The sequence below is a fragment of the Camelus bactrianus genome, chromosome 9, assembly GCF_048773025.1.
Source record: "Camelus bactrianus isolate YW-2024 breed Bactrian camel chromosome 9, ASM4877302v1, whole genome shotgun sequence".
Taxonomy (NCBI): Eukaryota; Metazoa; Chordata; class Mammalia; order Artiodactyla; family Camelidae; genus Camelus; species Camelus bactrianus.
Window position 1 is genome coordinate 29,472,909 of NC_133547.1, and position 288,358 is coordinate 29,761,266.

At 42.5% G+C, this 288,358-nt stretch overlaps 3 protein-coding genes, 2 non-coding genes and 2 pseudogenes across 17 annotated transcripts; 4 read left to right on the top strand and 3 right to left on the bottom strand.

Moving 5' to 3' along the window:
* Positions 1-6,976: 6,976 nt before the first annotated feature.
* Positions 6,977-86,020, bottom strand: ALG14 (ALG14 UDP-N-acetylglucosaminyltransferase subunit). 2 transcript variants are annotated; one of them, XM_010950422.3, is made up of 4 exons: positions 85,814-86,016; positions 81,299-81,450; positions 54,224-54,355; positions 6,977-7,415 (listed from the first exon to the last, which is right to left on the bottom strand). In XM_010950422.3, exons 1-4 carry the CDS (start codon positions 85,947-85,949, stop codon positions 7,185-7,187), a joined length of 651 nt encoding a protein of 216 aa, XP_010948724.2. In that variant the 5' UTR covers positions 85,950-86,016; the 3' UTR covers positions 6,977-7,184. The 2 variants fall into 2 exon arrangements, with proteins under 2 accessions (XP_010948724.2, XP_074226105.1); XM_074370004.1 differs by lacking the exon at positions 6,977-7,415 and adding an exon at positions 37,261-37,750 and having other exon boundaries at positions 85,814-86,020.
* On the bottom strand, positions 40,068-40,183 carry LOC123615519 (U4 spliceosomal RNA; annotated as a pseudogene).
* Positions 55,861-57,319, top strand: LOC105065372 (large ribosomal subunit protein uL16-like; annotated as a pseudogene).
* A 119-nt stretch (positions 86,021-86,139) lies between the features above and the next one.
* Positions 86,140-164,511, top strand: TLCD4 (TLC domain containing 4). 6 transcript variants are annotated; one of them, XM_010950425.3, is made up of 8 exons: positions 86,140-86,389; positions 91,338-91,530; positions 126,486-126,650; positions 130,639-130,728; positions 132,552-132,610; positions 134,886-134,980; positions 144,309-144,382; positions 158,673-164,511. In XM_010950425.3, the coding sequence occupies exons 3-8, from the start codon at positions 126,496-126,498 to the stop codon at positions 158,989-158,991; spliced, it is 792 nt and encodes a 263-aa protein (XP_010948727.1). In that variant the 5' UTR covers positions 86,140-86,389; positions 91,338-91,530; positions 126,486-126,495; the 3' UTR covers positions 158,992-164,511. The 6 variants fall into 6 exon arrangements, with proteins under 6 accessions (XP_010948727.1, XP_045369175.1, XP_010948728.1 ...); XM_010950426.3 differs by lacking the exon at positions 86,140-86,389 and adding an exon at positions 88,258-88,405; XM_045513219.2 differs by lacking the exon at positions 91,338-91,530.
* Positions 97,053-97,125, top strand: TRNAA-CGC (transfer RNA alanine (anticodon CGC)). Its single transcript has one exon. It is a non-coding gene; the product is annotated as a tRNA-Ala (tRNA).
* TRNAT-GGU (transfer RNA threonine (anticodon GGU)) lies at positions 131,497-131,568 on the bottom strand. Its single transcript has one exon. It is a non-coding gene; the product is annotated as a tRNA-Thr (tRNA).
* Positions 164,512-187,994: 23,483 nt separating the features above from the next.
* On the top strand, positions 187,995-202,324 carry RWDD3 (RWD domain containing 3). 7 transcript variants are annotated; one of them, XR_012509119.1, is made up of 5 exons: positions 187,996-188,408; positions 197,924-198,411; positions 200,066-200,136; positions 200,248-200,363; positions 200,462-200,476. XR_012509119.1 is itself a non-coding variant. In XM_074370005.1 (4 exons), exons 1-4 carry the CDS (start codon positions 188,324-188,326, stop codon positions 200,574-200,576), a joined length of 804 nt encoding a protein of 267 aa, XP_074226106.1. In that variant the 5' UTR covers positions 188,246-188,323; the 3' UTR covers positions 200,577-202,324. The 7 variants fall into 7 exon arrangements, 4 of the variants coding, with proteins under 4 accessions (XP_074226107.1, XP_074226108.1, XP_074226109.1 ...); XR_012509120.1 differs by having other exon boundaries at positions 188,237-188,408; positions 199,228-200,136; positions 200,462-200,485; XR_012509121.1 differs by lacking the exon at positions 200,462-200,476 and adding an exon at positions 199,228-199,284 and having other exon boundaries at positions 188,237-188,408.
* Positions 202,325-288,358: the final 86,034 nt, after the last annotated feature.

Consider the following 288,358-nt stretch of genomic DNA (forward strand, 5'->3'; position numbering starts at 1 on the left):
GAGTCACCTGGAGGCTTCTGCCCTCACCAGCACCTGGACTGAGATGACTCAGTCTGTGCTGGGCCACGACCATGACCCGAACGCCTTCACTTGGCCTCTCCACGTGGCTTCTCACAGCGTGGTGGCTGCCTCCTGCGAGGGCGTCCCCAGGGGGAGTGAGCCGAGGGCGAGCGTTTCAAGAGACCAAGTCATTCACTGCATTCTGGTGGCCAGGCAAGTCAGCCGGTTTAGGTTCAAAGGGAGAGCAAGCAGGACTCCACTTCTGGGTGGGGAAACGGCCAGGTCGCACCGCAGAAGAGCATGTGGCCGGCCAACTCTGGAAAATACAGTTCACCTCGGTCATCTGGGGTGAGGCCCTTTAGCGCGGAGCTGGGGAGGGAGGCCACCTTCTCCCTCCGGCCCCTTCCCGGGGCCCTTTTCCCCCAGCCCTTACTCAGCTCTTCCCCAATAGCTCTGCTCTGTCTCCAGCACCTTTCGTCTGGCCTGCTGTGGGCAGAGATAGAATCACGACAAACAGAAACCCTCCCTGCAGCAGCTTCCCGGCTGCTCTGCTTAGTTTTTCCGTTTTGTCTTTTCTTATCTGTATACACGCCCACACGTATACATGGATGGATTCCTTTACTGTTGATGAGAGTTTTTTTCACTGAGAAATAATCCACATGCTGTACGGTACAGTCATGTAACGTGTACAACTCAGGGGGTTCTAGTATAGTCAGAGCTGTACAACCATCACCACGATCTAATTCCAGAACATTTTCATTGCACCAAAAAGAAATCCCATAACCATTCAAAGTCACCCCCATTGCCCCCTCCCACAGCCCCTGGAAATAATGGATCTATTTTCTCTCTATGGATTTGCCTATTCTGGACGTTTCACATAAACTGAATCATACAACATACGGCATTTCTTTGTTTGGCTTATTTCCTTTAGCATGCTTTCTAGGTTCATTCATCTGTGAAGCAGCACTTCAGACCTCTTTGTGATCGAGTAATATTCCATCGTGTGGATACACCGCTTTTGTTAATTCACCCATTGGTGGACATCTGGGTTGTCTCCACCTTTTGACTATTATGAACAATGCTGGTATGATTGCTGGTGTACAGGTTTCTGTGTGAACACATGTTCTCATTCTCCGGGGCAAAGACCTAGGAGTGGAATTGCTGGGTCATATAGTAACTTCAAGTCTTTGAGGAACTGCCAGAGAGTTTTCCACAGCTGCTGCAGCACTCTACATCCCCATCAGCAATGCCCGAGGGTTTCAATTTCTCCACGTTCTTGGCAACAGTTGTTATTTTCTGCTTTGTTTAATCAAGGCCATCCTAGAGGGTGGGACGCGCCTGCTGCGCTTAGTTTAAGGAGCGTCTTCCTTCAGGCCACTACGTCTGGAGACAGGAGGTTGCCGAGGGCTCATGGGGCTGAAGGCAGGCCGTGTGCCATCTGGTTTGGTGCTCACAGCAACTCTACAGGTAGGTAGCGGTATTACACCTATCTGACAAGTAAACAAAGGGAGGCACAAAATAACTTGCTACAAAATGGACGAGGTTTGGAAGACATGAATTTCCCATGTGTATAAAAAAGAGAACTTGGATATTGATGCTAGAGTTTGGAGGTATAAGTAAAAGATTTAAAAACCTTTTTTTTTGAAAACAAAACAAAACAAAAAACACCAGGCAGGTTGTAGTTGGCAGGGTCCTAGGATGGCCCCCAGTGTTCTAGCTCACGATGCCCACACCCTGCATAATCCCACATCCTGAAGAACAGGTGGGCCTTACGAGTATCATCGGCTGTCACTCTCCTGGTTTTATTAATATGGCAAAAGGGGTTTCTGAGGATGTGATTACAGCCCTCAATCAGTTGACTCTGAGTTAATTAAAAGGGAGGGTACCCTAGGTGTGCCTGACCCAGTCATGTGAGTCCTTAAAAGAGACAAGCAGCAGTGGAGACTCCCCAGCTGGCCTTTAAGAAACAGGTCACCATGAGTTCTACAACCACAAGGACCTGCATTTGGCCAACAACAACCAGAATGAGCTTGGAAGAAGAGCCAGAGTTCCAGATCAGAACCCGTCCTGGCTGTTACACTGATTATAGCCGTGTGAGACCCTGAGCAGAGAACCAGCGGAGCCCTGCATGGATTTCTAATCTACAGCGTGGGGAGATAATAGGCGCTATCTTAAGCCACGAAGTCTGTGGCACCCCATTACACAGCAACAGAAAACTAGTACAGATCACTGACGGACGGAAGGCTGTTCGCGGAGGTGAAGTCACTGGTGTGCCACTATGAAGGGCAGCACTTCTTAAAGTGTGGCCCAGGGGCGCCTGGGGCCTCAGGATCTTTCCAGGGGCCCATGAGGTCAAAACAATTGTCGTATTAAGACACACTAAGACATTATCTTCCTTTTTCCTTCTCATTTTCTCATGGGTTTATAGTTTTCTAGATGCTACATGATGTGTGATGATGTCATTTCTCCGACGGCTACTGGAATGTGTCCCTGTGTGTTCTTATGTTTAAAAAAGCTCTGGTTTAGAAATAGACTCGAGGACGTAGAAAACAAACTGTGGTTACCAGTGGGGAAGAGGGGAGGGACATATTAGGAGTTTGGGATTAACAGATACACACTATTATATATAAGGAGGGAGGGTATAGCTCAGTGGTAGAGCACGTGCTTAGCATGCACATGGTCCTGGGTTCAATTCCCAGTACCTCTATCAAATAAACAAACAAACAAACAAACCTAATTACCGCTCCCCCCCAAAAAACTCTCAAACAACACATTACTATATATAAAATACAAAAACAACAAGGACCTACTGTATAGCACAGGGAACTATATTCAATTTCTTGTAATGAGCTGTAATGGAAAAGAATCTGAAAAAATATGTATGTATGTATATGTATAACTGAACTGCTTTGCGGTGTACCTGAAACTAACATTGCAAATCGACTACACTTCAATAAAAAATAAGAATTAAAAAAAACAATTTCTAGTTTATTTCTAGTGTAGTAAAGATTGATGAAATATAAGCGAAAGTTCATGGCAGGGGGTCTTTCAACAATTTTTAATGAGGTCCTGAGACCAAAAAGCTTGGGAACCACTGGTCCAGATGAAATGCAACTAAACAGGCCTAGACAAGGCCTGAAGGTGCAGGAACTTATGTACCTACTTAAAGGCTACATTCCACCCAGAACTGTGGCAGGTGTGCCCAAGAGTGGAGCAAGGATACAAGAGCAGCACGAGGTGCAGCCCCTGAAGTGAGGCACACGTGCAGAGCTCAGCAGCAAAACCGCATGCTCTTCCCTTCGCGGGTGTCGCCGCTGGATGGTATGTAGTCAGTGCTGACCTGCCGGGTGGGTGGCGAGGACACAGAAGTGTCTGGAGAAGCTGCTGAAAGCAGGCTACGGGAGAACAGGGGGATTTTACGGGAGAGGCGACGTGTAAGTTGCGGGGGAAGTGGGAAGAGGACGAGGATTTCAGGCGCTGCGCCTCAGCTCTCAGCTAGGATGTCCCTTTCTTAGCGAGGCCTTTCCGGATACCTCCCCCCCCTCCACCTCCAGCAACCAGCACCGCATTCCCATCACGGCACCTGTTAATTTCCTTTCCAGCACTTTTTAATTTTAAACCTAACATAATGTGGCCCAGGGACCACCAGGAAGTCTGGCTGGTGCTAGGGTGCCTTGGTTCAAATCCTAGCTCTGCTACTTTCTAAGTCTAAAATCTTGTTAATCTCTCTCTGCCTCAGTTCCTCAAAAAACGTACCAACAGAACAAGGCATTTATGTTGGCGAGTTAGCTTAGTTGTGACCATAGGACTAAAAAGCACGGGTGGATATGAACTAGTTCAAAGGCAGACCCATAGGGAATTCAGATGATAAGGAGAAAAGAGGACGAAAAGACAAGGGAAAATTCTGGGGGTAGTAAAATAAAAAGGCAACCAATTATATGTGGATTAAGGAAAGAGAGTAAAAAAATCAAAATTATTTCGAAGTTTGCTGTGTGAGATATAACCAGGCCTGGCACCAGGAAACTGCGGCACCTGCTCTGGAGGGAAAAGGCTGAGCCACGTCAAATCCATGTTTAAAGTGAGTGGCAGCGAGAAGACAACTGGAGACAACTTGACTTCAGAGTGCTGGGTGCTGGGGCTTACAGAAGAACGCTCAGGGCAGACGGGAAAGTCCAGGTGTCTGCTCATGGCTTGCCAAAGCCAGAATCATGGGGAAGAAACGCCACAAGGCCCCAGACACCGAGCTGGAGGGAGGACAATTTTCTTTAAGACACTCATGATGACATTGCTGTGCATAAAAGATGCAGAATACATTGCTATCAAACTCCTTGTGGTGAGAGGGGGCTTTTCAGAAGACACAGAGCATTCAGCACAGGATGCTGCACGGTAAGAGGGTGATACATTTCTCCACTGCAACCTACCTTGGTAAAGCCAAATAAACAGTGTGTTTCAAGTTGCTTTTATAAGAGGAAGCTTGGGCCATCATTTCTCTTCTAGCAAGGACCTGTTGCTCTTCAGTTTAAAATTGCACAGCATTCCTCTTGTCGACATGGGTTCACAGTACTCTTCGTGCCAGCAGAAGCTTCCTGTGATGACTTTTGGACGTCCTTTCTGAAACAGTTAGGCTTTGAGACCCTTTAGGACTGCTGAACTGTAGATAAAATCTTCCAGGGAAGTAGGTGTGGGCAGGATGTGTGGTTTCCCTGCCTCTCATTTAAAGACTGATGCAACTAATTTTTCATGAACAGTCTCTTCCAGTAAAAGTTACGTTCCAGAGTGTTTTGAGAGCAGTTGGAAAGGGCGAGCTAGCTACTGGTCTCCTTCAGTGTGCATGGACTCTGGAGCACCAGTTTTCTTAATGCCACAGAAGTGCATGGCAGGAAGCTGCTCCCACTGTCAGGCCAGTCCCCGTTGCTAGTGTGACCTGCGACCTTGAGGACTTGAATTAGCCATAATAATAACAACAAAAATACAAAATTAACTCATAGAGTAAGAGCAGAGCACACATTTGTTTACCAAATAATCTGAAACTGAGCAGGACGTGACGATGTGTGTCTCAGCCTGACTCTGAATATGTATACAGCAGCCTAAATCCAGGAAGATATTTCTGAGCTTTCAGTGATCTGACACATACAGATTCCTCCTCTGACATTCCAGGCTGACCACTGGCTAAGTCAAGGCTCTACAAAACATCTGGGGCATATGTTTCTGGGAAAAATCATGGCCTCTTTTCTACAATTCTCTGTGGCCTAAGCGTGGTGAGCTCTGGCCCTCCAGGAGCTTAGCTGTGGGGGCGCCGGGGTGGCTGCCCTGGAGCACAGACAGGCCTTAACTGCACTGAACGCAGTCCAGTTTCACTCCCCAGTCATCTACCTCGTGCCACGTAGGAGTAGGGACAGAGCAGAGAAAAACTCAAAGATGCAAGAAATACACACGCTGCTGCCCCTAGAAAACCACTTTCTCCACAGAAACGTAGAGGTGTCCTTCATCTCCACTCCTGGCTGAACCACACAAACATGCTGTCTGATATTTTAGGCCTTTACGGCGGCTGAGATTTGAGAATTAAAGTCAAAGCGCGATGAACTAGCGCTTGGCTGCCCCACGGCCACCACATCCAGACAGCAAAGTGCTTTCCCTGTCCTGAGAGTCTTCTGCCACGCGCTTCTCCAGCCAAAAACCCAAGGAAGTGACCTGATGTCAGACGCGCCTACTTGATTCAGAGATTTTCTAGAAGAAGAAAGATTTTCTAAAAGAAGGAGAAAGGCTAGGGTAGCCTGAGCATTTTAGTTTTACATCATCTTGGGTGACCATGTCTCTTTTCACCAGAAGTCAATTTCTTTAATTTCCTACCATTTCTTTATTAGATTTGTATCATAAGAAAGATTGAAGCGGAAAAATGAAACGACTTAAATACCACGAGAGGTCTTCTCATCGTGGCCCTGTTCCAGTAGCAGGGCGGGCACTGGGAGCCCTGGGGACCGCAGAGCGGCCGGGCCGGCCCCGCAGCACCTGCTGTGCTTCTGCTGAGCCTGCCGGGGCTCTTTGGGAGCAGACTCTCAAGGAGGACCCGCTGAACAATTCGCACGGACCAATGAAAAATGTAGTGTCGGCCCCTTGTTCAAAATACGTTAAGAAATTCAAGAGGGAGATAGCTGAGTAGTCAACCAGGTGTGGGCCCTCCTAACGACGGGTCCCCACGTGACCGCACAGGCCACGTGCCCATGCTCTCAAGACAGGCTGCTTGGGCCTGAATCCCGGCTTTGACTGGGAAGTCATCTGTGAAATGGGGGTAGCAGCAGTAGCTGCCTCACTGAGTTGTTTTCAGAGCTCAATGAGTTAATATATGAAAAGCACTTAGAAGAATCTCTGACAAACAACAAGCACGCACGTAAATGCTACGTAAATCTGTACTCATCTGGGCCTGAACATCTCAGCCAGCCAGAGACAACTACAGCCGGGACACCGTGAATTTACCGAAACATTAAAAAAAACGACCTGATAAACAGAGTCACGTTTTTATTACTATGACAGTGGTCACCTTTTAATTTATTTTAACAAACAAAAGATTTTAAAAGATATTCTGGGTGGAGGCCAACGACTCACAAAACAAAACCGAAGAACAACAACAACAAAAAAAGATACTGGTTTATGTGCTCGGTTTTGGAAGCCTGTGGAGTGCAAACTGTCATGGAGCCAGTTTAATATAACTGCTTCCTTTACGCTGAAAGGATTCATGAGGGACTTCTCTGTTTCCATACAGGAAATAAAGCCTGTTGTGTCTGAACAAAAACTAAAAAATATTTTTCTGTCTACAATGCAGAATACTTATTTAAAAAAAGCTGTAGAACAGGAAATGGAGCTAATCATACAAATTCTATATTTAGTTCTAGAAGAAAAATATTACTAAAATCAGTCAGAAGATAACTTGCAGGTAGTGAGAGATACTTCTGTACAGAAAAGAAATTTGGAGCACAGAGGCACACATAGTGGTTTATTAATGTTTGTTTTATAAGAGCAACTTCAGTTTCCTCACTGGTTTATTTATATATATATATTTTTACTCTTGACCACCAATAATTCTCAGGATTTTCAAAAGCTTTTTACAATAAACATGCAGTTTTTTGTTCTCCATTTATAATAAATATTGTTGCCTGTAAAATTCTAAAGAAGTAAGTTGTCATTCATCAAACAATTCGCCCAAGGTACACAGATTTGGGATATTTCGCCTTAAGAGTCGGCCACTGAACAATGAAGTAATCGGAGAGGTGAAACAGAATCCTTCCGGACAGGGATAAATGTTCCACTCGGCAGATGCTTTCAACGTAGACAATGATCACTTTCTTTATTCCTAGTATTCCAAGGAGGAGGGCAGATACACAGATAGGAACACATGTTCCTGGTCCGTTACACAACACCTTGAAAAAAAAAGTGGAAGGTCAAACAAAACCACAGAATACTTCTCGAAATGAGGCATTTTAAATTAAAAACAGTCAAATCTTAGGGGGGATTTTTTTTTTTTAAATTCCAAGTCTTCAATTATTCCTTGTCAAGATCCAGTCTGTAGCAAACTAACGCACTTAGGAGCCTTGTGGGGCTGTGTTGTGGCTCTCCTGCTTACGAGCTGTGCTACCTGGGGTAAGTCACTTCCCCTCTCTGTGCCTGGGGGCCTGCCCTGTGCTCCGGGAGTCTAGCCCAGTGCTTGGTGCTCAGCCAGCAGCCAGGGGATGGGTGCGTGTGCCTCTTCTCCAGCTGCTTTGTGGATCTTGAATGTCACAAAAATAGACAGAAAATAGATCAAATCAGCTGTGATTCACTGTTTTCTCATGCAGCAACTTGTTTGAGTTGATTTTTTAAAGTAATCTTTATGACAGCTGGAGGACCGACATAAGATGTAGGAGAAAATGTCTTTAAACGACACACAGAATATTGTCAGACGTAGAATCACTTGGGAGTTCAATTCAACACACGGGATATTTGAGAGAAGGCTAATGAGTGAGATTCGCCCTCAAGAGAATTTACCCCATCCTTATAATCCAGAGAGTTTTAATGCTTTTGAATTTTGCTTATTTTTGTAGAAAGCTGCTGGTTAAAAACAATTTAGGTGGTGAATCAAACAAAAAAAAATTAGAGTAACTACAAATACTTTTTATGTCTTTTAAGAAAATGAGAGGAAACCTATTTCACAGAATTGTTGGTAAGATAATTTATCATTGTCAGAAGGAAAAAGCATTTTGCACAACATCTTAATTACATGCTCATGTTGACTGAATTAGTAAAACAAAATAAAGCGTTTTTTACTCCACAAATCACAAAATAAGAGATTTGTGTTGTCTGTGTGTGCCCACTGGGCATCACCTACAGTGTCACACGATCGTTCCAGCACCAGGCCCACAAAACTTACCAGACATCAGAAAATCTTAGAGCTGAAAGGGTCCCCGAAATACTGCTCTAAGCATCCCAGCATTTCAGGGACCCTCCCAGACATACATCTGTCGGGGCGGCAAGAAAGGTGAGTGATATAAAGGTTTGGTAAAGGCCATCTGATCTAAGCTCCACCCTTCCTGGAGCACCACTCACAGAGTTTTGGGATCAGAGAGACTAGCCTGTTTCCTTTTCAGTCTTCCTTAGATTCTGCCTACAATTTAACCCTCTCGCTGGTCTTACGTGAAGAACTTCTGTCCAGACTTTCTCCTGAATTACCAGCTACACAGCTGCTCTCCAGGCCAGTGCCCTTTAATCCGCACCGAGTGGCCCCTATGGCCTTGCTTCACAGACCCTCCAGGCAGCGTAAGAGAAAGAAAATGGGACAGGCAGTCAGGGAACAGGGCTAACCAAGCTGCAAGCTAGCTCTGCGCCCGCGAACAACAACGTGACAGTGACTACCACCTCGGCGCTCACCTCCACCACTTACTAACCCCTCGCCGTGGCCGGGCTCTGCACTGGCCACCTCACGTGTCACTGCACTTGATCCTCACAGCAGCCATCTGAGGCAAGTCTTCGTGTCTCTCTTTGTAGAATAGGAAATGGAGGCACAGAGAGGTTGGGTAGTTGCCTGCTCACACGTCCAGGAGGCAGCGTTCTGCTGCCCCTGGTTACTCTTCTCCCATGTGGCTTGGCTACCGTACGTGGGAAACAAAGACTAGACGAGATGACTTCCTGTCAGCGCCAGGAGGCTACAACTGTCTGAGTCTCATTGGTTTCCAGTTTTGTCTTAAGCCTAAATTACAAGCTTACTCTGAATCCTTTCAGGGTTTAGAATTCTAAAAATCCAATCGAGGCAAGGTTTTTCAACAGCGGCACTACTGACATTTTGGACGGGATAATTCCCCGGGGGGGGGCAGTTCTGTGCATAGTAGGATGTCTGGTGGCATCTCTGACCTTTACCCACACGGTTCCAGGAGCCAAGATGGTCAAGAATGTCTTCAGGCATTGCCAGACCTCCAGCTGAGAACCTCTGTGTTCACGTATTCTCTAATCCTTGGATTATCTGTGTTGCCTCTCTCAATCTCTTTTCCATAGTACAGAGCCGAATAAATCTACAGCTAAAAAATAATATGAAGGTTGCATGTTGGATGTTGAATGCCACAAACACATTCTCATGTTTGTTGCCTTTCTTAAAAAAAGGAACACGTGTTCCTTTCAGTATCTGGTCGGCCCGCTACAGGCAAGCTGTGAACGCACTGATGATGTCTGGAGGCAGGAGGGGAAACGACTGGGCACTGGTGGGAGATGCATTAACAACCTGCCACAGATCAGAAGCAGAGACGGTTGCAGTAAAAGTAGAAGTGAAAGGTATTCTGTTTATCTCTGTTGCATCTCTATTTCCAATACCTCACTACAAAAGTACCAGGTATGATAAAACCACAAAAACCTAAACCAAATATTAAAAAAAAGGGGGAAAAAAAGCGCAAAGGAATCTTAAGGAAAACTTAGGCCAAGAGAAGTTTCCTTTAATTAAGCACAGGTTTTAAGTCTGAGTTTTACAGCAGCCTACGCAAAAAAATTAAAAAACTGTGGCTATGGCGTTTCCATTGTTTAACAAAGCATACCAGAGGGACTTATTCCAAGCGCTGAACAAAACAGAAGTGTTTTGAGACAGCCGGGGTTGCAGTTGTCTTTTTAATTTTTTAAAAAACACAGAAATATTCTTTATATTTATGTTTCTTAAAATACAAGTCCTCAGTAAACGTGGGTGCATCGCTCCTACTATCTCTCTTCCTCACACTCTGTAAGCTCCTTACGAGCAGGGTCCCCTTCTAGGACGGTCTACTCTCTGCACCTGGAACAAAGCAGGCACTCAGTCCTGCGGAAAAGAAGGAAGGAAAGGAGGGAGTGATGCTGAGAGGAGGAAGTCCTTTGCTTATTACCTACCAAGTGAAATAAAACACTCCCTCTGCCAGACTTGACCTTGTCAGTAACTTACCATATACATTTTTCATAAACATAATGGCTGTAACTGGCAGCTGAAATTTTTTTTTTTTTAACCATGCGACGTCCATCGCCTTGTCCTCAGGGGAACCACTGTATCCCTAGCTCGCAACTTAAGCGCTTGAACAGAGTTGACTCCACACTCAAATGTAAGGAGAGGACCTATGACTCCAGTCTGACCAGTCAGAGCATTGAATTTCCCTGGCGAAACTCATCCGTTCAGGGCAGAGCACAGCACCCAGGGAGAACCCACAGGATCTGGAGGGACTTTTGTGGGGCTGCTGAGGGAGCGGTGCCTCTTCTGCTGTCCTGGAACCCGGGGAAATGTGGGCCTGGCACTGTCAACATCTATCCTGCCACCATGTAGACAGCCTGGGAATGAAGCCATCGCCGAGCAGAGCAGAGCTGAGCGATGAAGACAGGCCAGGTCCCAAAGGTAGCATTTAAGATCCACGAATCCAGCTATGCCTGAAGGAAACCAGATCTGCCCCTAGACTTGCCAGATATGTGAGGGAATACATTCCATTTTTGTTTAAGCCAGTTTGAATCAGGACATCTGTCACTAGCAATAAAAAGCATCCTAACTGACACAGCCCTTTATTTTGTCTAACTTCCTGACTCGTCTCTGACTGTCTGCAGCGCCAACCAGTAGGTGTTCATATGTGCCTGTTGGATGAATTAACAAATCAATAAATAACTTTCTCTGAGAGCAGGAAAGCCAAGAGATGCACTAAAGATAATATAAGTTATGGGCCTAGAAAACAGAAAGAGATCAGGGCTAGTAGAAATATGAAGTCATGAGGGTAGATGAGCCAGATCACGGATCAAGAATAGTTCCAGGAGGACTGTTGTTCTGTAGATTTGGGTCACCACAGGTCAAGTCCTGTCAGCTGAGACAGGACATCAGCCTGCATAAAAGAACATATCTACCTTGGGTAGTCTGAACTTAACTCCGAGCCTTGTAGGAACCCCATACGCAGAATATGGGCTAAGACCTGCCAGGGTCCTGGGTTGGTTTGAAGGGTCCAAGACCATGAAGTTGACGGCGATCCAAGAGAGAGCATATGCAGGTGAGACAGAAAGCCAGATGGAGAGTCGGATTAGGGCTGCGACCTGAAAAGAGTGGACAGAGAAGTAGAGTCCACCTCGGAGGCACTAGCTTGAAAACCAGACGTTTGGACAGCCTTTTGCTGGTGGAGGTGGAGGCTGGAGAAAGCTAACGAAGTGCAGGAACACAGCAGCAAGCAAGATTTCACTGGGCGTCCAGGGCCGAGGATGAAACTGCAGAACTCGAGCCCCCTGTCAACGCTGAGCTGGCTCAGGCAGGTAGTCTCTGTGGAAGTCACCAGTTCTGTCCACGCCTACACTTCTGTGTACAGGCTGCTGGTTCCACTATGTAGACAGGTAAACGGGGAGATGAGGAAGGGAGTAAACACCGAGTGCAGGACGAGTTAGGAGACACGGGAAGAAGAGCTCAGTCGTAGGCTGACTAGGAAGCATCCCAGGTAAGGTGCTTTAGAACGCGCCTTCATACTTCAGAAAATAAGAAAATCACAAGGTCACTTGGCTTAGCCTATGCCCAAAAGAGTGTTAAAAATGATGAAATAATCAACATTATTTCTTGCACCCAACAAAGCTACAAAGATAGAGACAGAGACAAAACTTTCAGATCTGGCTAAGAGAAAAGTAATGGAAACCCAGAGGTGGCTACTTCAGTCACTCACTGGGCTAAAATACAGGAAGGGAAGATTTATAGAATGGAGCGAAGGCTCTGTATGTGACATAAAGATGTGTGACGATGAACTGGTGGTAAAGGAGGGACTGATTACATAGAAAAATGTGAGTTCTTCCAACACCAGGAGAAAAGAGTAAGAATTCAAGAGTATTTAGTTTGAGATTGGTTTGGGTAACACTGTACGTTCGGAGGACATGACAGAGGGTAAAAATGGTGGCGCCCTCAACAGATTTTCTTTTAAATATTTGTAACTTTCCAGCTCAATGTGGAAAGTACAGCTAAGCTTAAAGAAGAAAGTAATCCTTCTAAGGTCATCAACCTGCTACATTTTGGCGTATTCTCTCCCAGTGTATGCCTTCAGATACACGTTATATTTTACTATAAATACATTCATATATGCAGACGCGTAATTCTGAGCTCACATATAAATACTGTAAAGCTTTTTTCAGTTATATTTTTGTGTGTTGTAAAAGGTTTAAAAAATTCATGATTTTAATGACTGCATATATGTAATCCTGTAGGTATCTCATGATTCATCTAACTGTTCCTTGTTGTTGGAAATTCAGGCTGACTTTTTTTTTGCTATCCTAAGTCATGCTGTTGTGAATATTTTTTACATAAATCTGTGACCCCTAAAGTTTCAGTTTTGCGTTAAACTGTGCTCCAGAATTCTTGCTGAGAGGTTAGAAGAAACAGCTTCAAGGACATAAGGAAGTTGTAGAAAGTTTAATAAAACAACTGTCCTGAATCCAGGATGGGCCATGAGGCCTTTCGTTTTGTTTTGTTTTGCTTTGTTTTGTTCCTGTCTGGAAACGGAGTGCTTTCCCACCGTGTGAGCTGCGGCAGCAGGCAGAGCCCATCTGTCACGGCACAAGTGAGGTACTCCTTTCTGGGTCCCCTCTACAGCGCATGGCTGGGCCTGTGACTTGGCCAGATGTTTCTGCCCAGGCCTGTCCAGCAGCTAGCGGTGCAGAGATGCAAGGCCGGAGGAGAGGCTGTTCCGATGGCAGAGGTGCCATTGGCAGTCTGGCGTCCGGTACCAGCGGTGCCAGCCGCAGGGCTCACTGTCCGGCAGGGGTGGCAGCAGTGGCCCCTACCCTCCAAACCAGCTCTGAGGCCATGAAATTCCGGCCATGGTTCTAGCTGCTCGGCTCCCACCCCGTCCCCTTGAGCTCTCTAATCCTACTTCGTTAACTCACCCAGTAACTCTGAGGACTCTCAGCAGCCTCTGCCTGAATTCTTTTTCTGTCTCATCAGCCGGAGTGGATTTTTATGGTTCATTACCAAGAACCTGATGGGTACGGCAAGAACAAAGACTTCGGGAGCAGCAACTGCAGAGTCAGAAGGAACGGATCGTGCCAGGGCAGTCACAGGATTTCCTCAGGCAGGGCTCAGGGGGCTGCAGGGCGAGCGCAGGAGGAGACAGAGTGGAACAGGGACGCGGACCACGCGGCAGAGAGCGGGGAGCGCCCCAGCGTGGGGAAGGCGGCGCCCGGGCCCTCGTGCCAGGGAAGAGGGGCGCAAGAGCAACGGGCTGAAGTCTCACAAAACTGGACGCAGAAGCATCTGAGAGTAGTCAGGCGAGCAGGGAGGCAAAGGCAGGTGGTCTGTAGCACGGAGAGGCGACTGTCAGAGGGCGGGGCGGGGTGCAGCCCGAGCGAATGTCGCGCTCGGTGGAGGCGGACAGCGGGGGGAATGGCCGCGCCGCGGCCGGGATGACGGCGTCGCCTGGCGCACGTCGTGCTGCACCGCAGTTCCTTTTTATGGACATTTAATCATCTGAGTAGTCACATTTAAACAGGAACATCTAACCATCCAGACCCAGGGGAAATAACCAAATAAATCCTAAACACCAAAATCACCAACTATTCATGAACTTCGGGGTCTCTTACCGTTCTGTTGCTGGCGCACAGAATTTTGAGTTGTCATCATTGTGTGTGCAGCATTTTGAGGCCTGCTTTTCCAATCACATCACCACTTCCACTCCGTGTTTCTACACAGGCACCAGCTGCTTCACTGCTTGAACACGTCCCAGTCCACCTGGCCACTTCCCTACTCCTCTTTACCCAGGCATAGCCCTCATCTTCTTTTAAACCATCGCAAAAAGGTAAGTAAGTTATAAATTGTTTTTATGTAGGCTAGTGGCTTATGTTGTAAAGACACTGAATTTATTGCTGGCTCTTCAAATATCAGTTACTTGTACTTTGCTTGGTAACAACTCAAAAAAACTGTTCCCAAAGTAAATCAGGCTCCTGGACCCAATTCCAACATGTGTGTGTATGTGTGTATGTGTGTATGTGTGTATGTGTGTGTGGACTTCCCCATAACACATAATGCTCCAGACACCAGGGACCATTCTACTAACTCAATTCTGACACTATCTACCCGGATTCCACAGGTTAATGGCTTAGTCCCAAAGACCGCCCTCCACTCTACACACTTGTCACAAGCCCAGTTGTTACCTGCACTTCTGACTGACAGGCTATAAGTCAGTTGATTAATTTGCTAGAATGGCTCATAGAACTCAGGAAAACCCTGAGCTAGTTTAATGGATTTATTAGAAAGGATATTAAAGATACGAATCAACAGGCAGAGAAAGAAATAGACCAGGGCAGGGTATGGGCAAGGGTGTGGAGTTTCCACGCCCTCTCAGAGTGTGCCATTCTCCCTAAGTCTCCACGTGCTCACCAACCTGGAAACTTTCCCAACGCTGTCCTCTTGGGTTTTTATGGTGGCTTCGTTACATAGTCACGATTGATTAAATTACTGGCCATTGGTGACTGATTCAACCCCAGGCCCTCTCCCCACCCCAGAGGTAGAGGTTGGGGATGGGTGGGGGTGGGACTGAAGTTCCAACCCTCTAATCACATGGTTGGCTCCACTGGCAACCAGCCCCTATCCTTAGGTGCTTTCCAAAAGTCACCTCATCCAATTAAACAAAAGACACCCTTATCGCTCTCAGCTCTTAGGAAACTCCAAGGGTTTTAGGAGCTGTGAGTCAGGATTTATGGACGAAAACCAAATACATATGAAAAATATATTCTGGTGACCTGAATGACAAAACATATATTTTTCTTATACAACACATAATCATATGATGTAATCAAACAAAGAACAGTAAACTTCGGTCCTGCAAGATCCTGCCCAACTGATGGGTTCCTTATACTGACACATCAACACTGTTTACTCCCATTCCCACCAGAATATTCCTGCTCATGTTGGATTCACATAATCCATCAAGAGGCTGAACAACATGGTGCTGTGGGCCAGGGCTTTGCAATCCCATAGATCTGGGTTGTCTGCTTAACAGCAGTGTGAGCAGGGACAAGCTGCTTATCCAGTCTGTGTCTCAGTTACCTCATTCATGGGTTCATTTGGTCAAGAAATACAGAGCAAAAATGATATGCCTGGTACTGTTCTGGGTAATAGGGATACATTAGTGAACAAAAATCCCTGCCTTCACAAAGCTGATATTCCAGCGGGCAGACAGAAGATAACAGACACACGGATGAAGAGAGAAGACACACAGGAGAAGAGAGCACGGAGATGTGGAGGTCAGAGAAGACCTGGGAGGAAAGTGACTTGTGAGCCAATAACTGATGAAGTGGTATGATATTCTGGGTAGATCGGACGGTAACTGGGACAAGAGGCAGGAGAGAAGATGATGCAGATTTTGTGGACGGACCACAAATCAGGGCCAGTGAAGGGGTCTGGCAGGTTGGGGAGGCGTGGGAGCTGGAGACAGATGATAACTTAACAAAGCGGTTAGGTCTGGGGGAATCTCTGTGTCAGGGGCTTGAACTTCTCGTGGTGAACAAGGTAAACAAAGATACATATAAAGGGCAAGATAAGACTGGTTCCAATGGTCCTCTGGGGAAGGAGAGTTGTAAGATCTAATGTACTGTCTTCTCTGGGCATAATGGTAAGGAAGAGAATGTCGGGTGGGGAATGCTAATCTAACCAGAAACAAACACAAACACAGGGAAAACAGTATCTTCTTCACAGCGCTGCTTTGGAGCTAAAAGAATACATGTAAAGCATTTAACACAGGGCTTGCTTGGCCCATGGGAAAAATTCAGTAAACGGTAGCCATTATTATAATCCTCCCAAAGTTAAAGTAGAACGCCTGTGGCATTTTTCAGACTCTGAAGGGCACTGTGTGGCCCCAGGCTGGCCCCTCACTCTGTCACAGGCATGGTGCTGAGCTGGCACGAACTGTTCTTGCCTTCAGAGGGTCCCTTACAAAGTAACCCAAGCACCCATTTTGATCTCTTCATCTTCTAGTCCTACTTTTTGCTCTGCCTGATCCATTCCAAATGATGCTTATGTTAAAAAAAAAAAAGTGCCAGAAGGAGCCTGATAACAGGAAGGGTGCCTTCTCTTTTCCCCCAGATGGCAGATGACTGAAGGCTTCCTGAGCGACCTGGCTCTGGCTCTGTGGAGCTGCAGGAGTGCACCTGTCAGCCTGGGGCCAAATGGCCCCGGAAGTCGGTGGCCCTGACATGGTAAACGAGCCGATGACCTGATGAATAAGCCCGATCTTGTTCATTTCCAAACAAGAGTCGGCAAGTCTGCCCTGGTGTGGGAAACACACTTCCCAGCCTTCTGTGACCACCCTGATTTGCTGGGTTTGGGCTGAGCTACAGGGGCGGAAGCTAAACAGTGAGAGACACACAGACAGCAGGCTCTCTTCTGTCCTCCCCTCCACAAAAGGGATGTCCGCCTGTAGTTTCAGCGCGTGCTACCAGGAGGCTGCAGCCCCAGGGCTCCACGCAGTCTGGGCACTCCACCTGCGGCTCCTCCGGCCATAAGAGCAGACGAGGCAAAGGAGCTCAGAGGTCGCCAGTGCCCACACCTGGCTGGCATTTTATTTCCTTGCCCTGCCGGTCCATCATAAAAAATAAATACACAGATAAAATTAACAACTTAAACATTTTTTAAAAATCTGAATTGCTAAGCTGTGCCTACTTCGCATCATCGCTAAGGATCACTGTCAGGCTAAGCACACACAGTTTTCCTGACCTTCCTGGCTGATTCTCCCTTCAGTTGAGGAAACCGAATCTTTTGGTTTTCCTGTTCTCTGGGCCAAATGGTCAAGGTGACGACTTCCTGCCTTCTCAGTCTTTTTTTGTATGTTTTCATTGTATTTTCAACCCCCTGAAATGTTTTCGCGGAGGTCTCTGAATCCTGGTAACCCAGGACTTTTCCCTTTTGTTCTCCGCACGTTGTGTAGCCAGTGGCTCTCCCAGATGCACCGTTTGTTAGTGTGAGACGCGGTCTCAGGAGCCAATCCGTGCCCTTCCGAAGGACTGGGAAGACCTGACGTTCACGGGCACCGAGCCTGAGGGCGGCCTTCTGCACCATCACCTCACTTAAACCTTCCAGCGGCCTCCCGAGGCGGGTGTCGGTGCCCTCATTTTTTGGACAAGGAGACTGAGGCCCAGAGAAATACGGTGACCTATGAAAGCTCACACAGCTTAGACTTCAACTAGCTTTAGAAAACCAGCCTGAGGCTCTTCTGGCCCCGTCCCGGTCCTGCACCTGCCAGCCAGGTCCAGGACTATGTGACGGGGGGAGGGGGGGCGAAGGCCAGGCAGGCCCCTGGGCAGAAGCGACACAGGGAGTTTGCCTGAAGGCCAAATTCTGGCAACTGTTATTAATACTTTATAACTTTCTTAGAGAAATCAGTGGCAGCCTATATACACCATTGGACTAAGATAGATTATGAAAGCTTTCCAGCAGATACAAAGAGGGGGAAATGGTTAACACTTTCAAAAGAAAAGGGAGTGCCCTTTCTGAACAGGGAGACTTGGCCTGAATTCAAAGCAATTACATAAGCCTGGCTTCTGTCAAGGCCTCTCCTAAGTGGGTAAGTGGTATTTCTTCATGATCCCGCCCTAATTTTTTTTACATGTACCTACATATAAATTTTCTATCTTGCTGAACCAAAAGCTAGTCAGTGGTTTTCCTTAGATAATTTACACAGATTATTTTAAAAAGGCTTATAACTTTTTTAAATAGAGGATTATCTAGTTAAAAGGCTTATGATTTTTTAAAATAGAGGATTATCTAATTCCTTAATTCAAAGTCAAAAGGCTACATGAAAACACTTATATGAGTTTCTGAGTGTATGTGCATAAGAGAGAGACAGAGAGACATCACATATACTCAAAGACAGATGCTGAAACAGAGGCAAGAAGACAGAATTCAACAGACTGAGACGCATTAAGGAGCTGTGCCTGGCTGTGGTTAAAGAACACCGTACTCCAGAACCGAGCTTAGATTCCACACCTTAAATCCGCAGTCAGGTTTCTTCAAAGAACACGTGCTTTACTCCATGCATTCGGGCATTCAGAAGGGGTTTTCTGTTAATTGTCCCCTACACATTTATCAGAAGCCCAGCACTGTGCACCTGACTCCATCAGTAACTTGCAGAAGCCGAATGACACCCTTGTCAGAATCAGGCTGTGTTCTGGAGGTTTTTTACTGACATTGAGTTTAGCTGCGTTTTGCTGGGTGTGTTTGGCTGTACGAACCACTCTCTCTTCTTATAGACTGACACACAGAGGCATTGGTAGGAACTGAGAGAAGCAGTGGGTTGGTCCCACTTCTGTTCAGAGAGGACCCCTTAAACCAGCAGTTAGAGAAGGGACTCCATGTAAGTATTTCACATTCACTCAGCGGTACTTGTCAAAGATGCAGATTCTTTCCAAATCAGAATCTCTGGGTCCAGGGCCCAGGAATATGCATTTTAAACAAGCTCCCAGGCGATGCTGGTACAAATTTGAGCTTGGAAACCTCTGCGCTCTGCTCACAGGAAAGGGGCTGGTAAGCTTCAGAAGTGTCGCCTCAGACACATTCATTCCTGCTAAATGGGTCTGGGTGCGCTAAGGAGAAAGCAGTGGGGGGCTGGAAACGTGGGGGCTGGGGAGCCACCAAAGGCCAGTCTCTCACTCGTCCTGCTCCAAATCACTTTGGGGACAAGCAGCCCCACTGAACTCAGCCGGAAGAGCTTTCCGGTGAGCCTGAGCTCCCCAACAGCAGTGAGAACTGCCAGAAACTGAGGCTCTCCGCAGGACGCCCCTCCTCGGCCCCGCGGGCTAGACTCAGGCATCATCTCTCAGAGAGCACACATCCCTGGGAGGGGTCCTCTCTTAAGGACTGGAAGTTAGCTCCTTAAATATCTGTGAATGCTTTAAAAATGACTAGCTGACAACATTCTGAGGGTAAAGTACAGGTTACAGAGCTGGCCCTGAGGGGTTGGAGGACAGAAAGGGACAGTAACAGGGACGGGCAAGGCGGCATATCTTCTGCCACTAAAAGGCCTCTTAGCTGGCAAGGGGCCCCATCCCAACTGTGCTGAAGGAGCATCTCTGCAGACCTAGGGAAGGGTTTGCCTCATGCTTCTTGGCATCACAATCTGGGTTTTTGGGGAGAGGAGGGCTGGACAAGCAGGGCCTCAGTGGTAGGGCCAGTCTGTCGGCAGCATCAGAGTGAGTCCTCCGCCAGAGGCATCTTAAGGGCAGGGCAACAGGTTTTAATCCAGCAGGGAATCTGGGAAACATCTTTCCTGACCAAAAGCCAAATTTTGTTAAGACGAGATTCTTAGCCATTATGGACAGGATACCAAAGCTCCAGGTTTTCTAATTCAAATATGGAGCCCCCTGTTTCTTGAGACAAGTTTCTGTCTAACTGTAAACAAGATGGGGTATGTTTGAGGCATTGAAAGTCCAGGTAAAGGGCAGTAGTGAAAAGGACCCTGGAGCCAGAACACCTGGGAGTGAATCCTGGTACCACCACGTCCTACCTGCGTGATCTCAGGGTAGTTACTTCACCTCTCTGTGCCTCAGTTTCCTCATCTGCAAAATGGGGATTCAAGCAGTGCTTTCTATAGAGCATTATAGTGAGGACGAAGTGAGGTAAAGTCTGCACAGCACTAAGAACTCAGCAAGTCTCTTAGGTGTATTTGCTGTTATTTTTTTAGTCTCTCTGCCTAAGACTGCCTCACGACAAAGACCAAAAGAGGGGTCTTAGAGCTGAAGAAGGAACAGAATCCCCGTGTCATCTGCGTGGCTGATATTCTTTCAGGATCAACAGCGGCCCTATTGACTGAAGTGCAGGCCTCCCTCCTCCCACAGACCCCGCCGAGGGCGCTGCTGGGCCGCGGTCCAGGCGTCTTCTGTGGGGGCAGTGGGTTCTCAGGTCCTCTTTCAAGGGCCTTTCAAGGGAAAAAGAGGTGGGATGGAGGGAGGATCAACCTCTGTCTTTCTGTACAGTTCAGCTAACAGGGCAAATAGTGTACACCGAGCTGCTTACTGGTAGGGCTGCCCAGGGAAAGACTGAAAATAAAATTCTGTTCAAGGGACAGTCCATTCTAGGGTGTAAAATGGAATTATCTTCACGAGGATTAAATCATACTTCCTGAGTGTGACGGCGCGTTTCCAGGGAGTGTAAGCACCGTGCAGCCTTTCATGCCACTCGGTCATTGTCACTCGTGACTCCTACCCCCACCGGCTGTCTAATGCCATTCAGCCTCCCCCCGCCCGCCCACCGCCGTCTGAGTCTTTGAAATGGAGAGCTGGGTGCAAAAACAAAACCAGGCTCCCTCTGGTCCGGGGAAATGTTGGCAAGAGGAATTCTGGAGGGGAATTGGAGCAGGGCACTCACACGTGACAGATGCTAACTTTAAGCCTGATGTCAATTATAATCAAATGTGTTTAAACATCCATGTTGTAATTCTAGTAACGACCACGAGCCCATCACTGTGGGTTGTCTCATCTGTGTGACTCTCTTAGGAAGTTTGCTCATAAATTCAGCAGTTGTGTCCCAAGCAGAAGGGTGGCACAGTATAACGACTACAGTAGAGAGGCTGTCGTCTCAGGCTATCTGGGTTTGGATCCTGTCTCTGCCACTTAGTGGCTGTTAGACTTTAGGCAAGTCAATTTTTTCCGTTATGCCTCAGTTATCCTGTCTGCAAATGGGGAGAAAAATGGAACAGGCTTGTTGTAAGGATGAAACAAATTAATACTTGTGTAACGCTTGTAAAAATGAATAAAAATGGCACAGGGTTGTTGTAAGGATTGAGGATTGAACGAGTTAACACGTGTAAGGTACGTAACAGTTAATAAAGAGAAACTCAATTAAAATTGAGTTGGGAGGCCAGAAGGCTCTCACGCCCTACGTGAGACGATGGCAGAGCCCAACAGGAAGAAGAAAGATTCCTCTTCTTGCCTGGCAAGCGCTCACAGCTCAGCCAGTCAAAAACCACTATTCTTCGAACTCTCAATTCCTCTGATGGACCTTTTGTTTACTACAGCTCTCCAGCTTCCTTTTTCCCTAGTTAGAAGAGTTCTTCTCTCAGGGAGGGTATAGCTCAGTGGTAGATCACATCCTTAGGATGCACGAGGTCCTGGGTTCAAACTCAGTACCTCCATTAAAAAAACAAAACAAAAAACAAAACAACAAAACAACAAAAAAACCCCAACTTTTCCTCTCCTTCTGCCCTGGTGGCAGGGACTTGCACATCTCACATAGCAATTCTTTGCTGATCCCAAGTAAACTCATTTTTTGCTGGAGAAATAACTGGCAGTCTATTTGTTTAAGGTCAACAGGTATTACAATGACACCTGGCATTTTTCTCGGCACTCGGGCCTGGGAAGATAAGCAAGCCACTGGGGAGCCTACAATCTCGAAACGTGGCATTGCATTCAGTCCCTATCAAGCATTTTGCATAAAACAGGTGCACAACAGAAGTCTTAGGGGTGCAATTCTTCTGCTTTTCCTAAATAAACTAAAAAAAAAAAAAAAAAAAAGCCAGGGGGAACCAGCAGAAACTGCTGATTCACTGTTGGTCAGTTTAATATCACAAGATACCTCAGAAAAAACAATGGCATACATCCCCTCTACAAATCTGAACAAAACCCTTTCACAGTATGTCATTAACGAGTCCCCGCTCCAATACTGAGTCTTTAAAAACGGTGAAATGGAGGGAAAAGCTTTAGTCTTTAAACAGATGGAGAAAATATTTTTTCATTGTTTTATGTAATCCCTTATAAAACTTGAAGTGCATGTTCCCCACTGATATGCCCAACACTGCTCGGTTATGAGGGGCACAGAGTGCTACGTCCAATTAATACAAACTGTCAGGCAAGCTATGGAAACAGAAGGGGGAGAGAGGAACACCACAGTCTGTTCTGAAGCCGTGAAGTCCTTCCCTCCTCCTTCCCCTTCCACCTGGCAAAAGTATTCACTGATCTGATCTTGTTTACTGTTTTTAGATCCTTGTTTTAAAATCGCAAAGTTCTGTAACATCCTATAAAAACAGACTGCAAGGAGAGAGCCTGTCGTAGGCACTGAATTCCGTCCATCCCGCCCAATGAAAGAATGCGATATAAAAACCCAAAGAAAATAAAGATGTAGCTCATAATACAAACCCATCTAGCTTAGTATCCACTTAGATACTTCTGCTAGATCTGTTTTTAGAAAAACTGAAAGGAGGCTTCATGTGTTTTGTCACGTGACTGGTTAGACGCAATTATGCGTGAGGCGGCAGAACCTGCCTCATCATGGCATTCTTGAAAGCGGTCCCCCAGAGTGCTCAACACGCTGACCTATTTCCTCTTCTGTCCTCCTTTTCCCTCCCCTCTCTTTCCCGTCAGTGGCAGGCACATCTTAGTGTTACGCCACACCTGCAGCTTTAACACGCCGGAGGGCCCCCTCTCCAGCTCTCTCCCGGGGGACTGGTCCAGCCCATCTCTCCTTCGGCTCCAGTGTCTCTCTCAGGCCAGATTCCCCATGTTAACCCTCTAATCCTGCTGGGGAAGGGCCTCTGGCAGCACCGCCATTTGAAATCTTATTATTTTAACTTTAGAAAACAGTCCTCTTACCAGATGTATTTCTCCCTTTCCCCTTCTCACCCAAACCCTGTCAGTTCTACTCCTAAAGCCTCTTAGAGCTGCGCACTGTTCTTGACCTCCACGGTGTGGTGGGGGCATCTCCCCTCCCCCAGGCTCACCCGGCGCCTCCTCCTGGCTTCCCCAGCCTCACCCCCTCCTCCCTTTCGCTCTCAGTGCTGCTACATGACCTTCCCCTAAAACACAAATCTGACCATGTCAGCACTTAATCATCAGTGGCTTCCTGCTGCCCTCAAACTAAAGTCCAAACACTGGTGAATTAAAGGGTTTCTTAAAACCCAGTAGCTGTACTGCTTTTCTTCATCATTGTGGTTGCAAGGCTCATCTGAATTACTTTCTGTGGTAGCAGAGACACTCACGAGTATGGCTCAGGTTAACAGAACAACAATAAACGCGAGGAATCAAGACATACATCCCTCGTGTCCTAACACGTACTTGCAGCCTTGTGCTGTGCCTTGGTGACCCTTCAGGTACGACCAGTTTTTAGTTCTCAAGTAGACTTAGTTGTCCCAAATGCTTTCTTTGTCCAAATTAATGAGCTGTGTAACACATAGACGCAAGGACTGGAAAAGATCTGCCCAGTGTGCTCACTGGGAATCAAAAGCTTTAGGACCAGTATTCCCACTTTTTTTTTTTTCCTCTAAACAGGAATGAGAAGGAGAAAAATGACCAAACTCGGACTCAAAATGAGAAGAGAACGAGAGGAAAGAGACATTCCAAGTCACTGAAGGACCAGTTCCACTCTAGGCTGGTCCTGGTCAAAGAATGGCAGCAAACAGGTACTCGTGTTCTTTGTAAGCAGCAGCTGGTTTCATTTTAGCCTCCAGAGCCACAAGAAGAGAGAGGTCTGACTCTTCATAGTTTACAGGCGAGGAAACAGACTAGCAGTATTTATTTTGCCCACGAGGGTGATCACCAGCTTTCAGTTAGGACAACACTCAACCCCCCTGCTTCCCCAGAGGGAAGGGAGCGCCCAGGTCCCAGGAGGGCGGAGTGAGGTCTCTTCTCTCTCAGCCCTGCCCGCGGGGAGGACAGGCCTGCCCATGGGGACCTGAGGAGAACAGACTGAGGACGTGCGGCTCTGCCAGGCCCCCAGGGCTTTCTCACTCTCTTCTTTCACCTGGTCTGTCTCCAGCATCTACCCCCCATGCCTGGCTTGTGTGCTGAGGAGAGAAGAGAGGCAGCCAGTCGTCCAACTGAGAAGAGAAGTAAACCCGTGGTGGCTGCACACAGTAGCCACACCCTCCACTCTGGCTTTTATCAATGGATCACACTAATATTTTCATTTCTATTTGCTTATTTCTCAGCTGGTTGGGAACATTAGAGGAGAACACAGAGGGCCATAAACCAGCTCCCTAAAAGCCAAATACAAGGCACATAATAGGTACTCAATAAATACATGTTACATGAAAAGAATGCATTTGTCCCAGGCCACACAGGTGATAAGCAACGGAGCAGAGACTTGAATCCACGTCCGACAGGAAAGCCCAGCGTTTCCTACGATTCCACCTCAGAGCTTCTTGCAGATGCTCTAGCTCCAGGCTTCAACTCATACTTCAGCATGGTTGCCAGCAAACTGGAAACAAAGGCTGGTGTGGGCCACAACTATCCTGAAAGCACATGCCTGCCTAAGAGCCCAGCTGATGACCTAGTTCTCTACTAGGGACTAGGGACCAGCGGTACTGGCTGTGCCTCCAGGCAGGTGGAGCGGGACCTGGGGGACGGGGGAAGCACTGGAGGTGGCTCCAGCAGTGCCTGTGACAGGCAGGGGAGGACAAAGGCAGGCAGCCAAGCAGGAAGCAGGATGTGCACAAAAGGGGCAGGGCAAGGGCCTGGGGACCAAGAGGAGAAAGGCCGGCAGGGATGCAGGGGGTGGGGGATGGGGAGGAGGCAGGGGAAGGAAGAATGAACAGAAAAATCCCAGGAGAACAAAAGGCTGCAGAGACGGGAAATAAAAATATGTCTGAACAAAGAGTAGAAAGCAGAGACAGATAAAAAAGAACAGGAGGAAATCTCTTGCTATGAAAATAGCCACAAACTGATTTTCCATTTCACATCAGGATGATGAAAAGGGAGGGCTGGTCTGGGTGCCAGCAGCCTTCAGGAACCAAGAAGTCAAACAGCCAGGTTGAAAACAGTTTGGGGAGCCAGAGGATGACAAGATTCCTCCAGCAGGCAAAAGCGAAATTAAAGGAATGACAACATCTTCCACGCCTTCTCCCCACCGATCCCCCTCCGGTCACAAAAGAGCGGGGAGCTGCTTGGCTGGCAACTGGGTATGAGCTCAGCGGGGACCCAGTTCTGACTGAGCTAATATAGTTGCTTTTGAAGAGTATCTGGTAGAACTCAGGGCTGTGTGGTCACAAACACCATATAAAAACAGGGTCATCGCTGTCTTCCCAGCAGTTTTTTTTCAGTCTGTTTAAAGGCCGGGCTTAGTCTTTTTTTCCCTTCACAGAGCAGCACACAAAGCATTCTCTGACACACTGCACCCACTGCAGATAAAAGTGCTTAAGTGTGAGTGAAAGCAGCAATGTGTAGAGTGACATTTACTAGCTGCAAACAGTGAAATCAGAGAGCTCCAGTTCACCGAGATTAAATGTCGGGCTTTCAGCACTGAGCAGAGAATTAGCTATGGAAGTTTTTAAAATTTAGGATTTAGTTTTATACTGCAAACAGCCCTTAAGACTTTTAAAAGCAAACAATTGAATTATAAGCTGAACACGCACATGTCTTTTGTACTGAAGGTGAGGCAAGTACAGGACAGTCACCGGCTTTGGTTTCAACCACACCGGGGCACTCGCTGGTCTTAACTGTTCAGATGAATAAGAGAAAGGTGACATTCCCCACACTTCACATTTTGGGAAATACAAGTCAAAAATCCAAAACACAGGAGTTTTGGGGCACATAATTTTCCATAGTGGGCATGGACTTTACCAGCCCAAGGGTTTTTATGTTAATGTTTCAGAATGAGTGCTTTTTATGCACCTAAAGAAGGTGGGGGAGGGGAGAACTGATCCCTTTTTTCTTTTAAGAATATTTTCCATGGATAAATTTATGCATGACAGAATTGGCTCTAACTGCCAAATATAACATCCGTTTTAACGTGACTAAATAATAAAATCTCTGCATTTGACAAGATCAGCAGTCCTTCCTTCCTTCATTCAAAACAGTTAGTAAACACCTTCTCCATTATGCTTCCGAGGAGGTGCTGGACAGACACAAAACCGATGGACATAATTAACATTTCAAGTTTTGTTTTAATTACTTTATAAGCAGCATATTATCCCCAGTTTACAGATAAGAAAACTGGGGCTTCCAGAGATTATGGACTCTGCCAAAGACCATAGGACTGCTAAATCACGTAGGATTCAAACTCTAGCCACTGACTCCAAAGCCTGAGCACTTAACTTCTACTCCAGGAACCCTGTCTGGCAGAGACCACAGGCACATGAACAAATAAAGTTTAACGCAAGGAAGGACACAACAAAGATGAACAGAGACACAGATTGAGTAATCCTGTTTCTGGTCTGGGACCCAAGGAGGAGACAGTTAAGCTGGGTCTTGATGCACGAGGAGTTCTTCCAGGTGAAAAAGGTAACGATTACTCTAGGCACAGGGAGCTACAATACCAAAGCACGGGGGGCTTGCACGTCTGTGCAGAGTTCACTGCGTATCTGAAGGGGGATGACCACGGAGGCCAGGAAACAAGGATCTTATGATCGCCTCCGTGAAGCTATAAAGGGAGGCCGGAGCAGGGGAAACGGAGAATGCCAGAGTTAGGAGAGGCAGAGGCGATGGTCCATGACCTGCAGGGTGTGCACAGTGAGGGAGATGATTCCATGGCTGCTAACTGCTGTAAAGCCTGGGAATGAAGGCGGCGAGACGGACTGAGGAGCGGGTTAGAGAGGAGGAACACGATACCTGAGGTCAGTTTTGGAAGAGCTGAGTTACAGGTGCGTGGGGGTATCTGGGCATCCTCTCTCCTACATTCTCTAACAAACACTGGGTGCTTTTCATACCGGGTACTAAGGACGGTGAAAGAGAACAAAACAGAGCCTTGCCTCCTCGGAGTTCATGCATGACACCAGTCTGGCTTCCCTGAGACGCGGAGGGTCATTGCGGGTTGTTACAGGGCCGGACCGGTGCTGTCTGCACTTAGCGGATGGGCTGTGGGAACAGCAACACTGGGGACTGGTTCACACAACAAAGCAGTACCCCGTAGCCCACTTGCCATCCCCTGGGTGACAGTCCATTTGTAATTTATAATTAGCTGAGAACCCAATTCTGTTTTACATAGAAAGACAAAAATCTTCTTTGCATGCTTTATATACACACTGAATTTTCTCTAACAGAACTGCCATGGAAATTGAAGGAAGACTGTACTTTGTCTGGACCTTTACCAAGAGCTGTTTACTACTTAAGAAAATTACATCATGAGTTGGGGGAGATGAAAAAGTTGTGGCGATGGAAGGTGGTGATTGCACAGCCACGTGAATGTACTTAATGCCACAGAACTGTACACTTGATTAAATGATACATTTTATGCTATATAGTTTAAAATAAGTTATAAATCAAAAAAAAAAAAGAAAAGAAAAGAAAAGAAAAAGACTGTTACATCATGGGCAGCAACCCACCCGCTGTGGAGTCACAAATACGGTCCCCCAGACCGCGCTGCAGCTGTCCCAGCCAGGCTGCCCCCACGTCCAGAGCGACCTGCTTCACTTGTCTCCTGGGGGGGGGTCCTACCTGGGGCTACTGTAAAACATGTAACTTGATCACAAATTCCTTTTTTCTTTCTCTTTTTAATGGCAACTAGGGCACTCTGTTGTATTTTTGGACTTAAGCACTGCACAGGTGGGTCATGTTAACCATGAATTTCATTTCAGGATGGGAAAGGGCATGTTATAATACAGCTGTTATAAAAGAACATGTTAGGATGAAAGGGTTGAGACTCACTAGCGTGAGACACACACATATAAATGGGACTAGAGTGCATGGGAAACCACGGCAGCGCCTCGGAGAGTAAAGCGCCAAGGGCAAGCGAGGGGAAGAGACGTCGCCAGCCGCGGGACACCCCCTGCTAGAACAGTCCGAGAGATGTGGGCCTTGGCATCTGCCTCCAACGAGGGCCATTCTTCTCGACATGGCTTTGATTTTCATCAACTTCTTTCGATGTTCTTCCCACCCCCACCACAGCCCCTGTTCTGGGAGGCTCCAGTGGGCAGAGCACGAGGAAGCCCGGGCCCATGGTGTCTCGTCCAGAATCTGACAACTGTGGTCTCTGTAATGCTTTCTGCTTAATCTCCTCTCCTTTAGGCTAAATCTCCCTACTTCCTCCAGCTGTTTCTCATATAACTTGGTTTCATATTCCCTTACCATCTGGGTCATTTTCCTCTGAACGTGCTCCAATTTGTCAGTGGCCCTTTAAAACTGTGGTGCCTAGAACTGAATGTGGTTTCCAGCGCTGAGATACATGGCTGTATTTCCTAATATCCCCCCAAAAGGGGAAACTGTTACTGCTCCACACAGTGAGATCGGGAAGGAGGAGGCAGCAGAGATCTGTCGTCATCATACTGTATTGCCAGTACTGAAAAATTTTCCTTTTTCGTTAAGCAAGTTAAATCTGATTTTTTTAAATTGTCTCATTTAGAGTTCTGATCTCAAAGAGCTTTTTTTCCCCTTCCTCCCTAGTTTGTTTCTGAGAATTAAATGAAAATGTGGGCCTGGCTAATAAACACTAACAATTACTTTTATTTGCTGGTAGCTTCTGTTTGCCACCACCCTACAGTCATTTCTTTGCCCATGTCCCAAGTCGATCTAACCAGTACTGGCAAGTATACCACCCTTCCCAGAGGTTTGGCCTGTGAACTGGAATTAGTGCTTCTGCAATAAGCATGGATCTGATGTGTGTGTGGAAAGCCCCTGCATTCCTGTGTGTCTAGTGAACCTCGGCTTGCGCCCCACCATGCATAATTCCATCCAGGCTCCTGATTTTTCATCCTATGTTGGTCTGAGACTGAAACCCTGCAAAAACTTGACTGGCTCTTGCCAACATGCTGTCCCCTGGGACTGAAACAGAACCAGTTCATCTCCCCTTCTAGATGCTAAGGGCTCTCGAACCACAGAGACACCTTCCACTGGTCTGAATCTTTGCAAGCGACAGCAGAACTCTGCAGAACACCACTCTGACACAGATACTAGCCTGCTATCTACTCTGAAGGTGAAGACCTCAACTAACTAACCAACCAATAGGGGACCGGCTGGCCTCAGAAGTGTAAGCACTCTGTGTCACATCTGCTGACTGCCCAAGTGCCAACGTGCCTGTGTGGCTGAACAGACCAGCCCAAAGGTAAACTATGTGAGAGTGGGGTTGTCTGTTTTGTTAGTTGGTGTACCCCAAGCCCTCAAAACAGTGCTAGCACAGAATAGCTGCTCAGTAAACACTTGTTGAAAGGGTGCATGAAGTGACCTGGTGGCAGTCACCTGTCTTTGCTCCGCTCAGTATTCCTTTCTCTGGAGAATCGCTTCTTGCTGCCCATTGTGGCACCAAACGAGCTAGCAAGTGGTGTCATGAGTCTGGAGTTCGTGAATGTGCACGGCCCCAGCCCGAGATTCCCTACAGGTAAGCAGGCACCTGCACTCCTCTTACTTCTGGAGAATCCGAGGCATAACGTCAGGAGGTCTGATGAAGGCGAGCGGCGCGTTCTGCAGGCAGATCGTTCAGGGGCTGAACTTCACGTGACTGTCCATCACACACCCAAGCCAAGAGGATAAAATGAGCCTCGAGTGAGAACGAGCTCATGTTTTAATAATATTATTGAGCTTCACAACTAATCAAATAGTAGTATCAGAATTTATTTTATTCATGTGCAAATAAATTTGAGATGAAACTTTTTCAAACTTCTAGTGATAGATGAAATACAGTTTTTATAATGTCAGCTTTACTCTGATAATACCACTTAAGGCATCTCAGAAAAATTTTAATCTGTGAAATATGGAAAAAACTATATATTGGATTAAGATAATCCAATAAATCGGGGTGGGAAAGAGAGCTATAATTGGATAAGGCTTTTAAAAAATTGTAGTAAAATATATATAAGATAAAATTTACCCTTTTAATCATTTTTAAGTGTACAATTCAGTGTCATTGAGTACATTTACCATGTGTACAATCACAACCACTAACCATCTCTAGAACCTTTTCATCGCACCAGAAACTCTGTACCCATTAAACAGTAACTCCCCATTATCCCTTCCTCCCAGCCCTCGGTAGTCTCTGTTCTACTCCCTATGAATTTGCCTGTTCTAGGTACTTCGTGTAACTGGAATTAAACAATATCTGTGGTTTTTTTTTTGGCCTGGCTTATTTCATTTAGCATAATGTTTTCAAGTATAGCTGTTGTAGCATGTATCAGAATTTTATTCCTTTTAATGGCTGAATAATATTCCACTGTATATACAGACCACATCTGGTTATCCATTCATCTATTGATGGACACGTGGGTTGCTTTCACCTTTTGATTAGTGTGCTATGAGCACTGGTGTACTAGTACCTATTTGAGTCTCTTCTTCAATTATTTTGCATAAAACTCAGAGTGAAATTGGTGGGTCAGATGGTAATTCTACGTTTAACTTTATGAGGAATCTATATAAGGCTTTAATGATAACTTATAAAAATATTAATTTAGGAACTATATTCTGCAATAAATAAGTTATTCCTCACATTAATATTTCACATATCATTACTGGAGACAGAAAGACTGCTGTAGGAAACAGAACAGAGGATATACCATTTTCTTGTAGTGAAGGAAGAATTTCCAAATAACTACAGATCCCTAAAAAGGTAAGAAGTCACAAAAAGTGCAATTTGCTAAAATGTAAACACCAACAAACACGAAATATAGTCTTCTTTAGAAAACTCAAATTTTCATTCAGAAATAAAGAACAAATCCCACTATGTGATCATATAATTGTAGTCTGTGTATGCAAAATAATCAGTTTGCTTCTAAAGTGTAAAGGTTATGAAACACAAGGGACGACTAGAGAAATGTCACAGATTAGAGGAGACTATGGAGACCTGATGAGTAACTGCAATGTGGAATCCCAGATTGGCTCCTGAACAGAAAAAGTACAATGATGGAAAAACTGGCAAAATCCAAATAAAGGCTGTAATTTGGTTAATAGCTATCATACCAGTGTTAACATCTTGGTTTTGAGAACTGTACTACAGTTACATAAGATACTAATAGTAGTGGGAGGTAGATGGATGATATATGGGAATTTTCTACTATTTTTGCAACTTTCGTGCAACTTTAAAATGATTGCAAAATAAAAAGCATTCCATATTTTAAAGTAGTTATACCAATTCTCTAAAATCTCTTTCAGAGGATAGAGCTAGAGGGAATACTTCCTAACTCATTCTATGAGGCCAGAATTACCTAGTTTCAAAACCAGACAAAGACATTACAAGAAAACTACAGACCAACATCTCTTATGAACACAGATGCAAAAATTCTCAACAAAGTACTAGCAAACCGAATCCAACAATGTTTGAAAATCATTATACACTTTAATTGAGTGGGATTTATCCCATGTTTGCAAGTCTGGTTCAGCATTTGAAAATCAATTCATTTAAACCATCACAACAACAGACTAAAGAAGAAAAATCACATGATCGTATCAATAGATGGAGAAAAAAGCATTTGATAAAATCCAACATCCATTCATCATAAAAACTCTCAGCAAACTAGGAATAAAGGGAAATTTCCTCAATTTGATAAAGAATACCTACAAAAACCCTACAGCTAACATCATACTTACTGATGAGAAACTAGGAGCTTTTCCACTGAGATCAAGAACAAGGCAGGGACATAGTATAATGTTAAAAGGAGTGGTGAAAGGGGACATCATACTATAAGTTTTAGCTAATGCAATGAGATTTTGAAAAGGATATAGTGGGTGTACTAATTGGGAAAGAAGAAATAAAACTGTCTTTGTTTGCAGATGGCATGATGAAAGAACTGACGAAAAAATTCCTAGAACTACTATGTGATTACAGCAAGGTTATAGGATATAAGATTAATACACACAAGTCAATCACTTTTCTTTCTTTAAATTTTTAATTTTTTGGGGTGGAGTAATTAGGTTTGTTTGTCTGTCTATCTATCTATCTATCTATTTATTTATTTTTAATGGAGGTACTGGGGATGGAGCCCAGGACCTTATGGATGCTAAGCACACACTCTACCACGGAACTCTACCCTCTTCCACTACATTTTTTTTAAAAATTGAACTTTAGTTGATTTACAATGTTGTATTAGTTTCTAGTGTACAGCAAAGTGATTCAGTTTTATATATATATAAATATATATTATTTTTCATTATAGGTTATTACAAGATATTGAATATAGCTCCCCATGGTACACAGTAGAACCTTGTTGTTTATCTATTTTATATACAATAGTTTGTATTTGGTAATCTTAAACTCCTAATTTATCCCTCCACCCTCTTTCCCCTTTGGTAACCATAAGTTTGTCTTCTATGTCTGTGAGTCTATTTCTGTTTTGCAAATAAGTTCATTTGTATCATATTTTAGGTTCCACATATAAACGATATCATATTATATTTGTCTTTCTCTGACTTACTTCACTTAGTCATAAGAGACAATCTCTAAGTCCATCCATATTGCTGTAAAATGGCATTATTTCATTCTGGAAGTCAGTCACTTTTCTGTTGAACAATTGGAATTTTAAATGAAAAACACATTATATTAGCACCCCAAATAATGAAATACTTAGGTATAAATCTAACAAAAGATACATAAGATCTATGTGAGAAAAACTACAAAACTCTGAAGAACAAAATCAAAGAGGAACTAAACAAACAGACAGATATCCATGTTCATGGATAGGAAGATTCAGTTCTTCCCAATTTCATCTATAGAGTCAATGCAATCCCAGTCAAAATCCCAGCAAGTTATTTTGTGGATATCAACTAAGTGATTTTAAAGTTTATATGGAGAGGCAAAGGCACAGAATAGGTAACACAACATCAAAGAAGAACAAAGTTAGAGGACTGACATTACCTGACTTCAGTAAGCAAGTACTGACTTTGTACTTACTATAAAGTTACAGTATCAAGAGAGTATGGCATTGGTGAAAGAATAGATAAATACATCAAAGTAACAGAACAGGGAGCCAGAAATAGAGCCACATAAATACAGTCAACTAATATTTCACAGTGGAGTAAAGGCAATACAATGGAATAAGACAGTCTTTTCAAAACATGGTACTTGAAGAACTGGACATACATGTGCAAAAAAAAAAAAAAAAAGAATCTAAACACAGATCTTACACCCTTCACAAAAACTAACTCAAAATGGATCACAGACCTACATGTAAGATGAAAAACTATGAAATTCCTAGAAGACAACATAGAAAATCTAGATGACCTTGGGTTTGGTGATAAATATTTAGATGTAACATCAAAGGCACGATCCAGGAAAAACCATTGATAAGCTGGACTTTATGAAAGTAAAAATTATATTCTTTAAAAGACATTGTCAGGAAAACAAAGACAAACCACAGACTGGGAGAAAATATTTGCAAAAGACCTATCTGATAGAGGACTGTTATCCAAAATATACAAAGAACTTTTAAAAGTCAACAATAAGAAAATGAGCAAACTAAGATATGGATCAAAGATCTTAACAGATACTTCATCAAAGAAGTTATACAGACAGCAGATAAGGTTATGAAAAATGCTCCATATCATATATCACTAGGGAAATGCAAATTAAACAATGAGATACCAGTACATACCCATAAGAATGGCCAAAATCCAGAAAACTGACAACATCAAATCCTGATAAAGATGTAAAGCAACAGGAACTCTCATTCATTGCTTGTGGCAATGCAAAAGGTACAGCCATTTTGGAAGACACGTTGGCAGTTTCTCACATAACTAAACATACTCTTAACATATGATCCAGTAATTGCGCTTCTTGGTATTTACCCAAGGAACTGAATACTTATGTATACAAAGAAACCCGCACATAGATGTTTACAGCAGTTTTATTCATAACTGCCAAAACTTGGAAGCAACTAAGATACTCTTCAGTAGGTGGATAGATACTAAACCGTGGTACATCTAGACAATGGGATATTATTCAGCACTAAAAAGAAATGTTATCAAGCCACGGAAAGACATGGAAGAACCTTAAGTGCATATTACTACCTGAGAGAAGCCAATCTGAAAAGGCTGCATGCTGTATAATTGCAAATATATGACATTCTAGGAAAAGCAAAACTACAAAGACAGATAAAAAAAAAAATTAGTGATTGTCAGCAGGTAACGAATAAGCAAAACACAGAGCACGTTTAAGGCAGTGACACTACTTTCCATGATAATATAATGGTGGATACATGTCATGTATTTGTCAAAACCTACTGAATGTATAACAGTAAGAGTGAACAATTATGCAGATAACTGGACTTTGGGTAATAATGATGTGGCAATGTGGGTTCCTCCGTTTCAACAAACGTACCAGCCTGGTGAGGGACGCTGATAATGCAGGAGGCTGTGCACGAGTCGGGGCAGGGGGTACATGGGAAATCTCTGGGCTTTCTGCTGAATTTTGCCGAAAACCTGAGACTGCTCTAAAAGTAAAATCTACTTTAAAAAAAGTGAGAGAAAGAAACAACAAGCTACTGTACACTGATATTTCTATCAGCCACGTGACTACTCATTTGTGTATTATGGATTCAGAAAATACCACAAGAATGAGTTAGTTCTTTTTGCCATTTCTGAGTTCTACGAAGAAAAGAAAGTTCTTATTGACTGGAAGGGAAAAAAATATCAGAACATCATTCCATATTTAATGAAAAGTTCTACAAATTTGGAAGAGAAAATTCCAACTGGGCCTAGTAGGAATATAAACAAGCAATGTTCTTCATTATATAAACAAATAAACTGAATAAAGTCAGAGGAATTATTCTTATCATATATTGAGAATACTGTGTGCTGGTCTGGCCATACTATGATCAGAAAGTCAAGTCAGAAAAGAATGAGGGATGGTGGGGGCATCTCAATTAGCGTAGGCCTGAAGATCCCAACTACTTCCGTAAAAAACAGGAGTAAGATTGTTATTCCTTATTATTGAACTTCAAAAACTAAATTAGATCATTGTTTTGGTCTTCACTTTTAATGAATAAAAGTGATAAAAAGTGGATTAAAAGATTTAATCAAATTTAATTATTATTCCACCATATGAACTTCCATGTATATATGGTGAATGTCACAGTAATCCTCAAAAGCTCTAGTTTAGGGAAATACCATCCAACCTGGTGAGACATGGACTTGGTACTAAACTTTTATGAACTACTTTACAGTTGTTTTGTTTTATTAGAGAAAGCCACCAGGAATTAGAGTAGAGCCTAGGAAGATTTTGCTGCTCGTTAAGTAATGATTAGGTCTCCACATTTGTTACTAAGAAGTACAAATGTCAGATTCGGCGGTCACCAAGGTTACGCCAGCAGAATTAGGAAAGTTCTGAGGTACCTCTCGTCAGGCAGGACTCTGCAGGTTAGCACAGATTACATCATCATGCATTGGGGTTCCCCTTGAGAACATCCGTGTTCCAGGCTTTGGTGGAATTTCCTAATACACCACATTAAAATCACCGAGTCAGACTCTTAAAGTTGGAAGGAGCCTTAAAGATCAAAAGAGGTATCAGAGGAAAAAGTATAATCTGGTAAGATGTTCAACTCTTTCTTATGTTTGCACTGGGGATTAAACAACAAAATAAAATAAAACAAACAAACAAAAAAACAGTACAAAAGAATCCTTCCCTTTCATCAAAAACATAAGGTTACTATATATTTGCAATCATAGAGGTACCTCATTTTTCCAGTGCAGGACAAGTAGCAGGCTGTATTTGAACTTGACCAAAAATTACTGTTTATTCACAATTTACCCTAACCCACCATTGCTTCTAATAGAAGTAAGTTTCCTGTGCTTTAAAATAAAAATACAGCAACCAGAACCTGGATGTTTACAGTGTTTTGCCAACAATTAAAACACACAATCCCCAGATCTGCACTGGCTTTGTAGACAAAAGAAATTGAACAATTACTTGAGTTCCAAAACGAATGCATTGGTCTAACGGGGACTAGACTCCAACTTGTATATTTTACTGTTTTCAGGTCCCCAGGGGGATAAAATGCTTCAGTCTGTATTTTTAGCATTGAGTTATTTTTATTTTAATAGCATTGCTTTTAAATTTTTCCTTAAAAAACAAAACAAAAAGTAAAAACCAAAAAACCCTCCAGCATTTCTAACTTTATGACTCTTTAATTGCACTATGAAATTTGATTATGAAGCAATGGTTTTGTTTACTTCACCCAACTTTTATCATTTTGTGTTTAGAATCATTCTCAGGAACCCAAATTGGCCGACTCCTGAGCAAGTTCTAATTACTCCCCAGGGACTGTGACAGCCGGGCGTCTAGCACTGTTCACCGTTTGGCTGGGAAACAGGCTTCCTCTTTAGTGCCCGATCTGTTATTGATTTAAAAATTGACCTAAAGGGCTATTTGTTCTGGGTTCTTTGAAGTACACTTGCTACTCCCGCCTTCTGGAACTATTCTGTCAGACTTCCCGAAGCCTTATGCCACAGTCTTCACTGTTGAGTTTGTGCGGCGGGGACTGATGGGATAATGGCCCGTTAACCTGCTCTCCCTTCCAGAAGGGGGCCTGGGATTTAAAACACTTCTAAATAATCACACTGGTGTTTCTGTCTTGAACCTTGAGGCAGGTCAGTTCAGGCCCCTGTTCTCCTGATCCCTCTTTCCGAACCCTGGACATGGGGCCTGGCCTGCCTCCCAGATTATATGCTCTTCTGAGCGTGAGTGCCACCCATACCTCACAGTCACTTCCACCTTCCACGGTGCCCAGCTCAGGTCTCAGCTCAAAGCAGTTATTCAGTGTAAAATGAAAACAGCTTTGCAAATTATTTATTTACAATTACTGACAGATAAATTACAATTATTCTTACATTTATTTACAGATAATGTTTTATTTGAAAATAATAACAAGTTTATGAAATAATAACGAATTCAGGAATAAGTGACCTCAAAGGATAGAGATTCAGATTATAACCAGTAAAATCTTAGTCTGATTTCTAGGTTTTATGATTGTAGGATGTGGCATCAGAAACCAATTCTACATTGATAGTTGCAGGTCCTTTTAAAAAAATAATTGTATGAATGACATTTTCCTTAAGAATCAAGTGGGTGTTTTGGCGGAATGGCAGCAGAGGGAGACCTGAGTTCCTCGGACATGGTTGTTTCCTAATCCTTTTCAATCTGAAGAGTTTTGCATGGTTTTAAACTGGCCATGGCACTCTCAGAAGAGGGGACATCCAAGTTCCCACGCTCTCTGATCACTGGGCCCACCCGGCTTGTAGGGAGCGAGAGAGTCACAGTAATAACGGGGGTCCAGGAGCAGTTCCAGGGGCCCCTGTACACCATGCACCTCTGGGTGGGACCTAAGAAGGAGAAGAGGCTGGCAGCCGAGGAGGAGATACTTAACTGGCAGAGAAGGATGACAGGGCGGCGCTCTGGGGAGAGGTGGGATCCGGAGCTGCTAATTTTTGTCATGGTGTCTTCCAGTTCCTTACAACGGAAGACCTCTGTAAGCGAAAATTAAAAAGGAATACACACACACACACACACACGCACATAAAACTCAATCATCATGCTATACACCAGAAATTAACACAACATCGTAAACCAACTATACTTCAATTAAAAAAAAAAAGATCTCTCTAAGCACCCCACACACTGCTAAGCTCCCTGGCGGATAATAATAAAGCCAGAAGACTTAGTTTTTGGCCCTTAAAGAGCTCATAATGTAATTTGGGGAAGGGGAAATGAATGGAAGTGAACAGAGAACAATGAAATGCTAGCCTGTAAGTTTGAGAGGAGTTCACAGGCAGGAAAGATCTGGATGGAGTGGAAGTTCAAGACACAGCTCAGAAGAATCTTCCAGAAACTGAGGAAATGAACTGTGTAACTGAGAATCAGGCCCGTGCCAATGAACTTCTCCTTGAGAGGGGCAGATTCAGAAGGACATCCTTGAAATGGGGCCCAGCAGGAGAGAGCGCCCTGACAGACTGCTCCTGGAAGGGCTGGAGTCTGTGATGAAGACACAAGAGCCAAAAAAGAAAGAACAGAGAAGCAAATAATCCTTGGTTGTTTTCATGCCTGAAGGGGCTCACTGTGGCATGAAAATCAACATGGAAACAGGCATACCACGTCACCCAAGCTGGGCGCCGCGCAGACATTCCTTGGCCTAAGTTTAAAAATATTTATTAACTCCTTGTTAGCCTCTCAATTTTTGGAAGACAATATTTAACCCAGGGACAGAGTGGGGGAGGACCTAGGACTCTACCGTGGAGGCCCATTATGTACATACAGCTATAGTCACATAAGACCATGAAGCAGGTGTTATGGTCTCTGTTCTACAGATGAAGGAAAGGACGTTTTTGGAGATTAAATAGCTCAATTAAGCTTGCCCACATATTTGAATGGCAGACCTGGATTCTGAACCCAGTGTGCACGCTGCCCAAGCCCGTTTCCTCTGTTTTATGTGGGGCGTGTACACCTGGTCGCCCTTGGAGAGGAGAGGAACCTGTCTCATTTGTAGCGTGGTCTCGAGCTGAGTGTGCAGCTGGGAGTCAGAAGAACTGGGTTTTCCTTCCATGCTTTGCCATTAGTTCTAAGGCTCTGAACAAGGCACTCCCCCTCTCGGCTTTATTATCTACACCTTAAAAAGAGGATGTGCGATTAAACTATTGTGAAGGCATTATCTGTGTAAGTTTATGATTCTAAGTGTACGAGTGGATTCCCCACCAGGGGATGACTTAATATGACCGTTCTAAGTAAAAAGAGGAGGGGAGTGTGAGGATACACAGTGATCTCTGTATTAAAAATCCACCAAGAAATAAGTGACCTGATAAATAGGAACTATTCTGCCACAAGAGTAGTGGCAGCTCCAGGACTTCAAAGAGTAAGGGCTTGGGGACAGCAGGCCTGTCGTGCTGCCGTGCACAGTAAGCCCACCGCCTCCACCTGCGCGGCCTGCACGCAGTCCTCCGGGTGGACGAGGCTCCCACACCACCCTCTGCGCTGCTACCGCTCATCACGGTCATCAGGAAGGGCATGAAAGCTGGACACAAACAGGACCTACTCAGGGGACCCACACAAATGAAACAACCAGAGGTAAGAGACATGAAAACAGTTAGACATACCACGTCATCCAAGCTGGATGATCCGACACCTACTTCATAGTCTTCTGTGAATATACTGTGTGTACATAAGGGGCCCCAGAAAGACTCTCAGAGCTAAGTCATCATCATCATTTAAAAAATGTTTTGGATAGATAAACAACAAATTTCTACTGTAGAGCACAGGGAGCTATATTCAGTATCTTGTCATAACCTATAATGAAAAACAATCTGAAAAAGAATATATGTATGTATACATGTGACTGAAACACTATGCTGTACACAGAAATTGACAACACTGTAAACTGACTATATACTTCAATTAAAAAAATATGTTTTGGGCATTCACTACACCTAAGGCACTATGAGGGGCGGGGGCTCGGAAGAACATTAGTCATTCAGCTGGGAGGTGAGCAGAAATCGGTGGTTTTGAGAGGCAGGGAGTCAATCACCTTCCTGGCAGAGGGAGTGGCCTGTCCAAAAGCAAATGGATCTGACTTCTGTGCTCCGTCCGCTGTGGCTTCCTATTCCTACTTGATCGGAAGGAGAGGCTAAGCTCAGACAGGTTAACTGATTAACCTTGAGTCACAAGCCTAATTACTCACAAAGCTGAGCGCAAAACCAAAACCTCCTGACCCCCAGGACGGCGTATTTCCCTCTGTACCGTGAGCAGGGTATAATGCATGCTAATCAGAGAAAACAGTAACGTGGACATTTTAAGAAAAAATGTAAAGCAAACACTCAGAGTGAATTCTTCAATTAGCAACAATCTCGCCTTGAATAAACCTCACCGGCTACGACACTGCCACTGCGCAAAGCTCAGGGTGAATTCCTGATGAAACCTACATAACAAAAATGAGGAACTGCTCTTCTGTGACTCGAAGGCTGGAATTCTGCCGCACACAAGTCTCACCCAGTTCCCAGAGGGAGGAGGGAAAGCCACACCCCCACCAGAGCCCAGCCGCCCCCCACCCCATTCTATTCTCCATTCGTATTGAGCAGTGAGGGATTTTTCCTCCTTGTGTGACTTCACAGAGATGAATCACGGTTCCTTGAAAAGCTGAAACAGGAAAGTTGGCTTGGGAATAATAAAACAGCAACAGACTAAGTCCCCTGGGCTCTGGGCACTGCCTCCTCTAAGGAGACGTCTACAAAATACTGCATTGTGTAAGCAAATATGGAGCTTTGAAGATGTGGACACAACTGATTTAAGCATGAAACACCTGTCCTTAGAGAAAAGTAATTATTCAGCCCATAAGAGCAAACCTGTTTTCACCAGCTATAAAAATTTTTAAAAAATTGCTTTGTCAAAGATTTGTATAAATGGCTTAAATGCGACTTCACAAAGACCAAGAATGCAAAACGGTGTTCTGCTAACAGATGGAATTTGCTGCCCTTTGCAATTCTACAGTTGATCCCACAGCAGATTTCATTCTTTACGGCAGAATATGGCAATTTTGACATCATAAGCATATGAAACTTATAAATCCAGTATTCACATTTCTTAAAAGGAATGATCAGTCACGACATGTTCTTTCTGTAATTCAGCCTTATCAGCAGGGAACATCTTGCTGTTTCTGAGAGCTCTCAAGCTCTCTAACCTGTTTCTAATAGACCCGTTTCACTCCTCTGAACAATAATGCTAAAATATCTTTTACTGTAAGCCACAACAATGCTTGAAATTTGTAAGGTGTTTATTCATTCCTCTGAGCAAATCTAGGGTAATCATAGTTTCCTCATCTCTGATTATAATGTCCTTTTGAAGAATATTTTTATAATTGTTTGCCCATATGTCTTAGAGAAGATCAGAGTTTGCCTGTTTGCTCCTGTGGACAAGCAACACGGAGGGTGAGAAGCACCGGGCTTACCACTGCTACAAAGTGCTGTCCTGCTACAAGTGGACTCTCAAATCTCATGCTCCACATAGAGAAGTGATGAGTTTTCTGCAACTGACTGAATTCCAGTGTGTCTAACATTAGAAAAAGAAATCCATGACCAGGAGCTTCATTGTATTCATGCTACAAAAGGCAACAATTATACCAGGCGGCCAGGAGAAAAAGAAATCACCAAAAAGCAAATTACCAAAGAGAAAATCCCAGCCTAAAAAGGTATGTTTTACCCAAATAACTCATGGGGAAGGAAACGAGAAATTTAAAAAAACAGAAGATGGGATTTAGTCTCCAGAGGCTGTTAGAAAACACTGTCTAAGTTTTGATCTTTTTTTGTTTTAATATAGTAAAAAACTCAAGTGATTTCATGATACTCAGGCCTTAAAATAAAGCAACTGTTGGTGAAAATGTCTTGGAACCCAATACAGGTGGTGCCCACCATTTGAATGTACCAAATGCTACTGAACTGAAGACTTTAAAATGGTTAATTTTATGTTATGTGAATTTCATCTCAATAAAAAAAGTAAAGCAACTGTATTCTGCTTAAGATGACTGAGGAATTTTTGCCATTTCCTTTTGATTGCTTTGACAGAGATAATATTTAACACTTCAGAAATGTGCTATCAAGAAAATCCTTAGATGAATTCCAGGGATTTATTCAATGGGTACAAAAGTTAGCCAAAGAGCAATTATGCAATGCTTTTTCCCCCTATTCTATGTTTTCCACCCCACTAAAAGCTCTAAGCAGTCATCACTAAGTTTTAATAGCTTCTCTCTTTCCTTTCTATATCCCTCCTGCCCAACTTCTCTCCTTCAATATTTACTGAACTCCAACATGCCCCTGAGCCCTTTCCTAGGTGCTAGGATTGCCAAGATGAGTAACACATTTTACCTTCCCTCAAGGAGTTCACAGTCTGCGTCCAAATTTCAAAACCCCCCCAAGCTGCTTCCCTACCAACTCAAGTTCCAGGCATTTCCACGTCTTTCATGAGCCCACCTGCCTGGGACCGCTGCAGCCCTTTGAAGCTCTCTCTCCCATCCCAGGCTCAACTATTTGTGTCCTGTTTGTGTGCCTTTCTTTTCTTTTTCCCTTCAGACCAAAGGAAGATTTTTAAAATGTTAGACAAAAACAGCACTTTGGTGATTTTTTTCAGATGCTATAAAAATAGAGCTCTGCAGATTCACATGAAACTTTAAAACGGGCACCGTGAGGCTGGGAAACAGACTGGTTTTAGGAATCACTCACGCATAAAAACTGAAGATCACTGCAAGGACTCCCCTTCTCTTGATCCCACCCTCTTCTCACGCAGCCCCTGGGGCCTCCCAGCACCCTTCTGCACCAGGCCAGGTCTCACTGCCTGTGACCGCACAGCCGTCCTTCCTTGGAGAACAGCTCTGTTTCATTCACGCGTCCCGTATTCTCATCCTCTCACAACTGGACCCCTTTCCCTCCAGCTCTTACTTCTGTTTGCTCTGCAGCCACACCGTTACCCTGGGGAAGCACGCTTCCCCAGGAAGAGGCCCACCAGGCCAGGCGCAGAGGAGCCTGCGAGGGGCGGGGCCGGAGACCTCACAGACCAGGACGCGGGCGAAACGCAACGAGAAGCGAGAAGCGGTAGGTAGGCAAAGCCGCCCCGGCTTCTGGAACGTTTGCCAAATAGGAAAGGGATCAACTTAGAAAAGAAAGAAAGCTCATTTTCAAGCTTCGGAGAATCCCCCAAAGTGGAGAAAAAGAAAAACAGTTTGAAGCAACCTCTAACTGATAATATATAGCCTAATTTTGACACAGATTTTGTTCTGAGGTCACTCAAAATGTGAAACAGAAACCATAACATTTAAATTAAATACCTCATTTGTGGGTGGAAGCAGCTATAGGCTGTCACCCAGCCAACATGTCAGTGGAACAGCTGGTAATTTCACCACGCAGCTGGGAAAAGCAGTTTGTCAGTCAGAAGAAACGAGATATGTGGGAGGATTTTCACATACAATCACTTCTCACAGTGGACTCCGACCATCATCAGACCTGCTAAATGCACGTACAATACAGAGCTGGTTCCTCTGGATGCTATGAAAGTTGCTAAATTTACGGTGCACGTATGGAGGAGAAATACAAGCTGGGGAAAGGTAACACTGGCATTGCTTTAACATGTCCCGGAGGACTGGTCAACATGGGAGTAGGGACGGAACAAATTTAAACAAATAGCTCCCAAGTATGTTTTCTTTAATCTCGGAAAACAAGAAGCAGTAGACAATTGTGATCTAATTGTTTCTTATTTGACCTGGCTTGAAAAATCTTATTCTCACTTAACTCTATTTATAGATAGGCATCTTGGGCCAGCTAACCTTTTCTTTGTCCAGCTTAGCTTCCTCTGAACATGCTATTAAGGTTTTTGATCACCAAAAAATATAATACCAGATGAAGGTCATTACATAAAGAGAATCAAACCAACAGCAATTAAGGGGAAAAACCAAGTTCCTGTAAGGGTTCTGGCATATCAACAAAAAGTTAATTGACTCTTCTTAATGTCTGAAACACACGTCCATCAATAGGCCAATAAAAATTTTATATACTATGCAAACAGTGGTAATCCCAGTACCATTCAGTTGGTGGCTCACCACAGAAAATATCTAACTAAAAAAAATCCTAAATCATAGTACCCCATTTATGGACAATAACCCATTATCCATGTCATCAACCCGCTTCTGCTATGAACTTAGACATTTCACAGCTCAAACTGGATATGGAACATGGGAAAAAATGACTAAGTAAAATAATGGCTTTCTTTCATACAAAGCATGTGTGTACATGTGATAAATACATCTACATTTGTTATGGCGAATTAAACCAGCTTCAGCTTCAGGCAAAGAGGCAGAGTATTAGGCTGAAATGGTCCATTTCTTTCCAATTTGTTATACATCTAGAATCTGAAAGTTATTTTTCACTTAATTAAAAATTAAATTAGGTTTCATTTTTGTATTCAGGGCTTTTTCTTTGAGTATTTCATTTAACAACAGCCAGGCTGGAATGAAGCCAGTAATCAAACACTGCAGACTTGGGAAACCCTTCTGGTTTTTCAGACTCTTAATAAAGCCTGAGAAGAATACCGATTTAGGGAGCAGGCGCTTTGTCTTTGTGATGACTCACATCATCCAGTATTCATTCATTTATTTTTAAGTCATTCCACAAATATGTGGAAGGCACTCTTCTAGGAAGGGACCATGGGAAACACAAAAATACATGACCTTTACCCTCAAGAACTTTACAGATTTTTCTCCCTTAACATAAGCAGTTCCCTTACTTTAGTTTAATGATCAGCAGCCTCATAAATTCAACGTTCTCTTCTTCACCTTGAAACAAACAAATTTCTCCTCTAGAGTATATTTTTAAGAGAGCCTGAGATCCACCTACTCACTCAAAGAAGATTCAAGGACTCCTACTTTTAGGAGAAACTAAAAAGACACAATAGTAAAGAAATCTTCGGTTTCACGAGACAAAGCAGTGAACTGCAAGGACTATTTCCAGTTCATGTTACTGTGGGATCACTGTGCACATTACTCCGGGGAAAAGGGCACAGAACAGATTATGAAGAGCTCAGATCAATGAGCTCACTTACAGACATGGCTTTAGAAGGGTTACTGAAAAGTCCCATGTCTCACAGCTGTCTGCAGACCCATTAGGTGGAATCAGCAAAGATACAGAAGAGCTCAGTGACATCATCCACCAACAAGATCTAACAAATAAACACAGAGCACACCACACAACACAGCAGAACACACGTCCTTTTCAAGCACCCACGGAATAGTCGCCAAGACAGACTGCATCCTGGGTGGTAGAACATACCTTAACGTATTTAACAACAGAGTGTGTTCCCTGACCATAATGGAATCGAGCTAGAAATCAGTAACAGAAAGGTAATAGGAGAAAAATCTCCACGTACTTAGAAATGAAAGTGCTCTGAATGATCAACGAGTCAAGGAGGAAGTATTAAAGGACATAAAAAATACTTAGAACCAAATGAAAACATAACATATTTATGTTTGTAGGATGATGCTAAAGCAGCACTGAAAGAGAAATTTATAGCACTAAATGCTTACATTAGTAAAAAGGAAAGGTCTTAAATCTATAATCTAAAACCCTGACCTAAGAAACTAGAAAAAGAAGAGCAAAATGAATCCAAAGCAACACAAGAAAGGAAATAAGAGCAAATAAATGAAACAAAAAGCTGATTCTTTGAAAAGATCAATAAAATTGACATGTTTCTTGCAAGACTGACAAATATAAAAAGACAGAAGACAGAACTTGCCAATATCAGGAGTGAAACCATGGCTATAACCACGGATCCTAAAGCCATAAAAAAGGATAACGAGGAAACATCACAACTCTTTGCACATAAAGTTGATAATTTAGATGAAATGGAACAAGTCCTTGAAAATCACAAACTACCAACATTCACCCAGTATGAGGCAGAGAATCTTAACAATCCTATGCCTATTAAAGAAATGTAATCTGTAGCTGAAAAGCTTCTGAAGATCTCTAGGACTAGGTGGCATCACTGGCGAATTTTACCATACATTTAACAGAGAATTAACGTAAATCCTAAACAATCTCTTCCAGAAAACAAAGGGGGTGAAACACTTCCTAAACATTTTATAAAGCCAGTTTAATCTCAATACCAAAACCAGAAAAAGATGGTCCAAAACAAAAAGCTAAAGACAAATGGTCCCTCATGAATATAAAAATTCTCACAAATAAGTAGCAAATCAAATCCATCTATATGTAAAAATGGTTATACACCATGATTAGGTGGGATTTGTTACAGGAATAGAAGCCTGTTTCAATAATCTGAAAATCATTCAATGTAATGTACTGTATCAACAACTAACAAAAAACCATGATTGTGCCAATTGATGCAAAAAAAAAAAGCTTATGACAAAATTCATTTTGTTATTAATATATTAATTTTTCATAATGTCATTAATAAAAACATTTTCAGAAAATCAGGAACATAGACTGTGATGGTTAATTTTATGTGTCAACTTGACCAGGCCATGGGGTGCCCAGACATTTGATCAGACATATGTCTCTAAGGGTGTTTTGGGGTAAGATTAACATTTGAATCAGTAGACTGTGTAAAGCACATTGCCCTCCCTAATGTGGATGGTCCTCATCCAATCAACTGAACGCCTGAATAGAACAAAAAGGCTGAGTAAAATCCTATTCTATTGGTTCTTTCTTTTCTAGAAAACCCTAACAAACAGAGAAGAGAAACTTCCTCCGTTTCACAAAGACTATCTATAAAAAACCTACAGTTGACATCATACATGGTAGTCAAACAATGAATGGTTTTCCCGTAAAATTGGAAAATAAACAAAGCTGTCTGCTCTCATCACTCTTATTAAACATCACTAGAAGTCCTAGCTAGTGCAACAAGGTAAGAAAAAAAAAATTTTATGGCTGGTTGGGAGGGAAGAAATAAAACTTTTCCACTTTGCAGAAGATACAGTTGTCTAGAAAACCCCAGAAGAATCTACTAAAAAAATCATAGATATAATAAGTGAGTTTTGCAAGATCACAGTATATGAGATAAACAAAAATCAATTATATTTTGATACGTTAGCAACAAACATGTAGAAACATCTAGAATGTAGAAAGAACTGTCGAGAAACTCAAAAGTAAAACAATTCAATTAGAAAATGGGCAAAAAATAGAAGACATCTCAGTGAAGAAGAGATACTAAGGGCAAATAAGCACATGAGAAAATGTTCACCGTCATTAGCCGTGAGGGAAACACAGATTAAAACCGCAACGGTTTATCCCTACACACTGAAGAAGGAGTGATGATACCAAATGCTAGAGAGAGTGCAGAGAAACTGGGTCTCTCACCCTTTGCTAGTGAGATGCAAAATGGTGTGGCCACTATGGAACACAGTTTGCCATTTTCTCATAAAACTAGACTTGAACTTTTAATCAGACCTACCAATCTCATTCTTGGGCATTTACCCAGAGAAATGAAAACTTACGCCTATACAAAAACCTGTACGTGAATGTTCATAGTAGCTTTATTCATAGCAGCAAAAAACTGAAAATAATTCAAATGTACCTCAATGGGTGAATGGTTAAACAAACTGTAGTACATCCATACAATGAAATCCTATTTAGCAGTAAAAAGCAATTATTGATGCATGCCAAAAACTGAATGGATCTCAAGGTCATTATGCTCAGTGAAAAAAGTCAATCTCAAGAAGTTCCACACTGTGTGACTCCACTTATAGACCATTCTTTTTTTTTTTAATTTTATTTTTTATTAAAATTTTTAATTTTGGGGGGAGGTAATTAGGTTCTTAATTATCTACTAATTATTTTAATGGAGGTACTGGGACTGAACTCAGGACCTCATGCATGTGAAGCTAGCACTCTACCAACTGAGCTATACCCTCCCCCCATTTATAGAATATTCTTGAAGTGACAAACTATAGTGATGGGAAACAGATTAGTGGCTGCCATGGAACAGGGACTGGGGATAGAACAGGGGAGTTCCTTCGCAGTGATGGAACAGTTATGTATCTTGATTTTGGTGGTGGTTATACAAATAAATACATGGCTAAAACAGACTAGAACTATACATAAACTCACCCCCACCCACCCATGAACATATAGGAAAAACGGTGACAACTTAGTAAGGTTTATAGTCTAGTTAACAGTATTGTACTTACATCAAGTTTCTGAGTTTGATGTTGCACTGGTTATATGACATCACCATGAGGGGAAGCTGGGTGAAGGGTACGTGGAACTCTATGCACTATTTCTGCAATTCTTGGAAACTATAATTATTCCAAAATAAAAAAATGCTAAAAAATTGTGCTCAAATGCTTTTTAAAAGAATCTCAAGTATCAAAATAAGCTGTAAGCTAAAGAGATGGAAGAACTATCTCTGATTTAGTTTTTTCCCAACAAAATTACTCTCTGTTTCATGCCTACCTGTTGTTTCTTTACTCTGTTTTTCTTGAAGCTAACTAAATACAAGCTTTTCAAGGACATAGGCTATATTTTATTCATCCCCTTCAGTGCCTGCTGCAATACAGACATTAAAAAAATTAGTTAAGGTTTTAATTGAGCAAGTTATCTAATTCTGGCAAAATCTGACACATTTCTAAAGAGAACTGGAATTATGCTACCCTGACTAGCTCTGTGACCCTGGTTGCTTAGTCCTCTCTGGACCGTGAGCTCCTCATCTACAGAGTGGAGGTAAAGAGTCCTACGTCAGAGGACTGTTCAGAGAATTAAATGAATTAATATACGTAAAGTATTTGAATAGTGCCTGACACGTAGGGAAAGTTCAATAAATGTTATTTTTCTAAAAATTTTTAAAAATAAGACTTCTAAGTGACTCATTCACATGAATCAAAATGATAAACCAATAAAAGGTTTAAGTGGTCATTTCCTTTAACTTCTATTGGATTTCAATGAAAAGAAGTCTGTTTATGGGGATTACATAGAAATAAGCCCAATATGCCATCCTAACATCAGCCTTAATATTCCACCTTATAAAAACAACTGCCTTGCTACTGCATTCAGGCCTTAAGTTCCAGATCCCATTAAAATGCTACGTGTAAAATGCTAACTAATAAAGGTACAGTCTAAATACTTACGTACACTATGTGACTCTCACTCAACTGACTTATTAATCTTTTACTCTTCTTAAAATGACCTTTTTCTTTTCTCTGACTGATGAACTCTTATCCATCTTTGCTTAAATGTGATCTCCACTCTTAAGTCTTATCCAAGCTCTCCAGGGAGGACCTATCATACATACTGCAACCTCCCCGCTGTGGGCAAGACTGCGCTCCACCCACTGACTGTTGTACTTGTCGCACGTATAAATCCTGCCACAGAGCAGGGTCCTTGACAGGTATCTGTGGATGAATGAACCACTGAGTTCTTCCTGCGATACGCCCACAGCCATTTTCACTTACCGCCATAAAGCACTAGGCATACTGCTTATAATTATTTGCCATTTGTCTCCTCCCCTGGAGCTGAAGCCCTCTGAGGGCAGGGCCCATGTCTCAGCCATGTCTGCACTCCGGGTGACCAGCACAGTGACTGGAACATTCATCAGATAAGCAGAGCGGTCACCATGTGCCAGGCACAGCTGCGTACGTACAATGAACAAGGCAGGGCAGGTTCTAATGGAATGACAAACAAATACAATAAAAAGACAGTTACATAGTTTTTTTTATTGGGATTAGAGCTGTGAAGAAGACAGAGCAGGGCAGTGTGACAGAGGGACGAGGACATGAGCTAGATGAAGGCTTAGTAGTCAGGCAGGTAACATTTGGGCTCAGAGGACGAAAAGGAGCTAGTCATGTTTAGAGCAGGGGAGAAGAGTCCCATGCACAGGGAACAGCAAGTACAAATCAGCTGGGTTTGTTGGGGGAAAAATGAAGGCAGGCCTGCCTGGCACTAGTAAAGTAGGGGGAGAGGGGAGGACAAGAGGTCAGAGAAGCAGGTGGGGCTGGAGAGTGCAGGCTACGCTGAGAAGTTTAGACTTTAAGAACACAGAAAGCTGCTGGACAGTTTTGGGTGGGGAGTAACAGAATCTGATTTACATTAAAAAATCACATTGGTAGTCACGGGATGAAAAAATGGCAGGTGGTCATGAACTTCCTTCCACAGACAGACAAGTTAGGAGACTCTGCAGTGAGGGGGTTGGATGGCATGGTGGCAGCGACAATGGACAGACAGATGAGATGACGAATTTTGAAGAGCTGGTTGGCAGGGCTTGCTACCGAACACGGGAAGTAAGGTGTGGCAGAGAGGAATCGAAGATGGCACCTGAGGACTGGAGCCAATTTACCAAGATGGGGGAAGAGAAGCAAACATCTACTGTCGTGGACTGAGAACGCTTCAGATGCCTACTGGATGTGCACGTGGAAAAGAAGCACGTATCAGGTACTTAATATATACTTTTAATAACTAAGACTTTGAGGACGATAGACTCACCTAAAGTCAGACATACCATACAGCACTCCAGCCTTGACTAACTCTGTTTACTGCTTCCAAGGTTACAGAGACAAACAAAATAATAAGTTACTGAACTAACGAGAAGTCTCAGTTCATTTGATGAACTGTCATTTTTGGCTGCTACTGATGTTCCCTCGACCAGATTTTTAATACAAAGGTGCTGAATTTTGTGTCAGAAGTTTTAGACAAATGCTGTAACTCAGTTCTAGTATTTGTGTCACTTAGAGAAGGTCTTCTAGACACTGGAGTGGTGAGCTGTCGAGAAGAGCAAGCAACGACTCACCAAATCACTTTTACTCAAGAATAATTAAATGCCATTTATGAAGCTACTGGGAGTCAAAGGTTTTTATGCTTTTGGCAATGATTTACCTTTAAAAATTCATACTTACTGAGATGCAATTTGCACAGAGTAAAATGTAGTTTTTAGTGCACAGGTCTGAGTTATGACAAACACATACAGTTAAGTAACCAAGTAACCAACCACCCAAACAATCAAGATACAGAAGAGCTTCTCACCCAAAATAGCTCCTTCAAGTCTTTTTGTAGTCAGTCTCTCCACCGCCCCGGGATGCTGGCAACCAACTGCCTGTATTCTGTCCCATTATCTTTTTAAACTCCAGAATAATCTAAGCAAACTTAATGCCTCTTATCCACAGATGCCTGACAACCCCATTTATCTTGAAAAATACAGTACGTGAAATATCAGAACCACCTAAAAAGTATTTAATGACCTCGTAAAAAAAAAAAAAAGAAGCCATCCATTCCAATTATTAAGGATTGGATTCAGGCCTCCAAGCCAGAATTTATAACTTTCCTCTAAGACGTTCTTCATCTAGTAATTGGCCTGGATGAAACGACGACTTTTAATATACACTCAACAACAAGATTTACACACTTTTTCATCAGCAACCAGAGGTTTTGTGGATTACTATCTCATCTAAAGAGTTAATTAGGACATAAAACATTACATATCCTCACAGTGGTTTCACATATGATTTTCTGTAACAGGAAACTGGTAAATATGAATTTGATTAAACTTCCAAGTTAATCTCATTTGTAAAATCCTGTAATAATACTGCTTTAATAATACTATTCCTCTTTGAAATTTAAAAAATATTTTGTTTTGATGAATATACATGATATTAAGTTTGAAATGTACACTATTATTAATTTTATTCAATTGGGTCAGTCTTTGTTAAATCTACTATGAAAGCAGGTACTTAACTTGAGCTGCTGGGATATATTTAAATTTCATACTCTTATTTAGAGGGAATGATGCTCAGTGTAATTTATTTAAAAAGTAATTTATTAATTGATTCTTAATCAGTCTGAATGAACACATCTTCCAAGATGAGTTAGAGACAGTGGCACACAGTCCAGTGGTTAAGGCCTTGAGCTTTGGAATCAGAAAGACCTGGGTTCTACACCCACTCTGTGACTGATGGGCTGTGCACACCCCAGGCAAGTAACCTCCTGCCTCACTGAGCCCCGGTTTCCTCCTCCGTTAAATGTGAGTAACACTGCTACCCACCTCAGCATGAATGCTAGGGCTGGGGACCAGGTGTGGCACATATAAATGTGCTCAGTAAATGTTAGCTATCATGTAGCAGATGGAACTTCCATTTAAAAAACACTGCAATGTTCTACTACTCAGCATTCACTCGGAAACAACAGGGAAAGTGACTTTATTTATGTTTTACAGACGGCAAAGTGAGGGACACAGACAGCTGAACGGAGAGCAGACTCACTGGCTCAGGGCACACGGTTAAAGCAAAGCAGAAAGGCACCAGGCTGTTCAGACAACTCTGGTAATTTAAGGCCTGAGGCTACTGTCTTTTCTAAAAGTGGGTTTTACTTTCACTTTTTAAAACTATTTTTTTAATGGGGGAAGGCAATTTAGTCTTTTAAAAATTTATTATTATTATTATTATTATTTTAAATAGAGGTACAGGGGATTGAACCCAGGACCTTGTGCAATCTAGGCACACATTCTACCATTGAGCTTTACCCTCCTCCCACTTTTTTTTTTTAAAGAAATAAAGAAGATACTTTGATAAAAGTCCTAAGAGAGCCAAGGATGAATACAGGAGAGATCTGCACGGTGTAGTTCTGCTTTTGGTGCAGGAAGAAGGCCTCTTATCCATTAACTTTCTCTGTGTGTAAAAAGGAATTTCAGTAAGTGGGAGTTCATTCTGTGGAGCCAACTGCATCAGAACAGCTGACTGGACACTGTTCAGGTCTGAAATAACTTTGAAAACTTAGTTTAAAATGGAAATAAGTCTTTCACATTTCTCCCCTTTCCCCCCTTATTCTTTCAAAAATAGTATAATAATAGTTATTTTTTCCCTACTATTCCTTATAGGCAAATTTATGGTGCTCATAAAATGTTAAACTAAGTTAGAAGGAAACTGAGAGGACAGCCAGTCCAATCCTTTTCTTTTCAGGGAGAGAATGATGGGAACTAAAATAAAATAAAAGCCAAAGTGTGCAGGGGACCAAAGGTCCCACGACTCTTTCCACTACAAGGGTACCAAACACTTAGGCTGGGCAGTCACCAGAGCGCCTCTGTGTCCACACAGACACCATCCGGCACATCACTGCTTCCTTCTCACCTTAACACCTGACAGTCCCAGAGTCACCACACTCAGCCTAGCGGCTGCCAGGGACAGTGACCATGCACTGAGTGATCTAGTAAACGTAAACCCAAAATTTCCAGCTTAAAATGTGAAGACATTTTTCCTTCCTTCCGTTGTGTCTCAAATTTTAGAAATAAATTAATTAAACAGTTAAGAGCAATAATGACCATATCAAAAAAAAAGTTGAATTCCACACACTAAAAATGCAGTTGAAGGCTGTAAGATAAACTTACTTCATCAAAAATTTAAAAAATAAATATAAGCAAAATTGATCTATGGTGAAAGAAATCAGAAAGTGGTTGCCTGGGGCCAGAAGCTGACTGGGAAGGGGCAGGTGGGGTGATGGAAGTGTTCTGTATCTTGATAGAGATGTGCTCAAACTATATGCTTAAGATCTGGGCATTTCACTGTTTGTAAATTATACCTTTCCAAAAAAAAAAAAAAAAAAAAAAAACCAAAAAAAACTAAACTACTCATGTGGAAAATTCAGATTTTAAAATTCTCATCCAAAGGAGGGACTTGAACTGAGATCCAGCTGGTGAAAGGCAATGGCCAAGCTGATAGAGATCTTCCCAAAGCTGCCTTTCTGTTCAACTGTTCATGAGAATAACAACCACTGTGCCAGAACTCATGTACAAGGAGAGCGAGTAAAGAGTTTCTTTGAAGCTAAGCAGATGAATGGATTCTGCCTTACCAGGAATGAGTACCACTTAAGAATTGTGTACACTGCTGCGAAGTACATTTAGAATTCAGTCATAGAACTTCATCCTAAAGACCACAGAGAACTTAAGACCTTTACAGATAAGGAAGGTAAGGTCTAATATAGTGCTCTGAGTAAGTTTTCACATTTCTATTTCCCATACTACTTTCCTATAAAAACTTGAGTGTGTATGACATTCTGCCGACTGCATATCAAATTTGGTGACAGAGTTTTGACAAAACAAGAAGAGTAATAAAATAGAAAAACTGGTCCTTCTCTGGCTGACAAGCGAGCACATGACGTAGGCTCAGGAACCACAGATGGACATGAGCACAGATTGGTCACAGATACGCCCTGTGAGTTCTTACCGCCATGAGACAAAGAGAAGAGGGCAAATTCAGAGTTCAAGTTATAGTTAGAAAGGGAAGACAAACTTCTCACCTCTTTTAGCAAGTGCACTGAAATGATAAATTTTAGCATACATTAGTACAAAGTCTGGTGTAGTGTCCGGCATACTGACAAATGGCAGCTGTTTAAGAAAACAATACAACCTGTGCCTAATGAAGAATCCACGGGACAGTGGCCTTCCCTCTCCTCTGACCGTCATACGTACCAAATCTGGCTTCACTCGGTGAGTCAGGGGGAAGGAGAGCCACGTGGAGTACAAGGTGGTGAGCACCGTGGAGAGCCAGGACTGCTGGACCTCGCGGCTCCTGGGAATGCAGTGAATGCAGTACTGGGGAAACTAGAAGGAAATAGTGAAAACCCAGATCAATTGGGCCACTGACACCAAAGTCAAACACAGTAACAGCACACATTTGTGCAAACAGGAAATGCTTTCTTGATTATTTTAAATTTTCACTGTAACTTCTTTTAATTTATAAAGACTTTTTCGTGTTTTATACAACACGAATCATTGGTTTATGACAAAAAGGCTCCTAAATGTGATTCTAAAATGTTAAAGTCAGTATTGGGAATAAGTTGGGGGAAATTTCCTATAAAATATGTTTTAGGCAAAGAGCTAATATATTAATATACAAAGAGTTCTTACAAATCAATATAGAAGACAAATAACCAATATCAAGGTAAACAAAGGAGGTGAGCAGACAATTCCAAACAGAAGAAACACAAACAGCCAATAAACATATGAAATGATGGTTAACATTAAACACAAAATAAAGTAATGAGGCATTTTTCACCTACCTGACTGGCAGAGATTATGGATACTCAGTGTTGTTGAGGAGGTAGGGACACAGACATTGGGCAAGGACACTGGTACAACATTTTGGGACAGCAATTTGGAAACATCTATCAGAATTTTAAGTTTGTCTACTTTTTTTTAACTGAAGTATACTTGATTTACAATGTTGTGTTAGTTTCTGGTGGATAGCACAGTGATTCAGTTATATATATATATATATACATATATATATATATATGAAATCTTTTTCATCACAGGTTATTACAAGCTATTGAATACTGTGCTATACAGTAGGACCTTGTTGTTTATAAATGTGTCAACTTTTGATCCAGCCTTTCTGCTTCCAGAAATATATTCCACAGATTTGCCCACATGCCATCCACTGTACCACTGTTTGTATTTGTGGAAACTGGAAACAGCCCAGATAGCCTCCCATAGGGAATGGAGAAGTCTATATGATAAAATATACAAAGATACATGAACAAATAACCTAGATTTACATGAACATATATGCAAGGTGTGTCCAGATAAACTGTTAGAGTCAGTATGCACATTGCAGGACAGTATGTTTAATATGATCCAATGTGTATTAGCAAACCACACAGCTGTGTGTTTGTATACATACATGCACACATATTAATATCTGCATGAAGAAAATCAAGAATTGTTTGCCACAAATTGTATTTGATGAGGAAAGGATTACACAGGGGATTGAATACCAGAAGGTAAGAATCACTGGGGGTTTCCTAGAGCCTGGCTACCACAAACATTACGTCAGTGACAAGTGAAGGACTAAACATCTAACACACACCCGCCCCCAACTTTGGCCTTGAGGAACAACATGCTTTTTGAGAAAAGAACAGAAAAGCTTTTTCCTAAACTAGTGGAAGACACAAAACTACTGGTCCTAAGTTTGTGTGCATTTAGTGAAAGGTGTGAAACTGTATGTGGGGGCTTCTGTAATGCTGCAGGATGGCATGAGTGTCGTTCCCATAATTCAGCACAAAATGAAGACGGACCATGCATGTGACCGCTCTGCTTCAGACACGATGGGAAAGGGCATTCCCTCCTCCTTCCATGTTGCACCCGTGGAGAAGGAGCGATCTGGGCTCAATGTTATTCACTATTTGTATTTACTTATTCATCATTTATTAAATCGATGTTTTTTTCTTTCCTTCCAAAGGATTAAGGTGCTAAATGCTGAACTAGAAGATAATACTGAACAGTTCCCAAACTAGAGACCACAAGGAGCAGTATCCAAGAGGGGGCAGCCTCGTAAGGACTCCTGTTTGAGGCTTGTATTTGTCTAATTTGTGGAGATTATTAATTGGAAAGCATGTAATTGGTAAAAGAGTGCTGAAGCCAAGTCCCCTTAAAACCGAATTCCCTTACCAAATTTATGATTAACTTCTCTGTCCAAAATTTTATTCCCTTTCTTGTCCTCTCTGACCTCAATCCTGTGCTGACTGAACACCAGTCTAACAGTCAGATGACTAAAGCCGCTGCTGTGGGTAATGTGTTAATGTACTAAAACTGCTATCACAGACACCACTAATGTACAAACCCAGGCGGCTTCTCCAAGGCAAGATGATCTAACAGATCCCTGAGCCGCGGACCACATGGCCTGAGATTCATAAACCAGAGACAGATGGATGCTCGAAACTATGACTAAGAAATGTCACAAGACAATTAATCCCTGCCTTTGTTCTTCCCTTTAAAACACCCCTAACTCAGAGACCAAGTGGGAGTGGGCCTGAGGCTCGTCTCCCACTCCCTTGCTTGGGGCCCTGCAATAAACCCTTACTCTGCTGCAAACTCTCGCTGTCAGAGTCTGGCTTTCTGCGCTGTGGGCACATGTGCCCTTGGCTCGGTTTCAGCGCTACAGACACCAAATCCGTTATCAGAAACCATTCGGAAGCCCAAGCCCTACACAAGGTCTTTTTTGCCGAGGCGAGGCGGATGCCACGATCCACATCTTTGACCTGGGGCATAAGAGGGCAGAAGTGGGTGAGTTCCCACTCTGTGGCCACATGGGGTCAGATGAATATGCGCAGCTCTCCTCCGAAGCCCTGGAGGCTGCCCATATTTGTGCCAACAAGTCCATGGTGAAAAGCTGTGGCTAAGATGGTTTTCACAACCGAGCACGGATCTGGCCCTCCCATGTCATCTGCATGGACAAGATGTTGTCCTGTGCTGGAAGTGACAGGCTCCAGATAAGTATGTGCAGGGTCTTTGGAAAGACCCAGGGCAGACACCAGCCAAGTCTTCATGTCCATCCACAACAAGCTGTGGAACAAGGAGCATGTGGCTGAGGCCCTATGCAGGACCAAATTCAAGTTCCGCCACCACCAGGAAGTCCACATCTCCAAGAAGTGGGGATTTACTAAGTTTAATGCAGATGAGTTTGAAAACATGGTGGCAGAAAAGTGGCTCATTTGGGATGACTGTGGGGTCAAATACATCCCTAATCATGGCCCTCTCAACAAATGGCCAGCCCTGCACTTGTGAGAGCCTTGGTGCCACCCCCTCCTTACTCATGCCCACCAATGAATCCTACTTTCTTGTCAAAAAAAAAAAAAAAAAAAAAAAAAAAGAAAAGAAAAGAAAAGAAAAGAAAACCCCCCAAAATTCTTTTGGTTCAGAAGTGTTTCAAACAGGTAATATGGTACACATACCATTTATTACATAATATTCACGTTTGATGTTTGGAGAAGTAACCAAACACATTGATATTTCTGCAGCAAGACGCAAACAGTCACACTAAGCAGGGTAACGACTGTAAGCCTCACGTCAACTCAAACCGGGTTTTGTTGTCAAATGAACTTGTGACAAACTTGGGACTTTTTTGTTCTCCCCTCAGTTCTCTTGAGTTTTTTTTGAATTTCAGATGAGGGACCATGGACCTGTAATACAAAACACACTTGAACCCAATCAGATGTCATTATTATTATAGTCAAAATAACCCAGTAGGGTCTTACTATCAAAGATTTTTGATGTTACTTCCACATTTTGAGGCCTGATCTTAATAGCTGTGATATTTTCTTCAGAAAGGCCTGGGTGTGTTCCTGAACGCAAGCTGGTGTGCCCAACGCACAGTGAGGCCAAACTGAAATACGGGAGCTTAGAGCAGAGAAAGGTTCACTGTAGGGCTGGGCAAGGAGAACGGGTGGCTCAAGCTCAAAAACCCCAAACTCTCCAACGGTTTTCGGGGAGCAGTTTTTAACAGGCAGAATTCAGGGTGAGGGCGGCAGGGCCCGTGGCTTTCTTGTTTGTTGATGAGGTAACAGGGCAGTGCTCCAGGAGTCTTGTGCTCAGCCTGAAGGTCCATCCCCCAGCTGGGTGGGGCCCTAGCCCCTACAGAAGAACTCCAAGGGACTGTCATGTATGTTCCTAGAGGAGGAACCAGGACCCTGCTTTAATGCCACACTGTCTTTCCTGATCGCTCCTCCTTTGTGTCTGTGTTCCCTTACTTCTCTGATGAGTAACCATTTGCATCTGCTCTTTGGTATTCAGGAAGGTCTAGGAGGCTGAAGTCTTCGTCCTACACACAAGAAGTGGGGGATGCGGAAAGGACTTGGTCTCAGGCGTTTACCACATCCCTTGAATCTTCTAAAGCTGTGAGCATATAACTTTGCGAAGAAGCAATGAACACCGTTTCTGGATATTTTTAGCGTCCTGAGGGGCTGGATCAGTTCGACTCTGGCTCTGGAAGCCCAGCTCCTCTGACTCTCTCTGAGCTCCAGAGAGGCAGACACAGCGGCCTGGCAAGGCCTGTGCAAGGTGTCTGGGTCTGGAGACAGCTCTCTTAGACCTGGACATGGAAGAAGAGCCTGCAGAGGTACAGGCTGAGGGAGCAGAGAAGATGGGTTTGGGAGGTCTCCAGTCCCTTCCCAGAAGAAGGAGGAAACTAGAAAAACAGCCCTGAGGGTGAGGAAAAAAGGTGGTGACAAAAGAGTGATGACCTCTCTTTTGACTTCAGATCAGACGCCAGGCTGAGGAGGGGAGTCTCAGTTCCACTCGCGGGCTGGTGCTAACTGGACCACTGACTGCATGCCTACAGCGACCACGCATCCAGTCTGCACAGGATGATCCCAGTTTACACCTGTGGTTCCAGCATAATTATTAAAAGTGCTCCTGCTCACAGAAGTCCCCCAAATTAAATGATAAAGTATATAGTTACCCATGGGGTGGGGCAGTGAGGAGCTTCTTCCAAGTCACAGGAAAGGAAATTTATTCAGAACATCCTGATGCAACATGATGCCAGGGTCTACATTACCGTCAAGGAAGAGAGGTTAAGAGGCGGCTGCGAAGGAAGCCAAGCTGAGGCCCTCCCAGAGAGACAAGCAGGAAAACAGAAAGGCGGTGTGACCAGCATGGGGAAGGGGGGAGTGGCGGGGGCCAGAACCACGACCCTCCCTGGCCAGGGGCGGGAGGGTCCACACGGTGCCAGCTCTCTGGCTTACAGCTCTACCCTACAGAGGCCTGTACCTCCGAATCCCATCCAAATCTTCCTCACACTATGACATTTTGGTAAGTTCAGGTAGGTAACTGGAAATCCTACCAAAAAGGAGATCTCTCTCCAAGTCCAAGGCTCTTCCCTCCCTCCCGTCCCCCACCAGACCGGTTCTCAGAAGCACCCCGCCCGGCTGACCTTTCTCAATAACCTTGCTCCATCCACTTGTGCACTCTTCCCTCCTCCATCACCAGGCTTGCTTTATGTTTTATAACTACTCTACTTGCTGTGCTGGCGTACTGTGTGTTTGTTTATTTACCGTCTGTTTCCTCCATTAGCACACAGCTTGGCTCGGGAGGCCGGGAATTTGAAACCACTGCAGTCTCAGTGCAGGCAGGAGGATTTGGTTTGCAGCTGGTGCTCAAAAATATTTACTGAATGAATGCTTCACCAGGTTATTGCAACATTAATATAAAATAATTCAATCCTCTGTCACCTAGCTGAGATGTACTTAGACTGAGAACACAGAAAGGACACAAAGGAGGTAATTTCAAAGTGCTTATTACTTAAGGCCTCATTTGTAAGGTCCACTCAATCAATCGGCTGAACTGAACAGGATTACTGAGTCTAGAGGGAAAACACAAAGCAGGGGACTGAGAGTTGAAAAACTGCCAGAGTCAGGGGTTTTGACCCCCAAGGGGAGATGAGAAGGAACCAAAGACAAACGGCCCCTCCGCATCAGTGTGTCTGAGGTACATAGCCGAGACGTCTCCCTGTGGAACCGGCCGTTCACAAGGGCCTCAGGCACTTCTCAGCCCTTGTGGGTCCTCTCCCCAGAAAATAGGTCCACGAGAGAGGAGTGTCCCGAGGCCCTGAGGGTGAGCACAGAGGGGAAGGGAGCCTGCCAGGTAAAAGTGAGCAGAGCCTCTCACTCTGCACCTAAAACTGCTTAAAAAATTCTCTGCCCACTGCTTCTGTATTAAACTGGCTATGCAGGCGTGCAGTCAAGTGGACAGAAACCTGGGGTCATCCTGACAGGGACAGAGTCCTCCGATTAGCTATGCCTGATAAACAGAAGCTGGTGCTGGGGTATCTGATGTCCTGTGTCGCCGAGAAGAAAACACTGAAAGCCAGGCCATGAAAAAGCCTCGAGAGAGTTTTAGAAAATAACATAGTTTTATACATAGTTTAAAAAAGATAATCAAATATATAAAGAAGTAAGTGAAGAAAAATTATCAATAGAAGGCTTGCATCTCAGTCTTCACAAAAGTTCCCTGGAAGGCAAAGGAATGGGACAGAGGTTCTGAGAGATGCAATTTAGGCTTGGCTAGGACCGGGCATTCTTAGGAACTGTGGCATCTGGAGAAATCCAAGTGAAGGCGTCTTTACAGACCTACTGTTTTTGTTAGTTGTACCTTTGCCTTGAGGGAACTGTCCCTGATCCTCTTTATGTCCTATGAACGGGATGCAGGACACAGAGGATTTGTCATCCATCATTTTACACCCCCCACACACCCCCCAGACACAACATTCAGTTCAGGAGTGGTCACATGACCCAAGCAGGGTCAGTCTTTCCCTGGAATCTTACAGAGACCCAGGGAAAGTTCTTCCTTTGAGAATCACCGTGGGCTGGCTGCTCTCGGTCCATTCTACCGGGGTGTGAGATACAGACTTGTTTCAGTGTTCCTCTACTGGCCAGGCTTTTCTATAACAACTCCAAACTGGACTATCATACCTGCCACCAACTGCCGTTCCTGCCAGAAACTGACAAATGAACAGCAGAATCCATCATGAACAGATTTCCTGTGTAGACGTGACGATCGTGAAGATCTACGCTGGGGTTGGAAGGGGCAGGGTTGACGGGGGCATTGCCCCATGTTTCCTTCTTCCCCCTTTACGTACACTCCGCATCTGCCCACCTACTGCCAGCATCGCCTCCACTCTCCCTCTCACCACCATCTCTCACCATGACTGTTACAACTGCCTCTTTTTAACTGACATACAGCCAGTTACACAGTTGGCTCTCCTCTGGCCCCCCTTCGTTTCATTCTCTACAGAATCTCCAGAGCGATCTTTCTATAATGCACTGCAGATCTCTCCTTTCATTCTCCTGCTTAAAACCCTCCAAAGGCTTGCCACTGCACTTGGGATAGGATCCAAGGTTCTTACAAAGGCCGCCAAGGTCCCATGCCATGCGGGCTGGCTCCGCTCCCCGATCGCCCCCTGCGCACCCCCTCCAGCCACACCAGGCTTCCTTCTGTTGTCTGAGGTGTCAGGAGCATTCCTCCTTCCTGCTGCTTCTGAGCGTCTGCTCTGCCCGGACTGTCTCACGGGAGGCTCCTTCCTGCAAACCACGCGTCCCATGAGCATTACCTCCGCAGAGGAGTCAGCTCTCCCCCACCACTCGCTCCCCTCAGTACACGGCTGCCTTCCACCACACTGTCCTGTTTTACCATCTTCAGAGCAATTATCGGCAACTCAAGTTCACTTGCTCATTTACGGCTTGTTCAGTTGCTGTCTGCCTCTCTCCCCAGAATGCAAACTCTCTGAGCAGAAAGAATTTCATCTTGCTCCCTGCTGTAATCCTGACGCGCAGAACAGTGTTTCAGACGTCGTGAGCGCTCTGTCCCCAGCTGATAAATAGACAGGTTACTGTCATTACGGTGTCTACAAGTTCAGTCTGTGGTCTGTGCTGAGGAAGATGCTGACTCCTTGTCTCATAACAGCTCAGGGTCCTAAGAGACCAGTTCATCCGACCTTCGCCCTTTACAGATGAGGCACCTGAACTTTCCCAAGGGGGCAGAGAACGAAAGTCGTCGAGGCAGACCTGAATCCGGGCCTTCCACGGGTCCTGAGGTATGCTGCTGACTCAGCCTTCTGCAGGCGGTTTGTGGGGCCCTGTGCCTCACTGGAGGAGCCTGGCTCCCCAGCACACAGTGAGCTGGACCAGTTTCCTCTGGAGCTGTGCTCCCGGCCTCCTGTTGTTCCTGCAGATGGCCAACTACTCATTCCATCCTGACCCATTTCCTTTTCCTTCTCTGTGCCGCATCTCACCAGCCCTGCGTATCCACAGCTTCCAGCCCCCAGAGTGGCTGTGTCTTTCCCCAGCTCTCTGGGAACTGAGCTCCCGGCCTCCTCCCATCCGTCTGAGCCCCGCTCTGCACGCAGGTTTGGCACACCGCCCCTACCTCTCACGTTACCAATGACCCCCTCCCCTGCGCCTGAACTTTTCTGGGGAAAAACCAGAATAAAAATACAGGGCTTTAGAAATCTTCAGACTTTTCTGTTGAACCTTCAGCAGCCAAGTGGGCTACACACTCCTAGACAGCGTGCTTTAGCTGAGTCCTCTTCGTTCTGCGCCGGCCAGTGCGCACATCCCGCAGGACGTGCATGTCTTGCACCGCGATCCAGTCTCCTTCACACAACTGGCTATAACATAAAAGATAAAGAAGAGAGACTCTTTCTCTCTTATTCTCTCTCCACCGTGTAGTTAGTGAAACATCCTTTCCATCTATCTATATAAGCTTCCTAATTAAGCAGCGGTGGGGACTATGCCCTACATTACTGTGTATGCCACACAGCCTCCCACACATGCTTGACTGACGCATAACTAAACACACAGTGACAAGACAGACAGCAGAGGTAGAATGCCTAAGAGTAAGAAAATGAAGTGGAGAAGTGGATTTTTTTGTCGTCTAGCTTGTCTGAAATGATGTGAAATACTGAGTTAAATGCTAATAGTATATGACAACTTGTAACTTTCAAAGCATCTCTCAGAATTACATCACTGCTACAACCCACAAACATATTTGGCTTTAGATTTGTGACAAACTAAATAGAAGTTTATAGTGATTTAGATGGAAATAATTCCACCAAGGAATCCAGATGGCACCAGAAACCACAACAGAGCAGGTCAAGCGGTCTATGAAGTCATTCTGTGCTGTTACCACACACTGAAATGTACAATACGTTTATTATTTAATGAATGCCACACTATTGCAGAATCTTGGAAACAAGACAAAATGAAATGGTAAAATTTCATTCAACTGAAAATGGTTTCAGCTTTCCTTCGTAACTATTTTTTTAATAATGAAAATTATAATATATAGTACATGTGTGCTGGATGATTCAACCAACCATTCTGAAATCTAGATGACCACGGTTTCTCCCTCCAAAAAAGTTTTTAGACGCCTGTCCTTCAAGTACTTGGTGGTCACTCACTTCATGGTGGCTGATGAGGAGGTACCATGAGGATACTTACGAGGAAGGAGCTGTGGGCTCAAGGCTGGGTCCTGAGGATCACCAGCTCCGTCACCTTGGAGAGGCAGACTCTCTGGACCTCAGTCTCTCCCTGTGAAGCAGGGAGGCCTGGCTGAGACTGGGGGTCCTCCACTGGCCTCCGTGATCCCACAACCGGCTGTCAAGGCTGACTTGTCAAAGACCAGCGAGGCCGCTGCTCCTGCCCTTGACTTGCACTCACTCCTCACTTTACCTCGAGATCTTCCTGGCCTGGAGGTCTCAGGCCTCAGGGAAATGAAAAAGTAATTTGTTCTTGAAACAATTACGGAACTCTGGCCCATAAGAGCTCTAAAGCCCTTCACAATGAACATTAATTGTCCTCTTCCCAGCCTTTTACTGCCCCCTCACTCTGCCAGCAAGAAGCCAGTTTTCCTTTGGGCAACTCACTCTGTCCACATTCTCCACCAGATGGGTTTGGTGGGATTGCAGCCGGTTTCCTTCACTCCCCACCTACAGCTCCAAGAGCGGCCGGGAATGGCTTTGTCAACATGGAACAACACTCATCCTGGGCCCCAGTGGCTGGCTCAAAATGCGATTACGACCCACTGAAGACCATCAGGCAGGAGACGTTGGCTGGGACTCCTGGGGAGAAGAAGCTCCATCGCTCCCTCACCTACAGGCTGTAAGAGACCGTCCTCTTCCTCAGACAGTTCAGTGCGGGGATAAGAAGCCAGGGGGTGCTAATGCTTTTTGTTGCCCTGAGGGGAGAGTCTGGAGGACCCACTGGGGGAGCCCGATGGCAACGACGCTGAAGAGGATAGAACAAGACGCACTCACAATCCTTGGTGACCTCCCTGGGCAGCGGGACCAAGTCTCACCAGAAACAAGGCTGAATTTTTCCCATTTTGTAAGTCAACAAATTATCGTTCAAACCAGCCATGAGTTTAGTTTTATGTCACTTACAGTTGAAACACCCCTCCTTTTAGCTTTAAAATGGTATGAACTTAAGACTGCTTTCTTGTCCTAACACGGAAAACACACTAAAGTCACAGATGGAACAGTTGTCTACGACACTGGGTATGAGAGCTGCATTCTTCACTGCGAGCACAGGGACGCTCCCAAGAGCACCTACCAGGTGATGGAACTGGCCTAGGAGCACAAGGTAAATCAGACGGTTAGAAGGAACTGACCAGAGCCTGCTTGGGCGGAAGTGGGGCAGACAGGGGTCTGTACTGGGGACCGAGGCAGCGGACTGACCTGGCAGGCGGGAATCTAGGAAAAGGCAGCCATCAGAAATCTAGACTCCAGGCGGGCGCGGACAGGACTTAGGGTGGCTGGCCTGGAGCAGCGGTCTCGCTGGTCTTTGACAAGTCAGACTTGACAGCCGGCTGTGGGATCACGGAGGCTAGCAGAGGACCCCTGGTCTCAGCCAGGCCTCCCTGCTTCACAAGGAGAGACGAGGTCCAGGGCGGCTCACGCGCTCAACGTGACAGAGCAGTGATCTGCAGGCTGGGGCCCACAGCTGCTTCATCATGGGTCACTTCATGGCACTTCACCCTCTACCATGACTCGAGCATCTGTCACGTCCTTGAAGGACCAGTGACTGTCCTCTGCACCCACCATTCCACTTCTCCCATCCCATGCTCAGCTCTGTGGTCAGCCCTGATGAAAATGCAAATATACCACCAGTCAGCCTCACTATTGCCGGGCTTGGAACGACGCGGTCCCTGGTAGGGCTGTAACTACTGGCTCCAGAATTACTTCCTGGAGCTTAATGGCTAAAAGGGACCAAAGAACCTCCATCTGTGCAAAAGAAAGGATAAAGTGAAGCAGGACACATCCTGACTCTGTGACAAGAACAAAAAACAAATCACTGTATGTTGTGTTCATAACATAAGTACAAAAAAAATTTTTTTAAAGGCTATTTATGTAAATGTTTAAATTCAAGCACCGGTTATTAGAATGTCTTTAATTTGCTTTAAAAATGGAGAAACAACAGCACCATATGGTAAGTGTTACTAGCTCTGCATGTTATGAGCATCCCACATAAATTTCACTGGTGCAGGGAAAACAGCTAAATTACCAGAAGGTTGAAATAACTGCAATGTTATTCAGTTATTTCAGTTCCATCAATTCAGAATCTGATTCAAAGGAAGTCTAACCTTACCTGCCTTTGTTGTAGAGATGGAGGATGGGACAACTAAGGTTTTGGAAGAAATTTAAGAAATTAAACTACTTAAAATACTTTAGAACCAAGTATACATCTATCTGATGCACTGTTTTGAAAATAATCATTTATTCACTGAAATACCCACATCAGGGTCTCTATTGGCAATAGATTTCAAATACTTTCTGTTTAAGATACTTCACTCATTTAGAATTATCTTCTTCCAAATTAGAGATATTTTTGAACTTTTCCTTTAATTGAATATAGTTAAGGTCCATTATAAAGAGGAAAAGTACAGATATACACTAGTCACATTCTAGAAAGGTAAATATGTTACACCCTGAGTTGTAATACATAATTTAGAGACTGAAACAAAACCCCACAACTGCAATTACATAGTTCACAAACTTCTTTCTTTTAGAATTGCTTGGGAATTATGAAAGAGAGATACCAAATGCATCAACGTTAGATTTAGAAATCTCAGCAAGTTCTATGGAGTCTCAGCCACTGTGCGAAGGGAGCACCCCACCTCGTGGACAACAGCGGCTGTTGTTACGTGGGAGCACGGCACGTTAATTTCAGAAGCACTGACAGGTGAATCCTGCAATCACCAAACTGTCCCTGGATCAAACATATATACGGACAAAGAGATGCAACCAAAAGAACCCCTAAGTGATTAACAGAAAAAACTAACGTGCTTCCAAAATACAGTCACGCTAGTCCAAAAATATTACTGCTGATGCTATGTGGGTTTAAAAAATTATTACTTCCACTGGGGTTTTGATTTCTTCTCAGCTTCACTTCTTAAAAACAAAAAAACCCTTTCATTGTTTTCTAATTATAGCCTAAATTATAACCTAAGAAAACACAAAAATGTTCAAACTAAAACAAAAATCAACCATTATTCATAACTCGAAGATGATCCCTCTACCCTCTTTGCACAACCTTAAAAAATATCAGATCACTTAGACCCTTTCTGCAACTGAATTCGAGGATGGTCTCAGGTTTCTAAAACTGAAATAATTTCTTGTCTTGTCATTAACCCACTGCTTTCCCAATCTCCCGTCACAATTCTAGTCAAAACACACCCTCCGTTTGTCTGAACAGGCCCTGCACTCCCCAACTTCCTTACTTCTTCCCATGTTCGCTCCTCACGTCCCCTCACCCTTTCGGAGAAGCCCCCATGTCCGCCCCAACACTCTACCCGCCAGATCTCCCCTCCTCTGCAGCCTCTGTCTGCTCTCTCTAGACCTGCTGTCTTCACACTGGGACTCCGTTCACTGCTGTCCTGAGAACTTCCCTCGCTGTTCTCCTGGGCGGCGCCCAGCTTCCAGGCCTGGAGTCTTCCTCCTTCTTGGGGGCCCCTCGTGTTGCTTGAGTGCATCCTCCATGAAAGGGCATCCAGGGATTCAGTTTGAGGACACTTCTCCACTGCCATTCGGAATGCCATTACAACTCCCAGTGTGACGCCTGCTTTTTTTCTTCCTGCAAGTTTTTGGAATTTTTCTCTTTATCATTAGTTCTGAAATTGCATGATGATATATGTCGTTGTGACCTCAGTTTAACTGGGCTGGGCGATAGTCTTTAGTTTGAAGGTCATGTCTTTCTAGTTTTGGGTATTTTTCTTAGATCTTCACTTTTTTTTTTTTTAATTTTCCCTGTGTTCTTGATCTTTCTGGATAGCAGATTGCCAATACACAATTAAATTATTTATTTTTTTTACCTTTTCTCCATTGTTTTTATTTTCTTGTTCTGATTTACAGCAGAGCTCTTATATATGATCTTCCAATATTTGATTTTTTAATTTCTACAATCAAAATTTTAATAGCAAAAGTTCTTATTCTGCAAGAGTTTTAAAAAATAGATCTTACTCTTTTTAAAGACATAATGTTCTCTCCCTTCTCTGATACTGTTTTCCTTTAATCCCTCCTCTCCATCCCCTCTCCTTTCCCCAAAGTTCCTCTCCCTGACTGTTAGTTTTGCTTTCCCTTATGTTAGGGACTTTCCTCCGATGTCTGGTCGTCTGGATGCTGGTTCAAACCAGTAGTTCTCAAGAGGGAGGGGGAGATCTCTCCCTCAGGGATGTTGGGCAAGGTGGGGAGACATCTTTGGTCCCGGGCGCGGGGGTGAGGGGTGGGAAAGGGACGCACACTACCGGCCCCTGGTGGCAGAGGCAGGGCATGCTGCTCAACGTCCCACAGCGCGGGGACAGCCTCCGCGCTCATATTTATCTGGCCCCCAAATGCCAACAGGACGGAGGCTGAGAAAGCCTGGTTCATACTGAAGAATGAAGCATTAAAAGGAAGACCGGAAGCTCTGTGTGCTGGGTGGGGCTTGTCAAGTAGAGGCTAAAAATAGTCAGAACTTGCCCCTTCATTGGAGGAAGTCCCAGGTGTCAGCATCTATACTTCTATTCTCCTGAGCAAATCAGTTTCTTCAAAGCTAACCTTTAACCTCCTGCCTGGGGGAAATAAACGAACCGCCTGGAACGGAGAGCTGAGTGGTGTGTGATGGGGACGGGGGATGGCTGTTCACGTCCCTCGAGCCCCCTGTTCTCAGGGCAATGTCCTACCCATCTGCGGCTTGGCTTGTTCCCAGAGTCAAGGTCTCTTTTTTCAACCTTTCCAACGGGTAAATCTTGGATTTCCTACCAAGGTAGGGTGAAGAGTCTGGGAGCCTAACTTGTCCACGCACAGACTTCCACCAGAAGCCTCCTCTTCAGCTCCGCTTGGCGCTCCAGGCTCCAGAGGGACCTGGGACCTTCACTATTTTTTTATTCACTACCACAGCCCAATCACACTTTTATCAATTAATTCCTAAGGTTTCCAGCATTTAGGCTTTTGCCTCTCCAACTGCACCAAAAACTTCTTCAGACAAAGAGCACCTCCTTTCCTTACTCGTATTCTTTATAAAACGCAGCCCGAATCTTGCATACAGAAACCACTCAATCAATGCCCACTTTTGATTTTCAAGAAGGATTTTACTTCGGGGAAGGTTTCCAGGGAGCTGTTTCCTCTGTCTCAAACACAGAAGAGCCTATAAAACAAACACACCAGCACTGCAACCTCAGCAAGGTGTCTGGTGAGAAAAGTCTTTAAATAAAAACACTCTCCGGGTGGAAAGATCGCTCAAAACCTTTGTAAAGCCATTTCAAACGCAGGACGGGAAAATCACCTCCAGCAAAGATATACGATGTTTCTAAAAGAGAACCGAAGACAACCCCTCCTCATCTTCCCCAAGGCAGATCGTCTGTGACACTTCTAGAAACCTCCACTCCCGTTCTGAAGTTCAGTCCCCGCCGCCTCTACCGCGGATGCGGGTCCCGACAGCGCAATGTTCAGCAGTGCACTGCCACCTGGTGGCGGCATGAGGGCATGACGGCAACATGGGCTGCGGAGGCAGCGGGAAGTACAGCAATGGAAGTCCCTCTACACCCGGAAGGACTTCCCAGGATCCTTCCTGAAGCTGGAAGGACGTTTTTGGGCTGAAGAGGGGGAGAGAGAAGGAGAGAGAGGGAAGGGAGAGAAAAAAGGGAGACAGAGTGCAAATGCACAGGACTTAGGAAACGGTTTTAAACCAGTGCAGGGAGGGCCTGGGCACCCCCTATGAATCCCAGGCTGTGTCCAAGAGCCTCCAGCCAGTGCAGCGGCTGCTGGTTCATCTGAGTGGCATGAGATATGATTTATGAAGACACCTGCAGACGGCGATGCTTCACTAACAGACTTCTCAGGGTCAGTGATGGCGACTCCAGTCTGCTTACAACTGCTCAGACCAAAAGGCTTCGAAGTTCCACTCGATTTCTCTCTTTTCTTCGCATCTCATATCCAACCTGTCAGGAAATTCTATTAACTCTGCTCTCAAAGAATATCCAGAATCTGACCACTTCCCCTGCTCTCAAAGAATATCCAGAATCTGACCACTTTCCCTATTCCTATCCCTGGTGGTGGGAGCCACACCACCTTTTGCTTGCACTGCTTTCAGCCGCCCCCTGACTGGTCTTCTCGGTTTCCACGCTTGTCCCCTACAGTCTGTTTGCAACCCAGCAACCAGAGCGATCTGTTTAAAACAGCAGCTGGACCACGTCAGTCCCCTGAGCAAAACCTTCCAACAGCTTTCTATTTTCCACAGAGGAAGAGGGGAAGTCCTTATACTGGCCTCCAAGGCCCCGTATCATCTGGCCCGGGCCCCACCCTCCCCTCTCCTCTCCCTCCACTCACCAGGCTTGGCCACCAGGACCCCCTCCACTCTCCCAACATCCAGGGATGCCACCCCTGCAGCTCCTCCAGGGCTATACCCTCTGACTGAAATGCTCTTCTCCCCGGGGTCCCCCACTTCTTGAAGCTCCTTGTCAGAATTCCCACCCTGCCCCTCCCATCCCTGTGCAATTCTCCCATAGCATGGATTGCCTTCTAAGAAGCTGCATGACTTCCTTATTCACTATGTCTGGTATTCACTATGTCTTTCTGATCCAGCCGGAGGTGAGTCAGCTTCATGAGGGTAGGAATTTGTTTTTTGGTCTGTTTTGTTCAGTGGTCTATCCCAAATGCCTATAATAAAGCCTGGCAAATGGAAGGCAAATATTTATTGTTGAATAAAAAACCAAAGTTCATTTAAAAAAAAATATTCTGATTGCTAATGCATCATAAATTGGGGAAACTTGAAAAACTTTGTAAGTTTTTATATATCAGAAACACGTTTCTGTAGTTATTCAGATCATATTTAATGCCTCTCAATAAGATTTCACTATTGGGTCCATACTGTTCATTCCCTTTTATTCAAGATCTTTCCCAGTGTTTAAGGGATCTTTTCTCATTATCTTTTCTTAGAAAGTCGGCATATAAGAACATTACTCAGTTTTGCATATGTAGCTTGAACATGACACATTCCTGAACTTCTCTTATTTAACAGTTTTTAAGTTGATATTTTTTGTTTCTAGATAATACCTATTTATAGACTATATGACTTCTTTATCAATTTCATCTTAGGTGAAGGGTTGAGTCAAAAAATCAATGACTAAATTCTTATTTTGGTTCTTATTTTAGGGAGAAAGAAAGCCTCTAACTGAGCCTGGCTTTTGGCCTCAAAATACACTTTTTCATATTAAGGAAACCATTAAAAATGTTAGAAATACAATAGCTTATTTGTGCAAAGCAATGTTTTAGGGCGATAAACAAGGGCAGCCATGAGCATGAACGTGTCCCAGACAGGAACAGAGTCCAGAGCAACCGCGCACGTGGAGGGTCTGCAGGTAACAGGCACTTGGAGTCGCCGGCCTGAGCAAGTCACTGAGAAATACGGGCAGAGGGCCCAGAAGGTTTCATTCAATGACCAGAACAGCAAGCGTGTGGGGTATCTGTCACACTCGGCTCTACCGCACGTGACATTCTTTCCTAGTCTACTCCATTTACCTCGAAACAGGAACGCAGTCCACAGTCTGGCAGAACGCCGTAGTGGGAATGCGGTGACGGGCCCTCGAACGTCAGCAAGCTACTTACTTTGGGCTTTTTGGTTTTAAATTTTTGTCTAATCAAAGTAACACCCACATTGTGTAGAAAATTTTGAAAGTTCTAAGAGTACTGGCAGACTGTATGTAACAGAGGTAGACAAATACTACAGCATTCAGTGCAAAACTGAAAACGGCCGTGGGGAAATGGTATGTCACCGCTGCCGACAACTACCCGGGCGTTAAAAAGCACGAGGTAGGCCTACAAGCACCAGCATGCAAAACTATCAAGGTCTTTTTCAAATGAAAAAAAATTGCTGAAAACAACATTGAGGGTGTGATTTATAAACTAGCCACACTGTACCCCCCCGTCCCTGCTTATGTGGTGCAATGTACTCATGTACATGGAGTTTTTGACATTTTGTTCTAAGTCCGTGCACAACAGGAGGGAAAAGGTCGCACCGTCAGGGTCTGCCCCAGGCTGGTCACCTCTAGAGCGTGGGACTGGACTGGTTGCAGGGAACTCCTGTTTTTCACTTTATATACCTCTTCACTGTCTACAGTTTTTCAATTAAGAAACAAACAAAAAGAGAATTTGGAAAGAAACAGGGAAATAACCACTTACGGCCCTGCTACGAGTAATTCTGGGGCACATTCAATCAAGATTTGTGGAAATATCTACATAAGCCTAGTGTCTGGTACAGAATTGGTACTCATTTAATGTTTTTTAACTAAATGAACAAATAAATACTCTTTCTTGGCAAAACATTATAAGCTTAGCTATAGACTAGTGAGAAATCTAGTTAAGTGACCCAAAAGTAAAGAATGTTGGCTCTAATTTTTAACCCTTCAAATCAGTTCTCAGCAACTTCTATTATTGTTTTATATACGAAAGAGAGCACTCTTTAATTTTTATGTGTATTAAAAAAAATGTTCTATTCAAGTGTCACTGAACTTTTTTCTTTAGTGATATGATCTGAAGCTGCCAACTCAGGCTCTAACAGAGGTTTCAAGGATTAACAGTTGTCAAGCAAGGTGGTTAACAAACAAGGCGCAGACTGAGAAGCAAATAAAAAGATGAACCAAAACCTAGAGGCCCTGAGCCCCGTTGCCTTCCCTGTCTCGAAGGGGTGGACGTCCCTGCAAAACATACACCAACAAGCAGACCGCCGCTTTCCAGGGAGGAAGCTCTGGTGCGATTTTTCACTTCGCTTTATACAATACAGCTTTGGTAACTGGTTCTATATGGAAAGGTTATGGTCCAATTTTTCTGAAAGATAGTACTTTACCTACTCTTTGTTTTAGAACTAATCCCAGTGGAAATTACATTTTCTTTAGAAGGCTTTCAAGGTATTTTTTTTTCACATAAGTAATTTCACAGCTAAACAGTCAGTTTTTGTTTGCTTAGCTTTCTGCTCCTCACCTTTCTAATTTCAGTTGCTTCATTTGAGTGGGACTGAGATCTTTCTCCCAAGGGAAGCCTGTTTCCTCTTAAAAAGCTAGTTAAACTACTTAGAGAAACACAGATGATAGTAGAACTAAAAAGTACACGAGGAATAATTATTCTTCACCTGCGTGTGACTGTAAGATGAATTACGAACCTAAAGATTTAAAATACCATCAAAATACACTGAATCAAAAGAATTAGGAGAAACTTGAATGAAGTTTCTGCAACAAAAGTAGTTCCTCTCTTATCATTTAATTAACAAGATCACATTAATTCAAAATTTTGCTTTACACTCTGCTATAAATTTATATCTAGCATAAATAGATAAATATGGACATTCACACATTTTTTCTATAAGCTAGCAAAAACATTTAGACATATTTTGAATAATTCCATATCAGAATACGTTATAAACCAACAGAAAATGCTAAGCTACTTGGGCAACTCTAAGTGATTAACAGTGGGTCATCTGTAGCGTCTGGTTTCTGGGAAGATCTTCTGTCTGTTTCTGGAAGAGCAGGCTTGTGTTGAAAATGTGGGTTTTGGCGTCTCACCAGAACCAAGCGGGAATTGATGCGCTTTTATTCCTAACGTGCTCTGAGCGCTGCGGCCGAGACACCGCGCCCGGCACTGAGTGCAGTTGCTGTTAATGCCTTCAAGTGGTGCAGGTTTTCTGGTTGGCTTAAGAAGTCTGAATAAATTAGACTCTAAAGAGACAGGCAAGGCCTTTAATCACAGGAGTATTATCTACAGCTGGGACATCATTGTTGGTACAGTTAAATCAGACTTAAAAAACGAGGAAAATTGTGTGGGTGGGGGTGCTATTTACACAAACGGTGCACAGTAGGCATCTATACAGAGGACATTAAAACTCTGCCTTAAACCAACCCCCAAACCCTCCTTCCATAAACAGACCAAGATGCTATAAGGTACATAATGAAATATTATTTTACCTGGGTGGGAAAGAAGGGCAATCCCTACTTGTCAGAAACAAGAAGAAAACGAGACAGGAGCAGACGGCCTGTGACGCTGGGGTTTAGGGAGAAAGACGTAACTGTGCCAGAAACCTGGAGCTGGGGTCTGGGCGCCCCGCAGGTGGTGGGGAGGTCTACACAGGGACACCAGGCTGACAGCTGATGTCTCTATGACAACAATATTTGAAAGCTGGAGTACCTTGGGCTCAGTTCTTCGTCCTCTTCTACTTCCTAACTACACCAGTCCCTGGGGCTCTCACCTAGTTTCTTGTTTTAAGTACTACCATTTAAACACAGATGGCTCCAAAATTCATATTCCACACCAGCCTCCCTCTGAACTTCAGACTCATGTATCCAGCTGCACAGTCAACATCCTGGCTTGTGTGTTCACAGACATCCCACACTTGGCCCCTGCTCCCTCCTGCGATCTTCCTCATGTAAATGAATGGCAACTCCATTTTCCTGGGCCCTGTCCCACCCTCCGGTGAGCCTGCTCTAGCCTTGGGACCAGCCTCACCTACCAGGAGGCAGATACCAGCTGCAAGAAAACTGCAGCCACGCAGTTGGGGAATCTGGCCCACCCACTAGGAGGTCAGCTCCTGCCCTGGGACCAGCTGGGCCCTGGCCCCGCCCACTAGGAGACCAACACAAACTTTAGGACAGCCCAGACTCCACAAACAACTGTGTCAGAACTAGCCCTACCCACCAGCAATCTGACATCAGCTCTGGGACCCCTGCCACCTGCAACCAGATCTCAGGACCTGGCTCTGCCTGCCAGTAGGCTGGCACTAGCCCCAGGACCTGGCTACACCCACCTGTGGGAGGGTACTAGCCGTGGGGTCTCCTGAACCCTGACTCTATCTATCAGTAAACCAGCAGTACCCTGGGCACGCCTGGGGTCCAGCAGTCAGCTACCCTGTGATCCAGTCCCACCAACCAGTGACCGGCAGCCTCTGCGTGCACAAAGCAGGGCCCGGCAGCCAACCATACTGAGGGCCAACCAAGCTGCCAGACTGCCCACATGGTAAGCCCGCCACAACGGGAAGACCCATGTGGCCCTCATAAGAGGAACCCTTAGAGCATACAGCTCTGGTGACAAGAGGGGAGAGTGCTGCTAGGACGCACAGGATGTCTCCCACAAGAGGCCACTTCTCCAAAGCTCGGAAATGTAACCAACCTACCAGACACATAGAAATAAAAACAGCAACTCAGGCAAAATGAGGCAACAGAAGAACATGTTCCACCTGAAGGAGTAAGACAAAACCCCAGAAGCCCTAAGTGAGGTGGGGACAAGCACTCTACCTGAGAAAGGGTTCAGGGTAGTGGTTGTGGGAGCACAAACCTGGGTTAACAAACTTTGATACTGTAATCATTGCTTTTACCAAATCATATTCTTACCTTTATGTAAACACGTAAGAAATGTATCATCAAAACCAATGCTTTCTATATCTGTCATTATACTGCTCCTTCAAAGCAGAATGTCCAAGAGCATAAAAGGCTGAACTCTCAGCACCAGTCCCCACCTCATCTACGGGACTGAGCTCAGCAGCCTGGAAGCTGCTTTGCCAGCAGGAACCTGCTACAAACTGTCTCCTCGCCGTGAAAAGCAGAGACATGCTTTGCTCGCTTTGCTTAGCTCAAGGGCACAGATTCAGGGCTGCTTATGCTCATGGAAAACGGTGAGTCGTCCCTCGCCCTGACCGGCAGGACGTGCGTCGCTCATCAGGCGCCAGTGGACAGCGCGGGCTGCTCTGGCTCACAGAAGACAGTGCCTTAGCCCTTAGCAGGGGACAGCTGGGCTGCTTCGCGTGCTTAGACAATTTCTGGTCATAGTATGGAGACTCTGTGTTGGTCTGGGTTTGCGTTATCAGTTACTCGGAACACTGTAACCTTGCTCATGATTGTTTGAGACTAAAAATAATTGCTTGTACCATTTAAGTATAAATCAAGGTTATAATGTTTCTGTTTTTCATGAACTGAAACTGCTGACTTGCATCCCTGCACGTACACCTTGCCCTCTATTCCTATGAAGTATTTCACTTTGATTCTTTTGTTTGGCTGTTCTCAATAAATACAAGAGCTTTAGAGGAGCTCGGGGTGTCAGTCTCCGGCTCCCTCTCACTCTCTTGACTTAATAAAGTCTTGAGTAATCTCGTTCTTCTGCGGTTGGACTTTTGCTGGACAAAACCCACGACAACCAGAACCCACAAGTGGTCGTGAAGATGATCAAAGAACTTGAGAGAAGAATGAATGCACCGTGAAAAATCCTAAGTTGTTAACAAAGAGTTAGAATATATAAAGAACAAGCAGAGTCAAAGAATACAATAACTGAAATGGAAAACACACTGGAAGGAATCAACAGTGGACTAAACAATACAGAGGAACAACCCAGGGAGCTGGAAAACATGAAGTGAAAACCACTGATGCTGAACAGAAGGAAAGAAAAATGGAAAGAAATGAGAACAGCTTAAGAGACCTCTGGGATAACATCAATGCACTAATAGTCACATTATAGGGGTCCCAGAAGGAGAAGAGAGGGAGAAAGGGGGCTGAGAATGTATCTGAAGATACAATAGCTGAAAACTTCCCTAACCTGGGAAAGGAAGCACACACCGAAGTCCAGGAAGCACAGAGTCCTACACAAGACCACCCCCAAAGGGACACACCAGACACACCACAACTAAACTGACAAAAATTACAGTTAAAGAGAGACTATTAAAGGCAGAAAGAGAAAAGCAACAGGTTACATGGAAGAGAACTCCCAGGGGGCTATAGCTGACTTTTCAGCAGAAATGCTGGAGGCCAAAAGGGAGTGGCACAGTGCAGCTACAGCGACAAAAGGGGAAAGCCACAGCCAAGGGCACTTTACCCGGCCAGGCTCTTGTGCAGATTGGATGGAGAGCTCGAACGCTTCACAGACAAGCGGAAGCTAAGAGTTCAGTAAAACCGAACAGCACGGGTGGACCCTGAGGGCATTATGGAAGTGAGACCGAGACAGACGAACACCGTATGATCTCACACGTGGAAGCTAAAGAAACAAAACCAAAACCCAAAAAAACCCAAGCTCATAGATACAGAGAATAGATTTGTCAGTTACCAGAGACGGGGCGCTGGGGCTGAGGGAAATGGGGAAGGGAGGTCAAAAGCTACAAGCTTCCAGTTATAAATACAGAAGCCATGGCGACATAAAGTACAGCATGCTGACCATAGTTAATAATACTGTAAGAAAAAAACTTCAAAAAAGTAAATTTCATACTTACACAAATTCCTCCCAAGGGCAAAAAGTTGTATCTACTCTTCAAGTCACATAATGAGACCAGTGTAACCTTGACACCAAAACTAAGGGACAGCACGAGAAAGGGAAAACACAAGGCACTCTCTCTCATGAACATAAATGAAAAAAATCCTTAATGAGATGTTTATGAATCAAACCCAGCAATGTATTCAGATACAATGCACTTTGAGCAAACTGGGTTTATTCCAGGAATTCAAACATAGTTCATACCATGAAATTGTCCATATAAACAGAAAACAAAATTGGAAAAGCTATAATACCATCTCATACACAGAAAAGACATTTGATAAAAATCAACAACCAAATGTGATTTAAAATAAAATGCTTGGCAAATTTTTTAAAGCAGAAAGAATGCAAGGATGACCCCTACACAGCTCCTATTTGTTACTGTTCTAGAAGTTCTAACCCACAAAATGAGAAAAAAGAACTAAAAGATTTAAGATTACAAAGAAAGGATCACAATTGCTACTATCTGCGGGTAAGATTATCTTCACAGATAACACAAAAGTATACAAATTATTAGAATTAGAGTATAGCAAGGTGGTGCTTACAAGATCACTTTACAGAAGTCAATTGTATTTCTATATATCGCAACACAGGAAATATCATTAAGAGATATATCACTTACAACTATAATAAAAAAAATACAAGGTACTGAGAAATAAGCAGAACAACAGGTACGCCAGACTCTTACGAAGAAAATAAGAAACGTTACTGAAAAGCATTAAGGAAGATCTGCACAACAGAGAGAAAGGTGGTGTTTCCAGACAGGAAGGCATCGTCAAAGAGATGTAAGTTCTCCTGAAACTGATGCACTGATTCAGTTCAGTTCAACCCAAAATTCCAACAGGGTTCTTCGTGAGCGTTTCAAAGCTAGTTCAAAAACACATGTGAAAAAGAGAAAACAATCAAGATACTTCTGAAGAGCAGAAGACCTTCATAACAAACGAACCAGTCGAAGCAGGAAGCTCAGATACAGACATACGTGCACAGAAACTCCATCCAACACTGGGAGCGCTGCAGAGCTGCCGGTCCGCGGGCGAAGGACTTCTCAGTACCCATGCTGGGCCAGGGCCGGCGGCCGCGGCACGCGCCACGGCAGGTCTAGGGTGCTCGGTGTTCTTGGCGGACAGGGGCTCTGCCAGCAAGTGCATTGATCACTGCTGATCTCCTCAGGCAGACCCCACTTCTCCCCAGTCTGGGGAGCTCCGTGTAAGACACAAAGATAGCTGTCAGGGGCGCTAAGGGGCAGTGGAGAGAGACGAGTAAGTGGACTCCTCCTTGTGCAAGGCTCGGCGGGAAGGTGCCTCTCCGCCCCGCCTCCTCTCCCCCTCGTGCGGCTCACGGGGTGGTCAAAACAAAGGACAGGAGGCACGTGCACGCTACCCCCCTTTTAGGAATGGGATGGTGTTTTTTTTCCCCTCTAACACGGGTTGCATTGCCCCAGCAGGAAATTAACTCACAGAAGAAGGAAGTCAAACAGACGTCCTCAGTCCTACACTGTGGTGTCACTTGGATAATGAGAAAAAAAATAATGACCCTTACAAAATCCAAAATCTTTGGCTTTCTTAATAAAGCGAATCAAACCCAGCTTACTGGGTTCTAAAGCATTATGATCCGCGGTGTAAAACAATCTTCTAAGTGTTTCACTAAACCATGATGTCACTCAGCAAATCGACAGCACACACAGTGATGGACCTGGAGGGCAGTATTCAACACGTATGCTGAATTCAGTCTGGGGCCTCCAAGTTGGATACAACTTCAGAAAGAAAAGAACATGCACACTATTAACTGGGTATAAACAAAAATACCTGTTCCTTATGTTGAAAGGCAGTAAGAATTTTGTCATTATTTGATCTTTGTATTTTTAAGGAGTCTAAATTATGACTTTTAATATTTTTCTTGTGGGAAAATCACCATCATTTTCTCCAAACTCTCTACCAAGTCTAATATACACTCTGAGATAAGAGAGTAAATGGCATGTTTAGTCTCTGATGTCTTGGATAAGAATTCTCAGGGCATTCTTTTCTCACTGAGTGCTTTGAATTGTTAAAGAATAAACAAAAGAGGCAGAGTGGCCGGGGAACAGGCTTTGGAGCAGACACGTGAGGTAAGTCCCACATACTTGGAGGGGTCTTGGCTGAGTTATTTTTGTCTCTGAGCCTCATTTATCTTATTTGTAAAATGAAGCTACTATTATCTGTTTCACACATTACTGAAAGGAATCACTGGCACACCCAATAGTTTCTACAATGAAAATTTTCACACTTGCTAAAAGGAAAAAGGTTGTTTTGCTTTGTATTAAACAGACTTTTCCTGAAATAGTCCTGTGCGTGTATGCGCACAGGGATGGACTGTGTCCTCCAAAAACCCACATCCACCTAGAACCTGTGAAAGCGACCTCGTTTGGAAATTGGGTCTTGCAGATGTAATCAAGTTAAGATGAGGTCATCCTGGAACCAGGTGGGCCCTACATCCAATGACTAGTGTCCTGATAAGAAGGGCACATGAAGACAGGCACAGGAATGCCCTGTGATGATGGAGGGAGAGACCGGAGTTATGCTGCTACAAACCAAGAAATGTCAAGGACTGCTGGCAACCATTGGAAGCTAGGGAGAGGCACGAAGGATTCACCCCAGAGCCTCTGGAGAGGACATGGCCCTGCCCGTACCTTGATTTTGGACTTCTCACCTCCAGAGCTGTGAGAATAAATTTCCGTCAATTTCCTTAGTGGTATTCTGCTATGGTAGCCCTAGGAACTGACACACACTTTACTTCTCAAACAGAAACGTAGCATTTTGGCTCAGCTCCCACAAAGACAAAACATACTTGTTATTTATTTATTTATTTTTAAATGGCCAATTAGTAGCAGGCAGATTCCAATCTTGTCTGACGTGGATTTTCCGAGAATATATTTTAGCAGGGCACTACTTAGGGATGTTTACAAGTGATCAAAATGTAACTAAAACAGGCTTTAACTAAAATGGTCAATGGAGGATGAGCTCTCCTAGTGGATCCTGATTTCCAAGAAAGGTAAGAACCACCAAGACAGGACCCACATGGAAGCAGCTCTGAGGTCACTGGAGGCAGGACCCAGCACGTGGTCCCGCATCATGTCCTCTCTGTGCACTAACTTCACTCTCTCTGTCTTTAGCCAGCAGGTGAAAACATGACTGCCAGCAGCTTCCAAGTTTTCCCCTTCATAGAGTTTGCCCCTGAAGAAAGACGACTTTCATTCTCTGGGTCAAGTCCACAAAGCCCAGAGGAACACTCTGACTGGCCTGAGCTGGGGTAGCTGCCCCAGCGCGACTCCCTGTTGGAGCCCCGTGGTCCAGCAGGTGCCAGGGAGAAGGACGGATGGAGACGACCCAGCAAGGAGCAGCCAGCTCTGCGTCCTTCCTTGATGAAGTAGTCTCGCTTTTCTCCCTTTCACTCCAGCTTCCGTCTAAAATGCTAAGATGAAGTGAGCAACCAGGGGGCAGAGAAGTAATTTTAAAGGCAGATACAAATATGATTTGAAGAATAAGAAGCAGTAATAGATAAATCAAATTATCAGTACATGCAGGATGGATTTGGAGATTGTCATTCTAAGTGAAGCAAGCCAGAAAGAGAAAGAAAAATACCATATGATACCACTTAATGTGGAATCTAAAAACAAAGAAAAAAGAAGACACTAATGAACTTATCTACAGAACAGAAACAGACTCACAGAACAGAACAGTAAAGAAACTTTTGGTTACCAGTGGCAGAAGAGGGTGAGAAGGGATAAACTGGGAGTTTAAGATTTGCTAATATTAACTACTATATATAAAATAGATAAAAAACAAATTTCTACTGTGTAGCACAGGGAACTGTATTCAATATCTTGTAGTAACCAATAATGAAAAAGCATGTGAAAACAAATATATGTATGAGTATGTATGACAGAAACGTTATACTGTACACCAGAAATTGACACATTGTAAGATAAGAAAATAATAAGAATAAAATAAAATAAAGAGATCTAACAAAATATGTACAGGATCTACATACAGAAAACTGTAAGACTCTGGTGAAAGAAATCAAAGACGATATAAATAAATGAAGAAAACTTCTGTGTTAAAAAAAATTATCAGTACACGTAATACGTTGATAAAGAACTTTAATAAAGAGCCAGTAAGCACATGAACTGGCTGCTTTACATACGTAAATATAAACAAAACAATGTTCGCAGCTGCAACTACTCAAAGACAATTTCCTCTATTGAAAAGAATAGAAGGGAAAGGAAGGAAAGAATCAAGCATTTTCATCTGAAGATTTATTTTAAAGATGTTTTCCTCCTTCGGTGGTAAAGGAAATATATTGCATCAGCAATAAACATTGACTGCATCGTGCGGGCAGGGCACTGAGGGGCCACAGGACTGTTTTCAGAGACAATTAAATTCAACATACAATTTGTAACTTTCTTAGAAATAGAAATTATCACTTACCGTATCACTGGGGTTTCTATCAGCTCGATTTAGCTCAAAAGAATTTATTTTACGGGCACTCATTTCATCACTGTCAGCAATGACGTAATGTCTAGGGGTGTAAGCGTCGGACAAGCTCTCGAGCAGTCTCAGGATCTCAGTGGTGTGCCCGCCTGGAGAAAAGAGTGGAAGGTCTGAGGTTAAGAAACCCATAACGGATATATCCATCTGACTATACTGTACTGACGCTGTATTTTGTGTAGTTCTCAAAAGACAGAAAGAATATTTGGAAACAATAATCTGTGCCCTTGTATAAACACTACTTTTATATGGGGGAAGAGGGTAATCAGTGTATAAAAATACAATCAGCACCAGCAGTAGGTTGCGCTGGGAAAGGTACAAAGACGTCTAGGACCCAGGTCCTGTTATTAAGAAGCCTGGTGGCAAAGGGACAAGATGCACACAGATCTATAAAAAACGATGCAAGACAGCAAGAAAAATTAAAATGAGGGAGGGTGGGGATGCAAACGGTTATGAAAAATCAATGTTCTAAGCATAAGGGGGATCCCTAGGATGGGCTGAAATGACGTGAAAGGTGAAGCCAGTGGACAGATAGGAGCAGGGAGGTCACGGAGCAGGGGTGAGGTTATCAGGACATGAGAAGGCAAGATCTGAGATGTGTGTCCAAGGGATGGTGGGAATACTGGGAAGAAGGATGGAGGGTGAGGTAAGGTCAGGAAAGTAGGTTGGAAAATTGCAAGGGAGTTGCTGAAGGTTTCTGTGTTGCAAAGTAACACCAGGGAGGCGTGAGCACTGACCCACGAGGCTCACGTCTTCCTGAGGAAGACCCGCGTTCACCTGCTCCTAACAGAGGTCTCAGCACTCTGCAGTCCTCAGATACTCACTAGCTTCACCCAACAGCTGTGGGTTCGATTTCTGAAGTCGTACAATCTCCAAAATTTTTATATTTTAATTTTAAAACCATGAATTTAAAAATCAACTGTGTTTACTGAGGTTTCCTTCAGGGAAAAGACTCAAAAAACATTCACCTATCACATTAACTGTATGCCGTACATGTGAAGCAATCCAACCCCTTAATAGGCCCTATCCTGCCTACTTAATATAATTGCACAATCTCTGGCCTCAGCCAGGTGGAGGTCCTCAACATCCTCTGTGATCATCTTGTTACCTCTTCCTGCCTCTGGTCACACGATGAAACTCCTCCCCTTCACCAGCCTTACTACTGTAAGAAAGCTTTCAATAGTGACACAGTGAACACACAGGATAGCCAAACAAATTAAGCATGTGTTTTCTCCAAATGTATATATTTTCTTATAGTAGAAGGGGAAAGATTACTCTAGATCCCAGAAGGAATTAGATTAAAAAATGAAATCAGCATAGAGTAAGTGTGACAGGAAGTACAATCATACTTCAGCTTTGTAACTTGTCATCCATCTCCTTATTCAAGGCAAGCAATTTACACATCTGACTTATGCTCATTTCAGTATTTTTGTTTTTAGCTTTGAAAAAGTGTGGTGGTTTGCAAATAGGTACTTGTTTTCACAGCTGGAACAATTAAGGATAGAACCTAACACATGACACCTTCCAGTGCAACTGAAACTTCATCTTACTTGCTTTAACAGTCTGTTGTTGTTTTTAAAGAAACCCTCACTGGATAGATTCTTTGAAAATTTAACCTTGCTGCTGAATAAAATAATTAAAATGATGGGCTTAGTCTTCCATTTCACTCTTAAGATTTATCCTTTGGGAATGAAATCTCAGTTCTGTCTTAAAAGAAATCCAGAATCCAGTCACTTCTCACCACCTCCTTCGCTGGCGCTCTGTTCCAAGCCAAGTCACTCTCACTGGTCTGTTCCCCGTGCTGTACTTGTCTATGCAAGTGTCCACTTCAGTTCTACTCTCAACACAGCCTCTAGAGTGATCCTATTAAAAGGGGTGGATCAAATTACTTACTTCAGCTCAAAACCCTCCAAATGGTCCCCTTTCTCATATAGAATAAATGGCTTTTTGGAAGCAGACCCCTTATTGTTACCTCTTGGACCCTGTCTGCTTCCTCCCCCTTACTCAGTCTATTCCAGCCACTCCAGCCTCCTTGCTGTTGGGTATCTGGCATCTCCCCAGGAGGCTTTCCCTGACAATAATGCCTAAAACTCAGCTTCCTTTCTCTACTTCATAGTGTCTGTCACCATGTAACTTACTATGCAGTCTGTTTGTTTTGTTTCTGTCTCCCCCTACCCTTGCCCCACTAGAAGGTGAACACCATGATGGCAGGGATTTTTGTTCATTTTGTTACTGCTGTACACCCAGTGCCTAGAAAACAGTAGGCACTCTCACTGAATGAACGAATGGATGACAGTTCAACAGTAAATCTAAAATTGCCTAAGGAGATCACACAGTGATTCAAAGAAAAGTAGTAATTTTGATTGATGTTCTTTGAATATAAGCCATCGATTAATATTTTATGGTAAGATTAAATATTTTTTGGTATTCAAGGTAAACACTGAAAATACCTTCCCCATCCTCCCAAATTTGGGGCATGAACTCTTAAATTATCTGCCTGACTACAAGTCTTTCTTCGATTTGGATGATTGAGGTCCTTGATCTCTACACATCCCAAATGGTTTGAATGACAGAGGGCACCAATGGCCAGACGTATTCTCAACCTTAGCTTTGGTTCTCAGTCCACCAAATCTACTAACGTCAAGTGAATGGCTCTAACACCCACCTATCCATCCATTTATTCAGGCCAGAAACCTAGACATCATTCCTGAGCCCACCTCTCCCTCACCCTCCACTTTCAGTCCACAAGTCTAGTGATTTTTATCTCCTAAACTTCACTTAAATGCATATACTTTTCTCCATCCCCACCCATCAACCCCAGTCAGGCTGTCACCATCTGTCATTGGAACTATTCCAAAGGCTCCTATCCTGTATCCCGACCTCAGTCTTTGTCGAGACGCTCTCTCGACAATGCAGACTGAATGATCTTCATGGAAGCTCAGATTCAGCTGGGTCACTCCCCATTTAAAAATACTTTAATACATCCCTTTGCTGCCAGGACTATCAATAGTCACCACTTATTAAATGCTTTACTATACGCCAAGCACTTTGCCAAACACTTTAAATGCTACCACATCTAGTCTCTCCTCATCTTTTCCCAATCCACATTTTTCAAGGTGGAAAAAGAAGGCAAATTTGCCCAAGATCACCAAATTGGCAGGTTGCAGAGATGTGATTCTACTTCAGCGCTATGTCAGTTTAGAGGCATGTGGTCCTAATTTCTACATGGAAGGAAGCAGTGGGTAGTGCCCATAGCTCTACAGAGCAGGGATTAAAACAGCCTTTAGGATCGGCATTGGGCTTACTTCCCGACATCCAACTCGGTGCAACAGTGCCCTCTCACCTCTGGCCATTCTGAGTGCTATCACCTTCTCACACCCTCCTGGCCCTCAAAGCCCCAGCTCCCCAATGTCTGGCTAATTCTTAGTTATCTTTCAAGTCTCAGTTTAGACATCACTTCTTCAAGGAAGCTTCCTGTCTCAAGTTAAGATAACATGGGGCCCAGTCTAAAGACTTCCATAGCAGTTTTTACTTCCCAGGTGATCGCACTTATCTCATCATGGCAAGTACCCATTCTGTTTTTTGTTTTCTGTTAGTTCTTCCATATTCTCCATTTCATTCACTGTGCACCTTTCACATGCTTGGGACATAGCACTTCACGGCAAGGAGTAGTAGTCAGTTTTGTTATTTCCAGGAATTAGCTAAGTGGCCTCTCCTACACTCAAAATACATTAAGTGAACAAAGTAATGAATTATACTTGAACATACGTTTAGAACATCTGCTCATACTATAAGTATTATTCTATCTGGATGCAATCTCCTGGCATTTTTAAACGTACACAGAGATACATACATATATATATGTCCATTTGGCGTTGTAAGCGCCTCGGGAGCAGGTGGACTCCGTTTTAACTGTATTACCTGATAGGACAGCTTGTTGTTCATACTCTGACACAACATCCTGAAGTGTGTATTATTCTCCTATTAGCAGTTGACTGTTGACTATCCTCGTGGATTTTGTATATGTATAGTTATAAATGTGACAATTCACTCTGTCTCATTTATCAGGTAGCATTCGTGACGCCTAAACTAATTCCAAAATGCCTCGGTGAATAATGGAAAACAGCAATTTTTATTCAGGGGAATTGCATGTTAGCATCAACAGGCTTTTGCGTCCTCTGTGTACGCTAACAACTTAAGAATATACGCTACAGAGAAGCTTAATTACAGACAAATGCAAGTTACTCATTTGTTATTACAGACGCGGTGTGGGCCGCATCAACAGACCAGCATTTCGCCCAGGCGGGGCGAACCAGCTCCGTTCACGCAGAGAAACTACAACTCCTAGCACGCAACGCGCCACAGAACGCAAGGGGCCCGGCGCAGAGCGCCGCGGCGCGCTCTGGGGTTCGTAGTGTCCGACCCGAGCCCGCCAGTCACCGCCCTGATACTCACCGGACCCAGCCACCACCAGGAGGCTGAGAGACCGCCGGGGCACAGGGGCGCGGGGGCGCAGCACTACCCACAGCCGCACTAACAGCAGCACGGCCACGGCACCTCCCGCCGCGGCGAGGATAAGGGCGCCATCCATTTAAGCAAAGGACGCATGCGTGCTATCCCCAGGCGCCGGCTGCCGGAGGAGCGGTCAAAGTTCAAAACTACGGGTGCTGCGGAGACCCAAACCTGAAGTGTGCGCCTCTTGGTGGGCGGGGCTTGCTTGCGCTGGGAGGAGTTCTGGGCCAGAGGCGGAAGCTGGGCTCCGACTCCTGCGGACTCCGGCACGCCTGCAGCCCCAGCGTAAGATGAAATTCGGGGACTGAAAGCGCTGGAGAAGTTTGATTTCTGACCGTGACGAGCTCAGGCCACCTGTGGGCCGTAAAGTCCCGGAGCGCCCAAGAGTGTTCCAGCTCCACCAACGATGTGAATTACACCTGGGAGCAATGGCATACATCGCTTTTTTTTTTTTTTTTTTTTAAATTCCAGGGGAAGCGTTTCTGTGGCACATACAGATGTTACTGAAAGTGTTTGCCGGTAAGAGGTACAGTGGTTCAGAAAACTGAATTTAGGGCCCTCTTCCAAATCTCCTCTTTCCCAACACTCATGTTTTTAACTTTTCTGGGCATTTTCGCAGATCTCAGTGTGACCAGAGTAGCTGAGAGTGATCACTTCAAGCTATTGCCATGATCCTGAGAGGAATGGAAGCCCAGGGGCTCGGAGTGGCAGGACAGAGAAGGCATCGTCCTGCAGTTTATATTCAGTTGATTTTACCGCAAAGCCAACGCGTCCCCCAATACCAATTTTGGCTTATTTTTATGTCTACTTAATCCACATTGCAGCAATGTAAAAAGACAGATTAGAGAAGCCCTTCCACCCCAAGTGTAACTTGCCCTCAGGTCTCTATCGATCTGTAGGTTAGATGGGATGAGTATACAGATGAGTAAACCGGTCCGGCGTGGTGAAACAGCTTGCCCACGTGACATAGTGGCAGGTCTGCATTTAGAAACTCGAAATCCTGACTCCCGCTGCACAGGAGTATTGCAGTGTGTGTTCCTTTGCCGAATTCTAACTTGCTTGATTATCACACTCACTTAGAGCCTAGAAGGTATTTTTTAAAATGCAGCCTCTCAGGATCCTCCTGGGAGATAGTGAATCAGAATCTCCACGGGAGAGGCCTGGGATCTGCCCATCTGAGCAATGAGTCCATTTCTATCAGCAGGCTAGCTTGGGAAACATTTAGTCATTTTCTGGCTAAGGGACCTCACAGCACTTCCTACATTCAGTCTTCCATCAAATCCTCCTCACCCTACATCCTCACAATAAGGCCCCAAGGTGAATATTACTCCCCTCTTTACAGATAAAGAAAAGGATTCTATAAAAGTAAATGATTTGCCTAAGATTACTTAGCCAATAAGTTGTGGAGAAAGTTTATAGTTGTGGATTTCAAAGTCAGTGCCTCTCAAATTTTGATGGAATCAGAATCCCCTGGGCGTTCAAATACATAGTTGGAAGTCCAGAGGTAGGGCCTCTGGCACCGTATGAAAAACAGCTTAAGAATGTTACAAAGGATGTGGTTTTCTTTCATCTGCCTACTCTGTCATTCCTAGCAATGGCTCCAACCTAAGACTCTCCCCTCTTACTTAAAAGAGGACATGAGTGGTCTCAGAAAGTACATTCAGACAGGGCAGTCTGCAGATTTCAGGAGGTCATCTAGTCATTGGGTCTTTTTTTTTAAGGGTGAGGAATCCTTTTCCAAACCTCTCACAGCAGATTTTCGCTCCTTCTGACCATATTTATATCACTGGCCCATTCATAAAAAGAATGATACTTCAAAGGTGGCTGGGGTAGGATGGAAGATGACACACAACTCACCTGCTGTTTCTGGCTCTTTGGTGGAGGGCGGGTACTGAACAAAATGGGCATTCTCTTGGAGAGGAGGAAGCTGGAGGAGGGTGAAGGAGAGATGATTGCTGGGTGGACAAATCAGAGCGTTTGGATTGCTGCAAGGATAATGTGTCTGAGGTGGCATTGTAAACGTACAGAGGCCGTGCAGGTGTTCAGCATATTAATAATGTTTAGGCTCGAAGCCCCAGAAGATACCCCTGCATCCCCAAGTACCTATCCCCTCCCTGCTGTAATTACCTGTATCTGTCTGAAAAATCAGTTTGCCCACACTTGGTATGCAGCAGGAATGAATGCGGATGATCAGGCATTTTAGTGGCTGCCTGTAAATGCAGAGAATAAAAGAGGGTGGAGTAGCAGGCATTGTTTGGAGTTATTGGTTGAGTTATTGTGAATTAAGGCTAGAGTCCAACTGTGCCGTGTTCCCGATGAGGAAGCTGAGAACTGCAGGGAGGAGCTAGGTGGCAGGCAGGGATGGGAACAAAGTTGGGAGCTCCTGATCAAAGTAAATGCTGGGTGAGCTGGACCGTCCCGGGCTGTGACAGGCACGGAATATAGATGATCGAGAAGTCAAGAAGCTGTACTGGATTGGTCAGGAAAGGCAGGGCTGAGCGGAAAAAAGCAACAACTCAGGTTTCTCCTAGGGAGGTAAGTTCCACTGACAATGCAGATAAGAGATGTACAGAGATAATTTTTAGTGCTCTGAAAAGCATGAAAATGTATTAATAATTGATAAGCTGAATAATAATATTGAGCTATCATCAATCATAAGTAAAGTCTGCCTGGGAAGTGATTTTTATGATCTTCTTAAACCTGTATCCTAAAGTTTCTATGGCAAATATCTGTTATTCATGAATATTTTACAGATTAAGATTTGCACTTAATTTGCAAAATTTGCACTTTTACAGATTATTTTGCACTATTGAATAGGATTTTTCTTGCTGATTTATTCAACATATTTAATGATCACCACTGTGTGCTAGACTTAGGTAGAGGAGCTCTCGTGTGAATAGGACAGTTGTCCAGACAAGAACCTTGGACTAGGAGGATGACAGTGGGAGGCGGAAGAGGGTCAATTTGAGATATATTTGTGGATAGAGTTGCTAAGACTTGTTGATGGATTAGATATTTGGAATCTAGATGGCTCCTAGATTTTTGGCTTCAAAACTGGTTGGATGGTGTCATCTGCCAAGAATAGACAGACAGAAAGAGAAGCAAGCTTTTGTGAGTAGAGAAAGAGGAGAGGATGAAAATGAAGTGTCCTGTTTTGGGTGTTAGTCTGAATAGCCTGTTAAACATGCACGTGGTTATGTCAGATAGGCAGTTTCATGTACAATTCTGAAGCTGGGGTCAGAGCTAGAAGTGTACATTTAGAATTCAGCATATAGATGGTATTTAAAGCCGTGGGCCTGGGTGAGATCACCCAGGGAGGAGGTTTAGGTCAGTCCTGTCCAGCAGAACTTTCTGCAGTGATGGAAATAGTTTATGTCCATGTTACCCACTATACGTACGTATCTGCTGAACACCTGAAATGTGGCTAATGCAACTGAGGAACTGAATTTTAATTTTATTTAATTTAAATGATTTCAAATTTAAATTGAAACATCAGCTCGTGGCTGCTGTATTGGACAGCTCAGGATAGAGAAGAGTCTGGGGTCATTAACATTTAGAGGTCTGGTCAAGGAGATGGGGCCAGCAAAGAAGATTAAGAAGGAAAATCCAGGGAGATAGGAGGAAAATCAGGAAATAATGGTGTCCACAAAACCAAGAGTGGAAGTTGATTCAGGAGTGGGAGTGCAGTCAGCTACGTCACATGCTCTGATAGGAGGGATCAGGTAACTTGGGAACAAGTTGGTCACTGAGAATCTAAATATGAGCAGCATTTCTATGGAATAGTGGTTGTAGAAGGCAGATGGAAATGGGCAGAGGAGAGAATGGGAGAGAAAGTAAAGCAGTTTCTGTAGACAATCATTTCAAGTTTTTCTTTGAAGGGGAATGGATAAATTAGATGGGAAGTGGAGGATAATTTTTTTGTTTCAACTTTTAAAAAACTTTCCATAAATAGCTTCATTTAGGTTAGTTTTTTTTTTTTTTTGGAGGAGAGTTTGTAATCAAGGAAACATTTTTTTTAAGGTAGGAGTTAACTGACATTCGTTGGATGTTAAAAATGATCCAATAGAGGAAAATTGATGCAGGAGAGAAAGGAAATGAGAACAGGAAAAAATTCTTTTGAAAATGAAAAGAGTTGGAACCTAGAGCACAAGGGGAGTGGCTGGGCTTTGGTAGGAGGGACCCTTACTCATTGGTGACAGGATGGAGGGCAGGGATACAGATGTGGGTCCTGGGAGGCTTGGTGGTGAATACATAAGGGAGTGGAGCCTGAAGGTACAGAAGAGTATGAGAAGCTCAAGGAGTTAGAAAGTATGACATCATCTCGAAGAGTAATTGGCACGCTCACCAGGGTCAGCCTGGGGTTCCTGGGCACATTGGGGTGCCCATTTGAAGCTTGTGATAACAAAGAGAGAGAAACCAGCCAGCATAATTTTACGCCTTTTTCCCCCACTGGAAAAGGCAGATAGTTTAACCAGAGTTAGATTTTTGACAGGTGACTACATTAGAGAGAGAAGATTCTTTTCAGGGAGTGAGGTCCATGGAATTTCCCCTGGACGTAGTGGAAAGTGAAGATAGAGGAGTGGAGATATAGGGGAAGTTGGCAGCTTACAGATCAGGAGTTTCCAAAGGTGCAGGGAAGGGTTTGAAGGGTGATAAGGAATGGGAATTGGGACAGATCAGGGGATTTACAAGTAACTACACAGACAAGAATCAGGATGATAATGGGTCATCTGAGAGGCTTCTGGGGTTTGAAGTAAATAGGGATGACGGTAGGCTCTCAGCTGATTTCAGTTCATTTCTCCTGGTACCTCTTATGGGCTGCACGCTGGGCTCGACCGTGGGGGATACGGTGGTAAGGCGGGGACATTTCACGCACAACGGTGACTTAGCAGTGGTCCTGGCTCTGTGAACTGCGTAGATAAAAGACATCTCCCCACCCTGTGATGGGCTGCTCTGAAGTGCGGGCCACTGGGAAGCCTGGCAGTGAGCCCTTCCCACCGGAGTTCAGCCATCTTCAGTCCTAATGAGGGTGGCAAGTAAGACTGAAACTCTAATTCAGGAGCCAGGCAGACCCAGTTTGGGCGGCGCTATGTTTCTGCACGTAACACTGCTTATCTTTGAAATCTGTCGAATTAATTTTCTCCTCATCCCAACCCCCCCACCCCCAAAGCCTCCGCTCAGCACCTCCGTCGAGTCCATCTTTTCTTCCCCATCGTACATCTGCCCTTTTTCCTGTGTCTTTCTGAAATCCTTTTCTGCTCCATAAACTTTTTTTTTTTCGTCCTTGATAGAAATTATGTCATGACCCTTGTCTGACTACATTATTGCTTAACTCTATATGAAGAGAAAGAAATTCTTACCCAGGATCACAATGTAGTCTCCCAGTCAGCCGGCATTTGTGTACTTTTTCAAATGCTTCTCACCCCTGTCCTGTGAACTTAAGTACTATTATTATCCCATTTTGTAGGTGAGGAAATTGAGGCTGTACCACGCTAAGTCAGCACTGCTGGTGCTTTGACTTGACTTCCTGTGGATGTGCTGTGGTCATCTAGTGGCTTCAGGAATACAGTGATGTCACTTAGGGAAGGTAATTAATGCAGAAGACATGTTACACTAAGAAGGTGATAAGAAGAATGTGGTTCACAGAGCGCCCCCTAAAGGTTAGTGTTATTTTCTCTCTGAAGTTCTGTGTAAGTAATCGGGGAACATACTTCTCAGCAGCAGATGGGTAGCTCCTGCTGTACCCTTTAACCTGATTCCCTCTCAGCATCTCATGGTTTATTTAATATCCTGTTCATCTTGCAGCAATATTAGGTGCCCTTCTCATTGTCAATCCCTTCTCAATTTGTTACAAACAAGCTTGGTAATTTACTGACAAAATTTTGGGGGGTAGAACTCTCAGATGACTTAACTATTTCTCAAACTTAAGATTCCCTTCTGCACACCAGTACTCCAGTGGGATCTTTGCTGGTTATATTTGTTTGGGAGTAAGTTAAAAGAAACTTAAATGAACCTGAGAAAGTCTTAACACTTTGTAATGCTTTATTGATGTTTACCTAGGGAACTCTGGAATAACTGTGTCTAACTTAGAAATTTAAAAGAAGCTCTAAATTTCCCTCTTTGAAAAGATGCTATAAACTGAACAAAACCTTTTATGGTCAGTTTCCTCCATCAGTTATGCCCTCTCTCCTGAATCTGTAACCACTGGCTCTCATTGTGTCTTCATCCTTAGCGTATAAAGTGCAAGTCTTCCCCATTAAAAAATAAAAACATAAACAATAAAACTCTCCCTCAATCAGTCTGACCCAGCGTAAATCCCATAAACTGCCAGTCGGGCACAGCCCAGCCACATTAAAATGGTGCTCCAGTCTTGAACCACACCTTTCATCCCTTTGCCAGAGTGTTTTTCCACTCTCAGTCTATTTTTATGCAGTTGGGCTATTTCATGGAACTGAAGCCTTCTGGTGTGCACAGAACAAAGTTATTTTTCAGATGTTGAGAGGCAGTCATCCTGAACATGCAGCCAGGCAGCCTCCCTTTGGTGGACTCCAGGCATATGGAGGCTCCTCTCCGCGTGTGGGGGAAGCGTGGCCCTCCCAACACCGCTGAAGCCCGGTATTGACTGACACAGGCCTTGCCCTGGAACGACCCTGTCCTGTGCACACCGAGACCTCTGTAGTGTACTGACCCGGTGAGTTTCTGGGTGAGAGCTTGGCTGAATTAGTGCAGTGCAAGATGCACATTATATGGACCTGGAGACGATCACACTCAGTGAAGTAAGTCAGACAGAGAAAGGCAAATAGCATATGATCTCACTTATATGTAGAATGTAAAAATAGTATAAAAGATCTTACTTACAAAACAGAAACAGACTCACAGACATAGAAAACAAACTTACAGTTACCAAGGGGGGAAGGGGAGCAGGAGGAATAAATTAAGAGTTTGGAATTAACAGATACATAGTACTATATATAAAATAGATAAACAACAAGGCCTACTGTGTAGCACATGGGACTGCATTCAGTATCTTGTCATGACCTATAAAGGAGAAGAATCTGGAGCTACGTATATATATATATATATATATATATATATATATGTATACCTACACCACTTTCGCATGTACCTGAGGCTAACACAACAAGGTTACCATCTTAGCTCTTCTTTCCTAAAAAGTCAGTGTTCTTAAAGACTGGTCCATGCTTGCTGTCTCATTTTTCTTTGTTCATTTTCATTCCTTAATTCACGGAAATCTAGCTTCTGCCATAATTATTCACTAGTAACCTCTAGATTTTCAAGTCCAAAGGAAAACCCTTTTTAAAGTTTTCTTGTCTTCTGTTGGGCAACTGAAGTTTTTTTCTCCCGTTGACTTTGATTACTCCATTTTCTTCTTCCGATTTTCCTCATCTCGCTATTTTTCTACCTTCATATCCTTCCTGGGTTTTTTTTTTTTTCTCTATCTACTTCCCTTAAAAATTTTATAAAACCCCTCTATTTAAAAATATATATTCAGAAAAGTACCGGAAATAATAAAATGGAAGCTTGGGTACCCACCAGCTTGATTTTGCCTCTTCCTTTTTTCACACTGTCATTCTCTTTCTCACTAAGAATCAGAATCCTTGTTTATCCCCAGCCCCCTTTGGTCTTTGTGTTTACCCTTGGGTATCTTTGCTGCTTACTTTTTGAGGCAGGTAAATGGCTGTCACCATAAAGTTCATTCTCTTCTTTCTGGCCACATGGCCACTTAGCTGGAGATTACATTCTTATCCACGTGCAGCTGGGTATGATTCTGTGGGTAAGTCCTTGCCAGTGGACTAGAGCTGGAAGTGACTGAGTGCAGCCTTCCCTTTTTAAAGAAGAAGGCTTGCCTTGGACTGCTTTCTGTCCCCCCCGTGGACATGTCTGTGGCCAGCTGTCACCATGGAAGGGAGGAAGACTTAGCAGGAGAGGGTGGAACGAGGTAGAAGGAGTCTGGGTCCTGAATGACTTCACCGAACAGAGCGCCTTGTCGGTCTAGGCCCGGCTGTTATGTGAGGAGGAAAGAAGCTTCCGCTTTCTTTACGTCACTGATGCCTGGAGTCTCTTTATTGCGGCAACTTAGCAGTTACTCTAATACGAAACTTGATACCTGGAAATTGGGGACTTCTAACCGGATCTTCAAACACACAGCGTTACCTAACCAGACAGACAATTGGCTGTGAGGAAGCAGATCTTGCAGGCTGGAAAACTGGTGATCCTTGTAATACTATTGCAGAATATTTTGAAAAATTTTCCTGCTCAACTTGGACAGCTAACCATGTTCCTTCCATGGCTGAATTTGAGGGGAAGCACTTGGAGAGAACCAGAATATAAGTTTGTAATAGTTGCTTCTTGCTGAATTTAGCAAAATTTTTCAAGAAAGAAATGAGCTCACATAAGAAATAAGGGGTTTGCAAGCAGAGATGGAAGGAAATAGAGTGTATAGAACATTGGGAACTCACAGGATTGGAAGATTCAACTATTTCTGCAGCCCTCACAGGAGAATAAAAGACTGTTTTTCAGAGGCTTTCTTAAAGCCCTCCCATTAAGATTCCTCAGCCAAAGAAAGAAATCCAGCCTTCCAGCAAAGATCAGATGAAGGGTGCTGCCCTCACTTCTATTTTAAGATCACCTCGAAGTAGCCACAATTAAAACAATGAAAAGAGGAATGGGTAGAACATGGAAAGTGTGGAATAAGCAAGTTTAAGAGTTAGGCCCGAAAAAGAACTTTGGTATCATTTCTGGCACGTAGACTAGAGATGAATAGCTCAGAAGCCTATGAAGTTTTTGAGGAAATTGTATTGCTAAAAAAACCAGAAACCTGACCTGCAAAAGCCATTCATTGTTTGTGTCTTTCCTCAAGCAGTCTCCAGGAAAGCTTAGTCTCCAACATCCTCTTCAATTTTGAACCTGGTGAATAATGGACCAGGAAGAACCTCCCAGAGGGTGAACCCAGGGGCACTGCGGGCATCACCAAAGGCACCCAGATGGGTTCATCAGAGAACTTCCTCCGTGGCCAGGGCAGAAAGTTCTGTCTGGAAGGAAAGCTATTAAGGACTACTGGTCGCTGTGTGTTTCCTGTTCTTTCCTTTTTCAAATGGAAGTTTTTATTGCGGTTGTTCCATTCCTGATCCACCACTGAATGTTGGGCGCAAAGTGAGGATCGAGTAACTGTTTTTTAGTTTATACGTTGTTGGACTATATGTAGCCGTCCGTATCTGGACATGACAGAGAAGGCTGTACTTTTCGCAGACGGCAGACCTTGAGCTGGCTACGGAGATGGATGGGCCCAGGATGGCCTCCGTAGGGAGGGAGGCTGAGACGTATGGGAAAAAGAGTACACTCAGATATTGGGGTGGTCTGAGGGACTGACTGAGCCCTTAGTTTTCCTTCACCTAATTACTGCAGTCTCCCTGAGGGTTCTGATTCGTTTATTTACAAACCTATCACCTGCATGTTGACAGCTTTCAAATTTGTCCAGTCGGGCTTCTCTTTTATATTCTAGGCCTGTGTTATCCAAATACTGGGCGCCGTGGCGTGGATTTAACACAGCAGAAAGCTTAATCGCACCGTGTCCGAGACTGACATTATTTCATTTCTCCTTAAACACGCACCCCCTCTGTGAGAGACTGCGATAAGTGGTCCCAGGCGTGTCCGTTGCATTGTGACTTCTCTGTTCTTCCATCCGAGGGGTGGACCCCAGCCCTCCAGCTCCCTGTGTCTGGGCTGGCCCCGTGGCTTGCTTTGGTCAGTCACACGCAGCAGAAGTAGTGACGTGGGAAGTACGAGCCTAGACCTCAAGAGGCCTTGCACGCTCTGCTCCCACTCTCTTGGAAAGCTTCTGCCATCATGGGAAGAAACCTGGGCTAGCCTCTTTGAGGACGGGAGGCTACTTTGAGAAGGATGCCCAGGTGACATCCAGCACCAGCCACCAACACGGCAGGCAATGTAATTTGCAAGGCCCAATAGGGCCCCTTATTTTACAATTATTAAGAAGCTCAAACAGCAACGGCAGAGCAGTGAACCGAGCACAAGCCGCGTGCCCACGCTGCTGGCCTTGACCGCTAGAGAAATCATTTTGGGTCTGCAGGCCCTTGCCAAGCTGCCGAGGCCGACCGTCACCACATGAGTGAGCCCAGGCAGAAGCAGCAGAGGGACTCCCCAGCCAAGTCCCAGTCCACACTGTTGGCCCACAGACCTGTTAGCTAAGAAATGATTGTTGTTTTAAGCCATGAACTTTGGTGACAGTTTGTTTAGGCAGCAATGAACAACTAAGGCGTCCTTAGAGTCTCCTCTCCTGGATGGTGACAGCCTGAGTCAATCAAACTCACCATGGTTTACCCTCATCCTATGAGGCTCAAGGGATCCTTTTTGCTGTCTACTTCCCTGTGTGTTCTCTTACCCAGAAGTATGGGTTATGGAGTCAGGCTACCTAGGTTTAAATTCTAGGTCTTCCCATTACTAATTGTGTGACGTTAGACACGTTATTTTACCTCTTCGTGCCTCAATTTCCTTATCTGTAAAACAGAGATAACCCTATCTTTTTTATTAGGGCCTGTGAAGGTTAAATGAGTAACACGAACAGCACTTAGCACAGTGACTGCTCAGTGAATGTTAGTTATTATGATCACCTTGGAGTCAGCACACTGTGCCTGAGATTCAGGGTGAAACTTGCAGGAGAACTTAGAAGACGTCTAGGGTGGTACAGGAACAGGATTCAGAGAGGTAAGGAAAACAGACACGGTCCGAGAGAAACTATAGAGTAGTATGAAGTTAGAACCTTGATTTCTGGCATCAGACTTTCTTCCCTCACATCTCAGCCCTGCTGTTTGTTGTCTCTTTGGCGAGTTATACTGAGCCTCTTTAGGTCTTGATTCCATCAACTGTAAAGTGCGGACAAGGAGAGGGAATCTCTTACAGCTCACGGAGCCCGTGAGCCTGGCGTATGGAATATGCCCACCACGTGATACATGAAGTGAGAGTATTGATCAGGAAGGCAAGCCAGGAGCACTTTGAGAGGAGAATTACCAAATACAGAGTAACTGTGTGCAAGACTGTGAGCAGGACATGAGAGAAGAGAACAGGAGCCAAAGAGAAGGTGAACAGATTCAGTTTGGAGATCAAGGCAGAAGTGAAACCATCCTAGACCATTGGTTGCTTGTAGGGAGGGTGTAGCTCAGTGGTAGAGTGTGTGCTTCGCATGCACAGGGTCCTGGGTTCAATCCCCATTACCTCTGTTTAAACAAACAAACCTAATTACCTCTCCCTCCCCGCCCTCGGCCAAAAAAAAAAAAGACTTTGGTTGCTGCATCAGAAAGCCTGGAGTATGTATTGCATACTTCTTAAACCGCTCTGCAAACTACAACAGCAATGCAGAACATATTCTAGGAGCGGATACTGGATTAGAGGGAACAGCTCAAACAGTTCTCAGCTCATTCCACCAATTAGCCTTTAAGGGCTCCCTCCATTTTTAGGTTGATTCTGTTCTCCTCTTCTCCTTCCTCAACTTTTCTTTCCTTCCGCAGCTTTGGGGAAGACAGGAATCTTGGAAAGGCAGCCATTGTCAGTAAGTCTGAAGAAATCATGACCTAGATATCAGTTGAGATCATCTGTTTTGTACTTTAACTAAATAAGATTGGTTCAGGCCCCTATCACACAACTCTTAAACAAAGTTCATTGTCTCCCGAAGTGTTCTGTCAATTTTCCAGATACCCGCAATTGCAGCATTACCTTGGGCCCTGCTCCTGCGGTGGGTTCCGTTGCTGGGCTGTCTCCCTGTTCCGGGTGTGTTGCCTCCCGCCTGCGCCTTTTTGATGCAGCAGCGGAACTTGGCACTGGTGCCGTGATTTCTCCGCTTACTCCGCCGCCACCCCTGCTCACAACGTGTGTGTGCTCTGGGGAGCTGTGGTGGGCTAGGGTTAGTGGGAGACTTACTGAGGATTTGGGGGACGTGAGGGGGGTTGAAGAATGCAGATAACTTAGAATACCGTCCACGACAAGTATCTTCCATGTGTTATAAAGTTAGGTATTTTTTGAAGCTACTCTGCCTTCTGTCTCTTTTCTTTCTCTCTGTCTTCTATTTTCTCCCCCACTTTTTCCATACCCCAAGTGAATTTCTTTTGTAGAACAGTCTTTCTTTTATCATCCTGTCCCTTGCTAACCCAAGTTCTCAAGTGCTCCATATCTGTCCATAAAGATTCATTGAGGTGTATTCCTCTGAGAAGAATTCTTGTATCAGCTGCTGAGAGAATCAGTTTACTGTCACTGCAGTATCCAGGTGTCATGAAACCAGGGTAGGGTCCAGGGGATAGTTCTGGATTAGATGAGGTGTAATCTGACTTATCCAAGAAAGATCGCAGTCCAAAGTTAGGGGAGGAGGGCAATGTCATAGGGAAACCAAGATCACTTCCAAAGAGTAGTATAAATGTCAGACTTAAAGGGGTGAGTGTGAGGTTGCAAATAAAAGAGGAGGCCCGGGATCTAGAACAAAGGAAATCAGCCAGAAGAACTGTATTGTACACGCTTGACTCCTTGTGAAAGGAGATTGTGTCTCACGTATTTTTATGGACGCACCACTTAATACAGTACTGGACACAGGAGATGTTTGATAAACTCAACCCTAATCAGTCTTCCCTGGAAGATCTCATAATCTCCTTGGGCTTTGATCCCCCATTAGTAAACTGAGATGATACTTTCCACATTTTGGAAAGAGGCTGTCTGGGATGAATTGGGGCTTTGCCACTCACTGACTGTATCATCTTGGGAAAGTTGCTTGATTTCTCTAAGCCTCAAGTTTTTTTCTTCATAAAATAGGGTAATGAAGGGTATTTAAAACAGCGCCTGACACATAGTAAGTACTCAGTTAGGGTGAGCTATTACTACACAGCTCTTGTGCAAATCAAGAAAGATTGACATAAATAATGATCTAGCGCGGTAACTGTTAGCACACTGGGCTTCCTTAGTGACTCTCTGCTAACCCTTCAAGTGCAGCTCAAATCCCCCTGTATAATGCTTTTCTGGAAGCATTCCGTACATTCCACACGCGGTTGGCCATTCTGTTAACTGTGCTCACATAGTCCGCTTTGACTTACTAGATACCATGTAATTATTTAAGTTCTCATCTCCTCTGCTAACCTGGACTGCCTGAGGACAGAGGCTATTTCATAATCCACCTAAACATAGCATGAATAGATACTGGTTGACTGATTGAATGACTACATTCATTAGTAAACAAGAGCAAGTCTCAGAGGCACAGTTGGTAATACCATCACCACCACTCCTGCCGCTGGGTAATGTTGATTGAGTATCACGCCCTCAACACCATCCTAAGCTCTTGGAATTCATTAGCTCTTTTCATTCTCACAATAGCTCTGTTAGGTAATTATCATCCCCTTTATAACTTTTAAAAATTTATGATGTTGTCTTACATTTTACAGATAAAGTAACTGAGGATCAGAGAAGTTAAGTAACACACTCTAAATCGCACAGCTAGTAAGAGGTATAGTAAAAAATGTCATGTGTCAGTAGAGAACTCTGCACCGCCTAGAGGACACCTTCCAGGCCAACTCACTCTTGCCTTTCACCGTCTTTGAACTATTGCACGTCTTTCTGGATTGTCTGATTAGAGCCCTTTATCATCTTTGAGTCATTTTACAGCTCTGTATAGGTGTGTCTTTTTCAGATTCTCTATTGAACAGGTTGTAACATCTGCCTGGTTCCCTCAGTGAACAAGTTAAATATTTTTTTCCCCTTTTCTATCTGTATCAGTCACAAGTTTAGCTTTTTCTGAAAATTATCTTTTAACAGAGATACAACTGGAATGTAACTCTCTGTCAGACTGACTTCAAGGCCCATTTCTGCAACTCAAAGGTCTCCAACTTTTCTGTGCACTTTACTGGGGAGCTTGTTTTTAAACTGCAGAGTTTCGAGTTCCACCTCAAGACAGTCTGATTCAGTAGCGGTTTTGTTTTGTTTTAGTTTTGAACAAGACTCCAGTTACTCTGTTGCAGGTGGTCTGAAAAACACTGCTTTGAACAACTCCATCGTATTACTTTTTTAGTAGGAGAAATAAAATACTTGTACAAAGCAGGTTACAAACTTAGTTTCAAGGAAGGAGAAGAGGAAGAGAGAAATTCTGTCAGGAAGAAACAGTAAATTTTATGCAGAAAGTGGCATTTGATCTGGGCCTTAAAACTAAGGGAGCTTTTTGACAGAAAGATGTGAAGACATCATGTGTTCATATGTGTTTTTGAAGCAGCGTGAGCAAAGGCAAGGGGGCAGGAAAATGCAGAGCATCTTGCAGGGAACGACTAAGATTGGATTTGGCTAAATGGAGTAAAGACTTTGAGGGGGCAGGTATGAACGTAAGACTGAAGGGCAGGCCTGTGCTAGAATGGGGCATTTTGATGCCATGCATTTACTTGGGAAGCAATATAAAGTAGTAGAAAGCTCTGATTGGAGGTAAAAGGTTAAGAAGATAACATCAAGTTAGAAGAATCTCGAAGAAGCATGAGGTTGGAGAGAGAGGCAGTCTATGAATGGCAAGGAGAGGAAAGATGTGAGGTCACAAGGACTTGAAGCCTTTTCTGTAATGAATATATATCGAGGGTCTGTCCTGAGTGAAACATGCGGTACTCAGCACGGGGAAGAAATTGTTATACTTGGTGTGCTGTGTTTAAAGGCGCAAAGAGGGAAGATGGCAGATAGACATCAGAGGTTAAGGAAGGTATGTGGGCCTAACTTGGATAGAGGACATAACTATATGAACGATCTGTATGGAGTAGAGATGACGGAATTTGGTGTCTACTTGGATACAGAGGGCTAAGTAAGAGGGAGGAGTCTAGGAAGCAGGTTTCTGGTGGATTGCTGGAGTAGGGAGGGCGGAGTTAAGCCAAAGCTGAGATCAGGTCCAGGTTGGAGGAGCTGCTTGCTACCTGGAGTGGGTGGAAGTGAATTGAGCAAAAGGTTGACTGCAAAACTGAGAGTTCAGAATCAAAGCAGAAAAGCCCATATGCAATCAGGTGCAAGAAGTTCTCAAAACTTGGGAGATGGAAAGGTCAAGGGCTAGGAGAGTGCAAGAGTTAATTGAGAAATGAGGGCGAAGGAGGCGAATCAGGTTGAAGAATGTTTTTCCTGGGACTAATTTTAGGATTAGTGCTGTATTTGTTTGGAAGAACTAGTTTAGGTAAGTAGTAAGACTCCAAGGAGTTTAAGCGACAGAAGAGTGAGGAACAGAGCTGGTGGCAGACCATTCAACTCCTCAGGAACCCCTTAATCGTAGGTAAAGTTGGGGAAAATCATGGAATTCTTGGAGATAATTTTCTAAGGAAACTAGAAGGAGTGCTGAATTCTGGGTTCAGGGTAATGAAGGAGAACAGGGCTGTCAGTGAGTTAACTTTGTATTTTTATGTTGACTTCCAAATTCAAAGAATGACTGGTTTTTTAGTGTTGTAATGGTCATTGCAAACCAAAGAAAGGTAGATCTACCAAGCACACTAGCCGGTGGTTATACTTTTTTCCTAAGAATGTCTTACATGGCTTGCAATCAGAAGTGGTGCTATTTTAAAAGTTTCCTGTGATGCTCTTACAATGTGCATTCTTTGTTGAAAGAATTAATAATTTGGATTAACAGGAAACTTTATTCAATACCTTGCAATGGCCTATAATAAAAAAGAATATGAAAAGGAATACATATATATATATATATGTAAAAAATAATTTGGATTAAGACAAAGTGAATCGACAGGGAACTATATTCAATATCTCATAATAACTTTTAATAAAAAGAATATGAAAATGAATATATGTATGTATGTATATGCATGACTGGGACATTGTGCTGTGCACCAGAAATGGACACGTTGTAACTGACTGTACTTCAGTTTAAAAAAAAGACCAATAAAAGACAAACTGAATTGAAATTGAGTTCCTTTCACCTCTACGTTGATATATGAGAGGGCGTACTTTCCCTTTCTGTACCGGTAGAATACTGTGTGCACGAGACTGTGTTAACAGCCAGATGCTGATGGTTTGTACAGTGCCGTGTGGTGCAGCCCTTCCTGCGCTAACCAGAGGGCGACTCCTCGGCAGGAGCTCTAAAAGGGAAGGCAAAGCAGTTCTTTAAATCGCTTGATGCCCTTTTATTAACATTAGGTAATTGCTCAGGATAAAAAATGAGGGGAAACATGTTCCTTTGCCCTTTTCCTCTCTAGAATGTAGATTATCAGTTAAGACTCTCCCCTAGCCAGAGAACTTCCAACTCCTGAGCTCCTTGGCATCTGAGAAAAGTGGGGAGAATGTGTGTGGGGAGAACACATCAGAGCCCCCGTCTTGTAGGGTGCAGCAGGAAGTGCAGAGGCGGAGAAGACAGAAGCTCTGTCTTCAGGCAATTTAAAATCCAGGTGTGTCGCGTGATCAGACTCCCAGCACACAGCTGTGAGACTCTGAACTGTGCTTTGGACGCTGATGTGCCATAATGCCGCCTCGTCTGTTGGTGGTGGGCTTCGATGATTAGGCAGTTGTCCAGAATCCAGCTGGACTTTGGATGAGTATATGATTTTATTTATATCTAAATTCAGAAAATAGTCATTGTTTTCTTACTGACAGCAGCAATAGAGGTAGATTAGAAGATGTAGGAACAAGACTTGGACTGGTACAAAAACAAACATATGGGTTGATGGAACAGAATAGAGAGCCCAGAAATAAACATACAGACTTTTTGTCAATTAATCTTTGGTAAAGGAGGCAAGAATATACAATGGAGTAAAGACAGTCTCTTCAGCAAATGGTGGTGGGAAAACTGGGCAGCTGCATGTTAATCAGTGAAGTTAGAATGCTCCCTCACACCATACAGAAAAATAAACTCAAAATGGCTTACAGACTTAAACATTAGACAAGACACTATACACCTCCTAGAAGAAAACATAGGCAAAGCATCCTCTGACATAAACTTAGCAGTGTTCTCCTAGGACAGTCTACCCAGGCAATAGAAATGCTCCGTATCTTATAGTAACCTATAATGAAAAATAATATGAAAATGAGTATATGTGTGTATATGAATGACTGAATTATGCTGTGCACCAGAAACTGACACAGCATTGTAAACTGACTATACTTCCATTAAAAAAAAAAAAAGTTGTAAAAAATTTTTTTAAAAATATAGTAAGAGGTGAATGCTCCAAAGTCAGAGAGTAGTGGGAAAGTAAAATAACAATCTGTTTATGGAATAAGGTTGGTTAGTTTCAATTTGCATATCTTTAATTTGCACTAAATTGATAGTGTACAAAGGGGTTTACAATATATAAACCACAAGAAGGAAAAAGACGGGAGAAAAGTACACAGCAGATGAGAGATCTCAATAAACTTTGGAAGCCAGAAGTTGGATGGAGTAAAGATGCAATCATCCTTTGTTATCCTGGGGGGGTGGTTGCAGGACCTTCTTTGGGTATCAGAACCTATGGATACTCAAGATCCTTACGTGAAACAGCAAGGTACAGTCTGCCCTCCCTATTCCCTGGTTCCACATCCACAGATATGGTAGGCCGACCGTAATTGACTTGGCAGAGTGGGAGAGGGCTAACCTAAGTGACTGGAGGAGACATAACATTTGGAAGCGCAGTGCACCATGGAAGGCAAGGGTGAGGCATAGGCCTGAAGAAGGATTGCCCTAAAGTTATTTACAAAGCTCTTGGACCCCTGAGTCCCTCCGCGACCCCATAAAGCCTGCCTGCGCTCGTGAACTGCACCCTGACTGTGCCTCTGCCAACATGACCTTTCTGTGAAGTATGACGTTTCTTTTCTGGAGAAAGTTTATTTTTTGATGGAGAGTTCCCAGAACAGAAGGCCCAATCAGAGAATGGGAAAGACAAATATGTGTGAAATAGAAACTTCAGAACGTTGGAAGCTAAAGTTAAGTAATTTAATTCTCCTGGTCCAGATTTCTCAATCTTGGCATGACTGACATTTGGGGCTGGAAATCCTTTGTCGTGGCGGGGGGGGGGGGGGGGGGCTGTCCTGCGCATTGTAAGGGTTAGCAGCCTCTGTGGCCTCTACTCATTAGATGCAGTGCAGGCCCCTTTTCCCTGTGGTGACAATCAAAAATATCACTGTACATTGCCAAAGAGCTGGGGGTGGGGAGAATCAACTTCCCCTTCCCCCCATTTAGAACCTCGTCTTAGACAATAGGAAAGAAAACTGCAGAGATGATCAATAGATAAAAGGACAATAAATCTAGAGAATAATATTGAAGTCCCAACATCCTACTAACATGAGTTCATAAAGAGAGAACAGAGAAAGTAGGAGGGAGAAAATTAGCAAAGAAATAACAGGAAAAAATTGCAGATAAGGTAAAAAGAACCCCTGAATATTCAGCACAATCAGTGAAAAAAAGAACCATTCTCAGGCACATTGTGTGAACTTTCAGATTACCAGAGACAATGGGAAGATTCTAGAAGGAAAAACAGGTCAGATATAGAGGAATGGGCACTAGAAAGGTACTAGGCATAGACATTAGTCAATGGCAACACTGGAAGTTAAAGACAGGGGAACAGTGCTTTAAAAAATGCTGAGAGAAAATGATCTTCAGTTTACCCAAATTATCAATCAAGGATGAGAATAGAATAAAGACATTTGCAGACATTCAAGCCCTCCAAAAATTTATCTCCTGTGCACCCCTTCTGAGTAAGCAACTGGGGTTTGTGCTTTAGCAAAATAAGAGAGTAAACGAAAAATCATGTGTTTGGCCATTAGAAGATATTATTGATGGGCATTTGATAGATAGGTTGAAGCATTTGTATAAAATTCAGGTTAGATACATTAAAAAAAGTGAAACAACAAGGCATTTTTTTTTAACTCCAGAAAAAATAGGAGATTTTCAAGAAAAGCGTTATCACAGTACCTTATTTGATTCGGCAACACCCTATATTTACATTGTCAAGATGATATAAACCCTAATTACTGACTTGAAGGCTGTGTTAGGAGGAAAGGTGAGGGCGGAGTAGTGGTAGTGGTGTGTGTCAAAGAGTTAAATCCTCAACTGCCATAACAAGAAGTCAAGAAATTATGTCTACAACGGACAATCAAGAAACATTGGTAGAAGTTTATCACTGAGGAAATGAAGCACACCTAGCAGGGTTACGCGGAACGTGGGGTGAGGCTAGTCGGGGAGAAGTTGGTCAGGGGACAAAAGGACTCATGGTGGTTTTTAGTTAAAAGCCTTTAAGAACCACTGGAATTTTCACTTATACGTATTACTTTCATTAAAAATAAAAATGCAAACAAAAGCAATACATACATATTATAGGAAGAAAAGCTCATAAAGTAAGAGAAACAAAAGGAACACAAAAGACATAGACTCTCACCCACCCAGAGATAACCACTGTTAATACCCTGAAATAGTTTCTTCTTGAAAAATTTTGAAAAACAAATGAAAGTACTTTTAATTATTCAAAAAAACCTTACAAAAATTCTTGATACGCTAAAACTACAAATAAGGGGGGGGAAGTAGTGCCAGGAGTCATTCATTTTTGACTAGATAAACTTTTCTGATCGATGCCACTTGAGTTACGTCTTCACTGACAGAGCAGAATGGAGAATTGAGTCCATTTCCCCAAAATCCTTTTGTTTTAATTATCTTGTTATTTCAGAAAGAAGCAGCTTTTGGTCTCAGTTTTCTAAATAATTAGCTCTAATTAGAAGTTTAGGAATTTTTTGAAACAGAAATGTATCAGGAAAATTTGCCTTAAAAGAATTTTCATATTTTTTTCCTCTTTTTAAGTGTGAATGGATAATTTCATTTCTCTGAACTCTTTCTTTGAACTGTTTCAATAAGCAAACATATAAAAAGTGCAGTCCAGCTTTGAGAGCTCATATTTTAAAATGCAGAAAAACTTCAGGTTAGTAAATACAGAAGTTGGGGGAACTGTCCTTGAAAAAAGAGCACTGGGTAAAACAAAGTTAAGGACAGTAATTAAGGATTTAAATGTGAATAATGAAATGGCTATTTTTGAAGAAATTAAGCAGCTGGTATATTTTTCTATCTCCTAGGGTCATTGAGTTTTAATTAGTTTAAAAGTTTCAAAATTCAACTAATATTTACTGAATTCCTTTCATATCTCAGGCATCGTGCACTTGCATACTCCCTATAATCTCAAAACAATCCTGCGGATTTGATGAAGGCATGTAAGTGGCACAAGAGTACACTGTACTTCTGTGGGTTTACTTGAGGATAGGCAGATCAAAGATAAACATGGTGTGTTTAACTGGAAGGAACAGAGCAACCATCAGCCCTGCAGGTGAGCTCAGGAGAGAGTCTGGAGGAGGGAGTGGTACATATTCCTGAGATGACATGTGTACACTGTACTTGCAGGGCTGACCCCACAGATGTTCACATACAACCCGCCTGCCTGTGGACAGTTATGAAATACGCTGTGTGAGAGCACAGGGCAGATATGGGCAAACCGAAGTTGTCATAGGCTGTGCACATTGTGAAACAACTGTGATGTTGCAGGTGTGGTCAAAGGGCATTGGAGCCCTGGCATGTTCTGAGAGTCTTGGGGAGGAAAAGGGGAACAGGCACTCGGGGGCTTAGATCTTCCTCTCTGCTGGACTGCAGGGCTGGTTTCTGTCCCTGTATGTTGGAGTGGGTTTTGTCTTTTCCAAGTCAGTCTGAGGTCCACTTGCCAAGACACTTCAGAGGTGTCTATAAATTATAATCCCCATTTTATGGATAAAGAAACTGAGCCTCGGTGAGGTTTAGTTAACTAAAGTCTGTGTGCTTGTGTGCATGTATATACTGGGTAAAATATATTAGCTCTACTGATAGACATTCCTTAGAAATAAAGAACTATCCTACGTTATTAATGGTGGTGTTTACAAATTAATTACTTTAGAACGCACCTCTTTCTAAAAAGGCTTTGTGATTATTCTTTTGCAAATCATAACAGCCTAAGTGTACGTCTTAATTATTTTGTTTTATTCTAAACAATTCTATCTTGTTGATCCAGAACACTTGGAAGTTTTTGAGACCATATTTAACAGGTCAAAATACCTACTGTTTAATGGCAAACTCTATGCACTAGACAACTTGGAATTCTCAGCCAGCACCCCAAATTCCAAATCCTAATTCCCCACTTTGACAGCTGAGGGGCTCCGGGTGTAGGTGGGGTGTTGGTGCACTCTCCCGGGTGTTTTTCAGGGATTCCGGAGGAGGGTGCTCCCAGAGAACTTGCCTCTTCCACACACGCCCGCTACCCAGTTTGGAACGCACCTGCAGCCCCAAGCAAAAGCAGCGTGGGACTCATCTTCGGCCAAGTGGGACGTGGCAGGAAAGGTCAACAATTGCCCTTTCACCTCCTTTTTGATGATTAAACCATGCGCTTCATTTATGCAGAATCTGGACACTTAAGGCAGAATGTAAACTCATAATCTGCAAAGAATTTTGGTTACATGGCGAGCCCAGGTACTGACCGCTGCGGAAGCGGACTCAGACAATTCTCCCCACTTGCTAGTTTTGTTACTTGCTTTGCAAAGCTGAGGAACCGCACGCGCTGTCCCTGGCGAGGTGTGCTCTCCCAGGATCCCACCGCAACCCTCCTCGGCTGTTCGCGCTTTTGAGCCTTTTCCGGGACCCTAGTTCCAGCACCCGAAGGTCGGCCCTGCAGCCGGCCTCGGGGCCCCGCCCACTTTGGCCGGGGGTCGGAGCCGCCGGGAGCTGGAGCCGGAGCGCCGCGGCCCCTTTAAGGAGCCGCTCTGCGGTAACCCGAGCCCGCAGTCCGGGCGGGCGCGGCGGCCGCGGCGGCAGCAGTAGCCTCAGTGACTGCTACTTCCAGCGGCCCGGAGCCCGCGGCTCCCCTGGCTCCCGCCGAGCATCTCGCGGGCGGCTGCGGCCGGCGCCAGCCCTCGGGCCGGGCCGGATGACCAGGCGCCTGTAACCACCCGCCGCCCTCTCCCGGCCCGGCGCGCCGCCGCCCGCGCGCGAGTCGCCGCGGGACCCGGCACAGGTGACGCCGCTGGAGAGGCTTCGGGAGGAGGGCGGGCTCGCTGTGCCCCGCGGCTCTCCCGCGCCGCCGTGCGCAGCCCGCGGGCTGGGGCGCCGGGGCTTCCCGCCCCCGGCCTAGCGCGGCCAAGGGCGCCGGCGCCGGGGGCTGGGTGGGCGCCCGCAGCGCGGGAGGCGGCCCGGGGCTCCGCGGAGGGCTCCAGCAGGTGTGCACGGCCGGCGCGGCATCCTCCCGGCCCGGCGGGCTTCGGCGCCGCTCGGGGTGCAGGTGGTGTCCCGGGCCCGCGGCCCCCGCGCCGCTCCGACGCCCCGCGTTCCACTCGCGTTTCCCGGGCTGTGCCATTCGGGCTGCTGGGGCTGCCCAGCGGCGCCTCCTGGGTCTCAGCTCGCAGGGGTGGGTGCTGCGGGCATCCAGGGCAAGCCTGCCTGTTAGAGGCCAGTACACGGTCAGGTGCATCAAGTAGGTAAGTCCCCCCCCCCCCCCCATGAAACAAGAAGCTTTTATTTAGCCTTGCAGCCCTCAAGTGGGTCCCATTTTTAGCCACCGAGTGCTGAAGAGTCTAGTGGGAGAGGGACTGGGCGCAGAGTCAGAGGGAGGAATTGGTTTCTATTTCCAGCTGTACCATTGTAACCCCGAGCAAGTTCATTAAACTAAGTGCCTCGGTCTACCCAGCCGTGAAATGGGATCTGTAATGCTAGCATTTTCAAACCGCCCTCTGTGAAAGCACTCATTTAGGGTCACTGTTGCTGGCCAGTATTTTCTTAGATGTGTGAGTGTGGTGCAAGTTTTTATATGAAATTTTAAAATTGCCCTTGAAGAGTGATCTTTGATAATGTTTAAATGAATCCGATTCTAGTTTGGGGACAAGATGGAAGAGTCTGTTTGGATGTTAGGAGTTGATGTGTGAGGTAGGGAGGAAACTCATTTTAGTAAAATCTTCGCTCAGTCATAAATGGAACTGAGAAAAATGAATCCTAGAATTGTGTGTTTTAAGTGAGATGCTGCTGCATCCTCGTGTAGCTAGTTACGGTAAAACTAAAGCGTCCCTGTGCCCTTTTAGGTGTGCTACCTGTGAAGTAGAGAATTTCCCCCTTGTTTGTCTTGGTGGTGAAGCGAAATTAGAAGAGTGAACTCCTGCCGCATTAGAACATTTGAAAGAATGCTTGAGGAGCGAAGGATTTTAGTTTACTTGCCATCCTTCCTTCAGTGCCATCAGATGATCCTGAGGGTAATATATTTTGAGGGTGTTTTTTCCTCCACCCCTGCACCTCCTTTTGCCCAGAGTTGGAATCATTCTCGTGTGATCGTGCGTGAGTTCTACCTGTCTAGAGCTGGGTGCCTCAAACCCAGCTGCCCAGTCAGTCGTGATTATTTACATACACTGTTAGCTTTTGTTTCCTTCCACTGGAAGCCTTCTTTACCTCGTCAGAAAGAATAATGGCTCTTTGCAACTCAAGTGGTATACTTGGAAGTGCCTAGGAATGGCAGTGGTCGAGGGGCCGAAACTTTATAGTAAATTCCAAAGAAGCAAGTCTTCTACGTTGACCCTAAGCTGTGGTTACAAGATCTGACCTATCCCTGCGCTCGTTTCCTGAAATCTCCATCGGAGGGAGAGTCGTTTGATTAGCAAGGTAAATGCAGGCCTCCGGGGCAGGGAGCCCTCAGAAGTGTAACTCAGAGCTGGTCTGGTTTAAGACATTCCCAGTGAGGAGTCAGGGAGGAGGAAGTGGCCACTTGGGAGGGGACAGACAGGCTTCCCTGCCGGTAACCAGATGCCTACCAGAGAGGCGGTAAAGGAGCCCTGCATTTCCCAACTGGCAAATGGGAAAAGGGCATGCGTGCAGAGAGGGAGTAGGGGGGCCGGGAGGAGAACTCTGGAATGTGCCCTAGATGTGCGCTGCCTTTCCGTCTTTACCTCTGAGAGTATTTCGTGCCCTTCAGGGTCTAGGGCAGCTCTTCCTCAGTTCTCAGACCTGTTCACTCCCTCCCTTGGTGCTCCACCTGAGGCCCCATGTGGAGGTGCCTCCCTCAAAGCTGGCCTCCCTTGTAAGGCAGGACGCTGAGCAGGTTACTTCATAAGAAACCTTCAGACCTCAGTGTTTCCCCACGCCCTTCTTCTCAAACTAACGTCCTGTATCCTACAGATTAAAGACTCATTTAGCTTCGCTATCTCTTGGACAATTAAAAAGTGGGATACTCCGTTTGACTGAGAAAAGTAAACCGAACAGTCTAAAGATACAGAAATAGAGGAAGATAATGCATGAATTGTCTGGGTGAGAACCGTGGGCGATGGGCAGGGAGAGCAGGGCTGGGGGTGGACTTGTGCTGGACAGCCCGTGCCCTCGGCCTTGAGAGAGGGAAGGAGGCCCCCACGCTCCTGCAGCCGCCTTGTGCTTCCTCTCCTTCCATTTGCCTGGTGAGAGGAGGAAGATGGCAACATGGAGGTGGCGTCACCATCTGTTCTCAAGGATGGGAGACAGATTTTAATTCAACGTGAGGGCTAAGCTATATTCACCTGGCGCTGGTGTCAGGCACTGGATGTATTACGCCAGGAACGCAGGGTATCAGGAAAGTTAATTTTGTAGGAGAATCTAAGGTATTTCAGGAGTGACTTTGGTGGTGGTTTTTCTCGCTGGAGATAAAAGGCAGCATACAAAGAAACGGAGCCGCACTGCTCTGGGTTTGTTGTTCACAGTAAGACGGTCGGAGGTGCTGCAGTCTGATCCCAGACCTGAAAAGAGGGCAAAGGATAGCAAACAAAAGTTTTTCTTGTGCTTAGAACATTGATCTGCTCAAGGAGGAGGCAATCCTGTGGCGACATGACGAGGAGCTTGTGAGTCACTGTAAAAGGCCAAGGTTTGTGCAAACAGCCTATGAAGAAGACAGCTGGCAGTCTGTTCAGAGCTTGAGCCTGCATGGGGCTTGGGGGAAGGAGTTGCGGAACAGCGGGCCCAGCAGCTGGGGCGGGTGGAGGCGCTGACGAGATGGACAAAGGCTCGTTTCAGACATTTTCAGATTACAACACTGTACAAAATGTATTTTTACTTTGAGACCCAGGCCATCAGTAAGTATGACTGGCACAATTGCCATGAAACAGTACGTACCCTTACTGTGTATTGCTTCCATTTTTGTTTCTATTTCTACTCGTTCTGTTTCTGGTCTGTGTTCTGAAAAACTCAACTCTTAATGGATCACAGTCCACTCTTTGGAAACCATTTGTCTAATAGAGGGAAACACAGGCTGCCGTGAAGCAGGCTGGGCACTGGGGTTGAAGATGCTGGAGGGGGTAGAGTGGGGAGCAGAGAATTGGTCGGGAGATACCTGGACCCTGTCGGTGGGGACAGGTAGGAGCATGGAAGCCATTTTGGTGTCTAATGGGTGCAGGACTCACATTAGTGAAAGGCAGCTGGATGGGCAGGTGCAAAACTAGAACTTCACCAGTTCTGTCCACTTCAAAGCAAAACAGTAGGCTTTGAGGGAAGAGGAGGTGTGGAAGGAGGAAACTGAGATTTGAAAGCAGTGTCTTTAAAGCAGTAGATTTTTCTCTGTAGGTTAAATAGGAAGATAAATGGAGCCAGAATAAGTTGGCTGATGGATTTAGGCCACTTTCATCAGCTGGCTAGGGAGCAAAGGGCCCCACCGCGAGGAGGTGGCATACGTCTCCCCATCCAGCTTTGAGAAGTTCGTGCAGAAGAAGAGGATGGAATGTGTTGTTTCAAAACCCCATTTGCTGATCAAACTCCTTAAGAAGTTGGCTGCTTGCCTCACAGTGAATTGGGAAAGTATTCTCATTATGTTTTATGAAAGGGTTAGATTATCAAGACTTCCTCAGACATCTATTTCAAGATCTACAATCAAACTGGGACCATCAGTCATAGTCTTTGGGATTGCCAGAAAAGCTTCTTGGAGAAATAGGTGAGGCGGCATCCAGCATCCTTGGGCTAATTCCAGTAGCTATGCCCTAGAGTTAATCAAGGGCAAAGTCTATCTGCAGGCCTTTGATTTCCTTTTTATAGTAATTAACGTCTGACTCCAACACCTGACACCCACACCAGTGGACAAAATACGACAAAGCCTGGAGGAAAACGTACACGGGTATCAAAGATCAGCCGGGTTGCTTGGTTACTGCTTGCTGTTATCATCCACATCCTGACCTAGTTGGAGCCTTCCTTTGACCCATTCCTGCCTTGTCTGATTTTCTTACCTTAGTTGATGCATTTTCAGTGTTTGACTGCACCTCTCCTCCTCCGCCTGCTGTCTAATGCTTTCAGCCCTGGTTCCTCTGATGTTATCTCTGAGCTGCAGACCTATTGTCTCCACCTGACGCCACGGAGCCCAGATTGGGAGCCCGTGCTGGACCCCAGCCTGGGCTGTGTTGGTGTCCACCGTATCCTGCCAAGGCCACCTTAGAAATAACTGGACATCAATGGGTTTACACACTGGTTTTGATTTAACTTTGCAATTTTCGGGACATGGAGAAATCAACTTGGTCAAGTTAAGTTAATTAGCTTTCTCCAAAATAGACTTTAAAAACCTTTAAAAAGTACATTTTGAAGGCATAGAACACTTCTCCTTGTTTGGTACGTGTTTATTTCGTGGAAGGGGAGGAAGAAGGAATTTTCATTTGATAAAAAAATTTTTGAACAAATTAAAAACCCCCTTTTACAAAATGTTTCATTTTAGGGACATAATTCCCCAAACTAGTCTTGCTGAATTTAACATGTTTTGCTCTAATACATGTAAAAATATTGAGACAATCATGAAATTAAATGCTTTATAATTTATTACATGCTATTTTAAGGACTTCTGAAGACTGCAGCTATGTCCGATTGAGAAAGATTCATTGCCTTTTCATATTTTAAAAACCTGTGTGAGTGTTACTGGACAGATCAATTTCTTACATGCTTTGTGCAGAAATCCAGGGCAAGAGGAAGTCTGCAGGGAGGAGGGCCAAGTTGCTGGAGGGGGCAGTCCTGGCCACTTGGAGCAAAGGCAGCATGTTTGGAGTATCCCAGTTTAGTATCTCTGAACAAACCCTTAAGACATTTGGCATTTGAGGATTTGAGAATGCTTCTAGCCTCAAGTCTCTAAATGTTTTCTTCAGTGTTTTTCATTTTTAAATTACAAAAGAGAAACTTGCTTATTACAGAGAACATTACAAACAGTCAGTATTCAAGAGAGTGAAAGTTCACGTCTTCCCCTTTCCCCAGCTCCCACCTCCCCAGTTTCACCCCCAAACTCAGTTATCAGTTTTGGGGGTACAGCCCTTCAGACCTTTTTTTCCCTCTACAAATGCCAAAATGTACCCAGCTATGTATTTATGAAAAAAAAGTATCATTTCGCAGCCTACTTTTCCCCCCACTTTGTAGTATGAGATGGCTGTTCCTCTCTGTGCTCTTGTTCATTGCAGTGTTGGTGTAATTTGTGACGGCGTGCCTGTACCAGCGCGTTTAACCGCTTCCCTGTCGTTAGACCTTAAGCTTACTTCTGATAAGTAATGATGCTGCAGGAAACACACTTGCACATGCATCCTTTTACACTTATGTGAATTTATTTTGAGGATAGAAGATAAAATCATTAGTATACTGCTTATTTTATGTTTCAGGTAACACAGAGTTATCAAAACGGACATGTTCTGCTATTTAATTACCCAAATACTCATTTCGCAGTAAAAGCACAGCCCTGAACACTACAGGGATTTTACAGTGGGGGCAACACACAGCCCTTGCTTACACGAGCTCACTCTCTAGAGTAGGGGGATTAGGCGTCCCAATGACTATAACATCTTTTCTTTTATTTATGCTCCACCTTGTTCCAGAAATGACAAGGGGAGGCATACAAAGATGCACATAACATGACAAGATGAAGTAGACTTAGGATAAGAAATAAAAATCAGTCACAGGAGGATGTGATGGAGGGGTGAGTGAGGCTGGGAGGTGTGCTTTGAAGTACCCTTCTTCCTGGAGGTTCTGGCCCTCAGCTTTCCAGCAGCCAAAGAGAAGAAGCAAACAGTCCAGAGCAAGCATCAAGGTGTCCCCCAAAAAACCAAATTGGAGAAGCCCATCTGTTCTCGATTCGAGGAGGTGAGAGAAATTTCTGCTTTGGATTTTCATCAAGAAAATGCTGTATTTGCAGTGACCAGCATCCCCAGCAACATTCCTGGGGCTAAGCAGTAAAACCTAGCGCCCTTGCTTTACGGTGCCATTTCATCTCCTGTGCCTCCGGGCTAGCCGGGGCTGTCACGCCTTGGCACTGCCCAGGGAAGGGTCACTAGGGTGAGGTGTAAGTTCATGGGTTTAATCCAGAAATAGCTTCACGAGGACTGAGAGGGATACGTGACCAATGAAAACAGCAATCTGATATCATTCCTGGACAATTTTTTCTACAAGGCAGTACAGAGTATATAATTTTAGTGGAACTTCTGTGAAGAATCCTAAGAATTACCCAAGAATCCTAAGCTTGCAACTTACAAAGCAAGAAGTGAGGGTGTTTTTGGATGGCATTCATAACAGAGGTTGTTTAAGATAAGATAAGATAAGATAAGATAACATAACATAACATAACATAAAATAAAATAAACAAGAGCAAAACTCTACACTTGGTATTGTTCACATTGATCAGCTCTATCAGTTAGAAAGGATCAGAGCACCTTTCCAAAAAGCCTTGAGAACATCTCCAAGCCTAAAATTGTTGATAGGTTGCATAAGGTGAGTGTGTTACTGGGATTAGAGACCCACAAGCTGGGGCATCTTGACCCGATTGCGTGAAGCTGGGGAAAGTTCGGCTTTCGTGAGCTACCTGGAGCTGAGCGTCCGTAACCTCGTCTGCTTGAATCTTGCCTCGGGAACGCTGCCCCAGAACAATTCTTTATTACCAAGTCTGAGAGCCGAGCTTAGGTGTTTTACAGGACTGATGGTCTGTAGTAAATGTGAAACTTGAGGTCACCTGAAGCCGCATCTGGTCTGTTTCACGCATCATCTCCTCTCTGGCCTGTGAAACAGTTTGAGGAAACGTGTCACTGTGTTTAGGTTTTTCGGCTCCCTGATTGTGCCACACTAGGTACTGAGTCAGATAAAGTACCATGTTTATTGGAGAGGCATGCAGCTGCAATCAGTCTGGGGCAGTGGCAGTCTTACGGAAGGAGGTCAGAAAGACCACTCCCAAAGCACCTCAGGTAGGGTTTTAAGTGTTTCTTAGGTAACAGAATAAAAATCCACCTAGAGAGTTCAGTAACAAGCCTTGGTTGTCTTCTCATTTAAGCCACCAAATTCCCCAATCAGATCATAGTTGCAGACGGGCTTCAGGGCCCTTAGGCCAAAGGTTAAAAGGCAGGAGAAATGATCACACTGATTAAGAGACGGGATAGCCTTTCCCTCCGACTTGCCGTCGGAGAGACAGCTGGGGCACTCCCCGGCTGGGCAAGGGCAGTAATAATTAGTGATGCCCTTTACTGAGTGGTGCTTTGAACTACTGCTGAGTAACCAACCACCCCCAAAGCCTGGTGACTTAAAGCAGTGATTTCTTTTTTCCTGTGGTTCTGTGGGTGGCCGGGCAGTTCCTCGGCTGGTTATCTGCTCACTCATGGGTCTGCATTCAGCTGGGGGGTCGGCCGGGCAGGAAGGCTGGCAGCGGGGCTGGTGGTTGGCGTGAGTGTGGCCTGTCTGCGGGCAGCCTCAGTTCTCCGCGCGGCCTCGCCCTCCAGGAGGCTGGCAGCTCCCTTTACACGGATGGACGGCTCAGGGCAGTGCTGCAGGAGAGGGGCAGCAGGCGCCGCAAGGTCTTTTGAGACCCCCTGGACCTTCACAGCCTTTCCTCTGCTGCATCCTGTCTGTCAGCACGTGGCCAGGCCAACCCAGATTCCTGGGGCAAAGACATAGACTCCACCTCTGGGTGATAGGGTGGCAGTGTCACATTACAAAGGGATCCGTGGTCATTAAATGATTTACTGCAAGTGGCAGCAACTGCCAAGCACTGTGCTAGGTGAATTTAACTTGTCCCATTTAAGCCACATAACCGTCTTGCACCGCTGGCTTTCTCATCTCCATTTTATAGAACCTGCAGGTCAAGAGGTCATAGTCTTCTTGCCCAAGAACACCTCGTACAGCCTGGGGTTGCATTCTAGCTCGCTCTCTCTAGCTGAATGGAATTAGAACTCAACAGGTGGGAAAAATTCACTGAATTGTTCTTCAACCCCTGCAACCCATTCAATACAGTCTCCTGTTTCCTGTGGGGAGCAGGCAAAAGAGAGGGAGAACGTGGGTAGGCAAAGCCCTACCTCAGCCACCTCCTGCGTCCTGAGGACCTCCCAGGGGTAATCAGATGGGCAGTTTGGAGGTGAGAAGGACCTCCCTGTCTCCTTAGGTTCTGACTGCCTAGGTTGCTTGGCAGATGTCCCAGTGATTCCTTAAAAAAAAAAAAAAAAAAAAAGAAAGAACAAAACATAATTGGAAAAATCTTGCTCTGTCCAGCTTTTTCTTGATTTCACAGTTTTGGCAGAAAGCCAAGAGATATCCCAAGCCAGGAGGCTCCTTCCATGATCCCTCCAGGAATGGAAGAGCAGAGGTGTGGAAGTAAGTACATCAGAAGTGGTGGAGGTTGAGTGCAGAACCTCACCCCTCTTCCAGGGTCCCCCAGGTGATGCGGTGCCAGCCGGTCCCTGCTTCAGTGGCAGGGCCCCTCACTCACTCACACCCTGTCTGCGGCTCAAGGAGTGTGTTATGTCTGCAATGCTGATTTCCTTAAAGATGGGCCCTAAAATTGTATAAGCTTCCAACCCCTTACTTTTTCTGTGTCAGGTGCTGTGCGTGTGACTTCTAATTGCTGTTGGCTTCTGGCTTAAGGCATTCTGATTTATCCCAAATCCAGTGGCTATGTTTGGAACTCATAGATTTAAAAAACAAAGGCTTGTTTATGAAAGTTTTGAATGGGGTACAATGCTAAGAGGCAACATTTATCAAGCAAATAAAATGTGCCGTCTGTGCTCTGAGCCTTAAGACCCTAGAGAATGAACTCCTGAAGTCTCCTAAGGGGAGAATTCTTCAGCGGGTTGGGAGTTGGGAAAGGAGACCTTTTTCATTGCCAGCTCCCTCACAGCCGCATTCTTGTTAGGCATTATAAAGACAAATCCCAAGCCGAGAGTCAGTGTAAAATGAGATACAGGATTTTAAATAAGACCAAAAGAAAAAAGCTGACATGATGTAGATTGACTATACTGGATTTCATTTTTAAATTTTTAAGTTAATCGGGAGGACATGTAAAAAAGTATTAATAAATGTAACGTAGGAGAATAAGAATGAAAGTTTTGTTAACATTCTAATTAAAAATACCTATTATAGAAGGGAGAATTGATCAAGTGCTGTGCAAAATTAAGGGGGAAAATTATTTCTTGGACGAGTAGGAATTTTCAGGGAGGGGTTAAGGAGATGGGGTTACCCTCACCCTTGCTGTGTCAGTATCTCTTGGTGGGGATGCTGGGCTGTGTGAAAAATACATGTCAAGAAACCTTATGCCCCCTGCTCCCCCAGAAAACAAACTATAGGAAGAAAGACGACAGATTCTTCTCGGCTGGTGGGAGTAACAGAATGTGTACTGAGACGGTGCTGTGTGGTGTGGGAGGGGTTGGGGGGAAGCTCTGGGATGTGAAAATTTGCAAAACACTAAATTACAGGGATTGCATTCCCAGAAGGCACTGAACAAAGGATGTCAAGAGACAGACAGGACTGTGAGGGAGGAAAGGGAACTCAAGGAGACCTGTAGCAACACGAACTGCCTGTCAGAACCGTTCTCGGACACTTGTAGTGAGCTGGGGTCGTGTCCCTTGAGTGAGGCTGTTTCTTGCTGGGGGTGGGTGACGCTTTTTAAATTTTTTTTTATTTAAATGTTTTGAGGCGGGAGGACATCATTAGGTCTGTTTGTTTACCTTTTCTTGATGGAGGACCTGGGGATTGGACCCAGGGCCTCGTGCGTGCTAAGCATGCTCTCTGCCCCTTGAGCTATACCTTCCGCCCGACTCTTTTTTTTTTTAAATTTCAGAGTGATTTATTTTTCCAGTTGAAGTATAGTCAGTTTACCGTGTTGTGTCAATTGCTGGTGTCCAGTAGAATGTTTAGTGGGTAGGTCATACAGCCAGTTTAGGGAACAGAGTTCAGCCTCCTTCCTGCTCTAGCATCCTGTGATTGAAATTATTACATAGAATTATGGGGGAAATAAAGGCCAGTTAGAAATGTGTGAATGTTTAACCTGAAATACATTACTCTCTGTTCTCATTAAAAATCTATAATCCAAAAAAGTTGTTTCAGGGAATTGCCAACGTCAGTTGCCAAGGTCTGTAACAGGCAGGTTCGAATCATTTTTCTTTAACTTGAATTCTGTCACATGCTTTTGGAGAAGAAAGTGTTGAAAGAATGGGAATATATGAAGGGTGCCCTTATGCACAACTCAGTCTCTTAACAGGGAAGAACCATAGAGAAATCTCTTCTATGGAAATAAGCAATTCCTTGTTAAGTCTTTATTTTTTTTAACTTTTAAAAATAGTTCTCTCTCTCCTTTTTAAAATTTGAGGGTTGTATTTATTAATTTTTTTGGTGGGGGGAGGTGGTTAGGTTTATTTATTTATTTTTAGAGGTGGTGCTGGGGATTGAACCCAGGATCTTGTGTGTGCTAAGCATGCGCTCTACCCCTTGAGCTATATCCCCCCGCTGTTAAATCTTAAGTATCATCATATATCTGAGAAAGGGAGTGTAACTTCATCATATTAATAGAGGGTTCCTTAGCCTTTCCTGGTTCAGTCTTCGTTTCTTCCCATTTGCTTCATTTTAAAGAGCAGTACCACGAAGATCGGAGGACCACAGACGGGAGGGTGGCTTTTATGCAGAAGGCTCTCTTTCGACTTTCACCCTGATGCTGATGGTTCTTGGAACTTGATGCTCAGAAGCGAAAAAGGGTGGAATGTTTTCTGCCTGTAATTCTAACCTGTTTTTCAACACACAATTAACAACAATGATAAAAAACAAAAACTAACTGCAGTTAGCTGAAAGCTTGGTGTGCATTTGATTAGATGCTTAAGTTTTTACATGAAGGAAAGTCAGAAGTGGGTAGTGTGGTAAGTTGTTCTTTACTACAGGGTTTTGTGTCTCTGGTTAATCGTTGACATTTTGTGAGCACTGAGAAAGACAGTTGCAATGTACCACCCATATGAAAATGCAAATAAAACCATTATGAGTGGGGAGCAGGTATTTTTTGGTAGGGTTTTTGTTTGGTCTGGTAAATTTCTCATTTTTTATATTCGTGTGTCGTTGACAAATGATTTACAGTTTGCTAATAGAGACTTTTTAAGCACTTTTACATGTTAGAGCTGCTGACACGGCAGAAAAATCACTAGATAAGTACTCTTGTAATCGGTGAGAAGTTGAGCTTGGTTTGAAATGCCTTTGACATGCTGTGTGGTGCCGACAGCTAGGCAGCTGGCCGTATGTGTCAGGGGCTCAGAGGGGAGACCTGGGGTGGGGACTTGAACTTGGGACTTTTCTGCGTGTAAATGGTGACTGAAGCCACAGGTATGGGTGAAACCACATAGGAAACACGTAGGGAGAAGAGGGCCCGGGCCCGAGCCCTGGGGAATTCTGTACTTAGTGTCCGGGCAGAGGAAGAAGTGTGGTGGTGGTGGTGTGGAAACGCAGGGCAGAAAGTGTTTCAAGGAGAAAATGGTCAGTAGTGTCCGATGTGGCTGAGATGTCAGGTGCCATGGAGGTCACACAGAGAAGTCATTGCTGACCTGAGCAGTAGCTACTGCAGGGGAGTGACGAGGGTGGGGACAAGAATGAAGTGGGCTGAGGAGTGGGAGAGATGAGAAATGATGACAGTATAGACAAACCTTTCTAGAACTTTGTCTTAAAGGTCGGGGGGAGGGTGAAGGAGAGGGAGAGAGGGCCAGAGACCACACTGGAAGGGAGATACAGGATTGATGAAGAGGTGGTGAGTCTGTTGACTTTTGACTGGGAACTTGAGCCTGTTTAAAAGCCAATAGAAAGATCTAGTTGGGGAGAGAATAAAGGATAATAGGGAGCAAAAGTTTCTCAAGAAGGCCAGAGGTTGTCTCCAAAGTCCTCGGGTTGGAGAGGTTGTCTAGGGATGGGAGGACAGATGGGTGAAAATGCAGGTGGAGGTGCAGGTAGTTTGAATGGTTGATAATGTGATGCTGAGAATTTTCATACATCGGCTTCTATTTTTTGTGAAGTAGGATGGGGGTTATCTGTTGAGAATGGGGGTAGACGGTTGGAGGTTTGAAGAGAGTGGGACAATTTGGACAGTTAATTGTGGAGCGTGAAAGGGTGGGTTGGCGAGGGCAATGTGGTAGGCGTGTGGGGCAGGGTTGCAGGCTGTTTGATCCTCTGCGGTTTCACACTCAGCTCTCTGCTCCATGGCTTTTCCCAGCAGTGCTCTGATTGTTCAGGGCTTGGCACCGAGTAAATCGCTGGGCACATCCGGGGCTGGAGTTTTGCCGGCTCTTGGCAGTGGAAACGGAATGTAGGGTGTTAGAAAGACTCTTACTGAAACGATGGGCCCTGGGATCTAAGCTGATTAAAGAGGGGAGTGAAAAGAGGAAAGGGTCAGTGGACTGAGGAAAAGCTGGGATCCGTGGACTTGAGAATGTCGTAATACTGAGCACACTTGAAGGAAGGGTCAACAAAGGGGGTACTTGCCATGTTACTTTGGAGGCCGAAAAGTGATGAGCAAGGGACAGTAAAGGTCTGTGGGCGGTGGAGGTGGCCTGGAAGAGGTGCCATCAGGTGAAGGACTGAACTGCTAAGGCAACCTGAGCCTTCTACACAGACAGGAAGTCACTCAGGATGATGGCGGGGCTTGAGGACGCAAGTGAACCAAGACCAAAGGCTTTGAGTGGGAGGGAGTGTTCGGGAGGTTGGACTACGGTATCAGAGAGGAGAGGGGGGGCTGGCTTAACTGACCAGCAAGACCGCAGCACCCTGGGTCTTTACAGGAGGTGAAGGATGGGAGGAGTGCGGCCTGAAGGGAGCCACGAGGAGCAACGAGGTTACAGGGCGCTCCTGACTCTGAGGGATGAGAGATGTCGCAGCCACCGCGTGGGAGGGCCGCAGAAGAGGCGTGTCTTCAGAGCACGCAGAAGGGAGGGCAGGACGGAGCACTGTTTTCTGGGTATGGAGCAGCCGTTCCAGGGGGCCTAATGGACGGGTTTGGGAGGCACAGGGGGCGATGGGCTGGGTCAGGTGGCTGGAGGGAACTTTGGAGCATGAGAGGGAGAGTCACGTGGTAGAGGATAGACTCCTGCAGTGAGGCTGCCTACGGTTTGAATGTTGGACTGATGTAGAAGGGGATGAGTTAGAGGCCTGGGGCCTAGGGGTCAGGGGAGGGTCTTGTTTCCCTTGGCTGGAGTGATGACAGTCCTGGAAACTGCACGTCCTGCCTGCTGCTGGAGGTGGCTGAGGGTGGAAGCAGAAACTTGACTGAGTGTGCACCATGTGCCCAGGACTCTTGTAAGTGCCCAGCACGATGTGGTTTATTCCCCGTGTCAGGTTAATGCTGTTGTTACCTCCCTTTTACAGATGAAGAAACTGGGGTGCAGGTAAGGCAAGTTAAGTCACTTGTCCCCGCCACACAGCTAACAAGTGGTGGAACGGAGGTTCAAACCCAAGACTGTGACAGCCCGTGTGCTTCCCACCATGTCGGATGTGCTTGACGTTTTCTTACACGTGTGATTGTGATTTTTTAACATAGGTGATAGACTGTCGGGAAGCTAATGCAGTATTTATTACAAAATTATCTTTTTAGATACCAAAATTCAGTTCAGTCTCAGAATCCCAGAATCTTATTTTGCACGTGCTCTGAAGGTTAGACTAGCGCCCACCCCTTCTGCAGACCCACCCTCCTCGTGGTCATTTCACCACATCCATGATGCGGTACTCGGACACTTCTATATTGTTAGAAGGTTCTTCCTTAAATTAAGCTGAACTATTCCTTTTCTGTAATTTTTGCCCATTTGGACCGTATTGATTAATGAAGAGCAAGTTCATTCTTTTAGCTTTCCATGTGACAGTTCTTTAGATGTTCAAAGAATGCTCGTAAGTCCTCTCTGAGCAGTCTTGTTCCCAAGCGAACGTTACTCAGCCCTTCAACTCTTCATGATACGATTTCTAAAAATCACCATCTTAGTTACATGGCTCTAAAGATACTTTAATATGTAATTAATTCAGAGTAAAATGGGGCTGATACATGCCTTGACCCAGAGGTGTACTTCTGCACTATCCAATTATAAATCATTCTGAAGTCTGTTTTTTTATTATTAGTGTCTTCATTACATTGTTATTTCTCACTGGGTTGTGTAGATTAAAGTGCTAAGGTTTCCTGTGTGCGTGCGTGTGTGTGTGCGCGCACGCTACACAGCTATTATGCGAAGTCCTATACGCGGGTATTGCCTTTAAAGAATTTATTCCTGTTTTATCTTTCTGATTGGGATCCATTATTTCAGCTTCTGAAGATGATTTTGAAGCCTGATTCTGTTAACTGATTATACTAGTATCTTTCCCAGCTCTGTGTTATATGCAGATTGAGTAAACATATAAATATTTGTAAAAATATTACTGAAACAGACCGAAGAGAGAGCCTGATAGAACAGCAGCGGGTATTTCTCACGTCTCCTTCGGATCATTGACTGATGTGCTGGTTCTGCTTTTTCAGCTGACTCTGGATTTACCTCATTGTGTCGTCCAGCCACGTTTCTTTGTGTTCTTTATAAGGCTATCGTGAGGAACGTCAGAACCGTCCTGGTATCAGGTTGTCCTTCATTTGGTATCCTTCAGCCTGCCAGCGTTTGGCAGACACTTAATTGTAGGCATAAGAGATAGGAAGGAGCCCAGGATGACTAAGCTGTGCTAGGTTGGAGGCAGGGAGGTGTTGTAGATGACGGTGTCTTCTCTGAGATATGGACCCCTGGGGGGAGGACTGGTTTGGGGTTAAGTTCAGCGTGAGTCATGTAGCCCCGCAGTCCCCAGGATGCCCTTATGGAGCCATCCAGAGGGTAGCTGGCCATCCAGGACTGGCACACGGGGAGATGGTGGGGTTTGGTTGCACACAACATGAGCCACGTTGACAGTGTGGGCATGTGCCCCTGAAGAGCCTATAGGGTGCAAAGAAGAGCTTCTGGATTGAGGCGAGGGGAAGTCGTAAGCATTGCCATTGTCAGGAGGTCATGCTTGATGGCCTCCATTTTTTGGCAAAATGGGGAGAAATCTTAAGTCATATAGGAGAGGGAGAACTGGAGATTTGAGAGCAGTGAATATTCAGTCAATGTGGAAACTAGGAAAGGGAGTGACTCAGGATGGGAAGAGGAATGCCAAGCATGCTCTTCCCAGCATCCACCTTCCTTGCTGCCCTTAAAGACAAGGATTTTTACTGCGAATCAGCACAGCAGCGGTTCTCACCTGGAAGTTGTACCAGAACGCGAAGGAGCGTTAGTGTGTTTATGTGTTGGTGACTGGAAGTGACGTGGGTGATTCCAACATACTCTCTAAGGAGTCCCCTGCATTACAGGGGAATAATGGCCGTGGGGATGTGGGAGTCATGATTGTATTCCCAGCTCAGTGGTTCTGGGTCAGCTGGTGCAAATGAGCCTTCCCAGGCTTCAGCCTTAAAGCGCCTTGTTGGGATTTTACTAGGAGGGGAGCTGTTCTGGTTTACTGAGTGCCCTCGGGTGTCTCCTCGCTGTTTGTACCTCCCTCTCTGCTGGATATTTATTCCCTGGGAAGCAGGAGGTGCCCCCTTAGCACCGCTTCATGTGGTGGTGATCTGTTTCTCCGCTCCCCTGCCGGCCTGTAAACACGTCCCCGCTTTGTACTCTGAGTCCCAGAATCCCGTGGTGGGTGCTGGATGAACAGCTGGCAGAAGACGAGGCCGAATCAGCCTGGCTGTGCTGTTGCTGGTGGCTCCGCCCCCGGGTGTCCTGCTGGAGAGGGGCCCTCACCAGCTAATGGCTGAGAGGCCTCCTTCCTTCAGACCTTTTCATGGTTTTCTCTATGAAGAAACCAACTTGAATTAAAGTTTATGGAAACCATCCTGGGGGAAAAGTACAAACATCCTTTGTGTTCAGGAAGCTTCTGGAAGAGTTTCTTTGGTGTCCATAATTCCTGTGGATCAAGATGGACTAGTTACCGTATTATAACGTTCCTGTCTAGACACTCCCCTTGTAAACTGCCACGGAAATATTTCCCACTTCTCTTCTGGCTGCTCTGTCCCTGGGTGGCACCTGAGCCTTCTGCCAGCTGCCAGCCATGTGGAGAGGTGCGCACACCAGGTCGAATACTCTCCTGCGTTTACCATGCATTCCTCTGCTTAATAATCACCAAACTCTGAAAGGCCCTTAATCTGTGTCAGTAATGAACATTTTTGGTTTTATCCATTTTTACCATTTTCTTGCCTTATTCAGGGAATGAACAGGGGCAGTTGCTTCCTACCAGAAGCCTTGGTTTCCTGTGGAAAAATTTTTAAAAACTCCTTAGATTAGCCCTAGATTTGGCATGACTGATGAAGCAAGCAGCTGCTTAATAAGAAGCAAAGCTGGGAGAAGAGCAGTTTAATTAGCTTCTGCGTGTTGAGCCTTTAATGGGAGCCACAACGTAACGATGTGGAGCTCTTTAGTTTTAAATGAAATGTTTTTGCAGAGGGAGATTCTCAACCCCGTACCCCAAAGACCCTAGTTAACTGACAGTCTGTTGAAAATAAAAGATCTCCGGTATAACAAAGACTTAATAAAAACGAGCTTTTCAGATAAATGGCCAAATTGTTCTCTGTTCTCTGTTTTATATTGTGAAATATGATGGTACAAAGTAATGAGATTTCAAAAAAACTAGCTTTTTTTTTTTTTTAGGAATGAGGAATTTCTTAATGGTGAACTGTTTGCTTGTTAAAAACGTGTTGGTTAACAATTCATAAAATGGATGATACTTGCATGATACTTGCTATGCTTTATAACTTTTTAGCAAACATTCATGAAATGAATGCTCACTGTGTATGTTGAATTTTAACTGAAGTGAACAAGCAGCTCATGCCTTGCCACCCGCCGGCACCTCCAGGGAGCACACAGAGCCATCCAGGGCAACCGGCCTGACATTTAAGTTAGACTCCACCTTCTTCTGGTTACTGGTTTCATTGTCTTCAGTTATCTGCCCACCTGGCATCCAGATCCCCATTTGCTTTCATCTTAGAAAAACATTTTCCCCTTTACGTCTCGCTTAGCAAATTATCATGATGTGTAATTTATCCACAAAATTTTTATGTATTATTTGGCTAATAGGAAACGTAGGCTAAAAGACCACAAATTAAAAATGTTAATACCCAATAAACACATGTTGAATTTAAAAAAAATTAAAGGAGCAATAAAGTTAATGAAATCTCATGGAGAAGAATTGTGACATCAGTTTTTCACAGAGCACACACATCAGAAAAAATGAGTGAGGAAAGAATTCATCACACGTGAATCCTGTCAGAGGGGCCCCGTGGGAGACTGTTTCTTACAGTGATGTTCTGGTTGGAAAGGAATAAAGTGGGGTTATTGCTCGTGCAGTCAATGCCTTGGTTTTTCTCTGGTGAACTGGCTTCAGTGGGTAACTTTATTCACGTTAGGCAGCTGGAAATATGTATTGATTTGTTTCCTTTCCATTTGAGGGCCAGCCCTATGAAAGATGAAGCCGTGGACATGCTGTATTTGCTGGATATGAGCAATGCTTTGGTGTCTTTTTTTGGTCTGACTGTTCCTAAGATTTTTTAGGAGCCAAATAAAGTTTAGCTCACTGAGGTAGAAAACATACTTTGAATGTGTATATTATGCATATTATTATTCTTTCTGCTAACTCTATCCTTAACACCTGATGCTCTTTTATGAAAAATTTAGAGGTAAAACGCCGTAGAGGACTTTTGGTTCAAGGATATGTGTGATTGCAGAATTTTTTTTAAGTTACATACTAATTTAAGCAGTAGCAATGGTATGATTATTTTCCAAGATGGTAATATTCCTAAGATGGTATTATTATTTAAACGTCGTTTGTCTCACTGTGCAATTATTTTTTAATTATGTAATTGTTTTTTGTTTTGCTATTGCTGATAATGTTAGTTCTAATTTTCGGGCTTAATTGTTTCTTAGAAATTATGTAGCCAATGCTCTCATTTTACAGATGAGGCAATTGAGGCAGAGAGAAATCAGGTGATTTGTCCTAAGTTTAATTAAAAATATTACTAAAAGAATACTGTCAGTTATAGTTCTTGAAATTCCCTCTTAGTATTAAACTCCAGACTTAGATAATTTTGAGTATCATGATGTTAAACTTGTCTCCTGACATTTGTACTATTTAGATGTCTAAGATAATACATTTTTCCCTCTTAAGTACAAATATGAGATACATGACAAATAGCTGGTAAAGGCTTAAAATCTTATAGTTTCCTTGCTTTCTTACATTTGTACTAAATTAAAATAAATTCCTAAAAATACAACCACATATCTTTTAAAATTAAAAAAATTAATTTAGGTATATGATGAGCAATTTAAGGTAATTTATAGCCATCATTTCTCTTAACAGGTTGAAGAAGATGGATACCAACCCCTCACTGGTCATCGGCACTACTTTTACCAGCTTTTTCACCTTTCAGCTTCTTTTCTACTTTGTAAGTTACTGGTTTTCAGCAAAAGTTTCTCCAGGTTTTAATAGTCTCAACTTCGAAAAGAAGATTGAATGGAACTCAAGGTAAAGCATATGAAAATGTGATTAATTGATTTAAAAAACCTAATCTTCTGAGATAAAGTTACGTCTTTCTATTTAAATAATTAATTTAAATATCTAAATTGTTCCAAAAAGTCTTTTTCATCTAGGATCTAGCAAAGTCTTAAGGTCACATTTTTTTATTTGACATTAGGAATGAAAAGAAAGACAAGTAGATCTCATGCAAGAAAAATTTTAAATTCTTATATTGAGAGATGTTAGGAAGCATTTATTTCACTTTCTGGGGAAGTGTGAAGTAGACTCCAGCTGACTGTGGCTGGAAGAGCACTGTTTTGCATTCTCCTCCGAAATATTTGTGATAACACACACGTGTTCTTTGGAAATGACAAGAGAAGTAGCATTAATTGGGGCTGCCTATATGTAGTGGCAGGCTTAGCCCGACCAGGGCAGTTAAACACTGCACACCAAAGACCACGGTGTCTAGTTAGCACATCCATGTCTCTCCTTCAATGAACTTCTCATTATAATTCAGAACACTCCAGAATCTGTTCTCTTCTTATATAATTCTAAATTAAAAACTGCTTTTTAGTTTTTTTTTAAATAAAAAAATGTAAAACAAATAAGGCATCTAAGGATATAGAAATCTGCCAGGAGCTTTAATTAGTTGATTCGCAAATTTTTTGTGTGTGCAACTCATTAATCGCTCACAAGGTTGCAAACACAGAACAACTCTGATGACCGCTTCTCTTGCTTCAAAGCATTTCAGGTGCCCGGACACCTCTCTGCAAACCTCAGTGAATTAAAGCAGCTATGGGAATACTTTTTGTTGTTGTTTTTGAGTTGAAGTTAATGCTACCTAGAAAATGAATCCAGCAGATCTTTAAAATTGCTATAATTATTTTTCATTAAAATTTCCTTTTAGAATGGAAGAACTTCTCTCGAAGTCTAAGTGTTTATTTGAGAATGGTCATACGTGACCTGAAGTACCCTGTCTTTCTTTGAGCCAAATTGTTTTTGCAGGCATTCACATTTATAACTCAGACTGTGAATAAAACTAGTTGTTTTTTCCTGCACCTTATACTGATTGGTCTGGTTCATATATGTTACAGCTCTTTCTTCCAAAAAGTGAGAATTATTTGTCCACATATTTTTTAAAAATAAGAGGTATGATTCTTTTGTCTTAAGAATAGCACAAGGATATTGTTCACATGTGGGATACAAAAGGTACTAACCATTATTTTGTAAAACCCTTTCTAACATGAAGATAGAATAGTGGGAAAGAGAAGAAAGGGTGCAGGAAGGTGAAGACGTACATTTTTCTGCGACTAAATTTTGAATTATTTTCGTTTCCTTTTCAGCATGGTTAGGATAGGTAAAGGCATTTGAATCTTGGAGAACTGCAAGCCAAAGAAATAGGAAGGGTGTAGATAGATTGAAGCAAAGATAAAAATGACATGGAATGACGAAATTGAAAAGTACTTTGCATTATTCAGTTTTATCACTGCCATTGTATGAAGCTCTCAGACTGACCATTTGGGAAACTGAGTTCCCATTGGAAAAAGGAGTCTGGGATTATACAAAATTCCTTATGCTATTCAAATGGTGTTCTCTCTCTCTCAGATTTACTCCTGTTTCTCATTCCAGCTTAGTTGACATGGGACTTAAGCTGTGAGGTGGAGAGTGCAAAGAAGGAAAAAAAAAAAAAGGGCTGCTTTTTGAGTAAAGTACACATACATATCTTCAAACCCTGCTTCCAGTCTAGAAACAGACAGATCAAGACAACCCACCTAATTCTTCCTGATAATCAGGAAGCAGTCTCTGAACAGTAAGTGGCCCAGATCCTCCAGTAGTAAAAGAAGAGAAGGAAGAAAAGCTCTCCAGAAAATTCACACCTTAGAGAGATCAGTTTAATTAATTATAAGTGAGAAATTCTTGTATTTAATTGTTCCTTTTCTGCAAACATACATGTTAATAGATATTATTTACATTATATAATTAAATAACTGTCCTTATGTCTACTTGCTTTCCTATGGTATAGAGCATCCTATTGTGTTAAAATATTGCTAATATTTAAATCTACTTCTTCAAAATACAGCTCTTGTCTGACTGAGCTGTATAATCTCTATTGGTAATATTCACACAGCTTTCGAGCAGTTACATCAGTAACTTTAAGTTGCTGTCCTAAAATGGTCATTGTTTCCTTGAAAAAAGCACAAATACTTCTTTTTTAACCTTCTTTGGAAAAAAAAATTGGAAGTTTTTATCTTGGGTAGCATCTTGGTTTTTTGTTTTTTTTTTAAGACATTAAGGAATCTACATTTTGCTTTGCCAGGAATGTGATTTTAAAGAATGAAATTTGAAATTTGTATTAACAGAAGTTTCTGAACGCATAGACCTTTAGTACAGAGTAGCAGATAAGCCCAGGGTGTTTGTGTCTCCTGTTCATGGCAGAGAGAGCTGTTTGACCCAAGTAACATGTAGCTTTTCTCTCATGAATTATGTGCTGTTTCCATCAGCTGAGGGCTTGTGATTCTCTCCTTTTACCATGTGGCATCTCAACAGAGAAAGGAATTTGAGGCCTGAGTATCAGGAACAAAAATTTAGATTTTTTTCCAAAAGGAAACCTTTTGATATAAGGTTACTAAGTACCACAACAGGTTAGTAACAGGTTGTGCTTTTTCCTTTCATAGAATTTTTGAATGATAACCGAAAGCTGGTTGTAGGATTATTTAGATGGAGTGTTTTATTTGACATCAAGGAACTTACATGTTTATTTTGGTATGTTCAAACAGAGTACATGTGTCCTGGCATGAAAATTCCAGGTTTGTAAGCCAAATAAATTGGATTGTCACACTATGAAATGATTTTTTGGTATTACAAAGGATTCAGTGCCTTTAAAGTAGTGAGAATCTTTGAGCATTTAAAATATGATTTGATTTAACTTGATATATCTACTTAGAACCACAGCATATATTAAATCAAGTATATTGGTTTTTCAAGTTACAGTAAGATTTTTTTAAATATCAAGCTTTATATTGGTTGATATATTTCTCTTACATTTAAAGATTTGGGGTCATTGTAGGGAGATTTGTTGTACACCATTAATTTCTAAAGAGAAAACTTTACTATTCTTCTTATCCTTTATTATAATGAAGAGCAAAGAAACTTCATTACTTATAAACTATACAGTACCCTGCATACAGTTCTTTAAGTGGTGTATCATAGAGCTTGGGAATTGGTTAAGTCATTAAGTTTTAGCAAGATTTGTTCCTAGAAACTGATGTTTTTCAACTAAACCTTATTCCCTCTATAAAAAGAAGATTCGACCTGGATCTTGTGAACATTTTGCTTTCACTTGGGTGCTTCTTTTAAAAATAGATTTTCTGAATAAATTCACAGTCCTCCATTTTTCTGTTTAGAAGTGTTTTCATAGTAATGGTGGAGAGTAATAATATCTGCCCAGCTTTCTCACACATTTGTTCTAAGAATCAAGTTTAATAATGCATGTATTAAAACTGAGATCTCCAAGGTAATACGTTTTCATTTCATGATCCGTTCCAACTCTGATCCGCAGAGATGGCGCTGGTAAAGCCGGTAGATTTGGGAGTCACTCCTAACTGATTGGAGCAGGACACTAATCTCGCAGAGATGCTGCTGGCGATGGAGCCGGGGGCAGGGCAGTGGGCTTACCAAGTGCCACCTGTTTGCACAGACTCTGTCGACTGTATCATCAGATATGCTTCTGCTGTAGAACCTTTCACCAATAAGTGATTCATCAATTTTCTAGCAGGAAATTGTAGACCTTCCTGTAGGGCATCCTTTTTATTATTGATTCCAAAGTAAAGCTGGGTCCTTGGATTTCTAAATGGCAATTTTGTACATTGGAGATGTACTCCAATCCTATATTTAAATGCTTCCAGATTTAACTTCTTCAGAGTGTTAAATGTCTTGCTGGAATTAGTTAAAATTTATTGCACAGAATCTAAAATCTTTGTATTTCATCTCATTTCAGGGTAGTATCTACATGTCATTCTTTGGTGGTTGGGATTCTTGGCTCATATATTTTCTTGTTTGACGAAGCTACTATCGCTGATCCACTTTGGTAAGCTGTTTCTTTCCAGTATAGTCAATTTGATTTATGTTTTGATGTTAACTATTAATAGTAACATCTCTTACTTTCCTTTAAAACAGAAAGCAAATTGATGGTGTATGATTTATTAAAAATGCTTGTGCTCAGACTTACTTCAGCAAGGTGCATTAGAATGATTTATTTTTGATTTGAATACAAATAATGAGGGCCATTTTGCCTTAATGTCTCCAAAACAGGGAGAATGTGGTGATGATGTGAACATTATGCTGTGTTAGTGAGTAAAATCAAGTTTTTGTAGCCACTGTTCTGAGCAAAATTGGTTACTGCTGAGATAGGATAGTCAACTTAGATACACTTAAGGCTTAGTCTTGAAGTTTATGTTTGACCCATCATTTGATATCAAAGATAGGAAAATGAGAATTACAGATGTCTGTGTGAGAGGAATTTAGTACCACATGAGATGTTTCAAGCACGAATAATAACTATATTCAGCAATAACAGAGCACTATATAAGATGATTCTTTTTGAAAAATTTGAATGAGAAGGCTTAGTTCAGCTTAGTTTGAGAAACTGGGCATGTTTGAGGAAGCACTGAATAGGGATGTGGTGGACGTGGGCTCTGGGGGACATGGGGCAATTTAAGCAGGTCTTTTGACCATCTCTGTTTGACTGCAACAATGTTGCCTTTTATTCATAAATATGTAATTATGCCAGTCAGAATTATCCTAGTGTTAGTAAATTTTCTTTGGGAATATATATATATATATTTTTTCCGCTTAACGGAGGCACTGGGGATTGAACACAGGACCTCGTGCACACCAAGCACATGCTCTGCCACTGAGCTATGCCTCCCACTCCCTAGGAAGATGTTTTTCAAAGTGAATTAATTTAGTGAATTTAGTTCCTTGACCAGGCTTTAATGAAATTTACCTAAAAAATTTCTACCTTTTTTTTCCCATATTTTTATTTTACCAACATGATTATCAATAGAACACAACAGTCCCATTGTTTTGGAAAGTAAATTTTATAATAAAGATTTGATTCATTGACCAATTTGTCCTTATCAAATTTTTACCTGTTGTAATTTTTGTTGCTTTTACATTTTCTTTGATACCAGAATTTATTACACGTCCAATGTTTCCAAATCATATTTATAGATCAAAATTTGTAAAGAAGACATGACTTCTGCTAAATATTTCCATTTGTAGTTTAGCTGTTACCAGTTTTATTTTGTGTTCTTTTTGGCAGTAGTTCACGTTAGAAGTCAAATAAAGGACTGATAATTTGTACTTGTTTCTTGGAGCCAAGAGCATGAGTCGGGCAAAAGTGTGGGATCTTGATATGTGTAGGGGTTTAAACAGCAGGGTTAGATTGTTCTCTTATTATGTGTGATAACAGACAATCTCTCCAGCCCTCAGTACAGTGAGGGTGATAATAGTATGTGGCCTCAAAATCAGGGGCAGGCCAGATGATTTCTTGAGGCTGTTTGAATCTCTGATTTAGAATAAGGAATTAAACAGCAGCAGCCAACACCTGGAATTCATTCCCTTTGAATCTTTTCACAAACAAATCATTTGAGAACACATTTATAAAATGTTGTCTTTTGGTAAAATTACTTTCACAAAACTTTTGGCTAATAAGTATGAGAAATTGTGATTGTTCTTGTAGTTAGAAGTGTTACATAACTAACACTACCTTGTGCAAATGACAAGTTACCATTTGAGCACCTATAGAAAGCATTTAAATTATATTTAAAGCTCAACAGAAAAAAAGTAGCTGTCATCTATAGCCGTGTGCTAAAAAAAGGAAACTTTTTTTTTTTTTAATGTTTATAGGGGTATTTCATCTCCCGTACAAGTGAACATTGCTATTTCTACTGGCTACCTCATTTCTGGTATGTGATATGTTGTTCACTGTCTATTTCTTTTTTAACTAGTTCTGGAATTATGCAAAGAATACATAGCTATGCTTGTGGTGTATTTATTTGAGAAGTGGCTTTTAGGACCCATACTGAGGAAAAAAAAGAATCTGTTGCGATGGTGCCACAAGAAACGTTTTTCGTGTTGGCTCTCTGGTCCTCAGAATCAGAGCTCCAGGGTGGGGCTTCAGTTAGGTCTGGGCATTTTTTAGCTACTGATGGTCCCTGTTAGGTCTAAAGGGTCTCTCAGGGGCGATTCCTGTGAAGGTAATGGAGTTTAAGCCTCAGGATCCTCACTTGCAAGGCCCTTGAAATGTGTTCCCATGATTATGGTTGTGTATTGTTTTGGTAAAATTTGTGCAAGTAGGCAATTTTGGCTATGATTCAAGTTTAAAATCATGGCCTCATTCTATTCCACATTTCCCTCTCTCATTTTTCCTCTCATGTTGGATGGGGTGGGAATAACCTTTTATACAATGAGACAAAGGGGAAGTTAAGTTGAGAATATGCCACTTAAACTGCTTTTTGAAAAGATATTTTGGACTGTCTCAATCAAACAAGAGAGAAATTTGGACATTTATGCAGGAAACTCCATTTTGTAATTTTCAAATTTAATAAACAGCTGAAAGAAAATCCAAATAGAAATAATGGAATACAAAACAGAGGTGATAAAGATGAGTAATGGACTCAGTAGAACACTTTCTGCCATCAAAAAATGAATTGTAACCAAAAATTAGATTAAACCAAAACACAGTAATTTATTAAGAGGAAAAGATACATTTGGGACAGAAATAATGAATAGGCTATTGGATTATTTGATGGCCCAATTAAAAGAAGAGTGAATCATGTAGACACGTTGGGAAAAGGTTTGCTCATTTGGTACAAAATGCTATCATTTACAAGGTTAACCCAAAATGTGAAGTATGCCTTGTGCACTGGTTAATGAGTATGGTCAATTTAGAGAGTAGTTACCAGCCAGGAAATCTTGTAGGAAAGAAACTTGATGAAGATTTTTCTCAAATAAGGTAATAATCCAAAAAACTTAAAAATAAGTCATGAGCTGAAACACACTTTTCTAAACCAAGCTGAGTGAAAAGTGAATTCTTTTATTCTTGCTATAGAAAATATTACAAGATCATTACCATATACATTGATGACCAGCAAATAGTACACAGCCAAAATTTTTAGGGAAAATGTATCTAGAGAAGTGTACCAGGCAATTAATTGCTAATAGTGCTCAATTTTCTTGATTTCCACATTTGTGGTATTTATTCTCATGTTAAAATTTATAATTTGATTTCTTTTATCTTTATAAATAGTCACATACAGTTTTATATTAGTGATTTTTTATTTTTATAAAAGAAGAACCCCAGAACTCACAAAACCTGAATCCCCCTCTGGCTTCCATCAATGATGCCATTTGTTTCCAGGTCTAAATTTCATGTTTAAACCGTTTGGTTAAGAAAATAGTTGTGTTAACATACTGAGAAGTTTCTGTTTCATTAAAGGAAGTGATTTTCTGAATCATGGTGTCGATTTAGGATCTTTTAAAGAAAAATTGATGCCTTGACCTCTTTTTATATATGTGTGTATATATATATATATATATATATATATATTTTTTTTTTTTTTAATGGAGGTACTGGGGATTGAACCCAGGGCCCTGTGCATGCTAAGCATGCACTTTACCACTGCGCTGTACTCACCGCCCCTAAGTTTTCTTAATAGTTATAATTCTTGGTGGGGTCTTTTTTGCTATTTTGAATTAGTATTTAACCACATTCTTTGTTAATTAAAAAAATTTTTTTTGCTGAATTTGTGTGATAAATGAGTTGGTCATTTTATACCTTTCATGGGACCACCTAATCTGTTTGAGTAATAATTGTGACAAAAATCAGTAATTTGAGCTTATTTTAAAATTATTTTTATTCAATAATACTTTCATTTTATTTAACCCTGGCAACAAGTTTTTCATTTATACTTTCAACAAATGCACTCCACACTTACATGCCAGGCGCAGTGCTGGATGCCCACCCTTGATCCTCATCCCGGAGGAGTCACAGTAGTGGGGGGGGAAGTTACACAGAAGCACATACCTTACAGTGGAGTGAGTAGCTGGACTCCTGACACAGGGGAGAGGGCCGTGGGCTCAGAGTGGACCGTGACGGGCTGTCGGTAGTAGTTAAATACATGTGAAAAACAATGAAGCTTTCTTCCTTTGTCATTTCTTACTTATTTTTGCTTCTTGCAGATTTGTTGATTCTCATTTTGTACTGGAAAGTGATCGGTGACAAGTATTTTATAATTCACCATTGCACAGCGCTGTGTGCCTACTACTTTGTCCTGGTGAGTGCCTGGACTTACAGTAACCTAACAAACAGGCAGGACTGGGAGTAACGACTCAAGGGTGAACATAAATCTAAACATACAATTCTTAAAGACCAAGTCTGAATGTATTCTGGGACCACTCTTGTGATGTTATCTTGTTTGTTAACAAAAATAATAGCTTTACTTGTGTGTTTGCATTTATGGGTCTATTTGGCTTCATAAACTTTGAGAAAGGCAGCTGACCCCAATTTCCCAAACATTCACTTAAAACCCTAATTTAGGATCGCGTGGCTGTTGATGCTTGTCACTCTGTCTAGATGCATTTCTGTTTTAACAGCGAGAGCTAGGTATAGGTTCCTGTATAACTGGCTGAAATAATTTTCTTCTGTTTAATTCCTGTTCAATTTCATGTACACGCATAATTACATTTAGGTAGGCTGGAGCGGTGACTTCATCAAAATTCCAAAACTGAGCTCATAAAGGATATAGCAAATCTCAGGCGGTAATATGTGTTAACTTTTTTAATTTTACTTTTTTGTGGGGGAGGTAATTAGGTTTATTTACTTACTTATTTATTTTAATGGAGGTCCTGGGGATTGAACCTAGGACCTCATACAGGCCAAGCATGCTCTCTGCCCATGGCTGTACCTTCCTCCCCACACCCCCGTATTCATTTTATATCTAAAATTATTTTTCTACTTTATACATTTGTGAACTAGCAATTTTATATCCCTTGCGTCTTTGTTAGGTTTCTCCTCAATCAGTTATTTTTCAACTTAGGTGTACGACCAAACCCAAGATAGCTTTGGGGAAGTAATAAACACGTGTAAACTAGAATAGCATACACTTTATGTGATACATACTGCATGCCACTCCATGTTTTCTCTGTTTTCAAGTGTAAATGTAACCACTGACTTTTTTTTTTTCTTATTTGGTATTGCTAAAATCTATGTATTATTGAACATTTGTGACTATTTTGAGGGCTTTTAAAAACTCATACAAATATGCATTCATAATATTCTTCTGTTTTTCTTTATATTGCCCTGCACAAAGATAGCTGGTGAATAGGACATCAATTTGGCACTATTTCTGCAAGAATAGGATATATCAGAGCATCTCGCTGTATCACGCATTTGAGCTCATAAGTCTAAATAATTATTATGAGTGTTTAAAAAACTATGCTAGTTTTAATGTTATAAATAAGTGCTTATATATCCCAGTAGGTGTCCATAATCACTTTAGTTTTCTGAAGCAATAGGCTATTTTTACTGGCATTTACTACTATTTATTTCCTTGTCTTCTTTTTAAATTTTAATAGTTTACAGTTAGTTATAACCTACAGACTTCTACCTTACACAAGTCTTAGTTGGAATATAGCACTTTGTTTCCTAAATGCTTTTGCTGAAAAGATGTGGAACTGACTAGCAAAATACTGGTTAACTCTGGGAAGAATGTGCGTGGGTACCTATGTGACTTTCATATCACGCTGTAAGTTAGAAGTATGGTCTCTGAACATCGGTCACAAATCATCATTGTATTCTGTGTAATGTGTAAAAAGAATGTCGAGAAACAGGAGGAGTGACCTGGAAGTGGCAGATGATCACAATTGTAGTGGCACCAATAGCATGTCACATCTGCCAAAAAATAAAGCTGTTTTGGGGGAAGGGTACGTCTCAGTGGTAGAGCACATGCTTAGCACGCACAAGGTCTTGGGTTCAATCCCCAGTACCTCCATTAAATAAAGAAATAAACCTAATCATACCCCACCCCCGCAAAAGAGCTATTTAAATATGTATACTCTATCGGGGGAGGTACGGTATCCAATTTAAACAAAATTACAGTTTCTTAGTTAGAGCATACCACATCATCTGGAGCCTCTAAAACTGTAAGTCCAGCGGTAGGCTGCCAGGTAACTGGAGGGGGAGATTAGATTAGGTGGCTGTTGTCCTGTGACAAACAACTGAAGGACCCAGAGAGGTCAGCTTAGAAAAGCTAAGTTGTAGGACGTCTACATGGCTTTGAAATGTCCTTGGAAATGTGAAAGGACTGTTAAGTGGAAGAGGAAGTAGGCTCATTCTGGTTTAATTCGGACGTTGCAACCAGGACCAGTGGGGATGGTGAAGAGGGGTAAGGGAGACTTCTGTTTTACAAAAGGGATGTCCCAGTGCATAGAAGATTGTAAGGATGGCCTTGTAAAGTGGTTCTTCTATCATAAGGTACCTTCAATCAGATAGATATAAAAATAGATACAGTAAGTAGAAACTTTGGGCAAGAGCTTGCACTAAATCATCTTTAAAGTTCTGTTCTTATTCTGAGAGTCTGTGATTCAGTTGTTTTGATGAAATGGTTTGGCTTCGTTCTAATACCGGAGAGCTAGGCAGTAGGCAAGCAAGAATGAGCTCCGATATGTCACCAGGTTCTTAAGTAACCCTGGGAGGAAGGGGTGAGAGCAGCTGGCCTGCAAATCCATTCACTTCCTTGGGAGGAAGGGAGGGGAAGAAAGGAAGGCAAGTGACCAGGTCTAATCTCCTTGTCAACAGGACCTTTGGGCAAATAGTGTGTCTTGACGTTTGTTAGGAGAAAGAGATCTTAACCCTGAAATGCCCTTAGCCTGTTCCTGGCTTAGGATCCCCTATAGGAGAGACAGTCCTGGATCTGTGAGGCCTGGCTCCTTGGAGAATGTCATATAGGCTGTGCACCTTTCTGGAGGTATACAATGGAGGTGTCGTATAAGGTAAACTCTCACTGCTGTGTGAGGAACTTTGTGAACCTCACTTCTGGCCCAGAGCCGCTTATTCAGCACAGGAAGGACCTGGCTTTCCGACTGCCCTTCGCGCCCCGAGCCTCTCTCTGCTCGCTCTGAGTTATTTGATAGCCTCTATCCTCTATCCAGTTAGCAAAGCTTAATTCTAGGTAGGACCACTGTTTCACATGAACCTGACTTGGCAATCCAATCCTGTGTGTAGCTCAAACCTTCCACTCTGTCTTGTAAGTAAAATCATCAAAAACCTTGAATGATTAAAGTTAAGGAAAGAGCTATTAAATATAGGGTGGATTTGGTCCCCAAATCTCATTTCCAGATGGATGGTACTCTGAAAGGGTGTCCCATGGAAATGTGCTAAGATTCTGGGTCAGTCTAAATAGCCTAGAAGAAAGTTCCTCATAATTGCTGCAGTAGAACATAGTCACATTTTTGGTTTTTAATTTTGTTTTTGATTTTTGCATTTTGTGGGGGGAGGTAATTAGGTTTATTTATTTATTTAACAGAAGTACTGGGGATTGAACCCAAAACCTCGTGCATGCTAAGCACACACTCTACCACTGAGCTATACCCTCCCCAGCACAGTCACATTTTTATGCAAGGTTCCATTTTGGGATGCCGGTAACTTACCTCCCGCCAGTTATACAGCCCTAATGGTGGGACATCGTGCCCATCCCACTCCAAGCCATTGACAGTGGCACAGTGTTTAGTGCCACACTGGCAGCAGTAGGTGCATAATAATTTTGCCTATCTTTCTCCCTTACCTTCTAAACCCCTGACCCTAGCCACTCTTGGCTGTTAGAAAATTAAATTTCCCGTGGTAAGAAAATCCAGATTTTCATAATCACTGACTGAAAAGAGAATTTTCTTTTAAGCTCTGGAAAGGATCAGACAAGTCTTGTTTTGTTTTCCCTCCCAGACCCACACAGAGGCTGTGGCCAGTATGAATTTTACTGCAGGCCAAGCTCTTTAAAGGTAGATGGCAGACATGGAAACACCGTGTTGACCGGAAGTCGGTTGTGAGTTTTGCCGTCATTTGCTAACAGTGAAGTATCAGAATTTGTCATGTATCAGAAATGACTAAACCTGTCCTCTTAAGAGCACCTGCAGTCACTTATACTCTGGTAGGTTTTCTTGGTGGATGGGGATAAAGTGATGAGGGATTACACATAACCTGAAGCCCATCTGATGGCTACCTGGGCCTTTGGAAACCTGTGCCGCACGTGGCGCTGACTCTCCCAGGTGAACTGGATTAAACAGGTTGGGAGTCAGTGATGTATAGGATCAGAGGATGTGGACGTCACACTAAGGAAGCTTAATTCTGCAGCCCTGGGTGGCTCCCAGTGGTTCTGAACTAAGGAGGCAGGAGGGAAGGCATAAGGATGTGATAACTACCTAATTAAATCTCCAGGTTCTAGGATTTAAATATAGGAAACTATTTTTAAAAATTGAAGTAATGCATCACCTGGTGGTAAATCAGTAACGCTATATAAAGCAGTTTAGGAAATGGAAAGATGAATGTGTTCATTTCTGTTATTTTTTTGGTCTGAATATGGGCATTTATTAAAAAATTCTGAGTTTGTAGAAACACAGGGCTTAGTAAGTATAACATGTTCTAAGTCCTATTCTCCAGCAATAACTACTCTGCTGACAGTATTACGTGTATTCTTGCAGTTATATAAATTGTGCATAAATTTTCCTGTGTATGTTCATGTTTTTTTGAATTTTCCAAAATAACTTTTGATGTAGATGGGACTTAGTCTTCCAAAAAAAAAAAAAAGAGCATGTTTAGGTCAGCAGAATAAAGTGGGGAAGGCTTTCTAGGTCAGAGAACATGAGGAGGGGGGCTCAGATCTCCACGGGTGGTAGTAAGGACTTGGGTTGTCCGCCTGCGGGGTTCGTGTGGGCTGGTGGTGGCTGCACGTTTGGATGAGTAAGATGGGGCTGCCCGACGGAGTGAACATTCCAACTCACCAGCCTGGCATTTTCACTCTTCGCAGACTTCTTGTAGGACCTTTAGCCAAAAACCAACTTGATACAGCTGACATATTAGAAAGATAAAACTGATGGTGGTATGTGGGGAAAAATCTATGTGGTGGAGGATATTTTTTAGGAGGTTATTGGAGTGATGTAGGTGATAGATTATGAAGAACTTAATTTTGGTGATTGTATTAATGAGGAAGAAACTAATCTAAAAAGCCATTTTGTAGTCAGTAGATCCTGGTGACTAATTTGGATTTCAAAGAATGAAGGGAAAGAAGAGGGTAAAATGACCCAGGGCATTAGAGGAATGTGAGACCCTGAAGAAAATGGGAGAACCCGTTTGGGCCGGAATATGCTTTTGGAGGTCATGGAGTTTGTGGTGACACAAGGTTATTTCAGGGGAAAGGGTCCTTACAGAAATACAGTTTTATGGGGATGCTGTGGATAGGATCAGGGACCAGAAGAAGACTGATACTCTAAAAGAGGCAAAGGAGAACTTCAGAAGGGGAGAAAGAAAACTGGTTTAGGCGCCTTACAGCAACGTTGTGAGTAAAAGGCTGTGGTGAATAACATTCAAGCAGGGGCTATTTGGAAAACTTAGGTCATTCATTTCAGTTTGAGGGACAGAAATTTTTGACAAGCAAAAAGAAAAAAAGAATGCCCGGATCCCACAACCCAGAGGTTAACTATTTATATTTACTTAATTACCATTTACGTTTAGGAATGCATCCTATTGGTGTATGTACATAAGTAAAAATTAGCATTCTGTGTTTGAATAAAAATGAGATCAAAACCAAAAAGTTGAAATTCGTTTACATCTTAAAGTATTGCATACAACAGAAGAACTCTGGCAATCCTGTGTCAGAAAGCAAGGAACCTATCAGAGACTAATGGGACTGTGTCCAAAGGACACAAAAACCAGCCTGGTGGCTCTCCCACTGGCTAAAAATGTGACATTTTGATTGTCAGTTAGAGTACTGACTTCAGCCATTGAAACCCATTGACTCATAAATTCTTAGTGATACTGAAAAAAAAAAAAGAAGAAGGACAAAAGCTGGACAGTCCTTGCGTGAGGCCTCGCATGTGGGTGCTCTTTGGGGACAGGTGGGACTGGAGTCATCCAGAGGCTCAGCGGGGTTGAAAGGTGCTTGTTCAGGGAACTGGCAGTTGATGCGGGCTCCCTGCTGTGACCTAGTGCTCGCTGCCCAGAGCTCCTCTCAGCGGCCCCTCCGTGCGTGGCTGGGGCTTCTCCCAGCCTGGCAGCTGTGTTCCACGAGGGAGCATCTCAGGAGTGAGTTTTCCAGTGGACCCAGGAGGAAGCTGGGTGGCTTCTTATGACCTAGCCTCAGGAGACCCAGAACTGAAGCTGCCCGGTCTGTGGGACTTTGTTGTGGGGGCTTGGCCAGCTAACCCAGGCCTGGTGGAGAAGGGGATGGAAAAGCACCTAAAGAGACTGCATCCCGCGAGTCTGGAATGAGACGGGCAGGGACATCTTAGTCAATCTGTCCTTTTTTCACCTTCTAAGAAGACACCCATGCTCAGTTGAAAGTAGGCGTTGAATTAGTTTGGACCTTCCACATGCATGTAAGCATTTTATTGTTCCCTTGATTGCTCTATGAAGCTGAGTAACGATAGTCCGCTGGTGAAAGAAGGGAGAAGTTTGGATAATAGTTACGTTGGCTTCTTACAGTGTGTAGAGCTGATTCTGTCGGATCTTACCCGCGGTCATTGTTTCTGCAGCGTGCAAGTTATGCACTGAATCACAGCAACGAAACGATGTTCCCCTAGACCTTAGGTCCTATGGTTTGAAAAGTGGATTTTCAAATTGAATTTTTGATTTCTATGAAGGTTATAAAGAAACCACATAAAACAGAAATTGTTGATATCTTGTTCAGAAACATTGGATTTTGCTCATCTATCTGCATTTTTTAGCAGAAAGTGCTGTTGTAAACTTTGCAAAGTTCATTCAGTCTAAAAACTTCTTACCAAAGACAATGAGAAGATACCACCTGCTGGATGTCCTCCACACCTTGCATACAGTGCTGCTGAAAAGGGGCGTGGTTGGCTCAGCGCAGAGATCAAGGCTTTCAAAGTGAAAGTTCTTTCTCACCTTTAGTTTCCTCAAAACCTGCAGGAGCACTTAATGAGGTTTTTGACTTTGTGGAGATGGAAGGAGATGACCTCCGTGGATGTGTGCCTACAAGAGAGCTCTGACCGCTGCCAGCGAGGGTTGGCCTGCTGTAGAATCATGTGTTCAAAGTGCGAGGCAAGAAGAATGTTTGGAAATAAGTTGAGGGGGAGAATGCAGGAAAGTGTTACAGTGAAATATTTATGTACTAGTTCTGCAAAACCGATGACTGTCGAGGAGCCATAAGGAGCTAGAAAAGGATGGACTGTCTGTACCTGTGTAGTTGGAAGTTATGTGCAGATTGTGACAAAAACTCAGACAATGAAAAAATGGCTCATTTTGGGGAAGTAAGACTGCTGCTTAAAGTGTTACCAGAAAGAGTAGCCACATTAAATAGGATTTTTTAAAAATCTCAAACAGTAACTTATTGGAATCCATCCAGTGTGCTTTGGAGTGTTTAAACATGATGGCTGTTTTAGAAATAGATGGCCCACATGATGGCTTTGTACATACAAAGGACCTTGCAAACCAAGCAGCTGGTCTACCAGCACAAGCCTGTTAGGTACAAGGTAGATGGGTGTTGTTAGAGAGCCAGAAACTTAATTCTTGTAACTCTCCAAGCCTGTTATTGCTAGTAAAATTTTATGTATTCTATGCTTAAACACCTTTGTTGAGAAAATATTTAGCTTGAGATCATCATATTGGACTGCTGCCAGTAATGCGGGCCTCTCAGAGCAGAGCTACAAGTCCAAATGAATTTTAAGTTTAACTGTAGGTGTTTTCCTCCTGCAAGAAAAAGGGAAATCCTGAAGGCCTCAGGCATTTTAGAAAAGTATTATTGGAAAAGAAAACAAGGAGTAAAAACATCCTGCTTTGTCATGGATAGAAAGATACCGTTATTATTTTTAATTAAATATAGGTAGTAACTGTTTAATTAGTCTGTATTTACATTCTCCTCTTAAAAAGTCTTACATTCATGCTTCTTAAAAACATACAATAATATAGCCTACTAAATTTAAATATCCAACAAAGAGTTAAGTAAAAGGGCAGAAAGAAACATTATACAAATACTATATTTTCCCCAATTTTATTTGTTTAGTCCCACTATTAATTACTACTAATGGCCACCTTAACTAGTCCTGGTTTTTTTTTAACATAAAAGCTTTTATTGTAACTGAAAAGTGAATAGTACAGAATAATATGTAATTTCAAATACACACCTCTTCTTCATATTCCTGTCTTGAAGTAATAACACACGGATGTGATTGTTTGGCACACACGGGCACGTGTCTTCGAACCGGTGTGGCTGTGTCCCGTCGGCTCTAAAATGCCGCTCGCCCTGTGCTGCTGTGCACGGCACTCACTGTGGCTGCCGTCTTTGTCTCTTTGCCGTCCTCCTCCCCTCTTCCTCATCACACATTTTCAGCTTCATTCCGGACAGTGAGTTTGAGGCTATAAAACGTTCTAGATTCATTTTGGAAAGGCTAATTCTTGAAACCAGCTCTGAATTTTTAATCCCTAAAATAATTTACATAGAGAAGTGCTGAAGATCTTCAAATAAAAAGTCCATGCATTGTTGTTTTTTATTATTGCTTTATACAGTTCCCATCTGGAAAGCCGTGTATAACTGGTAGGAAAATGTTTCCCAAGTTCCAAATGTATCTAATGTTTCGGGGCAGGTGGGACTGTTTCCTTCAGTAGGTAATCATAATTCTGATTTAATTGGAAGTGCTGGAATGACTCCATTTCCTTAGTAACACTTTTAAAATTACATGAAAGTTTTGGAATGTATACTTTTGGTTTTATAACACTTACTAACTCTACTATACTTTTCCTATTATTAAATTAGTGGAAGGTGCTAGGCATTACGTTTCTAAATTCAAAAAGTTCCCAAAAGTGTGTGTGTATCTTCTGATTGATAAAAAAATTTTTTCAAGGTCAAATATGACAGATAAGATTTAGCACGTGTTGTTCTGTTTGGCAAATATATATCTGCTCTTAGGCTTATATATAGTTATTTAGCATGTTAAGTACACATTTGAGATTTTTATGGTGCTTCTATTAACGTATAAAAATATGTTCCTGTTAGGTATTTAATTGCTGTAGAATTCCTCAACTTCTGAAATTCATGCTACTCTGATCATTATTTCTACAGTGAGTTGAGAATACTATTACTAATGGCTGTTTGCAGAATTTACTAGTTCAACGGGAGACAACTGCTTGAAATCTGTTTTTCTAAGTGAACATTATATACATAAGTGAGCATAAGTGCACAATATGCTGTTTTTAAAAATATTGTAGAATCCTAATGCTATTTCTAAGTGTTCATAAAGAGGAAAATTCGTTTAGCAGATTTGGTTCGTTTTGATATTGATCTTTATTTTTGGCTGAGAAGCTGCTGAATGTTTCTTCGATATTTGGAAATTTTGATAAGAATGTTATTCCTGACGTTATGTTTTCTGTTTCTCATCCAGAGGTATGGAGTGCTGGCATACATTGGGAATTTTCGCTTGCTTGCAGAACTTTCCAGCCCTTTTGTGAACCAGCGGTAGGTTACTGTTATTAATTATTTTAAACTTGGGCTGTTTCGTATTTCTCCAAGGTCCTAGATATAAAAATGAGAATATGTGATATGAATTATTATCACCATTGTACAATTGAGGAAACCAAGCCTTGGAAAGATTAGAGAACCTTATCCAAGCCCCCTGGCTAGAAGGCAGCGGCGCTGGCTCTTGGACCCAGCTCTCTTTGTGGTACGATGATGCTTTGCTTCACTTGTATTTGTCTCGGGTCCAGTCACGGTCCTTGACACCAACTTCCTATTCGCAAACTCTGATACCGACGTTATCTTAGTCCCTCTTCAAACCGCAGTCGTTTAGGTTTGCAGGAAAGTTACAGAGACGGCGCAGCACCTCCCACTACCCGTCACCTAGTTTTCCCTGCTGTTGGCATCTTACGTTATCAGGGAACGTTCATCAAAACTAAGGAACCAGCATTGATACATTGCTATTAAGTAAACGCCAGACTTAGTTGGGCTCGACCCGTTTTTCCATTCGTGTCTCCTTTCTGTTCCAGGAGTCAGTCCAGGCCGCTGCGCCGCGTTTAGTTGCCACGTCCCCCCAGTCTCCTCCGGCCTGCTACGTATTCTTAGTCTTCCCTTGTTTTTCGTGACCTTGACAGTGTGAAGGAGGACTGTCCAGTTATCCTGTAGAACATCCTCCAGTGTCGCTTTGTCTGTTTTTCTCATGGCTCGACAAAGGTTTTAGAAGGAGCCCCATAGAGGTGAACGGCCCTTCTCGTCACATCGCGTCAGGAGCTGCATGGTACCCCTGTGGGGTCCCTGCAGGTGTGAACTTTGCGGAGAGAAAGTGAAGCTCCACCTTCTGGAGGGAGGTGGTTGCTCACTTTTATTTATTTCTTACTTTGAGGGGCGTAACTAGGTTTCTATTCATCTGTCTTTAATGGAGGTACTGGGGATTGAACCCAGGACCTCGTGCGTGCTAGGCCGGCACTCTGCCCCTGAGCTATGGCCGCCCCAGTTGCTCACTCTTGACAATGGACTTATCGTACCTTATCCTCTGTTACCCTTATCCTGTCATTTAGCAAGGTCAGCTGACTTTTTCCTGTGTGATGCTTAGCTGCTCCTTTCATTCCGTATCCGTGGTCCTCGTTTAGGGCCTTCGGGATCTCCGCGGTTTGACCACTGCAGTCGCCTTCTAACTGACATCCCTAACTCCAGATTCACCCTGTCTTCCATCCGTCCCTCTCAGGGCTCCCAGGTCATCTTTCTTAGGCTCTACTTTCAGCACCTGCTTTTCTCACTAAGCGTTGCATCCTGTCTAGATTCTTCCCTGACTTTTGAAGTTCTCTGTCATGTGCTCCACGTCTCCAGCCTTATTTCTTGCTGCTCATTTGAGTTAGTTTTGTACCCTTACTGCCTCATGCCTCTGTGGGTTTTTTTTTTTTAACTTTTCTTCCTTTATTCATATCTTCCATTTTCCCTGCATCTTTGAAAAATTTACCTATCTTTCAAGTCTTAGGTCAAACTCCCAAACCCAGGGAATGGCTCCCATGATTACATGTAGCCTTTTGTAACTTAGTGCCGAGGTAACCCAGAGAATTGGGAGTCAAATCAGACTCATGCAAGTTAGGGAGCTTACCCTGCATCCCGCCTTACTACTAATCTCAAGGGCACAAGTAATCACGAGACACTGGCAAGACAAAGTGATGTTCAGGACCATCAGCATGGCTCTCCAGGTCTTCTTTGGGCACACTCTGGAATGAGGTTTCCTGTGAGGTCTGTAAGTGATGTGTATAGTTCGTCTTGGTTATGAAACATCTCCATTTAATACTCAGATAGTTACATGGCTTATGTAACATTCCCCAGGGCGGTCAGACCCACAAATCCATACTTTCTAGGTTCATGTATCATAAACAACCCCAGACTAGGTATATTCCAAGCGGGTTCCATGGATGAAGACTCTTCTGCTACAAATACCATTAGCCTCTTTTATCAGGAGATCTGCCACTAGTATGTTTACCAAGCAGTTAGCCTGATGACCGTTTTTTCTTGCCAGGGGTGGGAGGGATGGTCCTTCCTCCCAAAAACAGGAGAAATCAGATTACAGATCTGCTGCTCAGCCTGTTCTTTCGCAAGTCCTTATGTACTGTCTTACTTTGTTTGCCAGCGTTTCATGTGTTACAATCTTATTTCTTCAAGAAGATACTAAGTTCCTTGGACTTGGATGTTTAAAATTTTACAGATAATAATTCATCTGTGATTTTTAAAGACTCTGATAATGTGATAGTATAGAGAGCAAAGAGCATGTTCTTTGAAGTCAGGAGATCTGGATTCAAATCCAGGCTGTCCCACTTCCCACTGTGTATGAGTGGAAGATGATCAGGTCTCTCCGAGCCTCAGTTTTCTTACCTGTAAAACAAAGATACTCATACCTACAGGCCTCACAGTGTATTGTGAAGGTTCTGTGAGGTTGTATGTCTTGTTACATGTATGTTTACATGCGTACGTAAGGCACCTGGCAGGGTGCTCATCAGTCAGTACTGCCGTAAGTGCTAAGTGTAGCAGCTGTTCAGTGTGCTGACGCCTAGTAAACACCGCGAAAGCATCGCCTATGTTTGCTTTCTCTACTTTGTCATGTCTTTTTTGTTCTTTAACCCATTAAAATTAAGCTTCCCCTTGTATTGTTTTGCTGGAATGATTTCATTAGAGGTCCCAGTGACTTCCCGTTGCAAACTGTAGAGAACTCTCTCTGGTGCCTGTCTTACTGCCTCTCTCTGTGGGCTTGATGCTGTTGGTCCCCTCCTCCTTCTAGTGCCGTGGCTCCCTTGGCTTCCATGACACCGCTCCCACCCGGTTCTTGTAGTTCTCCGGCCATTCTCTTAGTCCTCTTTGTAAGAGACAGTTCCTTAAATGCTGGTGTTCCCCAGGGCTCTCTTCTGGACCCGCTGATCTTCTCTGTGCTTCATTCTGGGTGAGCTGTGCTTGCAAGGTTTTAGCCACTACCCATTTGCTCAATGTGGTGTAGTGGACTGTGCATGGAGTTTAGAATCATGCAAAGTTGCAGTTTAACCTTGCCACCTTCTTGCTCTGACCTTGGGTGGGTTGCGTAACACTCCTGCGATGCAGTGGCTTCCCCTATAAAAAGAACACATTTAACATTATCCACTTCTTTATACTGTTGTCAGGGGTTTTATTCTCCCAGGTGGCAATTCGGGTCCAACATGTCTAAAATAGAATGTAACATATTTCCCTCTGTATTCTCGTGTATTCTCCTGTTCAGCATGTGGCCCAGCCATTCTTAACATGTGGGAATCATCTGACTGCTTCTCCTTCACCTGCATTTGGCCCACCACCAGGTCCGACCATATCATCTCCTGAATACTTCTTGCCTTGGCCTCCTCCTCACTATCTCTGCTGCATCTCTAGTGCCCTGCTTCATTGTCTCTTGCCCAGGGTGCTGAACCAGCCTCTAACCCTGTATCACCCAGTAGAGTAGCCACAAGCCACATGTGACTATTTACATGCAATTTAATTAAAAGTAAGTAAAATTAAAGATTCAGTTCCTCAGTCTAACTTGTAACATTTCAAGCGCTTCGGAGTCCCGTGTGGCTAGTGTCTGTCAGATCGGGCAGGACGTCTGTGGAACGGTTCGTTGTTGCAGGAAGCCCTTTTGGACAGTGCTGTTCTAGACTGGGGTCGGCAAGCTGAGGCTTGAAGGTCAAACCTGCCTCCTGTTTTGCAAGTGCAGCCGCACCGGAGCGCAGCGGGCTTGCACGTGCACCGCGACGGCCTTTACCCCGCAGCGCAGAGCTGGCTAGCTGTGACGGAGACGGCGCAGCTTCCAAGGCCCCTTCCTCTGTGTTTACTCTCTGGCCCTTTCTGGAAGAAGCCTGCTGATTCCTGCTCTAGACAGGCTACCTGCCTCCACCCCCTTCCTTTCTCATCTCTTTTGTGTTCTTGTCTTCCACGGCGATCTCCCCAACACGTAAAAATGAACACGTAGCTCCCCTGGTTAGACCCTGCCAGTGGCTCCTGCGCTTCCAGGGTCAAGTATGGGCTTGTCACGTGACGGAAAGCTCTCCAGGTGGAGCTGTCTTCTCTTTTTCTGCACATTTTCCCTCAAAAATCTCCTCTCGCTCCAACCTGTTCCTTTGCTGGAAAGGCCTCCTGGCTCCTCACTTACCCTTCAGGGCTCAGCCCAGGGGTCGTTTCTTTCACCAACCCCCATCTCTTCCAGGCTGGCTTGGGTGTCCCTCACCTGTGCTTCTGTAACAGCGACGCACAGTTGTACCTTTATGATAAATATACTTTATTGTAATGTTCTCTCTCTCTCTTTTCTGTTTCTTATTTATCTCTGCCTTTCATTAGGTCAGGAGCCATATTTTGTTGAACTTTGTGTGGTCCAGCGTCCACACACTGTCTTGCACATAGCAGTTATTTAGTTGCTTTTTGGATGCATGGTTCCTGAGAGGTGATCCGTTAAGCCTTAGCAAGGTCTGTCTCTTGAATATGATTGAGATGTGGATTTTGAAGGAGGAGAAGAATCAACTTTGACCCTTAAAGAAACTTCAATTTGTTTTTGTTTGAAACTCTTTTTGAGAAATCATAGTATTAGAGATAGTTTAATTTATTCTTTAATTTTATAGTAAAAAGCTATGCTGTACCTTTATTTAAAAGCTTCGAGTCTTTTGCAGATTAAGAAATTGAGAAGTGGGGTTGGAAGATGAGCAAGAGATGGTATCATGGAGCAGCAAGGAGAGTGTAACAAAGTTTAGCACAGCCACATAAGCGCTGTTAGAGTTTCCCACAGTTTAATTGTTTTCTTTAGAGTTGGTGGTATTTTTATATTCTATTTTAGACTTTTGTATGGTATAAGAAGTTGCATGGATGCATGTGGTGGAGTATGAAGCTTAGACACTTGGGCTTCAGTTAGCTTTCTGCTGCTGGGTTACACTCACGCATCAGGCTTCTTTTTATAAAAAGTAACTTAACGATGGTAACTTCTTTTTTGCCGAATGCCCTTACTTGTCATGAGGACATATTTTTGAATTGCGATTAAGATTAAATACCTTATTAAAACTTGTACCTAAGCCCCTTAATACATTCATTCAGAATTTATTGACTCCATCTCATACCTGAATGTCCTCATCCCTGCCTCAGGGAGCTTCAAGGGAGCGTCTGGTGTCAAATCTGTGTTTGAGAACATAGGACTTAAAAACATAAAATAACAAGTTAGTAAAAATAAGACATTATGTGGAAAAGGGCAGGAAAAAAGTGCTGGCATTAATGATATAAAACAGCTGTTCTCAAACTTGTTTATCTCATAAGTTATTGAGGACCTGAATAAACTCTTATTTCCTGTAGGCTTATAGCTATTGATAGTTACCAGGTTGGAAATTAAAAGGGAAACATTTAAAAATATTTATTAAGTTATTAACTATTAACTGTAACATTTCATGTTAACATAATGTTTTTTGTGTATGTGAAAAATAACTACATTGCCAAAATGAAAAATTTTCCATGAGAACAGTCATTCTGTCATTGTACAGAATTATTGTACATTTTTGCAAACCTTTTTAATGTCTAGCATGATAGAATTCAGCTGGATTCTCAAGTCTGCTTCTGTTTTTCGGTCTGTTGTGAAATGTTGTTCTGTCTGAAACATATAAAAAAATCTGCCTCTCAGAGTTAATAGTGTAGTCGGAAAAGGGAGGGGTATTTTAGCAACCTTTTCAAATAACTGTGGATATTCTTGTAATACTGCACCAAAATATACCAAGAGGTAGTTTCTTAAAGGTTCGTTACATGTGGAATCTGAAACCATATCAGCTGAACTTTTCATACACTGTGCATTCAATCCATTCGTCCCTCCTGTGCTTTGAATCTTTTACCCATGCATAATTTTGTATCATCATGCCTTGATCATTTGGAAAATACTGGTTCACTGAGTTATGTAGGTCTTATAATAAATGCTGATACATTTATTAGATAATATTTAAAAAGCCCACATTTGTTAGTATTACTACTGATCTCATCAGAAAAGCTTTAAATATTGGGAGGTTATCGAATTTACAGTGGCAGACACAAATTTTCCAAAATTCTGATTTTTGTCATTTGAAAGTTCATGTCTTGTCATCGACAGTAAATACTGTCAAGTTCTTTCCTTGATTTGACAAGCTCACTTTGTTCATTTTTGAAGAAAATGCCTGCCAGATGCCCACGTCTGAATAACCATTGTTATTTAGTTATTCTTTCAAGTAGAAATGGTCTTCTGTGGAAAAAGTAGGCAGTTTAGCCCACAATTCAAATCATCATCCAAGGGTTTTTCTTCCAGACAACTGTTTGCTTGCAGCAGAAGTACTGTATGTGTACTTTCCATTTTATCACACAGACTATTAAAAGGGCATATAGTCAAAGGGCATGAGTTAATAAGATTAATCATCCTTACTGCTTCATCAAGGACATTCTTAGGTGAAATTCTCCCCCACCCCACCCCCTTTTTAGGTGTAAAAATGCAACGGTAAGGACCGCACTGGTGACTAGACTAGGACCGTTTGGTACCATTGCCATGATTTGTGCCAAGATGCCAACAGTTTTATCCATCAGTACTTTGCACCATTGTTATGGAAGTCAGAACAATGAGAAAGGTGGATAATATTTTAGTATCATTTTAAAAATAGTTTTCCCATGTAGACCACCCCTCAAAACTCTCAGGGGTCCATGAACCACATTTTGAGACCTGTTACTGATTGACGTTTGTCACATAAGTCTTCAAAGAGAAGTTGGGACATATTCTTAAATGTTTTAGGATTTTTTTGGAGGTGGATATGGCAAAGGGAGAAAGGAGTGAACATGAGTTTTTGAAAGGTGGAATAAACATGCCACATGAAAGAGAAACTGCATAGATTTGCAGGATCAAAGATTACGTCTTAGGAGGAGAACGGACAGACAGAGAGGGTGTTGAGCACCAAGGAGAGCTGACTGAACTTGACCAGTGGACAGTAAGGATGCATGCTAGTGGAGAAACACATTCTGAAAACAGTGCTGAGTAATTCTAGTTTTTGGTATTTGTAGGATAAATTGTAAGACAAGAGACCAAAGGTTGAGTTAGGTTAGTATACAGCTCTCAGTTCTGTGAACAAACAGTGGAATTTCATTAGTCCAGGAAATAAACAGGAGTCCAAGTTAGGCTGGGGGGATAGAGCGGATATGACGGAATAAAGATTGTGAGGGAAGAAAAAGTGAATTCGGCAGTGATAAGAAATTAAAGATAGAGGGAAAGAAGACATGTTTACAATATCATCTTCCACACTGGACTTGGAGAAATGAAAAGAGATGAGAATTAGGAAGACTTGGAGGGAACATGACGCGTTGGCTTTGGACATGCTGGGAAAGAGGACAGCGCATCTGAGGGGAAACGTGGCAGAAGGTGGAGAGAGGAATTTGGGAGTGATCAGATAACAGTTACATTTGAAACCATGAGAAAAGATGGTATTTAAAACATACAGTTGAGTGTCTAGAATTGAGGAACGAGAGAAGGGAGAGTAGGTACAGTGAAGGAAAACTTTGGAAGTAGAAGGGGAGGCAAAACAATACTGGGATGGAGGACAAGCTTTCTAAAACTGAGTTCCTGAACTCCTTAATTTCCAGAGTTAATATTTATTAAACACAAACGTCCACATGCCTGAAAGCATTACATTTGCAACGAAGATAAAACCAGGAGTCAGCTCATGGCCCCGTCTCTGTGGAGAATCCCAGAAGCAGTACAGCATCTGCATCTTTATTTGGAGTTTTTCCAAGGGTGTCAACCAAGATCCAGTTTGTTACAGCAACACTTCTTAAAATTCTCTCTGTTGCTCTTGAGCTCACAGTATCCCCTGGACCCTGCCTCTTCCCCAGAGCTCACTCGCACTGCCGACTCTCAGCTCCTAAAACTCACTGAACCAGGACCACGTAGGGATTGAGTCTCCGCTCCATCCTCTTTTCTCGTTTTTTTCCCCTTTCTTTCTCTAGTTACAGGAAGCCCTCTCCCCTCTTTTCAAATGTGAATTCCACCAGCTCATACCTTGTTTTCACACCATTTGTAGTTAGTACCACACTCTGCACAATTAACTCCCAGGAAACTTAACCGCAAGGTCCTTTAGAAGAGCAGCGGGAGGGAGAAGTGCTGGGTGACCAGAGATGGCTCTGTCTCCACAGGGCCGGGAAAGATTACAAACACGTGCAACCTGCTGGCTTTTACGCCCATCCGAGTAGTGACTGTGGGTGGGGAGGAAAGACTGTCTTCCCTCTCTCCTTCCTCCCCACACGCCTGTGTTCCTGCTTCCTCCTGCTCCTTTCCCCTCTCAGATTCCGCACAGCTACTCACAGACTGTGAGCCTTTATTTGTTGGGTTGAAGGAGTGTTCTCATTAGGTAAGAAGAGAGAGATTCCAGTAAAATAAGCGGTCCTTCTGACACGAGAGGGGAAGATAAGGACAATTACATAAATGTTATTTTGCCTTGAATTAATGTTTGAGTTGGTTCCTCTGAAAGACTGGCTTAAAGACCAGGCAGCCATCACGGGGGAAACTGGCCGGAGATGAACGGGGTGACCGCACAGGAAAGCCAAAGCACAAGCTCCTGAAGTCTGGCTCTGCAGGTGACCGCCTCTCCAGACAACCAAACATGCGGAAAGCGCGCCAGGCGCTGGAGAACAGGAGGTGGGCTGGGCTGAGCGCAACGTAGGCTGCGCGGTGTCCGAGAGACACGGCTGGGAACGTGGACTTAGGATGTTGCGGTCAGCCGGTGAGACACACCGAGGACCGAACATTTTAATGACCGCAGTGGGAATGGGACGAATCAGAGAAGGATTAGGAAGAATTGTAGGAGACAAAATGGATAGGGCTTGGTTACTAGGGGCAGTCTAGAGGGGATGGCTCCAGGTTTCTGACTTGGATGGCTAAGTCAGTGGTGATTTTATTGATTAATATTGGGAGGTTTGGAAGAGAAATAGGCCGTTTTCTGTGGTGGTGGTCATGGGGGAAGGGGAGGTTAGGCATGGAGTAGGGTATTGGTTTTAGGCATGTTGAGTTTTAGGCATATTTGAGAATTTGTGATTTGTCAGGTGAATATGCTCAGCATTAAGTCAGAAATACAGAACTGCAGGTAGAATTTAGGAGAGAACTTGAAACCAGAGATTTGTGTCAGGGCATTGAGCTTTTGAGGAGGAAAAATTTCCCCTCTACCCGTCTAGGTTCTTTGGCAGGTCTAAAAATCAAACTGACATAAGGCAGATTAACAGGAGGAAAGGAAAATTAATTACATACACATGGGGGTCCCACAAGGACAGTGAGACCCACGGCTGGGCAACAGAGGCTTCTATGCCACCCTGAGCCAAGGAATGGAACAGGGGCCTGGGGAGGAGGCTGATTCTCAGGACGATAAGAAGATCAGATATTTGGTAATTAGATGTGTGTCTTGCCATCCAGATAAATAGTTTGTTTATATAAAAAGTTACCTCTGGTAATAGCTCTCTTTGTGGGCCAGACCACCTGTCTATATTCTTTTTAGGTGGTTAAAGAGGAGGTGGGAGTTTTTCTTGAGTCTGCTGGGTCTTACTTGCTTTCAGCTCAAAATGTTCTGCTCGCCGAAGTGGCACATTTTGGGGAGCTCATTCTGAGCCCCTCAGGCCCCTGAGGATGGATGAAATGGCCTTGGCAGAGCAGATGGAAGGAAGTGTGCTTGGGAGGCACAAGTGTCGAAGGGACAGGCAGAGGAAGTGGAGACTAGGTAAGTGTGGTTAGGGAATCAAGAGGAAACAGTCTCATGGAAACAGGAGAGGAGAGAGGGAAGTGAGATGCTGGCAGTGTCGCGTGCTGTAGGAAAGCTACGCGGGGTGAAAGCTAAGACGCAGCCACTGTCTTGGCTATAGGGAGGCCCTGGGGACCGATTTCTTTTGTAGGGGCATGCCATCGTATTGTACCAGGATGTGAAGCACAGCAAGAATGCCTGTGAATCCACGGTTGACTTCTCTTTTTAAAAGTCTGATAGGGAAGACAAGCAGAGAAGGAGAAATTTTTGAATTAGGAAGAACTGGGCATGTTGGTAAGAGAGAAGAAAAAAATGAATCTATGGATGGGGAACTAGCTGGAGCAAGGGAAAGGGCATGAGTGGTGGACCGGAGTCCACCTCGGTACGCAGCTTGGGGCAGAGGCAGCTGGCCGTGGAGAGGGCAAGAGAAGTTTCTTCGTCTGAACACAGAGGTAAAAGAAGATGCCTGAGAAGCAGATCCGAGGCCTTAGGGTCTGAGCTGGAGGGGCCCAGGGCTGATGGCCTGTAAGCTGGTAGTAGAAGAGGCCAGCTCATCTGATAGGACTGAGGAGTGGAAGCAAATGAAACGGAAGTGGCTTGACTGGGGAGACAGAGGTTTGGAAGCAATTCTTTGGAGACTGTGGAGTCAAGTAAAAGGAACAGCATTGAGCAAATTCGAGAATTCAGTTGAAGTTCAGATCTCTTTAAATGATCTGTGTGCCATTATCTTAATATCAGTGCTGCTGAGTAATAACAGCTATCAACTGAGCTCTTAGTGTGGAGGCATTCTTACCTTGTGTCCTAGCTGCTTCACAGTGTGAGGGAGGTACCGTCGTTGCCCCTGGTTGCAGAGATAAAACTGAGAGCCGGAGGTCAGACACAGAGAGGTGAGACCGCGCAGCAGCTGAGGGGCCGGGGCAGGCTTTGAACTCAGGCGTTCTGACTGCAGAGCACGGTGCCCTCCTTCCCTCTGTCCCCCCTGCCTAAGGAAAGCGGGCTTGATGAGAGGGTGGGCACGGGCAAGACAGTGAGACAGATGAAGTGAGGGAACTGAGGGTGCTGGTGCGTGTCCGGGAGCTAGCCGAGTTCAGGGAGTGGGGAGGAAGTGATCACAGGCTGGTAGTGAGCGACTGGGAGTGGACGGTCAGAGAGGAGGTTTAGATGCAACTGAGTGGTGGGAAATGTGGGGAACTGCGAGCTGTGCTAAGAAGGGGAGAGTTATTTGAGGTGTAGCATTTCTGATTAAGCCCAAGGCCACCGTATAGTCAGAGAAATGAATGGCTGAGGATAAGAGGGGGAAAATCTCTGGAGCAGAGTCAGCTGGGGGATCGGAGATCTCAATAGAGGAAAAATGTTGACTTTACTGCTTCAGTGACATTTTTCCTATTTGTGATATTATTTTATTAATTTGACCGTTGCTACCTAACTGGTTTCTTTTTTAACTGCCTTGAATAATTTAACCCCTCTCGCTTCACCCTGCATGTACTTGTATATACCTCTCTTACCCTTCAGGTTATTTCTATTTGATATTTTAATCTCTCAGTAAAGTATTTTCAGGTTTATTTTAACAGTTAATGTTAAGTTTCTGAGGATGAGCAGTTTCTAGCTTAGTCGTGACTAATTCAGTCAAGTTCAATATTAAGATACATGACTATATTTTACTGCATTTACAATTTAACATCTAAAATGTAATGAGGTAAAATTAGGCAAGACAGATTTGTTTTTAAGGAGGAAAAAGTAGAATAAAGCAAATACTCACTGAATTCTTAAAAAATAAAGGTTTTACTTGAGAATAATTTTAGACTAACAGAAAAGTTTCAAGGGGGATACAGAGGGTTCCCATATACGTTATATCAGGACTTCGTACATAAACATGGCTTATCACTGTGGATGTTCACCTCGTTCACCTGGCAGAGCTGGGGTTTGTAAGGTTTCTCAGGTTTAAAGCTGCTGTTTCCACCCCACCTGCCTCTGTACTGAGCTCTTGGGAAGGAAGTCGCTACGCAGAGTCCCTCATGAAGAGTCATGCTTCACGAGGGAGAAATATTTACTTATGTTATTGGTAATTATTTAGGCTATTTATCTTTTCTCCCTTATTCATTCATTCATTCATTTATATTACTATGGCTTCATGGACATGTATTTCATCCTTTGGGTTTGAACCCAGTCCTACATTATTAGTTCAAATGGTTACTACATCCCTTTTACATAACCTCATCGTTTTGTGTGTGGTTTTGGTTTTTTTTTGGTTTTTTTTTTTTTTTTTTGAGCACTTCTTTACTTTCTGACACTAAAAAATACTCTAGGTTTATATTGTGTGTTCTCTTTCCCAGCCCTAGAATCAGCCATTTCTCAAGGAATCTTGATTCCTTTTATTGGAGACTGGTATTAGGAACCAAAATCTGGGACCTGGGTGTGCTCACTGCTACTGGGGCATTATTGGTTCTATGCCCTTTCTGATGACAACTTGGAAATATACTAACTTGTGCATACACACATGTCTGTAATTATTTCTGGAGGTGTCCATCTTTGTATCTGTATTAAGCTAAGCATGAGTTCATACTGAAGTTTCCAACTCTAATCCAGTAGCATATGGACCACTCTAACCTTTTACACTGAATTGTCTGTAACTTTCCACTCCAACATGAGAAACCTGGTCCCCACTTCACCATCAAACAAAATTTACTTACTTGTTAAAACCCAATATACGTATATAATTGTTTCACAATTGTTAACCTGTTCCCCCACGAGACACAATTTTACTAGCTTAGAGTATAGTGCCTGTGTACAGTTTCTTTTGTCTTTAGTCTTACAGTCTTAATTCATTTTCAAAGTTACATAAGTCATGTCTTTTTACCCTGCTCCCTTCAGTGAGGTCATGTCATGTATTTGGAATGCAATTAGATTCTTTTGTCATGGTCTACATTCTGCCTGGCATCCCCCAACCTCCTAAAATTGATTTTTAAAAATTTGCATACACTCTTCATGCTGTTCTTTGAGTTTTAACGGATGTGTAACTTTATGTATCCACTGCTACAGTGTGATACAGAGTTGTTTCTCCACCCTAAAATGTCGCTGTGCTTCACCTGTTCTGCCCTCTTCTGCTCTCCCTGAACCTCTGGCAACCACTGATCTGTTTTCTGTCTTTTTAGTTTTGCTCTTTCCAGAATGTGATATAAATGGATTCATACAATAGGTAGCATTTTCAGACTGGTTTCTTTGATTTATCAATATGCATTTAAGATTCACCCATGGTGTTATATCAATTGATAATTTGTTCCTTTTTATTGCTGAGTAGTATTCTATTGTATGTTGGTACCACAATTTGCTTATCCATTCACCTACTGAATAACATATTGGTTGCCTCCAGTTTTGGGCAGTTATGAATATAGCTAGTGTAAACATTTGCATGCAGGTTTTTGGACATATATTTTGAAATCAAATAGAAAAATACCTAGAAGTATGATTGTTGGATTGTGTGCCATGAATATGTTTAACATGGTAACTGTAATATTGTCTTCCAAACTGGCTTTATCATTTTGCATTCCCACCAACAATGAATGAGTGTTCCTCTTGTTCCACATCCTTGCCAGCAATTGGTGTTGTCAGATTTATGGATTTTACTCATTCTAATAGATATGTCATAGTATGTCATTGTTTTAATTTACATTTTTCTAATGACAAATGGTGTTTAACATCTTTTTATATGTTTCTTTTTCTTCCACATATCTTCTCTGATGGCATGTTTAAGATCTTTTGCCCATGTTATAGTTGGGTTGTTTCCTTATTGTTGAGTTTTAAGAGTTCTTTATATATTTTGGATACAAGTACTTCATCATGTTTGTATTTTGAATATTTATTCTCTCCCAGTACTTGGATGTCTTTTCATTTTCTTTTAACAGTGCCTTTCAAAGAGCAAGGTTTTAATTTTAGTGAAGTCTACATTGTTAATATTTTCTCCTATGGATCATGCCTTTGGTATTATATCTAAAATACTATCACCAAAACCAAGATTATATAGATTTTTTCCCCTATGTTTTCTTCTAGAAGTTTTATAGTTTTGCATTTTACTTTTAAGTCTGTGGTCCATTTTGAGTTAATTTTTGTGTAAGATGTGAGGTCTCTGCCTAGGTTCATTTTTCTACATGCAGATACCTATCTGTTCCAGAACTGTTTGTTGAAAAGACTAATCTTTCTGCATTTAAGTTACCTTTAGTTGTCAAACATCAGTTGAGTATATTTGTGTGGGTCTATTTCTGGGCTCTTTGCTCTGTTCCATTGATCTGTTTGTCTGTTCTTGCATCAGCGCCATGCTGTCTTGATTACTGTAGCTTCATAGTGAGTCTTGAATGTGAGTCTACCAATTTTGTTCTTTTTCAGGGTTATGTTGACTATTCTAGGCCCTTGGCCTTGCCATGTAAATCTTAGGGGAATGTTCACTGAATTTTAAGCACAAAAACTAAAATTAAAATTGTTAACCCTCTGAGATGCAGAATAAAGATGATGGTTCTTTACTTTTTTCCCAGGTGGTTCTTTGAAGCTCTGAAGTATCCTAAGTTTTCCAGGGCGAACGTCATCAATGGGATACTCATGACAGTGGTGTTCTTCGTCGTGCGGATTGTCTCGATACCTCCTTTGTATGCCTATATATATTCCGTGTTGGGAACAGAAGCCTACTTGAGGCTTGGAGTTTTAGTTCAATTTACCTGGATCTCTTCTTGTTTAGTTTTGGATGTGATGAACGTCATGTGGATGATCAAAATTTCAAAGGGGTGCATCAAAGTCATCTCTCTCATCAGACAAGAGAAAGCCAAAAAGAGTCTTCAGAATGGGAAACTTGACTAAAAGCGGGCTATTGATAAGCATTACTTCATTACTACCCATATTACATCTGCTGATAGGGTGAATTCTTGGCATGTTCTTGTGCTTCTTTATTAATTACACTTGTCATCCAGGGTTTCAGGGTCTTTTTTTAACCTTTAGAAAAGAGAAACTGAAATTTAATTTCTATCCCGAGATTTATTTTTTGAATTTCTTTGGCATTATAAGCATGGATAAAATCTTAAAAGGTCTAAATAAAAATTATAAATATGGTGATGGATCTTTTTAGCAATCTGTTAACCTGCATTGGTATTTTTCTCTGTGAAAAGATGACTATGCTAATTTGGTGCACTTGGTTTTACGTCACCAATTTTGAAAGAATGGGAACTGCTTTTAAATCTGTAAATAGCTCTCCACATTTTGTTGTACTGCACTCACTTCTTACTATGGCTGTAATACCTGGGTAAGGTTTAATTTCCAAATTGTTGAAATGTTCTTTTTCTTAGGCCATTAGAAGTGATGTCTTTTTTCGTATGTATATGCCATCACCTACTAATGAGGAAGTATTTTACTTATTTGGGAATCTTTAGTTAGTTCAGTTACGGAAAATATTTCCTACATTTTTTGATTTCTTCTGACATCACTTTATTATTTCTATTTTTAACATTTTGTCAAATTATTGCCTTTTTCTTTTGTAGTAAAGCTTAAGGCAGATCTAATAGAGCTTAAACGGTGAATTCGTCCTTCTAAACATGCATGTTATAGATGAGGGTTTAGGCTAATAGGAGGAGTCATTAAGAAAAAAGCTTTAACACTGCTGTGTCTCTCTGCTTCCTTTGCACTTTTTCTATGAGAAACATTATTCTATTTGCAGAACCTCCCCTGAGTTCAGAATCCAGCGTCATTAGCACCAAAGTCTTTTGCAGTATGTATTTTTCATGCTTCTAAACTAGGCCTCTTCTTGATGAGACCAAAACTACAAAAAAAAAAAAAAAATCAGTATTCATATTTTACTCACAATTTACACTCATGCTTGCTTAATCAGCATTTTGAGTGTTTGAATTTCTATCCTTCCGAAAGGACAGGAAAAAGATAATTTAATCCAAGTGTTCTGATGATCAATGTTACTGTTTTATGTGAGGCTAAGTGACTGGTGACTTTTCTTTCCCTCCTGTTTGTGTGAGTTTATGTTCGCTTTCGCTTTGGTCCCTACAACCTAAATATAGAATTACATAGTTAGTTGTTATTGCTTTTATTTATTTTTCTCAAGCACTTGACTTCAACGATCGCTCTTACCTAAAGGAAAAAAATTAGTCAGTGGTACATACTTGAATTTAATTGAACCCAAACCAAAAGACCTAATCCGTTCAGTTTCTCAGCTTGAAGGAGAAGGTTTGATTCACTCTCATTGTTCGTGTTGTGATGACGAAGGGAGGCTAGCTGGATATTTCCAGACCTTTGATTTCACTTGATTTGATTTGACCTGACTGTCCAGTGCAGATAGAGCCTGGTAAGTTTTAGAACATTTAAAGAAGGCAACTGAAATCTCAGTCAGTAACAAAAGGATACAATGAAGTTGATTGGCTTATACCAGGTACACTAATTTTTGAAAGAATTAAAGGAATGTAAAAATTTAGGTATTTGTTTCTAAGTTTACTAATTGTACACTGATCATTTGTTACTACATTTAGTGCCTTCTCCACATCGGCACTTAAACATGTACTGACTGTTCCGAGGGGTAGGAAAGCACAGGGTTTTATTTTGTTCTTTTCTCGCTCTTTTGCAAGAAAAATGGCTTTTTAAAAGGAAAACATTTATATTAGAAAACTATTTTGGAAATACATTCCTTTAGAAAGAAACAAAACATGAAATAAATATTTTTGACTCTTTGGATATTTCTATAGTTTCTGAACACAGATTTTAAACCCACCGTCAAAACGAAGACAGTATAAAGCTGTATTACCTTAGTGAGTTTCCATATGGCAGCTTCAGTTCTTATAGTTGCTATTTCATGCTTCGGACTTCACTTTCACTTTCACTGCAGCACCTTTCAGTAGGGTAGCCCCTCTCCAAGTAGGTGCATTTAAAGTACCAACGTGTCGAGCTCAAGTTTGTTATTCCCTTCGTCGGCGATTCTCATTTTATGCTGGCGTTGCGACAGCTCATTTAACGTCCAGAGTCAGTATCCAGAAGTGGATTGTGCATACTTCCTCACCTCACACAACAGACGTGAGATGGAAAAGACACCGCAAGCTGCTGTGCTCCTTTAAGTCAGATCGTGACAGGAGCTGCACTCGGCTGTGCTGTGATTGTATCCGCCTCCCTAAGATACAAGTAGTTAAAGACAGGACATCTCATTTATTAAATGATGAAGTTTTCATTTATTAAATGACAAACTTTTGCTAGACATTTTACATGTTAAATCTTTGAACTACATAGATTAATTTAAACGATTCTATTAGGCATTCTGATATTTAACAACTGTTAAAATATTTATAGAAAATGAAAGCAAATTGGTATAAATTTTTAAGCAACTCTATTTTTGTAGAAAAAGATTAGTGACAACCTGTAACTATCAAGACGTTCTCTGGATGTGTAGTACTCTAGAAAATGAAAATTCTTACAAAATTTTGAAAATGAATGAAAATTAGCTAAACAGCATGCAAGGTCATAGACTGCATTCTATATTTTATTTGGGAGAATTTAAAACTTTGAGCTTGAGTTTATAGAGTTTGCATTCTTGTATCAAAAATTTTTTTAATGAATATTATTTGCATTTATTTAAAACTCAAAATGGAGTTATATATGAATGCAAAGAAATGAATTCCTGCTTAAATTGTCTTGATATGTTATAGGAAGTTGAAATGCAATTTTGATTTCAAAGTTTTGTTCAATTTTGTTGTCTTATGGACTTGCCCTATGTTAAGAGAAATAATAATGTCTTCACCATTCCTAAGGGCGACTGATAGACTGTGGATGACCCCGTACTGTTGTAATCAAAGTCTGAATCAAACTCTTCTAAATTTTAACCTATTTGACTCAAATCAAATTTTTGCTAAACGTATCAGTTTTTAAATTGTACACTTTCTCTGAGGTGCATTGGACATGTGGAGAATGGTTCTTCCCTGGTGTGAAAAGCCACCTTTACTGTTGGTAACACCATTTGTTCTGATGTGTTTAGAAATATTCTTCTCATGGAGATATGTGGGGAAAGGTGTGTTGTTATGTTCATGTTTGTTCTGCTTCATTTTTAAGGAAAATAAACATGTTCCAAAAGACACTATTTAAATAAATGTTTGAGCAAATTTCAGTTTCTAGGTTACTCTTAACTCCAAATATGCAGCTATGCATTTGAATTGGCTTTAAGTGGTTTAGTCGGTTGGATGACACTGGGAAGTCCGTGTAATTGTTGAATCATCAGTTACACTTCACCTCATAGAAGACTATGTATGTGTGTGTTTTGGATTCCGTAAGAAGCCATCTCATGCGGTTTTATCAGAAATGTGGCACAGCGTGTCTCCACGGGTCCCACCGGCACAGCCCCGAGACCCCACCGTGCTCAGGGGCCCCGGGCGCACGCCTCCCCAGCCCTAACCACAGCCGGCTGACGAAGGCACACTACAGGTCCTGAAAGGGAGTTCTGACACGAAGCATATGTGCTGTGTGCTAGAACAAAGAAAACCCAGCAGGACCTGCGGTTGGAGGAGACACCACAACCAACCGGTTTGCCCTTAAAAGCAGCGATGCTGGTCCCTCCATCTGGTTTTCTCTCTGAATCTTTTGAGCCCGTCCAGCATCCAGCTCTTCCTCCGATGACCGTGAGCACCTCGCCAGCACCTCCCTTCTTTTTGCCAGCACCTTTCTAGGTCAACTTTTGGGGACTCCCCTTACCTGTAAGCTTCCCAGTCTATTGAGGCAAATTTAAAAGTTCACAAATATGTTCTTTTGTTGAGAAACAAAAAAAGCATTGCAGTAAGTTTGAGTAGCAAACAGACAAACCATAATTTATTAAGAGGCTATAGGAAGCCGTTTAGCGTGTAATAATGCTCAGTTTACAACACCAAGCAAAGCTAATGATGGTATGGTTTTACTGAGGAACATTTGTAGTCTCTTTCTCTTAAACTGGTTTAGCAATAATGAGAGCTTTATAGCCTGTTTCAGCCGGGGGTTTGCTGTAGGCATGTCAGTTATCTAAGCGTCCTTCCTCCCATCCCAGGACGGGGGGAGGAGGAGTCCAGGGTGCTCTGCGTTAGGAGGGTGTGCGGGTCTACGGCAGTGTTATTGTGTCCTGCTCTTTAATCTTGTTTCTTTTAAAAACAAGCTTACCAGCAGATGGGTTACTCAGGGTGTTTTCCAAAGTACAACAGCCAAGGACCTGAGCCCTGTCCCTTTTTAGCCCAGACCTCAAACTGTCTCTATCAGCTTTGATAAGGTCATGCTTTCCTTGGAAGATACTTGGATGGCAGTGAAGCTAACGATTGGCTTGTTTGCATTGAAAATGTTTACACTGATTCCCTCTGAGCAGTAGACAATTTTGAAATCAAGCCCTATATTTGAGACCAAAAAAAAAAAAAAAAGAGAGAGAGAGAAATTTTTCTAAATCTCAAAACTATAAATACAATACCTCTGGCTGAAAACTGGTTAATCATCATCTGTATGATTATGACCTTTTTCCTTTATATCTTTGTGTAATTCTTTCTGTAATTAAGTGTGCATCAAGGTATCTACTACTTCTTTGGTTAATGAAGCCTAAAAATATAACTGTAAATGAAATATGCTATGTATTTTTCTGTTCCTTGCTTGGTTTGCTTCTGATATGATTATGTCTACTTTTTACTCAAGGAATTTTTGCATTGATAATACTCTCTTACTAACTTGTAACTGGGATGAGTTATGAGATTTTTTTTGGTAATTATTTTGCAATAATAATTTTAGACATAGATTTGATTTGAAAAATTTACTTGAAAACTGCAGTAAATATGAAAGCAATAGTGATATATACCTAGTTTTTTCTGGTAATAGATCACATTAATATTTAATTGACAGATTTTGGAAGTTTTTCAGAAGACATTTATTAACATTTTGAGAACATCCCTTCCAGTGTATTTCCTTAAGGCTGAAGAACTTTGGTTTTATTTATAAAATACAAGACTTGGTAATTTACAAATCAGTGTTATTCAGATTTATCAGCAAGTAAAACAGCAATTTAGTGTTCTTTCCTTTTTTGCTTCTGGTTGTGCTTTATTTGGAGGGATTAATAGACACCTTGAGGTATTTCCCTTAAAATTTTGAAATGTTTGTGTACTTTGTAGGTGTGTCATTTTCAAGTATATGCAAGTTCTAAGCAATAATCTGCATGTTATACAAGTTTGGCATTACTTTGTCATGACAATTTCATTGTTTTAAGAACGTATAAAATCAATATCCTATATATAAATCACCCCTTCATGAAAATGTTGGGGTTTTCTTGTGTTAGAACACTACTATAATGTGGTGTGAAGCTTTGTATTTTGTGGAAAAAATAAAGTCACAGTGATCCAGTGCGAGAGTTGGAGTCTGCAAGGTGTACACTTTAATAGAAATTAATGAATGATAAAAGTGACTGTCCTCACTTAATCACCTGTCCTAGCATCGGAATCCTGAAGTTAATATGTGCTCTCCAAGACACCTGTGGAGTTTGTTAACCCCCCTCTCCCTCCCTCCTCCCTCCCTTCCTCCTTCCCTCTCTCCCTCAGGTCCCAGCCCTGTAGCAAATCGAGGGCTCAGCAAACATTTCAGTCCTGCTTATTAGTGGAAAGAATGGTGCTACATAATCAATAGGCTCTTTTAGATTAAGTAAAACTTTGGCAGTTACGTTTTTAACCTCCTTCCCTTTGTCCCTGAGGCCTCTCATGTGGTCTCTAGAGTCTTCTGCCAAGTGTCTCGGCTGGAATTCCTACCTGCTCAGATTGCACCTCGGTCCGAGGACATCCCTAGACCAGGAAGCGGAGGGCTGATTGAACAGACCACTGGGGTGGTTTGGCCTTTGGAGAGTGGCATGAGTCATGCTTCAGAACATACCTAAAAGGTTGTGTCAAGACTGGCAAAGGAGCAGCTGCATTTCAGAATTAAAATAGCAGTCACAGCTGACAGTGGAGACAGGCCACAGGTAAAATTCCGAGGATTCAGAAGCCCTCCCAGCAAGAGTGAATGGGCGCCCCCTCCCGCCCTCCGGCTGTCAGGGATGTCTCTCTTTATCCTCCTACCTTCTAATCTTCATCAAAGCCGACTTAACTGTGTGCCCTCCCCTTTGGTGGTCCTTAGACGTGCACAAGATAAGCAATAATGGTGGATTTCCAACTTTTGCCCACGCGAGGAACTGATCATCTGACAGGTGTTTCTGGAGGCTCCCCGCAAACTGGACTCTTCACCTGCGACCCGTGTGCACCCCTCTGCCTGAGCGGCCCATTGTGGTTTAAGGCAGGCGCTCCTAGGTCCTCCCTGCCCTGGCTAAACAGCCCCTTCCTCTTTTCCCCCACCTCCAGCTACCTGTTTCTGCCACACCTAGTCTCATCATCTCACCTCCTCCAGAAATTGCCTGAGCAGAACTTTCAAAGGGGACTTGCAGGGAGAAAGGAGGAGGAACAGGCAAGATGGGCTGCATTTCTATTGAGGGTAAAGCTCAAGGAGAGATGGAAACTTGGAAAGAATGACACAGAAAGGGAAGGAGGAAGGACTTCGGAGAATTGGGAAAATAAAGTAGGAAAATGCTGTGCCCACGTGCACTGAATTTGGGGTGACGTGAACTTATCAAGAAAAATGGAAAGAGTGGAATTCCCTACACGGTGTAAGAATGTTTATGTCATTTCTATATTAAGATGCAATATCCACATTATTCATTCTGTATTCCTCTCTATATGTGTGTATGTGTGAGGATGTGTGTGTGTGTGTGTGTGTGTGTGTGTGTTTACACACAAGAGAGCATATCTGAGCAGTGTTTCACCCACTGCCGACAATCAGAGGCAGGAATGAGGAGGTGGCCTTTGTGGAGCAGTGGTCCCTGTGGGTGCCTGAGCCTGCAGTCCTGATCTGCTGTAGTTACCAAAAGCCAAGCTGGGCCCAACAATTCAGCTTCTTGGAATGACTTGTGTCATCAGGCAGCCTCATCACGAGAGGTTTTAGAAGAGGAGGAGCAGTTTTTAACTCTACCGCGCTGTGGACAGAAAGGCTGGATGCAGCCCCGGAGGGTGGGATTCTGTTTGAATGGGAAATTAGAAAAGAGCAATTTGGAAAGAGTGAGGTGCCAGAGAGCCTAAGGTTAACCACAAAGAAGTGTTTGAATCTCTGTGACTCTTAGTTTTATCTGTAAAATATCATTTGAAGTATCTCTGACGTTCCTTCCAACTCCTGCATCCAATTCGTAAGAGCTTTAATTTGAACAAAGCAATTATGAAGGAGCGAGCGCAGATGTAAGGCTTAGTCATGTGATGGATGTGACATTTGAGGGAGATTCTCGGTGTCCAGTGAGTGGGAGGACAGAGATAAGTTAGCGATGGAGACACCGGCCAAGCAACCACAAATGCAGTTAGGTGTGCCTGACGTGTGCCCGAGGCAAGGAAGGGAAGTGGACGGGCCAGAGCTGATAAATGCTGATTGCAGGGGGGAGCCAAAAGGGTCAGAAAGACTGAACGTGGCTCACGAATAAGTCTGTGGAACTGAAGGGTGACAGATGCTCGTGGCTGTGACATCAGAATGTGGGGAGCCGTGGGCTCAGCGGGAGGCTGGAGAGCAGGCAGCTCTTGGGGGATGTCACGGATGAGAGAGGAAAAAGAGGGAAGTCAGGTCAGAGGCATTTCGCCATGAATGAGGAAGGAGAAGGTATGGTGGCTGGAAGGGCAGGATGGAGTCTGGGGTAGACTTCATTCAATGTGGGAGAAAGAAAAAGACTCTCAAAGTGCCTCACTGTTACTGTTGGGGTTTCAAATGCTTTTCTGTGTCGGACCCACTGTCCTGCCTTGACCCCTGTGTCTGTTCATTCCAGGTTCCTGACTGGCAGCTGACCCAGGCTATCTTTACACCCATTTCTGGCTCTCCACCCTGTCCTCATGAATCATTGCTTCCCTTGGTGTCTGCCCAGCACTGTCCAGTCAAAGAGCTTGGAAACGGCCTAGAGATGTTGGTAGGGGGCCCAAAGAACAAGGCCCTTCCATGAAGTCTGGCTGCAGGTCTATGAAGAAGTCCTTAGGGTGGGATTGACTCCTTAGCTGAGGTGGCCTTTGGATGGCGAGAGGAGGGACGAATGTTCCAAGGGTGGAGCAGAAGCTGGTGTGCCCCGGAGCAGGGGCAGGGAGGCTGCAGCGCTGGTGCCAGGTCTCCGGTCCCCGTCTGGGAGTTGCTGTGAGGTGAGAGGGGGAGGCAGGCCCTCTCGGACTGTATCCTGGTTGGTCTTCCCCACTCCACCCTCTCCCTGCTCGTCCGTTACGCCCGACACTGACCAGCACATCTAAAAACGCACCTTCAATTTGTGTCACAGCCCTGCTCGACACTACTCCCAAGTCTAAAGTCCTTAAACCGAATGTAAGGTTTTCGGTGATTTTGCCCGAAGCTCCGAGCTCAAGCCCCGCCAGCTGGTGCCGCGGCTGCCGCCCGCTCTCCCCGCCGCGCCTCCTGCCTGCCACAGGCCTGCCGCCTGCGCGTCCTCAGGACACGGTTAAGGAGCTGGCTCTTTCTCCGTACTAAGAGCAGAGCAGGCAAATGTGTTCATGCCGAGTTGGAAGGAGTAAGTTCCCAGAATCATTTTAATATTTATTAAGCGCTGGCTGCACTGCCAAACGAGCACCTGGATAAAGAAGCTCATTCTTGCCTGAGCCTGGCTCTCAGAGCGTCCGGTCCTGTTAAGCCTCCAAGCCGGAGCCAAGCTGTCATGTTTTCTCTCAGCCTAAAAGTCGAAGAAATTAGTTCACCCGGCCCGACTGGCTGGGCCAAGCACTGGGAGCTCAGCCTTCCCCAGGTTTCTGCACAGACGTCGAGGGCTTTGAGTAACGCAGTGGAAAGACTTTTCCTCTGGGAGCCTGGAAACCTGGAGTCCAGCTCCAGCCCCACGAGCGGCCGGGAGCCTCTCGGCCAGGCGCTTTCGCCTTGCTGGCGTCTGCTTTTTCGTCTGTAAAGCGAGGAGTTGAACTGGGTGAACTGGAGGCCCTTTTTCTTTCAAAGTCCTTCATTCTGTAACAGTAATTAGAATCAGGGTTAGGATCTAGCCCAGGGTATGGCAGACAGAATTCTAGTATACTGGTTTAAGTTGTGTAAGTTTTCGGAGGCGGCTTAAATCCTGATTTTGACGGTGACGACGTGCCCATGAGTGAGGCCCCTTGTTCATGACTCCGTCTTCCCCACTGGCAAGAGGAGACGGTGTCACTTGCGATCGATGAACCTAGCGCAAAAGGCTGAGTGTTTGCTGAGTGTTTGCTAATTGCTTGGACACACTCAGGGGAAACAGATAAAGGTTTAATGATGTACTTTCCCATTACATTTGAAGCCAAGTTGATTTTTTTTTAAAACCCTCTTTGTAGTATTAACCTTTGGAAGATGTAAACATCCCGACCGTGGCATCCAAATATGGAATCCATTTTCTCTGTTTCCCACGATAAAATATCACCAGAAAAGAAATAGGTATCTGACTAAAGAAAATGTAAATAGTAAGTTATTTATTCCTCTTTCCAAAACAAAAAAAATCTGAATCCTCCAATTATCTTGAGAAGTCAGCCTAACACTAACGGGTCGGTTGCCTTGATTGGCTCAGTACTGAGTGAGCAGACGTTCCGTGAGATTTCTGTGTTCTTAGCGACCCTAAATGTGGGCTGCCCGGGTTATCTGGTGGGCTTTGCGCAGAGTCAAGGCAGGATGAACCGGGATGGGGCAATTATTCTGACAATGTTTATTGTGTGTGACTTGGCTGGGTGGTACGCTTAATTCTTTCCTGCAACTTGTTTGGTCTTACCTGACTGGTGACGGAATTATCTGTAGTAAAAATCCACTCCAGGTTTTTACAGTCAGTAGATGGACTGTCTCAGGCACTGTATCATGAAGAAAAGTCACGTGAGAAGCAGTCTGCCTTGCTCTAGGGGGAAATGCGAGTGATTCCTCAGCATTGTAATGAGCAAAAGGAAATACTAATTAGTATGTTAGAATTTACTAGGATTTATGTTCTGAAGAATGGAGGAGAAAATGGATGTGACCCTGTGTTAATTTTTTCTTTAAAAATGACTAAAAGGAATACTTCTATAACTTGGGACCATTCTTTTTAAAAAGGGGCCTAGTTTTTAAATAAAAATGCCAAAAAAAAAAAACCAAAAACCAAAGCCAGAAGGAAGAAGTCTGCACTCTGTTGTCTGCCCCTTTCATGACTCTCCAATCATTAGTTTCAACTTTTAAGTATCCTTATCCTGACTCTAAACAAATACACACATTTCCTATGCTTGACCCAGGCTCCAGAGGCCTGCTGAGAAATCATTCAACCCTGTGTCACTGGAGCCAGCACAAGTTCACGATCTCGGTCGTCCACTTCAAAGGCTTTATTCTCTAGGGGCCAGGCCCCATGCAAGGCAGAGGGTGTAAACGGTGAGCAGCATTATCACGTCCATGCCCTGGGAGAGATGGAAGGGCTCGAGAGGTGAGGAACAGGAAAGCCTGTGGTACGTCAGCGACTCTGCAGGCCGCGTCTTCCCTCTTTGAGCCCAGATCTAGCACACCGTTTCACAGACAGTAAGGCACTCAATCCGAAAACAGTTAGTCAGTGCTTGCTGTGTCCCAGGCTTTATTTTAGGCTTTGGAGATACATTAGTGAACAAGGCAGGCAAGGAAGGTTCTGCTCCCTTAGAAATTACATGCTAGTAGTTGGAAAATGGTTGTGAACAAGTCTGAAGAAAATAAATAAGTATACAAGGTACTTTCAGGTGGCAAAAGTAAGTGCTGAGAAAGAAAGAAAAGACAGTGGGGCTGGGGGGGGTGTACGGTTTCGAAAGGCCCCTTTGCAGAGGTGACCCTTGCAGGCCAGGTGGAATCTGCAAGTATGGTGAAGAACATTCCAGGCAGAGGGAGCAGCAGGTGCAAATTCCCTGAGATGAGGATACCTCGGTGTGTGAAAGAAAAAGAAATCCAGTGTGATCAGGGCGTGGTTAGCAGGAGAAGCCACGCGGTGGGGAGGGAAGCAGCCATCAGACCGTGCTGGGCCTTCAGGCCATTATAAAGTGCTCGGCTTCGCGACACGCTTAGAACAGGTGTTCCAGGTTCTCAGCAGTCCAGGTGAGAAACGATGGGGACTTAAATGGAGGCTTTCAGACATTTTTTTAAATGACAGTCCACAAGACAAAACCTATTTTGGGGGTGACTCAGTACATAAACACATATTCATAAACAGAAGTTTCAGGAGCCAATACTCTCGCCGTGGGTGGTGGGCTGTGCTGTTTCTATTCAGCCGCGCTGTAGAAGGGCTGGTGGTCAGCCACTAGGCTGACTTCGCAACTCCCAGTGGGTGGTGTCTCACAGTTTGCAAAATACTGGTCCAGACGAAAGTGCTGACAGTAGAGATGGAGAGAAATGGACAGATTCAGGGTATATTTTAGAAGCAGAGTTGATAGTGGTTGTTATAGATTTGTGGGAAGGTAAGGGGGAAAGCCTGATAAATGATGATTTTCTACGATTTTGGCCTGAACGAATGGGAAGATGGTGGTCCTATATCACAAAATGGGGAAGGCCAAGGAAGGGATATGTGTGAGGGGTGAAGAGCAAATTGAGAAATCGCTTGAACACTTCGAAAAGAATTCTGATCATAGATGTTAGTGTGCATAGAGATTTGTAATATTAATTACTAAATTACGAGTCAACAATAAAAAAAACTTTTTCTGTAAACTCTTAAAATTAAAAATACTTTTTAAATGTTTACTTTTATTTTCGTCATAGAAATAAAACCCACTTACTAAAACAAAAGGGAAAGAAATGTGATCCATGGTCTAGACACCAAAAAATGACGATGGTTAATTTTTTCACGTTTCCTTAATGTAACTTTTTATATACTTTTTTTTTTTTGGTCATTGCATCTGCTTTTATAAAGATAATTGTTTAAGGTTGGAATTAAATAAGAAGTTTAGAGATAATCAGTAGTTTTGGAGGCAGAGAAGTTTATGATCATTGATGCTGAGTGAGTAGCTTCATTTTTGTAATAAAATCATTTTAATGAGGAGCCCAATTATTTAGTCCCATGTTTTTCAAACTTTAAAAACCCATGATCACATCATAATTTCTAAGCAGTTTTGGACCTGTGCTGGTATTTGCAGATTTGTACAGTTGTCCTTCGGTAACCATGCAGGATTGGTTCCAGAGCCCCCGAGGACACCAAACTCTGAGGATGCTCAAGACCCTTATGTAAAAAGACGTAGTGCTTGCATATAACCTACTCACATCCTCCTGCATATTTTAAATCATCTCTGTATTACTCATAATACCTAATACAATGTAAATGCTATGTAAATAGTTGTTGGCCCACAGGCAAATTCAAGTTTTGCTTTGGAGGGCTCTCTGGAATTTTTTTTCCTGAATATTTTCAATCTGCGGTTGGTTGAATTCACAGACGTGGAACCTGAGGATGCGAAGGGCCGACTGTATTCCACAGTCTCTTCAACACGCATCTTTGTCGCCACTGAGAACCCTCCAAACAGAGACTTTAGAAATTTTTCAATTATAAAATAATTAAACATGCTTGTCTGAATTACCTGTGCCCTTTCTGGCCTCCTTCACTTCCAGTCCTGACGCATCCCTTTAAGGGCTCCGTAATTCTCAGCCGCCTCCATGACTCCATCCCTCAGTGAGAAGTGATTCCGTCAAGTGCAGGCCAGCTTTCACACAGCAAAGCTGCCTTCACGGTTCCTACAAGACTGTTAGATACTGTGTCTGTGGTCATCTGAAATCCAAAAAAAAAAAAAAGAAAAACAAAATCTCTCATACTTAGCGCTTAGCAACTGCTCTGTGTGAAGCCTTGTCCCAGACTTCATGTAAACAAATGTAAGGGAGAACATGGTCTCTGCCCTCAAGCAGTTTATAATCTAATCTCACTGCCAAGAAACTTTAACAAAGTATATTTTTTTCATTTAGAGCAGTTTAAAATTTACTTTAAAATTATGAAGGTAGTACAGAGTACCCACGTACCCCCAAACCACTTCCCCTATTACTGACATTTCTATTAGCATGGTGCGTAATTCTACAGTCGGTTTAAATCTGCCATTGATAAAATTTTGAATTCTGACCTTTTCACTTTATAGTGTATCCTAAGCATCTTCCCACTTAAAACTAATACGAATGGTGGCCGGATACTCTAGATATTACCTGTGCCAGCCACGCCCTTTATTAGATGAGGAGGCACAGAGAGACCTGATGTGTTGTGGCTGAGATCAGAGTACTGAGTAAAACCACAGCTGCAGGTCCTCCAGTGTCACGCAGCTGCCCCTCACTGGCAGGGACATGATGTGAGGATGTCGGGAGAACGTCATGTGTTCATTCAGCAAGTCACTGAGGGCCCCCTGAGTATCACAGATTACTCGGGTGGTGGGGGGAAGGCAATGAAGCCGGTCAGCCTCTATTCTCCAGGAGCTTATGTTGTAAACGTCTTCCAGTTAAGATCAGATGGTGAAAGGACACTGAGGGTCTGCTTTTCTTTGGTGAAGTGGCAAGGGCAAGGTGTACTGGGGAATGGGAGCTGAACTTAATTTCAGAGGGTTGGTGTGGTCGGCTGAATAATAGCCCTGATACAGGAAAAAATGTGGGGCGAGAGGATGGCCACGTCCCAGGTCTTGGTAGAGGCCCTGGGATGGGCCCCGCCAAGTGTGGGTCCTTGGCTTCGCGCAGGAAAGAATTTAAGAGCAAGCCACCGTTGAGTAAAAGTAGATCTATTCAGAGAGATACATATGCCATAGACAGAGTGCAGCCAGTCTCAAAAGGCAAAAGGAGGGCCGCGAGGTGTGGGGGCTGTCAGTTTATGGGCTCAGAAGCTCCGTACGCTAACAAGTGGGAGGGTTCTTCCAGCTACTTTGAGGAAGTGGGTGGGATCCCCAGGAGCTGGGCCACCACTCACCCTTTTATGGTCAGCCTGAGAACTGTCCAGGCACCTGTGGGAGTTCCATTTAGTAGCTATTGTGTTTCAGTGAGCATACATTGAAGCTCAAGGTCTACTGGGAGTTGAATCTTCCACTGTCTTGGTGCTAATTGCTGTGTCGTTCTTTCCATGGTTGTGCCCCGCCCCTTTCCCGCCTGTCTTGGTCCCCCAAAGGTGTCCATGCCCTAATCCCTGGAATCTGTGAATGTGTGACTTTACTAGCAATAGGGCCTTTGCAGATGTGATTAAGGATCTTGATTATCCGGGGCGGGGGCGGGGGGCAATGTAACCACAAAAGTCCTTATACTAGAGAGAAAGAGAAAGAGATGCATGAGAGTCAGAGACGCAGCAAGAGACTCAGCTGGTGGCGATGGGCTTCCAGGCTGGAGGCCATGGGAGGAGGAACGTGGCAGCCTCCAGAGGCTGGAAAAGGCCAGAAACAGGCTCCCCAGGGCCTCCGGAAGGGATGCAGGCCTGCCCGATGCTTTGCTTTTAGCTCTTCAAGACCTGTTCTGGACTCTGACCTCTGGAACTGTAACAGAACAAACTGCGCTGCTTCAAGCCTCTAAATTTGCAGTAATCTGTTACAGCAGCAGCACAAACTAATCAAGTAGCTAAACTGGCTATGTAGGATTATTTTTTTATGAAAAGAAGGATGTGTTATTAAAATACCATATGATCATAGACTGTTAGACTCAGGTTCATTTCTGCTCTATCTAATCCAATAGCCTCCCTTTTTTTTTAGAGGAAAATAATAATGAGAAAACAAAGAATCTGTTAAACTTTTTCTTATTCAAACTGATTATATTATGTTTTAAAAAGACTTCTTTGCTGTTTTTTGGAGGAGAGGCAATAGGTTTATTTTTATTTATTTATTTATATTTATTATTTTTTAAAAATATTTTTTGGGGGGAGGTAATTAGGTTTATTCACCTGTTTATTTAGTGGAGGTACTGGGGCTTGAACCCAGGACCCTGCACATGCTAGGTATGCACTCTACCACTGAACTATACCCTCCCCCTATTTACATTTTTTTTTTTTAATAGAGGTACTGAGGATTGAACCCAGGACCTCATGGATGCTAAGCATGTGCTCTACCACTGAGCTATACCCTCCGCCTCTACTTTTGATTTGAAACTATGATGTAACATCACGATTCAGAATAGCTCCAAACTGAAAACAACCCAAGTGTCATCAATAATAGACCAGAAAACCAGTGTTGTATACTCCCACAATGGAATACCACACGGCACTGGGGATGTACGGACTACAATTACAAGCACAATATGGATGACTCTCATGAACTCATATTTTTGCTGAGCAAAAGAAGTCTGATAAAAAATTTTCCACTTACATAAAGTTCAAAAACAGGCAAAACTAGTCTATGATGTTAAAAGTTACACTGGAGAGAGCTGAGGGCTGGGTAAGGTTGAGGAGGGGCAGGATGAGGGTGCCTGGGATTCTGACCATGTTCTGTTTCTTGATCTCAGTGCTGGTTATGCGGATGAGTTCACTTTGTGAAAACTCGTATGATTTGTACAAACTTCTGTATGCTGTACATGAATAAAAAGGTGACTTAAAGTAAAACTGTATGAATGTGTGGTCCCATTATAGCAGGCAGATAGCTAGATATGAGCAGAGAAAGAGGAGTACAGGCCAAATGGCAGGAGTTGGGCAGAAAGGGGGGGCACAGGCCAAATGCAGGAAACCATACATCATGTGAGCACCAGGGGTCCCTGGGCAGAGAAAGAAAAGCAGGGGTCTGTGGGCTGATAAGCAGTCACACATTTTGGGGTGACAAGCAGCCTGGAGGCTGACAAAGAAAGGTGGGGAAAGGCAGGAATCTCTAGTGTCTGAATGTAACCTTTTGCTCGTTATGTCCTCATTTAAAGAAAATTAGCCTTGCAGATTAGAAGTACCCATCATGCACCAAAGCCATGACACTTCCGATCCAGACTAAATAAGGACAAAAATCCTTCCTCCCATCGGGAAGGTGGAGTTGGGATGAAAATCAGGGAATACAACCCCAAACCTTCCCTCCCTAATGAAATTTCCGCCCATTCATTTTTACACTCTGTGTAACCAACTTGCCAAAGAAACTCATGGCAGCCACTCACCTGAGCCTGCCCGCCCTCCCTTTAAGAGTGTCCTATCCATCCCTTAATAAATCCTCACTTTACTTTCTTAACCTCTGCATCCTGTCTCTGAATTCTTTCTGGGACGGGACAAGAACCTGGACACTGGTCACATCTACCGGCAACGGTCCTGGTGACTGCTTTCACAATAGCTTGGTATAAAGACTAAGAGTTTTTACAGGGGAAATAATGAGCAAAAATCTCCTGCTGGGCCCTTCTGGGATCCACTGTCCAAAGGAAAGCCAGTGACCCTCCCTGGTATTAGAGTATTAGATTTAAAAGTTTGTCCTGAAGCATTTGAAACACTTGGTTGATGCTGTACTGATTAACCTTTCTTCCCCATTCCCTCTGAACACATTATGTCCAAGCTGGTGCTTAAAAATATTGTTTAATTATTGGTAAGTAATCTAGGCTGGAAGGAAAGTCTTTAATAAGTTAATGATAACTAGCAATTGCGTCATTATGATTCTGTGGAAGAAAGAGGCTTTCTGGTGTGCTTGAAAATATATCCACTTGGGGTACACTTTATCTTGAGCAGGCTGCAGGTGGAAAACCAAGCCTTGAGTCTGACTAACAAGACCCTTCACACTAAATTTTGTGGGGGGTATAATTTGTCCAAGGCTGGTAAGTTCATTTATAGAAAGGTGAACACTTTAAATTTAAATACTAAGCCATCTATAGATTAGATGGTTTAAATAATAAATATTCTATAGATTCTATAAAAAAATGTAATAATACTGAAAGTGTCTTATTCACATATTTCTTATGCTAGTCATTAACATTTCCATAGGCCGAGAAAGAAGTCATTTAATGGGAACTGCTTATAGCTGAGTGATTTGAACAACATGCAGCTGAAATACTGAGTCAACGTTTTTATTTGCCACTTATCATTTTCTAATTTCTAAACAGATAGAACAGTTTAAAAAAGTCAAAGTTAGTGAGTTTCCTGTCCTTATAATTGGCACTGAGATTGAAAGAGAAACCGCAGAATAAAACTAACTGGTTGTGTTAAGCAGCTGTAGGTAGTTTTTCTAGGTTCTACCACTTACTAGCCATGTGACCTATGGAAAATTACTTAATCTCTGTAAATCTATAATTTAGAAAACGAATCATGCCTACATAACAGAATTTTTGAAGATTAAGTGAGAATGTATTTCAAACTATATTTGTAACGTCTAAAGTTGCACTGATTACTCAAGCTACTAATTCCTGGGGCTGACGCTCAGCTGGGGTGCACTGCTGGCCGGTACACACGCTCCTGCCTAATGTATGTCAGGCTGGTCAGAGCCCAAGCTGCACTGATGGTTAATATTCTGAATATCACCGCTGCAAGCCGCTTGTGAGCTGCACAGAGAGCCCGCCTCCTCCTGGCCGTCATTTATTTGTGTACCGCTGGGACGAGCACAGTATCCGGGCCTCGCAACATGTGAGTAATTAAGATGCTGTGACGCCTGGAGATCCGGGGGTGGGGATTCTGAAAGGCCACCTTTCCTCTTGCAGAAGGCGTGCTCGCTGCGGCTGAGCCGGCAAGCCGAGTTAGCGCAGCCCTTCCCAGCGTGTGGCTCCGCGGACCCGCATCCGTTGGTGTGGACATCTAAGGCAGTGGACATCGCTGGTGTTCAAGAAGGGCAGTTTTGTTCCCTTTCTTAATTTCCTTTTGTTCAAATGTTACCCAAAGCACCGAACACATGAGGGAAATTATGCCCCTGAATAATTTCTTGAGTACGAGCAAGTTAGATGTCATAGAAAGCTGTAAAAACTTCTAAGCCGTCTTTGAACTGAGTTAGGAAATGGCTCCTCCGGGGGGAGGGTATAGGTCAGTGGTAAAGTGTGTGCTTAGCATGTACAAGGTCCTGGGTTCAATCACCCACCAGTACCTCCATCACAATACATAAATAAATAAAAATCTAATTACCCCCCCCTTCCAAATAAATAATAAAAAAATTTTTTAATGTGTCTTTAAAAAAACACACTATGAACTGAGTGGCTTAAACAACAAGATATTTATTCTCTAAAAAAGCAAAAAACAAAAACAAAAAACAAAGAAATAGCTGTTTCAGGGAATTACATGATACCAGTAAAAAAAAAAAATATTGAGGCCTATCTCCTCAAATACAGTCTATTTAACTTGAAATCAGTTTATTAACTTGAAATCAGAATTCCACTTCTGTTGGAAAAAATGCTTAGTTTTGGAAGAAATACTTAATATCATAATTTTCTAATCACATTTCATGTTTTGTTTTTCCAAGTCAACATTTTGGCTAAAGAGTTTAGTTTTTGATTCATAAAATTGTACTGATTGTCTGAGATTGAATGCATAAATATTTTTAACAATTGCAAATCACTTGTTAATGTGGGTTTTTTGAAGGTCATCACTTGGGGAAAAAAGTAATTATATATTCTATTTTGGTATTAAAATTTGAAATCAATAGTCCATAAGAAAAACAAAAACATTTCCACATCCTTCTTATCGCTTAAAGATCTGACTTCCATTTCAAGGATGTACACTGTTATTCTGGCTAAGAATAAAAAGCTCAGTGCACCATTCCAGAAGTTGGTGGTTTTCCTTCCCTGAGTCACAAGTCTTATAGTATGAAAACAATTTTGAGATAGTTTCTGGAGATAATGTTTAGAATATCAATTTTTTTTATTTCATCCATAAGTATTTAAAAGTTAAAAAAAAATTTTTTTTGCCATTAAGCAAACTGTCTTATTATCTTCTAATCTTCTTAAGCATATCACCTAATAATATTGAATTTGAATTCTATTAAGAAAAAAATACATATTACCAAAGGAACTGGGCGTAAAACTGGCCCTGAAGTCCATTGGATTTCCTTACACATACTAACCTATATATTATCTGAATGTCTTTAATCTCTGTAGGAGCCAAAATTTCAAAATCAGAAAGACTCTTAGAAACCATCTTGTAATTTGCATCTTTTTACAGTCAAGGAAATTGAGTTCCATCAGAGTTAAGCAACTTGTCCTGAAACACAGAGCTGCTCGGAGGAAAACCTGAGCTGGCTCACAGTCCCGTGTTCTTTACGCCGCATTCGCTGCTTCTGCCCTGTGCAGATCAGGGCGTTGTTTAATCCAGAGAGAATCAGGTGTAACTGAAACAGCCAGCTGCATTCCTTGTGCGGTTTAATGAAGTGAGCCAACAGGGCTCAAACTCTGGCTGTGTTAGAAGTAATATTTTATTATTACAAGAAAAATGTGTAAAGTATTGAAACTGTGAATGATTATAGTAGCGTGTTTTTCATTGCAACTGATAAAAATCCCAGTTAGAACTAGCTAGGGCAAGAAAAGAGGCTGGTTTGATGTTCGGGTTCTGGGCTGTCGCACATAACTGAAGGAACAACCTCCTCACCAAATCAAGGAGGAAGCTGTCTTCAAGAACAACATGAACAGAAGGTGAATGCTGCTGGGGTACTTAACTCTCTCTCTCTCTCTCCACCTTCTGTGAGCCTTCACTTTGAACTTGTGGGGAAGGTGGGGTTGGGGAGAGACAGGGCAAGAATCTACTACACAAAGACCAAGAACTTTAGGGATCAGTCAAAACTAGGTTCCAGTTCAGCTTTGCAATCTTAACTTGGACATGTTATTTTATGGCTTGGAAGAGATAAAATTCTGTTCAGTAAGAACTGGCTCTCAGGGTTTTTGGGGGCGATTACATGTAATGATGTACATAAGGCACTTAGTAGCTGGTCCACAGTAGCTACTCAAAACACAGTATTGTTATGATTATCAGTTTAAGATACTATCTGATGACAAGTCTTTCTTGCCTGCTTTTCCATCATCCGCTGTTGCCTGAAAAGCCAACACACAAAAAGTGCAAAGAGCAGCTTTAATAGATTCTAAGATGCTGTCTCTTGTAAGATGGGCCATTATTTTATGGGCCACTGCAAAAGAAAAAATGCTGCCAGTTGTACTATGGCCCACTTCCTTATCACTGGAAGTTTCTACTTTACATTTCTTGAAAAAGCTTTTTTGGACTTATTTAGATGCACATGATCAAATCACTCTTGTGTGTACATAAACAGGACAGTATAACCAAAATAACTGGTTAAAGTATTCCTAAAATGACTTCACATTCTATGTCTGTCGACTGAATCATATATCAACTCAGTGTCTCTTTTTCCACATATGTCATCCTTTGTTCCAACAAAAGCATCAGTGAGGCAGCATTTCTTTAAAAAAAGATGCTCCACTAATGGTAGAATCCTAGGATTTTTTCCAAGTTGCTAATACTCATTTTGCCATTCTGCACATTTTGATGCTGCTACTTTCATGAACTCACCAGAAGTCAAGTCAAGAAAACAACCAAATGAATGCCTGTGTGAGCCACATCGGTCTTGCCTCTGCCTGGCCAATGGCCACTGGGAGGCGCCGTCTGTGGTCTAAAGCTTTTCAATTTTGGAGACGTTAAAATATTAAAAATGTGTGCATCTAAGAACTGATGTACAGATGGTAGATCGTCTACATCATCACAGGTCCCTCACTTAGCCAAAAAAGCCATCATAAAGTTATTTGAAATGAGGAGCTCATTTAGTGCATTAAAAGTATTTGAATAGCCCCCTCTTTAGTTTGTATAAAATGAGGTGTACTTGTATCAATCATTTTTTTTTTTTACATCAACAGACAATGGTAGGCTGAACTTTTAGGCTAAAAACAGCTTGCCCTGAGTGAAGGGATGGTTTCTTCAGTTCTGTTAGCATCCCACTCACTGAGACAAGTTGGTGCCATTTGAAGATACTTGAAACCTGCAGCTTTTTCTTGCCAGGCTTCGTTGTTATATATAAAAACCAAGCAGCAGCAAGGCTTAAAGATTTTTAAAAAGAATAATTCCCTTCAATTTTCAAGTTGAGTGTATACTTCGCTCAAATTCAGAAAAAAAGAAATCTTATGTATGAAAATATTATAAACTTACTAACTTTTCTTTTTTCCCAATACTCTTTTTTTTAAAAAAAATTGAGATATATTATGCATAAAGTAAATTCATAGTTCTTAAAGTTAAATAGCATAAACTCAAGTAAAATCACCCCAATCAAGTAATAGAATGTTTCTATTGTGACAAAAAGTTCCCTGGGCCCCTCTCCAATCATTCCCCGTGTCCCTTTCAACATAATCTATCTTTTAACTTAAGTCATGGGTCAACAACATATTGAAGTATCAGAAAATGAAAAGAGAAAAGAAAAGAAACTTCTTAGGTAATTATGAGTTACACAATGGAAAACCTGATTCTCGTAACTTCCAATTAATTACAACAGCTGCATTGTTATATATAATACTCTGTCTTCAAGTGACTATTTGATTTTTGAAATGATTACTATTAACCTGAATAGTAAATAAAATACATGCCCTACTCACACATCTAGGTGGCAATATGATATATTTCTAGCCGGCCTGGATCAGGTATCAGGTGGTGTCCCCTTTCAGTTTGGGACACAGACACTATATAGATTTACCTACCATGTGATTTCCAGACTTAGTCCAGTAATGTCAAAACTTTATATAGTACATTAGCTGTAATAATTACTTTAGAATTCATTTTTCCTTTGTTTACAAAATAGTCAAGTAAAGTGGTGACTGTGGACGGCTGCTGCTCACGTGTGAGAAGTTACTGTGAAGGAGGCGATACACTTCTCCTTTTCTCTGTTCGGAGTAACCCACTGCTTCCTTTGCCCTTTGTGCTTTCTTCACACCTCTTAATGTGACTCAGGTAAGGCCATGGGTCATCATGTTTGCTTAATGTTGATGTGTATCGACATGTTTGAGGGCGAGTAACATCTGGTGGGAATCAGAGTAGAGGTGACAAGAAAAACAAAACGCAGTCTATTTACTTTGACACTACAACCATGCATTCACTCATTTTTTATTTATTCTACAAATATTGAGTGTCTTTTGTGTGCAGGTCACTGTGCTGGGAGTTGGAGATACTTCCAAAGGTGGACTAGAAACCCTCCCCATCTCATGAAAGTCAGACTCTACTGGGGTTGCAGACACGTGAGCGATTACCATACAGCCTGACAAGTATGTAAATATGATAGACGGTGGGGAGGCAAGGAGGGGTCCTCAATCAGACTCAGAAGGAGGAGTGGGATTCAGGCCCAAAGAATGGACAAGAATTCAGTAGACAAAGAGGTGGGAAAGTATTTAACGATAAAGGAGAAGGCGCTAAGGACACAGTATTTGGTGATATGAGCCCAACGGTAGGAACCCTGGCTATGCTTCTCCTAGAATGTAACACTCCTTTTAAAACTAATAAAGCCACCAGTGAAGAAATGTCTGGCCAACCAGTGTTTCAAAGGGCAATAAGAATCACACACAGAAACAGACTCACAGACCTAGAAGACAAACTTATGGTTACCAGTGGGGGAAGGAGGTGGGAGAGGATAAATTGGGAGTTCAGGATTTGCAGATACTAACTACTATGTATAAAATAGATAAACAACAAATTTCTATGTGTAGCACAGGGAACTCTATTCAAAACCTTGCAGTAACCTATAATGAAAAAGAGTATGAAAAGGAATATATATATGTATGTGTATGACTGAAGCATTGTGCTGTGCACCAGAAATTGACACAACATTGTAAACTGACTGTACTTCAATTAAAAATAAAGAAAGAAAATAAAAAAAGAAAAAAGAAAAGAATCACATAAATATAGCAGGATTTTATCTGAAACAACAACAAAATATTCTAGCCCAGTCTTGTATTCTTAGGGAGTCTTTCTATTGTAAGGAGAGAGAGACAGAGACAGAGAGACCCTTCCAGGTGGTAACAGTGCTACAGAAGAAATTTTTTTCTGTTTTCTCAGCTTGACTTTTCTCCTCACTAAACACAGAATGAAACGAACAAGTGAAAACAACAGGGAAATACAGAGACACTACCACAAAGCGACTGTTGTTTTGATCCAGATTGTTAGAAACTGACAAACCAGTGCTTCTCTGTTCCCATTGCTGGGAAATACATCACCATCATTGTGAAATTCTTGAGATGCAAGCAGGCCATCTTGTCTACTCCCATGATTTCAACAGGCTGCCCATTACCACGTGTATGACCTTTTAAGACCCATCTCCCTTACTTCACTACAACCACAGATTTGCTGGGACCCTGTGTAATACTTTGCACGTAGTAAGGTGCTTAATAAATGCTTGTTGAAGAATAAAATCTATGAGATCTATCTCCAGCCATCTTTTCCTGCAGCTTTCCTCCTCCCCTCTTACCCTGTGATGGAGAACCTCTAACACAATGGCCAAGCCAGGCGTCCGGGACCTTCTCTGATGGCCCTCCATGCACCTGCAGGACACTCATCACCCATCCCCGGGGAAGGGTGATGCCTCTCCCAGACTGGACTGAGAGCTCCAGGAGGGCAGTCATGTGTCTTACTCAGCCTGAGACCTCATGAAGTCACCAGCACACAGTAGCACTCCAGAATCCTGGTGAATGAGCCACTGTATGAAGAGTTTATAAATTTTACAGTGAGTTTATTTGTATGAACAAATGTTTATTGAATTCCTAATTTGCCAGCTGCTGTTTTAGATGTGGAGGATACAGGAACAAGACTGACAGGACCCCTGGCTTTGTGGCAGTTGGAATTCTAGTGGAGACAGAGAGTAGGCATGTCTGACTCTGTTTTTGATGTTCGACTGTCCACAGCTTTCAAGCCCACCCCACCCTTTTCCTTTCTGTCCTGCCTCTGAGAAAGTGAGTAAGAAAGTCTGGCACTCCCTCCCTTGTTCAGACCACAGAAACCCCAATCGTGCAGAGGAGAACTCCAACCTGGCCCCACCTCTTAGCCAGATGAACACCAGAGCCACTCACCCCTGCCTTCATTCAGGCCATTTTGAATTGCCCGACTCTTCCCGGAAAGCCTCAGCTTGTGAGCAGCAAACCCTCTCAGACCCTCTCGATGTCTGTGTGTCCTCCTCACTCTGGACGTCTGAACCAGTTTGGAGGGACTGGTGGGAGACTGACCCTGCTCTCTCTGTGGGGCAACCACAAGATGCATGTAAACAAACAGACAAGGAGATTTCAGGTTATGGTAAATTTTATGAGAAACATAAAATGGGACAGTGAAATGAAGCATAAGGGGTGGTGGGGGTCGAAGGACGCGGAAAGGATTATCTCTACAGAATTATGGTCACGTGACGACTTCGTCTCTTGGCCAAAACTCAGCTTGATGTGGTGGAAGCTGCCAGCCATCTCAGTGCTGTTCCCCCACTCTCCACAATAAGGAAGGGATAATAACAATGGTGCTTCATGCCTCTTTTAGCTGCGTACATGGCCTCCCACAATAAAAATGTTATTTCCTGGTCCCCCTTTTAGCTGGGGGCAGTCATGGGACTAAATTCTAGCCGACGGGGCGTGCCTGAGTCCCACTCTCCTGACCACATGTAGACTTGGTGGCTGGGGCTCCAGTGGCCACCCTGGACCACACACAAACCTGGGGACCTGGGATGTGCAGAGCGGAGCCGCAGAAGAGACGGGGTTGGGAGTCTTACACGGAGGAGCCCCACGGCTCTGCCTGCCTCCCTCTACTTGAGCATCTAAGAGAAAACCACCTGTATCTTGTTAAAGACGCTGAAGTTTTCAGTTCTGTGCTTTTCTTACCTGAACAAACCCTCAGTCATGCACTTGCTAAACTTAACACTTCAGAACCCGTCATCTTCTCTCTTAATGTCTTTTACCAACTCTGTTCTCTCTACTTAGCCCTGGTTCTTTTCTTCTTTTCTCTTCCCTCCTAATTTTCCCTTTATTGATTATGCAAAATTAAAATACCCTGATATATTATCTACTGAAAACATTTTACAAATTAACTTACTATAGAGAATATAAAATATACAAAAGCAGACAGAATAAAATGCCAAATCCTTCAGTACCCACAACTCTGCCTCTCCAGTGATTAACCTGTGGTCCACTTCCCCATCCACACCCCAGCTTCTTCCCCCTTCCTGCATGATTTTGAAGCAAACCTCAGACCTCCTATTATTACTGAATAAAGTTTCAAGACTCTCTGTTGTGTAAAAAGCAGATAATCAATTTCCTTCTAGAAACTAAGCCAAATTCCTAACTCATGGTTTCCTTCACTTCATAAAAATCATCTTTTTGTGGGGAGGGTATAGCTCAAGGGTAGAGTATGTGTTCAGCATGCACAAGGTCCTGGGTTCAATCTTCAGTATCTCCACTATAAACAAACAAACAAACTAACTAACTAACTAACAAACCTACCCCCCCCCCCAAAAACCTAAAAGTTTAAGAAACCATCCTTCTCAATCACCTTCTGAAGCGTTCATCTTTCTGTCTCCCCTCTTTGCCCCTCCCGCTTCCTCCTTTTCTCCCCTTCTCTCTCCCCTTTCCCCTTCCTCTGTCTGAATCTAATGCATCTTCTGCCTGTTGGACCCTCACTCCTTTTTCCCTTAAGGAAATCACAACTGTGATTCTCTGACATACTCTCTTTTTCAATTTTCAATCACTGAGAATCCATTTTGCCACAATGGCGGCATTACTCATTTATAATCTCTTTATGAGTTTGGAGAAAAGGATTTTTATAAAATTCGCACAGACCCTAACTGCCCTCTCAGGTAATAAAAACTGGTTAGACTAGTGACACACACTGGAAAAATACCATGAATAAAAAGAATCCACTTACAGTAGTAACCAAAATTAAGTGTTGAGTGTTATTTTGACCAGAAAATCTCTAAAACTTTACTGATAGTGAAGACTTGTTTTTATAACACTGATAAGGCGTTGGATTTTTATGTCAGTGGCCCTGGGCCATGTGGCTGTTTTCTCACAAAGCAAGCTGGAACTGTTTTGCTGTCACTCGTAGGTGAGAACTGAGCACGTTTCTCACGGGCAGAATGAACCACTTTTTTGGAGGGAGTACGGATTACTTGGACAAGGTAGAGGCAGATCTTTCCACAACATGATAACGACTGCAGAGTCAGTATCAAATTCTCACACATTTTATTTATGTTACCTGGGTGAAAAATAAATCTGTGACCCACATACAGTAACAGAACAAAAAGAACTGTGACCAGTCAGCACCCCTGACTTCACATACTTTTGGAAACCCACCACGTTCCTAAGCATGTTTCTCCTCCGGGAAGTTGTGGGAGGGACACGCTACCCAGCGCCCCGTTGCCTCCACCTGTACCACGATAGTGACCTTCACACCAGGAAAATGACAGGATACGTGACAATTCCTGTAGCCTCAGCGTGATCAAAGAATGGTACCTGTTGCGCGTTGGGTTTACCTGTGTAGACCCATGAGGACCGACGCAAGCAAGAGCTTGCTGCTTTTAACGCTCACCTTGCGGAGCCAGGCCAAGGTCAGCCGGCGCCCGAGAACACTTATGAAGTGAGCAAACACAAAACCAGCAGCACGGCTTACTGGAGTTCAGGTTCATTTAGCAAGCTGGCATTTAATGCCTCTTTTGTCCTGCACTCTTAGTGGTTCTTGAAAGCATCTTTACTTGTCTCATAGTGTTAATACGATCATTTTCCTTATCGCCAGCCCCTCTCACTTCAGAATTAGGATTCTCAGCTTTTTTGACACAATGCTAACACTTAACTTCTCTTAATGCTCTTAAAATTGTATGTTCTCGCTTCTATGCCCAATTCTATGATGTCTGACCTAAAATTTCAGACACAGAGTTGATCTGTATCTGTCTACATACTACTTATGATAAAGTGAGTAGAAGTGTTTCCCCAATAAGTTAAAAGAACTATCTCCCAGGTTAGTGGTTTTAACTGGAGGTGAGAGATTGAAAGCTGCTCCTTTGGCCTTGGAAAAGCAACTATTTAGAAAAGCTGCAGGTATAAATGACACCGTTCTAGGAAACCGTGCACTGCTCGGGGCAGGGGAGTGGAGAGAGAGAAGGGGACCCGTGCTCTGACTAGACATTCATCCACATTTAAATATTTAGAATTTTCAGTAGCTTGTGAATACAAGAACATTTATTGCATTAAGGTAGGCTTTAGATATTTGACATGTAGTGATATTTTCATAGTGTGAGAAATATCAAGCTGACATTATGCTTTCTCTGTGATGATTACTTCCAAATGTCAGAGCAGAAACTTATTCATGGAGCTTCAGGGCCTTAGGATAGTGTCAATTTAAAAGACATTCACATCGACTTCTTTCTTATTTAAACATGCTAAATGGAGTCTGAAAAGTGGGTTAAGAAATCAAGGAAGAAAGGAAGAGCAAAGAAGAAATCTATTGACAAGAACATTTTAAATAGATTAATGCACTCTTACATCAATTTCATGGACACCTTGCTGACAGCAGGCTTCAGGGACTGCCTCCTAACATTTCTGACAGTTGTAGTCTTACTGTTCACACTGTTTCAGTCATATATTGAATTTGGGAAATTAAAACTAATATATGAACTATTTGATTTTTTGTAGAGTATCTTTAATAAATAAGTCAGATAACTAAATTACTATTTTCTTATCACTTTTAATACTAACATTGGACCTCAAGCTAAAATCAAACAGAACTTAATGATATTTTAAATGAAAAATTTATTCTTTTTGTTCACCAAATTCTTTAGCAGCTAATTATGAACCTACTGAACTGCTATTTTGGAAATAACTCAAAGGAATAATTAGCATTATTTTTAAACAAATTGGCCACGTCAGAGATAATTATGCGTTTAAATAAACCTTTGTCTTTTCAATTATGTACACAGCAGTGCCCTTAATTACTTGGGGTCACTGAAATCCCGTGGAATCCTCTGAAAAGCATTTCTCCTGCAGCTTATCTTGTTAGATTTCCTTTCTGGTCTTGGAAGCCAGTATCTTTTCCTTTTTAAAACCACTTTTTAGCAGCAGTGGGGATGATGGTGATGATGGTAATTTGAATTCAGTCTTAAAATCAGCCCCATTTGTTCTGACTTCTGTAGGTCAATGACAGAAGTCACTGTGTAGCCATCTGACTTCCCTGATTTATCTCACAAAATGTTATCTCCAATACAAACAAAAGTTGTGGGACCTCCATGAGCTAGACCAGCTACTTTTGGGGGCTGCAAAATTTTGAACTGTGATTTTAAAAACAAAAGGACAAATCAGACACATCAAACATGCTGACTGACAGAACTATCACACAATCATTGCAACCTTGTTCACGAACTCAAAGCTGAAACAGAATGGACTGATAATCCTGTCACTCTGTTGGTATTCCTCAAATTTTTAAATTTTAAGCGCTGAGTTCAGGGGTGATCATTTCTTTACTATGTTTCAAGAATTACATTGTTTTGTTTGCACCGAATATCACAAAATAAGTAATATTGAAGGGCTAGCGTTTGCTGCATTTATACACTTGATTGTACCCCCAAAGGCCCGTCGATGTCTTCAGGGTTGTCCCCTGTGAAGGCTGGAGACAAACGGGAACGTTAGGATGCTGCCCAGCACCCTGGTGCATAGCTCCCTCAAGAATGTCAGGGCGGACAGGCCGGACCTTCCCCTTCTGCATCCGTTAAGAGGAAGGGGTCCCAGGAATCTGGTCCAGGTCCAGAGTCCCAGAGCCAGTCACAGCTCAGCATCTGGAACTTGTCACCGCCCGGACGTTTTCCGAGGGCGGAGAATCTCGACTGCTCCGTTAGCTACAGTGTCCCCAACACCTGGGTCAGTTCTGAGCCAGACAAGGGCTAACGTCTTCTGGCCACTTGGCTGCCTGTTGTCTCTTCCTAACCTCCAAGACCCTTTCAAGGCCAAGTCTGGGCGGGAACGGCGCGCCCTCAAGGCGTGGGCTGCAGTCCCAGAATCCCGGGCTCTGCGGGGAGGCGTCCCTGTCAGGAAGGCAGCAGGGGAGCTGCGTGGTGGCCTCGAGCAGACACCCTGCCGGGACCACGGGGCCTTCGCCCTCGGAGAAGAGTCTCCCCGAAGGGGCTGAGCCCACCGTCTGGAGTTAGCGAGCAGGAGCTGGTGGGCGGGACTTGACGGGCTCTCCTGCCCTCCGCGCGCTGTGGAGACGCGAAGCGCCCCCCGGTGGCCGCCCGGGCGCGCTGCTCTGGGCCGGGAGCGGCGGCGGCGGCGGCGGCGGCGGCGGAAGGGGCGGTGCCGAGCCGGCGGAAGGGGCGGTGCAACGATGGCGGAGCCGGTGCAGGAGGAGCTCTCAGCCCTGGCCGCGATTTTCTGCGGGCCCGACGAGTGGGAAGTGCTGAGTCGCTCAGGTGACTACCCCCGCGCGGAGGGGCCGGGCGCCCTCTCCTGCCCACCGCGGAGGCTGGGCTCCCTGCCCCGGGCCCACCCCTGGCGGCCCGGCTGGCTGAATGACGGAATGACACGCGCCGGGACTGGGCGTGTGAAGGAGGCGGCCCCTGACGCGTGGGGAGCGCCGCGCCCCTGCTCGCTACTCGGCAGCAGACCGACAGCTTGCCGTCCAGGCTCGTGCGGGCCGCCCCTGCCCCTGCCCCCTGCGCCCTGTCCCCCGCTCGCTCGTGCCCACAACCCTCGCCCCCCACTCGCCGGCCGCCCAGCCCTGCGAACCAGCCGTGCCCGCCTGGAGGGCACTCCCCCATGCCCTCCCTGGCCACCCTGCACTCAGTCTTCATCTCTCCCTAAAGAGAGGCCTGTCCTGACACCCCCGCTTTAAAGCCAGCTTCCCCAAGCTGCGTTAAGTCCTTCGTAAGCACCATTCACGTTGTCCTCCAGAGCACCCACCACAGTTTTAACTTGGTTGTCTCAAGTTGCATGAGGGCAGGGACCCTGTTTATTTCGCAGTCACAAAACTACAGGCGCCTAGGGCAGTGCCAGGCACGTGGTAGCTATTCAGTATGTTTGTTGAATGAATTTTTTGATTTCGACCAAAGCTCAGAATTCTTTCTCAGTTACGTTTCCAAGTTGACTGCTTCTCTTACGCCTTTTCTAGTCTGCTGAAAGGTGTCTTGGGGGCGCATTAATTATTCAACTCACATTTATTTATTCCCCGGAAACGTTGACAGGGTTTCATAGACATCACCCTTGTCCTCTAGGAGCTTACAGTCTAGAAAGGTTCTTCCGGCCGTATTTTGATGATAGTTAAAACTTATTCTCTCCCTGTCTGTGGCTTCTGTTAAATAAAAGCCAAAACTGCAGTTTATGAAAAAGTGCAGTGATGCAGATAATTTTCAATTTTCACTTAGCTTTCAAATACATTATGTAAATTTTTTGGCATGAGATTTAAACGTCAATTATGTTTCAGCTACTACTAAAGTTATCTGACTATAAATTGGTTAACCTTTAAGAGGTAGTCTAAAATGTGCTGGGTGTTGTGAGAAAGCCATCAAGGGTTAGGATCTGTTCCTGATATCCATGTGGAGTGTTAATTCACACACGGAGCAGGAGTTGGCTCCTTTTCATGTATTCTTTCTTGATCAGCCGTCTGCACACGTTCACTGAGCATGGTTATGTTCTGGGCCTTGTGAGCCAGCTCTTGTAGTGGAGCTGCTTTGCTTTTAGTGCCTAGCCTGTCTCGTAGCTTTCTGAAACAATTGTTCAAACTCCATGTGAAAGGATTTACCCACTTTGAGTGTTTTCTTGTGACCCATCTACTGATTGGATAGCATTTGTAATTCTTCATCGTCTTACTTGCTGTCTCCGCTGCTCTCTTTATTGCTAATTACTTCTGCCGGAGGCAGGCTGTTTGAAGAGATCATCAGTTTTCTTAAATTCCTTTATTATGGCTCATCTGGGAATATCCTGGAAAAATGAACCTATGATTTCTCATTACACCTGAAAGAGGATGGAGTGGTAGTGGTCTGGGTCACTAGTACACGGCTGAGCATATGACACTGCTGATGGGTCAGAGAAAACCCAAAAAAGGAAGCATAGAAAGAAAGCAGTTTCTTAATATGAAGAACACTGTAGACCCTTTATCTGCTGTTAAATTGAGCATGACTTTCAAGCCATGCCTCCTAATTAATTTAACTCAGTCTTCTGGCATCAATAAGTAATTGAGTTATAAAAGAATTCAGTGTAACAACTGAGGACATTTTATTGCTGGAAGGCTCATTGGAGACTAGAACAGTTCAGGGATTGAAGTAGGGATGTTTGATTCTCGCAACTGGGAGATAAGGGTAAGGTAAGGACTTTAACAGACCACAGTAAACAGACAGGGGGCTGCTGGCCACCACTCTCATGGTCACTGTCAGCTAGGGTTGGAGGATATAAGCTTAACACCAGAACATTCTGAACACCATCAGTTCCTTCCTGGCGTATCCCCACCCCCCAGATACGTTTCACGTCGTTACCACTGGAATCAGGTTCACACTGGGTAGGATTGCACTTCTGGTATGAGAAGGCTCAGGCTGCCAAATCAAAGGTCATCTGGTAAGGCCGTTAGATTGAAGAGTCTGAATAGTTGGATTCAGTTTAGCTGGACTAATTTATGCTGAGAATTTCAGGGGACATATGGACATTGTGGTCTCTTTGCGATGGTTTGTAGTAAGCTCATAGTAAGAGGCATCAGGTGTAACTATCTAGTACGGCTGCAAATTATGTAAGCGCCCACTCCTGTCTAGCCGAGGGCTGTGGGTAGACAGGTCAGGGGTATTTGGTTTCTCCCTGTGCAGTGCAGCCAGGCGAGGTGCCAGGCATAATAACGGGGTCACCTGCCGTGTACCTGATACTTTAAATGCGTCTTACTTGGTGAGGGGTATTCTTTTTTTTTTCTTTCCAGTATTTTATTTGAATGTTATATAAATAAAATCCAGCCTAGGTATAGAGGTTCATGCTAGGAACACATTACTCAGTAATAATTCTTGGGCATAAAAGGTAATGATAAACAGGAATACAGTAGTAAGAGCAGCTGACACTAACATAGTGCTTTCTCCATGCCAAGCATCGTTCTGAATGTTTTACGTATGTTTAATTTGATGAGGGGTATTCTTAACTTTATTTTACAGAGAAAGTAACCAAGGCTCAGGCTGGTTAAGGAACCACCCGGCCCCAGAGTGTACGGACCCTCGCGCTGCATCGGGGGCCTTGGTAGAGATGAGGCTGCTGTCTCAGGACAGTTCTTAGAGCAGGGATAACACTAGTCCGGGAAGAGAGAGCAGGGGCACCCCGAGCAGAGACGGGTGTGACCCAGCTTGTTCAGAAGAGCTCCGAAGGGCAGTGTGTGCACGCCTGTGGGTGTGCACCTGTGAGACAGGTCGGGTTGGTATTGTTACAAATCTTCATGGTCCTGATGAGGTAATTGAGGGTCACAGAGGTGATATTCCCATAGTCCGTGCTCATTATACATGAAGTTGTGTTTCTGAAAATCATCTTACAGATCAAAAAGTTGTAAAATGGGAGCTGTCACAAGACTCAATTCATAAAATATGCTTGTCCAGTAGCTTCAGAGTGAATTTTTGTATTCTGCTAACACTGATGTTCAGATTGGATTGGGCCCTCTTGCAAAATGCATCGTGACTGTCACCCACTGACCTCTCTAAATCTGCTCAGCCCTGTTTCCTGCTGCTTGTCGGCACTGAGGTCACCACTAAAACCAATTCAGCCTTGAACTTCTCTTCTAAAGGATGGGATTGCCACTTTTAGCTTCACTTATTTTTAGTTTTTTTTCCCCTGTAACCACACTTTAAACGTATATAAAACTCCAGCTGTAACATGAAAAGAGGCACTGGTGGATGCGTACTTGTGGGGAGCTGCCTGGGAGTAAGACGAAAGAAAATCCTGTGCAGTGAAGTAAGAGAGGGTGCTGAGGGCTTTTGAGTGCTTTTCTGAGCAAAGTCTTACCCTAAGGGGACATAGAGAGACTGCAAAAAAATAAAATAAAAGCAAGTATAGGGCAAGTCAATTGTGTATGGTATTTAATAATGTCTTAATGGGCTCAAAATAAATCTTGAAGAACTCATTCTCCTACGTTTTCTTTACATTTTCCACCGTTTTCTGTTATTGGATGGCATTTATTGAGTTTCTGTTGTGTGTAATTATGGAGTAGGGTGAATTCTTAAAAAATAACATTAGTGTGGACTTTGGAGTTCAGTTCAGTTTCTCCTGTTTGAATTTCTGTTGTTTGGAGTGTGGTTAGGAGCATAATGTCTTTCATGTGCTTGTGAGGAAGAATAAAGTTTGATACCCCTATTTCGGTTATGAAATTGCTGTACTGTATTAAGGCAGCATGACTTCTACAGAAAACAAGCCCAAGCTAGGGGTTATGCGGGTGAACTTCAGCCAGAGGTAAGACTTACATCTTTTGGAAGGGTCTTTTAGAATAGATGAAAATAGTCTTGGAACTTATGAAAATTTTGGTTTTCTGGGGCAGACATAGGTTTTCTACGGTGTAGATGATTTTTGAGAGTAAGTTTGTGAGTTAAACTTAATAACTGGAGTTTTGCGGGGCCAGGGGAGGCCAGAGATTAGCACTAGATGTAGAGCGCCATTATTTTTCTGTTCATCAATCTGATTCTAAGCTGTTAATAATCTTAAAGCAGATAGGGACAACCTTGTTTTCTTTTTTATGAAAAAAAAAAAACAACAAAAAAAAACTACCGAAATCAGACTGACAGTGCATGTAGTTACATGAAAAATTCTGAAGCAAAAAAGAGCCAGTTTAATTGCATGGACAAACCAAGGCAGATGAGAAATGGAAGAGTAATAGATAAACTACTAGAGTTATAGGGAGAAAATGAGTTTTAAAAGAATCTGTAATTTTATTACCACATTAAATATTAGTAAAATAGGGTATGTTATGGGCTTTTCATTTTCTTACAGAGATAGCATCATTTTGTGTAATTTCAGCTTGCAACTCCTGCGTGTGTGTGTGTGTGTGTGTGTGTGTGTGTGTGTGTGTGTGCAGACATGCAAGGAGTCACACAGAAGACCAATTAGGAAGACTATTAATCCTTCCCAATTTTTGATAGAATTGAAGCAGTTTTTCTTCTAAGTATATAACATAATTTCACAGTTTTCTGAGGCAAAAGTCAGAATTTTCTCCCATTGCTTGTCTATTTGCTGACTAGGACCAGAAAATGAGTAAGAGAGGAAGTTGGTAAGGATTTGAACGGCCAGCTCAGTGGCCTTTCAGGACTTTCTCCCTGGACTGCCTGTCTCTGTCCCCGCACTGGGCGGAGCAGCTGAGTGTGTGTATGGCAGAGGCTGGGGAACGCGGTGGGTTTCAGGGTTCTGACCAGAGGGGAGTCTTGCTTGAGGGAAACGCTTGCTTCTGGGCACAGGTACTGTTAGTTTCCTGCGGCTGCTGTAACACCTAACCACAAATGTGTTGTGTTAAAACAATGCATATTTATTCTCTTACGGTCCTGGAGGTCAGAAGTCTGAAATCAGGTTCACAGGGCTGCAGTCAAGTAGTCAGCAGGGCTGCCCCCCTTCTGGGGGCTCCAGGGGAGAGTCCCTTTCTGTGCCTTTTCTAGCTTGGAGAGCTCCGTTCTTTATCCTCCTTGGCCCGTGGCCCATTCTCCATAGTCAAAGCCAGCAGCACAGAATCTGTGATTACATTGCCTTCTTCTATGGTAACCTCTTCCCCTGCCTCTCGTAAGGGCACTCGGGGTTATATTTAGAGTCCACTGGATCCTTAACTTGGTGACATCCGCAGAGGCCCTTTTGCCATGTGAATGAACACATTGACGAGTTCTGGGGATGAGGACGGAGGCATCTTTGGGCCAATTTTTGGCCTACCACAGGAACCAGGGACGTCTTCACCCGGGAGACCATGACTACAAGCTAGTGGCGTAGTGCTCAGAGCTGCGTGACTGTAAAACTTTAAAGTTGTTTTTTTTTTTTTTTTTTTTTTACAAATTATAAAACTATTTCTTGGTTGTTGTCTAAAAAGAAAACTGAGATATTCCTGTGGTGAAGAAAATAGTTAATTGGTTTGACCATAATAATTCTGGGTATGAAAACACCACAATAAATTCAGAGTACCATGGAACTCATAAGACAGGCTTTAGAGAGCAGTTTGGTGGTTGAACAAGAAAGTGGCAGAAAGCGGAGAGTTAAGGACCTTTCTGGGAGCTGGGATAGGAGGAGCAAGGCCCAGAGATGGGAAACCAGAGACTGTGTTCAGGACGTAGCAAGAAATGGGTTAGCTGAAGTAAGGAGAGAGGACGCTGGGGTGGAAGGCTGGCTCTCGGCGTTGGGTGGAGGAGTCTGTAATTCGTTTCTCAGTCCGGGAGAGTGGCATGGGGTAATTTGGTTTAGGGAGAGATGGGCTGGCAGTGAGGAACCCACTTTTGCAGAAACCACAGAAAGGCTTGCATTAGGGTGGTGATAGTATGAATGAAAAGGAGAGAAATTCTAGAGAACTTGTTGTGGGACTTTGGCAATTGAATGTTAAGTGTGAAGTAATGGGGGAAAAAAGAGGCCGAGGTGGCTTTAAGAATTTAAGCCTGGGTGACTGGACCGTGAAAGTAGTTCATGGGGTTGTACTTTAAAGGATGCCCTAGGAGGTGAGGAAAAGGAGATGGAGCAGCAAAGGAAAGATCAGAGGTGCAGGGAAAGAAGCAGGACAGTGTGGCGTCTGGGAGGGGAGGGAGGAGAGGATTTTGAGAAGGAGATTGGCGCAGTAGGTCCAGATGCCGTGGAAAGGTAGGGCAGGATAAAGGCCATCGAACGTGGCTGGATCGGGGTCCCAGGCCCCCTCAGGCTAGAAAGACTCACAGGACTCAGCAAAGCTGGTGTACTCATGGCTACAGTTTATTACAGCAAAAGGACAGGTAAAGTCAGCAGAGAGGAAGGGTGCCTGGACTGAGGCCCAGGAGAAAGCAGGGTGAGCTCTCAGGAGTCACACAAACGTGCGCAGTTCTCTCGGCAACGTGTGGCAGCACGTGACAGGTGTCGCCAACGGGGGGCGCTCCCCTGAGCCTGGGTGTGGAGAGGGCGAGTTGGGAGGCAGTCACAGTGGCATTCTGCCTGCATGGCTGACCTCAGCTGCTCAGACTCCAGCCAGAGTGAGAGTTACCTGCTGCTAGCATGTACTGCTCAATCAAATCGGTGCCCTGTTGCCCAAGGCCACAGCCACACAAGAGACACTCCCATCAGGCAGAATATCCCATGGGCTCATCGCTCACTTCTCGGGAGCCAGCCAGCGACCTGAGGACAGGCCTTCCTAGGGAGTGCGGCGTCCCGGCACCCCGGGCCTGCTGGTTACCTTCCAGCATGGCGGTGGCTGGGAGCCCACTGGCAGAGTCTGGGAAAGGAGCTTCCGGGAGAAGTGATGGTAGAAGCCTCGGTACCGGTAGCTAGGCAGGGGTGAAAATGAGAGCTCAAGAAGATTGGAAATGAAAGGACAGAGAAAGATCTGTAGCCTAAGAGAATTAGTGGCACTGAATTTTTTATTTTGAAGCAAGGAGAAGGTAAATATTTTATAAGCAGAAGGAAGCAAACATTAGAGGAAGTGGTGGAAAATGCAGGCACAGGAGAAGTGATCAAGTTTGGAGCCATGTCTGAGAGGTGGTGGGGTTTGCCGTGAAAGGGAGGAAGACACTTCCTTCTCAGAGAGAAGAGTGAAAAGGAGAGTGAAACGCTGGGGAGAACGAACGTACTGTCAGGTGGTCAGGCGTTCCTGACCACCGCGAGGGCTGGCGCACTTCTGTCGGGACACAGTGAGCCCTGGTGGACTTCGCCAGTGTATTACTCACTGCACCACAGGCAGCATCCACTTCATGCTCATGTTGCTTCCCCTTGTCCCCCAAGTCCCATGGGGCCACGAGGACACACTGGGGGTCTTTGTTACAGCTGAGGAACACGGAGCCCCCAGTTTTATAAGGGAGCCGTTAGCAATCCTGCCCAACCTTTGTCTTGATCATGTTATCTTTATTATTCTGGTCTGGAAGCGAATCTTCCCCGGCCTGCAGGGAGCAGCACATTGGCTTCAAAGGCTGTCCATCATGCACATGCCCTTGACCAAAGCTGTCAGTTTCCTTGGTCAAAAGATATTCAGAAATGCCACTCCCATGAAGAGTAATCTCCATGGAGATTAAAAAATATATACAGGTTTATAGAAATTATATGAAGATATGTTTGTAAGTAAAGACATTTTTGGGTGTAGAGAAGGTGAGGAAGACCACTTTGGCTCTGTCCACTGTCTGATGTTATGAAACTGGGTTGAGTTAAGGCTAAGGGCTATGAGTCCTTCCCACTGTTTCCTCTCACAGACTGGTACAGTGCCTTGGGCCCGTGGGTGCTCAGTGAACACTTGTTGAATGATGGATGAATGAAGAGCTTTAAGTCATGCCTCCTCCTTGAGAGGGAAGGTGGGCCCCCTCCGTGATTTCTGGAGGGTTTATTTAGCCTCGTGTGCGTACATTGCCTCTAGGTCCGTTTATAATGCCTGTTTCACCTAGTGAAACGTACTGATCTAACTGACATATAGGGCGCCTACTTTAATAATAAAATATTTTTTAAAAAGTATAAGTAAAAAGATGGAAGAAAGAAGGGTTTTGAGGAAACGGTGTTGGGTTTTAGAGGAATGTACTAAGTTAGGGTTGGACGATCTTTATGCACACACGTTTTACTTACATAATACAAATTTAAGTTATAGCATTTTAGTATGATCTTTAGAATGGTTACTGCCTGGGTTTCAGGGTGGTGTCCTAAAATAGCAGTGCTGTGCAGCTGGTACTGAAGTTTCTATTAAAGAAAAACCCTGTATAACAGATGTGTTTGGCCCGGTACGAATCAATGTCTGTAGCAACCGCTTTTTATGTAAGTGGAATCGGATGGCTAGAGAGTCATTTTAATGTTCTGTTAGGTTCTTTAAAATGGGGAGGCATTCAGGTTTCCATTGTTGAGGCTGGTGAGCAGCAGTCCGGGTATGAAAATGAGAACGATTTGACTGCCTGTCTTGTGAGGCAGAATGAAGCGCGGGCTGTGGGGGAAGGAGCGGGGCCGACGAGGCAGGTTCGCTTCAAAGAGCCTCGTCTGCGCCCAGTTCTCTCCTCCTCTGCTCTTCTGATCCGCGTGCTCCTGCCCCCTGCAGAATGAATCGGCCTGACGTTTTATCAGCTTTTGAAAAGTGGGGTGAAGTGGTGTGGAACACATCAGGGGGGTGAAGTGGAGCAAATCTGAAAGAGAGCGGGGTGTTTCATCTCTTTCCTCGGTGTGCTTTCCCCTCCTCCTTGGGGGCCATAAACGGCTGACTTGGTGTCCGCCCAGGTTTAGCTCTTCTCGCCGCCCTCGTGTTACGCCCGATCCTAATGTATGTGAAGTGAGAGAAGAGCAGGTCCAGGCAGTTCCCGAGTCGTGCACAGTCATCACGCCCTCTGCACCCCTACAGCCACGCGGGATCCAGTGTCTGCTGTGACTTGGACTTACTGCAAAATGACTTTCACTGGATTTCGTGTATAACTTTTAAACTAATTACTGATTTTACATATACACGATACTGTTTTTTTGAATGTTCATATGAGTTTATTAGGAATTTTCAGAATTATCAACTAAGTCTGGGTAGGAAAAAAACCATGTGCTGAGAAACCTTTCTGGTAAACTTAATAAAAATGGGTTAATAGCAATTGTAAATGCCAGTGAAATCCTGGGTGCTGGTCTGCATGAATCTGTGGATATGTATGTATGGCTGAAGGAAATAATCTGTAAACTGTTGCTTTCTGAGTATGATGTGTCTCTTCATTAAAGAAATGAGTTTTCACATGAACAATAAATCAACACTTGAAACAAAAATTTTAACTTGTTAGTGTTCCATTCAAATTGCATTAGGCACAGCTAATCATTATTTTTGGATGCCTTCCAGAGACAGATGGGACTGTGTTCAGAATTCTCGCAAAAGCCGAAGGATTTATGGATGCGGATATATCCTTACAATTGGTGTTCCATTTACCGGTCAATTACCCATCGTGTCTACCTGGTGTCGTGGTTAACTCCGAACACCTGACCAGGGCCCAGTGCCTGACTGTGAAAGAGAAGTTACTCGAGCAAGCAGAGAGCCTTTTGTCGGAACCTATGGTTCATGAACTAGTCCTCTGGATTCAACAAAATCTCAGGCACGTCCTTAAGCAAACCGAAACTGGAAGTGGCAGCGAAAAGTGTACTTCCACAGTCAGCACGACTGCGGATGATGGATTGTGGATAACTCTTTTGCATTTAGATCACATGAGAGCAAAGACTAAATATGTCAAGACTGTGGAGAAGTGGGCTTCCGATTTAAGGCTGACAGGAAGACTGATGTTCATGGGTAAACTAATACTGATTTTACTGCAAGGAGACAGAAACAACATCAAGGTGCCAACAGTTTAATGTTGAATATGAATTTGGCCATTTTCTGCTGACGTGGTGTGTCTAATGTATAAATGTGTTTTATAACAGTGAGACCGATTAATCATTAAGATGTTTTTGCTTTCACTCTTAACATGTTAATGGATCGTTATTTTTCTTCTTAAAGAATATCTTTAACTTCTACTTAAAACTACAGACTTGCAAAGAATACGTAGAAGATTATGTTTTAAAAGTCATGCCGCTTACTGAGAGTGATAGGTTATTAAAAAAAATCTCTGCAGTGCATGAGTGTTTGTTTCTGTAATTAGCGTTGAGCCTAAACTTTATATAAATTTGCCCTAAAAGTTTGGGCATATTTTGTTTCTTTTCTTAAGCACAGCAAAGTGTGTATTTGTGAGTAGTCTGCAAAAATCTTAACTTTTTGGCATTTAAAGATTCGTTCTGACACTTGAATTGGTGTGTGCAGTACCTGGAAAGAGGAGCTGGTCCCTGCTAACCAGGATTCAGCGTGAGTGGAAGGAGAGTCGTTAGCGCTGTCAGCTTGTCACCTCCTCCCTAACTTTCGCTTTCCACCTGACTTGTCTCAGCAGCTGCTTTCAAAGTCATCATCTTCCTCCCGTGTTTCAAGTTCTCATTCTAAACTCAACTAACCTGTGTGGGACCAGACAAGACAAGCTGCTTATTGCATTTTAAATCTTAAAAGAGCTACAAATAACCCAATAGGTTTTTATGCTTCCAGGTGGGGTGGGTCAGCAATAATTACAGTGGAATTTATTTAAAACAGATTTATGGATTTATCTTGCACAACGTATCATTTTACAGATTTGTAGGGTAACTACCTAGCTTTTTCACGATGGGCTCTCATCACAAAACTTGCTGGTAAGTAGCTTCAGCTAACCAGAGTAGTGCTAGGTTATAGCATACAGGCACAACAAGTAATTCAGATTTATATAGATCCTGGGCTGGGGTCTGGCCAAGGAGCCACATATTTTAAGGTGATTTATAGTATATGTACAAAACTTGATCCTTTTGGGTAAAATACTGGCTGGCAAAGTGAATACAAATTAATTTCCTTGCTCATATTTCCCCAAAAGCCTCGGCTTTTTCTTTAAGCCAGCTCAGGCGCATCAGGCTCAGGGCGGCTGATTTTCAGATGTTGTTGCTCAGATTGGATCCATCAATTAATTACCATGCATTTAATCGTATGGCTGGAGCTCTGCTACTGCAGAGTACTTTTTAAAGAGTTCTTTCTTTTTTATTAGCTGTCCCTGAAATGTCGTTTAACGTAAATATCTCTTCAGTTTTTATGGTTGTGTATCAGGAGAATTAGTTACATATTTATAGACGGCATCAATTTGGGGCGTTAGGTGCTGTGCACCTCTTAATTTCATTCAGGCCTTGAAGTGGTAACAGTAATGACAGCCGCTGGTGCTGTGTTAAGCACCGTGTGCCAGGCGCCCCTCTCAGTGCTTTTACGTGTATTAACCCATTTAATCCTCACAGCTGCCCCGTAAGGTAGGTGTTGTTATGAGCACCATTTTGTGGAGTAGGTTACTGAGGCCCAGAGGGTTGTTGTCACGAGTGCCAGGATCAGACCTAGCAGGCTGCCCAGTCTAGATTTAAGCCTATGTAGTTCATTTACATCCTCCTTTTACTTCAGCACTCGCCAGTACGTTATGCATCCAAGGATGTAAAGACACTGTGACTCTCGCTGCTTGGTTCGGAAAGCAAGTAAGTACTCTGTAAGCATGAAAGTAAGCCGGCAGGTTTATGGCTCCTGTAAAACTAGGACTTTGAAATTCAGAGTAAGGTATGTTTTTAACGTACTGCATTATCCTTTAGGAGTACCTGATTCTTCAGAAAACCTCCAAAGTAGATGTGGACTCAAGTGGAAAGAAATGCAAAGAGAAAATGATTAGTGTACTGTTTGAAACAAAAGTACAGACAGAACACAAAAGGTATAATTTAGGACTATTGCAGATGGAAAAGCAACTGAATCGATAATTATACTCTGACAAATCTAAGCATATTCATGAGTTTCTCTTGTGTAATGCAGGTTTCTGGCATTTGAAGTCAAAGAGTATTCATCGTTGGATGAGTTACAAAAGGAATTTGAAACTGCAGGACTTAAGAAGCTTTTCTCCGAATTTGTACTTGGGCTGGTAAAATGAAATGGGAGACAGGAGTCTTTCAGTGAAGCAGCGGTGGGGTTTTTGTTGTTGTTGTTTTTGTATTGGATTTGAGGAGTAGCTAATTGAAATACTCATAAGGGAACAATTTTAGAGTTTCTCTGAAGCAAAATGACAGACACCATCATAACTTCAGGAACAAGAGCCAATTCTGTTTATGGAATATTAAATAGTAAAAACAACTGTGTATTCTAATTTTTGCCAGTAAAGGCTTGGTTTAATAGATAGAATGTTATTTGAAAGATAAATATGAAAAGATGATGGTAAATGAGCCCTTGTGTTTATACAGAGGATTTGTTTGGAACTGCGCTACTTTCTGGCCAATTTTCTCGTAATTAAATGAATTTTTAAAAAGAGATTTATTTTCATGTTTACATGTTTAGCATTTGATCACGATTTTCCCCCATTCAGCTTATTATGTCTAATGTTTTAAGTTGAATGTTAAGAAAAATATAACACTGATTTTCTTTGTGGAATTGCATAAATGCTTAGTTTAAATACAAACCAAAGAAGTTCTATAGAACTTGATTTACAATTTCTTTCTTTGGGGTCCCAGAATAGCATGGTAGTTATAGGACTGGAGAGTCAATTTAAAATAAAATTCTCTTTTGAAATACTTACCTTCTAGTTTTATAAGGGGAGAAATGTTTCACACAAAATTAACTTGGCTTCCTGGATGGAGGAAATTATATAGAGATACTATTTTTTATTTCTTACGAAATTTGTTAAAGTATGATAACCTCAAAATGCATTTATTATGACCTGAGGAGAGAAGTCATAAAATAAAAGCTTGTGTTAAAATCTGTACCACAAGCATAAATAGGCACTCATGTTTGAAAAAGGATAGTTGTGTGCATGAAGCCACCTGTGCTTTGAATAAGGGGCCAAGTGATGTAAGAAAGGCCCGGCACATCCCTCTCACTGCAAGCACGGTGATGTCATTATAAAATTATAACTGATGGGAGAGAGAACTGAGGAAACGTGCGGCGTGCTGAGCAGCGTTCTCGACAGGGCTGTCCTGTGACTATGGCAGTTTGATCTGATTGGCTCGTTTTCAGGCGCCGTTGTACCTGTTGACTGTTTTATGGGGCTCCGTTAATGAGAGGGGATTTCGGTTCCTTTATCTCACTCTAGAGTGTTGATGATGTTTTCCTGGAGAACTGGCAAGTGCAGCCAGGTGGTTCTACGGGAGGGTGACTTCTCGGGGCTCAGAAGCCACAAGGAGCCTGCGCCCGCGGCTGCAGCGTCGGAGGCTGTTGTCATTGAGCCTGGATCTACTGGAATGGTGCTGCCTCAAATGGAGCTGCAGTTGCTGGCAGTTGGGAGTCAGAGTCACTCCACCCCCGTTGTGCCACCGCAGCAGCTGCCAGCAACCGCCAGGGCGCTGGGACTCTGCCTTCCCAGCAACACCCCCACCTGGCCAAGCCCAACAGCAATATCGTTGGCCAAGAAGGCTGGGAAATGTAGTTTGCATGTCCCAGCCCCAGGGGGGTGGGTGTGCCATGGGAAGTGCGGGGAGAGGGAGCTGAGTGCCAGTTGTAAGGAACCAGCACGACCTCCCCTTTTAGCTGTTGAGCATCCACACACAGCCTTCTACCCATTTTTAAATTCCTGTATGACAACAGGTTTATGCTTCTGTCTATGCAGACGTGACTATCTTTTATACAAATGAAGAAACTCTCATCTTCTTCCCAAAAAGGGGAGAAATAAAGTCCCATCAGTTACTATTATCCGTAGTGGTGTTCATTTTTCTAGTTCAGTCACAATCCTGCCTAGATGATTAAGCTGTCAGGTTTGCTACCACCACCATTTCTTATATAACTTGACAGAGGGTAGGGGAAGAAAAAAATAGTTAATACGCACAAAAATGCATGGAACAGGCAATGAAGCAAATTTGCCTAAGTACTTATTTCTGTAACTGGTCATGAAACTGCAGTTTATATTGACAACTTCTTCGTCTACTTCGTTTACTTTGTTCCCGGCCAGCACTTTAGCTGGTCAAGGCTCTTTACCTAGTAGGGTGGCTGACTCTTCATTCTGGAAGGATCTGAGTCCTTAGGCATTGGTGGTTTATTAACTTTCACTGTTTAGTAAGAGAATATTAAGAGGCAACCTGAGACTGGGATTTCAAAATGTAGAATAGATAAACAAGATTATACTGTATAGCACAGGGAAATAGATACAAGATCTTGTGGTAGCTCACAGCAAGGAAAATGTGACAATGAGTATATGTGTGTTCGTTGTGCTCTTCACTGGAATTTGACACAGCATTGAAAAATGATTATAAATCAATAAAAAATGTTTAACAAAAAAAAAAAAAGAACAACAACAACAAAAAGGCAACCTGAGAACCTGCTGGTTTCCTGACGTAGTTCTTACTGACCCCACTGCATAGCAGAAGACCGATTTCCTTGTAATAATCTGGATCAGTCACCCCAGCCACGGCAGGAACCTCTTTCTTTGCTTATTGGTTTAGTGTCGTAAGGAGCCTAACATATTCACGTGTCAGTCTTCTAATTCACCCGAACCATTTCGTGTGCCCTGGTAGGAACATTGTTTCCCCCATGGGAACTGACTGCCAAATCAGCATAGCCCAAGTTTATGGGATGGGAATTTAAAAATTCTGTGAGTGAGTTATCAAACATGATACTGAGAGAAATCCATCCTATTTTTATTCTGGGATTCTTGGACCCATGTATTCTGGCAGTGGGAGAAGTGATACCATATACCAATCATGGTTCAGAGTGTAGCTACGTCTTACATAATAGCACCTCAGCCACTCAGGGGCTTGTCTCCCACTGGCCGAATATCCGAGTCTTAGTAGGTTATTGCATTATTCTATCAAGCCAACCACTTCTGTGTGATTTGGTACATGGAAAAACCGATGAATTTCATAGTTATGAGCTCATTACTACATTTCTTTTGTTGTGAAATGAATTTCTCATTTAGAAGTTACGTTGTGAGAGAGAACCATGTCTGTGAGATTATGGTTGGTGGTATTATGGGAAGGGACTTAGGATTCATACCCAGGATAAGTATTTTCATGAGGACAAATTGCTGGTCCTTTTACTAGAGAAGGGATCCAATGTTATTAAGCCACTAGGTGGCTGGTGTCTCCCAGGAAGTGAGGCCCTGCTGGCAGCTCAGCATTGGTCTCCGTTCTTAGCAGGTTAGGCACTCAGCAGTGACAATAGTGAGATCAGGATTGTTGAGAATTTCATGTTGCTGAGTCCATGTATAACCTCCATCCTGCTGCCATATGTACTTTGTACATGAGCCCACTGAGCAAACTCTGGGGTGCTAGGGACAGAGGATCACTGACAGCCGCAGGATGGGTGGATGAAGACTTTCTCTGCAGTGGTGGTTCTGTGACCATCATATATGACACAGATAGTCTCGTATCTTGTGCTCATCCTGAGAGATTCATTCACACATCCCTGCCCCTGATTTCCTTGTCATTAAATGTTTTCTGATCTTATTCTCTCAAAGTCCCCGACCACCTGGCCAACCCATTAGCCACTGCCCATGAAATACTGTAGATTTACATGTGAGGGCCTCTCTTTACATAGACAAAGCAGACAACCAGAAGTACTGCTCAAAGTCCAGCCCACTGAGATTTCTCTTCACCTCTACCTTTCAGAGACACTCTAGATTGGAATGGTAATTGCTAAAAAATATTGTGAAGAACCATCCAAATACCAGGCCTGAGTTCTTCCTGCCTCAGTAAACAAGTTCTGGGCGTCCTCAGGACCCCCTAGGTGTAGACTGAACAAGCAGCTGTTCAGGAGTCGCTGTAGGCCTCCTAGCAGCTTGATCATGCCGCTTACTGGTGCCTTCAGGACCTGCTTGAGCCGGATCTTGCACGTATCAGTTCATTTGCACATGCCCAACTTCATAATTTCATGGATGAAGTAATACTGCATTAGTAATTAGGAGAACGGCAAATTAAAACCACAATGATGCCACTAGCCACCCACCAACATAGCTCAAATTTAAAAGATGGTTAATAGCAAGAGTTGACAAAGAAGTGGAGCAGTGGCACCACTGATACACCGTCGGCAGGAGTATAAATCAGCCCAAATATTCTGACCAAACAACTTGGCATAATCTAGAAAAATGAAAGTTCCATATGTTATAACCTAGCACTTGTGCTTCAAGGCATATGCCTTACAGAAATGTGTGCATATATGTGTGATGTTACCCGTACAAGAATGTTCCTAACAATATTATTTTTGATAGGTCAAATGAAGCAACCCAAACACCCATGAACATAGAATAGACAAGTAAGTTGTGCTACATTCATGCAGTGAAACACTATACAGCAAAACTAAATGAGGGTGTCATAGCCACACAGAGCTACATGGATTCATCTTAAAAAAAGCAATACTGAACAAATGAAGAAAACAAAAGGAATATGTACCATATGATTCTGAAAGTTCAAAAGCAGGCAAAATGACATAGAATTGTGAATGCATACTCAAGGGCTAAAACTAAAAAAGCAAAGAAGTTGATACAGTGAAGGTCAAGATGGCAGTTGCCTATGGGGAGAGGATGAGGTTGGAAAAAGGCACATGGCGGGTGGGAGAGATGGCTGCGTTCTACCTCCTGACCAGGGTGCTGATTCTCATTCACTTCATTTATGATAATTCATTAAACTATACACTTACTTTAGTGCATATTTCTGTATTTCTTCCCCTATAAAAGTAAACTTGGCTTAAAAAATGCCAGAGTTATAAAATTTTGGTAAATGAGGAAAATATTGAAGATAATTCTTAAATCTTTGTCATTAATAGCAATTTCTATCCTAACGTTTGGCCCAGCCATGAACAAAATTGTAAGTTAGGTGCAGAAGTGTAGTTTATTTAAAGTAGGGTGGTTAGGGAAATCTGTAAGGGGATGACATTAGAATTGATAACCTGGAAAAAAGGCACCAACCACAGGAAAAGGAGGCAGCAGGAATTCCAGACAGCAGGAACAGTAGGTGTGGAAGAGCTGAGGCCTGGAGGAGCATGGCCTGTTTGAAACAGTCAGAGCCAAGAGTGGCCTCTGTGGGAAACAGTGATGTATGGGGTAACATCTAAGGTGTATGTTTGCAGTGATAAGTTTGGAGAGGGAGGGAGCCAGATCCTGTTGAGTCTTACAATGCAATGGAAGACTTTCTTCCCCCCCTACATGTAATGGGAATTCATTGCACTGGAAATAGATGTGATATCTGATTTACACTTTAATAAGATCATCTGGCTGTTACAGAGCAAATAGCAAATGGTCCAGCTGAGGGATGATGATGGTCTGGTTGTGATGGTACTGGAGACAAGTGGTCAGCTATTAGAAACATTGGAAATAGAGCTGAGCAGACTTGATGCCAGACTGAGGTTGAAGATGCATAAGAACGAAATGAAAGATTATATTTAGGTTTTGTCCTTAGTAGCTGGGTGAATGGTGGTACCATCGACTTATGAATTACTGGGGTCTGTGCAAGAAGCATATTTGAGAGATGTGTTAGAGGAAATTGTTATATTTCCTTGCCTCTTCTTTGCTGCCATTCTAGGTCTGTTGGAAAAGAGGACTTAAAAAAATGAATTCAATGAGTTTTGGAGGAGGTCATTGAGAGGACGTGCACTGCTGGTTGACCCGAGAACTGGACCCCTCAAACCCTCCTATGTCCTTGGAATGTATGTTCTCCCCACTGTTCCTAAACTAGGATCCCTTTCAAGGAGGCAGCCTTAAGAGAGTAAGGTGCAGTTAAGAGCACCTGGACTGAATATGTGACTGAACCCACAAGAGTTAAGATTCTGGCAGGGTGTAGAGATCTACTTGTCTTAGGGCTGTCCGCAACAAGCCTTGTATGTAAGTTCACTTGCTTATTAAAACCCACCACCTACTAATCTGGAGTGGTCTGCCTCTTTCGTAGGTCTCTCCTTGTTCTCTGTGTACGGGGGCCAAATTGTGAACCAACAACAAGTTAACAAATGTAAGTTCTGGCATCAAATGATATAATTTATAATAGTTTTTCCAAAAGCAGTTTGGATGAAAAAAATTGCTCTAAAATCAATTGTTTGGGTTGAGTATTATGAATTACTAGTTTTCATCTAGTGGAATTTTGGTAAACCATGGACAGAGTAGCTTTTGCAATGTTTGTGTGCACCTCTGAGTGTGAGTCTCTTGTAGCCATGCCATTCAAGGTGTGGTTCACAGACACAATCTCATGCACTACCCCAGACCTACTGAACTAGAGCCTATAGTTTAACAAGATCCCAGGGTGATTTGCATGCAGATTAAAGTTTGAGAAGCACTATCCTATAGTCGTATGTTCCTAAAATATGTAAGGAGGTTGAATGTGAAAAGTTGTAGACATACATGTTGTAAGGGCATTCCAGGCCCAGGAGGCTAAACATATTATAAAATTCTTAATTACCCCTTGTCTATCAAATAATATTTGATCGTATATTTCTAGCATTTCTCACATATTCTTAATCTTGCTCTTTGTCTCATAATTAACACTCAGCTGAGTAAAGATGAGTGATTGCATGATAGAAGCTGTCATCCCCCTTTGTGTGCCACATGATCTCCATCTTCTCTCAATTGTGCTCCCTTTACGAGACCTTTGCTTGTTAGCATTATTTTTGGCCGTTTAATTTGCTGTTTTCCACTTATTTTTATACAAAAGGGAAAATGTAACATTTAGATAATTGTAAAAATACAGCTACATAAGAAGAAGGTGCTGTTGAAATTTTGGAATTGTCATATGATGGCTGATTTGTTTGTAAGTTGATGCACACAAGTCTGAATTTGATCAATGAAAAACTGTTTTTAAAGTTTTTACTACATAAATTGCATTGGACAGGAAGGTGAATTTGAAATAAAAAAAATTAAAAATAGGAGCATTTCCCTCATATTGTGAAAAAAGAGAAACGTCTAAAGGTTGTAAAATTGCCAATGATGTACAAAAATTATCAAGAAATAAAAAAGTCAGGGAGTGGAATCTTAATTTTGATCAGTTTGTTATTTCAACTACTTTAATGCCCCAATCACTTTGCTTTCTACCATTTGGCTTTTGACTAGATTGCTTTTTTCCCAAACAACCTGAATCACAAATTTCAGTTTCTCCGATTTCTTCGTATCGCCTGAAGTTAAGTAGCTTCATTCCTTCCACCTGTCTTGTATTAACCAGAGAAACAGAACCAACAGGACATACGTTTATTTATTTTAAGGAATTGGCTCATGTGATTATGGAGGCTGGCAAATCCAAAGTTTTGCAGAGTGGGCCGGCACAGGCAGAACCCAGGCAGTAGCTCCAGGCCCAGAGCTGTCAGCTGGGGGACCAGGGAAGAGTCCGTGCTGCAGTTCAAGTCTGGAGGCTGAGGCTGGAAGAATTCCCTCGTGTTAAGAGGTCAGTCTTTTGTCCTATTCATGTTTTCAACTGATTGCACGAAGTCCGCCTTAATTACGGAGGGCAATCTACCATAAAGTCCACCAATTTAAATGTAAATCTCACCCCAAAACACCCTCACAGAAACATCCAGAATAATGTTTAACCACATATCTGGGCAATGTGGTCCAGCCAGGCTGACACATAAGATTAGCTCTCATACCTGTCAAGAAATATCTCATCTGTAGCTTTGTTTTTAGAGGTGAGGAATGTGGCTTTTCGTTCATATCTGCTTAACTCATTGCCATTTATTCTTACCATGTTTTCATTGCTACAAAACATTAAATACTGATATTGTTACCCAGTCCAAACTCGTTCTGCTTGCTGCATGACAGGCCAATAAATTGGGAGACAAGGTGTTGGGGCAAGGAATAATGACTTTATTTTGAAAGCCACCAGACCAAGAAGATGGGGGACTAATATCCTAGAGAATCATCTTACCCAAGTTACAGTTCAGGCTCCTTTTATATGGAAAAAGGGAGGGCACGTGGTTGGTTGTTGCAAACTTCTTGGAGTTGGACTCCTTTGTTCTTGTAGGAGTCAGGTCATGATGTTCCTGTAAACCTCCAAAAAGACAAATGTTATTATCCTCTGTTCTGCAACTTTTTTTCTCTGTATGAAAGGAAAAGTGTTATACCCTTGAAGGTCAGAGCCCTGAGAACTGGCTCTCCTGTGTATTTCAGGCTGCAGGCAGCACTCTTTTACAGAAGTTGCCGGACCAGAATGAGTAAGCCCAGGGGGCAGAGCACAGGGGCAGAGCTAAAGAGCAGATCGAACATGGAGTCGGGTTTGTCCTTCCCTATTACAGTATGAATCTGTAGTAGCGCTGGTAAGAAAGATACCATTTTCAAAGTAAGCTAACAACTTGACAAACTGTAGTTTACTTTGGCTTGAACGGTCCCGTTTGAGACAGAACTGGCCACAGTAATAGACTCCACAGAAAGCTACATTTCTCCTAGCCTGGGAGAATAAAAAATGTGGACTCAAGGACATATATTGATTTTAGAAAAAAGTGAACTCATCTTCTTCGGGGCATCTTTCCAGAGTTCTAACTTAGTGTTTGCTCAGTTTACTGTTGGCAGCAGACGCCCCGAAGTGTCATTAGGAGAGAACTCTGAAGCTGTGCTCCTCGCTCTGTGAGCCCGGTGCATTCCGCTGCACCTGACAACGCTGCTTCCCCGTTGTTAAGGATGATTAGCCTCTGCTAAGCTTCAGCCGTAGACCTTTCATGCAACTAAGAAAACTAGGCTGGAAAGTGCTACTGATTTCCCCAAATGCTATGCATCTCTCACTTTATTCCTTGGGAATTTCGTCCATTTCCATGTCTTTCAGCATCCCCTCTATGTAGCTGAGTCTCAGATTTGTGCCTCAGGTCCTGACCTCTCACCTGAACTCTAAAAGCCTGTAACTAACTCTGCCTGACTCACAACCTAGATGGTGTCTGCCGACATCGTAAACCCAGTATGATTAGAACAAACTCATTAATGAACCCACTTTTGCTGTTGTTGATACTGTTATTGAAACTGCCACTAGGCTCCCAGGAATTTCCTTTGACTACTTCCTCACTCTCTTCCATCAAATTAGCTGCCAAATCTAGTTCCCAGTGGTTCTTACATTCACCCGTCTTTTCCATTTTCACAGCTACCATACTTTACTTTTTTTTTTTTTTCTGGCCAGAATTATTGGAAGTGTCCAAACCATTCTTCTCACTTTTGTGCCTCCATCCCATCTTATACGTTGCTAGACATTACAGTTAGTAATATCTCATATTAAATTCTTGCAGTCAGACTTATTTTAGAATGCAGATTTTTCTTTTTAACTCTTGGAGTTTTAGAAAGGCAATATGGAGAAATACTATATATTACAAAGTCCCCATAAAGACTGGGCAGCATCTTGTAATCAAGAGTTGTTATTTCTGTAGTGAAATGCAGGAATGTTCACATTAAGTAAGCTAAATAATGGTGTAAATGGTCTAAGTAAGTAGTCTCTTGTTGTTCATGTTAAACTTTAATGCCAAAGATCAGATTGGCTTTTGTCTCCAAATAAATTAGTAAAAACCTCCGTATTTTTGATTTTTAGAACTTTTGGATTTTGGAGTTGTGACTACAGACTGGTAGACCTGAAGTAGATAAATCTTCCCCAAGGAAGCACATCCGTCCCGCTTCCTGCTGGATTTGTTGTAAACTCTTCCCTCTGCGATTTTCAGATGCCTTCTGAATTTGATTACAAGCTATTATTTCTGGATCTGTCATCCTCTGAGTATCCTCTTGCCCTAGCTAAACTAGATAAATACTCCTAATTTCTTTTTTCTGCGTATACTCAGGTTCATCCTTCTCCCTGAAATATCTTTTTCTCTTGTCCATTCTTCCGTTAACTATGTTGACATTTTTTTCTGTTTCTAGAACTTTTTCTCCCGTAAGGAGTTCAATCCCCATTCTGGGATCAGTAATTGTTCTCTGGTCTCAATTCTTGTAGCAAGTTTCAGTTGCCCCATATGCAAAGTGAGAATAATGCCACTTTCTTATCTCTTAGACTTGTCACTGGATTAAACGATGTGCAAGTACACCTAACGCGGTGTAAGATTCACAATAGAAACTTCATTGAGGTTCTTTACCTTCCCTCTCCTCCTCCTCCCCTCCTTTTTCTTAGTATATACTGTACTTTATGTTATAGTTTTAAGTGGACTTTTACTGTCCCCACTATTAGATCAAAAGTTTTTTGAGGGTAGAAACTTGCTTATTGGAAGCTCAGTAAATATTCACTGTGAAATGAATACAAAGGGTGTTACTAGAGAAATTTCAGCTCCTCTGTATTCTGAAAAGACTGGTTTGTATACGTATGAATGTATATTAAAAAAACTCTAAACAAAACCAAACCTATGATCACAGAACCCATCTTGATGTTTAGTGTCATAATTTCTGCTTCAGTGGTCTCCTGAATGTCCTCAGTGTAAGGGAGATTGCTCACCCAGACCATGGCAAGTTTCAGGGCCTAGAGGAGCACATTTCCTTCTGGTGCACAAATAGGTCACTGTGCTCCTGGGAGGCTCTTGCCAGAAACCGCTGGGCAGGATGACTAGCACCTTAGCTCACCAGCTCCTCATGGTGAACTGTGGTGCTCACCTGCATGAACCTGCATAGTGAGAGGGCACGAACTCTGCTCCCGCATTGTTCCCTGGAGCGCACTGGACTGTTCCAGGGGAGTCTCTGAATACTGAATTGCATTTCACAAAACTCGATATTTACTGAGCTTCCAATGAGCAAGTTTCTACCCTCAAAGAACTTCTGTTGATTTTTTGTTTGTTTGTTTGTTTTTGCCCACTTGGTCCTTTCTGGTTGGTTCGATTTATCTCAGGCTCTAGTCTCTCTCTCTCTCACTCAAAATGTCTCCTTTAAAGTCCCTTTAACCCTCAGCCCAGAGAACAGTAAATCCTCTGGAGAGAGGAAAGCTGGTGGCGGTAGAGATCACCGAGTGTTTACCTAATTTCCAGGCCAGGCTTTTCCTTTGTAGTTATTTGTCTTAGTAATTTCCTACCTGGGTACGTTGCTGTCTAGAATAAATAGTACATGTTGTAGCGCTTCTCGAAGCTTGATATGGTCATCAGACTAAATTCTGGGTAAGCAGAGGCACCATATGTGACTTCCAGCAAGACTTCTTCAAGGCCTTGCCTCACCGGCAGCTGCTGCCTTTGCCGTCCCCCCCCCCCCCCCCCCCCCGCCGCCTGCAGTGTGGACAGGATGGCTGAAACACCGACAGCTATCTTGGATTGTGAGGCGAGCCTGAGGGGGAAAGTGGAGCAGCAAACAGGAGCCACCTGCTGTTCATTTTTGATGTGAAAGAATATACCGTTGTGGCTTTAAGCCACGTTTGGAGCTTTCTATCATGCGTCGTCAGATCTAGTCCTGATGGATGTGAAGTTTGATACCTAGTATAAATAACAGAAGGTAAAAATGTGACTTGTGAATTATTCCAAATCTATTATTTATGGCTTAAACTTTTGCTTGGAGTTCTTAGAAATCTAGATTTTCTCAATTCAAAGTAAGCTTTCAAAACATGTCTAAGAGTTGAATTCTTTTGTTTACCTGTATCCAGCTTCAACAACCATTCCATACTGCAGTGAAGGTAAGACGCCCCAATTGTTTGGGCTGAGGAAAGGATACAAGGAAATGCCAGGGGAGAAGACACGTGAGTTAGTATTTCCAGATACCATCCCGCCTTGTACCCTATAGATAAATATTCCTTTGACTATTTGTAGGGAAATATCAGCTTATCACATTCTTAGTTTATGTTCCCATGTTTCTAATTTAAGAACAAGCTAATTTGGCGTGCTTTTATTTTTATTACTATGATCTTTCTGTTTCCCAGAATGATTACTAATAGTTTTGGCAGTTTGCACGGTGCTAGGATAGCCAGGAGACCTAGAATGACATGAAGCTTTTTGCTCAGAATTCTCCTGAAGACACCGATTCCTAAGAAAAGAGCACAAAGAAAAAAAATGGGGAGAGATCTGCTGTGAATTTATGTGCACTTGGTGGTTTTCATTAAGCCCACTGCTGGATTTACATCGTCAGCCCACACAAACGTGAATTCCCAAGAAATCCAAGTAGAAAGAGAATAGAGAGAAGGGCAGAGTATATTTGATTTCTTTATGGCTTGAGCTTTGTTCTAGGCCTTCAAGTATGAAGTTACTTATATCTACTTATAAATCATCCATGTATATATGTGCACAAATTCACTCCATGTACCTCAGTTAATTCTGAATGAATGAGGTTCCTCACGACCCAAAGGTCAGTTCCTTAATTAACAAGTGTCTTTTGGAAACATCTTAGAGATGAAAACATTTTAAAGATGTTTCATGCTCATCTGCTAAGCAGAGCGGATTGAACATACTCCACTAAGCTCAGTGCATCCGGTTGTCACTAACAGCCAGGACTCCACTCTGCTGTGGGAGAAGGAAGCCCTCTCCTGGTCTGCGGAGGTGAACGAGCCTGGGCTCCCACTTCTACTGCACGGGCCCCATTGTTTCATGCTCCAGCCAGAGTTTGTTTCTGTGTTTTGTTTTTGCTCCCACTACTTCATTTCTCTTCTCTCTCTCTTTTTCCTGCTCACCATTTCTGGTGCTTTTTAAAAACCTGCCATTGCAGAGATTGGCTGCTTAAGGACTTCTTTCCTCTCTTCTCTTCCCTCTTTTTTGGCCCTTTTTCTTCTTTGCAGTTTTCTTCTCTCCCTTTTTGCCACATCTTCCGAATTTTATGACTTTAGGGTAACAGGGCTTAGCTTTTATAGCCACCATCACTCAATGAGAGTGTGTTTTCTTTCAGTCGGTGTGCCATCCGATCACAGTCTGTCTTCTTAAACTTTATCCCTTTTCCCTTTTTGTTATTGCCATTGGTACTCACAATTACAGGCTTAAAAACTATTTTTAGGTTCATTGTTTGTTCCTGAAGGTCGATGGTGCTTGACTGCGTAAGTGGGATATCTCATACGTAGAAGTCATAGACCTTAGGGCCAGAAAGAACTAAAATGATGCTTTAATCCAACTGCTCTTTTTTTTTTAAAGCAGGATACTAAAGTAAGTTTCTCACCCAAGGCCAGGCATATATGTGGTAGCAAAACTAGAACGAGGACCTAGGTCTATAAACTTACTTTGAAAGAGAATTGTATTAGCTCTATCATCCTGTATGCAATCAAGGAGAACTCAGGGAGCCAAGGGAATAATTGTTGTCCAATAGTTACGGCCTCCTAGGAAGGTACCTGCTCCATTCTGTTCCGGCGTGTTAGCAAGGAGAGGTCATTTCCTTTATTCTTGATTTGTAAAATTACCCTTAAATTTATACTCATGGTAAATTCATATAGTTTCCTCACAAATAAAAGTTGCTTTCTTATGATTGCGATTATTTAGATATGAATAGAGCGTACAGGGCCTGTTGCCTGAGACCTGTTATACCTCCCGTTTCATACACTGAGTGTTTTAAATGGCCAAATGACCCTTTTTGGTTGGAAGTAAGCATTCTGTGTATCACAGAGTCTTATATTAATTTTTAAAACCTTAATTGAAAATATTTTTCTTTTAGAGAATTGAACATACAGTAAAAATCTCCTTTTGCACTGCATTTATAGATTTCATTTTATCTAGAAAAGTAGAATCTGAGACTCAGAAAGCAACTTAGAAATTTTCAGTCTAGTTCTCCACCAGGTACAGTAATTTTAAAAAATGATAGCTCTGTAGACATCTAGCTTCCAACTGAGACCCTCCAGAGCTCGGCACCACCCTCATGAGGCAGCTGTTACTGTTACAGGACAGCACAAGCAGATCCAAAGTTCGTTCTTGCATTCAATCAGAATCTGCCGTAACTTTCAGCTCTCTCCCCTAGCTCTAGCCTCTGCAGCAGCGCAGAATCGGTACACTCATCTCTCCACGGCAGCCCTTTGAATATTTGAAAGCAGATATTGTGCCTTTCCTTTTTCTTCACTTTCCAAGTTGCTTGAATAATTTATCAAAAATTATAGCTTCTCCTGTTCACCTGGACATTTACTTTTCATTACACTCTAATTGGTCAATGTCCTTCTTAACAGTGGCTCCCAGAATTGATTTCTATATTACAGATGGGGTTTAACTAGCTAGAAACACAATAGAACTGTCACAGGCAGTGATCTGTGGGTAGTAATTTCTCAGGGAAGCCTCTTAAGTCCCTTAAATGAAAGTGGCTTGTATGAAAACACTTGGTAAACTGTGAAATAATTTATAAATGAAACACTTTGTTCTATTTCATTTAAAAACTTTAAAAATGCAAAAAGTAATGAAAGAATGTGTTTTTTTTTCCTTGCCGATAACAGTGCTAATTTTAACCTTTGGGTTAGCAAATTAGCAGAGTTAGCAAAAAGGCTGGTGTTCTTTCCTCGGGAAAAGTATAAAAACAATTTTAATCTCACCCATTATGTTGGAGTCCTGGGCCCTTGTGAGTTGAACAAATTTTAAATCATCTAGTCATTTTTGGAACATGCTTTCTGTTAACACACATGATAAATGTCATTTTCTTATCTGTATATGCTTATTTAGTAGGGCAATAGAGTGTGTTATTGACAAGACATCTTAATGAGTAAAACCATTTTCACATTCAAAGTAGAGTTTTACATATGTAATCTGTATACTTTCCATTTCAAAGTATTCTTTTAAGCATTTCTGAATTTTATTAATTTTGAGTAAAATGTGAATGTGGCTTAATATTGTCTTCTAACTGTTCATTTCCTCTCAACTTCTTATTGAGTATTGATTATGTGTTAAGGGCTTGAAAAAGACACTGATGAATTATTTATCCTTCTTTGTTCACTAACTCTAAAAGAGTTTTTGAAAAGAGTAACTTTATGAGGCCCAAATGGCATAATGGTGATGCTGGGGAGCTCAACACACTCCCTGGCACATGGTGAATTCCTAATCAATACTCGCCACATGAATACAGCATATCAAAGGAGTGTTATTCTAATCAGGTAGTGAGCCGGGTGTTGTATCTGGAGGTTGAGTCCCGTAGACTGATGTGCCTTTGTGCAGTGAGTTCGACACATTTGGGACTGCACTACATTTCAGACCTCATACCTCTCTTTTAGAAACATTATTTCTTGGTCAAAGAAATTTCCACAGTTTCTAAAACTTGACAATGTGTTGTGGTGGTTATAATTTAATTTGCCAGGTGTCAGATGCTTTAAAGAGCATAAATTATTTAGAAATACATCAATATTCAGAATGAAAAAATCAGTTGTTCTAGACTGTCCACGCTGGAAAGAAATGTGTTAGAGAAAATAACCCAGTATATCACTTCCAGGGATTAAAGTATTTTGATATCTATTTAGAAAAATAAGAAGAAATTAGAATTTTGGAGAATCATTAGTTTTAAAAAATTGTGCAATTTAAATTTTATTTTATTTTTTTCTTGTTACAAATCTTGGTGACTGGGGCCATATAAATTGGAGGGAGCCCGCTTTGTAAAATTAGATTTGGAATCACATAATTTAAATTTATACTACTAGACCCAGAATTTCTCTTTCTATTGGATTTTCTTTCTTTTTAATAGTTTAAAAAAATTACTATACAAGTAGGTAAGCCATTCTAGAGAAAGGCAGTGTTTTCTCTTCATATTTTGTAAACTTAATCTTCCTAAGCTAGGTATTATCTGGCTAAACATACAGTTTATAGTCGTACACAGACTGAAGAGATATAAATATTCTAACAGCATCTAGGCGTTACTGTTTTTGGCTGTATAGATGTGTAGGCTTTTATATCAATATTAGTTAGTGTTTTCTAAACTTCATAGTATTTTCCTCCAGCGAAGAACTGTCTCTTTTCTGAGAGGAGGAAAAAAAAAAAAAACTGCTTATAAAATGAGGCCATTTTGCATATTAATCAGCAGGTCTTTGAACTCTAAGAATAAAATCTGTTAATGCTTTGGGTATAAAACAATTATGCATTCAAGGACTTTAATTTTATGCTAATAATGCAACAAGCTTTACATTTTTCTTTGTTTTGTTTGCATTTCCTAAAGATAATTTAATGCAAATAATCCATCCATATACTGCATGGAGCGTGTCGGATGGCTTCCCTATAGTTAAGATTGTATCAGCACTCCCATTATAAATCTCTATTACCCATGGTTTATAATTTAATTGAAAAAAACCCACTGCAGGCAGAAACTCAACACTTAGGATTTCAGGCTACAAGCAATATTTCTCTTTTAAAAATTGCTTCCTCTATTTAATTTCATAGTTAATGGAAATATATGAAGGATCATCCTGGACCTGATTTTGAACAAAGCCAAACAGATCATTGTCTATAACTAAAATAATTTCTAAGTAAAAGTAGTTGATATCATATCTCTGGCTTAATACTACAACGTTTAACCAAATGAGAAAGGACAATGGAGTCTGTTTATCCTTTCCCAACACAAAAATACGCACAAGGGGAACAAGAAAATTCAGTAAGACGAGACATCTATAAAATACACATTTGACAATGTTGTGTGAGGTGTTAATGCTTTATTTTATTTCAGAGTGCACACTTTACTCCTCTCAGTGGATCTGGGCTAAGGCTGTGGGATCTGCTTTTTGTCAAACTGAGACAGGAAGGGGCAGAGAGTGGGAGAAGCATGCACTGGAATTTACTTTATCTGCTGTATTAATCTTATCTAAGTTTATGCTTCAATTACCTTGACAGGATTCAGGGGTTAATTAACAGGCATAGCAGTCTCAACCTGCTTACACAGTAGGATTGAAAAGATCAGTTTTTAGACACGTGGTGGTTTTGTCATCAGCTTTTGAACCCAAATCCGGTAGAAGAGAAAGGTTAACCTGCCAGGTAATAGGCAATCTCCAATCAAGACTTCACCGTAGTTTTATCAAACCCAATGAGACAAAGAAAATATGAGTCAGTTAGCAAGATGTTCTCTGCTTCTCTCAGCCCGTCAGCCTTTTCCTATTTATTTCCCGCTTGTAATGCTGCATATGAAATTTATGCCCTGATTTCTTAACCCTAAGCAGTCATCAGAAACTTAAAAATGATCTGGCTCTATCTATGAAATGTGTTTCTAAATCAGTAGTCTGAGATCCCAGGGACAGTTATTGAGAACAATAATATAAACTCACATTTCTTACAGCACTTAGCAGTGTACAAAGGGCTTTAACACACATTAACAAACACTACTGCTCAACAGTGAGGAAAGTGGAGGCTAGGAGATTAGGTAACTCACTGAGGGTCACGCGGCTAACAAGCGGCGGTCGGCTCTCTCCTCATGTATTCAGTCTAGTTCTTCTCTGGTTGCCCAGTGGCTCCTTAGTTCTTTTAGGGGAACCCAGCTTTTTAATTTTGAGGATGAGAGTCTAGCGATATCTTGTACTTCCTTGACATCTATTGTCAGAGACGATAAGGGAATTCATAAAATTTCTCAGCCTAATTCTTTTAATATTTCATATTAGCTTAGATTCATAAATGAAGAACTTAGAGCTTGGGTAAGATTTGTATATATCTAAGCTACACAGTGAATCAGTGATAAAGTAAAAGGAAGTCATGGATTTACTATTCTCTCTCTCTGATTAAAAATTATTCTTACTGTTGATGTTTTGATTATATCAGAAGCATCACTTAAGTGTAAAGGTCATGAGAAAAGATAGTGTGAACACAGGTAGCTGTACAGCCTGAGGAGATTTTTGAGAAAATAGTAGGTAATTACTTTCCAAGGATAGTGTAATGTAGCACGGCTGCAATGAAGCAGGGAATGTACTGGAAGAACCCCTAGGATTGCTCTGAATCTGGAAGTCCACATTTTTTATGTATAGTGAAAAGCAGACTGTCTTCTGATATTTACAAACTGATTAGAAGGTTTTCAGTTTTGATTATAAAAATTTTAATAGGTCATTTCTTACCTCGCCCCTTTTATTTCTGTTGCTTTTGAGTAGTATACTTTTAGAATGAAGTGTAGGGTTTACTTCTAAATTTTTTATTACAAAAGGTTTCCTGACCCACTAGGTGTTGGGAATAATGTGTGATGTTGAGTTCAGACATTCAGCATAAAAGTGTGCGGTCAGTGGATGATCACGCCGTGTGCCATGTGAGAACGCATAACCTGTTTCTTTCCCCTGCTCTGTCCTGAGCAGACGTTATCAATTGGTGCAGTTCTCATCTCCCATCCAAGTACTAACCTGCCCGACCTTGCTTAGCTTTTGAGATCAGGTGCATTTAGAGTGGTATGGCTGGTAGGGTGGTATATATATATTTTACCTCCTTTATCTCTCTACATTCGCCCAAGATGAACTTGCTCGTGCTCTTCTGTTTTCTTGCATTGAAATTCTCTTGCTTGGGCCACCAGAGACTCATAATGACAGCATCCAAGAGATGAGTTTCAGGCAGTATCAAGGAGCGGCAGTGAGATGTCCTTGAAACATAATGGGTTTTGGATTCAGCCCAGGGTTGGCAACCTTTACTGTAAAGGAGTAGACAGTAAGTATTTCAGGCTTTGCTGGCCATGTGATCTCTGTCCCAGCTCCTTCCCTCTGCCACTGCAGCGCTAAGGCAGCCGTAGAGAGGTCTAAACAAATGGGCATGAGTGTGTTACAACAAAACGTTAGTTGTGGACACTGAGATTTGAAGTTCATTTAATTTGCATGTGTCACAAAGTATTCTTTTCATTTGTTTCAACAATTAAAAAGTGGAAAAGCCATCCTCAGCTCATGGGCCATAGAAAAACCGAGGGCAGCGGGGATTTTGCCCGCTGGTTGTAGTTTGCAGACCTCTTTAGTCAGAACTGTGTAAACAGCGGCTCTATTAATTACTGGCTCTGTGTCCTTGGGTAAGTTAGTTGACTTCTCTGAGTTTCATCAGTACAATGGGAATTGCACCTACTTCATGAAGTAAGTCTGAAGGTTAAACTTGATCATGTACCTAGAACACAGTGTGGTAACTGTTAATAACAGGTACATTGTAAATGGTGAATATAAAACTAACACAAATTTTGAATAATGAATGATTAACTTGCCTGTTGGCTTTTCCTCGATGAATGTTGTTGAGCTCTTCTTTCTTCTCACAGTGGAAATAGCTTTTTAGTTCATGAATAAAAAGGATACATGTTTTTTTAAAAATATGGAATAATATGGAAATACAAAGAGAAAGAGAATGATAAAATAGTAAGAAAAAGATTAACCCACAACAAGCCTGTGATATAGTTACTGTCATCCCCTTTTTATGTATGAGGAAACTGAAGCTCAGAGATGTTAAGTAATTTGTCCCAGGTTACTGTTAACATAGTGTTTATTTACCTTTTTATTGTCCAGAAGAAAATTTCTCTTTGGGGGAGATTGTGTTTATTTTCTATCTCAAACCTGTGGTGGTGGTGGCGGCCAAAAAAAATGCTCATGTCCTGTGGCCACAGAGTGCACGTTTGTAGCAGAAAGGTCCAGTCATCGTGCCCTGTTTCCCCAGCGGGCCACGTGACCCAGGCTTGTCCAATTGGTGCCATTTCCTGGGACAATTTACAATGGAAGCACCAGGGAACTCCTTTCCCTCTGGCCAAGAGGCTTGAAGAATATATTTTTAGTGTTGCCTGTGTCTGTGGATTGAACTTGTGGGAATAGAGGGCCTGAGAAAATGAAACCAACTGTTGGGAGCAGCGCTGGCAGATTATGGGAGGGGAGGGTCAGCAAGTTGAGGGGAGAGAAAGAACTTGATGAGGTTCAAGTCCCTGGACCCAGGTATTTCTGAAGACTTCCTCATGGTTTGGTGGTATGAGCCGTGACTAAAACTTTTTTCTCTGGTCAGTTTGATTTTCTCTGTTTTTTGCAGTTAAAAGAATGCTGACTGGCAGCTAAATTGAGATGAAAACCCAGACCTGGCTGGCCATTGAGCCCTGAGTTTTCTTTCCAACCCTCCTCTGAAACAAACACTGCTAATAGTTTGAATTTTTCTTACCAACTTTTAAAAAAATTACTAAGCAAATGTTATGATATATATGAATATTTATATATATTTTTCTTTTTTTTATTGAAGTACAGTTAGTTGCAATGTGTCAATTTCTGGTGTATAGCATAATGTCCCAGTCATGCATATACATACATATTATATATTTTTCTTTATTTTTTTAATTGAAGTATAGTGAAATGTATAATATAAGTTACAAATGTACAATATAGTGGTCCATAATTTTTAAAGGTTATACTCCATTTATAATTATAAAATATTGACTGTGATTTCTGTATTGTACAATATATCCTTGTAGCTTATTTTATACATAATAGTTTGTACTTCTTAATCCCTGCCCCCTGTCTTGTCTCTCCCTGCTCACTCTCCCACTACTAATCACTAGTTTGTTCTCTGTATCTGTGAGTCTGTTTCTTGTTTGTTATATTCACTAGTTTGTTGTATTTTTAGATTCTACATATAAGTGATATTGTATATTTGTCTTTCTCTGTCTGACTCATTTTACTTAGCATAATACCCTCCAAGTCCATCCACGTTGTTGCAAATGGAAAAAAAAAAAAAATCTCATTCTTTTTTATGGCTGAGTAGTATTCCATTGTAAAAATATACCACAGCTTCTTTATCCATTCATCTGTTGCTTCTAAATATTAGCAATTGTAAATAATGCTGCTGTGAATATTGAGGTGCATGTATCTTTGTGAATTAGTGTTTTTGGGTTTTTTTGGATATACACCCAGGAGTGGAATTGCTGGCCATATGGTAGTTCTATTTTTAGTTTTTGGAGAAACTTCCATACTGTTTTCCACAGTGGTTGCACCAATTTACATTCCCACCAACAGTGTACAAGTGTTCCCTTTTCTCCATATCCTCACTAACATTTGTTATTTGCGCTCTTTTTGACAATAGCCATTCTGACCGGGGTGAGGTGATGTATCATTGTGATTCTGATCTGCAATTTCCTGATGGTTAGCAATGCTGAGTATCGTTTCATGTGCTTGTTGGTCATCTCCATGTTGTATTTGGAAAAATGTCTATTCTGGTCTTTTGCCCATTTTTTAAATTGGGTTTTTGTTGTTGTTGAGTTGTATGAACTGTTAATGTATTTTAGATATTAACCCCTTACCAGTCATATCATTTGCAAATATTTTCTCCCACTCAATAGTTTTTCTCTTCATTTTGGTTTCCTTTGCTGTGCAAAAAATGTAAGTTTGATTAGGTCCCATTTGTTTATTTTTGTTTTTATTTCATTTGCTTTAGGAGATAGGCCAAAAAAAAATTGCTATGATTTATGTCACAGGGTGTTCTGCCTATGTTTTCCTCTAAGAGTTTTATGGTCTCCAGTCTTACACTTTGGTCTTTAATCCATTTTGAGTTTATTTTTGTATGTGGTGCTAGAGAAGATTCTAATTTCATCCTTTTATATGTGGCTGTCCAGCTTTCCCAGCACCACTTATTGAAAAGACTGTGTCTTCTCCGTTGTGTATTCTGGCTTCCTTTGTCAGATGTGTGAATATTTAAATGTGTGATATGTGCCACCAGATTATCACCCACTTTGGCTTTACTAACTTACATTTCCCTGAACTCTTACATGCTAGGCATCTTTTGCTGCCCCTTCGTGTGCACCCTCTACTTTTCTCTACCTTGTTTTGTGCTCTGGGAGGCTGATCTAGGAGTACAGGTCCCTTGGCTTCTGGCTTCTGGTAGGGCTGGGTTGACTGATGGAAGGGTTGAGGGGCGGGGCACTGGCAGGAGAGGAGAAGGAAGGAGAGTTGGGTGAGGTGCTGCTTGTCCTGGGCCTCCCTGAAAGGTTGCTGAGGGCTGGCTGCTTCCCCAGCCCCAGGGTCACAGTCCTGGTAGGTGAGCCTCCATGCTCGGCTGTGTTGCTCGAGCCTTGGGGACTGCCCTATCCCTCTACCCGGCTCACGCCCTTATGAATAATCCTTTTATTAAATGCCCTTCAGATTGCTCAGTCTGAGTGTGCTCTTTATTGTCTATGTGGACTCTGAGTAATACTACTTGTATGAGAGAGACTTCAAGTCAAGATAGGGTATTACCCGTGTTTTTAATCATTTCAATTCTCTTAAGGGGAAAATGGTATCTTGATCTAATTTATATATTTATTATTATTATTGAGTTTGAACATCTGTCCATATGTTAATTGGCTATTTGCCTATTTCTCTTAATTGCTTGTTAATAGTCTTTGCTCATTTTCCTTTCGGGTGATCTGTCTCTTCCCCTCTCCCTCTCTCTTTTAAATTCTTATTTTGAGTGGAGTATTTTTTTCTATTATATTTTCCAACAGATTGTTTTGTTAGTGTAAGTGAAAATTATTGCTTTTCTATTTTGTCATTCCTCTGAACTCTTTGGTTGGTTTTAATAGATTTTAGTTGATTCTCTTTGATTTTCTAGTATCATTTGCAAAGAATGGTAATACTATCTCTTCCTTTCTGATTTATGCCGAATTTCTTTACGTGTTTTACTACATCGGCTACACCTTTTAAAACACGACTGAACAATAGGGGTGGGAGTGGGACTCTTTGTCTTACTCCTGACTCTAACTCTCACCCAGGGTGTGTCCCACAGAACTCTTAACGCTGATGGATACCCCTGGAGAAAAGCTCAGACTCATGGGGGAAGCCGTGCGCACTCTTAGAGTCCCAGTGCACATGAGCATGCTAAAGGCTCTGAGTTTTTTTGTTTTGGGTTCTTGCTTAATATGGCTCTGGTACTGAATTTTATGCAGTTTATTATCAGCTCAATAATTTGCATAGGTCCTGGAGGGACAAAACACAAACAAAATGTTTTGTAATAATATAGCTAAACCACTGTGGTTTTATGTAAAAACTCTGAATTATTCTAAGGCTTATTTATTATGCCTTTTCTCAATGCTTGTTAGTGTAGAAACGTAAGCCACGGTATTTTGTATTTAAGGGATCATATGAATCGCCCACCACTTTGGCATGTTTTGCTCTCAAAAGAAACAATTGAGATAGGAAAAAAAAAAACAAAAACAACTAACTTAAATAGAAGGACAAATGTCAGGAAATCATACTGTTTGTTCTTTATCCCTCTCTTTCTTCCCTGTTTTACACACACATACACACACAAACAAAAAAAATTCCAAGAACCAATGGACCTCAGGTTACCATTTTCATATTATGTACGCGCTTCCTTATTTACCCCCACCCCCTTCTCTCTAACACTTTTTCCTCGTTCCTTACTGCCCTCTCCATTCTTCCAATGCATGTTTAGTTATCACCAGAAAAATCTTTCTCTGGTATTGCTCTTTTTCCATTCAGATTATCAGTCAGAAATTACTCATCACTGTTGATAAAAATCAAGTTAATATTAAAGAATACCTGCAACAAGGAAAGGGAAAGGCACTCGATTTTTAAACTTACCTTAACTGCACAAGTAATGTACGTTACGTGTTCACATGAAATTCAGCCCTAATGCGGAGCTGAAGACAACAACCTCCAAAGCCCTTGAAAACGCTCAGAAACCCCCTTCAGAATTCTGACAAATGCCTCATCTCCATTTGCTTTCTCTTCAAATTAAATCTATTATTCCCAGAGCATTTAAGAATAATAAACTATCTTTTATTCAATTTAACTTTCCATTTTCTTTAATTGCTAGTATTGAAACAGCTTTGCTTCTTGCTATATTTCATTGTAAGTCTCTCAGCTGTGCCATAAGGCTAAATTAAGCTTTTATAGATTTTTTTTAGGATTAACCTAATCCCTATTTATTGCTTCTAGGGTAATATTCATTTTCAATTTTAAAAAACTGACATGTAAATAAAGTCTTAGAAAATAATTCACTTATAAATAGGTAATTCCTGTGTGTTGAATTAAAACCAAATGAAACCAAACCAAACCAAAAGATGGACTCTCTTATTTTTATAGAATTTCTTTAGTTAGTTCAATTAGGTCAGATTTCGGGGGTGTGATCTTAAACCACATTTCTAGTTTAATATAGAAATTCAGTGGTACCTCAATTTAATTGTTATCCCATTATTTTAGTCATATGTTTATTTTACATTTTAAATAAAATTTCTTTAATTTCTGAAGTTCGAATTCCAATGTTTAAAAGAATAGATCCATGATTTTATGCTACTGAAATGGCATCCTGGGTTTTTCTTTCTTTCTTTCTTTCTTTCTTTCTTTCTTTCTTTCTTTCTTTCTTTCTTTCTTTCTTTCTTTTTTTTTTTTTTGGACAGGGTGGTATCTGGCAAAATGCCTTTTCCATTAAATAGATATAAAAAGGAAAAAGTCATTATTGCTAATGAATTCAGAGACTTTACTTACTGGAAGTAGTCAAGCAGCCTGATACAAAAATGCACATTGCATTATGAACCATAACATTGTAAAGTTTGTAATATAAGAGCTGCTAAATATATTTTGAACATCACAAAGACTGTTTCTTGCCTGGAGCACGCTCTTTGTTATGCCCTGCATCTCATATTCTTATCTTTTTCATGAGGAGTAGTGAATCTCAATAAAATCTATGGATTGTGTTATGTTTAAAGGCTACTTACTGAGCCAATATTTTCACAGATAAGATCAATAATATATGTGTAAACCTTTGAAATTTAGATTGGAGAGGAAGCTGCCTAATAAAACTCTGGTACTGAATTTTATACAGCATCTTACCAGCCTTTTAATTTTATATTCAAGTCCCGAAGGACCAGAAGACAAACTGAACACATCTGCAATTATCTGGATTAAACCATGATGGTTTTATGCAAAAACTCTGAATGCATTTAAGGTTTGTGTATCGTGAAGGCATTGTGTAATGGTTATTCATTTCATTTCTTTGTTAAGAACCTTTGCCTACTGTTAAAATTTTGAATTAAAAGTTTTATGTTTACACCTATTTAGTTGGACCATTAGTTCAAGATGCAGACTAGGAAAATGCCTTAGTTCTAAATTGTGCTTCATCCAAAGATTTTTTTAAAAAATAGAGTTGGTATCTAATGCTATATTTGTAAGGCCATCAGTTATCAAACCATGTAAGTGCTAAATTCCTTTTGAAGCTTTCAAGAGGTATTTTAATTAAGTTTTCAAAATTGCTTTTGGATCATCTTCACAATTCTTTAGTGCTTTATTTCCATTAACAAAATAGTAATTAAAATTAAATTTTAAAGGAAATAACCACAGTAGGTCATACTTTTAATAACTTGAGGTAGATAATGAACCTGTCCTATATAAAAACTGAGCTAAATCTGCTGAGAGGCTGGGGATAGTGTATTTTAATTAAGAATATCCTTATTTGCATCTAACAAACAGCATTGCTGCTTAGAAATTTAAGACCTCTGTGATGCACATTAGTACATTACCTCAACAAATCTAATAGAGATTTAATACTTGTGTTTTAAGGAGCAATTTGTCATAAATTAAGAGCATTTGCATAGTAAATTTCAAGGATGTTATTCTTTGCAGAGTTTTCTATAATTAAGGAACACGTTAAACATTAAAATTTTATAATTTTTGTGGTACTAGGAAAGCTAGCTTTGTTGTTAAACTGAGCCTTATTTTCAGCGATGCAAAGCCCTATGGAAAAGTCCACCTTTAATAAAGACATAATGAATGTACTGTCACAAAGATTTCTTTTCCTCTTAAATCTTGAGCGATGGCTTATGTGTTTAAAGAATGTTTTAGCATGCAAAATGCAACTCTGAAGACATCTATTCAGTTGGATGGAAAGTATTTAATCATCTAAAAAGCAGGCCAAAGAGACTTACCACAACCACACTGCTAAACAGTTATAAGCTGCATCATAGATGAATTAAGTGTTCTCTCATTGGGGGTCTGGCTAGAGTCTTTCTTCAGTCAGTTAAGTGTTTATAGTATTAATATCAACTTCAGTTAGTTAGAGTAAAGGAATTAGAAAGCTCATTTTAATTAAGAATGACAGGCATATTCTCAAGGTTCCTTTTATTTTGATGGTACTACAAGATAATTTTAGCATTTGCAATTTATTGATCCAGAGAGAGTGATTTTATGAAATATAGCTTAGGATAAGGCTCAGCAGCCCAGTTTACCTGTAATCATATGGATTTTTGACTTGTGGTCAGAGTGTCACTGGGACATTTTCACCTCAGGGTGACTTCGGATATGAAGAGCTAGGCTCCTCAGCAAAGGACGAATGTATACTTTATTCAGTTTACCTTAGACTGCTGTGTATTCTTATTATCTTCTTCCGTAAACTAAATCCCTTTGCTTTTCCCAACCAAGAGGAAAGGACCTAGAGAGGGTTTGCCTGCAGTATCTACAGAGTTCACTGGCTCCTCTAGCTTGTAGTAATTTTAAAGTCTCCCCTTGCAGGGAATGCAAGTGTTAATTCAACATTGTTTCAAAAGACTAATTCAGATTATGGGGGTGTGAGCATTGTATGACTCGTGATTTTTAATTCAGCATTGCATCAATTCTAATTATAAAATATTTAGATCCTTAGTTTTATCATATATTGGAGCCCATATGGAAGGTAGTGTTTTAAGCTATTCTCGTAATTTAGAGATTTCTATGCTAGCAATATATTTTTATTATTATTGTATAATTGGCTAAAAGAGTCAGATAGTTGTAATGTGTTAGAATGAGTTATATGTAGGAAATAATAGCAATGAAAGAAAATCTGAATTCTTCCTTTCATTAGAAAGACAGGTGGAAGCTGTGGAAAGAGCAGGCATCTGAGGACAGTCTGTTGTGGGCTCAAATCTCAAAATTGTGATTATTGGCTGGGTGGTCTTGGGCCTTAATTTTTACATCTGTACATTGAAAATAAGGTTGCAAGTTTAAGCATGAGTTCCCTATTTCTTCAACTTTAAAACAATAGATGAAAGCTTGAGTGATTTTATAGACAAAATTTATGGCACTTTTCCTTCCCATTCCGTTTTCACGACCACTTGCTCATCTCTGCCCCTTGCTATTATTTAATAGTTGAAGAACTAAAGGGCAGAAAGATAAAATGATTGGTTGGGGTAAAACACTAAAAAATTCAGAAATAAAAATGAGCAGTAGACTCAGATCAACTCACCTGAGTCACTCAGTCACGGAGATGAATCAGGTGTTCCTGCCTCGGGCAGAACATAGCTGTACCACTGGGACTTAGACCGGAATTGCCAAATTCTCCATTATGTCAAAGAATCTACAATCTAATGCCTTAGATTAGAGCTACTTTCAGACTATTTTGCTGTTTAGGTTGAAGTGTGTTAGATGCTTAATAAAACCTGGTATTTGGAAGCTGGTCAGCTAACTCGTTGAATTGTGGATAACCAAATCTCCATTCCATTATAGCCAAAAGAACTAAAAACCACATCCAACACTATTCAGCACTTTCTATGTGTCAGGCACCAGGCACTTCCATGTATTAACTCATTTAATTATCACTGCAGCCTCCTGATACTGGTATTATTATCACTTCATTTTATTGAGGAGAACACTAAGCACAAGAAGATGAGAAAAGTGCCTGCGTGGGGAAGTCATAGAACTGGGAAGCTAACCTAGGCAGTGACGCCGTAGCCCAGACTGTCACCTACCTTGCTGTCCTGCCACTTATATTTTGTGGGCTGCCCAAGGGGAGCTGGTACCCAGATAGGGATGGGCCCAGGTGTTTCCTTCAGTCATTATTTTTTAGGTTTGAGGTGGCTCTAGTGGAGGGCACACACGGGAGAGGGTCTGAGAGAAGAGCATCGGAGTGGGGACTAGTTGTGTCCCAGGGGCTTTGGAGGCAGACGTGACTTTTCCTGTTGGCTCTGCAACTCCCTAGCCTGGCCTCAGTGAGCTGCCGACGCGCTCTGAGCTTCCTGCTCAGTAAAGCAGTGATGCTCACGTCTGCATGATGGGACTGTTGTTCGCGTCACCCGCAAAGCAGTTGCCTGGTGTGGAGGGAGGCTCTCTGCACTGTAGCTGTTATTATACTTCGCCCACTTATTTCACCTTAGAGAAGAAAGAAATAGCAGTAGGACTCTTCTGCCCAAAGAGCTCCCATTCAAAAGTTAAGGCCTGCTTCATTTTTGCGAATCTTGGTGGCCTACCAAGTCCCCAGTTTCTATGATCTGGGTTTTATTATTGTGTTTTCAAATACATATAGCTTTCTTTTGGGGTGTATCCAAACATCTGCATGAGATTGGAGGCTAACTGCAAAAATATAAAGTATTTTTATAAGGCACTTATTTGCTGTTAATCTCTAGGACGACACTTTGTGGGAATTAGTAGTGGTTAAATTGATTTTGGAAGAACAGAACTCACGTAGTGTGTTTTCATTTGGGAAGAAGGGCAGGAGTTTCATTTTTTAATTTCAGTAAGTATTTATGGAGAACTTCCTATGTGCCAGATGCTGCACCTGAGTGGAGTGAATGGATTTCATTTTAAGTGATCGCTGAGCGATTTGATGGAGGCTGTTTGCAATGCTATGTTGTGGATAGACTGTGATCTTGAGCTGGTAGAAAAGATTGCCAGGCGTTGAGAGAGGGGGATGACAAAAGTGGACTGTGTACTTGCTGCTTAGGAGGAAACTACGTCCATGTAAACAAAATCCAAACCTGAGTCATGTTGTTTTCTTAGACTCTCCCGGTATTTACAAGGTGTTTTGAATGTGTTGACTATTTTGGACCTTATTATACATACATATAATAATGACTTATTCACATATTATATGATCATTTGGTTTATTTGCCTCACCCATAACATCATTCTCTACCATCCTGGTATGAGTGTGTAGAAGCGTATCTTCAAAGAGAAGTTATTAATTATCTTCAGATGTATAACAAAGACATAGGCCCTTTCCTTTAGGAATTTAGAGTTTGAAAAAACACTACTAAGATGAGAACGCCCTATAAATATCAAACAGGTACCTACACTGAATAAAACATTTTGTATTTCCAGAAATGTCACTCACTTACCTTAATCAGCATGTGTGCTAGTAATTTTTGCTTCTGTTTCTACAAAAACAGAAAGAACTAATGATTCAGTCCTAATGGGGAAAGAGCAAAGATGTCACAAAAATCATACAGTTCTTTAAATTAGTTTTTTTCATACTTCTTATTATTTTTCTGCTCTTTATCTGTGATTGCTGCTCTAAAATATTAACCTTTTAAAAAAATTCATTGCACAGTTGGTTGCAGCACTGTGATCTGCCAAATTATAGCATTCTGAATGTTTATGTCTTTGGGAATTCCCAGCGGGTCTGCCAAAATTCCCTGAAGAGAGAGAAAAATTCAAATCATTGTTTCCCCCTTCCTGCTTTTGTTCACAGAGAGAACAGACTTGTTCATCAAGAGCAAAAGCACGGAGGTGAGGGATCAGGAAACTGTGGGACAAGGCAGCTGAGTTCTGCTTTGCTGAGCATCATCAGAAGGAGTGAGCCCTGCAGTCAGTCACCACAAGGTGTCTCGGTGTCTGAGACCGATGTGTGTGAACTGTCAGCTGAAAGCATTGACAATGTTCCATTAGTAATGAATTATGGGAGTAATTTCATTAATTTCTTTACCTCAGTCAGTACATGTTAGTGTAAGTTGCTCAACCAAACATCAAAAGAACCACTGCATTTTAACCTTTTAGTCTTTTACTGTGTAGCCAGAAACAGCAAAGAAATAAATTAGCGTAACATTCCTCTAAAAAAAAAGAAAAAGACTGGCGATAAGCAGTGGACATAATTTTTCCTGTTTTTAATTTAATAGCAGGTTTTTAGTTTTATGCAAAACCATTCACATTACATTTGACCCTCTGGGAGCTGCCTTTTTTTTTTTCTGTGGGTATAATTTTGAGTCTTTAATAATCTGTTGTTAAATCCGGTCTGAGTTTGATTAATGAATTGTGATGAGCTGGAGCATTAATTTGCAGGTTTGGTCTAATGCCCTAAAAGGCTGCTTTGTTGTGGGTGTTATTAACTGTGAAACTCTTCAGGAGAAGCCATGGGATGGCAGTGTGCTCCCAATAATGGATGAGCTACTTCTCTGGGCAATTGCAGGGATGGGGCGGTAGCTCTGGGAGTGACTGTGGAGCCGTGTGGGTGAGAGAGAAGATCCTGAATTAGCTTTATGTTCTAGAACTGGGGGCCACAGACTCTCTGTGGATGGAGTTCAGGGGAGGACTGTGACTTCAGATAATAAAAAAGCTCTGTATTTCCATGAGCCTCTAACTGAAATGTAACATTCCATTTACTGGTTGACGTCAACCGCAGACCAAAGTGTTAAGCACAGCGTGACTTTGTCATCAGCAGGAATCACAAGTATTTTCATAGCACATTATAGGGTTGCAGGTGCCTCGACACATCACTGACGCTCATCACCCCTTCAAGATTATTGTCGTTATTAGGATCATTTAACGTGTTAGTAAAGAAGTACATACATTACTATATCACAAATTTAAAACATGGTAACTGTGTTTTAATCTAATTGGTTTCATTTATAATCTTACTTTAGATGTGATTCTGAGAAGAGGTCTCTGGCCCCCAAAAGATTAAGAACCCCCCTTTTTGAGTGACTGTTGTCTGTGCTGCCATCTTTCCCCCTCGTAAGCGGATACTTTTCCTGATTCCTCAAGATCTATTGTCAGGAACAGGTCCAAGGTTCACACATGTTACCCACGTGGCCAGGTGATAGCATGGACGGAGCTGTCTAACATTGTCAACTTCTCAGTTCCTCCCCTGGCTTTCTCCCCTAGGCTCCTGGAAGCTGTGAACTGTTTGTCTCATTCACTGATCGTTTCCCGAGCACACATTGTGCTGTTTGACACACAGTAGGCACTTAATAAATATTTAATGAATGAATGATAGTTCAAGAGGAGATAATTTTTTTTGCCCCATTTGAATGAATCTGGGTTTTAAAATCATTTTTTTGAACATGAAATGAAATCTGGTATCCCCTTTCTAAAGAGGTTACTGCATTATAAAAGGTCTTTGCAAGGCTTTAGGAGTGTTTACAGGGACTGATAGCACCAGTTCAATGTTCAGCAGCTTAGCTTCTCAGGGCAATGTGGACTCTCATAGCTGGTTTTTAAAAAACATTGTTATAATTAGACAAAGAGAACTGGAATTCTCCAAAGGCAAATATAACTGTGGAGAGACAGGAAAATTAGATTAAAGAAGGAGATTAGCATGTGTGTTGGGAGTGTTTATAAGCGTGTGGTGTGTGTTTTGTGTGTGTCTCTGCGTATAAGGAGACCCAGGCCAGGTGAGAGAGTCTTCAGAGCTGTAAGTTGCCTTAGAGATTATTTTTCAATTTAATTTAACAAGTATTGAAACTGAAGCACAAAGAGGTTAAATGATCAGCGACCTCCGAATTGCTAAATGCAATAAAGCCCGCCCAGACTTCATCGTACTTGGCCGCTCTGCTGCGCTTGGTGTTGTTTACCTTTTTCTCTTTCTCCAGGCCTGCGCATGCTCCTTCTGCCACCAGCCACTTTCCTTTCCTGCCCCTTTCTATCCCTGCCCCCTACTCTTTCTTCTTCCAAGGAACACATCTTTTAAACCCTACTGGTCTCCATCTCCCAAGGAGAGATGTGTTCTGGTATAGTGTTTATCATTAAAAAAATTGTAGCCTTCCTGAGTAACCTTCTTAGACATTTTTAAAACCCTCCCCACCCTCTGGTGTCCTTGTAGTAGTGGAGCTAGTACCCCAGCCTAAGATACTTTCACCCCAAGAACCAATTTCACCTCCCTGGGGGTAAGAGCACCCCTGTTGAGAATGTGTGCTCTCGTAGAACTTGAATGTCACCAGACTCTCTGTGTCTGTGGATTCAAATGAGGTTACAAAGGGCACCAAGCTCGTGTTCGGCTAACAGAAATTCCAGCCTTTTCTATGGGATTCCTCCCTCCTCAGCCTCCTCAGGAGTGTTTTCCTGTTTTGTTCTTTCTGCCTGTTTCTACCTGCAGGGGAACTGGGAGCACAGACTGCCCTCAGGGATGAAATGCAGAGGAGCCCTCCTCCATTTTGCCCTTGGTCTCGATGGTTGAGCCTGCTGGAGTGCTGCTGGCGGGTAGCGAATCTCAGAACCCTCTGCTGTTGCTGCCAGCACAGCTGCCTGGTGGGCGGGGAAGACGCGGCCATCGCTGCTCTTGCTGCTGGTGGCGGCTGCCTGTGCTTGCTGGCCTCAGCCCCGACCTTTGGCGGAGCAACCGTCAGCCAAGGGCGTTCTTTAGTGACGTAACTCTTTCAGTCCCCACCTGACACAGTGCGTTCTCTAGGCTGCATCTAAGAGGCCAGGTGAATTTGCTGAGTGTTCCTTGTCTCTCTAGCCTCCGAGCTTTGCCCATGCTGTTCCATCTTCCTGGAATGCTCTTCTCCTTTGCAAGTGGATAACTCCACTCTTGGTTACAGTATTATAATATCACTTCTTTCAGGCAGCTTCTTGAGTTTCCCTTCATAGTCTGTGTGTGATACCCCTCCTGTGTGCTCCCATGGTGTCCTGGATCCCTAGAGTTATTACATGCAGACTGTGTATTTGTCCGTATGTCCCACTAGCCTCGAAGCTCCTTACAGTAGGAAACATGTAGGGTCCAGCCTAGCACAGTCCCAGTCACCTGGGAGGCATTCCGTAAATGCTTGCGGAGTGGATGAATTCATTCCAGGTGCCTGTGCTGTAGCAGTGAACAAAACAAACAAAAGTCTTTGCCTTCTTGGAGATTGCATTCCAGTGGGTAAACATAGATAATAACAAATAAATAAAGAAAATATATAGTATGTCAGTGTTGATAAGTGCTATGGAGGAAAATAAAGCAGAAAAGGGGACATAACACACCAAACAGAACTGATTTTTCCCTCTTTAAACTTGTATGTTCACTCTTTCTTATCTTAGCAGCTGGCAACTACATTCTTCTGGTTGTTTGGATCAAAACCCTGGAAGTCATCCTTCCTGTTTCTCTTACACTCCTCATTCAGTCTCTTATTGCCTCCTTCTGCTAGAATGTAAATCCCATGAAGACAGGAATGCTTGCCTGTTTCATTTACTAATTTGTCCAGAGCGCTAGACCAATGCCTGCTCATACTGACACTGGATAAACACTTGGTGAACTGAACTGAAGAGGGATTGGAAATTGTTGGTGGAGAGAGTTGCAATGATAATGGTCAGGGACAAAGGTGATTTTTATGAGATCTGAAGAAAGTGAGGGAGTGAACTGTGTGAATCTAGGGGACAAAACATCCAGGCAGAGGACATAGTGAGTGCAAATGTCACGGGGCAGGAAAGTCCCTGGTGTGTTCTGTGAAGGGTAGGGAGGCAGGAAGCCTGGAGCAGTGAATCAGCAGTGAGTGGTAGGGGATGAAGTCAATGAGGGGATGGGAGTCTAGGTCACTCAGAGACAAGAATCATGACAATTATTTGGCTTCTATAGTGAATGAAATGAGAAGCTAGTTGGGAAGTTTTGTGGAGAGTGGTGGCATGATCTGTTTCAGCCTGAACAGCTCACTGTGGTGACTGTATTGACAATAGACTACAGGGAACAAGGGCAGCACAGGAAGACCAGATATGAAACTCTGAAATAAATCGAGAAAGAGATGCTGTTGGTTTAGACAAGATTAGCAGCTGGGAGGTAGTGAAAAGTGGCCAGATTTTGTATAAATTTTGAATAAAAGCCAACAGGAAATGTTGATGATCTGGATGTGAAATGTGAGAAAAAGAGGAGCCAGGAATAATTTCTTCTTTTTTTTTTTTTTGAGTAAAATTTTCTTCCAATATAACAGGCATGTAGAAAAATGCCCAAATCATAAATGTACGGCATGGTTGATTCTTCACAAAGGGACAAGACTTATGTAGTCACCTTCTCCAGCAAGACACAGAGGCCCCTGCTGTGCTCTGCTCAGTCATGATCCCTCATTCTCAATGTAACCACTATCACTGACTTTTCCCGCTAAGCACAGCTTAACCTGTATTCACAACTTTTGATATGTCATGTTTTCACCATCATTTAGGTTCAAAATATTTTCTAATTACCATTTTGACTTCTTCTTTGACCAATTTCCAAATATCTGGGGGACATTCTAGTCATTTTGTTACTGATTTCTAGCTTAATTCCTCTGGGGTCAGAGAATACATTAATGCTTTCAATATTTTGAAATTTGAGGGAAATTGGGCACTTATTTTTATGGCCCAGTATATTGTCAATTTTGATAAATGTCTCTTGTTCCGTATTAGATGCAGAGTTTTATATATGTTAATTAAGGCATGTTTGTTATTACAGCATTTAGTCTGGTTATTCAATGAGTAGCTGAGAAAAGTGTTATTAAAGTCTCCTCCTATCATCTTGGGGTTACTCTACTTTTAACTGAGTCAATTTTTGCTTTCATTAGTGACAGAACATGAATTTAAAATTGTCATCTCTTTCTGGTAGAATAATTTTTTACTATTTAGAAAGTGATTTTATTGTGAAATAAAGCATACATACAAAAGAGAGTTAAGATGTCACATATGTGTACCATTTAAAGGATAATAGAAAAATAAACACTGTACAACTTTAAGATACAGAAGCCTCTTAATCTTCTTATTTATGTTGCTACCTAGTCCTTTCTCATGCTTCTATCCTGAATTTTTTGTTAATCACACTTTCTTTTAAAAAGTTTTTCATTAATATAAGCATCCTTAAATTATTATTTAGTTTTACCGGTTTTTCATCTCCATATATAGTAGATTAAAACTTCAAAGCATCAGTTTAAAATGTCTTTTTTTATGTTTAATAAAAGTATTTATATGATATGTCTCCATTCTTTTACTGTCAACCTTGCTGTATTATTATATTTAAGATGTGCTTATTTAGGCAATATATAATTAAATTTTTATTTTTTTCATCTAGATGGACAAACTTTGTCTTTCAATGGAAGTATTTAGTCCATTTACATTTAATTTAATTACTGATACGCTTGGAATTATATTCACTGGATATAACAACATCCTTTACTTACTAGAGTCTGATATAAATTAGTAGTTTTACCACTTCCCAGACAAGGCTGGGATTTAAGGACACATTAAATTCATCTATCCTTTCCGCTGTTTGAGTTATTGCTGTCATACATTTTAACTATACCTGCATTTAAACTTAATCACATGTTATTACTGTGTTGCAGTCAACAGTCATTTATATTTATACTTATATTTAACTTCTACTGCTCTTCATTCTTTCCTGCATTTCTATCTTTTCATCTGGGATCATTTTCCTCTTGTCTAAAGAACTCCTTCTATTGTAGGTTTGCTGACAACAAACACTCTTGTTTTTAATGCGTTTATGTTTGAAGGATATATTCACTGTGTGTGGACTAAGTTGTCAATAGTTTCTTTCACCACTTCAAGATGTCATTCTTTCTCCTGGCTGCTATGATTTCTGTTGAGAACTTAGTTATCATTGTTGTAATTCCTTTGAAGGTACTATGCTTTTTTGTCTGGCTGTTCTTATGGTTTATTCTTTTTGTCATTTGGCAGTTTTACTACAATGGAATTAGTAATGTATTTATCCTTCTTGGGAGTTGATATTGTTCATCTGTTTTGCAAAATTCTCAGAGATTAGCTGTTCAAACAATGCTTTTGCCTCTGTTTCCTCTCTAATCAATGTCTGTATTTCTGGAGCTCCCGTTACACGTACGTTAGAACTTTGCCATCTCCCATGTGTCTCTTTCACTCTTCTTTTCTATATTTCATTCTTTTGTGCGTTTTTTTTTTTTTTTGGTCCTTTTGTCTGAATATTCTCTACTGTGCTATCTTATAGTACGAAGCCTGTTTTCACCTGGGTCTAATCTGCTATTAAACTCATCTGTTGACTTCTTAATTTTAATTATTGTATTTTTCAGTTATAAAATTTCCACTTGATTCTCTTTTTATAGATTCTATGTCTCTGGTAAGGGTATTTCTCATCTATTTGTTGAACACATTAATTCATGTTTGATAACTCTTATATCTGGATCATCTGTGGCCCTGTCTCTATTTTTTCTTTCCTTCTTTCTTTTTTTGGGGGATCTGATTTTTTCGTATATCTGGTGACTTTTTATTGAACACCAGACACTTTTGAACGGAGAGCTGTAGAGGCTCTGGATGACGGTATTTTTCTCTAGAGAAGTTTTACTTTATATAATGGAGGCAGCTGGAGTAGGACCAGAACAACTCAATCCAATCAGTGTGTGACTGGGTTTCAGAATTTGTGAGGCTCTAGAGGCATCTGCCTGGGTTCAGCTTGCAGCCTGGGTAATCTTGAACAAGTTACTTAATGTTTCTGTTTGTCAGTTTTCTCATTGATGGCACAGTGAAAATAATAGTACTTTCCTCACAGAATAGTTAAGAAGATTAAATGAATTAATATACAAGAAGTCCTTGAACTATTTAATATATAAAAAGTCCTTGAAAATGGCCGCATAGTAAGTGGCCATTAAGCATTTGCTAACGTAGCTATTAATTTTTGCCTAAGGCCAAAATCTTCTCCCTCTGTTCCTGCATTGAACAGCTATTAATTGGAGTGGCTACTGATGGAACACAACATGCGGAGAAAGATTAGACCTTGTTTAGGGCAGGATCAGGAAATAGGGTAGAATGATAAAGCACTTAAAAGCTATATTGAAAACAGAGTCAGAGAGGTAACGTAAGCATTTCAGTGTTGGTCCATGGTTATCCCAGATAATTTCCTACATATAATTCAGTCAGTTCCCATTATGCTAGGTGGAGTTTCATGGTGCAAGTCTATTTCAAGGGCTGGTCAATTTCCTACTTGCCCTCTCTGGAGTGAGTGTGAGGGGTGGTTAGAGGAAGCAAAGCTCAGGAAAAGGGAGTGAATAGTCTCTATTCTTCTCTCATTCTTCCCGTCAGGCTTTGTCTTTGTGTCCTTTTGGGGTGGTACATTCTCCATCTAGGATCCAGGAAAAAAGGTTGTATCAAACCACGAATTATACACAATTTCATTACAGAAGTTCCTAACATGTTTCTTCCTCACTCTTACAAGAATCACCCTCGTAGGATCATTCCAGTTTGATCAGATTCAAGGTACATGATTATGCCACAGACACTGTACATGAAGCAATCTGTGTTTTGACTGGTGATAAATTGATAATCACCTAGCCAGCTAAGCCAGTTCACAGAGAGGCAGTTAATATTGTGAAACTTCAATAAAGTTGGCTGTCAATGCGATAGATATTACAGGTGAACTCCTTGATCTCTCATTGTAATCCTTTGAATCTCGGTTATCCATCACTCTATAATACATTTGTTTAGCAGGGAAATAGGCTTCTCAAATCTCACCATCAAAGTAAGCCTCCACAATAACATTTCTAAATCTGACACGCAAGTCTCGACAACACTGTCAGAACACTATTTAGCTATCAAATTTAGTGAGGTGATGTAAATTTACAGAAGGACGGCAAGGGATGGAAGAATGTTCCCCTTTGTTTTCTTGGACAATAAAAAAGTTTCAGAAGCATAGCCTTCCCCCCTCTCCTTACCGACTGGACATTTGAGTAGCAGTTTTTGGTATGAAGCTCCTGAGATTTCCAGCTGCTAAGTCTTAAGTGGTGCAGAGTGGAGTAAATTAGATTACAGAAGGTACAGCTTTATTTTCATGAATGGAAGCAAAATTTTGAAGAAGCAGATAATATTGATGGATTTTTTTTCATCTAGGAAAAAGGATTTAATTTTTTTTAAGTTATTCTGTACTAGGTTTCATTGTCAAAGTGAGTTATCACCTCAGTAATTCTTCCTGAAGAACTTGTAACTCATAAAGGCCAAAACTCAAGAGTAAAGCCAGTCATGGCTCCATTTAGCATTTCTAGGGTGTTACTTTTTATGAAGAAGACATTTACTCTTCCTGTGGTATATCTTGAATTTATATGAACATTCTAATGAATGATCTTATTGTGTGCAGTTCAATCTCCCGAGGAAAGAATTTTCTTCTATTTAATCTCAGGAAATAGGATCAGCTCTGCCAAAGTATTATAGAGCCCAAGGAAACACTTCCTGTATTTAAATTAAGCAGCTTTAAAATTGCTTAAAGGGGTCTTACTAATTAGGATTCCACTGGAGAAAGCTTGGGAAGGTTTCAGAGCGCTGTGTCTGAACCCACCTCTCTTCTCCTCCTGGCGGGAATTTTGAGGGGATTTTGCATAGTTTCCCTAGGTGGTCAATTACAGACCTACTTTTCCCAATAATTTTTGAATTTATTATTCTCAAATATCAAAATGCACAAAGGAAAATATATTCTTTAAGCTATCGTGTAAGACATAGTGATTCAACCAAAGGTTTCTTACAGTTTAGAAAAAAATTTGATTTTTCTCATATTTATGCAGAACAGTCTGGGAGGAGTGTGGCATCAACACCCTCCGAGGAAATGAACTTTTCTTCATGACAGCAAGCTCCTTGAGGGTGGACACCCGTGCGGTACTTCCTACATTCTCTCAGAGCAACATGCACGATGTTCCGTGCAGAATTAATGTTCAGTGAACGTGTGATTAAATGTACTGGCTTACATTGCTGGGAAAAATACTTCTCAGGTATTCTAGAGCATTCTGATGGTTTTGAAAAAGATGGATTTTTTTCAAGCAGTCTCCAGGCTGTTTCACTTGCAGCTGATTTCTCTTAACAGGAGGACTTTCCTCGTGTCAGTAGAACGTTACTAGCCAACAGGATGTTTGCTTTGGCCTTTGACCCTAGCGTAGCTAATTTTTTTTTTTTTTTTTACAACTTGCCAGCTATGTGTTTATAGAAAGATAATCCCCTGGCTTTAAATAGACATGTACATACAAATATTAACAAACTTAAAGAAATACAAGCCCTTGGATAGATGAGGGCTGCCGGGAACCCCTTTATCCTTCCCTGTCACCCAAGGGCAGAGGGGATCTATGCTATAACTAAATTTAATGAAAGGTCTGGGAAGCGGGGCAGGCAAGGATAAGATTAAAAAAATTTTTTTTACACACAATACGTTATGATTTCCAAAAGTAGAATTTTATCTAACATGGTAATTAAAGCAAATTTTCACAGACTTACTGGAGGTATTATGTAATATTTTTAATCACAGTAATAAGTTGTTAGTTGAAATGCTCAGAAGAGAAATAGTAATAATAGCTAATATTTATTGAATACTTAGACGAGCCGTATCTTAACCACTGGAAAAATTGCCTTTCAGACCTGGGTCACGTTTTCCATTTTTTATTCAACGATTTGCTTTCTCACAAGGCAACCAGCTGTGTTTTAGGCCCAACTTAATTTCTTTCAGTCCTAGGTATGTGGGCCTATGCTAATTTTCATAGTCACATGAATGGTTTTGGATCTTTAAATAGCATTTCATCAGATGCTTCCAAGGATTTGTCAGAAAATTCTGTTCTCCATCTATCTCGCGTTTCCAAGCCGCGGTCAGTTCTCCCTTCTGGGACATCTTCAGCCAATGGATTCTGAAATCTGAAGAGCTCATCAAGGCACTTCATTTTGTTCAGTGCTCCCAGTGAGCCTTCATGTGCTGTGTGAAATTCTGTTCATCTGGAGCTCAGTGTCATTGCATTCAGATCAGCCAGGCCCCAGGGCAGTCAGAGGAATTCACAGAAGGAAGGAGGCCAGAGCACCCAAAGGAGGAACTGGAGCTAACAAGCCAGTGTTCATTTACTGCCCTGGATGGGCTTAGGGATATTTAGGCCATTTTAAACCTCGTTGTATGAAAATGCTGATAGATAAATGTGTTGGATTTGGGAAAGAAACATGGTTCCTGCATCTGACCACACAGTGACAGAGCTGTGAGCAGGTAAGAGAGCAAAAGAACGCTGCTCCTTAGTGCTGTCGAGGGCCGGTGCAGGGTAAGCTTCCAACTAACTTTTGTTGAGTGAAGGGAAGAAATGGTTATGAAGGGAGATATTCCAGGACGGTGGACCAAGATACCACAAACATGATGATCTCAAAAGGACATTAACCCTGGATATACTCATACACGTGGGAAGTGTGAGGTCAGTGGGGACAAGTGATAACCAAATGTTTGCTCACTCTGAGATTCAGTCTGTCTACCACTAATGCACTTTGCAGCATAAAAGAGGTGGTATAAATGGGGGCCTGTGGAGTAATGAGGCTCTTGTTTGATCCTTAAAACATTTTGTTTGCTTATTTGCCTCCTATACCCAGTAACACCACTATATGGGAACAGAGGTGTGGGATAATCTTTTTTTTTAAATTTCTTTTTTAAAAGTGTTTTTTAGTTTTATTATTTATTTATGTTTTGTTTGTTTTTTTGCGGGGGGAGTAATTAGGTTTGTTTATTTATTTTTACTGGAAATACTGGGGATTGAACCTGGGACCTCGTGCATGCTACCACTGAGCTGTGCCCTCATCACCGCACCTCCACCCCCCAAACCCGGATCATCTTAGACAAGTCATTTGACTTAGATTTTTCACCTGGAAGGAAATGGGGTGGTAATAGGTGAACCTTGAAATCTTTTTGAGCTATAATCTTGGATTTTCTCCTTTTTGCTCCTTCTCTGTACTTGCAACCTACCTCCACTAACTGGCTTTTATATATGTCAAAGTATAGAGTTTCTGATTTTAAAATTATCTGCAAATGGGAAAAGTAAAGAAAGAAAATAAGAGATTGCTTGGGGGTGGGGTGGTGAAGTATAAAAAGGCAGTTGAAGAACGACTGAGTTCCCGTTCCCTTATTTTAAGGAGTTTGATAATATGAAGAATGGATTCCCCAACAGGGGAGATGGAGCAGTGGTTTCTTTCTGCCCCCGAGATCTTACAGAATGTTCCTGGAAAGGCCATGTGAGTCTGGTCTCTGGCAGCCTTGAACGGAAGGACGTCCCCCTGCTGGCTCCTGTTCCCCACCCTGACTCACACTTGACGAACGGGCAGCCCGCTGCTCCTTTCTCAGAGCCCTGGGAGAGGATTTTCAGGATGGGATGATCTTGGAGGAGGAGCTCAAGAGGCTACCATAACCCCTCGGCTAACATTTTCCCTATTTATTTATTTCTCTAGGTTGAAAAAAGATGCGCTTCTCTTTGTTTTAGGAATCACCCTATTGGTGCTAAGTCAGTATGATGGGGAGGACGAGTGATTGAATTGATTGGCTTGAATTCTCACTTTCTGAAAGCAATCTGTCCTATAATTATTTCATATACCAGTGAGTTTTGGGTCATTATTTCCGGTGAGCACTGGAATGTGTATGGGAAAATTAATGTAATATCTGAAAAGTAATTCTTTAAAAAATATGACTAATGCCTTACTGTATTTTAGGAGCTTCATGGATTTTAAAAAGTGTATTAAAATTAGATTAAAATAAATTGGCTATATCCTCCAGTGAGTTAGGAAACTCAGGCCTTTGATAATAATACTGTTTACTTGGGACTAAAGTAACCCCTAGTATATCTGTCTATTTCTTGGATCATACTACATCTGGCCACAGTCGAATACCAACTGGGGACACCATTAGAATTCTACCAAAGAATCAAAGGCTGCAACTAGGGATCCAAACAGAAATGCAGGTGATCTCAGTAGAAGAAGTTTTGGCTTGTGGAAGATGCTCAGTAAATATTTATTCACAGAATAAAACTGAAACTACTAACTGTGTGTTGGGGGTGAGGTTTGTGGTGCTCACTCCAAAAGCACAGCAGAAGTAGATAATTTCATACTCAGGAAACCACAGTGTAGAGGACGTGTGGCCTTGACACGGGCGGAACTCAGTGCCATGGGTCAGCTCAGCCTCTGCTACATACTTGTGCCTGTAGACAAGTTATTCTGCGTCTGTGGGCCTCACTTTTCCTCTCCGTCAAAGGAAGAGGTTGTCAGTGGTTTTCAACATGTGGTTTTCTTTTTAAAACGAAGTCTTCTGAAGAATTCTTACACACACAACAGGTAAAAGCAGACCCTCTTGGGCTGAGTCAGGGGAGGCAGCCTGGAGCCCTGCCTGCTCTGCCACCCCCGGGACCCCCACAGCACACAGTCTGAAAGCAACTGGACTTAATAATCTGTGAGGTCCTCTCCAGCTGGGACATTGGGGGCAGTGTTAATAATCAGTGTGACAAGGAGCATGTGGAGGAGGCCAGTGGAGGGTATTGGAGGACATGCTTTAAGAAGTACTTCTTTTCAGTGTCATCTTCTCCCCTCCAACCTGTCCTGGCCCTCGTAGTCTCTAACTCACTTGGTGGCCTCCGTCTTTGTTGTCTACACCTGAACCCTGGGAGTTACTCGAGCCTCCCCCGTCTCTGCCCATATCCAATAAGTCATTAAGTACTCTCTGCTTTTACCTCTGACTCTTTCTGAAGCTTTCCTCTCCAACCCCAGTTCCACCACCAGGATTCGGGGGTTTATTCTCTTTCTCTTGGGCAAGCACCACAAAGCCCCACCAGTCTTCTGACCTTCACTCTCATTCTTCCCCCAGCTACATCACTCCTTTATAGAAGGCTTTTCACTGTTCCCTGTGGCCGATAGGACAACTCCTGTCTCCTTAGGAGGGCAGACAAGGCCCTCCGTGACTGCTCTTCCCCGCCTCCGCAGCCTCTCCTCTGGTGTTCACCTTGCACTTCATGCTCTGGTGATAGCAGGCTGCCCGTAGTTCTTTGGCTACGTCATGTAGTTTTACGCTTTCACCCCTTGGGTCCTGGTGATTCTCCTCCTATGTTGTCCTCTAATCCTCTCCCCTGTAGCTAGTTTCTAATATTTCTTTAAGACTTTGTGCAAGTGTCACTCCTATAGAAAGCCAGCTAAGTACCCCACTTTGTCTTTTAGGGCTCTGCATGTTGCTGCCACAGGATATTAAAGTTATTCACATAGATCTGTCTCCTTCACTAGACTGTAACTCACTGAGACCACGCCGTACTTCCTTTCATACCTCTTGTTCCTCAGTGTCAAATACAGTGCTTGGCGCCCAGCAGGCACTTGCTAAGGGGCTCATCCTGGGATCTATGGTCTCAACACACTGGCTCACTGATTCAGCTTCACCTGAGAGCAGTCAAGAGCTCCCGGTGACCTCAGGGACATGTGAAGGGCTCATGTGAAGTACAGTGCTTTCCATATTTAAAAACCATTTTTTCATATAAATTTATATTTATTCTATTCCAGTATTTATCATAGCATTACTTTAAGCTTTAAATATACTATTTGCTTTTCCTTTTGATAAAGTACATCTTAAATTTAAGAAGAGAAAAGTCAAAATACACAGTGAAAGATTTTGAATAAATTTATTCCAGTCAATTTTGGGTCTTTTGAGAAAATTTCCCACTGTTCCTTTGTCCTAACATGAGCCCCATGGAGGGTGAATGCTCATCGTGCCCCCCCAGCCCTGGCGCACTTGAGAATCTCAGCCAGGAAAGCAGACTTCTTCAGGATAATTCTCCCTCTGCTCGCCTAGCACCAGGGCCACCTCAGGCCTACATGGCACCTCTGTGTGAATTAGGGAAAAAACTCTTTCTGCAGTGGTACAGCCCCAAAGGCACAAGGCTGAGCCACAGAACCATGGCTGTGCCCTAGAAGGGGAGCTGGGTTTGAGGCCCTCGACCAGGCACCTGTGAAGTGCACAGGCCTACCCTGCCTGCTGCGAAGAGCCACACCTCTCCCCTCTGCCCACAGGTGATCACCTGTGGCTGCCAACTAAGCAGGCGGAGGAGTACTGTGGGCTCCGTGAAGCGCACTCTTCGGGCTTTCTTGTTCAGTCCAGCTTGCCGTTTCAGTGGGGCCAGACTGTGGCATTCTTGCGTGTTTTCTGAGCTCTGACCCACAGAAATCTTCCCCTTGCATAGAATTGTCACTTTGTATAGCTCATTTTGCTAAGGGACAAAGCTGAATCTGTCACAACAACCGCCAAACAAAATGGTGATGGCTGGCTTGCGGGTGCGGAGCCTCTTCGTTGCATGCACTCTGTGGTGGGCATTATTCAGGAGCAGTTAATTATTGGTCTTCATGCATAAAATGAATATGACATTTGAGACAGAGGCTTATTGTTTGTGACATATGTATGTTTTTCAAAACTCCAGCTACTGGAATTGGCTGAAATTACCATCACAAAGCACAGCATTTGGGCATTTGGGGTCGTATTCTGATCTCTGACCTGTAGGAGTCAGCGCGCAGATGCGGTGATACACACACAGATGCACTTTTCTCCTTATTGACAGGGTAGATGGAGTTTCTTCAACAACTGTGCTCAGGCTGAAACAACTGCTGAGTTCCACCAGGGGCTGCTGTTGAACTTCTTAAAAAACCCATATTTTGGAGGAGAAGGGGGTTGGTGGTGGGTGGGGAGGGAGGGATGAGAATGGGGGAAAGGAATAAGAAAAAAAAAATCTTGGAAGAAAACCTGACATTTCTGTCTGAGATGGAGCATGCTTTGCTGATGCCACACATGGAATGTTTCGGAAGTGTCAGTAATAAATACTTCTATCAGAAATCTTCATATTCTAAATCTCTGCATATCATACCCCGAGGAGACTCATACAAAGACATAGCTGTCAGGGTCTAATTTTGGATCTGAAAACTATGACAGTTGTCAGGCATCTTTTCCCATGTGTGATATTTATCTTCTCTCACAAACAAACTGAGTGCAGAGTTTTTAATTAATTTCCAGGGTCTCCCGTGATAATTTCCCCCCTAATATATTAATACAATGATTTAAACCTTCATTCAGAGGCAGACTTCCGGTTGAAAATCACTAAAGGCTTAGATGGTGTTTAGTGTTATCAATAAGCTACATGTTCGTTGGTTTGTAGGGAATCAATAGAGTTGCCCTTTCCTCCATTTTTAGTTTTAGAGGCATCCGTGGGATTTTATCTCTTTTAAGTACATTAAGGAAATCACAAGTGAGCTGATTTTGTAGTTTTTTTTCCTTTTGATTGGAAGCAGTACTTAGGCTGTTTCTCTTGTTGCTTATGGACGAGTTGCTTGAAGAAAACTTCTCGATTTGATGATGAGGCAGTGAATTTTCTTCTTTAAAGTATTTCCTTCAGAGAAAACTTCATTTCATTTTTAAATAAAGAATCGGAAATAGACCATTGAAAGGGGCATATTCCTGAAATATACAAGTCAGCTGGGGACAGCATGTGAATTCATCTCTTCTTTCCTTGTCCACTATCTGCCTTAATAGAAGATGTGGAATAAGAAGTCTAACATCATAAAAATTCTAAGGACAGGAGTAAGTTGGAGTTATAATGTATGTTTCTTAAACAGCACATTTTAAAACAAATGAGAATGAAAGTTACGTCTTCCAAATAAGAAGACACATTTGGAAGAATTTTATTTATTTTTGGCAATGCTTGTATCTCTATTTGATATTATTACATTCTTAGATAAAAGGCTGCCTCAAATTTCATAAAGATTTTTTTCTCAGTTCACCTTTAAGATACTTGATTACTGGGGTGATAGGGCAGTTCTTGAAGAAATATTTATCTTTCTCTGAAAAGGACATTCAAACACCATTGGAAAATCATGGCAATAAAGGTAAATTCCCAGAGTCTTATATAAGGCTTTTAATTCTTGGCAATCAAAATATTAAGTTCTTGGAAATGGGAGAAACTCCTTCTTCTTACAGGAGTGGAGCTGACATTTGTGACTTTTTGTTAATGGATGAGGATATGTTTCTCGCCTTCTCTATCTAAATCCCAGCACCCGCCATACAAACGCTTTCTCTAGATCCACTAGGAACATTTAATAACCAAATTATCTATCTAGTAGGAAAGGAATTTTTAAGGTTCAATTGCTCTGTTAATAATTTGTGTTTTTCCCTGTCTTACAGGTTGCATGTAAGCACCACAGAAATCAACCTTTAAACACAGATTGATTCTGACAGCTTTTATTTTATGTGATTTTCAAGAATTGGTATAGAAATGGTTCTTAATTGAAATACTTCTCCTTTTTGGCTTTTATTTTATTGTCCTTTACTTCTTGACATCTTGTACATTAAATCAGAGGCTGTTTTAGAGGAATGAAATGACAGCTTTTTCAGAGCTTGATTCTGGATCCTGATAGATCTGCAGTTCTCAAAGCAGACAGGCTGCTCTCGACAGCCTCCGAGAAGCTTCCTGCATGATGGACACGTCACCTGGAAACACAACCATAAACTGCGGGTTAATCACTGAGGACCGACTTGTGTCAATTCCCCGTTGCCCTGCTTCCCATCTAAGTGGGAGAAAGCCAAGAACTATTTTTCCTTTGCTATTTAATTTAACAGAATCTGGGCTCAACTTTAGTTTGAAATTATATTTCCTCACAGCCAGGATGGAAAGGCTACTCACGTAATTTAGTAGTGTGTTGTAAAGGAAAATCAAAGCGTCCTCATGGAATATTTTTCCCCACTGTCTCTCCCTGGGATGAGAGAACACATAAAGTGAATGAAATGTGACACAGGCATGCACAGAGAACACATTTGTGACACTGAAACTCTGAGGAAAATGCTATTTGTGTTCCTCTGATGTTTTGGAGTTAGAAAAGGGTTATTTGGGGAAAAAATATGTATTTATATCAGAGTCAGTAGGAATAAAAATGAGACAGGATGCAAAAACAAGATAGCACAGAAAAGAACGGCGCAACAGACCAGACCTGCCCTCGTTCGAGGTAGGAAGCAAACATTTGATAATGGCAATGCTAAGAAGATGAGTATTCTAGGTTTGTTTTTTGGTTTGACCTAACTCTTTGTAACTTTACAATGTAAGATTCAGAAATTGGAGCCAATTACCATAATACGTGGTGGTTTGGTGGGAGCATGCTCTACATCAGACAGTTAAAAGGTTTTATTGCTATTAGGAGCATGTTAATGCCCTTGATAATGTCTCTACTTGCATTGTAATGTCTCCGGTTGAAGTATGGAATTCTTTTATCTTCTTATTACATTATGCAAAAACTTGAATTGAAAAGATATTTGCAGGAACATTTAAAGTAGTGCATCAATCAGCTTCAAAGAAGAGAAAATGTTCTTGGAATAGCTTATAAAAGGATAACTGTCAGTTTTATTTTGGATGAACAAAGGCGGCAACGTAAAAAGCACTTTATTGTAAAAGCATACTGTGCAATTCAATAAATATGCCGTATAAATATAAGAGAGAAGAAAGTTCATAATTATCTGATGACTTAAATGTAATTTAAGTAATACTTTTAAAATGCATCTAGCAGCGAAGTACTCTTCTTCCACTGGGTTCCGAGTTCTAGCCTCTAAGGCCCCATTAGGTGATAACTTAACTCTCTCTGATCATGTAAGGATTTGAATGGATTACTCATGGTTCTGTTTTTAATATATCTTCGAAAGATACTGGAAGGAGCATGCAAGGAAAGCATTAGGAAAAAAATTTTTAACAACCACTTAATGGTGCAAGCTTTTCAAAATGGTTTGTTCTCATCCATGCCTTGTTCAGTTGTTTCTCATTCTGTTTTTGCTGCTGTAAGACAATTTTGAATTTGAATGTAACTGTATTGTGACTTGAAACAGCATTTCCAAGTGTTTTATGTTTGTTAGGAATATCCATTTGCAGGGTAATTTCTGGACTTTCTAAATCTGGGGTGCTTTGTTACTCTCTCTATAAAGATACTTACTCCTTGTAATTAGAAATATTTTTCTTATTTTAGAAAGATAGATTTTAAGTGTACGTGCTAAATAGATAACCTTGTCTGCAAACTTGTTTCCCAGATCCTGATAAATGCTGCAGAGATGACTCTTTTTGATAAGGTTTAAGAATCTACAAAGTGACCTATTTAAAGAAAATATTCAGATCTAGCACATAGAAAACATAATGTAAATCTTCAGAGTAGGAAAAAACTATCTACAGAATTCAATTTTTCTATAATTTCTTCTTCTGCACGTACCTATATGCATCTAGCTGTAGACAGCTTCCTGCACATATAAGGCACTTGATAAATATTTGTTGCTTAAGATTAAAATATAAAAAGAAAAAAAATTCCAATCAATAAAAATCTGTCTTTTGTAACCTGACAAAAGGATGCTAACTCATTAAATATAGTAATATAAATTTCTCCCAGACTCAGACCCTTTCGAGATTCAAAAAACTTCATTTAAAGTCAAGTAACCAGGCTAATTCACTCCCCACACTGTTGTAGCTTGTAAAATTATATTAATGCTCATAATATTTCTAAGAAATAATCTTCATTTATTTTAAAACTGCAAATATGGCACCTTGTAATAAGAAATCAGTTCATAACTTTATTATAACATCATTTTGCTGGCGACATATTTCTCATTGCTATTGTACATGACACCTAATTAATTAAAATAATTTTCTCCTCATTTCAGTGGGTTTCATCCAGACTCTTCATAGAAAACAGACCTCGGCCTGCTGCTACTCTCTGATCTGCCCCATCTTCTCATCCTCCTCTTGGCCTGTTTGGGAACACTCTCATTTTGAAAGTACAAAGAAAATTATCTCATAAAAGAAATTTAATAACAACAGAACTTCTGAGATTTCAAAAACATAGAATTCTTAAGTTACTGAACTATGGGAAAAGCTATAATTTATAACCAGCAAGTTAGTATGTTGTACACATCTGTGTACTGTTTCAGAAAATAAAGGTTGTTACCATAGCAACTGCCACATAATATGGAACATACGTTATTTGTGAGATGCCAGGCTTCGTGTTAAAAAAAAAAAAGCTCCCTCCTCATGGCTGCTCTCTGATGTTTCAGGGATTTCTACCTTTTTCTTTACTATTATAAGGGATTTTCTTCTTTCATGTCCTGTTATTTTAAATATTTTTGTCAGTTTCAGTTTCCTATACTTTCAGAGTTTGTGGGCTAAACTGACAAGTTTGCATAGCACTGCTATCATTTGGTGACCACCATTGAGATACTTTTCCACCTAATCTTATTTTAATTTAATTTAATTTATTATTTATTGATTTGCCAGGGGGAGGGAGTTAGATTTATTTATTTATTTCATGGAGGTACTGGGGATTGAATCAGGACCTCTTGCTTGCTAGGCGTGCACTCTGCCACTGAGCTACACCTTCCCCCTTATCTTATTTTAATTAAAAAAAAATTCTAGTAATTTTTAAGATATAGCAACAAGTGTGTGGTAAGGACACATGTGACTACTGTGAATACAGGAGGTGACGCACCTAGTGCCATTTTATTGAGATGGCCCATCTGGGGTTTTATAATTTTGTAAAACAATACAAAATATCGTACGATATGTCACCCCTTTTTTAAAATTAATAATGTCACAAAATATGTACCTACTTCATGGGTATCATATTTCATTTGAAAATTTGTATGTCATATTTAATTTCATTTGAAATAATTGCTTAGTCGGCATTGATCATTTTATGATGAGAAAATTTAAGTCCTTTACGAAGGGAAGGTTTCCAGTCTTTCCTCATAAGTGGCAGTGTCGAAGAATAAGAGAGTTGGCCAAAAATTCTAAAATTTCAATTACAGGCAGAATAATGATCAATAAAAGAAAGAAGGTAATAATAAAGAAGTGGAGTACTCTTCAGTATGGCTGGACAAGGGCTCAGAATGTCCAACTAGTTTGAAATAAGTGTCTAAAAACAACTCGACACTTTAAAACAATTCAGAGAGCTTTTATATGTAGAAGTCTCTGACACGACTGAATTTCTTGTGTGTGGATTTTTAGCCCAGATTTAATACATAATTGTAATCATTGACATATTTTTATCAGGTTAAAGGTTCCTGGGGAGCAGTATCTGAGTTTCCCTTTGCACTGGACAGGATGCTGGCTACTAGCTCTCCTTAGATACAAACTGCCTCTGTGTCTTCAGAACAATTTGTGTCATAAAAATGTACCATATCAACACTAAAAACAGAACACTTTGGGTGAAAAATGGCAGAATGAATACTACCTTTCTTTTCTTCAGAAAAACCTTAATAGTTAAATCAATAAACATTTATTAAGCCTCTACCATGTGCCCGGCACAGTTTTGGGGACATAAAGATGGATAAATACTTCCCTGTCTCCAGGGAACGCCGCAGTCTGGCCGGGGAGAGACGGGCAGGACCGACGCAGTGAGGTGCGTGCTGTGACCTACTTTTCCATGGGCCTCACCGTCGACAACAGCAACAGCACCCACAGCAGCCAACATTCATTGAACACTTATTTTTTGACAAGTGCCTCGGGTGCATTTTGTAATTTAACCCATACAGTAGTGCTCTGAGGGTTTTACTCACATGAACTAAGGCTTAAAGAGTTTGGGTAACTTGCCTAGGGTCGTACAGCCACGTTGGGAATTCTCAAGCCTGTTGCACCTGAGATGAGGCATCTTGACTGCTTGTCCCCATCTGCACCGCTGCCACCCGTCCACCCCGCCTTCCCCTCTCCCTGGGCTCTACAGCAGCTGTCTAGTTGCCTTCCCTGCCGCGTCGCCCCTACGGTCCATCTCCACACAGCTCCCAGAGTAGAGAACGTAGTCAGATCATGTGGCTCCCTTGTTTGGACCCTTCCAATGGCTTTCCATCACCCGTAGAATGCAACCCAAGTTCTTCGCCGTGGTTTATGCTGTCCCACAGTTGGCTGCCTCCCACACGTCTTAGACTTCAGTTCCCCCCGCTCGCACCCAAGCTCATTCATAGGCTTTAGATCAGAGCTCAGCCCACTTTTTCTGTAAAGGGCCAGTTAGTAAAAATTCTAGGTTTTTCAGGTCATACAGTCTCTGTTGCAGCCACTCAACTCTGTTATTCTAGAACTAAAGCAGCTACAGATCATATATGAACAAATGTTTGGATAAAACCTTGTATCAGGGGGCAGCAGGCTGGATTTGGCCCACAGACCATAGTTCGCTGAACCTTGTTTTGGATTTACTATTCTTCTTCCTGTTCTTCCAGTATGCCAAGTCTCCAGACCTTAGGGTCCTACTCTCTGTCTCCAGATCTTCCCGAGCTGCCATGCTGGTCATCAGCCCTCACTGTGAAGGGGAGGAGTCACTTGGCTGCCATGTGTGCGTAGCTCCCTCTACCCCATCTCTATACCATGCCACCTGTTTTATTGCCTTCGCAGCTCTTAAACAGGAAATCTGATTAGCTTGATTTTTTACTCTTTTATGGTCTCTGTCCCCTCCGTAGGAGAAACTCTATGTGAAGAGTTTTTTTTTGTCTTGCTCACTGTGGTATTTCCACCGACTGGCGCAGAGCCTGAGGCACAGAATAAATGCTCAGGAGATACCTTCGGCTGAATGGAGTACAAGTCTGCCTGAAAGCAAAGCTCGTGCTTTTTATGATGTCTCAGTATCCCCCTTCTGAAAAAACACAGTCACACCAATGATAATTTGAGGGCTTCATCACTTTGGACTCCTAGAGGGCCTTGGCAAAGCACCCTCCCACCCCCTTATTCCTGGTCGACCTCAGTGGGAATTATGTCCCACAGACTTGTGAGTCAGACTGATATCTCAGCCCGTGCGTCCACTGAGTGTTGACCCCTCTTATGCTGTCATCACTGCCTGGCAACAGCGCCTCTGGGGACCATGGAGGCCACAAGACGACAGCCATGGCTCCCGCTGGGCCCTGCTGCCGTCTCTGCAGTGGGGCCTCTCTGGGTGCCGCTGCCTCTAAGTGTCCAATGGTCGCTTTGGGAAGAGCAGCCTCTTTTTGTTTTCTCTCAGTTTAGTGCTGAGTTCTGAGTTAGTGCTGCATGTGCCCCAAGGCCTTACAGCATCTTCCATTTTTACCTAGCTGCCATCTCTCTTCCTAAGTACACTATCTGGTGCTTATTATGTGATGCTTTATTGTGGGACAGGTACTGTTTATATGCAAACAGTGTAACGTGTAATCCTTGAGATAGGCCCATGAGGCAGGAGCTCTCTTATTATCATCTCCACTGAGGGTGGAGAGGCTAACTGACTCACTCAAGGCCAATAGTAAAGTGACAGAACTGTGATCTGAGTCCAGGCCTTGAGCTTTAGAATTCACGCTCCTATTCATCAGTCTCTAAGGACCTAGAGATGTGTCCCTGGGGTCAGACTGGGGACAGATGCACGAGGCCAATACCACTCTGTGCTCCAGACCTCCCTTCCCCGTCACTGTGGGGCTGGTTACCCAGTCAGCGCCCCAGCCATGTCCCCTGGGCAGGGGTCCCTGGATGCACACCACTGGCTTTCTCCATTTGCGCAGTTACGTCTGGCCTCAGGCTCAGGGGAGACCTGCATCCCCACGTCCTTCCCTGAGTAAGTTGTAAAGTAGACACTTGAACAGGAGCTGTAGCACAAAGGCCGAGTCATGAACTCTTCAAGGAAGGAGATGAAATTTGAACTGGATTCTGAAAGATGAGTATGACTTTGCCATTCAGAGATTTCGGAAAAAAGGACATAACTACATCAAAGGGCCAACACAGGCTGGCATGTAAGACAGGGAGCTGGCTAACATGTGGTGAGAGGCAAGGCGGGGAAAGAGAATGGGCTGGGTCTTGAAGGGACCTAATACATATTAAAGAATTTGGACATTTTTTTGCAGGCATGGGGAGGTGTGGAAGGGTGGGGGGACTAGCAGCAGCTTGAACATGTGATCACTAGACAGAAAAGAGCTGTCTAATATTCCTGCCAAGTGGAGGTTTTCAATCTGTTCAGTCAGCTTGGTCTGTGGGTATTTTGTGGACTAACTTCTTGGAATATCAATGGAGTTAGGACTCTGTCTTCATGGTTCTAATGTGAACTAAATACTTATAGTATCCTATATCAAAATAAATTTCATTTTCCTCATTTTTAAAATAGAAATCTAGTTGATTTACAGCTATATTCGTTTCAGGTATGTAGCACAGTGATTCAGTATTTTTATAGGTTATATTCCGTGGAAATCTATTACGAGATCATGGCTATATAATTCCCTGTACTGTGCAATAGCTCCTTTTTGCTTATCTATCTCATACATGTAGTTTATATCCCTTAATTCCATACCTCTAATTTGCCTCTCCTGCTCCAGCAACCATTGGTTTGCTTTCTATATTTGTGAGTCTGTTTTTGTTTTGTATATACATTTGTTTGTATTATTTTTTAGATTCCACATATAAGTGATAGCATATAGTGTTTGTCTGACTTATTTCACAATAAGCATAACATTTTCTAGGTCCATCCATGTTGCTGTAAATGGCTGAATTTCACTCCTTCTTATGGCTGTGTAATATTCCACATCTTCTTTATCCATTTGTCTGTTGATGGACACTTGGGTTGCTTCCATATCTTAGCTATTGTAAACAGTGCTGAGGTGAGCATTGGGGTGCATGTATCTTTTTGAATTACTATGGGTTGTTTTGTTTTTTTGGTTTCTTTTTTTTTTTGGATATATACCCAAACTAAAATTGCTGAGTCATATGGTAGTTCTATTTTTAGTTTTTTGGGGAACCTCCATACTAAGGGTGTAAAGAAACATTTAAGAATGATCTATTTTCTCTTAATAGTGAATTAGCCTAGATTTCACTTGAATACCATTCAAAATGGCATGACTTACTCAGAAGACTACAAAGAACAACAAAACACAACAGTTCTTCAGCTCCATTAGTTATTCTTATATTACATGTATGTCTCTTCCCACCAAGGAGGGCAATGGGTCCTTTCACTTCAGCTCTGATTATCTCCCTATTTTCAGTGTCGGTGGTGGGAGTGGGCACTGAATCACACAAACTGTCTATCTTAGAATGACGTACAAGTGAAAACCAACCTAGGGCTAGTTTTAGCCTAATTTTAGCCTTTTTTGAGAACTGGATATGTAAAACTTTGCAATCATGCACATTTAAAACTCAGGAGAGAAAACAAAAAATTATATATAAAGACATTAAATAATGGAAAAACAGATCTCCATGCTGTCCTAGTTTAGTGCAGTTGGTGGAAGAGAGAAGGGGAGGAAATAAAGGCAGGGAAGCTGGGGAGGGAAGGGAGAGGGAGAACGAGATGGGGGGTGGCTCGGAGCTGAGGAGGGAAGGGTGGCTGCCCAGCTCAGGCGCCCTCATTTTCTTCCACCTCTGGGAGCTCCATTCAGGGTCTGTTTTGGGGGAAGTCCTCACCTGATGGGCAGCATCACTCCGTTCCTGGCGTGGCGCGACCTGCTGAACCGCGAGAGCAACTGCACCGTGTCCGCAACTTGGCAGAGGCTCCCCTATACCCCTTCCTGTCTCGGCTTGTTGTGAGGTGCCCTTTGGAAAAATTCCTGAATCTTCCTGAAAGTACCTGTTTCGAATTTCCTCTCTGCATGATTCAAGGAAAGTCAGTGTGCTGGGGTGCTTTTACTCTTTTTGAGAAATGTTTTCCATGAATCAAAAAGAAAAGTAAAGATTAAAAATATTTTGCCCTTCCTTGAGGTTTTCATTTCCTTCTAAAATTTTTCTGAGAGAATTTTTTTTTTTTTTTTTTTTTAAATTTAAGAAATCAATCCGTGGTGGAGAAGTAATTTTCTTTTCCAGGATACTGTTTCCTAAACTTCGGTCATTTCGGTACTTCTTTCATGACTTTGCTGTGCCTACATATACCATCTGTGATAGTTTTCGCAATATTTTCCTTTAAGTCAATTTAAAAGGGAATAATTCTAAGTAATAAAAATGGTGAAGTCACAAGTTTGATGTGATGTTCTATTTTACAAATAAATAGATAGCAATGAAAATACTTAACTGTGTGGCAGTTAAAATTACCTCATTGGTGGTAAAGTTTCCACAGTTTGGGAAATGCCATGTGTTCTAGGAAAGGGTCCACTTCTGACTTCTGACTTTGACTATAAACTTAGGATCCGATACAATTATCCATAATACATCAAAGAGAAAAGAAATGAGGAAGCTGATGGGCCAGGAGGTTGACAGGATCCTATAGGCCCCAGGATAAATGGGGGGAGGGTACAGCTTGGTGGTAGAGTGCATGCAGGAGGTCCTGGGTTCAATCCTCAGTGCCTCCATTAAAACAAAAATAAACAAATAAACCTAATTTCCTCCCCCTGCCAACAAAACAAAACAAACAACCCCCCCCCAATTAATCAAATAAAACGTATATGTGTTTGTCATATATAGGTATTCAATTTCTATCCCAGTTTTGCATAGTGACGTTAGTAAGTCTGTTGCACAGAAGATGACCACCCTCAAGGCCATCATTTAGGAAGCTTCCTTGTTAGTTTTGGGGACATTCTAAGCCGCAGTGCGTTTTCCTGAAGGTGGTGTGGTGGTTTTCTCATTGTCCTGTATTTGTTCTTTCATAAATAAACAGGATTTCTGTGATTAAAAAGAAATCATGCTCCTTAATAATATTCTCAATCAAATGAGCACCTTTGTGGTTTCTCAGGAAAAAGATGAAATAAGATTATAGTCTTACTTTATATTTTTCTGTTTCCCATAGAATTTCCTTTTCAGCTTCCAGGGCAAATAGAACAAAGGATCAGTTTTTATAATTCATTTCTTTCCCAACAGTATGTTCTGGTGTCTCATTATTTGGAGATAGCTGTGAAAAGAAGGATCCGGAAAATAGAAAGGCATAGTTAATTGTGTAATTTGTAATAATAGCAATTTTTTTTCCATTTATATGTCTTTTTCGATCTTTTTTTTCCTGAGAAAGACTGAATGGAATAATTTTCTCTTTTTCTCTCTTTTTCAAAACTCATTGATGCCACACAATGCGTGTTCCATAATAATCACAGTTATCATGGCTCTGGGGAAGAAGGGTTTCAAGTAAACATACTGTACAAGGTATTTTATGAAAATTTTGATTCTTATGTTTGAAGATAATAGAAGGATTCCTTTGTTTCTTAGAAAAGAAATCTTGAAAACAAACGAACAAATGGACGTGATGCATGGACACCTAGCCGAGCCTGTGTCTGGGGAGAATGACATGCCTTCATCATGAAGTAGCGACAAGAAAGAGACATGTAATTAAGGAGGGGGACAAAAAATCAGAAACTGGGGCCATTAAAGAGACTGTGATATGAGGGAAACATTGTACAGGAGATGAGACCAAAGATCTCAGATCTGAGAGCTGAAAGGGAATGAAGCTAGTTAAAATTCCACTGCTCATTCACCCCACAGGAGGAACAGCACTACTGTCGGGCGCCACTTGCCTCTTCAATTTTCAGAAACAATTAAAAGATGCAAATATTTATGAATTGCTGTGTGTGTTGTAATCCTGTTCTGAAAACAAACAGTGCCTTGTACCTTAGGTTCTCCGTGCTGGTTACTGTTGGGATTCAGGGGGTTAAAGCAAACCCTTCAAAAACGAGTTCACAGTGATACTCAGACAAAGGGATGCGACTCTGGGAGTGCGTTCTGTGTGCCTGCAAGCTGGTGCCTATGCCAAATGAGCGTTTTAAAAACCATTCAAATTAAGTTGAAAATTTGTAATTATATTTTCCCTTTTAATTGTAACTTATGCAAATGTTCTATTCCAGCTGTACAAATAATTTTCGCTTCAGACGACAACATCACATTAAATCCAGCACGTAACACCCTGAGACTCTTCCCAAGCTTGCAGATTGAGAAGCCCGGAGTCGGTGCTGTTGGTTGTGGCTTCTATGGCTGTTACCCTGCAGTAAAGTGCAGACGGCAAAGTGGCAACAGAGAAGGGAGACACCTTTGCTATAACTTGCCGGAGACTATTTATGTATAAAACACGCAGAAACAGACTAGGAAGGCCAGCAGACAAACAGGCACGAAGTCCAGGAAAGCTGGGTGTTTGGTAAAGTGGATATTGTGTCCTTGATGTAACTGATGAGTCCGGCTGGCAGGGCATTAGTTACAGGAAGAGGCTGCCTGCGACTCATTTGTTAATTGTCATGCATTTTAAACCACTTAGTGCAAACAGAAATCGAGTATTTTCCATTTTCAATGGAAATTTCACTTGGGGAAATCATGTACAAAACCATTACAATTTTTAACCAAGAGTGAAAGGAGCGTGGATTATTTCCAATGCACACACACACACACACACGGGAGCACATACGTGCGAAATAAGAGAGAGAAGGCAAAACCCCTAAATGGAGCATATTGTTTTGATTATTGAAGTGCTTTCTTTACATAAATTTGGGAAGGTTTTCGTATATTTTGGAAGGTAAACATGGAGAACCTCGATTTACTTCAATCCAGTTGACCGCTGACCAGCTTTTTGTGTTTAACAGTGTCTGGAAGCAATGGAAGAAATGCAGACAGAGTTTATGACACATCCTCAAGTGACTCCCAACCTTGTTGATAAATAAGCTGAGCGGGTGGAACAAGATGGGCCATAATAAACGACACGTGTGTGTTTGTAGGTCTCGCAGAGAGTTCAACACGTCGTTTTTCACCGGGCAAACAGATTTAGTGCGACGCAGTGATTTGTTCAAGGTCACACGTCTAACAGTGGTGAAAATGTGTTTCAAACCTAGGAGGTCTAACTTCTTGTCCTTTATTTTTCCATCACTGAAGCATCTGTCAACTGAAAGCTGCACAACTGAGGAATCTATTTGCTAAAGGTGGGTCCTTCCTATACTTGCCCATGAAATGAACTTCGACTCAGTCACAAAATTGAATAGGTTTTTTTTTTTTTTTTTAAATACTACTGTAGGCTGTAGATAGACACTGGAAGGTTTTTTGTTGATCTCTAATTAGCTCCAATTAGTTAAGATTGATCTTTAAACAATGGAAAATCCAAGATAAAGATCCCAGGGCCCTGAAAAGGATGCTGTAAATCCATATGCTTTAGGTCAAAGAGCAAATGATTCAAAGTTCAGATTGATCCTGGTAGTAAAAGGGCAGTGCAAAGCAATGCTAAAAATAATGGCCCTGGATGGAAACCCTGGTGGTGTGTGAGCCATCGGCCTGGGGATGTTCATGGCCTGTGCCTCCTTTATTTCCTGCTCCTGGCACAGTCTGTTATATAAGCAGCTATGAACCCCCCTCTACTTGTGCAGAAGCTTGGGGACCAGTGTCTGGCAGAAAGGAATGATGATGGCGGGGCTGGTGTGTTGGTCTATGTGCAGTGTTTTTCTACAGGTGAGTATGAGGGTGCATGTATCTTTGAAAACTGAGTCATCCACTCACCAGTTCATATATTTATTTACTCATTCATCATGCATTTATTGGGGACTTACTGTGTGCCAGGTGTGTTTCACACTGGGAATACAGATTGACAAAGTCAAAAATTAAATAATTCAGTTAATGAGTATCTATTGTCTACACGTTAGTTGCAGTCTGACGGAACCAGGACTCGCTGAGTTCTGGCCTCACTCTCATCTGGAAAGCCCGCTGTGCTGCCTGCGTCTGGAGCCACATCCCTCATCTCGCCGAATCGAGTGCAGACTCTTAGGTTGAGACTCTCGCTGCTGTGTTTCTGACCAGAATGTCAGCGTCAAGCCTGTACCACTGAAGGGATCCAGCGTCTTCCAGAGCAGGATTGTGGTTAAAAGCATGGACTTGGGAGCTAGATGTGTATGGTTCATACCCTGGTCCCACTACTCACTAGATGAGTGTCTTTATTACATATTTATTTCCTCATCAGTGAAATAAGTGTAATCTGGAAAGATGGCTGTGAGGATTAAATTAATGACACTAAGGCCTGACACATGTGGCTACCGGTAACTCCTTGCTAATATTTCCTCTTAGTGCCATTTCCATTTGCAAGTGATGCCTGTTGCCTGCCATGTATAGCCCCGTGTGCCCAGGACATTTTGCTCTGTGAGCAGCGGTTTAGGCATCTGGAGTTCACAAGAATCCCCTGGCTCCCTTTGATCCCTTTGCTATGCAGCTAATGGTTTGATTTGATGGGTGGGGCTACTGAGCTCATCTGTGGAAACTTTGTGGGGGACATCCTGAGGTGCAGCCTAGAAGAAAGCCAAGCCAGGCCGGCTTCCCTCTGCCCCGGCAGAGGGATTTCTGTGGTGTAGATTGCAGCAGCGTCCCCTGGTCTCCTCCGCAACCTTCATCTTCTGCTTTTATCCCCCCACCTTTCTGGCTAGTCTTGAGACGTTTACAAATCCACATTCACTCCACAGTTCCTGACTAGGGCGTTATCTTTATTAATGCTTGCAATTTGCGTGGATTACAGATCTTTTCATGACCTCTGCGGTGCCCCAGGACAGATGGCTGCCGTTTATGTGAGTGGTCTTCTACTCTGATGAAACGCAGATAAACTGAGGAATCTGCCAAGCGTCGTTGTCCTCGGGATATTGGGAAACAAGCACTTCCACAGCTAATTGTCTGTGTGTGTTTAATCGTAGCCTAATAAATTGATTTTTCTTTCTTATTCCTTTAGATTTACTCTCAGAAAAATCTACGGATAGTCATGTTTTTGCTTCACGTGCTGTCAACTGCTCATCCTCAGAGCACAGGCAGAACCAGGAAGAGCAATCAGCAAAATCAGGTGGGGCAGGATGAGATTATTTTGTAACTTAGGAGAAATTGTTTTCTTCAGGCCTTGCAACCATATCAGGCATCTGGGGCAAGGAAATTTCACATACAATGTGATGGAATTCCAGTGGACTAGGAGTCACAACATAATATTTTCCCCATCTTGCTGACATTTTTTCTGGACAACAGGCCTCTATCCAGAGCTTCTCAGACTGTAGGGCACAAAAGAAACACTGGGATGTCCATTAAAATGCTGATTCCCAGGATCCACCATCAGGGGTTCTAATTCACGAGATGGGCTGGGGCCTGGTGTCCTGCATTAAAAACCATCGTGATGCACGGAGCCTGCTCTGGCTCTGCCTATTTTTCCAGGCTTGGCTAAGGAAGCTGGCGCAAGAGGAGGTGCCTGGCTCTACAGATGGAGCTGTGTCAGAGCTGTTTATTCAGAGCACACAGCACTGCCTAACACACAGTGCCATCAGGGTGTTGCTTAGGGAGACACCTATGATTCCATTAATTATTTAGAGATCCAAAGTAGCCACCATTAATGAATTCGAATGTATTACAGTGATCCTAATCAGAGTAACAGATGCAAAATGACAATATGATACACACAATTTTCCCCCAGCGACTTGCACACTATTAAGGTCTGTTGCAGTCAATGAATCCAGATGCTTCCGCACTCTTACTGACCATGAAAGATCCTGGTTTCATTACATGAAAGGAAATAAGTTCACCCTGTCATCGTGCAGAGTTAAAGCGGGATCCAATTCAGCAGCTGGTAAGGCATCGTCAGTTGGTTTGCAATAATCCCACTTCCATTTCAGGATTGACTGAGTGGAAGAATTCTGTTGCATCTGGGCTTATCATTCCCTTTACATTATTTTTATGCTTTCCTGGATGAGATGGTTTACTCTTGCTCAGAAAGCCTCCAATGGACTAAACAAGTTTTATACACACACTGAGTGAGAAGAAAGTGAACTGTTTTTATAGATGGTAGATTCATCAAAATCAGAGTAACAAAACCAAAGTCAACCACAATAAAATGGGAGGCATAAAGCTTCTCAAAAGTGTCTCCCTAATCACGCTGTCAGATTTCTGGCTTTTCCCCTCCTCCTGTCCTAGGAATCATGCAAAAGAAAAAAAAAAAAAAAAAAAAAAGGGAAAGAAAAGGAAGAGTCTCCATCATTTTCAGAAAAACCAGGAGACAAATATAAACGAGACTCTCTAACACCTGTAAGAACTGCCAAGAGGAGATGAAACTGTGTAACAGCTGCCGATGAGGAAACAAAAAGGAGTAACACAGAGGGTGGAGAGAGGGACCGGGATGGGCGATTGCCGGACGTGCCAGGGAAAATACCAGGGGAAGGGCTCACTTGAAGTGCGCAGCCAACACAGCTGCCCAGGAATTAGGGTTCGCCGGGCTGGTGCTCCTGCTGGTGCGCCTCTTCTGGTTTGGCTCCAAGAAATACAGTCAAGAGCTGAACAAAGAATCCCAGGATGAACTGTGTTTGCAGGGAACAGTCTAATTCTGGGGCAGCAGTGGAGGAGAGTAGAGTTTGGGCTGCCCTGCCCCCTCCCCAGTCAAAGAACTTCTTGAAAATAGCCCATTGGGGAAAGTTCAATTCGTTCAATGAGGAAAAGTAAAAAAATTTAAAAAAAGGGCATTGTTAGAAAGATCCTATGGGAAAAAAATGTGGGCCTGCAGGTGGAGAACACTCACAAGCAGATGAAAATCTAGTCCTAACAATTTGCCATGAGTTAAAATAAAAATACACTCAGTGAAGCAATCAACAACCTTGATGAATGAAGACCACAAAGCAAAAAATAAAAGAATACAGAGGGGAGGTAGGGAGTAAGTGGAAAATAGAGAAGGTGAGCTGCAAGGCAGGGAATAAAGAATCACAGAATGAAGACACAACTGGAAGAAACGTGAGGAAAAGCGACACCATAAAAACAGCGATGGAAGTAATGGGCATAAAAGACTAGAAATGGGCCATCCTGGAGACAGTCAGCTGAAGTTCTAGTGGGAAAACAACGAAACAGTGAACAATCATAAACAATGAAAAAAACCCCAAACATTTAAAGATACCATTCAGGGAAAACTTCTGGTAATAAAATATGTGACTGAACAAACCGAAAAAACACTGTGTCCCAGGGAAAACTGGCCCAGACCATCAAAACAAGAAGTGTTCTGATGAGACTGAACTCTCAGGATGAAGGAAGAATTCTTTGGGCAGTAAAAAGCTCCAATAACTTAGAGAGGGAAAAATATGACTCCACATTCGTCTCCACAGCAACATTCAACACCAGGGGCCGGAGGAGCAGCACCTCTCAGATTCTCTGCAAAAGAAAGCGGGAGCCACTTTCTTTACATCCACTCCCACTGCGCGTGGAAGATCTCAGGGAAGACTTGCCACAAGCCTTTCAGGAATAAACGACTCACGGGAGAAGTTCTGCCAGTCAAACGATGGCTTGCATGTCTGGGGCAAGAGAACTGGCAGCGAATGTTTTCTTTCTGAAATTGAAGTTTTTTATTAGAAAAAAAAATTCAAAATATACAAAAGTAGAATAAGATAATGACCTCTCATGTACCCATTATCCAGCTTCAACAGTTATCATGATCAGTCTTGTCTCATCTACACCCCTAATCATTGTCCTTCTATCTGCCAACTGGGAAATAATCCATTATGTCATTTCCCCCGTAAATGTGTTACTATGCATCTCTAAAACAAAAGAGACATAAAGCATATTCTAAAAATACAACCCCAATACCATTATCACAACGAAAAATAAATGATAGTAATTCTTTAATGTCATCAAATATCCAGCATTCAGATTTTGTGATTATCTCATAATTTTTTTAAATACATGGTTTTTTCAAATTGAGCTCCAGTTAGGGGCTATACGTGGAAATTGATATGTCTCTGAGTTCCTTTTAATATGTTTTTTTCTCTCTTTTTAAAAAAATTTATTTTTAATTGTGGTAAAATACACGTAACGTAAAAATTACGATTAAAAACCATTTTTAAGTGTACAGTTCAGCAGCATTAAGAGTGTTCAAACTGTTTTGCAATCAATCCCAAGCTCTTTGCATCTTGCAAAACTAAAACTCTGTACCGGTTAAACAGCGCCTCATTTCTCTCACCCTCAGCCCCTGCACATACCATTCTATAAATGAACTTGACTATTCTAGGCACCTTGTTTAATGGAATCATACAGTATTTGTCTTTTTTTGTGGCTGACTTATTCCACTGAGCATAATAATTTTTTTGAACTCTAAGTGCTTCGTTAAACTTTATTGTAATAGACTAAATTTTTTGGTTTCATGGAGTCAGTGATACTAAATTGGCTATTGGGTTTACTGGCTTCTTGCATCAGCTCCTGCAACTGTCCAATTTGTTCACCACGAAAGTCATTACGTTTTTCTTCTGGGAGGATGGTTCCGAAACAAGCTTTTTCAGGTGAATGTTGTGTTTTCATTAGCTTGTTGCCATAGCGCTGCTGCACATGCCTCCCATTCTTGCAAGAAACACTGGGCCCCGCTGGAACCCAAGGCCTCGGGTCTCCTAAATTCCTCCTTCACATACTCGTTGCCTCGGGCTTTCAGGTCCAGGGTGGAACCCGGAGCAGCAACCAGGTGCCCGGGTGTGAGGCCAAGAAACCCGAACGGGGCTGGCCTGGCCTAGCACGCGTGCGGACCACAGACCGCGCCTGCGCAGAGCATCATTCACGTCAGTGTGCGTCGGACCTGCCTTCCTGTTTAAGGCCGGGCAATTCGGGTGTACCCCATTTTACGGTGCTTTGCAGATACGGTGTTTTTTTACAGATTGAAGTTTTGTGGCAACCTGCAGTGAGCGAGTCTGTGGGAGCCATTTTTCTGACAGCATTTGCTTACTTCATGTCTTTATGTGACTTTTTCATTATTATTATATTTGTTACAGTGATCTGTGCTCGGTGATTTTTGATGTTACTGTTGTAATTATTTTGGCATTTTTAAAGTAATAAAGTAATTTTAAATTAAGGCATGTATAGTATTTTGAAGACACAATATTGCATACTTACTAGATTACAGTATGGTGTAAACATAGCTTTATATATACTGGGAAGCCAAAAATTTCTTGTGTCTCACTTATTGTGATACTCACTGTGCTGCAGTGGTCTGGAACCCGCACCTGCAATGTCTCCGAGGTGTGTCTGTGTTCCACTGCCGTGTATGCTGCATTTTCTTTACCCATTCAGCCATGATTAACACTTGGGTTACGTCCACCTTTTGGCTATTGTGAATAAGATTGCTATGAACGTGGCTATACAGGTATCTCCTAGAGCTGTAGCTTTCAGTTCTTTGGGGTGTACCCAGAAGAGGAGTTGCTGGATCACATGGTAGTTCTATTTTTAATTTTTTGAGTAACTGCCATACTGTTTTCCATAGCGGCGTCACCATTTTATGTTCCCACCAACAGTGCACAAGGGTTTTAAGTTCTCCACATCCTTACCAACGCCTGTTATTTCCTGGCTGCTTCATAGTAACCATCCTAATGGGGTGAGGTGGCATTTCATTTTGGTTTTGATTTGCATTTCTTTGTTGATAAGCAATGTTGAGCATATTTTCATGCATATCTTGAAAACTGACCATTTGTATATCTTTTTGGAGCGTGTCTATTCAAATCCTTTGCCCATTTTAAAATTGGAGTCTTTTTGTTGTTGCTGAGTTAGAGGAGTTATTTATATAGCTGGCTATCAAGTCCCTAACACATATATATAATGTGCAAATATTTTCTCCTGTTCCAAGGGCTGTCTTTTTACATTGTTGATTATGTCCTTTGATGCATAGTTTTAAATTATGATGTAGTCCAGTTTATCTATTTTTTCTTTTGTGGCCTGTGCTTTTGGTGTCATATACGATAATTCATTGCCAAATCCATTGTTGTAAAGATTTCCCCCTATATTTTCTTTTATGAGTTTTATGGTTTTAGCTTTTACACTTAGATCTTGATCCACTTGGAGTTAATTTTTGTATGTAGTATAAGGTAAGTGTCCAACTTCATGCTTCTGTGGCAATGATCTTAAATGTATTTAAAAGTGGAGCCAAGACTAAGACACTTGTGGAAAGTGGGATGAGAGAACAGAATGCAGACGTTGTGTGCGTGACAATGAAGGAGTGATACCACTAACTAAATGGAGAGAAGAAAGGGGCAAAGAAGGTAGGAGGTAGAATGAGTTTGCTGAGTCCTCATTGGTAATTACTGACAAATGATTTCGTCTAAAGGTGACAAGAAAGTAATAAAAGTGAAATGCTTATTTAGCAGTAGAAAGAACAATTACAAAGATAATAATATACCACTGGGTGGTGGAGGGGGCAGAGAGAGAGAGACATGAAGGGAAGGAAGAGGAGGCAAGAAAGAGTAAGAAACCAGTAGATACTATTTAGAAATAGAAGATTTTCATTATTTTATAAAGTTGTAATTATAGCTGTAACTCATGGATTAAGAACACAATCTTTCCAAAAGAGCAAAATAACCATGCACGCATAATCATCTCTCTCTCCCTCTCAAAGGTGACCACGTAGTGAAAAATTAAACTTAAAAAGAGAAAATAAAAATAACATAAAACAACACGAGTGAACTGAAGCCAAATATATCTGTCATATTAAAATTATAAATGAGTTTGGCTCAGTTATCAAAAGAGAAAGATCTTTAAATTGGAGTGTAAAGAAAAACCTGACTCTGCTGTATTTATTTATTTTTAATTATTTTTGCTCATTTATTTCCCATTTAAAAAAATTTTTATTATTTTGCTGTTTTTTTTTTTTTTTTTTTTTGGAGGAGAGGGAGGTAATTGGGTATATTTATTTAAATTTTCATGGAGGCACGAGGGATTGAACCCAGGACCTGGTGCATGCTAAGCACGTGCTCTTCCACTGAGCTATACCCATCCCCCCAGGCTGTATTTATAAGACAGACTTCAAATGATTCAGAAAAATTGAAGATAACAGGATGGGCAAAAGAATAAAATTCAAACAAAAGAAATTAAGGTTTGCAATCTAAATATTAGACAAAGTTGACTTCCGACCAAAAAGTGTAAAATGAGACAGAGAGAGGTATTTGACATTTGTTCTGGTTATCTATAGCTTCATAACCAGCTGTACTACACTTAGTGGTGTAAAATAACTGTTTTATCAAATGCTCAGTCTCTGCGGGAATTTTGACAGAGCATAGCAGAGGTGGCTCGTCTCTGCTGTGAAATGTCCTGGGTCTCACCTGAATGGCAGAGAGCGAGGAGCATTTGGGAGATCCTTCATTCACATGCCTGGCGCATGGTCTGGGATGGCTGAAGGCTGGGTGCAGCCGGGACTGTTAACCAGAGCCCTTATGTGTGATTTCTCTGTGTTGCCGAGGCTTCCCCATAGCACCGTGGCTTCAGGATCTTCAAAGGGCAATCCGAAGAGCAATTTCCAGGGAGCAAGGAGAAAGCTGCCTGACCTATTATGAACTAGCCTTTGGAGTCACATAGCGGTACTTCTGCTACATTCTATTGGTTTAAGTTGTCACAGGACCACTCAGATTAAAGAGAGGAGATGGAGACCCTGCTTCTCTTGGGGAAGGGTGTAGAAGAATTTGTGACCGTGTTTTAAATCTGCCGTGGTGCTGAAGGATTCAAATGACAGTCTACAAAAGTAGTTATGGGTATCCATGTACTCAACAGGAATAGACGAATATTTCCTTAATGTGGTGAGATCTATCAGTCTCGGTGAAAAAGCCAGAACCAAGCTTAACGGTAAACAGTACAGGCATTCGTTTTAAAGACAAGAAAAAGGTAAGGATGTCCACTTATCATCGATAACCATTTAACACTATTTGAGAGGTACCAGCAGAAGCAGTTACCTGAAAAGGAGCGGGTAAAACTAGCATCGCTACTACTTGATTCTCATCTCAATGGCTCAGAAGAAAAGAAATGCTGTATCTTCCTCTTGCTTTTTTAGTACTTTGAAGCCAGTAAAATTCCGAAGCAGTTATTAGCTTTTATGTATGATGATAAATTGTTAACTTAGTTATTATACTACAGTAGGTGAGAACACGTAGATAGTGGAGTAAATGTGGCTCCAGCAATTACTGAACCACTCTGGTCTCAGATTTCTCATTCATAAAATGGACACAGTAACACCTACCTCATAAGTTCGTGTTAAGAATTAGCAAGAGTTTTGACACATGAGGAGAATATTAGATATCATTCTTATTTCAAAATATACCTAAAAAAATTGGAGAGTTTTTTTTTTTGAGGGGGGCTGGGGGTGAGCTTTGGAATCTTATTAAAGTATCACTTAGAAATTTTCGTATCATTGTGGACTGTCTTTTTTGGGGAAACGTCTATTTACATTTTCATCTGTCTATTCTTTTTTTGGTCAGTTTTTCCTTGGAGATTTTATTCAGTGTTACAGTGTCAACTCCTAGAACACTAGAAGCTTCTCTACAAAGAATCAGCTTCTCTCTTTAATACAAAACTATAAATCCTTCAAGTTAGAGCAGAGAACTTTAAAAGGTGAAGCAGCCACGTGAGTATCCCTGACTCTCCTTGCCCCTCTGTCCCTGTTTTTCTTCTCTTAAGAGTGCTTTAGGTGTTTTCTTCTTTAATCATACCTGGGGTTTTTTAATCATATCTGGGGTTTTCCACTATAGGGGACATTTTCAAGAAAAGATATTTGCAAAATCCACCCCCCCCAAATAAAACAGAAAGAAAAACAATTATAGGCATTTTATATGGCACAAGAGTCATCAATTTAAAAAAGATAGATCTCAAAATTTGCTAATTACGTAACAAATATAGCCTTATTTAAGATAGCTAGCCTTGGTTGAGAAGACGTGGAATGGCACCAAGGCAGTGGGAACGGAAATAGCGAAGTGAGGACGGGCTTGTGAGGTATTTACTGGAGGTGGAGCTGTGCCTGGTTGGCTCGGCCGATGGAGGTCAAGGAGGAGCTGAGGATGACTCCAGAGTGACTCATTTGGGCAGCTGAGTGAATGGTCTGTCTTTCCTGCTAGACTATGAGCTTTTCGAGGACAGTAGCTGTTCTGACTGGCTGTAACCTAGAAGAAACCACAGTAATTTTTTTTTCTGCAGAGCATTTTGGTACCTATCCTTCTAGACCAGACATCACACACCTGAATGTTTGTATGAACCAGACAGCTCACGCACATGAGTCAAGCCAGCCAGATGGGATTTGGGGAAGCAGAGATCGCAGGCCTTACCTGCAGGGGCATCAGAAGAACATTACCCGAAGGAAGTGGCCTCTCATTGCTGAAGCTTCTAATTTTTTCTTAAATTTGAAATCTCCTGGATTTTAAATATTGTCAGCTATTTTTTTTGAATTAAAAAATAACTATAGGCTGCTAGTTAACAATCTTCATTCTAGACCATGTATAATAAATGTGCATGTGTTATATATTTATTTATCTAAAATTATAATTTGATTTTTTCACTAATTTGTGAGCATCTGTCTCATTCAAACTTACATATATTTTTCAGCTCCCTTATTTATCAGATGGGGATAGTAGGATATTATTTCATAGGATTATTGTGGTGATTAAATGAAATTGTGCCTGCAAAGCCCAGAGAGCAAAGCTAGGCACACAGTAGGTGATCCATGAATGGGGTCCCTCTTTGTCTCTCATTTAATCTTCACCACAGAGAATCAGGAGCCCTAGACGTGGCTAAGGAGAGTGTGTTCCCTGGGATCCTTTGTGAGGCATTAATAGATATCAGGGTGAAGGGGGTTCTACAAACAAATAAATTTGGTAAGTGTGGCCAATTTAAGCATGCATCTTTATAAAAGACTTCCTAGAGACTTTCATATGCTAATATACCTTGTGATTCTTCAAAAAGGGGGTCAAAGATGGAATATTTCTAAAATTTGATTGACCTGAATGAGCATCTCATAAAGCACACTTGGGAAAGTGCTGAATCCCAGTGCCTGCATCCACTGGACTCTGGCTGTAAGGTCTCAGAAGCAGTGGTCAGAGCTCAGGAAACAAGCTGTGTTTCCACGCTGCCTCCCCTGTGGGCCCACATGGGGTTGGCACCAGTAGTTGTAGAGAATGAGAAATCCAGGGCAACTTCATTCATCCTGCAATGCTTAGTAGCAAAGCCATAATCGAATGCACCCACTGAACAGTAGTAAGTTGATCCTGGCTAACCACCTCCTCTTGCTAGTGTTGGTTTTTGTCTTTAACTAGCTATTCTACCAGAAGAACCAAAGGAGGCAGTTTTATTTCTGTTGGTTCCATCCTTGAGATCGTTATATTGATTATGTGTACTCTTTTTTTTTTTTCCCATGTAGATGTTTGAAATTTCCCTAGGAAACATTTTCCTCTGTCTAAGATTGCATAGAGCATCATTTTAACACATAGTAAAGTTGTTGGGTAGAAAAATGCATGCATTACCATGTATTTTTGCAAAGTAAGAGGTTTATATCTATGTAATTATTTTCAATGTGTGTTTATTGATTTTTATAATACAGGGATATTAACTTGAAAGGGAACAAATTACATACAACAAATTAAGCACTTGCATGGATTAGAAAATCGAGGTAGTGCACTCAAGGCATGCCTAATATGTGTTGCATGATAGAACTGGGTGGTTTTACATCACATCTTGGGTAATTTCATCCAACCGCTTAACAGAAATGCAGGTGAGGGATGGCATGCATTTATAGAATTGTAGGATTTTAGAGAAGGGAACCTTACAGGAGGAAACTGAGGACAAAAGGATTATTCTTAATCTTAATCATCGTCAAGGTCACAAAGGTTAGTGGCATGGCTAGAGCTAAAACCTAACTTCTAGAGCCTCGTCCTGTATTGACTGTCCAACCGCACAGTGTCTCCCTGAGTCCCAGTCCCACCAGTTAGCTGCTTCGTGTCCTTGGCAAGTAGCTCTCTCCTTATTCATAAAATCAGAACAACACCAGACTGATGAAACAACACGCATGGACGCAGAGTTAGGTATGGCACAAATTAATGCTCTCTAAATAACACTTCATTTACTCATTTGAAGTGTATTCATTCATTCCCTCCCAAGTTTCAGGCACTCATATCTTTGAGAACAGATTTTTCCTTCCAGTTACAGATATCTACTTTAAGTTTTAACATAATTTATATGGCATATTTTTAAGTGTGTAGGCTTAATACTCTACATTTGAATTAAAAACACACACAAAGTGGGCGCTGCAGGAGGGGTGGGAGGGGCCGGGCTGTTGGTGGCGGGCGCGGACGCACGCCCCCTGGCGGGCTCCTTGTGGGGGTCACGGCCGGCGCGCACTTCCGGACGCCAGGCCGGCTCTCCCAGGGGGCGCTGCGGCAGGGGCGGGGCGGTCGGGCGCAGACGCGCGCCCCCTGGCGGGCTCCTTGTCGGGGTCACGGCCGGCGCGCACTTCCGGACGCCAGGCCGGCTCTCCCCGGAGCCGCTGTGGGCGAGAGAACGGCTCCTGGGAGGCTCCCCGTGCGGCCCCGCGGGCGCGGCGGCCCGGGCTTCTAGGTGAGGCTTGGCTGGCCTGGGGGTGGGTGCGGGGAGGGCCGGCTGGGTTGGGGTTGGGGGGTGGTGAGGGGGTGCGCAGAGGGGCCGGCCCGGGGCTCAGCCTGGGCCCCGGGCGTCCTCCAGGCTCCAGACGCCGACCCTCGGGGTTCACGGGGTGAGCTCCCGCCTCCTGGCTGGGGGGGGGGGGTGGTTTAGTTTGCTCAATATAACAGTAAAAATGCCTCGCAGTTTTCATAACACACACACACACACACACTAAAAATGTCCCGCAGTTTTCATAACACACACACACACTAAAAATGCCCCAGTTTTCATAAAACACACACATACACACATTAAAAATGCCCCGCAGTTTTCATAACACACACACACACATTAAAAATGCCCCGCAGTTTTCATAAAACACACACACACATTAAAAATGCCCCGCAGTTTTCATAAAACACACACACATTAAAAATGTCCCGCAGTTTTCACAAAACACACACACACACACGAAGTCAATAATCCCCAAAGTCTAAAATCCAGTGGTTTGTATGTAGTATGATCCTAAAACTCATTGGACTGAAGTTGTTATATAAATTAACTTATTAATGTTGTTTCCATTACCATCCCCTGAAGTCTTTTCTTACAAGGGCAGTGATACATGCCCTCACCCCCTCACACCCCTGAAGTAATGGATAAAAATCTCCAGGAAGGTGGGAATGCACGTTGCCCAGCGGGGCAGTGCTTGCAAATGGTGGGGTGGCTGAAAGGGGCTGGGCATCTCCTGCTTGCCCTGTGTCACAGACTTTTTCTTTTGATTTGTTTTCCTCCCAGTTCGGTGACCTTGCTCGCTTTATACGTGAGGCTTTTGGGAAAGATGATTTCAAAAGGGGTGATAAAAACTCATCAGGATCCTGGGAAGATTCCGTTCACGGTGCCTATACCCTGGTTCTGCTTCTCTTTATGGAGTTGAAGTGTGCAGAAATAGAAAACATGGTGAGTAGAGATCGTGTATCGTTTTTTGATCCGTGCTGGGCACTTCCTCCAAAGATGACTTTGGATCTACTAGTAGCTTTGAGACACTGAAGGTGGGATTGGAAGCAGTAGGGTGTGGGAAACAGCAATCGATTTATTTGGACATTCTCTTCAGCAGGACCTGATGTGTCCTTACATTCCTTAATGTGGTGAGTGGGTGCATGATGCATCTTGGCGGCTCTGGGCGGGGGGAGGTCTGCTAGTTGCCCTGCAGGAGTCTGGGGGTCCTTTCACTTCAGGCTAAGAACTGAACTGAGGTTCAGCTCAGTGAAGTGGGGTTTTGAGAAGACCACGCCTGCTTTTTAGGAGAAGGTCATTTCGAGGTCTTTCTGGTTGCTTTCTTGTCTCCTTCCTTTTGGTTGGTTGTCCTCCTTGGTTCTAAATGCTACAGAAATAGTACATTTTTGAAAAACTTGAGTAAGTGTAAACTTTTCTAGTAAGTTGGATAGATTTATTCTTCGATTCATACTTGGAAACCCTGACATTACAATTAAGTTTTCCACTTCTATGGACAATCAATAATTATACATTGGCATTTGCTGTCATCTGACCCTTGTGTATGTCTCTCTCCCTTTTATTAAATTGGAGAATACTTTTTCTAAATTTAATTATATTGCCTCAAATCTTAAATGTTATGTTGGTAAATGTGATATCTTTTACAGGATAGTCCCAACTTACAGATTGTTTCTTCCCTGTAAGTTTATTTATTTATTTTTAAATGCTTGTTTGGAATTCAGAAAGCACTCTTTCCAAACAAATATTATGAAATGGTTAGTTTCCAACACAACTCTTTTTATCCATAATGCACCTGAAATATTGTATATTTATATAGAAAAGTAAAAACTGCTAAAATAGCAAGTAAAACTAAAAATGTGAGAATTTATCATACTTAGTGAAGTAAGTCAGATAGAGAAACGTATCATATGATGTCACCTAATTGTGGAATCTAAAAAATGATACAGATGAACTTGCTTATAAAACAGAAACAGACTCACAGACATACAAAGGAGAAAGAGGGGGAGGGATAAATTAGGAGTTTGGGATTAGCAGTTACAAACTACTATATATAGACTAGATAAACAACAAAGTCCTACCATATAGTACAGGGAACTATATTCAATATCTTGTGATAACCTATAATGAAAAAGAATATGATAAAGAATATATATATATGTATAACTGAATCACTATATTGTATACCAGAAACTAACACAATATTGTAAATCAACTATACTTTAATAAAAAAAGACTAAAAATGAAACCAGTATTTATTTATATTAATTGCTAGATATTGAGAAAAAGATTTTAATTAGCAGAGAATTTATAAAACTTTAGGGGAATACCTGAAGGGGTCTTCAGGATCATTAAAAGGATTTGTAATGTGGACTCTTTAATACATTAGCTTTTGTTTTTCTATTCTTTTATACAAGTATATGATAACATTACTCTTATATATATATATATATATATATATATATAAAACCTCAGCTATTACCGGGGCAATTCTTTGGCTTCATGTATAAATTTAAGGGGGGATGACAAGAATAAGTAAACATTTTGCTGTTGAGTATTGCAGAGGATATAACTCAAAAATTAGAAATAGCTGTGGACTCTGTGCTCCCCCCACCAAATTAATAAGTTGAAGCCCTAACCTCCAGTGCAGTGGTACTTAGAGACGGGGGCCTCTGGGAGACATTAGGCTTTGATGAGGTCGTGAGGGTGGTGCCCTCATGTTGGGATTAGTGCCCTTCTTAGAAGGTGAAGAGACACGAGAGCCCTCTCTCCTCCATGTGGGGACAGAGTGGGAGGGAGCTCTCTGAAGAGCAGGACGGGGCCCTCAGCAGAAACTTAACTGTCTGGCACCCTGACCTTGGACCTCCCAGTGTCTAGGACCCTGAGAAATAAATGTCAGTTGTGTAAGCCACCCAGTCTGTGGTGGTTTGTCGCAGCCACGTGAGAAGACTAATACAGGGGCCAGTTGATGGATTCCTATGATCCCCTCCCGAGGGGAAAAATGTGGACTGTTGCCTGGCTCCGAGGTCAAGTTTTCATCGTAGGGTGCTATGAAATTGAAGGCAGGAGAGGGAAGATGATTTAGACGGTCAGATTTGGAGTCAGAGCTGAGGGCGAGGGAAAGAGTGGAGCAGAGCTCATGTTGGAGGGAGCGGCATCCTGAGAGAAGTGGAGGCTTGTCGTTGGACATTCATTACCGGGAGAGCGCTGTATCGATGAGGTTAAGGCTGTTCTCAGCGTAGCTTTGTGAACAAACCTGGCTTTAGTGTGATACTCAGATTTGGAATTTGAAGCTTTTTGTGTTTTTTTTCCTAAGTAAAACCCAAGCCGTTTCAATTTCTTTACTTTTTACGTTAAAATAAATACATTATGAAATATTTTTTAGGACCTCATAATAGAGCACTGTTCTTCAGTTTAATGTTATTTACAAGCAGTGATCCCTTTCGCTGAATTATTTTCATATTTGGTGCTTAAATAAGGCATCACAGAGTCTTGTGCCATTGTCTCATAAAGTAGCCTTATTTAATTAATTTGATAAACTTGAGTATTTGTGTTAAAAGAAAAAAAAGTCAAAGACAGGGAATATTCATTGTAGTCAAATGTGAATATGTTGGATTTGGGGCAAAATGTTGCTGAAACACACCCCTCCCACAACTCCAATCCAGTTTTGAGAGGGAGTGAATGTGGGTGGATTTTCAGAGTTTTTCTCAATATTTTACAGGTGTTTCCAAATGTCGTTTTGCTGCTGTAACATGGAAATGCTTTTCTCTGCTTGTCTCCCGAGGTTCTTTTAAGGATCGAGGGATACAGTGCTCATGTAAGCACCTTGTGAACAGTCAGGTTCTATGCATGTGCTAATTCTTCTCTGCCTTGTACTTAGGTACAATGGCTGTACGCAAACAGGTGCATTGAGGGCAGCTTGTAGGGCCACGAGCTCCAGCTCCGCAGCCTTCCCCGCTCTGCGTGGGCTTAACTCCGCAGAGAATGCTGAGTGCACGTGGCAGGATCCTGACCCCAAATCATTACAATGGATAGACTGTGCGTGCAGAGCTTAAACTACACGTGTGCTTGCTGCAACATGATGGCTATAACTGCTTGCTGAGAATTTGATTTATTTTCCAATAGTTTAGCATCCCTCTGCTTTTATCTGATAGGACTATTTTACAAGTGTGTGTACCAAGCATGGCTTCAAAATTGCAGGTTATGAAATACAGAAAATGGAACAATTGCCATGCATAGCCAGAATCTTCCTGTTCAGTCTGTGTGCTGTATATTTTAAAGGCAGATGGACTGCTGAATGGTGACGGGGGCTTGCCTTGGGCTTCAGCACTTTTTTTCCCCTACAGGTGAAAGGAAATACAAGACTTTCTTCTTCATTTTCAACTTCGTATTGTTGGTTTTTCACAGGCTGGTTTGTGATGATGGGTTTTTGCCTTATCATTTGTTGGCATGATAAAAATGACATGATGATGGGGAAGAGAGCAGTTCCGTTTAGGACGGAACAGAGCAGCTGATACTAGTGCTGGAAACATAGCAGGCTGATGGGGATGGCGCCCCCTTTCCCGTTTCACCTCAACACAAATCTCAGTTTTTTAATCATACACTTGCTCGCCGAGAAATGCCCACCAGAAACTCACAGCTGTTATGCACGTGCCTGTGTTTGTACGCAGAACAGACTGGCTCGTTGGCAGGCTGTGGGGCTGATGTACCAGAGTAGGAACGCAGTTCCTCGAAGGCCAGCGTGCTTCGTTGGAGGGTGTATTTATTTCAGCATTCTTACCTGAAATAGCCCTCCTTCCCCCTGGTCAGAATTGACTCTGGGTGGTGAGTAATTGACATCTAAGAACAGAGCAAATCGACGGGTGGTTTGACTGATAACACCTCTGCTCTGCTAGAGGTTTCCTTTAGCTCAGCTATGTGGAAGGGGTTGCCGGGCAGTGTGGGACCCCGATTGGCATCATTCGAAGCAGACTTAGGCAGAAGCCGAGTGTGACAGACCTGGGAAACTTGTGCTGGCAAAACGGAGAGAAGGCACGTTAATGGGCAGTGCAGAGAGGACGTGGCAATGAAATGTGCCCCTGTTTATTGACTGTATCTGGGATGTCAATCATCTGGGACCTTTCGGCTGGACTGAGCATTCACCAGTGCATTAAAATGCTTGCTGAAAACTCACATTTAGACCTTATGAATAACTATCCCACCTTCATGGTTAGGCCGCAACCTGTCAACCTATGGTCCTTGTATGCCTTGGTGCTCCTGAGGGTTTCCTCTTCGGCGACACACTACGTAATATAATAATCTCTTGCCATTGCTCCACTGTTTGTTTATTTTAGATGATTGATCATATGATTATTTTAAGTAAGTTAGGTCTATACAAACAAAATTTAGCACTTATCTCAGAAAAACAGATGGTTTTCTATTTCTTCTTGATAATAAAGTGACTTCCCGTAGAGGATAAATGCCTAAAATGCATTGAGCGCTTGCTGCATTTCAGGCACTGTGCTAAGCACTTACATGGTCATCATAACATCCCCGTGAGGTCGATGCAATAATTATCACCATTTCATAGAAAGGAAACTGAGGTACAGCAAGGCCAGACGCCCTGTCTGAGGCCACACAGCCACCAGTGGCCGAGAGGTTTCAGTTTAAGCGTTTGGTCCTGGAGTCTGAGCTCCTAACCTCTACTTGATGCTCCTTGGCTTGGTGTTTATCAGGCACAATCAGTATTTTTCAAATGCTTCTAATATGCTAGATTCTGACTTTGGTATCTGAGTTTTAGCTAAAATAGGTAAAGTATCTCCTGGAACTTTCATTCTAGTGATGTAGGGGAGGGCAGGCATCAAACAAACAAACAAAAAAGATGATTTTATTATTTGTTTTTGGGGGGAGGGAGGTAATTAGGTCTTTACTTATTTTATTTTTAGTGGAGGTGCTGGGGACTGAACCCAGGACCTTGTGCGTGCTAGGCACACACTCTGCCGCTGAGGCATGCCCTCCCCCGAGAGATGACTTTAAATAGGAATAAGGAAGTGTAGAGCCAGGGTTAGTGCTGGAGTGACTGGTGGGAAGCAGAAAGAGCAGACTGGGCGGTGAGAGAAGGCCTCTCTCAGGAGCTGGTATCTGAGCCTGGACCTTAATGAGAAGGAGCCAGACACAGAAATTTTGTGGGAAGAAAGAGCTAACTGCAAAGGCAGAGGCCGCGAGTGGGGACGTATGTGCTGTGTTCAGAGACTGCAGAGGGGGTCACTGTGCAAGTGTGCGAAGTGGAGGGGACTTCGTGGCATAAAAGTGTCTTCAGGAAGGACATAGAAGTGCCCGTCTCTCCTGCCTCCACATACGGTGCTTTGCACTTGACGTGGTGCGTGCCTGCTCGTGACACACTCTGCAGACCCCATGCAGGGTCACTCCTCTGTGCTGGGCCTCTGCTTCCCCTGCCTGGAGCAGCCTTCCCAGTGTTTGTACCTGGCCAGCCTTCATTCTTCCTTTGAGACCCAGCCCGGGGGTCATTTCCTCTGGTGGAACTTCTCAAATTTCTTGGTTGGGGTCAATTTTTGTCCCTCCCCTGTACTTCTCTTGTCCCTGTCTGAATGCTCAGCATGCCTCTATAATTTTTCCTTTATATGTCGCCCCGAAAGACCACGAATTACCCGAGAGCAAGGGGTGCGTGATGCTCATCCTTGTGTCCCCAGTGCCCAGGCCTGTGTGGCTTATGGAAAGTAATGTACGTGTGCTGGACCCCCCTGAAGGCAAATTAGACTGAAGAATAAGAATATCCCAGGGCAAATGGAAGCAAAATAAATTCACTGGAACCTGGAGTTCCCCAGACTTGGGTGTTAGATGCATCTGTCATTCTTCTACCCATGTTCCACTCGAAAGGTTGACTGGGGGTTCCTAGCTTCTTCATAACAAGCGACAGTCTTAATAAAACTAGTCATTGTGGCTAACCACGTCTGTGTTATCTCGTTTAATTCTCACAACCCACTGGAAAGGTACTCTTAACTTTTCCATTTGACACTTGAGGAAACTGAGGTTTAAAGAGATTTGGTAGCTTCCCCAGGGACACACAGCCATTTTAGAGGGAGAGCCGGGATTCAAGCTGAGGTTTGACTCCCAAGGCCATGCTGTTGACCGTAACACAATGGTAGCCATTCTGGACAAAAGTGGATTCAGTTAGTGTTCCGTCATCTGTGGCCTGATGGTTCTGGAGTTCTCTGGGATCACCTGGAGGGCTCACATGGAGGCAGCAGTGCTGAGCAGCATCCATCAGAGAACTCTGAAGGGCAGAGGGTCCTGGCCACCCGACCACTCTTCACTGCAGCCACGTCACTGTCGTCCTGATTCTCCCCATGCGCCATGTGCATCCCGCCCCCGTGCTCCTGCTCACAGCGCCTCCCTTCCACCTGCCTCTCCAAAGCCCCTTCCTCCTCGGAGGCGTTGCTCACTTGTCAATTGAACTTCATATGGTTAATGAATAGAGGTAGTCATAATAACAACAATTTAAAAGGAACTAACATTTGTAGTGTTCTTACTACATGCCAGATACTAGCTCATTTAATCTGCAACACTTAGGGGTTGGTGCTGTGATTATCTCTATGTTACAGAGGTGGGGACAGTAAAGAGACGTTGTGGAGTAGGAATCAAAGACAACATAGGGCAGAGGACGTTTTTTCCCTCCCCTCCCTCCCCTCTCCTCCCCTCTCCTCCCCTCTCCTCCCCTCTCCTCCCCTCTCCTCCCTTTTCCTCTTTCCTCCTCTCCCTTCCTCTGTCCCTTCCTTCTCTCTTTTTCTGCTGAGCCCAACTGTACTTTTCTTCAGCTAGTAGTTCTCTAATGGCATTTCAGAATTACCTTTTCCATATTGGGTGCAGCCTTGGTGGGAAAGCCAGTCAAGGGTCTTCCACCCCTCCCCCCACAACACCACCCCCTCCAGCCAGGCAGTGGTGCATGACCCAGTCAGAGCCAATCATTTTTTTCTCTTGAGACACTAAACTTGAGCAGAATAATACCTGGATGGAAAAGCAGCTGGAGGTGATTTACGCAAGCTGTGCCCTGTCAGGATATCAGTTTGCTGCTGCTGCCTTGATCCCTGGAGTGACCTTTGTTCTTGCCCCTGTACGTCCATTTTTTAGCAGCTCTTTCAGCTCTGTGAGCTGCTTTGCAGAAAATCTCCCTTTGGTTAAGCAAGCCAGAGTGAATGTCAATTGCTTATAACTGAAGAATGCGTCAGATAACTAATAATGCTGACATCCATCCCGTATTGTGTGACAGACCTTCCTGGATCACCTGGAGGTTCCCTGAAATCTCTCTTCCTTCACCGACTGCCCAAGGTACCTAGAATATTCACCATAATTGCCAACTCTATTTTTAAAAATCAATTTAGGCTTTGGATCTCTTAATAACCATTCAACAAGTATGATTGGAACTGTATCTTTTGATTCCTTTTTATTCAGTGCAGTGGTGGACACTGGGTCCATCCCCCACCGAGCGTGGGCCCTAAAGTCATCTTTAAGGAGACAGAACGTGTGGGACAAATTCCAGTGTTTCTTTCTGTTCCCCTCAATTTTATGTAGAGAGCCATCTGGCTTATCAGTTGGTTTTTGGTGTTCACTCTGGTGCTGCTGGATTCTGATATAACTGGTTTCAGATGTTTATTCTCTAGTTTTGAATTTAAAACTCGGTCAGTTATTGGTGTAGCTGGACTTGCCTGTGGCCTTGCTGACCCATCGTTAGTAAAGAGGGGATTTACTTGAAAGAATGTTAGCTGTAGATAATCATCGAGGACAACTTTGAAAGGAAAAGAAAGTAGCAATGAAAAAGCCCTGCTTTGTAGCTCTAGAACGAGCGAGGGTGGCTGGGAGAGGAGAGGAGCTGCTCTGCCTGGTTTTCTAGGGAAGGCCGTAGGCTTTGGGGGTGGGTGTGTGGCCATGCTGCTCAGGAAGGGATGTTCATTCTTTCCAAACACGGCTGTGTAATGTACACCGATTCCTTCCCCTCTTTACCATCTGGTTCTGCAGATCCTCCAAAACACTGAGTATTGGGCACTTGACAAATTCTAGGGGCAGCTGGAAGTGAACAAGTTCTTGTTGGTGGGTTGGCTGTCCCCTGCATTCATCTCCCTGTGGTAGAGGATTGTCTTTGTCCGGTACCTGCTCACTCTTTTTCTGGTAACAACGACTTGGTTTCATTTGGGAACATTTCTCCGTGGTTCACAGTTTATGTGGTTCAGTGTGTAACCTCACTGTCAGCTCCTGGGTGGGCCCATGGTCTGGCCGTTTCACCTCCTCAGGTAAGGGCAAGGGAATGAAATCTCAGAGTTTCCTTTGAAACTTTTGGGAAGAGACCCTCTTTCTAGTAGGCTTTATGAGATAATAGGAAATGGACGTGGAGCTGCTGGCAGCCTTCTTGCCGTGCAGCAGGGAGACGGGTTTAGAGAGAGGCAACTTTCTGACGACCGAGTTGGAGCACCTGTGTCTAGCCTTGCCAGTCCAGAGCTAACCCAAACTTTTCACTGGCACGAGCCGATGATACACTTCCTTTTTGCCTTAAGCAGTTTGGTTGCTAACAGGTCTACCCACCACAAGTTCTGATTAGCTCCGGGACCATTGCACTCCACAAATGGAGGGCTAGTGAATTCTGCAGACGGGAACTCTCTCAGTTGCCAGAGTGCTTCTTGTATTTTCCACTGGGCAGCTCCAGTGGAGAACGGTCAGGAAAGGGATATAATGACTTCTCTGACAACTGGAACTAAAATAGAAAAGATCCGTGCCGGTGATGACGGGGCAAGCCCCTGCAGAAATGTCCCTGCGCTGTGGGAGGAGCTTCCCGGCCTGCACTCTTCTAGCAGGGAAGTACCCAGATTGTCAGCAGCAGCTGTGTGCAAGAAAAGAAAAACGTCCTTTTTGTCTTCCTCCCACTCACTTCTTTTTTTTTTCCCCCCAATGTTGCAGATTAACTAGGGAAACAAAACTCTCTAGAACAGATTTTTCCTATCAAAAAATAGGCATCAGAGTTTCTGGAAGATCTGGTTCTTTTATTCGGGTTTGAGGGAAATAACTGAGCTAGCCTAGGAAAAAGGGTTGCTCTTTTTTAATTATCACTAATGGTGCCTCCTGTCTTTCTGGATGAAGTCTTGCAGATCATGGCTGAAGTCTGGACAAGCTTCCCTGAAACCAGGGTCATGGAGCCCATCAGAGTGTGTGCTCCGGAACATGGCTCGATGTCACTTATCCTAAGAAATCAACTTGTCACAAGCCTAAATTCTTTGTTGGTTAATTAGAGTGACAGACAATAGAACAATCTGTAGCCGCTCGATTTTCTCTGGACTCACAGCATCAAAGAAGCAGAGCAAAGTTTGATTGAAGGTTGAGTCACATAGAGAGGGATCTAAAGACTGGATGAAAATGAAGATATAAACAAGAAAACGGAAATGCAGAGAAGGCTTGGTGTCCTGGTGTCCAGAGCCAGCCACACTGACTGTGAGGCGAAGTGGAAGATCTCAAGGATGTTATTGGTGAGAGAAGATAATGGAAAAAGTGGAAAAGCTCCAGGGAAATGAGACTTGACTGACCTTCTCCAAGCTCCTCTGGCCCTGAGAGCTGATTGGCTGCAGTCAGTCTAAAGCCTTGGTGACATTTAAGATGAGCTGCATTTGTGGCTTTCTTAGGGGAAAGAGAAACAGGAGAGCACACTGATCCTTTGGAGCTGCCTTAAGAAACTGCATTACATATTTAAAGTGGGGTGATGTTTAGATTTGGAAATAAAGCAGAAGCAAGTGGGATGTTTCTCATGCCAGGATTTCCCTTCACTTATTAACTCTCTACACTCTGCCTCTTAACTTTGCCCATTGTTATTCAGATGTGATATGTTCAAATTTGCATAAATTTGTGTTAACTGGGGTGCTGTGATTCAAAATTAGTGGATTTTTTTGTGTCCTTTCAGTTTCTGTAGATTCTTGCTTTAGGTGGAGGAGTGTAGTTCTGAAGTGGCAGCAAGCACTGTGTGTGGAGGACCCACTGGCATTCACTACTTCATGGAAGTGGGTGAGGTATGGAATTAGGGTGGATTTCTGTGGTTGGGATGAACTGAATCTCAATACTGATTTCACCTATACTCATGATAACTTGGACAGGTGACTCAGTCTTACTTTTCTCATCTGTCAGGCAGGGATAATAATGCCTTTTACCCAGGAGTGTAGTGAAGATCAAATGAGATGATGTATGTGTAACTTGAGTGTCCCCAACAAGGCTGCCATCTTGCACATAGACTTTTATGTGAACAGTGGCTCCTGGGGTTGTGCAGTGAGACGTTCTGGTCCCCACCCTTCCCAGTTACCTGAGAGTTACTTCAACTTTAAGGTGGATGTAAAGTGACCACCTTTGGATTGAGGCAAGACCAATGTCTGTCTCACATCTCCAGGTATTCTCTGTGGGATGTGGTTGGTGAGGGCTCACAGTTGCCTGGTTGTCTCTTACTTTCAACTCGGGTTCCTGCTGAACCTTGTTTGCCGTCTTGTTTCCAGAGCAGCAGATGTGGTTCCTCATTTTTCATTCTCTAAAGACAAGATCGCAAGGTGGTTTTTACTGAAGGCTTGGATAATGGGGGAGAGCTGCAGCATGGGATAGAAAATACATTTAAAATGAAATACCTGTTTTCATTGTTCTTAAACTTCTTGCCTGTTCTGCCCCAGGGGATTCTCATTTGCTGTTTTGCTTTTTCAACTCAGATGGTCCACAGTGCCTTCCATCTCCTCTCAGATCCTCATATTTCCTGGTCCCCCCCCAAGTCCCAGTCTCCACATCTGCCACTGGAAACAGAAACATTCTCTGAATTGATGATGTTCATTTAACACTCCCATTTCACACTAGGTTCTGGAGTCCACCTTTGTTGAATCAAAAAATACACTTAGGAGTCCATCTATCTGGACACACGCTCTGTCCCTCCTGTACCACGTAAAAGTGCTGGAGTCATTTCTTTTATAAAATGGTACTTGTTCCTCTTCTGCAAAATACTGAGTCCATAATAGATGTTCAGCCAAATGGGAGCTAATGCTTGAATGGAAACAGTACTGTTAGTGGTGAAAACAAGGTGGACATGGGGTTTGTCTCTAATCTGCAGAGCGTGTGGCTCCCATTCTTATGTTTAGGGGACGTTTCTGGGGTTGACAGAAGAGGGGTTCACTTAACAGCCAGACACTGTCTCAGACTCCTCAGTGAATAAAATGTTCTCCAATAAGCTGTTGACATGGCTTGAGTTTGTGCCTTTGTGTGAGTTACTCATGACACAAATGATGCTCAGCTAACTACCCCAAAAGTGATGCAAGAGGGAAGAAATACTAACAAACAAGGACAATTCTGCAAGTATTCTGAATCACAGGTGTATAAGACCGATGAGGTCTAGTACTGGTCTGAACACGATCTTCTCCCCAGGTGGGCTCTGTTCTCTCCTTCGGGTCTTTGGTCAAATTCACTGTCCAAGCGAGGAGCACCCTTTCTGACTTTGCAGCCCCTCCCCGCAACATTCCCTCATCCCCTTTCTCCTCTTTATTTTTCTCCAGTGCACTCATGACCACTTAACAGATTATATTTTCCTTTATGCTGCCCTTTGTTCTTTCTGTTCCCGTACCAGACTATGAGTGCCGCGTGGGGTGTGATTTTGGTCTGTCCTACTCATTGCTGTGCCCCAGAGCCATCACACAGCCAGCTACGTTGTGGACTTGGTACATATTTGCTGAATGTTTATTGACCGACTGAGGGACTGGATACGATAGCAAAGTGCTGTTCTCTTGTATGCTGCCTTAGTTTTTACAGAGAGCTCTCATGTACATCATCTTGCTTAACCTCCTGCCAACTGGCGGGACTGACAGGGAAGGTAAGCTAGCATGGGGATGTGAGCTCTCTGGGTCACCTAGCTTATAAGTAGTAAACCTGGGGGCTTGAGCCCTTCTCTTTTGACTCCAAATTCAGTGCCCCTCTCACCACCTGTACCAAGTCTCAGCAAACAAGTGTTTGCATAAAACCCAGTGACTGCTCTGGGGTAGAAAGAGTGATGGGATGTTCTGGGCTAAGTATCCCACAGCATCTCTGTTGTCTCATTATCCTAGTCTGAAATGCTTGACTGAGAGGGCCTTGCCTGCCAAAGCGAGGACAGGTACCATATATACTGTAACAGCACCACACCAGCTGCAGTCTCAAGTGTTCAGGCTCCATGCCAGAGTTAACATAACCAGCGCAGATATACTGTAAGCCTTTTGTGTGCAAGTCTTAACCAACCCAACAGCACTGGAGGGTCCCACAGAAGAGAGCAAACCCCTGAGGGTGGACGGGCTTGGAGGCTCCTGTCCATAGTAACAAAAACTCACATTTGTCAAGAGATTTACAGTCACCACATTTCTTTAACATTTACCATCAAATTTGGCTTAAAACATTTCAAAAGGAAGTCTCTTGTTAAAAGGAGACAGACATGAATTTGTCTGCTTTACAGACGAGGAAAGCTGAGGCCTGGACAGATTGTGCAATTAGCTTAATGTTAGACTGTAAGGGACAGAATTGAATTTTCAGCTCAGGATTTTTCAGGGTAAGATTGATGAATTCTTCTTTTTATTACAAAGAGTGTTTCTCAAAGTGTAGCATGAATAAGAATCACATTGAGAGTTCAGATGCTGCCAGACATTCTGATTTAGTAGGTGTGGGGTGACATCTAAGAATGTGTATTTCTGACAAGCTCCCAGGCGCTGCCGCTTCTGCTGGTCTGCTGGCTTCGTGTAGCACTGACACGGGGGTTAGAGCACAGTTTCCCGTGCAGTTGGGCTTCCCTCTAGCCACCGTCCCCCACCCCTCGTATTAGGCATCTGATGTCATTTCCTGTTACACACCCCTTGCTTACTCCACTCCAGCCATTCTGGCCTCCTTGCTGTTTTTTTGAGCATGCTGTGCACACTCCCACCTCAGGGGCTGCACTTGGTTTTCTTCCTTCCTGGAATGTTTTTATTCCTAGATAGTCACATGCCTCATACCTTTTCTTTCTTCAGCCTCTCGGGTGTTACCTTTGCAGTGGCATCTTCTTGGCCACCCCCACCCCAGTGCTTTGTCTCTGTTACTTTCTGTACTGTTTGTCACCTTGTAAAATACTAGGTAATCACTTGTTTAATTTGTTTATTGTCAACCTCCCCACTCAGGAGTGTAAACTCTGAGGATGGAGTCTCGTCTTTTCACTACTGTATCACCAGCACCTAGGACAGCGCCTGCTGTAGAGCAGATTCTTAAAAAAAGTCACTGAAGGAAAGGAGGGGAGGAGGGAGCAAAGTCAAGGGCTCTGCCCTCTTGTGAACCCAGATTTTCTTGTGAAAAGAGGAAACTTTGTCTTTGTTCACTTAGGTAAGAAAATAAGAATATATTTTTAAACCTTTAATATATTTACTTAAATTTGAGAAAATAAAAATTTCAGAAAAGCACAAGGAAACCACCATCCACAACTAACAGTTGTGGCCATTTTGTCAGATTTACTTCAGTACTTAATACAGTAAGTAAAACAGTGCAAAGAAAGTTCACATGCCTTTTGTCTGCCATGCCCTGTCTTAGTCCCTGTCCCAGCTCCCCAGATACAACCTCTGTTGTGAACCTTGAGTGTTTTCTTCCAGTCAGTGGAAATAGATCTGTCTATAGTAGCAACATGTGTCTCAAACATCTTATGTTGGGAAAAAGAAAGTTGCAGAATATGTGTTTACAGTATAATGCCTGTAATTGAAACACACAGCTACAAAGCAGTGCTACGTGTTGTTCACCCATTAGATACGGACTTCTTTAAGTAGAAGAGAGCACTTGGGGAAGGTTTCAGAAAAACCAGTTCTACTTAAGAACAACTCTTCATAAAGGGAATCTGTATAAAGGAGGAGGAAATAAGGATCTCATACTGTTTCAGATAATGTCAGTTTCATTTTACACGTTCTCTTGAGTTTGTAAGGATTTTTTAAAAACTTTATGGTGATAAGATCTAGAGAAATACTGACATAGGTGGGTTTGATTTTACTTGTTGGATAATGGTACAGTTGAAAGAAGCCCTTGGAATGGATTAGATACATGATTCATTAGTGATTAGTTTCTTGGTGTATGGTACCTGAGGGTAAAGCTTTCCAGACTATGTTTGTCTGCAGAACTCTATTTAGCAAACCTTTGGTCTTGGTGACTATATAAATTGGCAATTACATGCACTTTAAACAGAGGAATATTGTGTTGAATTAAATTGTACAGTGGTTTGGGTTGAACCTAGTTCATGCTAGCAAGTCTTTTGCTTATTAAATCTGTGCAGTAGCTATAAAATCTTTATATTATCTGAAGAGTTTTACTCTTTTGCAAAACAATCACATTATCAGATGGTTTCCCAGAGTGTGAAAAGAATAAGATATTAAAATATATTTGAATCATGAATCGTATTTGATAGCACATGTTCTTTTCTCCTTGCTTTGTGCATAGGGCTCAGTCCTGGCCAGGGCCTCTTAGAGCTTCTGTCAGAGTGCCCCTCATGCCAGAGGAGTGGGAAACAGGGCTCATGGACTCGGGGGCTTGCTCCAGGCTGCCTCCTGCAGGCAGGAAATATTTTGAATGTTCATGTTTTTCTTTAGATTTCACAAAAGTGTGCATTTTATTCTGAAACATTTCCATATATATATATATATATTTTTTTTTTACATTTACTTACAAGTTAAATTACTTCATTTTTTGATCCCAAAATCTTGGAGCAAAATTGATGCTCCAGAGAAGATGGACCCTGTTTATTCTGACATTTTATGACATTTCCTTAGGTTGATGGGAGCACAAGAGTGATAAATACACTATAAGTTATCATGGTAAATTAGTGGGAAAACAGTATTTTCACTGCTTCATTGGGTTACTATTTCTTACACTTATCTTACAACAAATTTAGGGGTTTTAAAACTATATTTTTCTCTCTTCCTTGATTTGTCCATTTATAAAATGAAATGAGACAATTACTGTGAGTTCTTCAGATTAAGGTGACCACATACAAATTTACATGGACAACAGCCAACATTTACTGAGTGTTGACCATGTGTCAGGTACTCTTCAATGGGCTGCCTGTGGTTTTTTTTTTTTTTTTTTTTTTTTAGTTCTTACAACTGTCCTATGAGGCTTTTTATCATATCCATGTTCATAGTAAGAGTCCACAGTGCTTGGAAGTCAGGAGACCACTTCACTGCAGTACAGAATTTCTCAGAAATTCTCATAATTATAATCAAATAAGTTCTGGAAGTTCTGCATATTACATAGTACTGGAGCGTCACAATGAAAGTATAATATAGGCCCTGAAAAGTGTTGCAGTGAAAAAAAAGAGCAAAATATTCCTCCCTTAATTTTGTTTAATAAAAATCTCCTAAAATAATTTAATCAAAGGGTCTCTTTCCCCTGCCTCCTCTTGCAGAACAAGTATTACTGTCCCCCAGGAACAGTGTCTCCGGCACAAACGTGGAGAATCAGCTGATACAGCCCTATGGCCCTGGGAAGGGACACAGGGCTCTGTGACTGGGGACAGGAGTTCTCAACTCTGAAACTTGGAAAACTGAAGAAGCAGTTTGCTGCGTCCTTGGCGTAGCTCTTTGGAGATAACTATAGTTAATTCAGCACAAAGGAGAATCTATCCATGAAGTGATAATAGCTGAGAATTGGTGGAGATTTTTCGCTCAATCCAGTGATCGTTGAGCACTGCCTGTGGGCTGGACGCAGTTCTCCAGGCCTGGGATGCAGCAGTGAGTAAAACGGACACGTGTCCCTGCTCTTACAGAGGAGGTGAATGATCAATAAAATAGCTAAGTCAGTTATCTGTTATGTGAGAAAGAGAATGACCCCAAACCCAGATTTTAAGATTTCTGGTAGAATGCTTCAAGAATTCTCTGTTAGATGAGAGCTTAGCAAAGGCAAGGCCATGGGACGATCCAACTTGCCGTGAGCGGTGAGGGCATTCCCTGCCGAGAGAGAGTTACAGGACAGTCATAAAGCGACAAAACGCTGGTCTGCTTGTGGTTATCACCATGGACTGGTGCTTTAAAACTATGTCAGTGATAGAATATTCTTCCCTGGAAAAACCTGTTTTTGGTCTAAGTCTAAACAGTTATTATGGTTACTGTTGAGTTTAATAGATAAGTAAGCTTCAATTAGCTCATTTTATTACCTCTTCTTTAATAAACATTATATTCTACATGAAAATTAACTCAGATTATAAAGTGTCCTCCCCTGTCCACCCCCTTCTGCCACCCAGGAAATTCAGAATTATTAGAATGTGCTTCAGGGACAGTACATGTCCCCTGCCCCTAGCTTAGTATGTGTGCTAGTGCTTAAACAGTAGGTTTGACACAGTGATAGCAGAGTGACCGTAGAGAAAAGGCATAGGAGTTAGGTTGTGTTAGGTCTGTCATTCCAAATGACCACTTGGAGATTTCATTTGTGTTTGCAATTTAAAATAGTGAAACAGTGTGAATAGTGGAGTGTCATATTTTTGTTTGGTAAGTGAAAATTTTGGTTTCTACATGAGACATTTTACTATATTTGAACAATGTCTTTAAAATAGAAATTTGCTTTTAGAAAATTCTTCTTTAATCGTCATTAAACTGCCATTTATTCATTTCTGAGGCAAAAGTTATGTAGGTTTAAGTTTCTCTTTTTTTCCCCCAAAATACATAAATTTGATGAAAATGATTAACCCATTGCTTTTATTCCTTTTTCATAATATAATGTTTACTTCATTTTTATATATTGTTAAATTCTATTACTGGCATGCTTATATATATGAAGATCAATTAAAGAAAATGTTAAATGCTGGAGATGGTGTGGAGAAAAAGGAACCCTCTTACACTGCTGGTGGGAATGTAGTTTGGTGCGGACATTATGGAAAAACAGTATGGAGGTTCCTCAAAAAACTAAAAATAGACCTACCCTATGATTCAGCAGACCCACTCCTGGGCATATATCCAGAGGAAACTCTAATTCAAAACGATACTACATGCACCCCATAGCACTATTTACAATAGCCAAGACGTGGAAACAACCTAAATGTCCATCAACAGATGACTGGATAAAGAAGTTGTTTTTAATATATATATATATATTCATACACACACATATATATATGTAATGGAATACTACTCAACCATAAA

What these genes read in the sequence shown, in the direction of transcription:
- ALG14 (XM_074370004.1), bottom strand. Translation starts at nt 85,949, where the DNA reads ATGGATGGCGCCCTTATCCTCGCCGCGGCGGGAGGTGCCGTGGCCGTG. An exon ending in CCTGGTGGTGGCTGGGTCCG is followed by an intron (nt 81,451 to 85,813) that starts GTGAGTATCAGG and finishes TCTTTTCTCCAG; the next exon opens with GCGGGCACACCACTGAGATC. An exon ending in ACCGAGTGAAGCCAGATTTG is followed by an intron (nt 37,751 to 54,223) that starts GTACGTATGACG and finishes TTCCGTTGTAAG; the next exon opens with GAACTGGAAGACACCATGAC.
- TLCD4 (XM_010950425.3), top strand. Translation starts at nt 126,496, where the DNA reads ATGGATACCAACCCCTCACTGGTCATCGGCACTACTTTTACCAGCTTT. An exon ending in ACTATCGCTGATCCACTTTG is followed by an intron (nt 130,729 to 132,551) that starts GTAAGCTGTTTC and finishes TAATGTTTATAG; the next exon opens with GGGTATTTCATCTCCCGTAC. An exon ending in AGCCCTTTTGTGAACCAGCG is followed by an intron (nt 144,383 to 158,672) that starts GTAGGTTACTGT and finishes CTTTTTTCCCAG; the next exon opens with GTGGTTCTTTGAAGCTCTGA.
- RWDD3 (XM_074370005.1), top strand. Translation starts at nt 188,324, where the DNA reads ATGGCGGAGCCGGTGCAGGAGGAGCTCTCAGCCCTGGCCGCGATTTTC. An exon ending in GAGACAGAAACAACATCAAG is followed by an intron (nt 198,412 to 200,247) that starts GTGCCAACAGTT and finishes ATTATCCTTTAG; the next exon opens with GAGTACCTGATTCTTCAGAA. An exon ending in GTACAGACAGAACACAAAAG is followed by an intron (nt 200,364 to 200,461) that starts GTATAATTTAGG and finishes TGTGTAATGCAG; the next exon opens with GTTTCTGGCATTTGAAGTCA.